This window comes from Prionailurus bengalensis, chromosome E1, assembly GCF_016509475.1.
Source record: "Prionailurus bengalensis isolate Pbe53 chromosome E1, Fcat_Pben_1.1_paternal_pri, whole genome shotgun sequence".
NCBI classification, from domain to species: domain Eukaryota; kingdom Metazoa; phylum Chordata; class Mammalia; order Carnivora; family Felidae; genus Prionailurus; species Prionailurus bengalensis.
Window position 1 is genome coordinate 55860493 of NC_057347.1, and position 276604 is coordinate 56137096.

At 54.5% G+C, this 276604-nt stretch overlaps 10 protein-coding genes, 2 long non-coding RNA genes, 1 other non-coding gene and 1 pseudogene across 26 annotated transcripts; 8 read left to right on the forward strand and 6 right to left on the reverse strand.

The window, feature by feature from the left end:
• The first annotated feature begins 2377 nt into the window (after nt 1-2377).
• On the forward strand, nt 2378-7888 carry UBALD2 (UBA like domain containing 2). Of its 2 annotated transcripts, none has more exons than XM_043585638.1 (3): nt 2378-2585; nt 2832-2894; nt 6756-7888. In XM_043585638.1, exons 1-3 carry the CDS (start codon nt 2466-2468, stop codon nt 7071-7073), a joined length of 501 nt encoding a protein of 166 aa, XP_043441573.1. In that variant the 5' UTR covers nt 2378-2465; the 3' UTR covers nt 7074-7888. The 2 variants fall into 2 exon arrangements, with proteins under 2 accessions (XP_043441573.1, XP_043441572.1); XM_043585637.1 differs by having other exon boundaries at nt 2391-2585; nt 6753-7888.
• A 2634-nt stretch (nt 7889-10522) lies between these two features.
• On the reverse strand, nt 10523-44418 carry QRICH2 (glutamine rich 2). Its single transcript, XM_043585639.1, has 21 exons — nt 42549-44418; nt 42358-42438; nt 41119-41178; nt 40633-40743; nt 23675-25825; nt 21976-23050; nt 21291-21376; nt 20636-20733; nt 20027-20141; nt 17831-18085; nt 16953-17075; nt 16793-16867; nt 16420-16584; nt 16186-16307; nt 15460-15525; nt 15078-15179; nt 14078-14281; nt 13571-13718; nt 13089-13176; nt 12228-12368; nt 10523-10743 (listed from the first exon to the last, which is right to left on the reverse strand). The coding sequence occupies exons 1-21, from the start codon at nt 43056-43058 to the stop codon at nt 10553-10555; spliced, it is 5967 nt and encodes a 1988-aa protein (XP_043441574.1). The 5' UTR covers nt 43059-44418; the 3' UTR covers nt 10523-10552.
• Nucleotides 27599-29313, forward strand: LOC122486114 (annotated as a pseudogene).
• A 1809-nt stretch (nt 44419-46227) lies between the features above and the next one.
• PRPSAP1 (phosphoribosyl pyrophosphate synthetase associated protein 1) lies at nt 46228-75531 on the reverse strand. 2 transcript variants are annotated; one of them, XM_043585641.1, is made up of 10 exons: nt 74829-75531; nt 70195-70247; nt 67058-67124; nt 59939-60111; nt 58484-58599; nt 57974-58029; nt 57044-57189; nt 48413-48483; nt 47527-47673; nt 46228-46982 (listed from the first exon to the last, which is right to left on the reverse strand). In XM_043585641.1, the coding sequence occupies exons 1-10, from the start codon at nt 74996-74998 to the stop codon at nt 46824-46826; spliced, it is 1158 nt and encodes a 385-aa protein (XP_043441576.1). In that variant the 5' UTR covers nt 74999-75531; the 3' UTR covers nt 46228-46823. The 2 variants fall into 2 exon arrangements, with proteins under 2 accessions (XP_043441576.1, XP_043441577.1); XM_043585642.1 differs by lacking the exons at nt 67058-67124; nt 70195-70247; nt 74829-75531 and adding an exon at nt 60346-60725.
• LOC122486119 lies at nt 63354-68970 on the forward strand. The gene is made up of 2 exons (XR_006298017.1): nt 63354-63604; nt 68761-68970. It is a non-coding gene; the product is annotated as an uncharacterized LOC122486119 (long non-coding RNA).
• Nucleotides 75532-98088: 22557 nt separating the features above from the next.
• SPHK1 (sphingosine kinase 1) lies at nt 98089-101494 on the forward strand. 3 transcript variants are annotated; one of them, XM_043585644.1, is made up of 6 exons: nt 98089-98326; nt 98974-99177; nt 99549-99701; nt 99788-99882; nt 99965-100080; nt 100387-101494. In XM_043585644.1, exons 2-6 carry the CDS (start codon nt 99168-99170, stop codon nt 101174-101176), a joined length of 1164 nt encoding a protein of 387 aa, XP_043441579.1. In that variant the 5' UTR covers nt 98089-98326; nt 98974-99167; the 3' UTR covers nt 101177-101494. The 3 variants fall into 3 exon arrangements, with proteins under 3 accessions (XP_043441579.1, XP_043441578.1, XP_043441580.1); XM_043585645.1 differs by lacking the exon at nt 98089-98326 and adding an exon at nt 98506-98666; XM_043585643.1 differs by having other exon boundaries at nt 98089-99177.
• A 923-nt stretch (nt 101495-102417) lies between these two features.
• UBE2O (ubiquitin conjugating enzyme E2 O) lies at nt 102418-158606 on the reverse strand. Its single transcript, XM_043585646.1, has 18 exons — nt 158080-158606; nt 116860-116919; nt 116646-116756; nt 114486-114583; nt 114109-114172; nt 113291-113434; nt 112755-112864; nt 112475-112625; nt 111759-112231; nt 111220-111374; nt 110833-110945; nt 110612-110740; nt 109883-109972; nt 108110-108806; nt 107704-107840; nt 105060-105263; nt 104902-104959; nt 102418-104731 (listed from the first exon to the last, which is right to left on the reverse strand). The coding sequence occupies exons 1-18, from the start codon at nt 158500-158502 to the stop codon at nt 104061-104063; spliced, it is 3888 nt and encodes a 1295-aa protein (XP_043441581.1). The 5' UTR covers nt 158503-158606; the 3' UTR covers nt 102418-104060.
• A 14810-nt stretch (nt 158607-173416) lies between these two features.
• AANAT (aralkylamine N-acetyltransferase) lies at nt 173417-176391 on the forward strand. Its single transcript, XM_043585652.1, has 4 exons — nt 173417-173615; nt 174416-174652; nt 174940-175094; nt 175321-176391. The coding sequence occupies exons 2-4, from the start codon at nt 174490-174492 to the stop codon at nt 175624-175626; spliced, it is 624 nt and encodes a 207-aa protein (XP_043441587.1). The 5' UTR covers nt 173417-173615; nt 174416-174489; the 3' UTR covers nt 175627-176391.
• Nucleotides 176392-176411: 20 nt separating this feature from the next.
• On the reverse strand, nt 176412-202948 carry RHBDF2 (rhomboid 5 homolog 2). 4 transcript variants are annotated; one of them, XM_043585647.1, is made up of 20 exons: nt 201968-202034; nt 197162-197219; nt 189475-189670; nt 185883-186049; nt 185008-185135; nt 184270-184465; nt 183970-184173; nt 183025-183153; nt 182552-182670; nt 182196-182390; nt 180889-181000; nt 180611-180685; nt 180273-180434; nt 179876-179985; nt 179657-179720; nt 179473-179567; nt 179113-179188; nt 178838-178938; nt 178480-178633; nt 176412-177770 (listed from the first exon to the last, which is right to left on the reverse strand). In XM_043585647.1, exons 4-20 carry the CDS (start codon nt 186024-186026, stop codon nt 177351-177353), a joined length of 2484 nt encoding a protein of 827 aa, XP_043441582.1. In that variant the 5' UTR covers nt 186027-186049; nt 189475-189670; nt 197162-197219; nt 201968-202034; the 3' UTR covers nt 176412-177350. The 4 variants fall into 4 exon arrangements, with proteins under 4 accessions (XP_043441582.1, XP_043441586.1, XP_043441583.1 ...); XM_043585651.1 differs by lacking the exons at nt 197162-197219; nt 201968-202034 and adding an exon at nt 202808-202948; XM_043585648.1 differs by lacking the exon at nt 197162-197219 and having other exon boundaries at nt 201968-202059.
• Nucleotides 202949-215185: 12237 nt separating this feature from the next.
• CYGB (cytoglobin) lies at nt 215186-224967 on the reverse strand. Of its 3 annotated transcripts, none has more exons than XM_043585656.1 (4): nt 224411-224967; nt 219352-219583; nt 218927-219064; nt 215186-216524 (listed from the first exon to the last, which is right to left on the reverse strand). In XM_043585656.1, the coding sequence occupies exons 1-4, from the start codon at nt 224551-224553 to the stop codon at nt 216450-216452; spliced, it is 588 nt and encodes a 195-aa protein (XP_043441591.1). In that variant the 5' UTR covers nt 224554-224967; the 3' UTR covers nt 215186-216449. The 3 variants fall into 3 exon arrangements, with proteins under 3 accessions (XP_043441591.1, XP_043441593.1, XP_043441592.1); XM_043585658.1 differs by having other exon boundaries at nt 218891-219064; nt 224411-224960; XM_043585657.1 differs by having other exon boundaries at nt 218901-219064; nt 224411-224954.
• A 795-nt stretch (nt 224968-225762) lies between these two features.
• Nucleotides 225763-236342, forward strand: PRCD (photoreceptor disc component). 3 transcript variants are annotated; one of them, XM_043585662.1, is made up of 6 exons: nt 225763-226006; nt 227202-227455; nt 227572-227747; nt 228045-228113; nt 230722-230798; nt 236255-236342. In XM_043585662.1, the coding sequence occupies exons 3-5, from the start codon at nt 227674-227676 to the stop codon at nt 230741-230743; spliced, it is 165 nt and encodes a 54-aa protein (XP_043441597.1). In that variant the 5' UTR covers nt 225763-226006; nt 227202-227455; nt 227572-227673; the 3' UTR covers nt 230744-230798; nt 236255-236342. The 3 variants fall into 3 exon arrangements, with proteins under 3 accessions (XP_043441597.1, XP_043441596.1, XP_043441595.1); XM_043585661.1 differs by lacking the exon at nt 236255-236342 and adding an exon at nt 231203-231617 and having other exon boundaries at nt 225764-226006; nt 230722-230802; XM_043585660.1 differs by having other exon boundaries at nt 225766-226006; nt 230722-230802.
• A 6620-nt stretch (nt 236343-242962) lies between these two features.
• LOC122486127 lies at nt 242963-260728 on the forward strand. Of its 2 annotated transcripts, XR_006298019.1 has the most exons (7): nt 242963-243075; nt 243528-243610; nt 246233-246318; nt 246446-246484; nt 248274-248569; nt 250526-250531; nt 260717-260728. It is a non-coding gene; the product is annotated as an uncharacterized LOC122486127 (long non-coding RNA). The 2 variants fall into 2 exon arrangements; XR_006298018.1 differs by lacking the exons at nt 250526-250531; nt 260717-260728 and having other exon boundaries at nt 248274-248648.
• On the forward strand, nt 246043-246122 carry LOC122486217. The gene has a single exon (XR_006298067.1). It is a non-coding gene; the product is annotated as a small nucleolar RNA R38 (small nucleolar RNA).
• On the reverse strand, nt 249847-265552 carry ST6GALNAC2 (ST6 N-acetylgalactosaminide alpha-2,6-sialyltransferase 2). 2 transcript variants are annotated; one of them, XM_043585653.1, is made up of 9 exons: nt 265340-265538; nt 261897-261957; nt 257555-257729; nt 256750-256918; nt 256241-256379; nt 254828-254931; nt 253030-253113; nt 251790-251889; nt 249847-250624 (listed from the first exon to the last, which is right to left on the reverse strand). In XM_043585653.1, the coding sequence occupies exons 1-9, from the start codon at nt 265462-265464 to the stop codon at nt 250457-250459; spliced, it is 1125 nt and encodes a 374-aa protein (XP_043441588.1). In that variant the 5' UTR covers nt 265465-265538; the 3' UTR covers nt 249847-250456. The 2 variants fall into 2 exon arrangements, with proteins under 2 accessions (XP_043441588.1, XP_043441590.1); XM_043585655.1 differs by having other exon boundaries at nt 250561-250677; nt 265340-265552.
• Between the last annotated feature and the right edge of the window lie 11052 nt (nt 265553-276604).

A 276604-nucleotide genomic window follows, 5' to 3' on the forward strand; every position in this document is an offset into this window, starting at 1 on the left:
GACCTAAGGGCTCCTGCAGGCTGAAATGCCTCTGCCCGGGTAAATCCTACTACTCACGGTCCTGACACGTTTGCCGCCTGTATGTACTTGTGAAAACTAGAGCCCCACAATGACAGTACTTCCTTGTTCTGAGGCTGCTTGTGGCCTGAGCTCCCTGGCAATACAAGCTGCTGGCTGCTCACTTTTGTTTTCACCTTGCAATTACTGGAAGGGAAGGGCTGCAAGCCGTGCTCGGCTCTCCAGCCACGCTGGGTCTCAGCCCATGTGCACTTAATTATGGCGAAAGAAGCAAAGAGCTGACTCCTTCCCCTTCAAAATAAACAAACAAGCAAGTAAACAAACAAAAAGACGGAACGGGATAAGCTCACTGTAACACCCGAGGCTGGGGCTGTTTTACATCAGGACATAAACACTGGGTGTAATTTCTTTCTTATTTTTATTTTATTTTTTTATACGGTCAGGTTTTCTTAGCTAGAGACTTAAATCCGCTGTAGGCAAAGTCAAAATAGACCCGTGGCTTGCTTCCTTCCAGCCTCCTATTCTGCAGACTCTTAACTGATTTAAAAAAAAAAATTTTTTTTTTAACGTAATATTTTATTTTTGAGAGAGAGAGAGATACAGATACAGCATGAGTGGGGGGGGGGGGGGTGGAGAGAAAGGGAGGCAGAATCTGAAGCAGGTTCCAGGCTCTGAGCTGTGAGCTGTCAGCGCAGAGCCTGATGCGGAGGCTGGAACCCACGAACCCGGAGATCCTGACATGAGCTGAAGTCGGATGCCTAACTGAGCCACCCTGGTGCCCCAACCCTGAACTAATTTAAACATAGTGTGTAATTGGGATTTCAGATCCAAAACTTACCAAGTTTTTCAGAAACTGAAATTCTAACAGTGAATCCCTAGTAATACTTACCTTCCTAACTTCTCTGTCCCTTCCTTAATCCACTTAAACTCCTAGTTCTTTTCCCACCCCCACAATACCCAAACAAAGCCTTGAAGGTCAATCCTTTTTTTTTTTTTAAGATACTATTTTTAAGTTATCTCTACACCCAACCTGGGGCTTGAACTCACAACCCCGAGATCAAGAGTGGCTCGCTCTTCCTACTGAGCCAACCAGGTGCCCCTAAAAGCCAAATTTTTAGCCAGAAGATGATAGCTCAGCACATATAAACAAATCTGGTTTTTAAATGGCTAGGGTTGAGAGCCAGTAGCCATATAGAAACACTGTATTCAAGGGGCGCCTGGGTGGCTCAGTCGGTTGAGCAGCCGACTTCGGCTCAGGTCATGATCTCGTGGACCGTGAGCTCGAGCCCCGCGTCAGGCTCTGTGCAGATGGCTCAGAGCCCGGAGCCTGTTTCAGATTCTGTGTCTCCCTCTCTCTGACCTTCCCCCGTTCGTGCTCTGTCTCTCTCTGTCTCAAAAATAAAAAAATTAAAAAAAGAGAGAGAGAAAAAAGAAACACTGTATTCAAAAAGATGGTAGAAATTTAGCTTCAGCTAGGCCAATTGATTTAAGGGAAAAAAAATTCGCAGCTTGGGCTATTAGTGATGGAGAAAGTCTCATTTTTCCCCCCTTGCAATTATACTTAGTGTATGTTAACATCGGTTTATATCTTTAGAGAGCAAAAGTTTTTGGTCTAAAAACTAGGAAAAGTTTGTTTGGCCTTTGGGGAGGGTAATGATCGAAAGGCAGAAAGCAGGTACCTGATATTTCAATAAAAGGCTAAAAAAAAGGAGAGCTGTTCGAAAGTTTAAAAAAAATAAACAACTTTGAGACTTGAGCAGCTGCAAAGCCTCTGTTTTCTATTTTGATCATTCTGTTTCTCGAGATGACCACATCTTTCAGAGGAAATGAGTCAAAGCCACTCTGTCTTGCTTTTCCAGCTGAGCATGTACAGTTTCAATGAAGTAATGAATGAACTTGGCCGCACCACCCCCAAGCCTACAACAGCAAACACAGGGCCCTCGGCCAATCAGCAGACACTCAAGGTTTTCAAGTTGAGTTCAAACAGGCCCACGGGAGGCCAATCAACGAGCGCGGCTCCGCCCCAAACTCCCGGCCGCGGCCAACCAGGAGCCCGGAAGAGCCAAAACACAGCGGCCGACCAATGCCGGGCGGCTCCACGGCGCCGAGCTCCGCCAATGGGCGCGGCCGGGCGAAAAGAGAAACAGTGCGGGCCGCAGGCCGCAGGATTCGAATCGAACGTCCGCACCGGAGCCGGGCGCAGGCCGAGCGGCGCGGGCCAATCAGCGGCGGCGGCTCGCGGCCCCCGAACGTTGGGACAGCGGCCCCGCCCCGCGCCGTTGTTTGTGGTGTCGGCGGCCGCGGGAGCCGGGCCGGGACACTCGCCGGGCGGGCGGCGGGCGGCTGGGGGTCCGGAGGCCGCGGGCGGGCGGGCGGGCGGCGAGCGCGAGCCGAGAGCGGCCGGCCTCCCGCGGCCGCCGAGCCGGAGTCGCGCGGCGGCCGGAGCCATGTCGGTGAACATGGACGAGCTGCGGCACCAGGTCATGATCAACCAGTTCGTGCTGGCCGCGGGGTGCGCGGCCGACCAGGCGAAGCAGCTGCTGCAGGCGGCCCACTGGCAGTTCGAGGTGCGCGCGGGTCGAGGCCCGGGGCGCGCGGCGCCGGGGAGGGGGCGCTCTATTTGTGTCGCCCCGTCAGGCGATCCGCGGCCGGGAGGTGTCGCGTGGGGCGCGGGCCCGGGCCCGGGACCGGGGGCAGCGCGGAGGGGCCCTGCCCGCGGGGCCGACGGGTCGGCCGGGGGCCGATGGTGGGGGGGGGGGGCTTCCCGCCCCCGTCCCCGTTAACCGCCGCCCTGCCGCTGTGTTTGTCCGCAGACCGCCCTGAGCACGTTTTTCCAAGAAACCAACATTCCCAACGGCCACCACCACCACCAGATGGTAAGCGGGGCCGGGTGCCGGCGGGCGGGCGCGGCGCGGGCGCGCACCCCGGCCCCGCAGCTCACCCGGAGCCGAGGGCGCGGGCCGGGGGCCGCTGTCAGCCGCGGGCGGTGACAGCCATGTTGCCGGGGAGCGCCGCGCCGCGATGTAAACAAAGAGCCAAAATGTCTTCCAGGAAAGAGCGGCTCCCGGGGCCGGCTGGCTCGCCCAACTTCGTGGGCCGGCCTCCCAGGCGACTGTACCTCGACCTCGGGCCTGGGCCGGGAGCGCTCCCCGGGGCCGGGATGGCCGGGATGGCCGGGATGGCCGGGGGATGGGGAGGGGGCTCGGATGGGATGGTAACGGGTCGTCTGGGAAAACTGGGAGCCCGGGTGAAGGACCCTGAGGGGGCTGGGAGCTGGGGTGTCTGTGTTTGCGGAGAGCAACCCCCCCCCCCCCCGCCCCACACCCCAGCCAAACAACCCAGCCCTGCAGGGAACAGGAAAGGGATAAATCCACCCAGGCTCGGGTAGAGAGCTAGGCTCTACCCGGAGAGGTATGTTCACTCTTTCCTGTTGTTGGAAAAGGGACTTGCCCTGAGCGTGGAGGACATACGGATTTAGACAAGATAAGGACAAGAATTTGCATTTAACCCCAGTACGTAAAGACACATAAAAGTACAGGAAACAGAAGCGGTTGGGGTCTGGGTTTGCTTTCTTTTCCAAGCCGGCCCCCCGGGGCCTGAGGCTTTGCCCTCCTGGCCGGCGGGGGTGTCCTGCTTTCCAGGGGCACAGGACGAAGCTTTCACTTTAGAGGCTTGAATGCCTTTCCCTCCCCACCCCTAGTTACCTATTAGCTCTGTTGGGGGGGGGGGGGGGACGGGGAGTGACCGGGCTCCGCAGTAGGGATTGTAAAACATTATTCCCCAGGAGATCTGTTGTGGCTTTTGGAGTACATTTTTGGCATTTTAACACTTGGTGTCCTTGCCCATGGCTCCCTTCTCAGCTGCTCCCTTTCCTGGAGAAGCTGCACGTGGTTCAGTGTTGTGTCTTATCCTTGGGGCCCTGTTTTCATCTAGGTGAAAGGACAAATAGAAGGGTCCGTCTTGACCTTTTAACCAGCTTGGAATGGTTTATGCTGTATATAAATCAAAGGACAAAAACGTCTTGGAATATGAGGGGAGAATTGTGCCGGCTGCAGGGCTGTGGCAGCTAAGGCCAGGTTCCTTGTGTAAACCGTGAGGGGTCATCTCCAGGAGACCTTGCCCTGCGTGTGACTATGGGAAAGCTCTGGCTTCCACCTTGCACTAGAACCTGGGAGCCCCCTGCCTCCCATCTCTCACAAGAGCCTTGGGGTTTGCTCCACCAACTGTAGCCATTCAGAAAGCCCAGGGGCTTCCAGAACAAGCAAGCATTTTGTGGTGCAGTGAACAGGGAGAGCTGGGACTAGCGGCCCTTTTAGGTCCTGTAGTTCCTTCTCTGCAAATCCCAAGGGATTATAATCTCCCTCTCTCCCTCCCTCTCTGTCTCTCTCTCTCTCCCTCCCTCTCCCTCTTAATCTCTATACCCCGCGAGAGGCTGGAACTCACAGCCCCGAGATCAGGAGTCCCATGCTCTTTCAACTGAGCCAGCCAGGCGCCCAGGGATTATAATCTCTTAAAAGCTTCCCTCAAGGCAGGCGGCAGATTTTGTAACAGACTTTATAATCTCGGGTATCCATCAGCCCGCCATGTATTGAGTACTTAATCAGCACAGTGGAGAATGCCATTCCTGCCCTCAAGGAGTCTAATTTTAGAGAGAATCCAAGGAAAAAACTTGACAACAAAGAGAACAGTAGTGGCATAATACCAGAAGTGACCCAGGGCACAGGTAGCTGATAAATGATTGTCCTGTAAATTACTGTACAGTCACACAGCTATAGGCATCTTCCCAGACAAGGCGGGGGGTGGGGGTGGGGGTGGGGGTGGGGGGCTTTGGGCAGCTCTAAGAGTAAGGCACTGCATCGCAAGCAGGGTGCAGTGGACACTGGGTGTGCTTGAGGGCTGGAAGCTTCGTCCACAGTTGTTAGAAGCAAGGAGCTGCAGGGGCTTCGGGAGCATGTGGTCCAAACCCCTGCGTTTACCAAAGTAGAGAGAGAGAACCTCAGAAAGGTGAAGGAACTTGCAGGAGCTCACCCAGCCAGGTGGGCACGGGATGCCCCCGTTCCCCCGGGAGCCAGACCATTCTCTGCAGCGGGGTGGTTCATCGAGGCCAAGCTTCGCTGGCTTGGTCAACTGGGGAAGTCACGATGCTGTGATGCAATTGGCCTCTACCCCCACCCCCCATTCATTGTTTCCTGCTGCCGAGAAGTCAGCCCTGGGGTGGGGGGCGGGGAACAGAAGGGAGGAGGGAAGCGGTCGGTCTGGGTGGGGCCGGGCCTGCTGGGAGCCCTGCGGCCGCCCCTGAGGAAGACAATGGTTGGTGCTCCCTAGCTGCTGGTAGGGAGCTGGCCCAGTTAATAGGACTGCTTCTCCCTCCTCAATTTCTGCCTGGGATTTAAAAGCAGAGCTGCGAAAGCGCCCTCTGGGAGGTGAAGAACCCTAGAATCTTGTCTCCCCCGCCCCCCCAGCCCCGTGCCTGGGGAGGGGCTGGTGTTGCTAAAATTAGGAGAAATTCAAAGAAGTACTCTCCTGGCTTCCCCGGAAAGGGAGAAGCTGCTGGTGAGGTCAGAACAGGCTTTGTGTAAGGCCTTGCTCTCTGCTGCCCTGGGCCGGGTGCCCCTGTGGGACGCTTCTAGGTGGCACCCTCAGCCCCACCACGCTGCACTACCCCCTCCCCCCATAGGCGGGGAGAGTCCGCCACCCTACCCCAGCCCTCGGCCCTTCCTGGCGGGGGTCCCTGATCAGAAAGGGTGGCGGATACTGGAGAGTTCGGGGAGTTTCCCTCCCAGGGTCGTGGCAGAAGACAGCAGGTTTTGCGGTGTTTGTAAAGGAACCCCCAGGAGGCGGGCTGAGGGACAGAACAGGCCGAGACTTCTGGCAGCCTCTGGCTGCCACATCATGGGAGAGATGCTGGGGACACAGGAAACCCAAATCCCTCCCTGGTTTTTGTCCTCCGGGGGAGCCGAGGCATGAAGTTGTACTTAACTCTAAGTGCAGATGACTCAGGGTTGGGTAGAGATTAAGAGCTGGGGCCCCGCAGATCTGGGACCCCACCCCTACCCCCCCCCCCCAGGAATTCGAGCCTGGGAATCCCATCTTCTCAGCGTGTAGTCTGCTGCGGTCGATGTGCCTTGGTCACTTGACTTGAGCTCCGGGCCTCAGTTTCCCCATCTGTGCCCTGGCGTCGTGAGAGGTGGGATAACAAAGTGTCCAGGGCCTGCTGGCTGGTGCTGTTGATGCCGAACGAACCCAGACACTGAGAAAGTGTAGCTTCTGGGCATCGGAGGGAGACCCTGGGTCTGGCCGCCTTCCTTTGACCAACAGCCTCAGAACATCTGAGGGCGGATTATTGAGGGAGCCAGCTGGTTTCTTACCCAGGGTGAGGCGCTAAGCAATGGTGTCCCGGGCTGCTCTCTTGTCCTCACTTGAATCTGACACCCTAGCTTCTGGTTGGAATTAACCCTTTACTTCTGATGCTCCTCGGGATGTCGCTTCCTGGCATCATGAAACTCCCTTTGGTTTTGATGAAAATCGTTGGGGTTTGTGTGTATCGATTGGCTCAGGGTGGAAAGGGTGCTTTTTCCTGTAGAAGCTCCTCCTCGTGGACTGGAAAATGGGAATAACGGAGGGGCTGGCCTTGGGGGAGCACCACCAGAAGGCTCCGCGCCCAGGGGGCGTGGCTCCACGTTGGGGGCGGGGAGTGAGCCGGTAACCCTCCCCACACCTGTGTTCTCTTCCAGCAGATGTGCACCCCCAGCAACACACCTGCCACGCCGCCCAACTTTCCTGATGCACTGGCCATGTTCTCCAAGCTTCGTGCCTCGGAGGGCTTGCAGAGCGGCAACGGCCCCATGACGGCCGTGGCCTGCTCCCCCCCTGCAAACTTCAGCCCCTTCTGGGCCTCGTCCCCCCCTGGCCACCAGGCCGCTTGGATCCCACCCTCCTCGCCCACGGCCCACAGCTTCCACCACCTGCACCACCCACAGCCCACGTGGCCCCCCGGAGCACAGCAGGGGGGCTCCCAGCAGAAAGCCATGGCCGCCATGGATGGCCAGAGATGACACTGGATGCTGCCAGGCGCTGGGCTGGAGCTGGGGGGCAGCCCAGGGTCGCGGAGACACAGGAGGGCCAGGGTGGGGGGAGCTGGGGCGGGCGGGGGTTTCCTGAAGATCGCACTGGAAGATTTTATAAAAAGAATTGTTGTGGGGGGGGCGGGGCTAGTAAACTTCCTGAGCCACTTGGGTCCTTCAGGAGTTTCTCTTCAGGCAAGTTTTTTCTCTTTTTAATATATAACTATAATATATAAATATATAAATGTAACTAATGTATGTGAGAATGGAGCTGGCTGGTCAGGGTCAGCAGGGAAGGGCTGGAGCGTCCTCCCCTTTGGGCCAGCACCCCTCCCTCCACCCCTGGTGCCGGGGCAGGTGCTTGGGGGCCAGGTGTCTTGCTAGCTGCCTCCCCTCAAAGGTCATGCCTTCTGGAATCAGAAGAGGACCCCCGTGGAGCCACTCCAAGGAGTTCCGCGGAGGCAGGGGCTCCCAGAAGTGCCCGGCGGCCGGAGGGGTGGAGGCCTCCTCGCCATGGGGCGCTCTCCCCACCCCGGCTTCCTCAGCGGCCCCGCAGCTCCCGGGGTCCCCCCATCTCCAGCCGGATGTGCGGGGCTTGTGCGGAACTAAGGAGCCGGCTTGGGTCAGAGGCCCAGGCTCTGCCTAGCCGGGGGACCCGATTCTCCACGGCCACCCTGCCTCTCCCGCTGTGCGTCCCGTCCGAGTGGGTGACAGAGTGGAGAGCTTGCCTTTGGATTTAGTTCCCAAATCAATCATCTCACCAGGGTGAAATTTTAATTTAAAGACTTAAAAAGAGACTTTTCTAACTTTCCTGGTTTGCGGTGCCTTTATTTGCCTTGGTAGGAAAAAAGCCCTCTCCTGGGGAAGAGGGGCCGGGGGCCCCAGCTGTGCTGGGGTTGGAGGGGAAGGGCTTCCTTGCTAGGTGGCTGGGCCGGATGTTCTGAGGAGGGGTGTCCGGACCCCGGCATTGAGAGGACAGGCTGGGTCCCGTTGAGTATGGAAGGGAGAAGGGGAGACGGGGCCTGACTTGGTGACCATGACCCTCTCCCCTCTCCCCTTGGCCCTTGGCAGTGGGGAGTGGCTGGTGCTCAGCCCTGGAGCCTTTGTCTTGTCCGCGGTGAGGGGAGCTACCCCTCCACTTGGTGGCAGCCCTATCCTCTGCCCCTGCCCCCAATCTGGACCCATCCCTAGTATTCTGTCCTCGGCCTTCTTTGGGGTAGCCTGTCCCCGAGTGCGTGTTGACTGGCCATACCCCAAAGGTCAGCCCAGGCTGTCAAGGATCCAGAGAGACCTGTCCCCACAGGAACTGACCTCCTTTTGTTTCGTACCTTCCCCACAGCCTCCAGGCAGTAGAGTGGAGGCAGAGATTCCTGGCCCAGTGGGCCCCTTCCTCAGGTGACCCTGCCGTGCGGGTGGTCTGGGTGGCAGGAGCCTATTAGCTGGCTGGAGGAGTGGGTGGCTGGCCCCAGGGTCGCGGCTCCTCCGTGAGCCTCATGCTGGGGAGGAGGGATGCTACCTTGAGTCCCTTGTCCCCCAAGAGCTTGTTTTCTCCCACTGAGCAGCCAGAGCCCGGGAGTGGGCCCCCCGCTGTAGCTTGGGGACAGGAAGGTCTGGGAGTTCACACCCAATGCCTGCTGAGCCAGCCCGCCCTGCTCCTGGGTCTTCCCGCACCTTCTCTCGCTGGGAACCCTGTAGCAGCTCCCCTCTGCTTGTGATGGTTTAGGGGCTGGGTCCGCCCTTTCGGTTTTGTTTCCTGGTTGGAAACCCCTGGGGCTCCTCCTGGCCTCCCCCCACCAGCCAGCCCACCTGTGCTTTCCCGGACTGCCAGGGGAAGTCCCTGCGGGGCACGTGGGTGGCCTCAGGACCACAGCCCGGGTGAGGGTGGGCGGCCGGCCCAGGTGCGGGGAGGAGGGTGGGCCTCCATTCCCTGTCCTTTCGTGGGCGTGGGGGAGGCCTGGGTGCGGCGGGCCGGCTGCCCTGCTGCTGCCGCCCTTCCCTGCCAAGCTGGTGAGTTTGGATTCTAGGCCAGGGACACGGGGCCAGCAACCTTCTGACATTTCTCAGGGTGCGAAATGGGAGCCCGAGCAGGAGCAGAGGGGCTGGCCCTCCCCTGCCTCCTGCTCCAGGAGAAAAGGGCACCGGCTGTGAACCCGGGACCCCACACCCCGGACCCTGGGGTTCAAGATGCTCCCCTCCTCTCGTCCAGAGCATTAGGTCATGCATTGCATGATGCGTGAAGGTGAAAGCATCTCAGGAGATGGGGACAGGAGAGGGACGTCCCCTCCCGCGGGGAGCCAACCCCACCCTCCGCTTGCCCACATGGAACTGGGGAGAAACCCTTTTCTGGGCAGTTTCCTGCCACACTTTCCTTTACGGTGTGATTTGTCACCCCATATTCTCACACCGTAAAGCAGGCCTCCGGTGTCAGACATCCCTTTCCCATGTCGGGGAGATGGGGACTGGGGCGGGGAGGGGGGGGGCCTGTGAGAACAGACCTGAAGATGGTTAAAACTGCTCTCAGGACCTCAGAGGCCTTCGTGTGAGGGCGGCCCCCTGCCCGGGGTTGGCGGGGGGGGGGGGGGGGGGGGGAGGTGTTCCTCCCTTGCGATTGCTGTACCTGCTGAGCTCAGCCCTGCCCTTGCCCCTCTGTCCCCTCAAACCTGCCGGGACCTTTAGCACAAAGGGCTCGGGATAGCAGTGAGAGCTCTCTTGTCTGTTTGGGGCTGGTGGAGCCGAGCGAGCTGGAGCAGGACAAGGGCTAGGCCTCGAGGCCACCTGGCAAATGGCCGTCACCAGGCTAACCCCCTCCTGACACACTTCTCAGTCTCCCTGGGGAGGGAGGAGGGGAACAGGGAACCGGCCCAGGCCAGCCAGGCAGCATCCCCCCCGCACCCCCCCCCCCCCCCGCCTCGTCTAAGCCCCTGCTTGCCTCTGCAGCAGCCACCCAAGGGTACACTGCACAGGACAGCAAGCAGGAACCTTCCCGGGCGCACTGATCCCCCCTGGGACGCCGTGCCAGGAGCTGGGCACTGCCAGAGTCATCCGTGGGGGAGCAGCTGCCGGCTGCCACCCTCACCTCTGCTTCAAGGTACAGACACTGGGAGCCCCAACCTCTCTGGAAAGCCCCAGTGGGCCCAGATGGGAAGGCCGCAGCCTCCGGGCCCAGCTGAGGTCCAGGGTGAGCTGGGGTCTGGCCTCTGCTGCCCCTGCCGACCCCTGGTGCAACGCTCAGCCCTCCTGAGGCCCTTGGAGGGCAGCTTCATCTGTTGGGTGAGGGGGTCGCGGTCTAATTCCCAGGCTACATGTCATTCCTGGTTCTCCAAGAGAAGCCCCTCGTCCCCGGACCTGGGGGCAGTCTGGAGGTGCCTGGCCTGCAGGGGCCCCTCCCTTTCCACCCCATCTTCCTGAGCCCAGACCAGAGAAGCCTCGCTGCCCCAAGCTTCTTCCTAAACATTTATTTGTAGCTTTGCTCAGTGAGCAGTGGTGGACCTCGGCCCCCGGGTGGGCTCCTCGAGACCCTCCCCCGGCGGGACATCCAGGTGCGCGTCCACATCCGCCGGCCGGTTTCCCATCTCGCTGGGGCTGGGCGGGTGGGCCACATTCGGCTGGGAGAGGAGCCCCTCGGAGGAGACGGGTCTGTCTTTGCGCTGATGGGAAGGAGCTGGGAGACACGGGTGGCTCTGTCTCACTGCCCACGCCCGCCGCAGCCTGCCACAGCCCTCCCCAGCTCGCCCAGAGCCCGGGGCGGGGCGGGGGGGGGAGGCGTCAGGAGCAGCCCCACTAGCCAGGCAAGTGGGGGCATAACGCCAGAGAGGGGGCCCGTCGGGCTGGGGTGCTCAGCGCAAGCCCTCATTGGAGCTCCCGAGCAAAGCTCCTTTATAATCTCCGTGAGTTAAAAATAATCAGGCTCTCCGTCAGTGGCCAAGAGCCTGCCTCTTAAGTAATGTTTCCTCTATTAATACAGGGACTATTTAGGCAATATTCACATAAATAGGTGCGGGAGTTTTTCCCAAGACTGCCCTGCCCCCCTCTCCTGCTCCCCTAGCATTTGAGGTGCCCTCACGGTGGACAGTGGGATGCCAGGAGAAGGAAGCAGGGTTCCCCCACAAAAACCGTTTTGGAAGCCAGGGTCACAGACCTGCACCCTCCGTCCACTACTGAGTCCTCTACCCCACCCTGCTACCCTCTGTTACCAGCGCAGGTTCTGGAGGCAGACAACTTGGGATGGAATTCCTAAGAATTTAGTTCTGCTGCTTCCTCCCTGTGTGACCTTGGGCAAGTACCTGAACCTCTCTGTGCCTGTTTTCTCAGCTCTAAGTGAGGCTAACGATTAGAACTCCTTCCTACATGTAAAGCTCCTCACAGTGGCCCAGCTGGTGAGGAGCCCTCACATTCGGATCCCCTTTCTTGGGGGCCGTGACACTAAGGGCACCAATCCAGCAGCGCCCCTTTATGGACAGATGAGGCAACAGGTCTGGAGAGCGGGGAGCCTTGCCCAGAGTCACCTGAAAGTGATCTGGCCTCGTGGCTCCAGGCCAGTGTCCTTCTCTGGCCCCCACATGTGGCTGGACCCTGGGGGCCCCTGAGCGCCCCCACCCCCCGACTTTCAGGAGAGATTTAGCCCCTCAGGGGAGAACAGGGACTCTAGGGACCTTTCAGGCCTGGGAGTGAGGAGAAGCTCCCCCCGAGACAGGGTCAGAAGGAGGGATTCTCGGTGGGGAGAACCGCCCAGGCCCACCAGCTGCCGCGCAGAGCTGAGCACTCACTCCTGGAGAGTGAGCACCCAGGAGTGCGGTGGGGGGGTGGGGTAGGGGTGGGGAGGAGGGCTTGGGGGGTGTGGCTTGGGCCTGCACCCAGAGCCTTGGGCTATAGCCCTGCCCCTATTTCCGGCTCAGTGAGAAGGGGAGAGGAACAGCATCTACCCCACAGACCTGGCGTGTATCGAGAACTCAGTAAAGACGATTTTCTCTCTCCTCCCTCCCATCCCCTCTCTCAGCTCCCAGGCATTTCCTCTCTCCAGGGAATTAAGGGCGGCTACCAGGCCTGGGCGGGAAAGGGGGCCGGCAGGGCAAGGAGGAGAGGCCCCGGGGGAGGAGGGCAGTGGTGGGGCCACCTGGAAGGAGGCTCCAGCCAGAGGGAAGCTACCTGAATTGTTGCCAGCCAGCATCTGAGCACTTTGTGGCCGGGAGGGCAGCTGGCTGCTGACGCTGAGGGACTGCTGCCGGTGCGTGTGCGGCCGGGGCTGCTTGGCCTTGTGCTTTGTCATCCCCGAAGCTGAGACCGGGGCTGGTGGGGACAGAGGATGGGAGGGTCAGTTCTGAGACACCGAGGGAGAGCTCTGCGGGGCCCCATGGGGACCTGGAGTGGGCTGCAGGGCAGATGGTCACGGCCGGCCCCAACTGGGGTCTTTGTAAGCACACCATTCATTCCTGTGTCCGTCCGTCCATCCGTCCACCCGCCCAGATATCCTCTGAGGACCCACGCGCACCAGCCCCGTCTTGGGTGCGGGGTGAGTTCTGACCGGGCTCACAGTTGAGGAGGGGAGGCAGCGAGACAGGTGCACACGTGGCTCTGAGACCAGGTGGGGAGTGTGTGTGTGGGGGATCAACAGGGCCCCGAAGGTCTGGCCAACTGGAGGTGGGCATCATGGGGACGGGAGATTCACTGAGTGGTGGGGGGCTCAGGAGGAGCATTTTGGGCTTTGAAAAAGGGGTAGGAACTCGGCCCCGGTGGTGCTGGAACAGGGGCCGAGGCAGCGAGGAGAGGGAGCCTGGCATAAATACGTGGCCGTGATGTCCCAGCTCATGGGCTGAGGCCGGACAGCTGTCCGCCCCCCGCAACACTGACCTGGAGCTTTCAGAGCCCTGAATGCTTGGGATCAGGGAGGCTGCAGAGGAAGGCAGGCAGCCAGATCCAGTGGCCCCATGGCCTTCCAGGAACTGGACAGAACCCCGGGGACCCTTGAGCAAGGAGGCTGAGGAGCCTCCGGGCCACCTGGACACTCACTGTCTTTGCTTGGGATGCCCGGCAGCCTTGTATCTATCCGTCCCTTGTAAATATGTCCATCCAGGCCCAAGATATCCACCTCATCATGCTGTGGGGACGGGCGGGCGTCCGTTACCATGCGGCACCTTAGGGCTCGCCCTCTGGTCCTTCCTCCACGAGGGCCTGGGGCATTGAGTGACGTCCTCTCCCGACTCCCGGCACCCAACAGTGCTCAGAACCCTCCCCCGGGCTCTGGCAGCACCAGGGTGAAGGGAGGGCCCACAGTGGGGGTGGGGGTGGGGGTGCCAGATGGGCTGGCGGCCAGGATGCCATTTCTCCCAACGAGGCACGAGGACCAGAGGCTTTAGCTGGGACTGTTTAAGAAGCGGCCTCAAGGCAGAGGGCTGGTCATCCGCCCTTCTGGCGACTGGTGGTGGTTTTTCCAGAATGACTGGAGAATTCGGGGTCATGTCAGGGCCCTGCTCCCGGGCAGCACCCCCAACCTTCATGGCGATCTGGATCTCCTCGGTGGGGTACAGGCCCTGTGACAGGTGCTGCAGGCGGTTGCGGCGGTAGGGGTAGGTGAGGGTGTGGCTGCCCCCGCAGCGCCGAGGCGCGCTCGAGTAGGTGTAGTCGGCCATATCTGGCACCCTGCGATGAGGACAGCAGGGTCACCGGGAGCAGCTGTGACCCGGGACACACCTAAGGGGACGGGGCAGTTGTCTTGGGCCGGGGCGGCGGGGGCAGGGGGGGGGGGGTCTCTGGGAGCCAGGGCAGGAGCAAGGGATAGGAAGGGGCGAAGGCATGAGGAGAGCGATCCTGAAGACCACTCTTTCTCCCCCTCACCGCCCCCCCCATATGCGCACGCACACCCCCACGCACTCTCCCTCCCTCCCTCTCCGGCAGGGCTTCCCCCCCCAGCAGTGGGTGAGACATTCACAGGGCTGTGCCGTGGGCGGGCCGAAGCCGAGCCCCATGGGGGGACAGGGGGCCGGTCTCTGTGGTCCTACCGTCTGTGGCAGGGGGAGCTCAGGCACTGGGCCTGCAGCAGCTCACGGATCATCTGACTGCTGGCCTTGACTGAGCCTCCAAAGTGGATCTGCACCTTCTCAATGTCCATCAGCATCTTGGAGTGCATGGTGCGCAGGCGTCCCACGCTCCGCTCCGTGTGCGCCAAGTCGCCCCGAGGGAAGGGGGCACAGCCCAGCTTCAGGCTGGGGGGGGGGGTGGTGCAGGCAGATGGAGGGGTCAGGCGACTGCAGCCAGCTGAACCCACACTCACACAGACCCTGGCCCCCTCCCTCTCTTTATGCCTCGTTAAACAGGACCGTGTGTGGGCAGGAGCCCTTTCCATAGCACCCTGAGGGACCACAGCCAGGCTTCCCCAGGAAGGATTCCTGAGATGAGATCGTGCAGAAGAGCCAGATGGGGAGAGGCCCAGCGACTCCAGCTGAGGCTGGGGGCCCTTGGCCCCGCACACTTGGCCTTGCCTACGTGGAACACCTATAGGGCTCCAAAGTGCAGTTTGAAAGGATCCTTACTGCTGAACCCCCAGCCTTGGGAGGAGGAAACGCGGTGGGAGGAGGGCGGGAGCCTGAGGGCGTGTGCGGTATGTCCCCACCTTCTCCCCCCACATTCACTGAGCCAACCCTCTGGCTGGCTGATGCCGGACCCCTGCCTTCCCCCCACCGTGCTGGGGTTGCTGAGACAGCTGAAGCATCTGGGGGGTACGGGGAGGTAAAGAGGAGCTCCCCCAGCCAGCCAGCACCCTTGGCGATGTCCCACCGGGACCCCCAACAGGGACTCCAAGGCAGGTGATTACGCCAAGGCAAGTAAGATTACTCTTACTCCTGCGAAGAGCTGGGGGGGGGGGGGGGTGGCGGGGGGCTAGCCCAGAAAGTACTCTAGTGGCTCCCACCATCCCAGCCAGGAGAAGGAGCCCTCCACACCCACCCTCCAGCCTCGGCCCCTGCCTCCCCTGCAAAGGGGACCCCGCTGCCCCGTCCGTACTTGCGGCTCTGCTGCCGGACCTGCTCCAGTTCAAAGACCGTGTAGGGGCGGATGGAACGGTGCCCGGGCAGGCCTGGGCCCATGGGAATCACAGGGATAATTCTGGGCAGGGACAGAGGGGGGGAGGAGGGTTGGAGAGTGAGAAATCCCATCGTCCACGTTCTACGTGCCTGAGGAGCCTTCCTGTCCAGGGTCTGGCGGAGGGCAGGTCGGAGGGCCGGCAAGCAGTCAGGCATACAGGAATGGACCCATGGGAGGGGAGAGGAGACGAGACGAGGGAGGACAAGACTCGGAGGCAGGTAGGGAACGGGCGAGATACAGCCCCCCTGTGCCCGCCCTCATTATGGCCACCAGCTGGGGTTGGCCAGGGGGGAACACTCACTGTCCGGTCACAGGTGCCTCCAAGGGACGGTCGCACGAGAGGCAGTGGAAATGTGCCAAGAGCTGCCTGTGGGGAGTGGGACACACACAGAGGGTGAGAGCCCTGCCCAGGGGCTCTGGAATGGGAGAGGAGAACGCAGAAGGGCTTGGCCCCTGCAGGCCGGGCAGCTGGAAGCTCGGCTCACCAGGGTGGCAGACCCCAAGCCACCAGAGGCAGATCCAGCCCTGTTCCCTGGGAAACACACTAGCTTCTAGACGTGCCTGTTTCTGGGCGCTCACCCAGCACCCACCTGTCCTAACCCAAAGCCGGCGGGGTTTCAGAGGGTCCCTGAGGACCTGTGTGAACCTCGGGGGCCCTCTGGCGGCCAAGAGCGGAGATCCTGGGATTCGAGCCTGCTGTGGGCTGGGTCCCCCAGGACCAGGCTCAGACCTGGGGACCTTGGGCCCCTCCCTGTCACAGCGACCCAGCGGAGCTCGCCCGCTACCCGGAAGCCTTAGCCTCTCTCCCCTGCCTCTGTCCACTGCGGTCGTCACTAGCCTGAGCCGGAAGAGCTTTTGGAGCTCTCAGATTCAGTCACGCCAACTTTGGGGTGGTCCGGTGGGATCGGCCATCCTCCCAGAGCACACTGCGTGGGAGCTGTTCATCTGGGGACCCCCAGAACCACCACCCCCCCCCCCAGTCCGCAGCGTGTGCCAACCCCGCCCCCACGCGTGGGCCAGGCCTCACTTCCGCATGGCCGCTGCCTCGTCTGCCTGGTAGAGGGGAGGGCGCTCTTTAAGCTGTTGCCGCAAGGCTTTCCACCGATCCTCCAGCAACTGCTTCACGGGGTCCAGCTCCAGGCGGTCCAGCTGCGGGCCGGGGCGGGTCACCGGTGAGCTCCGGGAAGGCGGGGTTCGGGGCGGGGGGCGGCGGTGGGGGGCGATCTGCGGCACCTGGAGACGAACTGCCATCTGCCCTCACCTTGCTGTCCATCTCCACCAGCAGCTTGTCCAGCATTTTCTGCCAGTCCCGCTCCTGCCCGCTCATTTTAGACATCAGCTCCTGCATCATGTGGTTCAGCTGCTCCGTGGTGGCGTCAAACTGGACCCGGCTCACTTTGGCCTCCAGGGCACTCTTGTCAGCTTTCTGGCCGTTAAGAGAGGAGGGGGTCCCCCAGATGGGAGAGGGAGCCACGGAGGGGCCGCATTGCCCTGAGGCACCAACCCTGGACGTTGAGCTCCGCCCCCTTCCCCCGCCCCAATAGGCTCCTCCCCTCCCGGCCTTCCAGAGCTTCCAGAGAATGACCAGCGAGATCTCCTGGGACACAGGCGGCTCTTCCAGGCCGGGCCCTTACCACGTCAATCTCCATCTCCAGGTGCTCCCTGTTGGCCTTCTCCTTCTCGAGCTTCTCCAGACCCTGGTACAACACCTGGGAGGCCGAGGGAGCAGAGAATGAGGCGCGGGAAGTGAACGGCCTCGCCCCCCGCCCCCCAGCCGCCCTGCCGGCCCCTCACGTCAATGTCCTTCTGCTTCTGCCGATGGTCCTCGATGAGGCTGCCGGTGGTGATGTTGAGTTTCTCGCAGTCGCCCTGTACCTGCAGGATGGCGCTCTGGATGTGGCCCAGCAGCTCTTCGTCCTGCGGGGAGGTGGCACACAGGTGTTGGGCGCCGCCCCTTAAATCATCGCCCAGCAGGTGACGCTGACTTCAGACCCCTTTCCGGCTCTCCTCCGCAGTTGCCCCCTGCAGTGGGGAGGCTCTCTGCTTTTTTCCAAGTGTCCCCCTAACTGGACGTGAGCTTCAGTCTCCCATCTCCCCACGGACTAGCCTCCAGGGAACTGGCCCCCCTTTGGGGGAGACTAGAACAGGCGATCGAGAGGCTCCGGAGTGGCCCCCGAGAGCTGGGATGTGGCCTACGGTCTCCCCATCTGCCCTGGGCTGGATCTGAACTCCAGAGTCCAAGAGGTAGGACTCAGGGACTTGTGCCTGTCCCTGCCCCCACCAGCAAGCCTGCCCTTCTGTGGGGAATTAAGAACGGTGCTGGAAGGCTGGCATGAAAGGGACTTAATGAACCCTAAAGCTACGCCAGCGTCCCCGAGGCACACGAATACATGGCTCTTCACCTCAGCCAGCTCTGCCGTCCCACCCCTACGGAGCCAGCTCTTCCCCGTGGTCTCCTGTCCCCAGAGCCAGCTCTGTTGCTGCCCCCACTGTGACCCCGTGAAAGGACCTGGGACTGTTGTGGGGTCAATAAAGAGCTCCACAATGGAAAACTGGCCCTTAGGCCCGTTAAAGCTCCACCAGCCACTCCCTGCTCTGTGGGCCTCTGAGCTGTGGCTCCCCCGCTGGGGGCCGTGTGTGGCCACACAAGGAGGGAGGCCAGCGGGAATCACCTGGCTCTGCAGCTTGGCTTTCTTGGAGGGCCGGGTGGCAGCCAGATTGGTGACCATGTCCTGGAGCTGCTCGTAACGCTGCACCAGCATGCTGACCTGATGGCCCAGGTCCAGGCTGCAGGCCGGGCAGGTGGTCTCAGGGTCGATCTGGCTAGGTGCCGAGGTTGTTAGGATCTTGCGAGGAGTCATGCTCATGGACAGCAGCGTGGAGGATGAGGCCAGCATGCTCTCGATGATCGTCCTGAGCTTGTCCAGCTGGGCGCGGGCGAGAAGGCAGGTGCAGGGCGGTGAGTGAGGCACAGCCACCTTCTGTCCGCACTGCCACTGCTGGCGTGTGCTTTCTGCCCCTGGCCTGTGCGATGCAGGCGGTCGCTGCAGCCTCACAGAGAGTGCGGCCGATGGGAGGTGCCCGGTGCCTGTCCTTTGAGTAGTGAATATGGTGCTCAGGGAGTGAAGCATTAATGCTGAATAAAACCCTTGCAGGAGGGAGGTTTCGGGACCTTTCTCCAGCCAGCTCATTGAGTCAAGGCAAGGACATAACTCTTCTAGGGTGGTGATGTCAGTTAGCCAGTCCACAAACACCGAGAGGAGCCTGACGACACACAGACACGGCTCCAGGCCCTGGTGACGGGAGGGGGTGGGCTCACACATGCTCTGTCCCCATCCAGCGTGTCGGTAACAATAAATCAGTGGGGTCAGAGCTACTTCTGCCGCGGGGGTCTCTCCCGGTCTGGGCGGGAGCAGGTTCCTTCCACTGGCTCTCCTGCTCTCTTCTGTTCCCCACAGTCCCGGTTTGTCACCACAAAGGACTGGTCTCGGGTCAGCACCCGATTTGGGGGCAGCCAGTCCCACAGGCGTTTGACCTTTTGCCTGGCTCAGAGAGGGGCTGGGCCAACCTAACCCCCTCTTGGAAGTGTGCGACGTTGTCGGGCCTTGGCAGCCACTGTGGGCCGTGTGTGAGAGATAAGAAAGCTGGCCGAGAGTCCCGCGGAAGAGAGATGTGGAGGTATTTGAGAGAAATGGAGAAGGACAGGGACACAGAAGCACAGGTACACACAAAAACAGACACAGAAAGACAGGCAAGCGGGGGCCCCCGGTGAGACTGCTCCCTGGAGGTCCCGCTCTTTCCCAGCCCCCGTAACCCTGTGCCCTTTCAACCGAGCTCCCTTTTGCCTGAGCTCAGTGAGACTCTTGCTCGCGCCCGGAAGAGCCCACACTCTTCTGAAGAGCCCATGATAGCATGTCAAAGGGCCCCTGGGATAAAAAGGCTGGATTAATTCTAGAAGAGAGGATGATGCAGTGGAGTTGGGAAGAACGAATAGCAGTCGTTTGGGTAAGAAGGGGTGACAGGGACATTCCAGGGAGAGCGGCAGTGTGTTTAGAGAAACGTGGGAAGCCCAGGTGGCTGGAGAATCGGGAGTGTGGAGGCTGAGGCCTTGAAGAGGCTGTGGCAGGAGGCCAGGCCGGCCCAGCAGGGAGCGGCTTCTCTCTGAATATGCCCTCCCACTCCCACCCCTGACAGCCCAGAGGTGGCTAAGCTCAGACATGAGCTTTGGAGTGACGACTCTGGGACACATCTGCTGCTCCTCAGGCCCCGCACTGGACAGCTGGCTTTGGGGTCACGAAATGGAACACGCAGGTGCTCTGGCAAATTTGGAAATGGCCCAGAATGGGGCCTCCAGCACCGAAGGGCTCCTGACATGAGTCCCCTTGGCCCAGTGGCTTTTCCTATCTGATCCTTCCACAAGTGCTCAGAGGGCTGTCCAGACACTCCTCAGTGGGGACCCTCTGGGGTGACCAACGGTAGCATCACTCAAGATTTAAAGGTAGACATTGTCAAGAGCGTGTAAAGGGGGGCACCTGGCTGGCTCAGTAGGTTAAGCGTCCAACTTGGGCTCAGGTCACAATCTCAGGGTTTGTGGGTTCGAGCCCCGCATCGGGCTCTGTGCTGACAGCTCAGGGCCTGGAGCCTGCTTTGGATTCTGTGTCTCCCTCTCTCTCTGCCCCTCCCCACTTGTGCTCTGTCTCTCTCTCTTAAAAATAAATAAACATTAACAAAAAATTAAGAGCGCGAAAAGAGAGTGGGAGAAAGTATTTGCAAATCATATGTCACATAAGAGTCTAGTAGCCTCACTGCCCACGGCCAACTCCGAGAAGGGGCCTGGTTCCTGCCCCTGAAGAGTCTGGATTCCTTACCTGGTCCTGCAGGTAGAGAGAGGCTTCGGAGACTGAATGTTCCATGCTGACCTTGCCCCGCTCTTGGCTCTCCCTGAGCTCGGCCAACTCCTTCTCAATGTCGGCCACGGTGACTCTGAGAGACGGGCAGGAGGGTTGGCCTGGCCCCACCGGCCACCCAAAGGGCCCAGGCCCACCGGGTCCACCAGGGGCAGAGAAAGATGCACACCAGGGCTCTCCCAGCCACCCTGCAGCAGGTTCCGTCTAGGGAGGCCCAGGTGCTGCGTGTCCCGGAGGTGTGTGCCCACCTGCTGGCCTGAGAGGTTTCTAGGGGGTGAGACCTGACATCACAAAGTGAGGGCTCTTGAGGGGCTCTGGCAAGTGTTCTCCTACAGCCTCCGACTGGGGAGAGAGACTAGCCTCTTTTTTCCTTCCTAGCCCTGGTGCTGAGCTGTTTTAAGAACTTAGGAAATTTTCACCAGCAACTCGAACTAGACACGGACACCCTGAAGGGCAGACACAGCCCGGGTCAAAGACAGGGCCCAGTTCAGACTGTGAGTGAACCCAAGGCTCCTTGGCTGGGAATACGTGATGCCAGGACACAGGCTGCCCTTGGCAGGGGTGTTTTACCTGAGGATTCCCAGCTGCGTGCTCAGCTGGTCGTCTTTCATTTCTTTTCCGATTTCCTGTTCCCTTTCGCCCTCCAGGAGCCTCTGTATCTTGTCCAGCTACAAACCCAACAGGAGAGGAAGGTCAGGCGGGCTTGAGTTCTTTGCTTTCTGAACATGCTCCTGCAGCCCGAACAAGCCCCTTTCCCCAGTCCCGGTCCTGGTCCTATCCTCTAACAAGAGCCATCCATCAGGGTGTCCCTTCCGGACATCCATCGATCCATCTATCCGTCCATCCTGGGCATGTGGACAGCTGGCATTAAGAGAGCAGCTGAAGGCCTAGCAGCTCCTTGCCATGACCACTGGCCCCAGACAGTCCCACAAACTTGGCTCCAAGGCTGCTGCAGAGACAGTGGGCTTTGCTGGAAAGGGCCCCATGTGATGCAAGGAGCACAGGCCTCCTGGTTGGCTCGGCTGAATCTTAACAGCTTTGAGCGTCAGGTTTTAGATCCAGGAAATGAACACGGTGATGCTTGAGGTGCGTTTCCTATCTGATGGGTTTGTAAAGATCCAACGAGATGATGTCAGCGAGAGGACTGTGTAATCTATCGAAAGGCAAGCGCAAAGTGGGATTGCTGGCTCTCAAAGGCAAAGTGGGTGGACCCTCCCTTACTTACTTTGGCTCTTTCCTGCCGCACTTCTTTGGTCAAGGCCTTTAAGGTCTTCAGCTGTTCCTGCAGGTCAGGTGGTATAGTCTTTTTGACTATGAAAAATGGAGGCCTTATCGTCAGAAGGGTGGGATCTCCAGCAGGCCCCCCATCCCAGCCCCCCACAGTGAAACTACCCTGGAAAGCAGCAAGATGTACCTGCTTTTCCTGGTGACTGGGTGGAGGCGATGGGAAGAAAGCAGAGAGGGGGTGTTTTCACCCCATAAAAATCCACCTGATGCTTAATATTCTAAAGGGCTTTGGGACTACTGACCCACACTTTCCACCCAGCTCTCAAATCTTAATTATTCTCTGGTCCCACAGCTGTGAACAAAGGTGAAGTTGAATTCTTCCAGGTCCCCCCACCCCCCCACACACCCCTGGGTGCTACCGCCGCCCTTGCCCGCTGTCCTCAGCTGCTGTCCAGAGAGTCTGATGAGGCATCAGAACCACCTTACTCTTCTGCTGAGGCTTCTTCACTTCTACTGGTTTAATTCCAGCTTTTGGACCCCAAAGGCTATGGTAGAACCCAGAATGGCTTTTCAAGAAAGGATGTGCTATTGGCAATGACTCAGGAAGAAACTCAGCTGCCAGGAGAGGAGGCCAGGGGGAGGTTACAACACAGTGGTCCCTCCTCCACATAAGTGGTACCTACCCATGAGTGAAAGCAAGTACTGTAACTTCTCTAAGTCGGTCTGGCCAGCCTTCTCCTCATCCAGCTCCTTCATGTTCTCCTTGAGCTCTACATAAAGGCCAATGAGCTCTCCCATCAGACGAAATGTTTCCACTGCTATAGGGAAGCTGGGAGACAATTTATCCAGGGAATCATGTCTTTCGCTCTGGATATCGACCCTTTCCGATGAGGCTCGGTAGAGATCGTTGAGAAAGACTGTACTCTTGGCAAAGGTGGCTTCTTGGCTTGGGGTAGTCTGGACAGAAATTCCAGCTCGGTCTGAGGTATATGTTTGTTGTGGATCCACACTGACCTGGAGCTGATCTGCCCCAGGAAAGCCTGGGCCCCGAGGGCCAGGATATGTTAGGTCACGGGATTCTGGGATAGAGTATGACTGGTCGTGCTGGTCTGCACCTGGTTTTATTTGGCCGCCCTGGTCTGTGCCCGGATGTATCACACCTGGCTGGTAAGTTTCTGATAAACCCTCTTGGTCAGTACCTGGTGGTGCCAAGCCTTGACCGGAGAGGAGCGGTGACACCCGGCCATGCTGACCTCTGCTAGGAGGCATTACACCATGCTGATATGGATATGGTGATATAAATCTTAGAGACTCCGGGTGGAATGTCGGAAAGCCACGAAGCTCTGTGCTTGATGGTATTGAGCCTTGCTGATCTCTACCGGGTTGCCTCAAGCCACGCTGATCAGTAAGAGGCTGCATGAAACCACGTGGAAGTGCACCAGGCTGGGCCAAACCACGAGGATAGGTACCAGGTGGAACCAAACCTTGTGGATAGGCACCAGGCTCTACTGAACCGGGAAGATATGCACCTGGCTGTAGCAAACCAGGTGGATAGGCACCAGGTTGAAAAACGCCACGTGGACCTGTGCCAGGCTCTACCAAACCACGCTGCCCCACTCCACGTTGCACCAAACCAGGCTGACCTGCACCAGGTTGTACCAAATCAGGCTGACCTGCACCAGGCTGGACCAAACCACCCTGATCAGCACCAGGGTAGACCAAACCACGCTGATCCATTCCAGGTTGCACCAAACCAGGCTGACCTGCACCAGGTTGACCCGCACCAGGCTGGACCAAAGCAGGCTGACCCATTTGAGGTTGTACCAAACCAGGCTGACTTACGCCAGATTGTACCAAACCAGGCTGACGTGCACCAGGTTGGGCCAAACCATACTGACTCATTGCAGGTTGCACCAAACCAGGCTGAGCTGAACCAGGTTGGGCCAAACCACGCTGATCCATTCCAGGTTGGACCAAACCACCCAGATCCATTCCAGGTTGCACCAAGCTAGGCTGACCTGCTCCAGGTTGGACCAAGCCAGGTTGACCTGCTTGACCTGCTCCAGGTTGGACCAAACCAGGTTGAGCTGCTCCAGGTTGGACCAAACCAGGCTGAGCTGCTCCAGGTTGGACCAAACTAGGCTGAGCTGCTCCAGGTTGGACCAAACCAGGCTGACCTGCTCCAGGTTGGACCAAACCAGGCTGACCTGCTCCAGGTTGGACCAAACCTGGCTGACCTGCTCCAGGTTGCACCAAACCAGGCTGGGCTGCTCCAGGTTGGACCAAAACAGGCTGAGCTGCACCAGGCTGCACCAAACCAGGCTGGGCTGCACCAGGTTGGACCAAACCACGCTGAGCTGCACGAGGCTGCACCAAACCAACCTGAGCTGCTCCAGGTCGGACCAAACCACGCTGACCTGCTCCAGGTCGGACCAAACCACGCTGACCTGCTCCAGGTTGGACCAAACCGGGCTGAGCTACACCAGGCTGCACCAAACCAAGCTGAGCTGCACCAGGCTGCACCAAACCAGGCTGACCTGCTCCAGGTTGCATCAAACCAGGCTGAGCTGCTCCAGGTTGGACCAAACCAGGCTGAGCTGCTCCTGGTTGGACCAAACCAGGCTGAGCTGAACCAGGTTGTGCCAAACCACGCTGACCTATTCCGGGTTGGACCAAACCACCCAGATCCATTCCGGGTTGTACCAAACCACGCTGACCTGCTCCAGGTTGGACCAAACCAGGCTGAGCTGCTCCAGGTTGCACCAAACCAGGCTGAGCTGCTCCTGGTTGGACCAAACCAGGCTGGGCTGCTCCAGGTTGGACCAAACCAGGCTGAGCTGCTCCTGGTTGGACCAAACCAGGCTGAGCTGCTCCAGGTTGGACCAAACCAGGCTGAGCTGCTCCTGGTTGGACCAAACCAGGCTGAGCTGCTCCTGGTTGGACCAAAACAGGCTGAGCTGCTCCTGGTTGGACCAAACCAGGCTGGGCTGCTCCAGGTTGGACCAAACCAGGCTGAGCTGCTCCTGGTTGGACCAAACCAGGCTGAGCTGCTCCAGGTTGGACCAAAACAGGCTGAGCTGCACCAGGCTGCACCAAACCAGGCTGGGCTGCACCAGGTTGGACCAAACCAGGCTGAGCTGCTCCAGGTTGGACCAAACCAGGCTGAGCTGAACCAGGTTGCACCAAACCAGGCTGAACTGTGCCAGGTTGCACTAAACCACGCTGATCCATTCCAAGTTGGACCAAACCACGTTGATCCATTCCAGGCTGCCCCAAATCGTACTGATCCATTCCAGGTTGGACTGAATCTTGCTGACCCAATCCAGGTTGCATCAAACCAGGCTGATCTGCACCAAGCTGTACTAAACCAGATGGATATACATCAGGGTATACCAACTCAAGAGGATAGGCACCAGGCTGGACCCAGCCAGTGGCATATGCACCAGGTTGAACCCAATCAGGTAGATAAGCACCAGGCTGAACCAAACCCCTTTCATCTACAACAGGCTGCACCAAACCGCGCTGATCCATTCCAGGTTGGACCAAACCAGGCTGACCCGCACCAGGCTGGACTAAAGCATTCTGATCTGTGCCAGTTGGTCCCAAACCATGCTGAGCGATGAGATGTGGAACCAATCCCTGCTGATCCATGCCAGGCAGTGCCAGTCCTTGCTGATCCATGCCGGATGTTAAAAATCCATGCTGATCCATGTGAAGAGGTACCAATCCACGCTGAGCCACATCAGGCTGTTGGTCTGTGCCAGGAAATATCATGCCGTGCTGATATGTGCTAAATGGAACCATACCAGGCTGATCTGTGCTAGGTAGCTGCAAGCCTTGCTGATCTCTGCCAGGTACCAGTGGTGGCATCATACCACGCGGATCCATGCCAGGTAGCACCGATCCCTGCTCATCCATTCCAGGTGGCATCATACCAAGCTGACCCATGCTGAGGGGTACCACACTGTGTGGGTAAGTACTATGATCGAGCGATGCAAGCTGATCCATGCCAAGCGGTGCTATTCCATGTTGGTCTGGCCTTGGATAGATTTGACCGTAGCTAACGTGTACCCCCCCATGCTGATCTGGGTACACACGAGGATGCTGATCTCTGATCGCGGTGGCTGAGGGCAAGTCCTGTTGAACTAGACCAGAGTGTGCCTCTCGTTCATCTTTTCTTAGATATGCTGAGGTGTGCGGCTGCAGCTCTCTAGTCCTGTGACGATCTGACTCTAGTCTGAATTGGGACACAGATGGGTGATGGGACTTTGCCACGCCAGCCTCGTCACGGGCCCTTGGGTGCTGTTCTCTACCAGGGGATGCAGTAGTGGGGGTGCTTTTCTTTCGTTCCCTGCCAACTCCTTCAGAGGGGTATCCCGTGGCACTGATTCCTGATAAGGTCCGATCGGAACCATGACCATTTGCAGAATCCACAGTTGGGTCAGCACTTGAGTGCTTGGTGGAGGCTCCATCATCTGATGTTAAGGAAGTATGCTTTTTGCGTTTAAGGAGTCCCGTTGTTGTCTCTGAGCCCTGGTTGAAGTGGAAGAAAGAGGTCAGTAAGTGTAAGTAGAAAGTCCTCACTATAAGACACGAAGGAAAGAAAATCTGGGACATCCGACAAGGATGACTTAGGGCCTTTGGAGAAACCTCTGGTCCCCAAGACTAAGCTGGACACAAAGACTTTGACGTTCTTGAAGGACAGGTCTCCAGAGCTTTGAGAATCTGCACATTTGCAAGTGGCCTCATAAGATGTTATTTTTTCAGTTTCTTCATTTGAGAGAGTGTGCGTGTGTGCGCGCGCGTGAGCATGAGTGGGGGAGGGGGCAGAGGGAGAGGGAGAGAGACAATCCCCGGCAGGCTCTTCACTGTCAGTGTGGAGCCTGACATGGGGCTTGGACTCACAGAACTGTGAGATCATGACCCGAGCTGAAACCAAGAGTCAGATGCTTCTCCGACTGAGCCCCCCCACCCCCACCCCGCCGGTGCCCTGCCACCATAATATGTTAATTCCCTTCATAAAGGACAGCGGGAACACTACACAATACAAGTGATCCACTCCAACTATTGCTGGGTCTACAAATAAAGGACATGAGTAATTTTATTAAGTTTAAAATCTAAAGTCTACCCCATCAGTGGCCCATTGCTGATGCTTAAAAGTATACACGGCAGGGCGGGTAAACCATGTCTCCAAAATGTGAATGCACCAACTCTTGTACCCGGAAATTCCATAGGTAAGATTTTCTCTGCGGACTCTTACAAAGGGCTGCCGGGATATATATACAGAGTCTGCAGCATTGTTTATGAAAACAGATTATCAGTGGGGGGCTGATCTAGTTAGGGGACACACTCATACAGGAGAATACTAAGAATCCGTTAGAAGAAAATAGGGACCATTTCCATTTCCAGCCCAAATGAAGCGACAGGAACTGGATTTACCCTCCCGTCTGTAATAACCAAAAATCAAAAACCAAAAGCAACAACAGTGAAATAGACACGCTGGATACCAGCTAGTGAAGGCTGCCAACCCCGGAAACATGGGCAGGCCAACTACGTGAGCTCTACTGCCTTAAGAGAGTTTCCAGGCTACAGTGCCAGGAGAGGGACTCCCCGAGTTGAGGAGAGAGAGTTGAGCCTTCAGGGAGACTGAGGCCACAAGGGCTCACAGAACAGAGTATCAGAAAGAAGGGACATGCACCTAGAGAGGACTCCGGAGCTCTGCAGAGGGCCCCCTTTGGGTATCCAGCACAGAAATGATCAGCATGACTATGTGAGGAAGCTACCCAAGGTTGGGAAGGGAGCCATCTGCAAGGCTGGAGGGAACCGTGCCCAGACTCTCCTGGGGTTGGGAACGGTGCCGGTTTCTATCAGCCAGTTTGGAAAAAACTCCTAATTCGGGGGAGAGTGCTCAGAAAGGTGTTGCCTCAGAAGTGGAGAATAAGTGGCTGTATGCCAAACACTGCTACGAACCCCCTAAGAAAAGAACCCCAAGACATATACAGAAAAAGAAACAAGGGAATGAAAACAGCGCACGAGAATACATTTATGTAACACCAAAGAGACGCAATTGAAGAATGGTGGAAAGGAAAAGACCTAAGATATATGGAAAACACATAGCAAATGGAAGACGTAAATCTATTTTATCAGTAATTAAACACCCCATCCAGGAGGCGCCTGGATGGTTGGTTAGGTGTCTGACTCTTGATTTTTGGCTCAGGTCATGATCTCACAGTTCATAAGATTGGGCCCTGCGTTGGACTCCATGCTGATGGTGCAGAGCCTGCTTGGGATTCTCTCTCTCTCTCTCTCTCTCTCTCTCTCTCAAAAATAAACATAAAAAGAAAAAAAAAACTGATCACCATGTGCAGCTTTTTCTTTCTGCCTTTGGAGGCACATGAGACCTTGTCCACAGACTAGGCAGCCATGGCCAGGGAGGACACAGCAGCAAGCACCAGCATGTGTGTCCTGGGCAGGGGTGGTGCCGGCCCAGTACGTGTTCACCTTAAAGAGGAATGTGAGGCAGAGGTCCAAGATCACTGAGATGCCTGTATCCAAGCCCTGCATCTCTGGATGATGCATATTGTCTATGCTGTTGTTCTAGGACAAGTTTAAGGACAGAACTCGGAGTGCCTTTAAGGACAACTAACCAAGAAATAACTAATAAAAAAATCTGCTGTGTATGTGAAAATGAGGTCAGAATTCCAAAAAAGTTCAGGTCGTATCAGGAGCCTTATAAGAGAAGAAATGATCTGTGGTCTTATCAAAGAAGGACCCTGCCTTCAGGTAATAATAGACTCCGATAGGACTCTAAGTGGGTTTTCCTAGTTCCTAAAAAGGGAAAAGATGCTCACCAAGTCATAATATCATTGACAATTATCAGCTGGTGACAAACGGAGGTCCAGAAAAGTTACTTCAACAAAAAGGAAAAGATTATGCTACAAAAATTGATCCTGTTCCTACCATAGAAGAGAAGTACCCCTAATATGGTTGAATGGAACCCTAAATCACAGGGTTTCCTTATTGAACAAGCTCTACCAAGAGCTAAACTGAAAGAAAGAGAAATTGTGGCAGAATCTGATGTATGTTCAAGGAAGGATACAAGAATTTGATAGTCTTTGATAAGCTCCAACGACACAGTCTCCCTGTGTTCAAATTTCAGCTGGGTGCTGATGATGTACTGCAGGAAGTTACCCATCAGGCTGGCGTTTATCACCCAAATGTCAGAATCATGACCGACTTCATGGATTTTGATGAAAATGGGGTGTTCGAAGGACTTAAAGGAGAACCAATTCATGAATTTAACAAACATGGTGCCTTGAACAACACAGAACATTTTGATCAACTACAAGACAGTAACAACATAATTCTGGGAGACTCCCAAGGAGGCTTGAGGATGGCAGATGGTAAACAGCCAATGCTGAACACATTCTGGAAACTGGATTTCAAAATGACAGGGTGGGTGAACTCTTAGAAAAGTACGTGCACTCTTATGATATTCCTTTAGTAAAAGATGAATCATTGCACATAGCCAACACTGTCTTACAGAAGATTCTATAAACAAGCATTCTTCAAGAAGACCTCTTTCCTCTGGAGGCAACTGATACAAGAACTGCTTGTCCATTCATCTTGCTACAAAACTCTCATTTACAATATATTCTTGCCCTTGAAGGTTTCCTTTGCACTACTCAAGTATCTTCAGACACACTGAATCTATCGACTGGAAGTTCCTTTCTCTTCACCTCGCTCAATACACTCCTCACCATATTTTTTGTCAGATTAAAGAAACAAATGAACCTCAAAGCAAACTTTGAAAAGTAACGCCCAACTTATCCAAAAATTAATTTTGTAGTTCATGTTATCACAAAGTTTTTGAAGACTTTCTTTTTTACACTGGCCAGGTTGGTAGAAGTTAAAACAGAAGTTTTATGAAATGGTGAAATAATGTGTATGATTCTAAGTATTGTTCTTTTTATAATTTGGGTGAATTATGCTGATGCTACATATCATCCTGAAATTGTGTTATGTGTGATTATTTTGTTTTAGGAACATATTTATCAGAAATGATTGGCACTTGGTGTTGAAAAACTCTGGGTGCCCACATGTCACTGATCTTCACAAAATGTTCTATAGCGGAGGTGCCTGGGTGGCTCAGTCAGTTAAGGGTCTGACTTTGGATTTTGGCTCAGGTCATGATCTCAGGGTTGTGAGATTCAGCCCCTTGTGGGGCTCTGCACTGGGTGTGGAGCCTGCTTAAGATTCTCTCTCTCCCTCTACCCCTCCCCCCTCACTTGCACTCTGTCTAAAAAAATAAATAAAATTTAAAAACCCAAAATGTTCTATAATGAAGCACTGATAATACACATGAAATGAAAAGCAAAAACAAAAAACCAAAACTGATTCATGATCCAATTATATGCTGTCTGTAAGAGACATATATTAGAGTCAAAGAAACAAACAAGTAGAAAGTAAAAAGATAGAAAACAATAAACCATGCAAATACTAATCAAAAGAGAACTGGAGGGATGCCTGGCTGGCTCAGTCAGTGAAGCATGCAACTCTTAATCTTAGGGTTGTGAGTTTGAGCCCCATACTGGGTGTAGAAATTACTCCCCCCACCCCCAAAAGAAAAGAACAGAAGAGAGCTGGAGTGACTGTACTAATATCAGACAACATTGTTAATAGAGACAAAGAAAGACATTTTATACTGACACAAGAGTCAATTCATTAGGAAGACATAATAATTTTTAAAAAATATATGAACTGAGCAACAGAGCTCTAACATACATAAAAAACCGGACAGGATTAAAGGGAGAAATAAACAATTCAACAATAATAGTTGCAGACTTCAATACCCCACTTTCTTTTTTTTTTTTTTTAATTGTTTACTGTTGATTTTTGAGAGAGAGAAAGAGTGCCAAGTGGAGGAGGGACAGAGAAAGAGGGAGACACAGAATCTGAAGCAGGCTCCAGGCTCTGAGCTGTCAGCACAGAGCCAGACATGGGGCTCAAACTTATGAACCATGAGATATGCTGGGTGGGACACTTAACCGTTGACTGAGCCACCCAGGCGCCCTGATACCCCACTTTCAATAGGGATAGAACCAATAGGTAGAAGATCAACCAGGAAACAGAAGACTTGAACAGCACCATAGACCAACTGGACCAGCAAATATCTGTACAACACTTCACATAACAAGATCTGAATAAACATTTTCCACAATAGACCACATGTTAGGAGGCCACTAGAATGCAAACAAAACACAAAACACAGGAAAAAATAAAGATGTTTTCAGTCGTATAAATACAAGCTGAAATCCATCAGCAGCAGACTCACACTATAAGAAATGTTAAATGGAACCCATCAGGCAGACAGAAAACGATACCAGATGGAAACCTGGATCTACACAAAGGGACAAAAGCACTGGAAATGGAAACTACATGGATGAATCTATAAGACGGTTTTCTTATGACTCAAATCTCTTTGAAAGATAATTGACTGAACAAAATAAGAACAATGTATTGCAGGGTTTATAACACATGTGGAAGTAAAATGCAAGACAACAATAGCACAAAGCATGAGCTGGCAAACAATGGCCACGGGCCAAATCCAGCCCATCATCTGTTTTGTTAATGATAGTTTATTGGGACACAGGCACACTGATTCATTTATGTATTGTTTATGGTTATTTTCACATAATAACAAGAGTTGAGCAATTGTGACAAAGACTATATGATCCACAAAACCTAAAATATTTACTTGCCTCCTCTAGAAAAGGTTTGCTGACCCCAGAAATAAAAGCCCCTGGAAATATGCCATTGTAAAGTCCTTATACTATGTGAAAGTGGACTGTGATTAAGCTAAAGAGGTATAAATCTATAAACCCTAAAGCAACCACTAAAATAACAAAGACTTGGAGTGCCTGGGTGGCTTAGTCAGTTGAGTGTCTGACTTAGGCTCAGGTCATGATCTCACAGTTCGTGAGCTGCTGTCAGCGCAGAGCCTGCCTGGGATCCTCTGTCCCTCTCTGTCTCTCTGCCCCTCCCCCCACATGCTCTCAAAAAAATAAGTAAAACATTAAAAAAATAACATAAAATAACAAAGACTTATAGCTAATAAGCCAATAAAAGAGGTTACAAACAAAAACATTCAAATAATACAAAAGAAGAAGACAAAGAGGGAAAAAGGAACAAAAAGCAGATGGAACAATAGAACACTAATAGCAGGATGATAACTGAACCCTAATTATATCAATAATCACACTAAATGTAAATGATCTAAACAGCCGGATTAAAAAGCAGAGATTGTCGGATTGGTTAAAAAAGCAAGACCAACTCCATGTCACTCATAAGAAAAAAACTTCATATAGAGAGACACAAATAGGTTAAAAAAAAAAGAATGGGAGAAAGTACACCACACTCACACATGTATAAGAAAAAAAAAAAGCTGGAATCACAGTATTAATATCAGACGAGGTAGATTTCAGAAACAAAAATATTACTAGGGATAAAAAGGTGATTTCTTCATATAAGGAGATCAATTCATGAAGAGAGCATAACAATCCTAAATATTTGTGCACCTAATAACAGAGCTTCAAAATATGTGACACAAAACCTGACAGAACTACTACAAGGAGATATGGATAAACCCACAATTATAGTCAGATATTTCACTACCCTTCCCGCAGTAATTGACAAGTAGGCAGAAAGTCAACCAGGACACTGTCTTCATTTTCTGGAGCTGTTACAACAAACAGACTGGGTGCCTTGAACAACAGAAATTTGTTGTCTCACAGCTCTGGAGGCGAGGAGGTTGAGATCCAGGTGTGGCAGGGGTGGTGCCTTCTGAAGCTGTGAGGGAGAATCTGTTCCATGCTTTCTTCTAGCCTCTGGTGGCCTCAGGCATTCATTGGTGGCTATCTTCTCCCAACCATCTCCGGACAATCATCTCTCTATATGTGTCTCTTTCTGTCCAAGTTTCCCCCTTTTATACAGACTCACTTATATTGGATTATGGCCCACCTTAATGACCTCATCTTAACTTGATCTTCTGCAAAGACTCCATTTCCAAATAAGGTCACATTTACATTGCAGGGTTAGGACTTCAATACCTTTTGGAGGGGTGGGGGTGGGGGGACACAAAGTTTAACCCACCAGATACAGTAAACTTGAACAAAACTATAACCCATGTGACTTGACTGACATTTATAGGATACTTGCCCCAAGGATAGCAGAAGACACATTATTCTCAAGTGCACACAAGCATTTACCAAGAGAGACCATGCTCTGGGCCATAAAATATACATCTAACAATCGAAAAGGATCCAGGTTGTACACATTATATTTTTTGACCACAATGGAATTAGAAATCAGTGACAGAAAGATCCCTGGAAAATCCCCAAATATTTAGAAACAAAATAAGACTGCTAAATAGATCATAGATAAAAGAAGAAATCAAAAGGGATATAGAAAGTATCTTGAACTGTATACTAGAATTTGTGGGCTGCTGCTAGAGCAGTACTTAGGGACATATTTATATAGCACTAAATGCCAATACTGAAATAGAAAAAAGTCTCAGCTTGCACTTCAAGGAACTAGCAAAAGAAGAGCAGATTAAACCCAGAACAAGCAGAAGAAAGGAAATGTTAAAGGTCTGAGCAGAAAGCAGCAAACAACAAAGAAAATCAATAAAATGAAAACACAAGCTATTTGGGTAAAGCAATGTGATTGATAAACCTCTAGACACACTGATGAGGAATAAGAGAAGACATCAATTACCAAATCAGGAATGTCATCAAGGAAATGCAAATTAAAACAATACCACTACACAACTATGAATATGGCCAAAATCTGGAACACTGACAACAGCAAATGCTGGCAAGGATACGGAGCAACAGAACTTTCCGTTCGTTGTTGGTAGGAATGCAAAATGGCACAGCCACTGTGGAAGACAGTTGGCGGTTTCTTACAAAACTGAACATATTCTTTCTATATCCCAGCAATCACGGTGCTTGGTATTTACCCAAAGGAGTTGAAAACTTATGTCCACACAAAAACCTGCACACAGATGCTTACAGCAATCTTATTTATATGTCCACACAAAAACCTGCACACAGATGCTTACAGCAATCTTATTTATAATTGCCAAAACTTGGAAGCAACCAAGATGCCCTTCAAGTAGGTGAATGGATAAACAAATTGTGGTCTAGCCAGATAATGGAGTATTATACAGCGCTAAAAAGAAATGAGCTATATCAAGTCGTGAAACGACATGGAGGAAACTTGGGGCGCTTGGGTGGCTCAGTGGATTGAGTGTCCGACTCTTGATTTCGGCTCAGGTCATGATCCCAGGGTTGTGGGATTGAGCCCTGCGTTGGGCTCCATGGTGAGTGTGGAACCTGCTTAAGATTCTGTCTGCCTCCCTCTGCCCCTCCCCTGCTCATGCTCTGTCTCTCTCTCTCTCTCTCTCTCTCTCTCTCTCAAAAACAAGTAAACATTAAAAACAACAACAACAAAAAAACTATGGACTTTGAGTGACATTATGAGTCCATGTAGGTTCACCAGTTGTAACAAATGTACGCTCTGTTGGGGGATGTTAGTGGGGGAGGCTATGCAGGTAGGTGTGGGCAGAAGGCAGATGGGAAATCTTTATACCTTCTTCTCAATTTCTTTTCTTTCTTTCTTTCTTTCTTTCTTTCTTTCTTTCTTTCTTTCTTTCTTTCTTTCTTTCTTTCTTTCTTTCTTTCTTTCCTTCCTTCCTTCCTTCCTTCCTTCCTTCCTTCCTTCCTTCCTTCCTTTCTTTCTTGAGCAGGCTCCACACCTAATGTGAGGTTTGAATTCACAATCCCGTGATGAAGAGTCACATGTTCCACTGGTGGAGTCAGCCAGGAGCCCTTATGCCTTCCACCCAATTTTGCCGTGAACCTAAAACTCTACAAAGACAAAGTCTAGGGGTGCCTGGGTGGCTCAGTCGGTTAAGCATCCGACTTCAGCTCAGGTCATGATCTCCTAGTCCGTGAGTTCGAGCCCTGTGTCAGACTCTGTGCTGAGAGCTCAGAGCCTGGAGCCTGCTTCAGATCCTGTGTCTCCCTCTCTCTCTGCCCCTCCCCTGTTCATGCTCTCTGTCTCAAAAATAAATAAAAACATTAAAAATTTAAAAAAAAAATAAAAAGATAAAGTCTGTGTTTTTAAGTCAATTTTTAAACGTGGGGGGAAAAACATGCCGTTCCATAAGTCCCACTACCCTCTTTCAGGCACATCTAATCCTGACCAGAGGCTGTGTGGTGATCCCCATGACTATCATTTTTTAGTCAGGATCCAAGTTCCCGTGATTATAATCTTTATTTTTTTCTCCTTGATTTTTTCCTTTAAGCAATCTCTACACCCATTGTGGGGCTCGAACTCACAACCCCAAGATCTAAGAACGGCATGCTCTACGGACCAAGCCAGCCAGGGGCCTCCACCACCGCCCCCTCCCCCCACCCCTCAGTGATAATCTTAAATGTCCTTCACAACTTGCTCCACATCGGTTGAGCAGCATCCGTAAAGCTGCAAAAACGCACAGCTCTCGGTAGGGGACGCTGGCCAGGGTGAGGCTGGCACCACCCAGTGTTAGTGTGTCCTCCTTGGACCCTGGGAGACCTTCAAATCTTTGCGAAACAATTTCCTACTATTCGAATCACCTACAAGATCCCAGGAAGCACGAAAGATTTACAACGTCGTAGGGCCTCACCTTGGCAGAGCGCAATACTTCCCTCTGAGGTCAGGAGCCTCACTGGTGACACTTGATGGCCCACCTGCAGTCCTAGCTCGGGAACTACTCGGTGAGGCCCCAAACCATTTAACAAAAACACCGGTTCAACGACCTGGACTCGTTTTCTCCTGCCGTCTCACAAATTGCCACAGACATAGACACCGAAAACGACACGAGTTTAGAGTTGGTTATCTCACTGTTTCCATGGGTCATGAGTCTGGACATGTTTTATCTGTGTTCTCCATCAGGGCCCTCGGCCTGCAATCTAGGCCAAGCTGCGGCCTTATCTCAGGCTCAGCATTGTTGCCAGAACTCAGCTCCTCGTGCCCGGCTGTAGCTCTTAGCTCCTAGAGGCCACTCTCGATCCCAGCCACTCGGCCCCCTCCACAGGGGCCAGACTCGGGTTTCACTTGCTTGAGAAGGGTTCACCTGATTAGGTCAGGGCCACCCAATCCCTCCTGAGATTAACTCAAAGTCAGTGTATTAGCAGCCTAATTATGGGAGAGGTACCAAATCATATCCACAGGTTCTGCCCACACCCGAGGGGATTATACAGGTGTGCGCAGCAGAGGGCAGGAGTCTTGGCAACCATTTTAGGGTTCTGCCTGTCACCTAGAGAGGCCGACTGGAGTTAAAATCAATCACTGCAAACAACAACAAACAAAAGAGGAAGGGAGGGAGGAAAGGAAAGGAAAGGAAAGGAAAGGAAAGGAAAGGAAAGGAAAGGAAAGGAAAGGAAAGGAAAGGAAAGGAAAGGAAAGGAAAGGAAAGGAAAGGAAAGGAAAGGAAAGGAAAGGAAAGGAAAGGAAAGGAAAGGAAAGGAAAGGAAAGGAAAGGAAAGGAAAGGAAAGAGGGAGGAGAAAATTGCATGCAAAGATTTTGAAGGCAAATCTTAAAAGACACCCAATGTATTAATGTATTGCTCGTGTCAGAAAACCATTCCAGAACCAATTGCTGTGGACTTTGTGTCCGTCCAGGTTGCTGCCTGACATTCGGAAACAATATTGGAAAAGTTCAGCTAAACCTACAAGACTTAGACAATCATTCATGAACTGCCCTCAAGAGGAAGAAGGGGACTGTATTAACCTGTGCCTGATGGCTGCCATTACAAACTACCCCACAACTTAGTGGCTTCAGAGAGCACAGATTTCTTATCGTACAGGTCGGAAGGGCAGAATTCCAAAGCTAGTTTCACTGGGCTGGGGTCAAGGTGACTGGCAGGTGCTGACTGTGCAGGCTCTCGCCTTCTCCAGCTTCTTAGACTTGCTGGCATTCCTTGGCTTGTGCCTGCATGGCTCCAATCTCTGCTTCTGTGGCCACATTTCCTTCCCCTCCTCGGTAGTAGAATCTTCTGCCTCCCTCTCATCAGGACCTTTGTGATCACACCACTGGGCCCACCCAGATGATCCAGAATAAGCCCCCATCTCAAAATCCTTAACTGCTTCACATCCACCAGGTCCCTTTTCCCACGTAAATCAATGCTATTCAGCTTGCCACAGTGCCTAAAACTAAAGCTACAGTTTGCAATCCTGGAAAAATGGATATAATCCTGGAAAAATGGTGGGGGGATGGAATGGGGTTTTCGAAAAGTTGGTCGTTTTGGTTTTGGGGGCGCCTGGGTGGCTCAGTTGGTTGGGCGACTAACTTCGGCTCAGGTCATGATCTCGCGGTTTGTGAGTTCGAGCCCCGCGTCGGGCTCTGTGCTGACAGCTCAGAGCCTGGAGCCTGCTTCAGATTCTGTGCCTCCCCCTCTCTCTCTGCCCCTCCCCTGCTCTCACGCTCTGTGTCAATAATAAATAAACGTTAAAAAAATCATTAAAAAAAAGAGAAAAGTTGGTCGTTTTTGTTACTGGCATCAGATGAGACCCACATCATAGCTGAGGATCACGGGAATTGAAAATAACGGGTGCCAGGCCTGACCTCCTGACATGAACCGTGCTTCAGACTCCTCTCCTAGATCTCTAAACAACAAACTGTAACTACTCATCCCCCCCTCGAGCTGGGAAAATCTGGAAAACAGCCATCTGTTTGCTCTGTCCCTTACACCCTGCGCCAAGTTCAAGGATCTTGGAGGCAGAGATGCCAGGTGCTCTATGTTAAGACCACTTATCAACTCTCGCCTTCCAAGATAGTCAATACCATAGGACTTTCCTACCAAAGCGTATCTCGTGCCGGCTCTCCTCACTTCAGCAAGCCTAAGGTGGTGTCGTTTATGATGGACCATCAATTTACGTACTGGTAGAAAAAGGAAAATGCTGCCAATCAATTACAAAATACAAAGACACAAGCTGATTTCAGAGACGCTAAAATGTGAAGGGGCAGGGGGATGTACATCTTGGAATCAATGGGTCTATTTTGAGTCAAAATACATTTCTTTTAAGCCCCTCCTTCCCTGTTAGCCTGTTAGGTTGTGATCTGAACGAGGAGGATGGAAGATGAACTCATCTCTACACGGGATTCATCTAGCGCTCCCTCCTGGACTGGGGCTTTCGGTCCTCCCTGCCTTAAATGAGATCTGCACCCCCAATCCACAGAACCTACCTACTATGTCCATGACGCCGAGACATTACGACATTTTAATTCCAGTTTCCCCGGGGATGTGCCATTTTGCCCAGGTAGATGAGAGCAGGGTCAGTCTTGTGAAGCCCTTCCTCACGATCGCTCCACTGTTCTTTGGGTCCTGAAGCAGAAGATATCTAAATGCTGATCACAACTTCACAGTTGTACTGGAATACAAGTTTTAATTTTTGCTTTCTACTCTGTTTAGAGGCCACAACGCTTTGAAGAGAAAATGCCCTTTATCTCGGACATGCTATTTCTGCAAGAGAACGTCTGTGCCCAAGGTCCGTGGGCCTGGTAAAATGGTTGCTGAAAAATTCTTCCATTGTTAAATGCCCGTCACAAAGGGATCTAGCTGGAAATTCAGATTCAACACTGTGATGACAGGAAAGTGAGGAAGCTTTTTCCTCCCTTAACGAAAGTTTTGATTGGTGGGCTAGGGTAGGCTCTTCTTGGTTCTGACCCCTAGTAGTAGGACAGGAGGAGGGAAGAAGGAGATGCAGCAGAAGCAACATCATCATTCTTGGGTATATGTGAGAATTAAGGCCACCCACCCAATCAAAGGAGGGAGGCAGAGACTCTGAGCACAGTGAGGCGAGGTGTTGATCACCAAACCTTAATCAACGTCCTTGCAAGAGTGGGCATCTGACCCACGGGCACACTCTGGGCAGTTACAGCAGACAATTTACCTCCTAGCACGCAAGTCCCTCCCCTGGTTCCTCATTGGCTGAGTGCTACAGAGGTAAGTCCCTCCCCTGATTCCTCACTGGCTGAGTACTATGGAAGTTACAGCCTTACCCGAAAGTCGCCTATGCCCATGTAAGGCAAAAAGTAGTCTGACCGGAACAAATGTACATTCTTTGAGGTGACGCAGAGACTTCAGTTTTTTGGCGCATGCTCATTGCAAAGCCCACAAAAATAAGGCCTCGAAGAGACGGGAAGGGGGGGTGGGGAGAACCAGGAAGCGACGTGTCTAAAGGTTTGGGACTCCATTATGGCTGGGGGGGGGGGGGTTCATACACGTTCCAATAGATTGTAAACCTACTGTTAGCACAGCTTTTATCTGGTATTTCTGAAAACGAATCATCTCCCTTACTTCTTACGGTATACAAAGTTGTAAAGAACACCCTGTTGCCCATCAGAATACGCCTTTGGCTGGCACTGGGCTGTGTCCCCACGTATATTCAACTCCTGGGACGGGCACCTTCCTCCTCAGTTCTGAGCTCCCATAACTGTAGCTGCTACGTGTGTGCTTGCAGCCTTCCTCCTCCAGATCAAAACACAACTCCTTTCCCATGTCTGGCGTTCCAGATATGATATTGACTCCTCTGTGCTGATCACCCCTGTACTCACCGTCCCAGTGTGTCCTGACCCCCTACTTAGGATACAGGCAGATGCTGTGCCTCGGCATCGCCTCAGAGCTACCGCCCATCGGCCAAAACACATAGTTGATCTTAACGATGCTGAGTTTTGGGGCGCCTGGGTAGCTCAGTCAGTTAAGCATCCAACTCTTGATTTTGGCTCAGGTCATGATCTCGCAGCTCATGGGTTTAAGCCCTGCATCGGACTCTGCGCTGATAGCATGGAGGCTGCTTGGGATTCTTTCTCCCTCTCTGCTTGCTCTCTCTTTAAAAAAACTTAAAAAAAAAACCACGCTGATTTTTGAAATCCTAATTTCATAAAGGGTCCCACCAACAGTGCAAGAAAGATGGGGCTCCGGCATGTCTGTCGTGTTTTCTCAGCCTGACACAGGGACGCTCTCCACGCGTTCATTTTGGTCTGTGCAGCAGGTGGACTCGTCATTACCAGAACTTGTTCTCTTGCGTTCGCAAAGATGTTTTCATGTTTATAATTTATCCTCATTTGCTCCTGGGGTTGTTCACAATTACGAGCAACTGTCAAAACACACACACTTTCTTACCTCCGAAGAAGCGAAAATGTCTAAAGGAGCTTATATTGTGCTTAGTTATAGGTCTGGCAGGTGTCTCCTATGGCACCTTGAAAAAATGCGTAGTTCACTTAAAACAGGATACTGGTACGTGCACAAAACCTTTGGCTTAAAACACACACACACACACACACACACACACACACACACACAGCAAAAGCAGAGGCAACCTTTTTCTAGGCCATTCCTTTCGTTTGCAAGGTCCTCTTCCAACTCCTCTGAAGATGCACCCCCATTCAAAAAGCACCCACGTAAGAGTGAACGTACCCCAGATGGCCACTTGGTGGCGCCAAAAGGTCCATTGTCTCCCGGGTTTGTGTGAGTAGTGGGGTGCGGGGAGAGGGTGGTCCTTTCTGAGTAATCCAGAGGCACAAAGCCAGGAGAAGGGGAATGTCCAGACCAAAAGGGCAACTGATCCTCGTCCTTGAGGGCCATTTGAGAATACCCATTTTATTCAGGTGGAGACAGGGTGGGGATCTAAAAACGATTTGGTTATCCTGTGCACTGCCTTAGGACGGGCAGACGATTGCATGCACCCATGTGTCAAAGTCATCAGCACAGGGCCCCCTAAAGACGTTTTATTTCCAAGGTTGGTCATCTTTGTCCACTAAGAGTGAAGGGACTCGGGCATCTCAGAACAGACTGTAAAGGAACTTTGAAAGCTACAAAAGCAAATCAAAACTATACTCAGGTACCATTTTCCATCCAACTGGGGAAAAAACGGGTACTGGAAGACAGGGCTGGTGGGAACTCAAGAAACAAGTTCTCTCCCACATTGTTGGTGGGGGGTTAAACTGGAAGCATTTCCGCAGAGGGCTGTTTGGCAAAAATTAGCCAAATCACAAACCCACATTCCATTTCTGGGAATCTGCCTAGAGGGTATGTTCGCATGTGTGAAGGTCACATTGGAGCGTGGTTTGTTACAAGATAGGAAAAAAACCACATAAAACACCCATAATAGGAAACACGAAATTATGAACATCCACGTAACGGAATATTGTGCAGTAGTAAAAAGGGAGAGAGGTTCAGGGGAGCCCCACCCGAGACCATGGCCCAGGTCCCCCCCTCCCCCCATTTGTTCACCGCTTGTGAGGCCCTCCAGCCATCAGTAATTGCTTGCTCTAGCTCCTCCCAGGTGACCATGGTGACTTCTTCTCCAACAGGCATCAAACTCAGCTTCCGGCCCACTAGATCCTGACAGTAATCGACAACAAGAAGACAGAAAGACAGACAGACAGACAGACAGACAGACACACACCCCTAGTTTAGTCCCTGAAAGCTTCAGGAACAGAACTGAGCTAACAGAACCCTAGCCCTAGCCCTGAGGACAAGTCACTGTCCTTCATGTGACCAGTGAGTCTTGGGCAGCCAGTTTCCTGTCCCATGAGGGCTCCTTGTGGGACACCCGGACAGGGATGGGAAGGATTTCCCCTCAATCCAGGGGCGGTGCCCAGAGGGCAGAGGGCATCATCGAACCCCAGAGGGACACAGACCTCTGGGGTGGGAGTCCAGACATCTTCCCCTGCTGCCTCCTTGAGGGCCCTTTGTCACAGAGCTTGCCCACATTACCAGGAATTTGTCCCGTTCTCTGATTATCTTCTCTAGTTCATCCATCCGTTGGAAGGCTTTCTGGAAGAAGAGTTCAGAGACTGAGGATCAAAACAGCTCCTCCTGTACCCCCCACCCCACACACACACAAGGGAGAAGAAGAAAGGAGGTGTGCTGATCTAGGAGGGGAGGAGGGTAGAGATAGGGCTGGTTAAGTCAAGGCTCTTCTTTTCCTTTCCAGCCAACTAGAGGAAGGGAAGTGTGTGTGTGTGTGGGGGGGGGGACACTGGAGGAGGGACTGGGGGACAGCGGGTCAAGAGCAAATGCTAGCACAGGAATGGAGCCTTGGGTCCCGGGATTCATTTCATCCTACCCACCAAGGAAACATCCCAGCCCTGCTGACTGAGGCTGATTAAGCCTCTCAAGGACAAAAATCATCAGGCACTTCCAGGGTGTCTGAACGTCTGTGTGGTTGAAAGAGAAAAGCACCCCAAAAGAGCCAAGACAAATTGCTAAAACTTAAGTTGCTCCATATGACTTCCGCAAACCTCCAGAATGTAGGAATCTCAAGGTAAAACAAGCCTTTAGTCTAAAAACAAAAACAAAAAACACAACACCCTGCCCCCAACCCCCAACACTACATTTCAAAAAGAAAAGCTTCCCAGAGTGAAAATGAGTCCCGCTGGGCGCTCAAGGCCTGGGACCCGAGGTAGAATGTGGTCACTGGCTCCCACCGTCTTCTTTGAGCTGCTCTGCGCACCGCCCCCCCTCCCCCAGCCTCGGCGGGAGAGGGGGAGGGGGGTGCTTCTTCCTAATTGCCCCAACTCCTCCTTCCAGCTCCGAGCCCCTGGGTGGCCTCCTGAGGGCCTGAAATAAGAGCACTGCCTCGTGCTTCCGGTCCCTACAGTGCGTCTGAAAGTTCCACTTCCTTCTCCAAGGAAACCGAGACCGAAGTGCAGGAGCCGATGCCCGCGGCAGCTGTGTGACCACGGCGCTCTCTCCATCTCGGGCCCTCCTCTAGGACGGAGATTGGGCTTTCACCCACCATCTTACTTTATTCTTGTTTAAAGGAAATTGGCTCAAAGAATATTCTGAGAGGTTGTCAGCTCCCCGCCCCCCCGCCATGCCCCACACTGGGCCCGCTCAGGATCCTTAGGTGTCTGAGAACTGGTGGTGGAGCGGCGAGGAAAAGCGCCACGTGGGAAAGGGCGACTCATCCGCGAGGTGGGGGTCCCCACCTCCCTCACCAGGGGACCTCACCTCGGAATGCTCCTGCGCCTTCTCCTTGGCTTCTTTCAAGGCCTTCACATCTTCTGCGACATCGTGCAGCAGCACCGTGGCCTGCAAGGTCGAGAAGGGCCGCTCGGTGGTCTGGCGCCCCCACCGCGCCCGCGCCTCGCTGCTGGGGACCCCTCCGCTTGGGGAGAGGCCTGTTGGCCACCCGCGCTCACCTTGGTGACGCTGGCCCGCTCGCCGTCCTGCTCGCCGTCCTTCCCGATTTTCATCGACCCTCTTCGAGCCCTGTCCGGCAGCAGCACGGCCATCTCCTCCTCCAGCCAGTCCTGGGAGTCCACGGGCAGCCGGCCCACGGGATAAGGAAGGTGCTGCACGTGGCTCATGATGCCCTGCACCTGGCTTGTGACGGCCTTGAGCTGCTTGCTGAGGTCCTTCACCTGGCTCTCCAGCGCCGGCGGCCTGGCCGAGCTGCTGCGCGGCTTCTCTTTGGGCACAGCCAGCTGCGGGGCGCTGAGCACGGTCCGCGGGAGCTCCGAGGAGCGACTCGACTCGGGCGACGGCGACTGGAAGTTGATGCGCACCTCCTGCAGGTTGAGGCTCCGGAGCATGGCCACGATGAGCGTGTGCAGGGCCGTGAAGTTGACGGCGCCCACCTCCGGGGTGCCGATGGCCAGGTCGGCCAGCTCCCGGAGGGAGACCGTGGCGGTCGCCGTCGCGGGCGGCATCGTGAGCCTTCTCAGCGGGGGTCCGCGCCCGCCACGTCCCCCTCACTGCCCGCCGCGCCCCTGGCGCTCCCCGGAGCACGAGTCACCGTCTGCAGCGCTCGGAAGACCGAGAGGAAGGGCCCGGCCGCCAGGCTTCCCACTCTTTGCTCCCAGGGACGGGCGCCCGCCTCCCCGGCGGGGTCCGGACGCCACCTGCCCTCCGCAGTCCGGTCTCCGCTCTCCCGTCTCCCAGCTCCCCGAGCTCGAGCCCTGGGCCGCCCTCCCCTCTAGCAGGGTCGCGGCCGGTGGACGTTTGGAACGGGAGGGACCGCCCCGTTCGCTGTCCGGTTGTGCACGCACGCACGCCGCGCACGCAGGGTTCTGCCAATGAACAGGCCCCGCCGAGCGCCTTGCGGGACCTCCCCGTACACGAAGCCACCCGCAAACTCGCAAGGGGAGCCCATTCTAGTGGGGTCCGGGGAAGCCTTGGTCATATCCCCGGCACACCACTAACTGTTATCAGTGAATGCTCCTAAAGGGGCTTCGGGGCTGTGCCAAGGCATCGCTATCGGGAGCACAGCATTTGGGGGAGGGGGAGGCCTCCTAAGGCTCGCCTAGATTGGAGCCGTCCCTTAACCGCCCCATTCGTTCACTCAGCCACTGGGAACAAAGATTTAAGGGACACCATGTGTGTCCTTAGCTTGTTCCATTATTCAGGGCAGTGGCACATGTCTCAGGGGTGCAGTCCTGAGACCTTGGCCTCTTGGAGACAGTTCCCATCTCACTGTGCTTCAGCAGAAAGGAGGGGCACTTGGGAGAGACCACTCACTACCCAGGCAGCTCTGACCAGCCACCACATGGCAGGCCTTTACCGTGCCACCCTGGCCTAGTTCATCTCAAAAACGACTCATCTGGTCAAATGCCAGCATTTCAGCTCATTACGAGGCAGGATTAGACAGGACTAGAGGAATTTGGTGCTCTTGGCAACTGGGGCTCGACTTCCCCATATCAGAGTCTTCCAGAAAACAGAAAAACTCAATGTTTAGTATATTCAGGAAGGGAAAACCTGTGTATCTGTACTATTTGAACTACTTTTCAAATCCAGATTTTTAGTCTGAGCTGGTAAAATTTAATTGAAACCCTTCATGCACGCCCCCCACCCCCCAGCCCAAGTGTTCCCTGGGAGAGAGGTGAAACATCAGCCTATAACCTGCAGGAAGGTTAACACCCAAACATTCTTCTTCATCGTCATAGTCCTAGCACCTGACACCCCGTAGGCCTTCACACGGTTGCTCATACTGTGAAAAGAACAAATTCTTGGGGCGCCTGGGTGGCTCAGTTGGTTAAGCAACTGACTTCTGCTCAGGATGTGGTCTCACAGCTCATGGGTTTGAGCCCCACATCAGGCTCTGTGCTGACAGCTCAGAGTCTGGAGCCTGCTTCGAATTCTGTTTCCCTCTCTCTCTGCCCCTCCCCACTTATAGTCTGTCTCTCTCGAAAGTAAACATTAAAAAATTTGGGGACGCCTGGTGGCTCAGTTGGTTAAGCGTCCAACTTTGGCTCAGGTCGTGATCTCCTGGTTCGTAAGTTGGAGCCCCGCATTGGGCTCTGTGCTGACACACAGCTCAGAGCCTGGAGCCTGCTTCAGATTCTGTGTCTCCCCCTCTCTGCCCCTCGCCCACTCACGCTCTCTCTCTCCAAAATAAACATTAAAAAAAAATAATAAAAAGAACAAATTCTTTTGTGTACACTTGAGGCCAGATCACAAAGTTCAAGCCTTGCGATAGAGCATCCGCTGTCCTGGAGGGAGTAAACGTGGGCTTCTCAATTCTAAGTTGGGTGATTTCCAGAAGGATGTTACCCCTTGCTCCTCCTACCACTACATTCGCTCCGGCCAGAGCATCAGCTCCCCGGGGCCTCATGGTTTCATTTCAGATCCCTGAGACTTGGCATCATGCCAGTCACGTATCAGGACCCACTAAATGGCAGTGGAAAGGGCGTATATGAATATATTCTAATTCTAATCTGAGGAAATATATTCTACTGAATGCTTCTGCTAAGTAAGCACATATAAACACAGGAAAGTGAACATTCACTGGACACATAAATGGAATTTGGGAATTGAAAAGGACCTCCCTTAGCTGTTGGATCCAAACCTCCCTTTTTCCAACTGATGACAGAGGCCCAGAAAGGACTAGTCATCTGCCCGACATTATGAATAAGAACTGGTTTCCTGAGTAATCGTCTACGGTTCCTCCTCCACCATTTCACTATCTGATAATTAAGTTCTTGCTCAAAATTCCCCTACGTGGGACTCTCAACAGAAGGCGACATGTGTGCTGGAAAGAGCTAATGTGCTCAAAGTCTTGACTGTGGTTAGGGAATCTTTCAAGTCATTAGGAAAAGGGATAAAAATGTCAGGGAAACGTCCCTGCAGGGCAATACAATCGTACACGAAGCAAATTATCTTACTGTCTCATAGGAACAGAACCAACAAGCAATTCCAGCTCGCTGCCCAAAAGACACTGCCCCTTCCTGCTACATTCAGTCCTGCCCTGGATTAGACGGAAGGTTTAAAAGGTCTACCTGACATGTGTGGTATAACTAGAATTGTAATTTTATTATTTTTTTAAATGTTTATTTTGAGAGAGAGAGAGAGAGAGAGAGAGAGAGAGAGAGAGAGAGAGAATGCACGCACAGGGGAAGGACAGAGAGAGAGAGAGAATCCCAAGCAGACTCTGTGTTGTCAGCGCAGAGCCCAACGTGGAGCTCGATCTCACAAACCAGGAGATCATGACCTGAGCCAAAATCGAGTCGGACGCTTAACCGCCTGAGCCACCCAGGCGCCCTGTGGCCAGGTAAGTTTAAATGCTGCGGAGAAAGGTCCAATGCAGCCCTAGGTAATGCAATACAGGTGTCACCTATCACCCATGAAAAAGCATGGCGAGTTCTATTTTTTTTTTTTTTTAACTTAGATTTTTAAATCTACTATTCCGACAAGGATTGGATTCCGTTGCTTAGGAAGGGGATGGAACCTGCAGGCGGAGACTCACGTCTAGGGCTCGAGACCAGCTGTGGACCTGGAACGCCTTTTATTTTGTACCCGCTGTCTCCTGCACAGCCTGGACAGAAGTCAGTCACCGTGAAGGCAGGAGAGTGGGCGGCTCTGCGAGGCAGTGAACAGACCAGCAAGAGCACAAATACTTTTATTTGCAGTTGAAGAGCAACGCAGGTATCCAGAGACGGGATGCTACTCTCTAATCGGATCTCCTTGCTAGGGGTCGTGCCACACACGCTTCGTTGTTCAGCGGCCGGAGGCCCAGCAGCCTCTCAGAAAGAGGGTTTTCTACGAAAGGCTTCTGTGAGGTCGGATGGGGAGAGGACAACTAGAATGGAAGACAGTGCCGGGCACTCGGCTCCCCTAACCAAGCTCCACACCGACACACGCAGCTCCCCGCGGTGCCGACCGCCGGTTACGGAGTTAAGACCTTACCTGCCTTTAACTCCTTTTCCATTTCGGTAAGATTCGGAGCTGCTTTTCAGGAAAGCGTAACTTGTGTTTAAGGAACAGGATGAGGATGGCAGACGTTAAGGCCATTTATCCATGAGCTCTGTCCTCCCCTTGACCAGCTCAATGCCTCCTACCTCCCGAACTTGGCAAGACAGACTACATGGCTCCAGGCTGTCTGCAGTCCTCCCCTGGAAGGAAACACGGGGATGGAAGTCGACGGCACCGCTTTCCCCACGTTTTCCGCAGGAGCCCCGCAGTCCAGGCGACCGTGGCAGCTAGTCATCCACAGTGATGTTGCGGAAAAGGTAGGCCATGGATTCTCCGTTGTGGATTCTCCGAATCGCTTCAGAAAGGATCAGACTGATATCCACGGTCTTTATCTTGGGACACTGCAGCTTCTGCACCTCGTGAGGGACGGTATTTGTCACCACCACCTAGTCATCGCAGCAACGGGGGAGATAAACACTGTTACTGATGTGCGTGCCCCGACGTGGTCACGCAGAAAAGTTGAGCCAGCCGCCTCCCCGAGCTCCAAACTACAAGACCTCATTCCGCTGAGTATAGTTTTTACAAAGCAAACTCAACCGACATTACACAAGAAAAAGGTGAGAGTCCAGAACAGAAGATTGTGAATGTCACGGTCTGCTTACGCAGGAATGACAGGGCCCGGCGCCTTGCTGAACCTTCCTGTGGTCAGGGAAGAATTCGATGCTTCGGAGAAATGCCACCAGAGTACCAAATTACACCGCAATACAAACTACATGAAGTACATAAAGCAAAGCTTTATGCCAACAGACACATGTTCCCAACTACACATCTGGCCCAACAAACGGCCGGCCGGCAAGGCCACTACCTCACAGGCCCTCCAGGGAGCAGCTCGGCAGTATTGATGGAGCCACCTTACTATTCACAGAAAAGAGAGAAGCCAGTTTGGACGCAGGCTCAGTGTGCCAAGAAGCCCCTTAAGAGCAGACGCACCTCGTCAATGGAGGACTCCTCGATCAGGCGGGGGGCCTCCGCAGACAGGATGCCGTGAGTGGCCATGACATAGATCTTGTAAGCGCCTCTCTCTTTCAGGATCTCCGCAGCAGCGACGAAACTTTCCACGTCATCGATTATGTCATCCTGAGAAGAGAGCAGACTTAGCAGTAAGGAGCCACCCTCTGTCTCTCTGGACACACGCCTCTCTGCTCTTCTCTGCGCTCGGTTTCAGAGGATTTCCAACTGGAGATCAGAGCTGTCTGCCGGGGCCCCAGACTGAACATCCCGCAGTGGCAACAGAAGCGTGTGGACGGTGCTTCGTGTGGCTGTCAGTACTCAGAGTCACATGTGACACGTACAGCTAGACGTCGGGACACATTTCTGTGTCCCGTTTACTTGTTTTCTTTTTTTTTTTTTTTTTTTTCAAGAAAAAGTGAAATGCCAGAACACAGAAATAAAGTGAGCCATTGTAATCAGGCCCAGCAACGGCATTTAGAGCTGGGAGCAAATCGGACGTGCTAACGTACAAAGAACAAGGCACTTGTTCTCATTTGTAAAAATGGAAGAGCTCATCTTTAGTTCATCTCGTGGCCCTAAAGCTGAAAGTTGAGTCCCAGACCCCTGAAGACAAAGGTTATTCATGGGGCTGAATTCTCTTACGGGAGTTCCTGTGTTCTTTTCACATCTGTAGGTTGTAATGATCCCTGTTCAACTAGATAAACATTTCTACTTGTCCTAAGGGAGTGTGGATGAGAAAGGACAGACGAATCCATTTAATAACTCTGTCATCCTCACTAGAAACATACTCCCAGAGTGGACAACCTACTAAGAGGCAGCAGTGTCCTCCCTGCACACGAAGGACAACACATGACCACGACCATACCACGATGATTGCGATGCGCCCGCCAACATCTCCGACTACAGTTATCGGTGGCTTCTCTTTGGCCATCATCACTAGCAAGACAAAACAAATCACAAGTCAGTCACGTGTCACTAAATAAGTATAATCGCAACCGCATTCCCTGGAAGTGGTGGAAAAAAACCCATTTAAAAAAAAAAAAAAAAAAAAAAAGAAAAGAGGAAATTCTCATAAATGAACCTAGGGTCTCTGAAACAGACTGTCTAGAGCAGTGCTGTCCAGGAGAAACAGGGGAGCCATATGTAATTTTATGTAAAATTTTATGTAAAAAGAGGGGTGCCTGGCTGGCTCAGTTGGTGGAGCACAAGACTCAAGGTTGTGGGTTCGAGCCCCTTGTTGGGTATAGAGATTACTTAAAATCCTTTTTTTTTTTTTTTAATGTTTGTGTGTGTGTGTGAAAGGGGGTGGGGAGGGGCAGAGAGAGAGGGAGACACTGAATCCGAAGCAGGTTCCAGGCTCTGAGCTGTCAGCAAAGAGCCTGACACGGGACTTGAACCCACAGACTGTGAGATCATGACCTGAGCCGAAGGTGGACGCCTAACCGACTGGGTGGCTCAGAGATTACTTAAAATCTTCAGGGGCGCCTGAGTGGCTCAGCCAGGTTAAGTGTCTGACTCCGGAGGTCATGATCTCACAGTTCATGGATCCAAGCCCCACATCCAAGTGTCCAACTTCGTGCTGACAATGCAGAGCCTGCTTGGGATTCTCTCTCTTTGCCTCTCCCTGACTTGTGCTTTCTCTTGCTCTCAAAATAAATAAACTTTAAATAAAATCTTTAAAAAATAATAAAATCTTTTTTTTTAAGATTACCATTGACTACGTTTTTTTAAATGTTTATTTTTTTTTAATTTTTTTTTAACGTTTATTAATTTTTGAGACAGAGAGAGACAGAGCGTGAACAGGGGAGGGGCAGAGAGAGAGGGAGACACAGAATCTGAAACAGGCTCCAGGCTCTGAGCTGTCAGCCCAGAGCCCGATGTGGGGCTTGAACCCACGGACCGTGAGATCATGACCTGAGCCGAAGTCGGACGCTTAACCGACTGAGCCACCCAGGCGCCCCTAAATGTTTATTATTTTTTTTTAATTTTTTTAACGTTTATTTATTTTTGAGACTGAGAGAGACAGAGCACGAATGGGGGAGGGGCAGAGAGAGAGGGAGACACAGAATCGGAAGCAGGCTCCAGGCTCTGAGCCATCAGCCCAGAGCCCGACGCGGGGCTCGAACTCACGGACCGTGAGATGGTGACCTGAGCTGAAGTCGGACGCTTAACCGACTGAGCCACCCAGGCGCCCTTAAATGTTTATTTTTTAAAATTTATTCTTTTAAAGTTTATTTATTATTGAGAGAGACAGAGAGCGAGCACAAGCAGGGGAGGGACAGAGAGAAGAGGGGACAGAGGATCCGAGGCAGGCTCCGTGCTGACAGCAGAGAGCCCGATGTAGGGCTTGAACCCACGAACCATCAGATCATGACCTGAGCCAAGGTCAGCTGCTTAACCGACTGAGCCACCCAGACACCCCAAAATGTTCATTTATTTTTGAGAGAGAGCACAAGCAGGGGAGGAGCAGAGACAGAGGGAGACAGGATCTGAAGCAAGTTCTACACTGACAGCACAGAGCCCGAGGTGGGGCTCAAACTACTGAGCCGTGAGATCGTGACCTGAGCTGAAATCAAGAGTCAGACGTTCAACCCGCTGAGCCACCCAGGTGCCCCTAAAATAAAATCTTAAAAAAAGAAAAGAAAAGTAAAAATAATAGATTTTAGGGGCACCTGGGTGGCGCAGTCGGTTAAGCGTCAGACTTCAGCCAGGTCACGATCTTGCGGCCCGTGAGTTCGAGCCCCACGTCAGGCTCTGGGCTGACGGCTCGAAGCCTGGAGCCTGTTTCCGATTCTGTGTCTCCCTCTCTCTCTCTGACCCTCCCCCGTTCATGCTCTGTCTCTCTCTGTCCCAAAAATAAATAAATGTTGAAAAAAAAATTTTTTTTTAAATAAAATTAATAGATTTTATTTTACCCAGTATATCCAAGATATTATCATTTCAATATGTAACAGATATGCAATAAATAAATAAATAAATAAATAAATAAATAAATAAATAAGGGATGTTTTGCTTTTTTTTTTATACTAAGTCTTTGATATTTGGTGTGCAGTGTCCATAAATAGCACTGGCCATGTTTCAAGAGCTTAAGAGCTACACGTCACCAACAGCCACTAAGAAGTCTTCAGACAGCACAGGTCTAAGGACAGAGCGAAAGAGCGAGGAAGATCTTATCGACAGGAGAAGCCACGCTGTGATGCCACGCAAGCCAGAAATATCTGACTCTAGCTGAGACTGATACAGAAATGTAAACTCAATCCCACTCTGTAGAAAACGAAACTGGTAAAGGTGCCAGATAAGAGAGCCAGCTTTGCTTCACTGTCTTCCAAAGTGACTTTATTTGGACAATGTAACCTTATTATCAGATTATTATCAGATAACTGGCCTATTGACATCATCAGTTTCCTGAAAATTAGGAACTTGAGGACAATACCCATGACTCCATCATCTCTTCCTGATTTGACTGGTCCTTAAAGGAGAGGCTTCTTATCTCACTGGACAATTTACACGTGGGAAGGCCCATCAGTATACAAACCTAACTATGGGGTAGAAAAGGGAAACAAGAATTCACCCTCAAAAGAAAGTGAGCAAACAGAAGAAAGAAAAAACAAATTTCAGAAGAACAGGCTAAGTAGTCTACTTTTTAAAGCCTTTCGTTATTCTGAAATATTAAACCAGGAGGGGGAGAGGGACACAAGAATAAAACTCAAGGTAGTCCTATAGGTTAGTAATTATCAGCAAACAGTCCATTTTAATGGATTCCTCTCTACAGGTACGGCGACCCTCAAAGAACAGGCGTGCCTCTCTACCTACCAGCAATCGGCCAAGCCGAAATCCAGCACTATTTTACTGGCCAATTTCAACCAACATTTCCTGATTTCCCATCCCAGAAACGAGGGCAATTTTTTTGAATCCGGGCAGTTAAAAAGGCTCTGCATATACATAGCACCTAAAAGAGGGAGAAAATAAGCCACCGACATTAGGAAAGGCTTCCCTAAGCTCTGTCTTTAAATTAGACCACGTGAGTAGGTGGTTGTGTTGGCCTACCCACTTCTTAGAGAGATGTGGTCCCTGTTCTTGACCATCTTCCTCTGTGAAAAAAGAATTGCAAGCCAGTGTCCCTCACCCAAGGCCAATACAAACTCAGCTCAAGTTTGATGCAGAAAACATGTCACAGTACTCCTGTTTACTTTTCTGTAATTCTGCTTCTCCCAAAAAACTTCTATCCGTTTGAAAACCAGGCATGGCTATAGGATGGAGGCTTAAAAGGCTTTTTTTTCTTTTGAAAAGCAAACATCCCTCCTGGTAGGCTCATTCCCTGCTCTTAACTGGGTTTGAGATCCGGATAAAACTGAACATATGATATGGTCGCTACCAAAAAACAGAGACTTTAGTATAGAGTCAAGGGAAATGAACAGCACCTCACAAACCCAAATTTCCTAACAGCTTGCCCCAAAAATAAAACACTGAAAATTCAAAATTTTCAGTAAAAATTTTCAGACATTTTCTGTATGTACTGAAGTTTAAGGGTAAAAGATGCTAAAACTACCGTTTAAGATTCTGTTCTCTTGCCTCATTTTCTCCAACAAAACCCAATCTGTTTAAGGATAAGATGAACTGCAGGGTACCTGGGTAGTTCAGTTAAGTCCAACTCTTGATTTAGGCCTTGGTCAGGATCTCACGGTTCGTGGGGTCGGACCCCGCGTCGGGCTCTGCGCTGACAGCATGGAGCCTACTTGGGATTCTCTTTCTCTCTCTGTCCCTCCCTGGCTCATGCTGTCTCTCTCTCTCTCTCTGTCTCTCTCTCTCAAAGTAAATAAACATTTTTTTTAAAGTATTAAAATTTATTTTATTTTATTTTTTTAATTTTTTTTTCAACGTTTTTTATTTATTTTTGGGACAGAGAGAGACAGAGCATGAACGGGGGAGGGGCAGAGAGAGAGGGAGACACAGAATCGGAAACAGGCCCCAGGCTCTGAGCCATCAGCCCAGAGCCTGACGCGGGGCTCGAACTCACGGACCGCGAGATCGTGACCTGAGCTGAAGTCGGACGCTTAACCGACTGCGCCACCCAGGCGCCCCTTAAAATTTTTTTTAAAGAATAAAATGAATTGTGCACCATCACTTGTGGCCAGAAATCACTATTAAAACTGTATCAACTCACTGCAGTGAAAATGTCAATTTATCAAATGACCTCAATACGAAGAAAGTAGGAAATTATCTTTTGCTTTTATTTTATTTTATTTTTTTCTTTTTATTTATTTTTTTTTTTTTAATTTTTTTTTTGTTTGTTTTTTCAACGTTTATTTTTTATTTTTGGGACAGAGAGAGACAAAGCATGAACGGGGGAGGGGCAGAGAGAGAGGGAGACACAGAATCGGAAACAGGCTCCAGGCTCTGAGCCATCAGCCCAGAGCCTGACGCGGGGCTCGAACTCATGGTCCGTGAGATCGTGACCTGGCTGAAGTCGGCCGCTTAACCGACTGTGCCACCCAGGCGCCCCTATCTTTTGCTTTTAAAATTAGCATTTTGCAAGCCACGTTTATAACCATCCTTAAATTTCACATACTCTTTTACTCTTTCCCCAGAGTCAATTAACCAAAACTTCCTCTCTTGAAATATAGAGCAAGAAAGAACCAAGAGGAATTACTCATTCCTTATGCAGTTTGATCTTGTTCTATTTTTAGTTCAATGGAAGGTCAAACTTTATCAACAGACTGACAGTAAAAAGAGATCTAAGAAATAAAGGTCTCCAGTAGAACCAGAACTGAGGTTATTTTCAAGCTCACGACTCCGTCCACACGCAAACAAGTCAAAACTTACATTTAATTGAGGCGCATGTCTGTTTTCACTTTAGTGGTGAAAACCACATCTTCACTTGTAAAATTAACAACCCAGGAAAACCAAGCCAGAAAAGGAGACGTTCTCTCCTTTTTGTGATCCAAACTCTTTAATTTTCACCAGTGTGGCAAACACAGAGCCGTCTTTCGCAGAACCACTGGCCTACAATCCTTTCAAGTTCATTAGATGCCCTTGCCATCAGGACGGATTCAACTCTACCTTATAAAACAGAAAAATTTATACGACTTCACTTGTTTTTTAAAGTTTATTTTTGAGAGAGAGAGAGAGAGAGAGAGAGAAACAGAGTGAGCAGGGGAGGGGTGGAGCGCGAGAGGGAGACACAGAATCCAAAGCAGGCTCCAGGCTCCGAGCCGTCAGCACAGAGCCCGACCCGGGGCTCGAACCCACGAACCGTGAGATCGTGACCTGAGCCGAAGTCGGCCGCTTAACCGACTGAGCCGCCCAGGCGCCCCTCTAAGACTTCACTTTTAATAAATGACTCTACAACACGGTTCCTCAGGCTCGGCGCTCCTGGCATTCTGGGCTAGGTAGCTCTCATGTTGTACCGCAAGGATGTTTAGCAGCTTCTCTGGCATCTGCTCAACAAGACGCCGGTGGTACCCGCCCTCCTTCGCGGTCGAGACAACCGGAAAGGCCTCCGGACCCTGTGAAATATCATGGGAGCGGCGGAACCGCTCTGGGTGAGAACTACCGCTGGTCTGAAAGAACGGGTTCCGGAAAGATAGAATAGTTCGTCTGCCTAAAAACTGCGAAGACTCTGGTCCTAGCAGTCCAGCATCGTCATCCTCAATACCATTAAGTAAGCCCTTAAGACATACCGGAAGCATAACGGACATATAAAGCATATTTAATTTGGAAGGTACAATTACACATACAAAACTAGCATTTTTTTTTTTTTTTTAAAGCATCCCCTTGGCTAAATCTGTAAGAAGAAATCAAAAATGATCCCACGGCAACTATAAAAAGTGGTCATGTGAACACACCTGCATGTGGATGAAGGAACACACTGCTTCACACCAACATAGAAAATACTACGATAATTTGGCAACATCTATCAAAATAACCTTTGACCCAGCATTTTGTTTGCCAGTCTTCATCCTGTAAGTACATTCGGTCACTCAAGAAAGAACAGAAGTCAAGGTTAGTCAGTAATGTGACCCAAATCTTGGCTAGTAAATACCACTTTCCACTAAAGGAATCGGGGCTCCTTGTTAGGACGGTTGATTCCAGGGCTAAGAGAGTACACGATAAACATGGAGCGTCTAGTTGTACCAGACAGTACGGAAGTATCAAAAAATGATACGGATGCGTCAAAAGAACGCGGGAGGTGGCTCGAAGGCGTCCTCTTTGGCCAAGTCTAAGACAATTTGAGCATTACAATAAATAGTAGCGATGGATTAGAGAACATGCTGAACAAAGTAAGATTCCACGAATCCATCCCGATATAAGTGAAGGAACGAACAGGGCAGAAGGGGAGTTGGAAACATCACCATGTGACAACAGTCATAGTAACTGATTCAACCTAATGTGAAGAAATACACAAGCCCCAGTGAAGGGATATTCTATAGAACTGGCCTGTACTCTTCAAAAGCGTCAAGGTCATAAGAGACCAAGAACAGAGGAGCCATTGCAGATTAAAGAAGACTAAAGAGAAACGTCAACTAAGTCCGATGTATGATCTTATACTGGGTTCTGGGCCAGAAAGAAATGATTTCCCTTCACTCTAAAGGATCCTGGTGGGACAACTGGTAAAATATGAGTAAGGTCTGCCGATTAGGTAATAGTATTGTAACAATGTCAGTTTCCTGAGTCTGATAACTGCACAGTGGTTACCTAAGAGAATATCTGTTTTTATGAAATAGGTACTGACGCATTTAGGAATACAGGGGCGCTGTGTCTGTAAATCCCTCTCATATGCTTCAGAAAAAAAGAGTATGTACATAAATGTTAAATCTGGGGCTCTGAGTCAAGAGTAGAGAGGAATTCTGTATTATTCCTTCAACTTTTCTCTAAGACTGCAGTTTGTTCAAAATAAAAAGCTGAAATATGGATCCTGGATCCCGCTGCTTCACTCCAAACCCTGGCTCCGCCAGCTCCGTGCCGGGTCTCCGTTTCCTCACTGGCAGACTAAGGGACAACACAAGCACTTTCACAAGGTCGTGTGAAGACCACATCTGGAGATCTACTAAAGGGCTTCGAATATCTCTTGACACATAATAAGAGCGCAAAAGATGTTTATTATCACTGGCGCTTTGTTTTTCATAACCAAAGCCTGGGAAAACTCTACATGTTCGACAACAGGGGACCGATTCAATAAATTATGGTATACCCAGGAAACGGGGCACCACGAAACTGTCAAAGACCGAGAGATCTGTATAGACTGATAGGGAAGGGACGGAGCAATGTGATATATTACCACTATGTGAAAATGAAAGAACATGAGATACATATAGTCTCTAAACGGATATAAGAAGCCAACTATCTGCAGGTCAGAGCAGCTGGGGAGGAAAGAGAAAAATCTAGGAGGAAGACAGGGGAGTGGGGTAGGAAAGTTTTTTTTACTGGAAAGAATTTTATACTTTTTGAATTTTGAAGTATTATCAATGTATTGCCTAGTCAAGGACTTTCATTATGAAACCTTCAAATAAAGTAAAATGCTACGGTACCAAGAATTTAAATTGACAGAGTATATTGCTTGTTTGTCTTATACAGAAACCTCCAAAGTTGAAAACAAAGCAATGGAAATTCGATTGGGGAAAAAAATCAGTTTACACCTTTGACAGGAGTCTAAGTAACCTGGGGTATAACCATTCTGATATTTTCCCACTCTATTAACCTCTGCATGTTTCTGAGGCATGGCAAATAGATGCAGATTTGAAAAAAAAAAAAAAATCTTTGGGGTGCCTGGGTGGATCAGATAGTTGAGCATCCGACTCTTGATTTCAGCTCAGATCATGATCTCACCATTTGCGGGTTGGAGCCCCGCGTCAGGCTCCGCGCTGTCAGCACGGAGTCTGCTCGGGATTTGCTCTCTCCCTCTCTCTTTCTCTGCTCCTCCTCTGCGCTCTTTCTCTCTCTCTGTCTCAAAATAAATAAGTAAACTTAAAAAAAAGAAAGAATCTTCTCCCTCTAAAAAGTATATTATATATTATAGTATAGGATGCCGGTCATTACCACTCAAAATCCATGGAAAGAAATAGCCTCCACACTGTTGGACTAATTAATAGCAAGTTAGTCAAGTATCAGGTCGAAGGGCTATATTACTAAAACAAGTGCTAAAAGTTACCTGGATCGCCAAAGACTAGTGCATGATCAGTGGCTGCTACTGTCGACCTGACCAAAGTATAGAAGCGTAAGATTTCGCACCATTACACATACAGCATTTTCATTAGAGCTAAAATTATTCCACACTCTCTGAATGCTAAGTGCCACCCAGATTAGTTCCATTGTCCTCACATGGTCTGTGAATGTAACACAATCTCCTTTTACCAAACGGGAAATCAATGCAATACCATTCAATTACTGGAAATACCAAGATAGCATACATCCATACACGTATTAACTCCTAGCCAGTCACACTACTCCCAACTTTCTTCCATTTACAAGCGAAATAAAAACACAGAGCTAATCTTACACGGCAACTCCAGGCCCGGGTGGACGGTGGCATTTTTGACCATCGGGGGAGAATGACGACCGTCATCCATGTCCAACTCTGTACACTGGGCTTCTCCGTGGATTACAGCCAACCCCAGACGGAGTCTCTCCGCATATGACTGCGCCCTAAGAGAAAGAAGGAAGCAGCAAAATTCACGGGAAGAAAACCCAAGTGTCACTATCTCATTACTCTATTTATCATAAAACGAAAACATCACTCGGGCTTTTAGGGACACACAGGAATTATTTATACAAATCAGAGGCCTTACTGAGGCCTAGACCAGAACGTTAAGTGCCTCAAGAGGCCCAGGAATTGACATGTGGGCCAGCATCTGATTCTGGATAATTCTGGTTCTACCCTTTGTCCAATATTGTAACACTCCTAGGGGCGCTTGGGTGGCTCAGTCAGATAAGCGTATGACTTCGGCTCAGGTCATGAGCTCATGGTTCATGGGTTCGAGCCCTGCATCAGGCTCTGTGCTGACAGCTCAGAGCCTAGAGCCCGCTTCAGATTCTCTCTCTCCCTCTCTCTCTCTGCCCCTCCCCTCCTCGCACTCTGTCTCTCTCTCTCAAAAATAAGTAAAACATTAAAAAAAACAAAAACAAAAAAACCCCACTGCCTGAAAAATGCTCATATCCCTTTGTTTTCCTTTTCCTGAGAACCTGAAAGGAAGAACTTCCTTTTCTCCCCCAGGAAAACGGAGTAATTCAGAGACTGATCTGTATTGTTGGGAGACTAGAGACAAAGCTGTGGTGGGGACAAGACAATAATGGGAAGGGGGGTGGGGGACGTGCACTCAAGCCAACGAGCCTTTCCGGGACACATTATGACAGACCCTAGATTCCAAAACAGCTCATTCTGACTCAGAAGCACCCAAAAGGAATTTTTACAAACGTCTAGCTTCTTTACCTTTTGGCCGCATCAGGAGACTTCGCTACAATGACTGCATTCCTGTAATTTGGGATCTAGATTTGGGGGAAAAATAAGAAAATACTGGAAAGTTATCAAAAATAACACCTGGATGCTGGCATGACACTTTTTCCTCTCCTAACAGTGACCCATACTAGCAATCGGATACGCTAGGATTTCATTTACACATTTAAAATTCTTTTAACACTTATCAATGAACATCATTGCCAAAGTACTGCTACATCAAGAAGCTAAATAATTAATTCTTAACACCTTCATTTAAGAAAACATAGGTAAATTGCTAAATATACTTAGAAGGAAATCTATTTTTAATGGCTTTACAAAATATGATCCTCCTCGCCTCTATGCTGACCCTATCCGGCTGCCTGAGGCATGAAGACTTAAGGGAAAGATCATTCGATGTGCCCTTCCATATTGAAATCTGATACCAGAGAAAAACTACATAGGGTCTCTTTTGAGGAAAATGGGGTGTTTGCTCGTGCTCCTCACTTCTTCCTGGATATACTGAAGCAGGAAAGGTGAGGCTCTAAGGTTGTCCACAGGAAAGCTGAAAAAGCCTTGTATTTCCTTTTGATGAAGATCCATAGTGATAATGTGAGTTAAACCTGAAATTTTAAAACAAACAATTACAAAGTTCACCCCTACAAGTTACTGGCTACAGTGGCCACAAACTAGACGCCCACTCCTGTTCCCTAACCGAAGGCTGAAAGCAGGGAGCGGATTGCGAACAAACACCATAAGCTACAGAGACTTTATTTGCGACCTTAACAAAATTGAATGGACTAAACAATGGGTCAAGCCTCATGTGAAAGAGCCTATGCCTTCCACATAGACAAAGAGCGCTAAAGCAGAGAAAAAGTGCTCTCCTTTACTATCATAACTAGCTTGGTCCCGAAAATGAAGAAAAACCAGACAGAAGCAAAGATATGAATATGGGATTAATAAATACTAGAGAAGTAATGGGTGTAAAAAAAAAGATAGTAAGGCCTTGACTAAAGAGTCTAGGAAGAAATGTTAAAAGGCCTGTGGCTGAAGCAGAAGGAATAAGAAAACAAATCCAAAGTAACATACCTATTAGAAGAAAAACTCATGTAACACAAAGATAAGACATTGGAGTTTGGAACAAGTTCTAAATGTCACATAAGAATGGGTCAAGAAGTATTCTAGAAAAACAAGATACACTCTTACAGTCAACAGTGCTGATCGAAAAAAGGTACACGTGTAAAAACATTACAAATGGCCAAAGGTCACTGCAAAACTTCTAGGGCAGTATTTCTTGTTCCTCCCCAAAACATTACACATTTTTAGAGAATGGAATTCAAATGTTTTTTCTCAGGACTCAAATATATATTAGAGTTTTTAAGTAAACACGCCAGGCAAAAATCCCAGTAACTAGAAAGTGTTTTTACATTTGATTCGTAGGCCAGAAAGCATATTACCACTACAAAAACACAGAATGAAAGCAATTAAGAACGAGCTGCTAGACAGAGAGACAATCAGGGAGGGGGGAAAAAAAGAGCATTATATAAACTGGAGAAGTAGCAAAAGAAAAACCTGGTTTTAATATTATGCACATGAACAGCATTTAGCTAACCGAGGCACATACATAAAACCTAGACCTGGAGCTCAAAAGATCCCCTACGGATGCCAAGATCACAGCTAAAGTTTTCATGGTCAGATGAAATGAAAAGAAGTGACAGATGACGGAAAAGCCCAAGGTTAGAGAAGAGACGACGTCGCACTCAAGTAAGGCAAAGAGAAAAGAAAAAGATGAGAATTTACACCTAAGCTCACATATCCCTAACCAGAACTATCAAAAGGGAACAGAAGAAAGTAATTAGTGAGCAACACTTAAAACCGGTCCCGAATTAGCTCTGAGGGAGGGACTACTCTCAAGCAGGAAGAGTCCTAAATGAGCACCCCAAGGTCCGCGGCCACACTCACCTGCTTTCGCCAGCATGGACGCCAGGAGCTTGCACACAATGGAGCCCCTCTTCCTCATCTTGCTCTGCTTGCTGTAGGGGAAGTAGGGGATGACGCCGATGATGTTCCTGGCACAGGCCGTCTTCAGCGCATAAGCCATGATCAGTAACTCCATCACGGCGGTATTCACATCTCTGAAACAGGTAAAGTTTGTATTTGGTGGGGGGGAGTTTCATTTACTAACCCCTAAAAGAGATCTGAACGTCAGCGCTGGCACACGGGCCACCAAGATGGGCGTCACAGGCATTTTTATCGTCACCCAGCTTATGATGGCGCCTTGTGACTACAGGGGAAAGGCTGTTAGATCTTTGCAGCTGTGGTTGGCATCTGTGGTTAGGTAAATCCATAGCACAGCTACCCACACTCACCTACGCCTGGCTCTTCTGTCAGTGATGCCATCACTGGGGTGGCATGTGAGGCAGACGTCAACTGCTGGTGGCCAGAGTTAAGCAACACCCACGGGCACCATCCCAGGCACGGGGGACTCAGCCCCTGCGTCCTGCGAACGCCAAGGGGGGAGGCCCACTGTCCTGCTATGTAGCTGCCATCGCCAGGAAGGATTTGGTCTGTTTGTTCTTCCAGGGGTAGCGGGTAGGGCGGAGGATGGGGAGGTCTTGGAACTAAGTTCTCAAAAATCTCATCCCTTTTTTCTCAAGTACACAGATTCCCAACAGAGGTTACTCAGAGAGAGACAAAGAAAGAAGTATGAATCTGAAAGATATTCAAAGGAAAGGCTACTTTCAATTTTAATGAATGTGGATTGCTACTCTTCGCCAAGGCTGATGGCGCCCAAGAAGGGCTCTGCCCTTAAAATAGGTGAGAATCAAAAAACCCAAAACCAACCAACCAAACACACACACACACACACACACACACACACACACACACACACACAAAAGAGGTGAAAATCTTAGGGCAGAGGGAAGCTCCGAGCTGAGTCCCTTGTGTCATTCCACTCCAGGTCACGTGGGAAGGTCTGAGACTGGAAGCCAAAAGCGGCCCCGACAGGGTCCTCCCTGAGTTTCGTGGAGGCGAGTTCCCAGAGAATCTGAGACAGGGCCCACTGGGCAGGAGACTGGGCCGAAGACTCTGCCCTTGGGGAGAGGCCTGGCGGATGCCTCCTTAGCTGTAGCTTGGAACACACTGGGCTAGCAGAGTGAGTTCAATGGCTGGGGGGAGGTACTCTGCCCTCATAACCCAGTAAGACTACTCTCCCCTGTTCACAAAAAAGAAAAAAAAAAGAGGTGAGAGGCTTGAAATCCTTCAGGATGTTCTTCCAATGGTCCTTGGATTATTCAAGAATCGTCAAACACCCTCTCTCTGGAGTCAGGAGCGTATCTCCCTTGCCTTCCTGGGAAAGAGGATCATTTCCCACGTCTTAGTTTCTATCCATGTGCGCAGCCGGCCCTCTGGGGGTCAGTTCTTGAACTGTCTGATACACAGCAGCGACGCCCTCATTTACAGCAAAACGGAAAGCCTGCCATCAACACGGTACCGACTTCGTTGAATAAGATACTCATCATGGAGATTGCTTTCTAGCCTGAAGGGCGGTCGGGCCAGTTCCTCTCAGTCTCTGAATTCGTGTGTGTCCCTCTCTCTGAGGGCATCGGTCCTCGGTGCATCTGGGAGTGACACGCTGCAAAGACATCCCTGTGCTCCGACAGCGTTTACTTCCACATTCAACTTCTAGAACTTCCGACCTCACCTTTGTAATTTGGATTTTTCGTAAATATTTCAGGGTTCGGTCACACAAGCATTTCTCCCAGAGCGTGGGTATAATTGACTCAGGGCTCAATTTTGAGACAACTCTGACCTTCCTTCCGGACTGCTGACAGGTTACGGTATTTTCCAGTTATTTCCTTCCTCTGAAATAAACTGGAACATTCTTCCTTCTCATGCTCCCAAACTAATACTGTCCCAAGTCGGGCATCACAAGGTTAGAGGACACACAATCTTTTGGCAATAATCAGGACAAAACATTTACCAAACACTTTCAAGGTACTTCGGAATTCGTTAGACCTGGTCAATGTTAGTTCATTCACATATTCAACAAATATTTATTGGGCAACAGGAATCAGGCACTGTTAGGTGGGGAGTTAAAATGGCAAATGGGGCTGACCACAGGGGAAGAAAATGCCAGAGGCCCACACTGGATCACCCTCGTGGTAATCACGTGTCCCAAGAGGGGGCACGTCTAACTCCATGTTCCCCCTCCCAGACTTTTATTTATTTTTATTTATTTTTATTTATTTTTATTTATTTTTTTTTAATGTTTATTTATTTTTGAGAGAGAGAGAGACAGAGCATGAGCAGGGAAGGGGCAGAGAGAGAGGGACACAGAATGTGAAGCAGGCTCCAAGCTCCGAGCTGTCAGCCCAGAGCCTGACATGGGGCCTGAACTCACGAACCATGAGATCATGACCTGAGCCGAAGTCGGACGCTTAACCGCTTAACCGACTGAGCCACCCAGGTGCCCCTCCCCTCCCAGAATTTTAGACTTCATTCCAGAGGGGAGAGCTGCTCTTCCCCCACTGGATCACCTGAACTGGTGCCTCGTGGGCTCTGAATGTTAAGCTGGAAGGTTACACAGTACCTGGAGGACAGCGTGTAAATAACTCAGGCGTCCACATCTAGACTAAACACCAGGCATCACATCTACTACAGCCAAAGTCCTCTTCCGCATACAGACTGCTTGACAATGTTGGAAATACAATTAGAGCTTTCTTAACCTTCCAGGCGTGATACTGTGCGGTGTTGCAAAAGTTCCGCCGGCTGTGGTTTCTTCCATCAGACCTCAATGTCAGCAATATGGTTAAGAGCTGAAGTTAACAGATTCTGAAAGAGTATCTGCCCAGGTGGCTGGGCTGTTAGCTGGCTTTGTAATAGCATTTATAACACACAACACACAACCGTAGGATGCAGTGAGGTTTGGGCAGCACACCTCAAGGCCCGCCCAGATAGTAAGATGTTAACATAACAAAATGAACAATTTTCAAAGAGCCTGGATTTCAGCAAAACTTCCCTTTCACGAATTACTAATTTCTGCCGTGGGATTTCATTTTCTACTTTTTCCTCTTCCTATTGACCTATGCCAAGGGATTCAACATCCGCCGGCCCGAAGCTGAGGAAAGCCTCCCATGCCCCGCCCGTTCGGTCAGGAAAGCAACAAAGGAGCCTCTGTCACACTGGCTCTCCCCGTTCCCTGCGGGACACTAGGCAAACCGGACAGCAGGCAGTTAATCTGTGGGCTAGCAGGGTGAAGAGAAGCTGGCTGGCAGCCTCTGCTTTGTTTATCTGTTCCCTAAGACTGTTCCAAGTACATCCTGGCTAGTTTTCGTGGTCTTCGTATCTAAGTAGGACAATCTTAATTGTTTACCAACTGACTCGTTTTTCTTTCCCCTAAGATAATCACATCCTATATTAAATTCGACCCTTGTTGCTCTGCCGGTTTCGATAAACAAAGATAAATGAGACACGAGGAAGCAGACGTGGTCTGTATACGCCGGTCGAACTGCGCAGGACCGCAATGACAGGCCGACGCCATAGATGGAAGGAGTGACAACATGGCCACGGGGTGGGATTTACCCCACCTCCGACCCCGCGACTTAATCATCTGAAGCAAATAAGGTATAAATGTTCTTCTCTTTTTTAGTTTTTAAAGTTTATTTCTTTTTAGAGAGAGACAAAGCCAGGGTGAGCAGGGGAGGGGCAAAGAGAGAGAGAGAGAGAGAGAGACAGAGGGAGAATCCCAAGCAGGCTCTGCACCGTCAGCACAGAGCCCAATGCGGGGCTCGAACTCACAAAACCGTGAGACCGTGACCTGAGCTGAAACCGACAGTGAGACACCCAACCAACTGAGCCACCCAGGCGCCCCGTAAATGTTCTTTTAATGACTCTTCTTATATTACATCAACACACTAGGCCTTGTAACATAAACACGGAAATTGTGCTTCAAAAAACACTCTGTAAGCTTCACATCCATTTTACTTCCTTCCCTCGCTCAGTATGTTTGGAAGCTCCTGGAGTACTGATGTGAAATGTTGGGGTTCGGGAGCGAACGGTCAAGAAAGAATTCTTGTGGGGCGCCTGGGTGGCGCAGTCGGTTGAGCGTCCGACTTCAGCCAGGTCACGATCTTGCGGTCCGTGAGTTCGAGCCCCGCGTCGGGCTCTGGGCTGATGGCTCAGAGCCTGGAGCATGTTTCCGATTCTGTGTCTCCCTCTCTCTCTGCCCCTCCCCCGTTCATGCTCTGTCTCTCTCTGTCCCAAAAATAAATAAATGTTGAAAAAAAAAATTAAAAAAAAAAAAAAAAAAAGAATTCTTGAGACGTCTTCAGTGCAAAAAAGGCTGTTTTATGAAAGCACGGGGACAGGACCTGTGGGCAGAAAGCACTGCACCGGGGTTGTGAGGAGTGGCTGATCATATACTTTCAAGTTGGGAGGGGGGTCAGGGACAGCGTTGAGTCTCGAAGGAATATGGCAGCAAGGTGTCCAGGACCTTGAGGGGCTAGCTCTTATGAGGAAGAGGTCATTTCCTCCAGTAAAACCGTAGTCACGAGACCCTGCAGATGTCTATCAGTAGGCCAAATGCTTGGAGAATGACTGCTAGTCTGTATCTTGGGGCTGGGAGGGGGCAGTTAGAGATAAAGGAAGTTTCCAAAGGGATTTTTTATAGGATCCTGGAGGTTGGACGAACGTCAAGCTAAGACTGCCTCTTGCCTCTAGCAAAGTATTAACGTGGAGGCAGCTAAGCTCCCTGAGGAAGGTCACTCTGCGTGTCTCTAAATACCTGTCACTGAGCTGTAAGTTGTGAGGAAGTTCAATTTTTTTTTCTTTCGCCTTTGTTCTCCACATCAAGTATCAAGACATTTAAATCATGCAACATAGCGGTGCCCGGGTGGCTCAGTCGGTTAAGCGTCTGACTTCAGCTCAGGCCATGATCTCATGGTTTGTGGGTTCGAGCCCCGCATCGGGCTCTGTGCTGACAGCTCAGAGCCTGGAGCCTGCTTCGGATTCTGTGTCTCCGTCTCTCTCTGTCCCTTCCCCGCTCTCTCTCTCCCTCTCAAAAATAAACATTAAAAAAAAATTTTTTTTTAAATCATGCAACATAATCACTTCATTCAGAAAGGCTTTTTGCCATTTCCAAAAAATGGAATCCACCCTCAACAATAAAAAACGTGCGATTACTGGAGCAAAGGGAATATGCTGCGGGCTCTGGAGGGGGGGTTTGGAAGGTGAGCCCCACCTCCGGGGCTATTGGTCAGCAGCACCACCAACAGGGGTGATGACATTAGTCTCCCCTGGCGAGCACACCAGAGGGCAGCCTCACGGGTGACAGAGCTCCCACGCTCCCGCATTTCGCCCCCAGACAAGAACCTCAGGTCTTCCCCTCATTTAAAAAAAATTTTTTTTTAATATTTATTTTTGAAAGAGGGAGAGGGGAAGAGAGAGACAGAGAGAGAGAGAGAGAGAGAGAGAGAGAGAGAGAGAGAGAATGAGCGGAGGAGGGGCAGAGAGAGAGACAAAGAATCTGAAACAGGCTCCAGGCTCCGAGCTGTCATTGCAAATCCGGATGCAGGGCTCGAACCCACAAATAGTGAGATCATGACCTGAGCCAAAGTCAGGTCAACCGCCTGAACCACCCAGGTGCCCCCTCCCCCTCATCTCTAAGGTGCAGCATCGAACAAAAGCACGAGGCAAAAAGAGTGCCAGGACCGGGAGGAAACCAGTACAAAACCAAAATTGCCGGAGGACTAGTGGGCAAAGTTACTATCAAAGTATCTATCAGAGCCGCCTTATCTACCAATACTAGAGGCATGGATGTTTACACCCAGCAATTCCATTTCTTGGAATCTTCCTATGGAAATACCAGAAACACAAGATGTCCAGGCAGGGTATGTGCTGCAGGCACTCGGGCACAGGCTTCTGAGGACAGATTCACCCCGTGGGGGAGGGAAGGGCTGAAAGTTCCCACCCTCTATCCTCTGCTGACTTCCCCAGGAGCCCCCCTCTAGTGGTTATCTAGAAGCTTCCCCAAAACCATCTCAATAACGTCAGCTCAGGAGTGGCTGTAAGGGGCTTGCTATGAATAACAAAAGACACCTTTATTGCTCTTATCGCTTAGGAAATTCCACAGGTTTTAGGTTTTAGGAGCTCAGCACTGGGAAAGGAAGACCAAATATATACACACACACACACACACACACACACACACACACACACGCACACACATATCTTTTTTTTTTTTTAAGATTTTATTTTTAAGTGATCTCTACACCCTGGGGCTCGAACTTACAACCCTAACCGAGATCAAGAGTTGCATGCTCTACCAACTGAGCCAGCGAGGCGCCCCCAAATATATATTTCTTATTACAAGTCACATTTTCACTGAGGCTAAAAGTAGCTTCCATGTGGGATTTGGGTGAAGGCTTAAAGAAGATACATGTAAGAGCCTCACCCCGATGGCCTCCAGTGCCGTTCTCATCTTTTTTTTTAATGTTTATTTAATTTTGAAAGAGAGACAGAGCATGAGTGGGAGAGGAGCAGAGAGAGAGAGAGAGACAGAGAGGAAGACACAGAATCAAGCTGTGAGATCATGACCTGAGCCGAAGTTGGGTGCTTAACCGACGGAGCCACCCAGGCGCCCTGAGTGCCATTCTTACGACGACCACAGTCTCAGGAATCTCAATAAACCAAGACAGGAAGGTCTGCACTTTCCAGAGACATACACAGATACCATCTACACCAGAGCAGCTTGAAATGGGCCACTATGCCAAAAAAAAAAAAAAAAGTGCAAAAACTGTCTTGCGAGGTACACATCGAGGTACACATCGAGGTACACATCGGCAGGGGCCATGCATCGGATTTAACAACAAAAAGCTTTTCGGAGCGCCTGGGTGGCTCAGCCCGCTCTCCCCCCCTCTCTCTCTGCCCCTCCCCTGCTCATGCTCTGTCTCTCTCTGTCTGTCAAAAATAAATAAACATTAAAGAAAAAAAAAAGAAAACGGAATTGTTGCTTCTATGATAACAGAACTCTATCGCTAAGATTTTTAGAGGAAATCTTACCTCTAATGCTAATCTTACCTGGGTATTGTTTGTATAATGAAAATATCTTGGCCACGAACAGATTCTTTTATTTCAACTCTTGTTTCTGAAAAATAAAAAAAAGTCCAATAGTTTAGGGAAAGCACTTCGTGATGCACTAATTGGGCAGCACATGGACGGAGTCAGGATGAAATCTAAATCAACACTTCACCTAGCGCACCAAAATAATTCTGCAAGAGATCTCGGAATGACAAGCATCCATATAAAAATAGTGAAGCTGAAGGGAAAAAAGCACAAAAATACGCTAAAAGGCAAAAAAGTAACACAAACAGATCCACATAAAATCTCGGGGTCCAAAATAGCAAACCCATCACCGAAATAAAGACAGGAAGCCTGGGGAAAAGTAAAGAGGTCAAAGGTTAACTGCCTTCTTCCCACAAATGCGGAGGCCTCAGGCCCTGTCCTGAGGTCCCCAAAGTGGAAGACCTGGGCCAAGTAGACGAGGACTGATCCAGGAGAGACAAGGCAACGCCAAAGGCTGGGAGACTTTTCAGGCTAATGTGACAGAAAGAGACCAAGAGATGGGGCGCCCAGCTGGCTCAGTAGGTAGAACACGCGGCTCTTGATCTCAGGGTCGAGAGTTCGAGCCCCATGTTGAACATGGAGCCTACTTAAAAACAACAACAACAGCAAAATAAAAAGGCCCGGAGAGCGAAGAGTGGGGTTGGTTAAACCACCTTCTCGTCCTCAGGTGCTTCACCTCAGGAGCTCTCCAGATGCCATCACCATAAATTAAAATTGTCACTGCTAAACAGACTAGCTCGTCTATCTGCTTTCAGCTTTAGGTTTTTGAATACCAGTATCTCCTAACTTGTCTTGACGGTAGATGAAGTTTTTTTTAAAGTCACCAAGTAGAAAGTTACTAAGTGCGGGGGCGCCTGGCTGGCGCAGTCGAGCGCGCGACGCTTGACTTCAGGGTCGTGAGTTTGAGCCCCACGTGGGGCATTGAGATGACTTAAATAAATAAAACTTTTAAAAAAAGTGACTAAGGGGCGCAGTGACTCTTGATCTCAGCTCAGGTCATGATATCACAGTTCATGAGTTCGAGCCCCACGTCAGGTTCTGCGCTGATAGTGCGAAGCCTGCTTAGGATTCTGTCTCTCCCTCTCTCTCTGCCCCTTCCCCACTTGTTCTCTCTCTCTCAAAATAAATTAATAAACTTAAAAAAAAACAAGTTTCTAAGTGTGGAAGCGGGATGAAGGATATCTGGGGGTTAATTATACCGCACATGGAACTTACAACATTTTGGGCACATGTGTTTCCCACTAAACCGGCCACTAAATCACCTTTCCTTTTTCAAATACCTTCCTTTTTTAGATGCCTGAACATCACTAGGTCTTAGTAATTTACCTCCTCAAGCTACTTACACCACAGATAGTTCTACCTTAGAAAGAAAAAAGGAAGCAAGAATCATAAACCTAAGCTTTCAACTTTGCAAAAATAGTTCCAAACTATTTTTTTTAATTTATTCATATTTGAGAGACAGAGAACGAGTGGAGGAGAGCAGAGAGAGAGGGAGACACGGAATCCGAAGCAGGCTCCAGGCTCCCAGCTGTCAGCACAGAGCCCGATGCTGGGCTTGAACTGTGAGATCACGACCTGAGCCGAAGTCAGACGTTTAACCAACTGAGCCCCCCAGGCGCCCCAGTTCCAAATTATTTTACGTTAACTTGTCTTCACAGGGCATTGTACAGCCTGAAGTACACAGCCCCACTAGATTTACGATGCAGCACTCCTAGGACACGGACGACAAAGTGCTTTGAAGCATTATCATTTAATGTCACAATTTTCCACGGAAACTCAGAGGGCAGCAAAAGTGGGTTACCAACCCAGGATGAGAGTCTACAAGAGAGCTGAGAAAAAAATTTAGGCTGAAAGAACTCAAAGCTGGGTTTGTTTGGTTTGTTTTTTATTTTTATTTTTATTTATTTATTTATTTATTTATTTATTTATTTATTTATTTAAAAAAAATTTTTTTTACATTTATTTATTTCTGAGAGACAGAGAGAGAGAGACAGAGCACAAGTAGGGGAGGGGCAGAGAGAGAGGGAGACACAGAATCCGAAGCAGGCTCCAGGCTCTGAGCCATCAGCACAGAGCCTGATACGGGGCTCGAACTCTCGAACAGTGAAATCATGACCTGAGCTGAAGTTAGACGCTCAACCGACTGAGCCACCCAGGCGCCCCTGGTTTGTTTTTTAATTTTGTTTTTTTTACATTTATTCATTTTTGAGAGGCAGAGAGACACAACACAAGTGGGGAGGGGCAGAGAGAGAAGGAGGCAGAATCCAAAGCAGGCTCCAGGCTCTGTGCAGACCGACGTGGGGCTCAAACTCACAAACCGCGTGAGATCATGACCTGAGCCGAAGTCGGACGTCAAAGCTGGTTTTTTTAAAAAGTCATTACTACCTGGTACCAGATTGCTCTAGGTGCCATTTGATGACATAAGGAGACACAGATGTAAAGGGCATTTAGCAAACGGAGCCCAATATAGAAGAGAAAACATATTCTTTACATCTCTCCTTTTTTCACTGTGAAATGACAAGACAGTCACATTATCCTGGAAACAGGGGAAGGAGACTTTAAGAAAGAGAACAAAGAAAGAAAGATTTAGAGGCAAGTAGTGAATGATCTTAAAGAAAAATGTTTTCATGTTACACGGGAATAGTATCAGCCTTTTAAAAACATGTCAGTTGAAGGGCTCCTGGGTGGCTCAGTTAAGTGTCCAACATAGGTCACGATCTCACGGTTCGTAAGTTCAAGCCCCACGTCGGGCTCTGTGCTGACAGTGTGGGGCCTGCTTAGCAATCTGTTTTCCTCTCTCTGCTCCTCCCCCACTTACACGTGCTCTTTCTTCCTAAAAAAGGAAAAAAAAAAAAAATAGACCAACGATTGAATTTGGCTCAAGTCATGATCTCCTGTTTCCTGAGTTCAAGCCCCATGTCAGACTCTGCACTGAAGCATGAAGCCCGCTTGGAATTCTCTCTCTCTCCCTCTGTTCTTCCCCCTCTTGCTCTCTCTCAAAAATAAATAAACATTAAAAAAAAAAAAAACCCATGTCAGTTGACTAAACAGTTTAGAGAACAAAGGATGTTTAAGAAATCATTTTCACTTACCTCCATTGGTCTCTTGATAGACCACAGATTTCCCCAATTCCGCACCAAGACGCCTATGGGGGGGGAGGGGAGGTAAAGGCAATAAGCTCTTTAAAAAAAAAAAAACTTCAGTTCCTATGTGTATATTTAACAAAAAGGCTAAAATAACTAGACTAGCATTCTTTCCCCCAAACCCAGAAAAGTTCAGAAAGTTTAATGCTTTAAGAACCACACACCCTCCACTGTTCCACAAGCAGTTTCAAGGGCCCACCATTTTGTAACACGCTGCTCTACTGGGGAGGGGGGGGATCCACAGCCAAAGTTTAATGTCTAGTTCATTGTTTTCTGAATAACGGTCTTGGAAAACCATTCCAAAACAGATGCGTGGCTACCGACACCGATTCCAAAACCACAAGTCACAGGTAAATGCAATGGCCAAAAGCGAATAGACTTCAGTGCCACTAACCAGATGCAGTGTGAATGTTGCTTGGGATCCTGATTAGAATAAACTAGGCACAAAAAGCCATTTTTGACACAGGGGAGGGAACTATGAACAAGGGCTTGATACTAAATGATATTAAGGAATTAATGATGTCATAGGTTTTGCTTTTTTTTAAAAAAAGATTTTTATGTAATCTCTATACCCTCTGTGGGGTTCAAGCTCACAGCCCCAAGATCAAGAATTACACGCTCCACTGACTGAGCCAGTCAGGTGCCCCGTCATAGGTTTTCCTGGTTATCAGGTAGCATTACCACTTTAGTGAGTGAAATGCTACGATGTGAGGGGGGAATCTGTTTAGAAATACTCCAGCCGCGCACGCAGGACAGCGAGGAAGGCCGCTGGGTAGAGGAGGTTGTGGCTTTCTGGTGCTTTGAGGACACGTCAGATGCGAGGCCTTCTGGCCAAGTGTCTGAGAGTTTAGACTGTGGAGGATTCTTATATCCTAGCGGGCTGCAGCCTTCTCTCCAGGTTGCTGCGGCGGAACCAAGAAAGAAGGCATAGGTAAATTTCTACAGAAATTATGATTCCCTGAGAGATTCTGAGGTGAAGAAGGCTGGTGCCTCTCGGGGTGCAAAGTGCTTTTGGAATGTAAAGAACTTCTTCGGGTTGGGTTCCATGGAAGTTTGTCACTGACCTGGGTTTCCTAACTATGAAACACGGATATTGGGGTATGAAATAGTTTCTCTTGATAAGCAAACAACGAACAAATACTGTGCACAGTGTAAATAAATAGAATTATTCCAGTCAAGTCTACAATAGGATATTATTCAGCCTTAAAAAGGAATGAAATTCTGATACATGCTATAATATAGATGAACCCTGAAAAAATGATTCTAAGGAAAAGAAGTCAGACACAAAAAGACAAATATTGCATGATTGCATTTATAAGAGGTACTTAGGAGAGGCAAATTCAGACACAGAAAGGTGAACAGAAATGACCAGGGATTGGGAGGGAAGGGATCGGGGAGTTAGTATTTTAAGGGTATGGAGTTTCTGTTCCGGATGATGAAAAAGTTCTGGAAATGGATACTGGTGACAGCCACACAACACCGTAGATGTATTTACGGAGCTGTACTGAGTTGTACGCTTAAAATGGTTAAATGGTGTGGTGCTGGGGTGGCTCAGCTGGTTAAGCGTCTGACCTCAGTTCACATCATGATCTCGTGGTTTGTGGGTTCAAGCCCGGTGTTGGGGCTGACAGCTCAGAGCCTGGAGCCTTCTTTGGACTCTGTGTCTCCCTTGCTCTCTGCCCCTCCCCTGTTCGCACTCTGTCTCCATCTCTCTCTCAAAAATTGAATAAACATTAAAAATATTTTCAAAAAAAGGTTAAATAAATGGTACATTTTAAGTTACGTACATTTCACTGTAATTAAAAAAAAAAATCCTTGGGGGGTACCTGGCTGGCTCAGTCGGTAGAGCAAGCAACTCTTGACCTCTGGGTCATGAGTTCAAGTCCCACATTGGGTATAGAGCTTAGTTCACATATATATATATATATATTTTTAAGTTTCTTTATTTTGAGAGACAGAGAGAGCATGTGTGCAGGAGCAGGGGAGGGGCATAGAGGGAGAGAATCCCAAGCAGGATCCCTACCATCAGCATGGAGCCTGATGTGGGACTTGAACTCATGAACCCTGAGATTATTATCTGAGCCAAAATAGAGAGCCAGATGCTTAACCGACTGAGCCACCCAGGCATCCCTAGAGCTTAGTTTAAAAAAAAAAAAAAAAGAAGAAGAAGAATCTAGCCCCCCAAAAAGTGAGAGATAGGTAAAGTAAATGAAATGAGACTAACAAAAAGTTGTTAAATTGAAGCTAGATGAAGGGGGTTAATTATAACACGTATGTAACATACACACATCCTGGGAATCCAGCACACCTAACTTTTCTACTGATTCAAGTGTATAACCAAAAGTGTTTGAAAATCCCTGCTTGGAAGTTCAGATCCAAAAGCAGGCATGGAAATAAAATATCCTAACGTCAGGGACCTTCACACTCTGCTCAGTGGTAAAAGCCTTTTTTCAAATAAAGTCTTACTCAGAAACTCAACATATGAAACAGATAAAGGAAGTATTTACAAATATTATTTACAGTAATTTAAAACATTTCTGGGGGTGCCTGGGTGTCTCAGTCGATTGAGCGTCCGACTTCGGCTCAGGTCATGATCTCGTAGTTGACGAGTTCGAGCCCCGCGTGGGGCTCTGTGCTGACAGCTCAGAGCCTGGAGCCTGCTTTGGATTCTGTCTTCCTCTCTCTCTGCCCCTCCCCCACTCATGTTCTGTCTGTCTCTGTCTCAAAAATAAATATAACCACTAAAAAAAATTTTTTTTAATAAAAAAATAAAAATAAAACATTTCTGGGGGCTCCTGGCTGGCTCAGTCCAAAGAGCATGGGACTCTTGATCCCAACTGGGGTCGTGAGGTTGAGACCCACGTTGGGGGTAGTGATTACATTAAAATTAAAATCTTTGGGGCGCCTGGGTGGCGCAGTCGGTTAAGCGTCCGACTTCGGCCAGGTCACGATCTCACAGTCCGTGAGTTCGAGCCCCGCGTCGGGCTCTGGGCTGATGGCTCAGAGCCTGGAGCCTGTTTCCGATTCTGTGTCTCCCTCTCTCTCTGCCCCTCCCCCGTTCATGCTCTGTCTCTCTCTGTCCCAAAAATAAATAAACGTTGAAAAAAAAAAATTTTTTTTTAAATAAATAAATAAAATTAAAATCTTTAAATATTTCTGGAACAAGGCAGAGAAGAACCTATCATTAAAAGAAAAAAGCAAAACCATTGACCTTTTAAATGTGCCCTCCTCCATCTGCTTTCTCTCAGCAAGGTCACTGTGGTGAATCTGACCCAAAACAAACATGAGCTTTATATTTAAAGTTAGCATTTTAGTTGGCCTCAAAAAGCCAACATTTATCAGGGGTTAGAAACAGAAACTAGGTAGTAGATTACAAAAGGATTTACTCTTCTAATCTCACTTAAAACCCCCAACCGAAAACAAAAAATAGGCATTGCTGAGAAAATAGGACTGAAGTTTCCCTTGGACATTTCCATCTAGAATCCAAAACCATATCCTTGCGATTATTCATCAACTCTGAAAAATCCACAGAAACTCTAATGCAAAACTGTTTCAAGATATAAAAATGACTTGAAACGTTAAAAAGCAAGCTATTCATTTTTATGCCTTAGGTTTGTAACAAGTTTATCTGGAAAGGGTTCCTAAGGCTCTTCCCTTGCATTAGAGCTCTGGGACTCTCCAAGAGCCAACTAGAAAAGAGTTATTATTCCGGGGGCCACTGTGAGCCTCTGCTCAGCTACAAGCTTTATCTACATTATTTTGTTCCTGCTCACGATGTTCCTGCCCGGTAGATAACAGCACCGTCCCTATCTTACCAATGGAATTCAGGAAAATCAAGTCTCTTGCCCAGTGCCCCAGGGTTAGTAAGTGGCAAGTCTGGGGAAAGACATCTCAGAGCTGTCAGACCCCAGAAGCCACTTGAGATCACAGGCTTCCTTGGGTTAAAAACACACGGAAGGGCAAAGAGCTCCCTTCAAATGACTGCTCGAATCCAAAGCTGACTTAAGAAAATACGGTTAGACTTATTTCTATCAGCAACTCTGACAAATCTGCTCCCCTGGAGTTGTCCTGTCCTCGCTGCTCTCTCCGCCACCGCGGCTAGGGTTGGTGCACCCGGCGCCTGCCACCTGCAAGGCCCTCCCGCCGCCCCCCGCCCCCGCGCAGCCCCCCTTCCGGGCGCAGCGCCCCCCATCGCCGGGTCAGCGTGTTATAGCCCGGGGACCTGCGGGCCTCGGGCCCACCGAGGAGACCGGGGAGTGCCGATGACCCGGCTCCGAGGTCAGCTCCCACTGTGGGGCAGGGGGCCGCACCCAGGGTCCCCCTCCGGGCCCTGCCTGCGGGGCGACGGCAGCCTCGCCCCTGCCCGGGAAGTGGGAGTGGGGCGAGCGGTGCCGCGCAGCCGGCGCGGGCAGAAGTCAGAGTCCGCCGATCGCGTCTCGGGTGCGGAATGGCCACCCGCAAGGGTCGGTCCGGCCCGGAACAGGCGGGCCCGCGGCTCCGCGGCCCGGGTGCAGGGCGGCGCCGAGGGGAAGGGGCGGCGGGACGCCCCCGCCACGGCCCGGGGCCCCGCCCCGCCCCCTTACTCGGTTATGCGCTTGGCCAGCTCGGTGCAGGCGGCCGTGGAGTTGGCCGAGAAGACCCGGTAGCCGGTGCGGGCGGCGTTCATGGCCGGGCGGGCGGCGGGGCTGGCTCGCGGGGCGCGGAGAGTCGAGGACGCCGAGAGCGGGGGCAGCAGCAGCAGCTTCTTGGGCATCGTCCGGCCCGAGGCGCGGTTACAGCCGGCCGGCGCGGGGCGGCGCCCGGAGCGGCTGCGGCTGAGGCGGCCGCGAGGCCGGGGATCCGGCTGGGGAAGGGGAGAGGCCCGAGACCCCCCACGTCCACGTACGCGAGGCCACCAAGGGCTGGGGCAGAACCCACGCTCGTGGCGACCGGCGTTGCAGCCGCCTCAGAGCCAGTGGCGAGGCCGCCGCCCCCTCTGGGAATTGGAGAGGCGCCGGCTAGAGCGCCCGCGGAGCCGCCATCTCAGATGAGGGCAGGGCGGTGGGCAACTCTTTGAAAGCTTGTTCAGCCGAGAGGAGGCTCGCGGATCGCCCCGCCGCTTGCCTTTGTCGCTCCCACGGGAGCTCTTTTGCGCTCACATTCCGGGGCGGTGCGGCCTGACTTGGTAGTGGTCCCCGCCGTTTCCAGCTCTTCTGCCAGGATCCAAAATGTCTGCGTCCGAGGAGGGTGACCATCTAGCTGCGCGCCTCTATGCTAACACAGCCAGAGCGCCCAGCTGGGATTGATTTGAAAAGCGGAGGGCGGGGTTGTTTTCCGCCGGTCGCGGGCAGTGCTGAAACGCCCCCGAGGTGGTGTGTGTCCCGGAGCCTGATCTTTATTCCCCAAACGGACCCTAGCCTCGTATCTGCATTTAAGGCAAAGTTCCCTGAGCGGGTCAAAGCTACGCCTGCCAATTATTGCTTTGCCCTCAAGCGCCAAAGCCCTTCTTCCTCCTCTCCCACGTGCTCCGGTCCCTCAAAGACCTACCCCGTGTAGCATCGGCTCCGCGGAGTCTCGCCAGATCACCTCAATCACACTCAGCCACCCTCCGCCCCCCGGACTGTACCGTGGACGGAACCATGCATAGTTGCTTGTGTTTTGATTTACCGTTGTGAATTCCCAGCTAGGATGTAAACGCTCTTTGGGCAAGATCGTGAGTCACTTAGCGCTTGGGATTGCCCAGGGTCTAGGGCAGTGCTGTGGGTTCCAGATGCAGACCATCAGTACATGTTGAGTAACATCCGAGAAGAAAAGTGAAAATCGAAGGCTTTGAGTCGCTGGTTACCAGCTGCCCCAAGACTAGGGAGGGAGGCAGGTGGAGTGCTTCTCACACGCACAGTACCAGCTTCTGAAAATGTCTCTTAGGGACTCCGCCTGTTGTAACATTGGGCCAGAGGGGAACAGTGGATTGTGACTTATCACCTCAAGAAGCCTCACAATCCTGAAGATTCAGGATTTGGAAATCTGCAGCCGTCTGATCCACATTTGGCTGGCTCTCCAGAATTACTGCCCCACCCACCCCCTCTCTCCTTGGGGTAGGTTAAATTAAAAAAAAAAAAAAAAAAAATATGTGAGCTAAATAGCCTGGGCCAAATTATGGTTAACCATAAGCCTTGTTATCTTCTAGAACAGAAGGAAATCACTTCCTTTCACATTTTCCTATCTATATCCCCCAGAACCCTTGTACCATCTTCATTTTTTTCAGGTCTCCTTGGAACTGTGCTGCTTCCTCTATTCCCGCTGTGACTGATCATAACCTTGAGTTGATTTCCCAGCCAATAAATCCTGGAGTTAACTTTTACCCCTTTCATTCCCCCCCCACCTCCCATTTCTACATCTATCCACTTATCCATACGTTAATGGTTACTGAGCACCTATTTGCCACGCCCTTTTTAGGTGTTTGGGATACTTAAGAAAAAACAAAAAAAGCTCCTATCCTGGGGGTACAATCTAGCAGGGGAAGAGAGAGAAAAAATGAACAGGGGCTGGGCGCCTGGGTGGCTCAGTCTGTTAAGTGCCTGACTCTTGATTTCGGCTCAGGTACGATCTCCAGGTTTGTGAGTTGGAGCCCCACATCGGGATTTACACTGACAATGTGAAGCCCGCTTGGGATTCTCTCTGCCCCTCCTCTGCTCTCTCCCTCCTTCCCTCCCTCTTTCTCTCTCTCTCTCTCAAAATAAATGAATGAATGATTGAATACATACATAAAATAAGCCTCAAAAAATAAAAGCAATTAGATCTTCAAATTTAAAAAAGAAAAATGAACATTTGGGTTATACTGTTGAAAGTTTTGGGGGCACCTAGGTAGCTCAGCTGGTTGAGCATCTGACTCTTGATTTTGGCTCAGGTCATGATGTCTTGGTTCGTGAGATCAAACCCCACACTGGTCTCCACACTGACAGTGGGGAGCCTGCTTGGGATTCTCTCTCTCTCTCTCTCTCTCTCTCTCTCTCTGTCCCTCCCTCCCCCTCACTTGCACATGCCTTCTCTCTCTCAAAATAAATAAACATTTTTTAAGAAAGGTTTCCCCAGTTTCTTTTCTTTTTCTTTTCTTTTTGTAGGGTTTTCTTTTAAGTAATCTCTACACCCATGTGGGACTCGAACTCACAACCCTGAGATCAAGAGCTCATACCCTACTGACTGAGACAGCCGGGTACCCTCCCCCCCCACTCCCATTTCTTTTCTTTTTTTTTTTTTTTTTTTTTTTTTACTTTTTAAAATGTTTATTATTGTTGAGAGAGAGACAGAGACAGAAACAGAATGTGAGTGGGGGAGGGGCAGAGAGAGAAGGAGACACAGAACCCGAAACAGGCTCCAGGCTCTGAGCTGTCAGCACAGAACCCGATATGGGGCTTGAACCCACGGACCCACAGACCCCGAGATTATGACCTGAGCCGAAGTCAGAGGCTTAACTGACTGAGCCACCCAGGCGCCCCTCCTCCAGCATTTTTAACCCACCCTCCACATCTGCGCCCCGGATCCCCTGGTTAAAGGTCTCTGGGGCTTTCCACTGCCTGCAAGATGGAACTTCTCAGCCAGATCTGGCCCAGGTCTCCGAGCCCAGCTCCTGTTTCCCACTGTAGGCCACACTCTGGGTGTGTGGACTCTGGAACAGTTTGCCACTTGTTGAAAATAATGTAGTTTCTCGTGGCTGAGAAACTTTGCAGTTTGCTGCGGTGATTTCTTCTTCTTCTTCTTTTTAAGTTTATTTATTTTGAGAGAGGCAGAGACACTGTGAGTGGGGAGGGGCACAGAGAAAATCCCAAGGGGGCTCATGAAAGTCACGACACTCTGAGATGATGACTCTGTCCTATGTGTCTCATGCTACTTTCTGCTGGGTTACTTGGAGCCTTGCCAGGGATATGGACGGTTTAGGAGTCGGTCTGCAACTGCAAAATAATTCGTTCGCGGAACTGTGCGGGTCGGGCCCCTCCGAGAATTTGCCCCCTGGAGTCCCAGCCACTCTGGTGGCTCAGATTCTGACATCTGCCTCTTCAGCTAAAACTGCTGCTTTCTGCTTGGACTTTGCTGACCCTGGTTCACCCCCGCAGTGTGGACGTGGAGACGCCCTCAGGGCAAAGGCCAAGTGACTGGAAACTTTCTTCAGTGACTTTGCCCCCATTAAGGATCCCAGCTCTCAAGCCTTCTCTTCCCTGGGTGCTCTGTAGTGCTGTCTATTGAACAGGAGTTTCGCATGTTTGTCCAGCTTTTATTAGGTGGAGAGATTAGTTTGATACCTGCTTCTCTGTCATGGGTGGAACCAGAAGTCCTGAGTGTCTTTGGACGTGACATCTGGACTCAGAAGGCCCATTCCCAAGATCATGCAGCTCGAAAACTCCTTTTTTTTTTTTTTTAATTTTTTAAAATGTTTATTCATTTTTGAAAGAGAGAGAGAGAGAGTGTGTGTCTGAGTGGGGAAAGGGCAGGCACAGACACAGAATCTGAAGCAGGCTCCAGGCTCTGAGCTGTCAGCACGGAGACTGACGCGGGGCTCGAACCCACGAACTGTGAGATCACGGCGGGGCGCCTTGGTGGCTCAGCTGGCGGAGCGTCTGACTCTTGATTTCGGCGCAGGCCGCGAGATCGAGCGCTGTGTTGGATTCCGTACTGAGCGTGGTGAAGCCTGTTTAAGATTCTCTCTCTCCCTCTGCCCCTCCCGTGCTCGCTCACTTGCGCTCTCTCTCTAAAAAAATAATAAATAGATAAATAACCAACTAAATAAATAAATAAACTAAAAAAAAAAAAAGAAGAAGAAGAAGAAATGACCTGTGTGGGGCGCCTGGGTGGCTCAGTCAGTTGAGTGTCGGAATCTCGACTTCAGCTCAGGTCTCGATCCCAGGGTTGTGGGATCGAGCCCCAGGTCGGACTCCATGTTGAGCGTGGATTAAAATTCTCTCTCTCTCTCCTTCTGCCCCTCCCCGGTTCACTCTCTTGCTCTCTCTAAAAAATTAAAATTTAAAAAATTTACAAAAACCGATCTGTGTGTATTTCTGTGCAGAGTGCGAGCTGCCAGGTCTCAAGCACTCAGGCATCCTCACTGCTCACGCGACTGGGGTTTCAGACTGCAACCCCTGCAGGTCACAACCCGGAAAAGCCGGGGAGTGAAAACCCAGCCCCTCACTACTCCCTGGGGACAACACTGTCTCCCAGGGCTCCCCGGCTGTCCTCGGCCATAACCTGTGCAGTCACACAGCCCCCCTTTTGCCATCTTCTTTCTCTTCCTGTGTCCCCCCCCCCCCCCCCCCCCCATTGCTGCTTCCTGGCTTTGCTTCCCACGTAAACCACTTACACGTTCTTGTCTCAGTGCCTGCCTCTGGGCGGCCTCAAGCTAAGAGAAGGTTGTACCTACAAAACTTCTGCTCATTTCTTTCTCCCTTGGGCAAATTCCTAAGGGTCTGCAACGGTTCATTTGATGTATCAATTTGGCTGGGCCATGGTGCCCAGGATGAACATTTGAATTTGGTGGATTCTGAGTAGATTACCTTCTGTCATGTGGGTGGGCCACATCTAATCAGCTGAAGGTCTGAAGAGAACACAGATTGACCTCCTGGAGCAAAAGGGAGTTCTGCCAGCAGCTGGTCTTTGGACTCAAACTGCACCTCTTTCTTGAGTCTCCAGTTGGCCAGCCTCCCCCCATCAGTCGTGGATGTACATATATATACAATGATATATACACAATGCTTGTACCGTATATAACGTTGGCTCTGTTTCTCTGGAGAACTGTGACTAATACAGGATCTGAAGTTAGGAGAGAGGGGCCTCTGCTCATTTTGTAAAGAATGTCCTCTTTGGGGGCGCCTGGGTGGCTCAGTCGGTTGAGCGGCCGACTTCAGCTCAGGTCATGATCTCGCGGTCTGTGAGTTTGAGCCCAGCGTCGGGCTCTGTGCTGACAGCTCAGAGCCTGGAGCCTGTTTCAGATTCTGTGTCTCCCTCTCTCTGACCCTCCCCCGTTCATGCTCTGTCTCTCTCTGTCTCAAAAATAAATAAAAGTTAAAAAAAAATTAAAAAAAAATAAAAGCATAGTGATAAAAAAAAAAAAAAAGAATGTCCTCTTTGAAGTTGGAAGGGAGACTTCTCTTGACCAGTTTCAATTTTTGTTGGTTTGTTTGTTTCTCTGGCAGACCTGGCTCATCCTTAGGTCCCAGATCTGCTGAACGTTTCCTGCAGGAACAAAACAGCTCTGGTCAGCACAAAATGACGTTTCCCATATTCAGACCAATTTCAATTTTCAAGTCTAAAAACAATGCTGCCGCTGTTGAATGGGCCGCAGGTTCAGCAGGAGCGGTAGAAACGTGATCTCCTCTGTTCTTACAAATGTGTAGACCAAGGGGGCACAGGTTCAGATTGGACGGGAAGACTTGGCCAAGAATGGTCTGGACAAGACAAAGAGAGGTATGTCTGGGATTGCTCAGCCTTCTCCCCCGAGGGACGGGCAAGGTCATCTCTGCAACCAAAGAGAACATTTCGGGCAACGATGCGGGACTTTTGCCTCCACCTTGCACCGCTCCAACTTGAACTTGGGAAAAATACGAGGGCTTTCTCTGTTTTCGTTCCACGAGCAGGCCTCAGCAAGCTGAGAAGGAATGATCTTTATTTCTAAAAATAATACCAACTTGGATCTCTGAGCCGAATCTCGCAACGGGGCACCAGAAACCATGCTGGGGCAAGAGCAGAATATTGAGCAGACAGAGCCAAGCACGCAGGGAGTGACCCTTCCCAACTTCTGCAAGGACAGTGGTAGCGCGAGGCTGCTGGCATGGCCGCTGGAAAACCCGAAATGGAATCTCAGTGCAGGGTGTTCAGTAGGACAGAAGCCACCTATCTATGATGGGGTTTTCAGTAGCTCTTGGTGGAGGCCTTTGGAGGCACGTACAGGGTCTCACAAATACCCATACATCATCGAAGACTTTGGTTCAAGTAGAAACCATCTGGTGCTTTCTAGTGCCTTCTAGAGCTTCTGCAGGAGCTCCTGCCAAACAAGAGAAGATTCCTTGCCCACATCACCGGATTTCTAGCGGCACTGGCAAGATGGGATCAAAGAGAGACATGGAGGGGGGAGAGAAGCCAGGGACAGAAGAGGCTGAGAGGGTAGGAGATGAACATTAAGGAGACAGGCTATAACAACTCACAGGCCAAATAACTGAGAAACTCACAAGGTTCCTGGCTTGAAGAATGCCAAATTTCAGGTTCAAGAGGATTTGGGCTCTACAACAGCTAAAATCTGCAAACAGTACAAATGTCCAAGAGTAGCTACGGTCCATTCACAAACTGGGACATTATTGGGGTGGGAGAGAGAAAGAGAGAGAGGGAGAGAGAGAGAGAGAGAGAGAGAGTGTGTGTGTGTGTGTGTGTGTGTAATGCCCCAAGGACTCTCCGCGAGGCCGCCGGTGCACAGAATGGGCATTGTCTTTGGGAACCAGACTCTGGGAGGCAACTCTTATCAGCTGTGTGACCTGGAGAAAATCATTATGTCTTTGCCTCTGTTTTTCTTGTCTACAGTGGGGATAATAACAATTACTACCTAGAAGGGCTTTGCGATGGTTAAGCTTGTTAATACATGTCAAGCAGTTAAAACGGGGTCTGGCATATATGAGTCATTGAGTGAAGAGAGTTGGAAAGTGTTTACACATACTTATTAGTCAGGAGGCAATTAGGAAAAGGAACCACATTCATTATTTTAACAAAGACTTAACAGAGAATTGGTGAAATGGATATTGCGGGACAAAAATGGCAGAAAGGAGACGCTGGGGGAAGGGAGAGAGAGTAACGGCAGGGATCAGTGGCCCCACCTCGGCGCCTGGCGACAGTGGATTGGAGGAGGAGTGGGACCCTTAGCAGTTGATTTGAAGGTAGGTCTGGGGGCGCTCGGCTGGCTCCGTCGATAGAGCATGCAACCCTTGATCTCAGGGTTGTGAGTTTGAGCCCCACCTTGGGTGTAGAGATTACTCAAAAGAAATAAAAATCTTTAGAAATAGACACACCTGGGCGGCTCAGTCGATTAAGCTTCCGACTCTTGGTTTCAGCTCAACGCACGATCTCACGGTTCATGGGTTCGAGCCCCGCGTGGGGCTCTGCGCTGATGAGCACGGAGCCTGCTTGGGATCCTCTCTCTCCCTCTCTCTCTGCCCCTCCCCCACGCATGTGCACTCTCTCTGTGTTGCAAAATAAATAAATAAACACTAAAAAAAAATACTCTGATAAAAAATAATCTTTAAAAATAAAGGTAGGCCCGAATGAAAGTGTGGCGGTAGGTGGGAGGAAACAGGACAGTTAGGCACACCGGACTTCGGCATTGGAGAAATGGTGTGGTCCAGCAGCAGCTGTGAGAGTCGGGGCTGAGCGTGAAGAATGTTCTAGGTCAGAGACAGATTGTGGCAGGGGTCCCGTTCCCAGATCCCGGATCCCAAGGTCCTACGCATTCTCAGAAGCAGTGGGAGCCGAGAAGATGGTGAGCGAGGACCCGAGATGTCCCAGATGAGAAGAGGGGGAGGCCCTCACCCCCACAGCAGAGCGTCAGAGCAGGGACGGTTTCGCAGGAGGGAGACGGGTGGTTTGGAGGCTGTGTGGGGAGCCGGTGGGGTGAGGCCAGCTCATCCCTGCCTGTCAGGGCAGGAGGCAGGGCACCCTCTGACCCATGAGGGGGCAGCTTTAGGGCCCGAGGCACCTGCCCTCAGGTGTGGTTTCTACTGGTTCACCTGGGCCGGTCTCCAACCCGCGCACCTGTGTTTCTTCCTCTGTAAACCAGTGGTCACAACACTACCTGCCTTAGAGTTACGAGATGCTGTGTGTGTGACAAGGTGGAGGGAGGGGCCCAGTGGGATCTCTCCTGTTCTCCAAGTATTACCAGACTCCACTACCAAGGAGAAAATGCACCCCAGATTTTAAGTTCAGAAGACTCCAGCTGGTGGGCTAGCTGACCCTATAAACCCTGTGTGTAATAAAGAACTTGGCTGGGGGGTGGGGGGGCGCCTGGGTGGCTCGGTCGGTTAAGCGTCCGACTTCAGCTTGGGTCATGAACTCGTGGTTCATGAGTTCGAACCCCACGTCAGGCTCTGTGCTGAGCGCCTGGAGCCTGCTTCAGATTCTGTGTCTCCTCTCTCTCTCTCTCTGCCCCTCCCCTGCGCGTACTCTGTCTCTCTCTGTCTCAAAAAAATAAATAAACATTAAAAAAAGAGATAAAAAAAAAAAAAAAAACTTGGCTGGCCTTCGTCCCCAGGTCCTGAGAGGTCACCTCTAAATCCTTGGAATTTCCCGAGAGATAGGAATGTCCGCTATTCATGCTGGGCTCCCCAATCCCGCCAGAGAGTTTATGATAAACCGCGTGATATGAGCTCAACCTGCCAGAAGGAGAGGGGGCTGGAGGTGGCATTCGGACGAAGGTCAGGAAAGGAATCTAAGTGCCTACGCGATGAAACCCCAATAAAAACTCTTAGGTCCCAAAGCTGGAAGGGCCTTCCTGGTTGGCGTTTCTCTGTAGATGGTCACATGATGACATACAAGAACGTGTGACTCAGGGGAGCCCTTTGGGAGAGAGTCTCTCGTGGGCCGGCCGGCGGGGCCCCCTCTTGTCCACAGCAAGTCTACAGAGCACTGGGTCTCAACCAGGTTGGTTGCCCCGAGGGACATCTGGCAATGCCTGCAGACATTTTTGGTCGCAAAGCTTGGGAGGAGCTACAGGCGTCCAGTGGGCAGAGGTCAGAGGTATTGCTACACTGTGCACAGGCCAGGCCCCCACGACCAAGAAAGATCCAGCCCCCCAAATGTCAATAGCGCGGAGGATGGGGAATCCTGTCCTAGAACATGAGCTAGATCGGCAGTGATGGCCCAGAGCTCGAGGACGACCACAGCACGGCCGCCGGCCAGTCACCGCAGGGAACACAGGTGGTTTTCCACTTCTCTCGGCCTCAGCCTCATAGAAGAGAGCACAGAGGAGGGGACACAGTGGCATCAGAGACATACAAGTCCCTGCTTCCTCATGCCGGGGCCTCAGGCCTGACCCGCGTAGGGAAAGGTGGGGGTAATCCGAGATAAGTTTTGGGGTTTTTTTCCACTTCTTTTTTGAGACAGAGACAGTGTGAGCAGGGGAAAGGACAGAGAGAGAGGGAAACAGAGTATCCCGAGCAGACTAGGTGCTGTTAGCACAGAGCCCGATGCAGGGCTCGAACCCACAAAACCGTGAGATCATGACCTGAGCCGAAACCAAGAGTCGGATGCTCAGACCGACTGAGCCGCCCAGGTGCCCCGAGACAAGTTTAAAGGAACAGATCTTAAACAGCAGAGTCAGGCTGTGTTAGCAACCAGAAATGACCAGAAAGCAGACTGAGGTGCCTTAAATGGGGAGCCTTCTTCCCCGGGGGGAAAGGGGATGTTGACAGGGCGCAGCTGGTGGGAGCCATTCGAGTAAGAGCTTTTGCTGATGTGCACCTTCAACAAGACCCATTTCTTTAGTGAAAGTGGCTGCCCGTGAACGCGGCTCCTCGGTGCGAGTTAGCACACTGCCTGACACAAAATAAAAGCTTGATAAAGGTTAACCACTTGGAGTAACAGGGAAGTGGGAAATCAGCAGCGTCCGGCAGGGAGAGGGGTTTAAAGATGACTGTTGTCACAGAGACAGCTGGTTTCAGTTAAAGCCCGAAGATCAAGGAAGCCGGGACCTTGACCAACAAGGCACCAGGGTTCCTGAAAACATATTTGAAGGAGTCTCCCCTTCTTCTTCTTCAGATTTTTTATTTTTAAGCCATCTCTATATCCAATGTGGGGCTTGAACTTACAACCCCGAGATCAAGAGTCCCATGCTCCACTGACTGAGCCAGTCAGGCGGCCCTGAAGGGGTGTATTCGTAAGCTGCAAACCAGTTTCTTGAAGGGCAAAGCAATTCTCTAAAGTTGCCCCATTTCTTCCTTCCTGAGGTAAGTTACCAGCTCTCCAAAGATGGCGGCCATCAGTTCCTTCTCTCTCTGTAAGCCAACCCTACTCCTCACACCGAGGGGGAGGGGTCCTAATTCCCTTCCCCTGGGATCTGGGCAGGATTTAGTGATTTGCTTGAGCAGGGGAGGGGCAGAGAGAGAGGGAGACACAGAATCTGAAGCAGGCTCCAGGCTCCAAGCTGTCGGCACAGAGCCCCACGCGGGGCTCGAACTCCCAGACTGTGAGCTCATGACCTGAGCTGAAGTCGGATGCTTAACCGACTAAGCTCCATGTTCTGGGACTTCTGAGGCTGGGGCATGAGAAGCCTCGTAAGTTCTGCCTCGGTCTCTTGGAATGATTGCTCTTGGGACATTCCCTCTTGGAACCCAGCTGCCATGTCACATGGAGAGACCACAGGGAGTTGCTCCGGCTGACAGCCCCAGCTGAACTCTTCAATGACAGCCAGCCACAACTGTCACCACATGAGAGAGCCATCTCAGACGTTTAGCCCAATGACCCGGTAACCACATGAGTCCCCAAGTGAGAACCACCCATCTGAGCCTAGTCAACCCAGGGTGAACCCAATAAATGATTGCTTCGAGCCACTAAGTTTTTGGGTGATTTATTACTCAGACACAGATAAGCGGAACACTTCCCTAGGGAGTCAGTACTTTCAGACACATATGTTCCTTTCTTGGATGAAAAATTAATTGTCTTTCTAGTAATTGCCCAGGAACGGTTCGCACAAGTGGGATATCGGGGCTGATGGAAAGATATAAGTCAAACACCAACACAAGCCCAAGTTCCAGCTTATGTATAGTGCCCGCTCAGAAGCCAGGTAACCTCTGATGTAAGAGCATCTCATCGACTCCCTTCCCTTCCCCACCCGACGATTTCTTCTTCCTTTCCATTCCTCCATAAATTTCAAACCGCTGTCCCCAGTCATGATAGAAACATAGGTGCTTGGAAATCTGATTCTGGAAAGAACAGCGTGGCACGGTGGAGGGGGCTGGACACTTCAAGGCTCACATCTGAGGCTTAGCCACCAGGGTGAAGTGTTTAAAGTCCTCATATAGGGGCGCCTGGGTGGCGCAGTCGGTTAAGCCTCCGACTTCAGCCAGGTCACGATCTCGCGGTCCGGGAGTTCGAGCCCCGCGTCGGGCTCTGGGCTGATGGCTCAGAGCCTGGAGCCTGTTTCCGATTCTGTGTCTCCCTCTCTCTCTGCCCCTCCCCTGTTCATGCTCTGTCTCTCTCTGTCCCAAAAATAAATAAACGTTGAAAAAAAAAATTAAAAAAAAAAATAAAGTCCTCATATAAAGGGAAGGTAATCTTTCATTTACACACAAGGGAAAATAGAATCCCCTGGTAATTAAATACTAATTAGACATTAAAAAAGTTGTATTACGATTCAACAGGGAAATAAGACTTAACCGAGCTTTTTTTTAAGTTTTTTTTTTAATGTTTACTTATTCTTTTTTTTTTAAATTTTTTTTTCAACGTTTATTTATTTTTGGGACAGAGAGAGACAGAGCATGAACAGGCGAGGGGCAGAGAGAGAGGGAGACACAGCATCGGAAACAGGCTCCAGGCTCTGAGCCATCAGCCCAGAGCCCGACGTGGGGCTCAAACTCACAGACCGCGAGATCGTGACCTGGCTGAAGTCGGACGCTTAACCGACTGCGCCACCCAGGCGCCCCAATGTTTACTTCTTCTTGGGAGAGAGAGAGAGACAGACAGACAGACAGAGCACGAGCGGGGGAGGGGCAGAGTAGACACAGAATCCGAAGCAGGTTCCAGGCTCCGAGCTGTCAGCACGGAGCCCGACACGGTGTTCGAACTCACAACCTGTGAGATCGTGACCCGAGCCGAAGTCGGACATTAACTGAATGAGCCCCCCAGGCGCCACGACTTAACCTAGCTTTTTAAATTCCCCAATGCTCCTTTTTGATCCCACCTAGCCGGATTGACTGTTGACTGTAATAGCTGCGGCGCCCCCTGTCCCCTTTACTTGGAGCCTGGCTGGCGGCCAGCTTTGTCACCCTTCCCACATTCCCACGCTGGTGTCTGAGGGGATGTAGGGAGATCGTGATAAGATGCGTCATTTCTCCACTACGCCTGGTCCATTCCCAAACATGAAATAGTCACTGGGACCATGACAGTTCACGATGCCCTTCAAGAAGTTTTCTGTGGCATTTACAGAAATCTGTGCGTTCTTTGAGCTTGGCCACCTGCTTGGAAAACACGCTATAGATCCCCCCACACACCCACTTTCTTTTTAAGTTTCTTTATTTTGAGAGAGAGCACATGTGTGTGAGCACAAGGAAACTTGAGCAGGGGAGGGGCGCAGAGAGAGAGAGAGAGGGAGAGAGAGAATCCCAAGCAGGCTCCACACCATCAGCGTGGAGGCGGACGCAGGGCTCGAACCCACGGATTCATGAAATCATGACCTGAGCTGAACTCAAAGAGTCGGACACTCAATCAACCGAGCCATCCAGGCTCCCCAAGATTCGCTAAGTCGGCAGCTTCCAAATTTGCGCGCTAGATCTCCAGGGGGTTCCAACGTGCTGCCTCCTTTGGGAGCTACGGTGCTAAGTGACCCTGGAATTAGAAGGGGCCATCAGCAGATCCCGTGGTTATTGTCTGTGGCCTCCTCTCTGCTTTCTACTAGGGATATCCTCAGGCCGGGGTGCCTGGGTGGCTCAGTCGGTTGGGACCCCGCCTTTTGGTAATGGCTCAGGTCAGGATCTCACGGTTGGGTTCATGGGATCGAACCCTATGTCGGGCTCTACGCTGACAGCTCAGAGCCCGTTTCGGATCCTCTGTCCCCCTCTCTCCCTGCCTCTCCTCCGCTCACGCTCTGTCTGTCTCTCTCTCTCTCTCAAAGATAAGTAAACATTCAAAAAAAAATTTTTTTTAAAGAAATGGACATTTTGTGCATCACAAAAGAATGATCCTGAGAGAGGCACTGCCCTTTCCTTCAAGTTCCTTATTTGGAAAAAGAAATTGAGGTGAAATGCACAGGACACAAAATGGACAGCTCAGTGGCATCTCGTGCATTCACAGTATTGTGCAAACACCGCCTCTGTCTCGTTCCAAAACATCTTCGTCACCCCCCAAAATAAAACCCACGTCCAGTAAGCAACTCCCACGCCCCTCTTACCCCAGCCACTAGTCTTCTTATCTTGATTGACTTGCTCATTCTGTACACTCCAAACAAATGGAATCACACAACAGGTGGCCTCTTATTTATTATTTCTTTTACTGTTTATTTATTTTTGAGAGAGAGAGAGACAGAGCGCCAGCGGGGGAGGAACAGAGAGAGAAGGAGACACAGAATCCGAGGCAGGCTCCACACCCCGAGCCGTCAAGCACAGAGCCCGACGTGGGGCTCGAACCCACAGACCGTGAGATCATGACCCGAACTGAAGTCGGACACCCAACCGACTACACAACAGGTGGCCTTTCACACCTAGCTTTTTTCCACGGAACATCCTGGAGACTCGGCCACGTTCAGGCACGTGTCAGCACTTGCTTCCTTTTCGTGGCCAAATAACCACTCCACGATATGGATTTGCTGCTTCTGTCTATTCATGCGTCCACTGACGGACATTTGGGCTGTTTCCACCTTCGGTTGTTGTGAATAGAGCTGCCGTGAGCATTGCTGCCGAAGTTTTGTGTGGACACGTTTCCGTTTCTCGCGGGTGCACGTAGACCCAGGAGCGCAACTGTTAGGTCACATGTTCAACGTTTTGAGGAACCTCATTTTAAAAGCTATTTCTCTCAAAGGCTGATGGGTAATCCTAGCTTCCTTTCCCACTTTGGTTAGGGCCACGTTTCCACGGTTGACCTGCTAGGCTTTGCTGAGTGCTCTCGACATGGGGGTCTTGGTCTAGGATGGCAGTTTCCAGATGTTTCTCTCAGGGTCTTCAGCATTGCAGAAACGCCCACGACTGGGGGCACCTGGGTGGCTCGGTCTGTTGAGTGTCTGACTCCGGGTGTTGGCTCAGGTCATGAGCTCACAGTTCGGGAGTTCGAGGCCCGAGTTAGGCTCTGTGCTGGCAGTGGGGATCCTGCTTGGGATTCTCTCTCGCCCTCTCTCTCCGCCCCTTCCCTGCTTGCACTCCCTCTGTCTGTCTCAAAATAAATAAGTAAACTTAGAAAAAAGAAAAGAAGAGCCTGAGACTGCAGGGACGTGGCCCTCGGTGTCCTGAGGTTTGCTGTGGCTCCCAGCTCCCGCTCAGCCTTGTCCCGGCCAGTGTGGCTCCCACAACGCTAAGGGCTGCAAATCAGGGTAAGAGATCCAGCCCCTGAGGATTCAACGGGCTTCTCCCGTTGGGAATATCACTCGTGCCTGCCGGAGCTGAAGGAGGCAGACCCCGTCCCACGCTAATCATATTTTGCAGACATTGGGTGTTTTCCCTCCTCAAGGGCTCAAAGGTGTCCATCTGAGAACCGAATAGTCACAGACACTTGTCACATGGTGCCTGGAACTCCGCCTAAAACGGTAGGATCTATGTGCTTGCTTGCAAATGCCCAGTTCTGATGCTATGGATTTTCCTAGGCCATCCGAGTCAGGAAGACTCAGATATCGTTTTAACTCTGCCTCGGAGCCATCTGGCCGGCTCTCCCGGGACCCGTCGGCCTGCTGTGCCCCGCCCGGAGGAGGTGGGGTGTGGGACCGCGCCCTTTTGGGCCCCCTGGCACCCCCTGGCACCGAGATGTGGCTCTCTCTCCTGGCCTCTCTGCTGCAATTGCCGAGGGGGATGCGGTGGGGAGAGGTCAGTCTGCAAGCATTTCTTGAGGACTTCCGTGGGGAGGACCACAACGACTGCAGTTCTAGGAAGGAGACGAGAAGGAAAAAGATGCGTTCTCCAGCCACCTACCACACAGGAGCACTCTCCAGGCCCGTTCCGTTTTTGGCTTAAAAAAAATTTTTTTAATGTTTATTTTTGAGAGAGAGAGAGAGAGAGAGAGAGGGAGAGAGAGAAACAGAGCGTGAGCAGGGGAGGGGCAGAGAGAGAGAGCGCGCCGCAGAATCTGAAGCAGGCTCCAGGCTCCGAGCCGTCAGCACAGAGTTCTCCTTGGGGCTTGAACCCATGAACTGTAAGATCATGACCTGAGCCGAAGTCCCACGCTTAACTGACTGAGCCACCCAGGTGCCCCCCCCCCCCCCCCCGCCAATTTTTGCTTTTAAAAAACAAATTCAGGAATGGCTGAGTCTGGGTGGCTCAGTCAGTTGAACGTCCGACTCTTTGATTTCAGCTCGGGCCGTGATCCCAGGGTCGTGGGATTGAACCCTGCGTCGGGCTCAGAGCTGAGCGTGAAGCCTGTTTAAGATTTTCTGTCTCAGGGCGCCTGGGTGGCTCAGTAGGTTGGGCTTCCGACTTCAGCTCAGGTCATGATCTCGCAGTCCGTGAGTTTGAGCCCCGCGTCGGACTCTGTGCTGACAGCTCAGAGCCTGGAGCCAGCTTCTGATTCTGTCTGTCTCCCTCTCTCTCTGCCCCTCCCCTGCTCACATTCTGTCTCTCTCTCTTGAAAATAAACATTAAAAATTAAAAAAAAAAAAAGATTTTTTCTCTCTCTCTGTCCCTCTCCCCACATTCCCCTGAGTGTGCACATGTGCGCGTTCTCTCTTTAAAACACACACACACTGGGGCGCCTGGGTGGCGCAGTCGGTTAGGCGTCCGACTTCAGCCAGGTCACCATCTCACGGTCCGTGAGTTCGAGCCCCGCGTCGGGCTCTGGGCTGACGGCTCAGAGCCTGGAGCCTGTTTCCGATTCTGTATCTCCCTCTCTCTCTGCCCCTCCCCCGTTCATGCTCTGTCTCTCTCTGTCCCAAAAATAAATAAACGTTAAAAAAATTTTTTTTTTAAATAAAACACACACACACACACACACACACACAATTTCACTAGTCTGTAAGCTTTGCCAGGTAATCACTTGTTTCCCCATTTCCTTTTTGAAAGTGAGTTTCAGAGAAGGCTGCTAGGATCATCTGACGGTGCCTTGAAGGAGAAATGACATCTTAACTCATTCTCAAGATGCCAGTCACGTGGCCGCGGCCAGGACTTCAGAGAACAAGGAACTGCTTTTGGAAATGGCTCTCCCTGTCGGATCAGCACATCACTCCCCTTGATGCCCAAAGGCTTCGGGGAACACGTGTGCAATTAGGTTACAGTGTCCCTTGCCCCCAGCCCCCCTCCCCGGCCCCAGCTGTCCAGCCCATGCTGTATAATCACGGCTTAAATTACCGGGGCTGTGTCTGGAAAGAATCGAAGGGTTTGACCTTCAAGTGGCAAGCCTCCAGGGAAGAGGAATTTCTATTTTCAGGATGTGGATAATGAGCATCAGGGGTAGGCAAGCCCCGCTCCAGGATCCGTGTCTTCGTGCAGCCGGGCAGAGTAGGGCGCCCGAGCCCCTCTTTTGCCCCCAAGCTACCACCCCCCACAGATGGCATCTATGGAGGAAGCCTGAGCAGCCGCAGGGTTCGGATGAAGGAGAAGGACGCGTGTCCCAGGTGGCCACCAGGGGTCAGTGGGGTGCCGGGAGCGGGCGTTCCCAGAGGCAGGGCAAGCTTCTCTGGGTCCCGGTGACAAGGGACTTCACCTCCCCAGCAGCAGGCAGGCAGGGTTCACGTCAGGTTGGGGGGAAGGCACCGGACCGCTGGTGCCAATGCACCGCCCACCTCGGCCGGGTCCGGCCCACTCTGTTTGCTTTGGGAACGTCCCAAGGATGCATCTCAGCTTTTGAAAGAGGTGAGAGTGGAAAACATTGCACAACATCAAGCCCCCGGAAAATTGTGTACACACCCATCCCCTTGGCTTGGATCCTGCCTGTCCTGCTGCCCTGCTCCCCAACTTCAGAGCGCCAGGCCTCTCTTCCTGACTCCCAGAAGTTTCCCTTTGGGGAACGGCCGCGGGCGGCCTGACGTGGCTCTCCTTCCCTTGGATCAAGGCTCCTACCAGTCGCCCCCGGTCTCCGAACCAGTATAAATGAACAAGTAGGCACAGTTGGGTGGGGTGGAGGGCTGGCCGCAGCCTCAGGAAGGGACAATCATGGCAAGCATCCAGGATGTGGGGTTGGCCACTGGCGAGCAGGCCAGAGGCTGCTTTGGGCCCAAACCGGAGCTGATGTCAGCCAGAGCCTCTGGAATGTTCCTAGCCACGATTTTCTGTGTGGCAGAGGCACACAGAGGGGCAGAGGCAGCAGGGCTGTTAGATCACATGATAGGGGCCGAGAGGACCACACGCTTCCTTTTGGTACCCAGGGGGCCCATGGCGAACCCTTCCGGCAAAGCCGAGTGGAGAACTCTGCCAGGCCGAAAAGGGATGGGCTGTTCTGCTTCCCGTCCCTTCCTCAGGCGAAAAGTTGGGGTTTTGGAATCCCGGAATTACTATGTGTCGCCAAGATGCCAATTTTTCTCTGGGGTAATTTTCAAAATTGGAAACCGGTATTCTTTGCAGGGAAGTCGACAGAATCACGTGTGGAGACCAGCGAAAGCGTTTTCACCCCCACACGATAGACACTTATTTGGGGGAAAACAACCTCCTGGTGTGTGTTCACTTGGGGGTGCTGGGGGCGGGTGTCGGAAAGTTCTTCAGCCAAGACGCAGTTCCCAGACTTTCCCTAACTCCTCCGTGGTTGGCAGGATAACTGCCCCCCAAATGTCCAGGTCATAATCCCGGGTGCGGGCGAACATGTTACCTTATATGGCAAAAGGGCTTTGGAAGAAGGTCAGACGAAGATCTGAAGTCCTGTGCGACTGGCTTCGGAAGGAAGAGAGGGTCTGAGCAGAGCAATGCACATGGCCTCCAGAAGCTGGAACAGGCGAGGCAGGGCAGCCTCGCTGACCCATTTGAAACTTCTGACCTCTGGAGCTGGAAGACAGTAAATCTGGGCAGCAACAGGAACCTGATACGCTGACACAAAACTCAGCTTTGTTCTTCCAAGGGCCGGGGAAACAAACCCATCTTCTTAGGAAGCCAGAGACGCCATAACTCAAGGTGTAAAGTAAGATCTGAAAGTCGAGGGAGCAGTGTGCAAGCCTGGGCATGCAAGGAAGTGTGGCAGACATCAACAACCCCTCCCAACGGATCGCACCCGGACAACGCTGGGAGAAGGGTGGTTCCCGTTTCCAGACGCCCACTTTCTTCCAACACGCACGTGGACGCACATTATCTCCCTTTTTCAGGACACCTAGTATTTGTCCATGGAGGAAAATAATGTTTTTTAAGTTTATTTATCTTGAGAGAGACAGAGACAGCGCGGGGTGGGGGGGGGGGGGGGGGGGGGGAGGGGCAGAGAGAGAGGGAGGGAGAGAATCCCAGTCTCCAGGCTATCAGCGCAGAGCCCAATGCGGGGCTTGAACTCATGAAACTGTGAGATCATGACCTGAGCCGAAACCAAGAGTCAGATGGTTAACCGACTGAGCCACCCAGGCACTCCTAGTATCCGTACATTTTTATTTTTATTTATGTTATTTATTATTTTTTTTACATTTATTTATTTTTGAGACAGAGAGAGACAGAGCACGAGTGGGGGAGGGGCAGAGAGAGAAGAAGACACAGAATCCAAAGCAGGCTTCAGGCTCTGAGCTGCCAGCACAGAGCCCGACGCAGGGCTTGAATCCACAAACCGTGAGATCATGACCTAAGCCGGTCAGACGCTTAACTGACTGAGCCACCCAGGCGCCCCTATCTGTACATTTTTTCAAAAGTGTTTATTTATCTTTGAGAGAGAGAGTGTGAGCGAGAGAGGGGCAGAGAGAGAGAGGATCCGAAACCGGCTCTGTGCTGACGGCAGAGAGCCTGAGGTGGAGCTTGAAACTCACAAACCCTGAGATCGTGACCTGAGCTGAAGTCGGACACACAACCTACGGAGCCACCCAGGCGCCCATAGTATTTGTACATTGTTTTGATTGAAAACGTGATACGCTAAAAAAGTGATACGTTAATTCACACTAGAGTCCTAATAACTCATTGGTTTTTCCCTCCCACAGTAATTTGCATTTGAAAAAGAACAAGCCCACAGAACAGAATACAGACCCCAAAGAACAAATCCAGGGGCGCCTGGGTGGCTCGGTGGGTTATGCGTCAGACTTTGACTCAGATCATGATCTCACAGTTTGTGAGTTTGAGCCCCACGTCCGGCTCAATGCTGTCAGAGCACAGCCCACTTTGGATCCTCTGTCCCTCCCCACCTCTCTGCACCCTCCCCCCTCAACATACTGGTCTCAGACTCGGGACCTCTGGGTCGGTGAAACAGTAGATTTCTGGGAAGCCACCCAGTTTGTGGTACTTTGTGACAACGGACCCAGGAAACTAGAATTGTCTTCAGATGTTGGGCAGACATTCGAAAGGAATGGAGTGGGCGTGGCCTGCAGGCCTCCACACTGAGGGCGTTCCAGAAGCTAATCACCCTGTCAGGGAGCTAGAATCGGCAGGCCAGCAGGTGAGGGTGGAAGGCAGACCCCAGAGGAGACAGGTGTCCCCAGCCTTAGCAAGGAAACCCATGAGGACAAGGAGGCTGCCCGAAGGATAGAGCTAAGCTGATCCCAACCACGGCAGAAACAGAAACTCTGAACACTCCCTGCGAGCAGCCAAGAATCCCGTGTGACCAGTCCGTCCTCCCAGATCTCCACAGGCGGCACACCCCACACCCCACAACACCCGGCACGGTCACGAGCATCTAGGAAACTCTCAGAACGGAAAGCCACATCTGGGACTGTCCTGAACACAAGTCTTAAGGGGAGTTTGTAGAGTTGGACACCTCCCCTTCCCTGCCCTTGCAGCCTCTCAGGCGGAAAGGACTCAAGGTCAAGGGAGGCCTCGAGGCTCTGCAATTCAACTTGGGAGCTGCAATCTCCCAGGGAGGATTGCTTCCGGGAACGGAGGGATGGTGGGGATCCTATCCTAATAAAAGCAAGTCATGTGCCATCTGGCGGCCTTGGCCCCACGTTTCCTGAGAGCTGGAGCTGGGCCCAGTGAATGCCTGCTTTCTTTCTCTGAAGCAGAAGAGAGGCTCTCAGGAGTGTCTCCCTGGGGAGGCTGCCTGGGGGAGGAAGAGGTGGCTGGGAGAGATGGAAAGGCAGTCTCTTTGACCTGTGAGACAGGTATTGCCTTCAGGCCGAGCTACCCAGTGGCAATCTGGTCAGATCAAGCCTGGTGGGCCTTGCTGGGCACAGGGGCTGGTTGCTAGGACTAGGCTTGGGGGAGGAAGCCTGGAGAGGGCTTCAAGACCTTTTTTTTCTCTGGTTTTCTTTCTCATTGGGGCAGGCCACCTACCGGGTCAATCGATAGGATACTCAAACTTTATCAGCAAGAGGCCTGTCTTCCCGGCTGGGAGGCAGGACTCCTGGATTTACTTCTCTGCTCTGTTGGGAATTGGTTTGACAGCTTGGGCAAGACCCTTCACCCCTCGGGGTTTGGGTGCCCCCAATTGTCAAAGGGCCACAAGCATCTTGTTCTTGCCCAATCCTGTCTCTTGGGCCAGGGCTGCTGATGGGTGAGTTTCTGCATCAGATAAGGTTCTTTAGAGAGAGGTTGGGGAGAGGCGGCCTGGGAGCGGGGAGGTGAATGACAAGAAGGAGGGGGGTTACAGCGGAGGCCGTGGAGGTGAGGGGGGCAGGAGAAGAGGCGCCAGGGAGGACAGAGGAGCCATTGTGCAGACTGGAACCCGGGCCAGAGGGCTTTGCCCTTCACCTCCCTCCCACTGGGCCCCCGGAGGCCGGATAATGAGCCCAAAAGGCTGCCCCGCCTCCCCTCGCCCGCAAGGTTTCTGGTCAACCCCGCCTCCACCCGACTCCCTGCGACTCCGGCGGGGCTCCAGCCTGGGGCGCCTGGAGGAAGCGGGGACCCTGTAGCAGGCGAGCTCTCTCACCGTGGACTCATGCACAGCCACATCTTCCCTTCCCTGTGCCTCAGTTTCCCACCAGACTCCAAGGTTTAAAGCAGCAGCTCTTCAGGCCTGATGGGGGAAGGGGGAGGCTGGCCTGGCCTTCTCCGTAGCCACCTCCCTCCAAGGCCGAGATCTCAGGGGGAAAAAAGCGCGTCCCGCTTTTTCGAAAGCGCCTAATCCAGACTTAGACCCTAGCCTGCGCCGGAGGGGAAGAGAGGGGACGGAAGGGCGGGAAGGGGAGGAGGGGAGCAGGGGGGAGGGGCGGGTGGGCTGGATCAGGTCCTCAGGCTCCCGCACTGAGCCTCCTCCGCCGCCGCCGCTCGCGTCCCCGCGTCGCGTGACCGCGGCACTGCGGCTGCAGCGCTGCCCTTCCCGTGCCGGTTTCCTGCGGAGTGGGGGTGGCGGGCCCGGAGGTTCAAGACCAGACCGCGGCCGCGGCGCTGCGAGAGGGTGATGGCGCTCCAGCTCCCTCCCCACGTTCTTAGTTTTACGGAGTTTCTCGACCCTCGAGCGCATCGCTGAGTCACTTTCTCGGAACGCGCTCGGGACGCTCGGGACCCAGCCAGGGCCGCCCGGGGGCCGCGCAAGGCGGAAGCGCGCACCGCTGCGACGCGCGCCGAGCCGCGGGTCCCCGGGCCCGCGCCTCCCTCCTAGCCGGCGACCGCGGGCTCCGCCCCCCCCCCCCCCCAGGTGCCGGGAAACCGGGACCCGCTGCCTGCGTTCCCCGGAAGAGACCCCGCGGAGGCGTGCCCGAGTTGCGACTTTCGGGGGCGTTGACAAGTGCCAGGTGTGCGTGGGCCGCGTGGCTGCGGGTGCGGGCGCGCGAGCCCGCAGCAGCCTGGGCCCGGACCACCTCCGCCCGCTACAGGGGTTAGGTCCTTCCTAACTTTGGCCTCACCTGGTCAGGGCGCCTAGTCGGCTTTGACCCCTTCCTCCTCCGGGTCTCCGCAGATAACCCCCCCGGGGACTCAACTCGAGTTGGTCGCGGACACGTTCAGGTCAGACACTTTCTCCTGACATGTATGTATATCTCTCACGCACGCACTGACACGCGCTCCCCGCTCTGCCTCCGTCGAAGTGAAGGTTCCCCCGGCGCGCTTGCATTTTCCCACTGAGCCAGGGGAGGCGGCGGGGGACACTCCGCCGCGGTTTGGCTCTCCAATCCCGACGGGGACCCCTAGACCTTGTTCACACCTCACGGCGGGTGAGGGGCGTGGGCCTGGATCGCCTGCTGCGGGACAGCTTCTCTCGCCCCGGTGAGCCTCGATGGTTTCCTCTGGGGAAAAAGATCCAAATTTTAAGGTTCTTGACAAGGCCCCCTCCTCCGGACAGCAGCCACCCCACCCCACCCCCCACCCCGGCGGGTCCCCTGTCCCCTCCCCCCGCCCCCCGACGGCGCGCCTGACTGCCGTGGGCTCGGTGGCTGCGCGACCGGGCTGCCGCGCCGGGAAGCCAAAAATAATCCTCCGGGGGAGAACGGGCGCGGCAGCAGAGACGCCCCGGCACAGAGGAGGGGTACCCGGTGGGGTCTGGGCCTCGAATTCCGGGGGACTGCGGTGGGGCGCACGAAGGGGGAAGATCCCGGGGCGGGAGGTCGCAGCGTCCAGGGGCAGCCGAGGGTCTGCCCGGAGCGCTGAGCCGCGCGCGCCTGGAGCCCCACAGGGGCGGCTCGGACTTCGGGCGGCGCGGCGAGTTCGCGCGGGGCCCGCGCTGCGCGCTCACCCTTGCGCGTCCGGGACTCTGAGCTCGCGGCCGCCGCTCGTGGCCGGACCCCGGGCTCTGCGCCTCGCCGACTCCAGCCGGGCCGCGGCGCCGCCTTCTCGCCGGTCGCCCAGTCTGAGCAGCGGACGCGCGCGCGCGCGCGCGCGCGCGTGGCCGGGCCCCGAGATCCGGCCAAGCGTCAGCGCGGGGCCGAGCCGCGGGGGCCGACAGTGCGGGAGGCCGGGGGCGGGCAGGCCCTGGCCGCGCCAGGCGCCGGTTCCACCCCCGGGAGCGCGGGGGAGCGCGGGGTGTGGCCAGGCCGGGCGCAGAGGCACAGCGCCCTCCCAGCGCGGCGGCGCCTGGCGGCGAAGTTGAGCTAAAAGTTTGAGGCCAGAGGCCGCGAGGCCGTGGAGTCAGCGTTAGTCCGGCGCTCCGGTCGTCGCTCAGACGTGAGGCTGAGCCCGGGACGAGCCGAGTTCCGCCCTAGGCCACTGTAGGGAACGGAGGTGGCGCCTCCCCAGCAAACCGGACCGACTGGGTAGGGCCGCCCGCCCTGCCTTCTCGCGGCTCGTGGCTCCTGGGCGCCCACTCGGCGCTCGGCTGAGGGAGGCGACGGCCGGCCGCGGGGCTCGGGCTCGGCCCTCGAGCGGCCCCGGCGCGGCTCCCACGAGCAAGGCGCGCGTCCGGGCAGCGTCGCGGGGCCTCGGGAGGCGGGCGCGGCGACCCCCGCCGCTCTGCAGCTCGCGGTTGTGGCCCCGGCCCACCGGGGTGGCTCGGGGCGGCGATCGCTCGCGCCCGACTTCGCGCCCCGCGATGCCCGCTCACGTTCTGGGATTTTTACGCAACTGGACTCCCCTCCCTCTGGGAGTCCCCGGGGGGTGAGGAGCTGGTGCGACCGAGAGAGCCACGGGGCTGTGCCTCATCGTCGGGCCGGAACCCGAGGCCCCCAGGGAGGAGAGTCCCCAGGAAGAGAGACCCTTCGCCTCTGAGAGTGGAGGGGCGGGGGGCTCAGTTCTAGGACGGGAGCGCCCTTGGTGGCGCCAGACCTCGGCTCTCTGGACCTCTCGGAGGACTAGGCGATGCCAGAGAGCGCGGCTCCCCGCGCGCGGCCCGAGGATCTAGCTGGGCGCTGCCCATCTCTGGGGGCCGCCGGGGACTCCGCCAGCGCTGTCTCCTCTCCCTCAGATCCCGCAGCCGCAGGGGATGACGCCGGTACCTCCGCGGCCCCGACTCCGGGCGGGAAGGGCGAGCCCCTCAGCCCGCACCGCGTCGGCCGCCTGGGCGGCACCGATAAGGAGCTGAAGGCAGGAGCCGCCGCCGCGGGCAGCCCCCCAACAGCGCTGGGGACGCCCTGGCAGCGGGAGCCGCGAGACGAGGTTATGGATCCAGGTTTGTGGGGTCCCGGGGCGGGGGGGGAAGGGGCTGAGGGTGGGTGGCCCTTCCGCCCTTGCCAGGAAGAATGGCCAGAGTCAGCTGGGCAAAAAAAGAAGGGGCTGGCTGGGGGACAGTCGAAACACTTTTCCCGACGAGGCCAGAAGCTGGCCGGGTCTGAGCCAAGAGCCGGGGTGGCAAGGGCACCGTGCTCCCTCCCGCTCCTGGAGCTCCCCCCTGGAAGGCCGCTGCCTCTGGCGGGGATCTGTTGGATCAGTTACCGGGGGAGTTCATCAGGCCCCACGTTTCCACCCCAAGTACCCCTTTTGTGATCCGTGGCCCCCTAGTGGCCGGTTGGGGACGCGGTCTTTTGGGGTTTGTTTTTACAGCGGGCGGCGGCGGGAGCCTGCTGCCCGAGCGGTGCCGCGTGCTGGTCCTGTTAAACCCGCACGGAGGCAAGGGCAAGGCGCTGCAGCTCTTCTGGAGCCACGTGCAGCCCCTGCTGGCCCAGGCCGGCATCTCCTTCACGCTGATGCTCACTGGTGAGTGCCTCCCCGAGGGGTGGCAGGGAGCAATCCCAGCCACTGTCCCCCATACATACCCTCGGGGCCACCCCGTCTCTCCACAGAGCGTCGGAACCACGCTCGGGAGCTGGTGCAGGGGTTGGAGCTGGGGCGCTGGGACGCGCTGGTGGTCATGTCTGGAGACGGGCTGATGTATGAGGTGAGGCCCGCCCCAAGAGACTGGGTGTGGGTGGTGGGGGGGCGGGGTGCTCCCCAGGCTGAGGCCACCCGTGCTCCAACAGGTGGTGAACGGGCTCATGGAGCGGCCCGACTGGGAGACTGCCATCCGGAAGCCCCTGTGTAGCCTCCCAGCTGGCTCCGGCAACGCACTGGCAGCTTCTTTGAACCATTATGCCGGGTGAGAGCCCAGGGTCCGAGGGGGCCTCAGTTTCTCCTCCTGCCGCCCTCCTGCCAGGTTTTCTTTTCTAAGTCCCCGTATCCCGGGGTAACTTCTGTTCCCTCTTCTCGGGAGCCTCCACGCTGTGTTCTGGGGCCCTCTCTCGGCCACTCCAGCTGGCTGCCTCCACCTGCTCCCTCTGTCATTCCTACCGACTAACTCCCTAGGGACCCGGTGTTGCTTTGCCTGCCTCGAGTCCCCAGGCAGCGGAAGGGGAGGATGCACGAGGGCTCCGGCCTCACTCCCTCCGACCTCTCTCCCCCGCAGCTATGAGCAGGTGACCAACGAGGACCTCTTGACCAACTGCACCCTGCTGCTGTGCCGCCGGCTCCTGGAGCCCATGAACCTCCTGTCACTGCAGACCGCCTCGGGGCTGCGCGTCTTCTCCGTGCTTAGCCTGTCTTGGGGCTTCATCGCCGACGTGGATCTGGAGAGCGAGAAGTTTCGGCGCCTCGGGGAGCTCCGCTTCACTCTGGGCACCTTCCTGCGCCTGGCGGCGCTGCGCGTGTACCGGGGCCGACTGGCCTACCTGCCCGCAGGAAGGGGGGTCCCCGGGGTGCCCGCCTCCCCTGCAGTGGACCGGCAGGACCAGCAGGGCCCTACGGACGCGCACCTCGTACCCCTGGAGGAGCCGGTGCCCGCGCACTGGACGGTGGTGCCGGAGCAGGACTTCGTGCTGGTGCTGGCGTTGCTGCACTCGCACCTGGGCAGCGAGATGTTCGCTGCCCCGATGGGCCGCTGTGCCGCCGGCACCATGCACCTGTTCTACGTGCGGGCGGGCGTGTCTCGGGCCACGCTGCTGCGCCTCTTCCTGGCCATGGAGAAGGGGAGGCACTTGGAGCAGGCCTGTCCCTACTTGGTGTACGCGCCCGTGGTCGCCTTCCGCCTGGAGCCCAAGGATGGAAAGGGTGTGTTTGCCGCCGACGGGGAGCTGTTGGTCAGCGAGGCTGTGCAGGGCCAGGTGCACGCGGACTACATCTGGATGGTCAGTGGCTGCGTGGAGCCCCCACCCGGCCAGAGGCCTCGGCGGGGATCTCCTCCAGAAAAGCCCTTATGACTCCACGGGCCTTGCCGTGCCTTAGCCTGCTTGGTCTACTCCGAGCTCAGGATCCTCGCCCCTTCCCCCAGGACCGGAGGGCCTGTCCCCAGCTCGTGTGGTGGTGGGGAGGAGGAGCAAGCGGACCCCTGGAGAAGGTGGGAAGGCGGCGGACATGCTTTGGAAGGCCGGGCTCTGCCTCCCAAAGGCCAGAATGAGGCTCTGGGCCAGGAGCCCAGCCGGTTGCCCCCCGCCCCTGCCTATGGGAGCCAGTCCCGTTTTGTCCTGGGAGCCCCACCCCATGAATCAAAATACAAATAAAGTGACCCTCCCAGCCTACTGGTGTTATTCCAGGTGTTGGGGAGGGAGTGAGGTCTAGAACTTAACGTCAGCGATGCCCAGTGGTGCCTCCTGGATTGGACACAGCAGGATGCTGACCCCTGCTAATAGTCATTTTGGTGGTGGGCACCAGACCGGGGCTAGTCCGGGTTTTCCTTTTTTTTTTTTTTGCAGAGGTTAGGGCCCTGCCCCAGTGATCATCCCGCCTTTGGCCTGGGAGAAGCCAGGGAGCTCAGCCAACTGCCTAACCCCATATGGAAGACAGACACTCAGATCTAGTGTCTTACCCGGGGCCACACAGCCAGTTAGTCTCCGCAAAAAGGGAAAATGTCTCCGATTTCAGGGGCATTAGGGAAATTGGCAACAAAGTCAAAATGGGAGGTAGTTACTCCCTTTGGAAAGGAGTCTTATCCCTCCAGTGAGGGCTCTAGGGCTCCCCCAGCCTCCTCCACCTCCTCTACCCTACCCTGCCCCTATCCCCCCATGGGCAGGAGTTAAAAGGAAACAGCAGGAGGGGCACATACCAGGCCCGCAAGCTGGTCACCGTTTTGGCGTAAAGCCCAGGCCAGGTGCTCGGATGTCTGCTCCCCCAGCATCTGGAAGGAGCTGACCTGGCCGGGCCGGTCAATTACAGGCCCCTGGGACCCCAGCCGCTGCTGGCAGACATTGCCCAACACTGGCCCTTGAAGAATGGGACGCGAGCCCTGCCCACGAACAACAGCACTGACCCGCTGAACTAGATCCCGGGCTCCCGGCCCCTGGACGCCAGTGAGTCCTAGGACTGGACGCGCAGAAGGCGCGGAAGCAGACCGGGTGGGAGCAAGGTGCCGCTGCCGTGAACCTTCCTGGCAACCGGTCTCGCCTTCCCCTGGGGAGGTGTGCGTGAGGTGCCCCAGAGGGGAAGAAAGGCGACAGAGCCCAGATGAATGGCAGAGGCAGGTTTAATGGTGCCACCTTGTCTTTTTTGTACATTGTAATGAGCCAAACGAAAAAAATGCAAGTAAAAAAAAAGTTTAATCACACAGCACTTTATACAGATATCGTAAGCAGTAGGCATTCACATCTCCACATGAACAACGCACCGGGAAGCACAGCCCCACCACTCTAGATGTTTCTCAAACGAGATACCGACTCAGGGCTCCAAATGCCGCGGCCCGGCTCCGTCCTTCCCTGCGGCCGCTGCCCGCCGGGTGGTTACGGCACAGCACAGGCGTGGAGCCAGCGGAAGGCGGACAAGACGCATCATGCTTTGGCTTCTTTTTTTTTTTTGTCTTTTTTTTTCTAATAAGAGTTAATATCTTTGCTTTTGAGATTTATTTTCTTTCAACCTTAAATATTACATACATACACCAAAAATTACATAGCTGCAATGTGCTCAACAGCATCCTCTTAACCTGGAGCTTCACATTATCAAAAGCTTAGAAAACTTGTAAACCTCTGGGCCTGTCTCTGCGAGGGAGGAGAACCCCTGTCGGCCACCTCTCTCTCCCCAGATTGAGCCTGCAGAGTTTGTAAGCAACAGGAGGCCTCATCCTCAACCGAGAAAGAGAGAGAGAGAGAGAGAGAGAGAGAGAGAGAGAGAGCAGGCCGGTTCCTTCTATGTCACCTCCCAGGGTTAGCATGTGATGGTGGGAGGGGCAGAGTCTGCGGGAGGGGCCCCAGCACCTGCCCCAGCCTTATCTGTGCCGCGGCCCTGCCTCCTAGGGCCCCGGGGCGGGACGGGGCAGGGAGCAGACCGGCTTCGGCCCAAGCGGTGAGGCCGGCATGCCAGCACTGCGGAGCCCCCAGCCACCTGGGACGCAAGAGCAAGGCACCTACAGCTGTCTTCTTTTCCAGCAGCAACCTGGTCCTCATTCCATGTTATGCGCAAGGGCCACCACCACCTCTCCCGGGTGTCACCCTGAACCCAGCCTGGTCCCAACCTCTCTGAGAGAGCAAGTTCAACAGCCTGAGGGTTATCCTGTGAAAGGTCCAGAGCAGAGCCAGGAGTCGGTGACGGCAGCCACAACTCCCCAGCTGGGGGTGGAAGGGGGGGGGGGGGAGACAAGGGAGGATCTGGTGGCGGTGGCAGCGGGAGGACCCAGGAACGGGGACGCTATGGGGCACCGAAGAGGTTGAAAGGGACGAGGGGGGAAACGCTGGAGCAACCCACACTTCATGCAAGGCACACCCACTCGTCCTGCGGCTGAGCTGCACGGCTCGTGGGGCATAGGGAGCCCCGAGCCAGGCCCTAGGAAGACCCCACCTCCGCCTTGAGATGGGGACGGCGAGGGAGCAAGTGCCGGGACGCTCTGCCTGGGTGACAAGTGGAAAATCAGCAACAGGTTTCAGATTCTCTTTGCCACAGGGCACCGGCCCGTTGGAAGATTGCTTCGGAAAAGAAACGGCAGCATCTCATGAAACTTCTCGCACTTCAGCATCAAACTCACCTCGGGGAGAGGGCAGCGAGGGGCTTTCGCGTTGGGGACAGAGGAGAAAACGGGAAGATGGAAGGTTCCGGGGGAGGGAGCGGGCGGGCAGCGGCTGGCCTCTCCCCACGTGACGCTTCTTCCTCGAGGGCTGGCGGCTACTGGTCCTCCGCGCTCTCAGGCATGCCCGCCTCTAGCAGAGCGGCCCGGAACTGCGTCAGGACACCCCGGATGCTCTTGATGAAACCCTTAGAGAGTGGGAAGAGAGGGAAGCCGATGTCAGGATAGCCGCTCTTCTCGGGCAAGAAGCTCCGGTAGCTCTTTCTCCGCTTCTTTGGTCTGACACTGGGGGGCACCGGGGCGTCGGGCGCTGCCTCCGAAGTCTGGTCTGTGCGGTCCCTGCTGGCCGAGGCCAGGCCCTGGGCGCCGCCCTCCGAGTCTGAGCCCTGGGAGGCCTCTCCGGGGAACAGCCCTCCGTCCTCAGCTTCCTCTCGGCCGTAGTCTGAGAGCTCGGCCACGGTGGGTGGCTCCGGGGAGCCGCTGTCCTTGGGGATCCCGTTGGGCAGCGCCTGGGCCCTCTCCAGCAGGGCGTGGGTTTCCAGCCAGGACTCGATGCGGTTCACCAGCCGCCAGCCACCGGTGCTGAAGTGTTGCCGGATCTCCTGCTCGAAGACCTCGGGCGGCCGCCGCACCAACTGGGTCATGGACTGCACCACGCGGATGAGCGCCATCTCGTTGTAGCAGCGACTGTTCTCATACCCCTCCTGCAGGCCCCGGTCGCTGTCGAAGCCCGCCTCGTTGTAGTACGGTTCGTTCACCAGGATTAGACCTGGGGGTGGGAGTGGGGGTGGGGGTGGGGGGTGAGAAGCCCGTCAGGGCCGGCCCGACAACTCCAGGGCCGGCCAGAGCCACAGGCGGGACGGGGAGGACACGGAGGCCAGCGGCACCGCGCCCTCCAGCGGCTCTCCCCACCGGCGCCCCGCACCCTGCCCGCCGTACCTTGGATGGAGATGAGCACCTGGAGGAGGCTGGATTTGCTCGTCCACCTCTCTGTGCCCTGGAACGCACACGCGCACAGCCTCATCAGTTCCGGCCCCGACACCCCGCCCTCCCCACGCCCTCCCCCGTTCCCACCCGGCTCCTGGCACCGTAGTCACCTTTCCGATCCAGGTGCCCAGGAGGCTGACGCACACCTTCCCGTTGTCATACAGGTTGGGGTTCAGGCGGCCACTGCACTGGGAGAGGTAGCAGAAGTGGGGGGGCACGGCTGGGTAGATGTTGGGGAGCTGGATGTCAAACAAGTAGAGGCCGTCCTCGTAGGGGGTGCGAGTGGGGCCCTTGATCAGGGCTGAGAAGAGGTCCTAGAGGGAGGGAGGGAGGGAGGGAGGGCTGAGGTCGGCGGGGGGGGGGGGGGGGGGAGGGGGGAGGGGGGCTCCAGACACCACCAGCTACGGAGAAGCTAAACGTAAACATCTCTGTGCAGAGCCACGCGGCATCTTTTAACTCCGGGCGTAAATAGAATTATCCAAAGTTGTGTTTATTTTACCAGGCTTTTTTTTCCGTTAAGTCATTACTTTTATTTTAAAAAATTTTTTTATTAAAAAAATTTTTTTTAATGTTTATTTTTGAGAGAGAGAGAGAGAGAGAGAGAGGGAGAGAGAGAGGGAGAGAGAGGGAGAGAGACAGAGAGAGAGAGATGGTGCCTGAGCAGGGGCAGGGGCAGAGAGAGAGGGGGAGACACAGAATCCGAAGCAGGCTCCAGGCTCTGAGCCGTCAGCACAGAACCTGATGCGGGGCTTGAACTCACAGACCGTGAGATCGTGACCTGAGCTGAAGTCGGCCGCTTAACCAACTGAGCCACCCAGGCTCAGTCCCTCTTTCTGCCTTTTAAAAAGTTTTTTTTATTTATCTATTTTGAGAGAGAGCATGAACGAAGGAGGGGCAGAGGGGGAGGGATGGAGGGAAGGGGAGAGGGAGAGGGAGAGGGAGAGAGAGAGGGAGAGCGGCGGGGGGGGGGGGGGGGGAGAGAGAGAGAGAGAGAGAGAGAGAGAGAGAGAGAGAGAGAGAGAATCCCAAGCAGGCTCTGTGTTGTCAGCGAAGAGCCCGACGGGGCTGGCTCGATCTCACCACTGTGAGATCACGACCCGAGTCAAAACCAAGAGTCAGACACTTGACCGACTGAGTCACCCAGGAGCCCTTCGTTACTTTTATTTTCACTCTTTAAAACACCTGCCCTGACCTCCACCGCCATGAAGACCAACAATCATCACAACCAGTTAGAAAATGAAAGGACATCCTAGGGCGGCAAGGCTCTACCTGCTTTTGGGAACCGGAGGGATAGGGGATCTGGAATTCCAGCAGAAACGGTGGCGGAGCGCCAGAGACTCAGGTCACTAAGTCACCGGGCAGACGCCCCACAGACGCTCAAGATCTGGGTGCATGCCGGCGGAGGGGCGGCATCGGCAGCCAGACCCGTGCTCGGAACACGGGGTGACGGAATGGCGAGGGCGGAGTGCCGACTGGACCGACAGCACCCTCTCCCGCGCTTTCTCACGCGGCCGCCCTGTGGGCCTCAAGAGAAGGCACTACTTCCCCGTCCCTCCGAGTGAGACGTGGAAAACACGCGAGTCCCTTCCGTCAGCACAGCTGAGACCAGCCGGGAATTTCACAAGTTTTACTAAAATCCAAGCACAAGCCAAAGTGTCGTTAAGAACCCGGAGCAGCACCGACCCCGTGGAGACCCCAGCCCTGCTCTGCGGTTTCCGGCCTGCGGCAAGAAGGTCTGAACAGCGCCTCTCTTCTGTCCTGGGGCCCCTTTCACCAGGGCTGGGCTGGGGCCCAGGTCAGAGTAGGGTTCGGAGTCTCGCACGAGGCCCAGCACACAGCAGGCGCCTGGTAAGTGTGCTGGATAAATGAGGGGCCAGGCGGACAGGGCTGGCCTGCGCCTGGAACGAGGAGGTGCTCACATGGCCTCTGGTGGCAGGACTCAACCCTGGGCCTGAGCCATGAAGACAGGAGTGGAAAACGCAATGCGGCATGGCCGCGTGACGGGACGCTATTCTGTAGCTAAAAAAGAACGGACTGGATGGACATCCACCAACATGGGGGGTGGGTCTAAAAAATTACCCAATTGAGTGAAACAAGCAACCCTCAGGTGACATGTACGAGGACGGGCTGTTCACGTAAAACAAATCACACGAAGTGTTTACGGGGACACATGAGAAGGTAAAGACATGAAAAGAGGGTCTCCTATAAGGAGACCCGCAAAACTCAGTCGTGACTCCCAGGGGCGGGGTGAGGATTGCTCAAAGGCAACTTTCGCCTTTTCCACAACGTTGTAATATTTCAAGAGAACAGGACTCAGGTAAAGCTCTGTGCTTCAAAACTGACTTTTGGGCGCCTGGGTGGCGCAGTCAGTTAAGCGGCCGACTTCAGCCAGGTCACGATCTCGCGGTCCGTGAGTTCGAGCCCCGCGTCGGGCTCTGGGCTGGTGGCTCAGAGCCTGGAGCCTGTTTCCGATTCTGTGTCTCCCTCTCTCTCTGCCCCTCCCCCGTTCATGCTCTGTCTCTGTCTGTCTCAAAAATAAATATAAAAAAAAAAAAAAAACAAAAAAAACCTGACTTTTAACAGGAGGGAGAAAGGGAGGAACCATGCGATCCGGACACACGTGCGGGGCTCCTGCCCCGTGAGGGGTGCGGACGGCCTCCCAGGTGCTGCCGGGTCCCGCGGCCCCCCGGGTACCAAGCACCCACACGGGCACGTCTGCAGCCGCCCGCGCCAGGCCCACGCCAGGCTACTTGCCATTCTGTCCTCGAAGGTCTTGACCATGATGCCGTCAGGCAGCGAGGTAGCCAGCAACGCCATCTCCTTCCGTACTGTGCTGAAGAACTTCTTGGCTTCCGGAGGCTGGAACTCAATTTTCTTAAAAGAGTGATTTGCTACAAGGCAAGAAAGAGCGGTCAATCGCTAACGGCAAGCCCCTGAGAGCTCTATCTGGAAACACAGCTGCCGCCCTTGGGAAGCCTGGCCCCGAGGGATCGGCCGGCTGCTGGGTGTGCGCCCCCGACGGGGGGATAACCCCACGCGCTTCGCACCCGCCAACCTGGCATCGGCACCAGTGACCACACCGGGGACGTGGCCTCCTCCCCTCAGGCGGCAGCTGGCCACCCGGCCTCCAGATCTGGCAACAAAAACAAGGTGAACTCACAGGGCGCGAACTCCAGCACTGAGAAGACCTCGCCCTTGGCGCTGGTGAAGGTGACTCCGGGCTTGCCGCCGCACTGCTGACAGAGCACCGGGGTCTCGCTGGGCCACTCGGCCTTCACGGGTGACTGCCCTTCCGGCTTCTCCTCCTTGCGCTCCGTGTCTGGCATCGCCTCCATCTTCTCCTCCTCTGCGATGGCCACATTGTCCAGGGTCTTCTTGAGATTTTCCTGCAGTTTCTTGATGTCATCTAGAAACTTCTTCTCCCGAGTCGGTTTCTCCGGCTCCACTGTGGGGGAGGTGGGCGAGCCTGTCAGAAGCTGCTCCACAGTCATGTTCTTGAGGCTCTCCAGGATCTTGATGGCCTCTTTCAGCTCCCGGAAGCTCTTCGGGGGCCCGTCTTTGCCAGCCTTCTCCATCAGCCCAGCCACGGGGGCAGCCATGGCCACGGCCCCCTGAATGGCGGCCGTGGCAGCCTCTTCGCTGATCACTACCCCCTTGTCCTCCTCAGGGGCCGCCGGCTGCTCAGTGGGCGGGATGGGGGGCTCCTCTATCTTGGGGTGCTCATCCTCCACCAGCCCGTTGTCCGTCTCCCAGCTGTCGCTGTCGTCCTCCCACTCATCTGAGGACGCCCCACTGGTGCTGCCTTCCACCGAGTCATAGTCCGACTCCTCAATCTCAGACTCGATGTTGTACAAGTGCTGGGGGTGGGGGAAGACAGGCAATTCAGAGAGGCTCTGCTGGGCGCTCTGGGGCCCTCACTCTGGGGCCCGTCCCGACCCTCAGAGCTGATGGTGACTGGGTGCGTTGAGGCCTCGCCAGGCCCCTTCCACCCGTTCCCCCTCTCCTGTTCTCGACTCCGCAGTTGAGTCTCTCTGCACTAGCTGGTCCCCGGGTCTCTAGAAGGCGCCTCTGCCTGCCCCACACCCACTGCGGGGGGGGGGGGGGGGGCGCGGAGCTCAAAACCCCAACCAACAGCCAAAGGCTGTTCCAGCCTCCCCTGCCCCTGTGTGCACCCCTTGGCCACCATTTGACCTTGATGGCAAATCCGGCCCCTCCCCTAGAGGATTCAGGTCAGCCACCTCCGTGGGGCTGCACGGGTAGCTGAGAACGTGCAATGGCGGTGGGGGGGGGAGGGGGGAGGTTCAGCAGAGCTGGCCTGCGTCACATCCTGTTCCCGTACCCTGGAATGGCCGCCCGGACGAGGGGGTGAGTGAGTCACTCCCTCCTCTACCCCGTGAAGGTGCCAGGAGAGGGGAGCTGGGGCGTGCAGAGCAGCTCACACAAGGGGGGAGGGAAACGGTACTGAGAGTAGCTTTGCTGCTCAGAGCCCACCAGCCGGGGCTGGGACCGGGGCCAGCTCTTCTCCTTTCTCTTGCTGACGTGTGAAAAGTTTTTCTAGGACTGTTGGTGGGAAAGGCTCTATCTCCTATAGGAAGTAACCTGTGTTTCTCGGCACAGTGAGATGGGGACACGGGCAAATCTGGAAAGCTTGTGAAAATCTGCACACACCTGGCAACCTGGGGAACCTTCCAGGTGGGACAAGACTACGGGCCAGCTGTGGGCTGCCCCTCTGTTCTCCGGACTGCCCACACCACAGTTTTGCATGGGCCAGCTCCTTCCTCTCAGGCGCTGAGACCCAAACGCCCCAAAGAAGAGACCCTCACGGGGAAGACCCGAGAGCCTGTCTCCCTGTTCCGTGAGCAGGGACAGGAGACGAGCCACGGCTCCCAGCCCGGCTGCCACGGTTACGGTCTGGGCCTCAGCAGGGGCTTACCTGGGGCAGAATGATGGTCTTTGAGTTGTCAGCCCACACCACCTCCACCTTGCTGCTGACGTCCACACGGGCCACCTGGCCAACTGATGGCTGCAGGGCAACGGGACAGGGTCAAGGGAGCATCTCTCTGAAGGGTGAGGGCCAGATCACCTCCAAAAGGGAGCTCCGGCAATGGGTGACAAGGGCGAGGCCGTGAGAAGGGACACGGGTGCCAGCCCGAGGCCGCACACGGTGAGCAGCTCAAGCGTGGGGCCCTCTGGCTCTGGCACCGGCAGCCAGACACCAAGCCCCTGTTAACTCCCTTCCCGCTCAGCATTCTGCCCTCCCTGGGCTTCCCGACCTTCTCGGGACGGGGTTCCTGCTCTTCCTCGGCTTGACCCCACCTGATGTTCCCACCTGCTCGCCAAGGCATGGCTTGGACGCCCCCTCCCCCAGCCTCTCCGGTGCCCCCACGGCACTCAGGACCAGGAGTCGGACTTCCCCACTAAACAGAACCACTGGGGCTCAGGGAGCAGCTACGTGCAGTCTGATCCTGACGGGCAGGCAAATCCTTGTGGAGGCGCACGCGAGGGCACGCGGAGCCCAGAGGACACCTGCAGGTCTGGTCTCCTGGAGCCACCCAGTGGCACCTCCAGAGATCGCAGATGCTGCCTGGGGTGGGGAGCTGGCATGGAGGCCGTGAACTGGGGGGGGGGGGGGGGGGGGGGGGGGCGGGAAGGGGGGGCAGACCTCATCCTCCTTGTGAGGAGCTCCATCCTCAGTATTGCCGATGCGGATGACGATGTCCGTGGTGCGGAACCGGAAGTCAGGGTGGTCAGCGATGTCGTAGACGCTCACGTCCTCCTCTTCTCCAATCAGCTGGAGCACGGGATGGGTTGTCATGAGCCCACGGGCCTTACAGCCAGCCCACCAGAGCCCACCCTGAAGGAAGGAGCGGGGGCTGCGCATACCTCCACGTCATCGCCACTGGGCCGCAGCTTGAACCACTTCACCATGCAGGTGCGGCCCACGTGGTCCCCAGACTGCACCACGCCATAGACGGCGGGGTCTGGACAGGTCTGGACTGGGAAACCGGAGGAGGGAACGTGACTTAGGGCTAAGGAGCCCTGCCCCCCGCCCCCCCCCCCCCCCCACCGCCCACCGCCACTACATCGCGGGGCACAGGGCACAGGACCCGTGTCCTCTGGCCAGGCTGGCAGAGGCCAGAGAAGGCTGCCCCAGTCCTTGAAGAAGTTCTTCAAAGGGGGCGTCTCCTCCCTGAGCCCGAGGCCTCCGGCCCCTCCCTCCCAAGCCCTGCCCAGGCCCTCGGCTGGGCGGCCTTCTGGGGCCGGCACTACCTCGCTTGTCCACCACAAAGTCTCCGGGGCAGAATTCGTTGTTGTCCAGGTGGTGCACGGGAAAGAGGTCGTTGGAGCGGATGTTGCACTCCACGGAGCCGTCTTGCCACATCACGTCTGCCGAGGTCATGGTGGTCACCACCTCCACCGCCACCCTGCAGGCGCGGTGCATCCGGTCGGCCGGGCCACACGCAACAGGCAAGGAAAGAAGGAGGAAAGACAGGTCCGTGAATGCTCCCCCGCATGTCCCGTGCCCCGGGACCTCCTCTGAGGCCTCGTTCGGGAGAGCCCGGTGAACGCGGTCCCGGAGGCCAGACTCGGGGCCACACGGTGCCTCCACGCCACCTGCCGGCCCCACTCCCAGAGCTCTCCTCTCCACGCTGGCCAAGGCCAGGCACCTACGCGGCCTCAGCTGCCCCCCCCCCCCCCCCCACCGAGCCTGCGTGGGGCTCGCAGACTATGCTTGCGTGTGCGGGAGCCAAACGGACAGCCTCAGGCCGGACACTCAGCCTGGAGGGAGAGGGCGCCTCTGGGTTTACCTGTCCCCTGGCTTAAAGTCACGAGTGATTTTATTCTTCTTCCGCTTGTGTTTCCGCTTCAAGTTCTTGATAGACAAGGGGATGCTCTTTTTTCTACTTGTGCCGCTGCCACTCTGGGAGGAGGTGGTGGAGCTAGCAGAGGAGGTCACCGAGCTGGTGTCATCCGTGTCATCGGCGGCCTCGTCGTCTGCGTCCTGCTCTGCCGAGTGCAGCCTGTCGTCGCCACCTTCCTTCAGCAGGAAGGGGGGCAGCTGCTCACCCGCGTCCTGGGCCTCCTCTGGGCCCTCATCCTGCATCTCCACCGGGCTGGCGGCCCCATCGGGCGTCTCCTCGGGGCTGACCGACCCCGTTTCGCTCTTGGCTTTGGCCCCTCCTTTCTTTCCCGGGTCCTCCATGGAATGGTCTCGGGAGCACTGCGTGTCCGGGGAGCAGGACATGATCCTCACAACCTGCTTCTTCAACAGGCGCTTCACCTGTGAGGGCGGAGCAGGAGGCACGGGGGCTGTGGAGCAGCAGGGCGCCCCTGGCCCCACCCTGGGCATGTGGGACACCCAGGCAGCTTGGGGGGGAGGGGGGCAGCGATACACATCGAGGTGGCCTGCAAGGTGACTGGGGCTGCCCCCCAAGGCCTAAAGCACAGACCGTCCTTCCCGGCTGTGGAAACAGCTCACGGCCAGTTCCTCAAACGCCCACCTATCCCAACCCCAAGGACGTACCTTCTTGGCCATAGAGCCCTCCCCCTGGGCGCAGTGTTTTTCTGGACATTCACAGGCAATCTTGGCCGGCTCTACCTTGGCTGGGAAGACATACAGACAGCGCTCCCCAAGCTGCCGCTGAGCATGGTCAAAGCATCCGAGACGCTTCACCCTGGGAGGGAGAGAAGCGAGGGGTGGACCAACGGTGATCTCGGCCCCCCCACGGCTCTCACTTTGGTCCAGAGACACGAGCAGGGCACGCTACCGGGGTCGTTGGAGTGGGCATGCTGGAGCCACTCACCTGCCTAGGTTTTCCTGGGTAATGACAGAGGGCGGGGGGCTGACGCTGTCCGTGCCCCCTGGACAGAAACTCTTGGTAATCCATGTGACTTTTAGCTCTACGACCTGCACCTGGGGATGGCGGGTGGGACAGGGTCTTAGTCGGCAGCTTGACCGATTTCTCGGTTAAGCAGCTGCCCGGAGCCCACCTGACCTCCGGAGCAGGAAGCCAGATGGATCTTCACGGCCTACCACCAAGTAGGACACCCCCAGAGCAGGCCCCACCTGTAACAACTACAGCCTCACCCCACGGATCCCCACCCTGTCAGGGCCCGGCGGGTCCACCACTCACCGCTGTGCCACCTTGCTGGGTCAGGCTGGGGGACACCTGCCTAGCAGTTACCCCAAGACCACGCCCTGGCTTCCCTCTATCCTTAGAGCCCTTTCAGATCAAGAGGGCTAAGGGGGCTCTTGGTCCTCCGAGCAGACAGCAAGGGAGTGGTAAGAGCTCAGCGCCAGGGCGCAGAGGCTGAGGCCCCGGCCCCACCCCAGCCTTACCTCTTCCACCACCACACGGAACTTGCTCTTGGTGCTGAGCACAGGCTTGACCCCAGACAGCCACTGGGCGCTAGAGAAGATCTTGGCGGGGCCGATGAGCACCTGGCCCGGGTAGAAGCCATAGGAGTCATCAAAGAAGAGACCCTGCAGGATGTGGGGCCAGAGAGAAAGTCCTTATGAGTGGCACCTGCCCAGGGGACAGTGCTCTCTGCATCTACGCCTGCCTCACCTCACACCTGCATGCTCCCCAGCCCTCTAAGCTAAGACAGACCCTAGGGCTCCGGAGCAGCACGCATCACATCTAAAATGCACATAAATCACCCAGAGAGCTCATTAGAATGTACACATGACTCATCCCAACAAGCTCTCAGGCCAGGTCAGTGTTGTTGGTCAAGGGTGACACTTCAAGGGTTCTAGAGGGCAGGAGTCCCCACACTGGTCTGATCATGTGCCCTTCCCATACTTACTTATAAACAATCATATACTATCGTTCTAAAATATCCGACTGTAACAACACAGTGTACTACTCTAATACTGAAAAGTGGCTATTTGTTAAAGAAAACATAGTTAACAAAACGCAAAGAGAAGTTCTAGTACTTTCTGTCCAGGTCTAGACTTCTAGACCTTTTGGTACGCACCCACCCCTTTTCTAGGAAAACCGCTCTGCCTAGAAGCAGCGTCTGCTTAGCCCGGGCTAGCTCGCAGCTCTCTGCTAAGAAGTCCTTCTTCCTGTGCGGCCCAGAGGGCAGAGGAACATGAGACTCTGTCCCCTCCAAGCCCGCCCCCCGGAGAAGCCTGCCTGGGTGGAGCAAACGTACAGAGTCGCTGACGTGAGGACAGACGTCATAGAGCTTGGCGCCATCTTCTGTGTTCATGGAGCACCTGAAACAGCGAACACGGGTTTGGTCTCCATCAGGGCACAATGACGGACACACGGGTCCAAGTGGTTCCCCCGAGACAAACAAGGCCCCGACCCCTGAGTACTGACTACCATTAAAAATTATCGAAAATAAAGCACCAACCCCTAACAGATGCGCTAAATTAGGCCAGGGCGACAGGAGACCAGCCCAGGGGCGGGCCCCCAGAGCCAGCAGCGCGTGTCACCGCAGGCCCCACGAGAAGACGCCCTCGGCCCTCCCCGGCCCGCGGGTGGCCCCTGCAGAGCGTGGCCCCGTATCACGGGGGAGCTGTGTACCTGGCACCGTTGGACAGCTTCAGGATGATCTGATTCTTTAAGTCGTAGACCTTCCCCAGCCAGCAGTCATAGGCAATGTAGTCCCCGTACATGAAGGGCTGTGGACCGGGCCGGGGTGTGAGAGGCAGCGGGAGGCACTGGCGTGCAGCCCACCAGCTCCTCTTTGCCCGGAGACGGAGGAGGAGGGATCCGAGGAGCTCGCTGCCTGAGCCGGCCCGCCCCCCCACCCCAACGAGTTCTACGCTGCACCCCGGCTCCCCCTCCCAGGTCGGAGGAGGGGGTGGCGGGGGGCGGGGGGGGGGTCTGCCTGGCGGCAACGAGAGAGTTGCGCAGAGGCCACGGAGCCTCCGAGGACACAGGGCTCCGGGGCAGGAGTGGGGTGTGGAGGTGGCAGGTGGAGGGTGGTTACGTGGACAAGTAAGCGATACAAAAGCAAGTGTCTCCCTGCTGGGAAAGGTTCTCACTCACACAGAAAAGGGGAAAGGAAAGAACGAACCTGAGCTGCTCAAACGGAACTAGAAGTATTGAGACAAAATCACATATTTTCATGTGTGCATAGAAGAGGTGCTGACAAATTCAGACGTGCCTCCGGGTACACACACAGGCATCTCCTGGTGTGGTCCTGAGAGGCCCTGCTGGCGATCCGTATACCCTGCACACGGCCAGATTTCTGTTTAAAATGCCATTCCCCTCTGAAAGGAACCAAGGCTCTTGGGAGAAATGGCTGATTCCAGGGCCGGATCAGAAGAGGTAGAAAATAAGAAGGTGCTTAAAACAAAACAAAAACCAAAAACAAGACCCAGGATGGGAAAGTGTCGAAAGGACACAGATACCAGCTTGAAGGGGCGCTTACTGGCCAAATCTGCAATAATTTAAGCAACAAAATACTGGCAGTAATGGATTGCAACCACCCAAACAGAAGGGGACCTCGGAGTCCGTACCGACGTAAAAAGAATTGAACGAGGCTGAAAGTGAAGCTCTTCCGTACAGAATGCCAACTAATAAAAAGGACGAGAAGCCACCGTGCCATCAAATCACCACTCAGCAAGCATTAGAGGGCTAGCCGGCTCAGGTGGGAATTGCTAACGGAGGCTAAGGCCGGTGGATCGGGGTCTCAGCAATTATGGACACAACCCCGGAGCACCTCCCCGCAAAGCTGGCCGGCTCGGGTGGGAAGTGCTAACCGAGGCTGGGGCTGGTGGACCAGGGTTTCAAAAGTAACAGGTTATTGACGCAACCCTGAGGCATCTCTCCCCAGAGCAGAATCCCTTGCAAAGGTGGTGTAAATGGTGACCTTGTGGAGAGGCTGGGCAGACACCAATACGGCCGGGATCACGACGAACACCCCTACTGTGGCCGCTGGATGTCACGGGCCAGGAAGAGCTCCGGGTGTTGCTGGGGCGGCCCTGACAAGGATGCGGGGCCTGAGTCTGGTCAGGAGGCCGATGACACGGCTCCGCGCTCAGGTCAGCCACTGGAAGGTACCGGGGCGTGGACAACAAAGCGAGACTGGGAGCAGTTCCAGATGAGGAATCAAAGAGCTGACAACCGAATGCAAAGTGTGCTTCTGAACGGAGTCCCGGATCGGAGGGGAAAGGCCGCTGGAACAGCCGGATGGGGTCTCTGGGTCGGACAGATGCGTGCTAGTGCCACCTTCCTGAACGGGGGGGGGGCTGAAAGACGGGTTCCGGATTTGGGGAAGTACGCACCGTAGTGCTTCAGGCCCGTGGGGCGCTGTGTCTGTAGCTCGCTCTCCAGCGTGTCACAGAAAAGACTAGGGAGACAGAAGGAAATGCGGGGAAGGGAGGAGGAAGGTGATGGGGCCAACGGAGGGAAAGGTTCACCGCCAAGGAGCCCAGTGACGCAGGGAGCACGGGAACGTACAGCTTTCCCTAAGTTTGAAATCACTTAAAAAAGAAACTAAGGAAGAAATTTGTTGTTTCAAAACAGAGTGTTAAAGAAGAAAGGGAGCGAGGGAAGGAAAACCCCACCAGCAATGCATGCCGGAGGCACAGGGAGGTGTCCCGACCTCACGTCCGCACGGCTTCCTCACAAGGAGCGCCACTCAGGCAAGCCCGCCCCGGGAAGGTGCCCGGAAGGTGCGGTGCGCGTGGGGACAACCGGACCACCGAGGGCGGGCGGGCGGGCGGGGCCGCTCACCCAGATGTGCTGCAGGTCCTTGCTGTTGACCGGGTAGATGATGCAGTTGGTGCCGATGAGCTTGACGGCACAGTCGATGCTGACGTCGATCACGGTGCCACACTGGCTGTCCTGGGGAGGAGAAGGCATCCAGGCCCGAGCAGGCGCACGGCACCGGCCGCCAGGGCAGACCCGGCCCAGACACTCCCCAGGCAACCCCCGCGCCAACACTCACGGTGGATCGCATGTGCCGGACCACGTCCCGGGGCACCACAGAGCGGTCCTCTAGCTTCAGCTGAGAAAGAGAACACGGTGTGACAGAATGGCCTCTGATGTCATTACGGGGTGCGTTCCCCCCCAACTTCTGACTACGCTGTGACACACAGCCAGCCAAGCACACAAACCCTAAGTGCCGAGCACGGCTTGGGCCAGCGCCACACACCCTCTAACGGCAGCCAGACCGACAGACAGAACTCCAGGCGCTACCTCCCGGAGCTCCAAAGGCAAACAGTATGGTGACCGAAGGTCGTTTCGATCATACCGAGAAGCGTGCCTAAGTGACAGATCACATAAGGCTCCTTCAAATTACAGGTTCAACAGCCCGTCACACAGCAAGACCGCTTTGCTAGCACTGACGTCCTTTTCCCGCTTTCTGCGAGTGCCTGCCTGCGCCCCTACTGAGCGCTGAGTTACAGGGGGTGGAGGAGCGGCGTGACACCGGGCCACGTGGGTCACCCTGACGCCCGCTATCGCCTGACACGACCTTGTAATCTGGGCTATCCTTTCCGACCAGCCGCAGCCTGCTCCTTATCTACTGCTCCGCAGAGCCGAGCACAGCACCGCGGGGGAGCCCTCGGGACGGCCGGCTCTGGAGCCCCGCCAACTGCTCGGCGAGCACCGGACCCATCCCTTCACAGCCAGCCAGGCACGGCCTCCTCTGACCGGACAGCCAGGGCCCCTCGAGGGCTGTCCCCCGCCTCTGCCAGGCACGGGACCCCCCTCCAATGGCCCGGCCGCAAGACAGTGGTCCACCGGGCCCACGTGTCTTCTTTGCTGGCTCGCCCAACCTGGGGACGCCCCTCGGGAATGCTTCACTGAGTCACGGTACCGGGTGAGTCTCTGACCGCCCACCTCCTCTGGACGGGCACCTCCGAGACCCCAAACCACAGGGGTGCGAGAGCTATTCTCTCAAACAACACCCAACCTACGACTCCTCAGGCTCACTCCCCCAGTGCAAGGCCCAGGGCAGGGAAAGGTGAACTCCACGGAAGGAGAACTGAGACACCGGCTCAAGGTCACCGATATTTTGGCAATGATGGCTGACACAAACCCTGCTATCAGTAGGATGATGTAATTTACAAAAAAGTAAAGGAGGAAGCGACGGGCCCCATTATTGACAAGCGATGGAGATTCTCCTACCTGGGAATACAAGCCCATGATCCAGCTAAGAGTAAGCCCGGGGGTTAAAATCAGGGGTCCCTGAGCCAGACACTTACACGTGCCAGCTCTGAAACCTCAGGAAAGTCACTTATGTCCACACGTGAGAGCAGCCGTCTGGGAGTGGTGGAGGGGATTACAAAGGCAATGGAAGCACAGACGATCACAGGGCACCGGGCACACAGTAAGTGCTCAGCTAATGCCAGATCTGCTGTCTCCCAGGGCACAGGCTGAAGGCCCTCTGAGGTCAGGCTCTTCTTCCCTCTGCTCAAAGACCCCAGGAGGCTGTGAGGGGCCACAAGGAGCTCTGCTCAGGGTCTGCCGTGATGATGGTGCCACTTTTCTAACTCAAAGAACTTCTTATCCTGTAACCCTCTGTGCCCAGAGCTCTGGTCTGGGTCATGGTATTTTCAGTGCTGTCCCACCCTATCTCAAACCTCTGCTCCCATTTTAGACTTCAAAAGCCACAATTGCAGGTCTTCCCAAGTTGCCATAGAAACCAAAGTTACGGTGCCAGGAAATCCAATGGGAGAGGGGCTGCGCTGTGTGGGACACAGGGGTGCTACCCTTGGTGTGAGCCACGGCCGTGGGCACAGGCCGCCTTATCTGCCCGGGGATCCCTGAGGAGAGCCCCAAGTTGAGTCTGCAGATCACGTCCCCACCGAGGGGTCTGTGTCGGGCCCGACAGAGCTGCAGGGAAGGGACGGGCACAGGCCCAGCCCCTGAATCAGTGTAGTCTGTGATGGCACACCGCCCGGCTTCACGGCACCCTGGCCCGAGGGACGCTGCTCCTGAGGGTGGGTGGGTAGGTGGGACCGAGGCGACCGTTCCGAGGCCAGAGCGGGAACAGCACGTGGGTGAAGGCTGGTGTCACTGCAAGGCCAGAGGCGGGTTTCCTCCATCCTGCCTTTGTGAGCCCGCGCAGAAGGCGGCAGGGCAGCAGTTCACAGTGTTCTTGGGAGAGGGGAGCTGGGGAGCAAACACCGTCCTCTGGATATGGCTCTGCTGACCTGCCCACCCGGAGGCCTGGTCCTCAGGCCCTTCTAACTCTCTGTGACAAGGAGTGACACTTCTCCAAAGCCCTGACAATGCGGGGAGGGGAGCGGAGTGGGAACGGCAGGGAGAAGAAAGGGGTGTGGCGGCCACGGGTCTGGCTACATAGCCTTCCCTTGGGAATTCCAGACGGTGAGAGAAGGGCATCTGGAAGGGCTGAGATCAACCTGCAAGGCTCCTGCTGATCTTTCACAACCTTCCTCCCCAGCTCCCTGCGTCCCACCCACACGGGGCACCGCCTGTGTCCACACAAGCCAGTCCTCCCCCTCCTAGGCGCCTCTCCACTGCACAGGTCCTTCCAAACGCTCTCCTTTCCTCGCCCCACTCCCATCACGTGCTACCTGCATCGCGAAGGCTCTCCATAGCCCCACTCTGGGAGGCACCTCAGTGCTCCCGGGGGCTCAGGGGCTCGGGAGCTCTGGAGCCCTCTGCCCACGGCACCGCCCAAGGGCGACAAGCAGCTTCCTCGGTGCTTTGTGTGTTGTAACCTGTGAGGTCCTCCACGGAGCTCCGAAGCACACTACTCCCATTTTACAGATAAGTAAATGGAGACAGAAAGAAAACACAGCTCCACGGAGGTGGACCTTGACTTGAACTCAATCTGGCTCCAGGGGCCATTCTCTTAACCGCACAAAAAGCCCAACCCTCCCTGGAGCCGCAAAAATGAGAAGCGAGTAAAACACGTTCCTGGAAGGTCCATCACAGTGAAAGATCAGCGCTGTATTCATTCCTGGGCCGGGGATGCAGAGATCGGGCACCCAGACGGCGGGCACTGGAGGCCAGCACTAGAGGGCGCTGTGCCCGCTCTAGGAAAATGCCGGGCTCTGGAGCTGAACGAGCCGCGAAGCAAAACCTACCAGTGATTTTCTGGTAGGTACACCCTGACTGCAGTTACCCAAAACTCGTTACCGGAGTCGGATCTGAGGTGGGGGATGGACAGGTCCCAACTGCCATTACCGGCTCTAAATTGCTGAACAACCTCTGAGGAGGGGACTATCAACATTTTTTGAGAGTGTAGCTGCCGGAGGCTTCTGAACAGGGGGGGAAAAAAAGATACCACACCAACATGCTGACCTGTCTCCGGATGAGAAGGGACTATGGATGGCTTTTAAAGGGAGCGTGCATTACTTCAGACGATTTTGGGACACGACCGTGGGACGTCGTTTGCTCCCCCTCCCTGCTCTGGAAACAGCGACGCTGGCGCTGCTCTGCGGGAGGAGAGCCAGGCCTCACGGAGGAGGTGACTCATCTGAACAATGATGACTGAGCACCTGCCATGGGCCAGGCGCTGGGGACACAAGTGCCGGCTCTCACAAAGCTTAAGTTCTAGCGCAAGGAGGAGACACACGCGTGTGAGCGCACACACAGGCCAGGCGGTGCTAAGTTCCATACAGAAAAAAAAGGCAACTCAGGGGCAGGGGTGAGAGACCAGGAAGGGGAGGAAGCAAGAGTGAGTGAGTTATTTTATTTACTTTTTAAAGTAGGCTTCATGCCCAACGCAGAGCCCAACGTGGGGCTCGAAGTCACGACCCTGAGATCAAGACCTGAGCTGAGATCAACAGTTAGATGCTTAACCAACTGAGCCACCCAGGCACCCCAATGAGTGAGTTCTTTTCAAGGCTGGTCAGGAAAGGCCACGCCAAGGTGCCATCTGACCGGAGATCTGAGTACAAGAAGGCGGTGAGCTTTCCAAGCAGAGAGAAAGGCTGCCACAAAGACCCTGTGGGCCTGCGTGTTCTATGACCGGCAAGGAGGGCAGTAAGCAGATGAGGCTGGCTCATTCAGGCCTTGGAGAAAGACCCGCAGGAAGGGCGTGAGATTCCATCCAGTGCGGGGCTCGTGGGGCTCGGAGCAGAGCGCGTGCATGACAATAACGTTAAAAGGATCCTCTGGCTGCCAGCTGTAAAGAGGGGTAGGGAGACCAGTTAGCCAAGTGGTTCTCAACTGGGGGCGACTTTGCTCCCCAGAGAACATTTGGAGCGTCTGCAGGCATTTTTCATTTCACTGTCACCACTGGGAAAAGGGGTTTCTGGTACACAGTGGGGAGGGATGCTGCTAAACGTCCAAGGAAGCACAGGACAGCCCCCCACCCTATTATCCCTGATGCCATGACAAAGAATGCGCTAGCCCAAAGCATCAGCTGCATTGAGGCTGAGAAGCCCTGAGGCTGTCCCCAGAATGGTGGCAGGAGGGAGACAAGAGCACTGGGGGAAAGGATCGCCCTCCATACAGTCTCATCAGAAGGCAGAGCTCACTGGGGCGCCTGGGTGACTCAGCCGGTTAAGCGTCCGACTTCGACTCAGGTCATGATCTCACGGTCTGTGAGTTCGAGCCCCGCGTCGGGCTCTGTGCTGACAGCCTGGAGCCTGCTTCGGATTCTGTGTCTCCCTCTCTCTCTGCCCCTCCCCTGCTCATGCTGTCTCAAAAATAAGTAAAAACATTAAAAAAAAAATTTTTTTTTTTTTTTTTTTTTTTTTTTAAGAAAGAAGGCAGAGCTCATAGTTGGGAAGCAACACAGATCACAGGGAAAAGGCAACACGGCAGGGAGGCTAGGCACTTCCATCACCTCCATTTGAGCTCCACGGAGCTCTGCTCTGACCAGGAGGACTACTCTCCTCTCCCTGCCCCGCACTCGAGGTGCACACTACTTCTGAGCTGGGGTCTCGGGGCCCACCACTGACAACACGACAGAAACACGAGCTGGTCCTGCAATCCTTGGTCTAGACCCTCACTCATAACATTGCTCTTTATTGACCTGGAGGAACCCAAATTCACGGTATCAAACTGTTTCAAGAGTAGAAAAAGGCAAACTGAGGCTGATCAACAGGTTGAAAATGCAAGAAGCTGCTTTCAAGCGGACCGAACGTCACATCTGTAGGACTGGGTGGCCATAAGGGCTGGCCTGCTCAGTGGAGGCCAAGCACTTGCTCTGGGGAAAAAAGGTAGCTTTGTTCCTGGTCAGGAGCCCGAGCACAGGGGCCCCCAGTGTGAGAGGGGAAGCGGCAGAAAGTCCCCAACAAAAGGCAAAGGAGGGGCCTTGAAGGTACCTGAGCATCTGTGTCAGGGCTGGAACCCGCCCACCAGCCACCGCCATCTCCTGTCAGACTCTGGCGAGGGCCACAACACAAGCGAAGTGGGTAGATCTCCTTAAGTACCACCCGAGAAAAACCAACCTGGTCTTTGCTTGGGGGGGGGGGGGGGGCAGTGACATTCTCACCACCAGACTCTCAACTTACAACCAGAAAGAGCTTCAAACCCAAAAGGTACGGCATCGTGCCAAGCACCCACGGGCGCCTAATAAAGTCTCAGATCACAAGGACAAGCTGGCTGCCAGCCCCTCACGGTGCCCTGGTGAGCAAGTGGAAAGCTGGGGACAGCCGGCAGCCGGCCCAGCTTGGGTTTGTATTCAGAGTGAGGTTTTACTACACTCCCCTCGACTGAGCCAGGCCCGAGACCCCGGGGAGACCGCTCAGGGGCCTCACGGTGCTCAGCAAGGAAACCAGAATCTTCTGAGCTACGCTGCTGCTTTGCCCGGTGAGGGGAGGTGGAGGGCAGCGTGGCCCAGCAGACGCACGTAGGAATTAGGCTGTTTACCTAGGCCAGGACTCAAAGAACAGAGTCCTGAAAGGAATATGAGGTCAGACGAGTACTGGAAATTTCTAAAGGCTTATTACTTCCCAAGGGGGTAACAACCCCATACAGCCTGAGCCGAGGCTGAGTCCAAGCCGTACCGGAGAAGGATGAAACAGGTCAACAGGGGCTTCCACTTGTGACGAGGACCCCAGGGCCTCCTAAGCAGACCCCCACCCCTTCAGTGTCACAGACACTTTTGATGTGCTGTCCCCGAGCCTGAAGGGCCTAGCCACACTGCCTGTGGGCCGGGTCCACTGCAAGTACCACACCGCACTGGGTGGGGGGGGGGGGGGGGGGGGGGAACCCAGCAGTAGAGGGGGCATGCTGGTGAGTGCACACACACGTGCTCCGCCGGCTTCCGTCTGGGGAGGTGAGAACAGAGGAAATCATTCACCAGGAACTTTGCTGACACCTAGGGTGGAGGTCATTTAATTTCTTTAGAGCTTCCTGTAGATTCGGGGCTAGAGAGAACATCCAAATGTACAAGGAGTGAACACTACCTTTAAAGAATTTACGAGCACCTGGCACAGAGATGGGTGGGGAGGGGGATGGTCCAGTGGCCGTAACCCTTTCCCCTCCCCGAGGTAACTGCAACTGGGTGGCCAGAGAAGCTAATTATGCCAGACTGGCAAGTTTGTCCTGCAGTGAGGACTTCTAGAAAAGTTTTGGAAATCCCAGAATGAATGGAATGCTCTCTAGAGCAGTGTTTTCCAAACTGTGGGCTGTGACCCATTAGTCAGGAAATCAATTTAGGGGCACCTGGGCAGCTCAGCTGGTTGAGCGTCCAACTGTTGGTTTGGCTCAGGTCATGATCTCACAGTTCGTGAGTTCGAGCCCCAAGGTGGGCTCTGAGCTGACACAGCAGAGCCTGCTTAGGATTTCCTCTCCCTGCCTCTCCCCCTGCTCAAGCTCTCTCTCAAAATAAATAAACTTTGAAATCATGATGTAAAATTTAATATTCTACAGTGGGTCGTTTTCAAGAAGCTTGAGAGCCGCCACCCTGCCTACCTATCTGCCCGGTGCCTGTGCCCGGCTCTACTGGCTCTCTCTGGCTATGGTTTTGGCCAGTTGCATCCAGGAGAGAGAAACAGCTCATCAGAAGCTGGTCTGGAGCCAAAAACAAGCAAACAAACAAAAAACCCCAGATCTGTATGTTCACACGTAGACACTGTGGGGGTGGGGAACCTCGAACTCTGTGACATTACTTACAAACATCAGTATGGTGGCTTTCAGAACCGGAAAACCGGAAGTGAGAGGAAATGGCACGTGAGCCCGAATTCCCCGTTCACACTGGGTCTGGGGATGTGACTGGTCAGGGATTCTAGCATATGCCGGGGTAAGGCCTTTCTCGGAGCAGGTGACCATCATGTGGCCAGCCCCGGACAACCCAGCAATCAGCAAGCTGCCCACCTGAGGACAGAAGGTTTTATCGGCAAAACACAAATGGCCAGAGGGCCTCCCATGCATGGGGAGGAGAGAACAGCTGGAAATGTCTGGGCAGTATGGAAGAAAAGACAAAGGTCAGTGCCCCTAACCAGAAAATCCTATTAATCGTGGAAATCATTCATCGGAAGTTCTGCTAAAGCCAAAGACTGAGGTCAATTAATTCCATAATTTTTTAGTGTTTTCTATAGATTCAGAATGAGACAAGAATAAAAATCTGTAGGAATATGCACATACATTTAGATGGGGAGAAAAAATGAAAATACGTGCAAACATTCATACACAATACACATACACTGCTTAGCTGGGTAGGGAGAAGAAAAACTCCTGTTTCTGGATGGTTGGTGGGGGAAGGTGGGAAGGGCCAGGCTGCACAGGAACTAACCATCGGAGATACAGGCAAGGGATGTCCACCACCTCCTCTGCGTCAGATGAAAACTGGCCAGGCCTCTGTGCTCTCAGCCCCCGGGGGCAGCACTGTCCCCAGGGAGCTCCCTCTTTGATCCCACACCCCAGACACCGCAATCTGGGCTGGGCAATGCGGCATGACTGCATCACTGCCTGGAAAGTGCAGCTGCAGCTTGCCAGCTTGCTGGAATGGCCTGGGAGGCACAGCCTGCCCCAGGGGGCAGAGCAAGGGGACCGAGTCCAACTGCCTGCGAAGTGAGGGGGCAGGACTGGGGAGCTGCGCCCGCGGCAGGCCAGCTGGAGCCTGGGCAGCAGGGCTGGGTCTCTACAGATGCCGTGATGTTTTGGGTGCGGTGCGTGCATTTGGTGGCAAGAGGCCGCATGGACATAGAACAAAACCGCCCATGACTCCTGGATTTGAATTGAAGGGAGGGTACAAACAGGAAGCTTTAGGAGGAAACCTCCCTCCTCAAGGAGCACGACTAAAAGGTAGAAAAGTAAACAGTAAACATGACTTCTTCTTCTGTTCTTGGGGCCAGGCTGCTGTCCTAGGGCTGCTGGGCATCCCTGGGAGTAAGCACGCAGCAGGCCAACTGTCCAGGCGCAGAGAGGGCTCACGGCCTCATCATTGCCTTCCAGACCTCCACCACCTGATGTCAGGTCGGCTCAGGGAAGGACAGACCTTTACTGAGCTTGCACAGTGTAGGGAGGAGTGCCACACGCTCTGCCCCTTGCAGACCTCACAGCCTCTACAAGGGGCACCACCATTACCGGAGTCCGGGGGGCTTGGAGAGGCAGGTGAGCTGCCCAAGACCGCCCTGGCAAGAGCACTCCAGAGCCGGTTCTGCAAACTTGCCCTTCCTCATCTGGCAAGCGTGACCTACGGCGCAGCCCTCGGGCATGGCGCTGGCCAACGAGAACCGTGCTGACACGGTGTGGCCCCTGACGGCAGCCCCGCCATCTTCCCAGAGCTTACTGAAATGCAGACTCCCAGGTCCCACCCCAGCTCTGCCGCCTGGGAGTCCACATGTTAACAACGTCTCTGCTCTCCGGGTGACCCGTGCGCACGGTACGCCGTCTTCACGTAACAGAGGGTCTCGACAGAGAGGGTATCAGGATAGAGGGAGGGACAGCCCTGTCCCAGGTGCACTGCTCAGTCCAAAGCCCCAGGAGGGTATTCTGAGAATAGGCATTCTGAAAAAAACTACCCCCAAACCCGGCTATTCTAACTAGCACTTTAAAGGCGGCAAGGGAGGAGGAGAAATAGCTCAAAGGGACTGTCTCCGGGTCCAGTGGGGTGGGCCAGGCCCACTCTCCAACCGTAAGGGACCCCACGTGGAAGACACATACCCTCCCTGGACCCACAACCGACCTCTGCTTGTTTCCCAAACACCTGCGGTTACTACCTCCCGGCAGATGAGTACCCTATATCCTGGGGTACTGCGTGCCACTTGGGCACCAGATGGCCCTGCGGCTGGCACACTAGGGGCTGAGGTTACCTCTGGGTCTGATCGTTAAGTCTCAAAAACCCTGAGTGCCCAGCGCTCGCCCACGACAACTTGCGGTAGGATGACATGGCTCATTGGGCTGGGACTTAAGATACTTGCAGACGAAACGGCAGAGTCGCTGAGACTGGGGTAAGAATCCCTGCAACTGCGCTGTCGCATCGAGGTGGCCCGTCTCCCTACCGCACAACCACCAGGCCCGGCAGAGGCTGGTGCTGCACTGGGGACGTCCTCTCACCTCCCCGGGTGTTAGCCGCCTCATCTGGAACAACAGCCCTGGGCCGGGCAAGCTCCGGGCTCTTCCAGCTTGAGCTCATTCCCTGTAACATCGGGGGGGGGGGGGGGGGGGGGGGGCGGGGGGGGCAGGGGCAGGTTTCTAGCACCTGCCCGCCGCTGTCACCGCGGAGGGGCAGTCTGTTTGGAGCGTGCATCCCTACAGACCTCTCAAGTAGGCAGGCTAAGCAGAAAGATGTCCCTGGTCTGCCCGGTCTAAGAAAGCCCCACGCCAGGAGCACCCGGGTGCTCTGGGTGAAGTCTCTGGGTGAGGCCAGAAATGTGCTTCTTAACATCCCCAGGCAAGTCTTGACAAACAGCCTGGTGAAAACAGTTCTGACCCAGTCAGTAAGTTTCCCTTTCTTCTAAAACAAAATAGAACCCCAACTACTTAGGGACATTTGTTTTTAATTTAAAAATATTTCAGGGGCGGCTGGGTGGGCTCAGTAGGTTGAGCGTCCGACTTCGGCTCAGGTCATGATCTCACCGTCTGTGAGTTCAAGCCCCGCGTCGGGCTCTGTGCTGACAGCTCGGAGCCTGGAGCCTGCTTCGGATTCTGTGACTCCCTCTCTCTCTGACCCTCCCCGTTCATGCTCTGTCTCTCTCTGTCTCAAAGATAAATAAACGTTAAAAATAAAATAAAATTAAAAAAAAAAAAAGAAAAAAAATAAATAAAAATATTTCAGGGCGCCTTGGCGGCTCAGTCGGTTAAGCATCCGACTCTTGAAGTTGGCTCTGGTTGCGATCTCACGGTCGTGAGATGGCGCCCCGCGTCCAGCTCTGCACCGAGCGCGGAACCTGCTCGGGATTCTCTCTCTGCCCCTCTCTTGCAAGCGTGCTCTCTCTCTCCAACGAGATAAACTTTAAGAAATAAAAAATAACTTTTTTTTTTTTTAAACCCCAGTTGCCGGAGCTTTCTTTTTTTTTTTTTTTTTTTAATTTTTTTCAACGTTTATTTATTTTTGGGACAGAGAGAGACAGAGCATGAACGGGGGAGGGGCAGAGAGAGAGGGAGACACAGAATCGGAAACAGGCTCCAGGCTCCGAGCCATCAGCCCAGAGCCTGACGCGGGGCTCGAACTCACGGACCGCGAGATCGTGACCTGGCTAAAGTCGGACGCTTAACCGACTGCGCCACCCAGGCGCCCCAAAAAATAACTTTTAAAAATATTTTAAAGACATAAACCTGGAGATCAAGGTACAAAAACAAGGTGACTAAAATAACGAACACGGTGAGACCCAACTGATTACGGCCGCTTTGCCTCAGTTTTCCCTGATACACTCGTGGTTCAGCCTCTGACGAGATACACGCGCACCAGGTCGTCCAAGCGATGTGGGCCCAACTGTGACCTCTTTTCGGGTGGTCCGGACCCTGATCTAGGCCAGTTACCAGACTGACGCCAACAACAAAGCCTGAGGCCCTGCGACCGCTTTTAGTGCGAAACCTCTACTGACCAGAGTCAAGGGACCTGACTCAGGCCAGCTGCTACCGAGGTGGCAAAGAGCAGATTCTGCCGTCCTCAGACACCTGGGGGACACGGTTTCGCCACCTTAAAGACTTCCAGGCAGAAAGGCAGCTCCTGGGCCCGCGCTGTGACCACGAGAGCCCGATTTTCAGAGCTGGGTTTCAGGACGGGTGTGAGCCAGTAAATGAAATGTGGCTCTGCCCACGGTTAAGTGCTCCACATCTGAGACAGAACTACCCTGGTCTGAAGGGTGTGTCACTGTCTGGCCCAAATCATCCAAGATGGCCACCAGGACTTCATCTTTATAGACGCTCCCGCTCCCTTTCTTCACCTTCCCTCCTGTGAGCCCGCAGAAACATGACATCATCTCCAAGATGACATAATCTTCACTCAGCAAAGAGCTGACACCTCATTTCCACAGTGGCTTGTGACATCCAGCCTCACCTCCACCCACAACACCTGCGTCTCCTTCAGGCCACGCTCCCAAACACTGAGAATCAGCTGCTGATCAATAGCCACTCTCTGCAAAATGCATCCTACCTTCCGTGGCAGACTCAGACTGAAAGGGATCCACTCAGCACTGCTATTTTTAAAAATGCAAATATGGTAGGAAAAGGCAGTAAAAATAACACACCAGGGCCCCGATCCAAGGCAGATTCTTTGCCGAGGGGCCAGGATTTCATTGAAGTAGGGGTGGAGTGTGTGGGGCTCAGGGTGGCTGATCTTCCTACGGAGTTTTGGTTTTTATCACACCTGTGCGCACAGAGCTGCGAAGACCGTACAGACTGCCCCGCCTCCAACCTCTCCCTGGTGAGCCACCCCACAGCAGGTAAGCTGAACCCATCCCAGAGGGGCGGGCAGGCTTCACGGTCCTTCCGGGAATGACTATGCCAAACACGGACGGTTCTCTGCTTCCCTCAATTCTAAAATGACATCCTTCCAAGACAAACTGAGGTGGGTGTTGCAAACATTCCCCCGCCCCCCAGGGAGGCGGGGGCTTGGTAAAGGCACAGCGAGCCAAGGAGGAGACACACAAGACCCTGGGATGGGAAGCAAGCCGGGGTCCTGCATCATTCAGTGATGGCCCTGACGGCCAGATGGTCCCAAACTGCAGACTGCCTTCCAAATTGGCTGGTCCACACTGCCGATGCTATGGCCGCAGAGAGCCCAACAGACAGGCGGATCCCGCCGCTGCGAGTCAGCAGACATGGCCTCGCCACTGCGGCGCCAACACGATGGCCATGGTGGCTTCCTTTCCCCAGCTCCCCACGTCACTAGAATTAGGTCAGGACAGGAGCAGGTACCCTGCCTCTGAGCAAAGATTTCTAACTAAATGAAACACAAATATTTAGCAGCCCGTTTCTGGGCAGAGTTCATCGTAATTGGCATGGCTGGGAAAGTGGGAAGGACTCCCCAGCACCCACCGGAAAAAGAGGTGAGGAGGAAACACCTAATGGTCCTGCAGACTGATCTCTAACATGCCCTCTGGCCCCCTAACAGGGAATGGGAATAATCACGGCTACGACAAGTGCCCCAGGGCCGAACCCAAGTGTCGAGAAGGGCCAGAGACTTGCTGGGGTATGGGTTACAGCTTCTATGGAATAAACCTCTCAGCCTTTCTGGGCTGGCCGTCTTCCCTTAATCCCCGGGTCCTGGGAGCCGGCCAAGGTTGCTGGAGTGGGAGTCTGAAGAAGAACCAGAAGGCGACACCAGACTGGCATCTGAAGAGTCCTTCGACCTCTAGTAGGCTGCACCCAGACCTTCTCAAGGACCACCGATTCTAAGTGGAGGAAGGCGGGGACAGATAAAGACGTCTCAGGGGCTCTGCTATGGTCCTGCGAGGGCCAACCAAGCCACGTGAGGGCAAAGGCAGGCCTGCGGCGATGGTTTTGAGCTCTCTGTGTGTAATAAGCCCTGGGAAGCACCAGGACACGTGTGGCAAACAGTAAGTAATCAAGAACGATTTCCTTCCCGTGCCCCCTGCCCATGCTCTCCCAACCTTTTCCAAGTTTACTTCACTCATCTGCAATCTGAACCGTCCCGACACAGTAGACGACGTACAGAAACTGTGGAATGAAGTACACGGGGAGAGGTATGATGGAGGTGTCTCACATTAACCCACTTTTGTCAGGCTGCAGCTCCAGTCCTGTCTCTCCTCTATCAAGGGCTGGACAGGGACAGAGCCTGCCCTGTAGAGAAGTCTGGGCTCCTGACCGGTTGCTTCCTTTGACATTTATGATATGCCTCTCCCCTGATCGACTACAGACCGACAAACCATCCATCCACTGATGCAACCAACTAAACACCTACAGGATGCCAGATGCTGTGTCTGATGCTAATGAAACATGGGGAAACGAGACAGACTCAGCCGGGGCAGAGCCAAGAAGGGTGCGGAAGACAGGTAGTTCCATAAGCAATTACGTGCTGATGCGTGCGGGGCTGGGGGAAAGCATGAGCGGCCACAAGAACAATCACGGCTTTGGTTTGTCCAGATGGCCGCACGCAGGTCTTTGCTCAGATGTCACCTCCTCAGAAAGGCCTCTGACCGCCCCATCTGGACTCATCCCTCCTCATTCTCTACATACTCCCACTTTTTCTCCACAGCACCTGCCATCCCCTGCACCCGTTACCGTTTGCCCCATTCGACGTGACTGCCCCCCACGAGGGCAGGCACCGCTCACCACCGCATCCCCACCACAGTGCCAGGAATCCACAGGGTGGAAGAAGATGTGAACATTCGGGCCTGAGAGGGAACCCACTGGGGCAGTCTGCAGCATGGCGTCTACGAAGCCATCTGCATACTGGAGGTACTGCCTACTGTTCGGAAACGCCACTACCTTGAGGAGGCTGGATTTTCCAAACCTCAAGCCCAGAGTCCATTTCCTGTGACGTCTGCCCTGCCTCCTCTTGGTGGAGGGTGGTGCCGAAGGGCACGCTACCTGTGGTCATAAGCCTGGCCTAGTGGCTCAGCTCCCAACCGCCAACACCAGCAGCCCACGGGTCCAGGGTGACAGTTCTGATGGGTGTCCGCACAAAAGAAACCACTTCACAGGTAACCGCGATCTGAACAAGCAGCACTCGTGCCGAACAGGCCAAGAGCCACATGAAAAGAAGCACCACCTGGAAGGGTGAGGCCGCCTTACCACTCGGTTCTCAGTCGGCCAGCCTTTCAACAGTATTTTAAACCCAGTTTTGATTATTACACCCACAGGGTGTCGAGAATTTGGAGAAGATTCAGAGCGGCGCTAGAAACAGGATCTGCGAGGAAAGAGGGAAACACACTCTAGGACGGAAACGAGAAGCCCGGGATCGCTTCTGTCTTCGAGTCTGGAACTTCCATGAAAACACTCGGCAACTGCAAATGTCTGTGGAGAACTTGGAGTAGGGATGGCTGGGATGGCTGGGCGGCTCGGTCAGTTAAGCGTCATGATCTCACAGTGTGAGTTCGAGCCCCGCATTGGGCTTTGCACTGACAGTGCCAAGCTCGCTTAGGATTCTCCCTCCCTCCCTCCCTCCCTCTCTCTCTCTCTCTCTCTGGCCCTCCTCCACTCGTGTGCTCTGGCTCACACACACACTCTCTCTCTCTCAAGATAAACTTAAAACAAACAAACAAACAAACAAACAAACAAACAAACAAACAAAGTAGGGATGGTTGGGCAAAAGGAAGAAACCAGGGTCAGGTAACTCCCCTCCAGAATGGGCTTCCCCAATGTTCCTGGGTCAGACCTAAACTGTCCAACAGGGAAGCCACTGGCCACATTCGGCCACTGAGCATCTGAAACACGACCAAGTCAGAGAGGAAATGTGCCGCAGCACAGACAGGGTGGCGACGACGCAGCGTGAAGAATGCAAATCATTGCTCTTGTCACCTCTGTGGCATATGCTGAAATGATGTCCTGGATCTACACTGGCTTGAATACAACATTAAATTCACCTGCTCCCTTTTGCTTTTTTTTTTATGTGGCCACTAAAAACAACCTGAAATTACCTATGTGACTTAGATGGCCTTTCCACTGAACAGTGTTGGTTTAAACCAGTAAATCCTTAACAACACCAACAACAGAGTACCAGAGGCGTAAAACATAAAACAGCGCCCAGTTGTACTGTCTCAATAGTGCTCCCCAGAGGCAACCACTTTCTACTTTCTTAGAGGTTAGAATATTCAGCCACATGTAGAAACCATATGCCTGCATCACTAATTCCTAATCTGTTAACAGCAGACGTTACCTACTGTTTCTCCCCTCCCCCTGACAACCCGTCCCTCGAGCCCATCTTTCCAACAGCTCTACCGCTTTGACTGAAACAACTCGATCGTGTTGTAACGGAGCAAACAGAGCTTAGAGCCGAACCAAGGGGCACTCCGCGAACACGTACAACCTGTGCGTCAAAAACCTATCCATAACTTTTCCCAACCTGCTCGAATAATTCATCAGGTGTTTTCTAGGTCTTGTGTCTGTTGGAGACTGCCGTTCCACCCTGCCTCTCCTGCGTGGACTTCCCTTTGCCGCAGGGCAACAAGGGAGCTCTTGTTTCCCGGATCCCAGAAAACTCCCTCGTTTTGGTGAAGCACACCTTCCGTCAGCTTCCGGAGAAAGGGTTCAAGGGAAGCATGTTATTTTTCCAGTCCTTGCACGCCTGAACAGAATCACCCCGCTGGGTCACCTGGATGTGGGATGGGGGGTGTGGGATTCCCACAGAACGTCGAGGGCTTTGCTCTACTGTCTCCCACCTGTCATAACCGGCACGTTCGCTCTGTTTATATTCACTGTGATCGTGCGGATTTCTTTCTATCACCTTTAGGGCCTTCTATCTTCCAGGCTTTTTCTTTGCTCTCCTTTTTTCTAGGAGAATGACCTAGTTTTTAATAACTGAGTATTTTCCCTCTACTGGTTGGAAAGCTTTCAGGCCTATTTCTATTCGACGGTTACCCTTACTTAACACGCTGGTTTGTCTGCTGGACTCAGGCTGAATCACAGCAAGGCCCTCCTACCCTTCCCAAACGGGTCAAAGGCCTTAGAACGCGTTCATTACAATCGTCCCCTCGCTCTCCTTTCCGCTGTTTGTCGGGATTTTCCCTCTAAGCTCTCCTCAAATTAGTAATGCTCACTGTCTTGTGTTCCCCATGTCCTGGCACGCCGTTCCTTGTTGTCTGTCTCCTTTCTCCTGGGCTTAGTTTCCTTCTCCCCGGAGTATGGAGAAGGTCTGTCGGTGAATAAATTCGGTGTTTTCGTGCTGTGAAAATGCCTTTATTTTGTTCTCACTACTGAGTAGTAATGAGGTGGTTACTGAAAACGAAGGTAGCAACCTATTTTCCCTAGCACCCTGAAGAGTCTCTTCCATTGTGGTCTGGCCTCCACGTGACTACCTGGACCCCTGCTGACTCACACGGTGAACCCTGGGAGTAATCGGGATTTTTTTTTCCCCTCAAGCTTTTTCCCTTTGGGAGCTCCCATCAGACACAGGCTGGGCACTCCCGTCCATGCCCCTGGTGTTACTTCTCTCCCTTCCGTCCCGTCTCGCTCTCGGCACCGAATCCCTACTCAACTTCTTCGAGATCTGTTTTCCAGTTCACGTAATTCTCCCTGGGGGTGTATCCACTTGGCTATTTAGCACTTCCACTGGGTTTTACATTCAATTAGAGTTTTCATTCTGGAGGTTTTTGGGGTTCTTTTAAAACAAAGCCCGTTTAGGGGCGCCTGGGTGGCGCAGTCGGTTAAGCGTCCGACTTCAGCCAGGTCACGATCTCGCGGTCCGGGAGTTCGAACCCCGCGTCAGGCTCTGGGCTGATGGCTCAGAGCCTGGAGCCTGTTTCAGATTCTGTGTGTCCCTCTCTCTCTGCCCCTCCCCCGTTCAGGCTCTGTCTCTCTCTGTCCCAAAAATAAATAAACGTTGAAAAAAAAATTTTTTTAAAACAAAGCCCGTTTAAAGGTACTGTCCTAGGCTTTCCTTTGATTTCTTCTCTTTCCTTTAGTTCTTTAGCCCTTCAATCCCTTCAGACATTTATATTATAATCTCTCCTATTACCTGGCATCTTAAAAGGCTGGAAATCCTGTTTGTTCTGACAGCTGATTCTTATCGTTTCTGCATGTTTATCAGTAAACCCCTGGCGTGAGCTCATCATTTTGGTGGAGATGTCAGGGTTCTAGGAGGCCAGCCTTGTGGAAGGGTCATTCAATCCAAGTTCTGCTTTTCTTCCTCAAGGGGCTCTGAGGGCATCACCAGCCTGGTGCTGGCGTGGGGATTCCTAAAATAGGAGGCTATTATCAATACAGAAATCAAACGTGGATGTTTCAACTGCTTATAAGAGACCTCCCCCAGCATCTCGGAGTGTGGTGCAGTGATAAAACTTCCCAGCCATTTCTCTAGCCCCACAATGGAGATCTTCTCGAATTCCTTTTATTCCTTTTAGCAGGGAAGAGCCCTTTGAAGGGATCTCTATTTCGACTCTGCACATGATCATCGAAATCCAAACTTCTATTATTGTGAGGGCCTGTTTTAAGGTCCAATCAACACCCCCTAAAGATGCCACAATATCAGTAGGCCTTCTCGGCTCTAGTTTTAAATTCCTTCTTGATTTTGGTTTCTTGTGATCCCCTTTCTTTCTTATAAACTTAGTTACATATTTGAAATCTTCATTATATTCTATACGGCATTTTCTAAGTGATTGAGTAGGAGTGGTTCTACATTAGCTCAATCTACCGTGTTAGACTGGAAATTCACTCCACTGCCTGCTGGCTCCCCACAAGATTGAAGGTTGCAAAACTGGAGGTATCTTCATTCCCAATCTTTTGCATGTAACCTCTTTCCTCTCTTTGGAAGCTTCATCACCAGTGTTCCGGAATTACACAATGTGCCGCTCAGAACCTTTCCATTCACCATCCTCGAACTTTGTGATCATCAATTCTGGAAACAGTTCTGATTTCTCTGATACGTTTGTGTCCTTAATTTTTCTTTTCTTTATAGATCTCCTAGGTGTTTTCACTCTATTTCCTGGGAGTCTTTGTCAACTCTTTTCTATCCCCTGATACGTTTTTAACACCAAGAACTCTTTATTGTTCTGAGTTTTATACCATTCTGTTTTCTTTCATCAACAAAACATTGGCTCTTATTTCTGAGAAGACATTCACTATGTGTTTTGAGGGTTTCTTTTTTTTTTCACGTTTGTTTATTTTGAGTGGGAGACACACACACACCCACACACACACAGAGGGAGAGAGAGAATCCCAAGCTGAAGAAGGGCTTGATCCCACAAACCTTGAGATCATGACCTGAGCCAAAATCAAGAGTCAGATGCTTAACTGCTGAGCCACCCAGGTGCCCTTAGGGTTTCTTCTGATTCATCTCTTGGCTTATTCTAGCTTTACCCTTCATGTTGGAAGCTTTTTGAATATGTTCAGTGACCCTTGGATGTCCATTCCTATTTGAGATGCGGCAACAGGAAATCGTGATGGTGATGGAACAGTTCTGTATCTTGATTGCTGCGACAATTAAATGAAACGACACCTGATAAAACGGCACCGAACTGCACATACATTGTGTACCAGTGTTGATTTCCCGGTTCTGATACCATCTGTAGTCATGTAAGATGTAACCACTGGGGGAAATGGGATGAAGGGTACAGGGGACCTCTCTGTACTATTTTGCAACTTCCTGTGAATCTCTAATTATTTCAAGATAAAAAGTAAAAAAAAAAAAAGTTGAGAGATAAAAAGACGATGGAAGCTTTGCGAACACAAGCAGGGCTTTGGGCTGGTACGGATCATATTAGCTGGGATAGAATCTAGCTTCTGCTGAGGGACTGTCAAGCCCCACAAACTGCAGGTCTGTCTCTGACGCCATTCTTTTTTTTTCCGGAGAGGAATCCTCCAACCCCACGCCTCATGCCTGGTTTCGGCACTCGGGGAGCAGGCAGGGAACACAGCGGAGACTTCTCCTTTTGGTGTACAGACTTCCTGGAATCCCTATTTCATCTCCGTGTTGTGCTGCCCTTCGTTACATGGGAGCTGTGTCAATCCACAGTCTCCCTGGTTCGATTTCTCCAGAGCACGAACCTCTGCTCTCGCATGCGGGGTCTGCACGGGCGGAGAGGCAAACCTCTCATCTAATCCCTCTGGCTTTGGGCCCAAGCCTCACTTACGCCTTGGGCAACATCAGGGGCATCTGATCCCTGAGACTTTCTGCAGTGCTTCTCGGTCTCCATAAGCACCCACACGGTCTGGGCTCATCTTCCAGAACTTAAAATCTTTTGTTCTCTGTTCTTGCAGGTTTACACATTCAAAAACTTCATTTACTGGGGCATCCGTCGGGCTCCGTCAGGGAGCACAGGACTCCTGATTTCGGGTCATGAGTTCGAGTCCCATGGTGGGGGTAGAGATGACTTAGAAAAATAAACTTAAAAAAAATTCATTTACTGCCATTTCAGAAGGGATTCTGGAGGAAGTGGAAATAAAAGTTCAATCTACCGTGTTTACCTAAAGGATGCCAACCACAGATCTCTAACCTTAATTCAGCAAAGTACTTACCTACAACCACGGGACAGATTTGAAGATGGAGAGATGGGAAGAAGTTAGTGAAAACAAGAAATCACAAATTCAAAAATCAGAATGCTTTAGTTTCAACATCCACCCACTTAATTTAGAGACCAGTTCATCATTGAGGGGCTCGCCCAGAACTGCTGTTCTAATATGCGAAATGGTGGGGGGGGGGGGCAGGGGGGAGGGGAGGCACGACTGTGTCAGAAACTCCCCCAGTAACCTGAGGGGGCACCTATCTGTGCGGACAAATGGCTTGCTTTTTTGTTTTTTTAAATGTTTATTTATTTTGAGAAAGAAAGAGCAAGCACGCAAGCAGGGGAGGGGCAGAGAGAGGGGAAGAGAGAGAATCCCAAGCAGGCTCCGTACTGTCAGCACAGAGCCTGATGCGGCGGCTCGATCTCCCAAGAACCAAGAAAGAGATCATGACCTGAGCCGAAATCAAGAGTTGGACACTAACCAACTGAACCACCCCAGTGCCCGTGGCTTTCTTTCAAATGTTGAAGAAATGTTGAATTCTACGGATTGCAGGGATTCAATCACGACAGTCAGACCTGATCCCAGACAAAGCTGGGCTCTGGGTGGAAGAGACTCACTCTCTGTGCCTTGCGACAGGCATGGGGAACCGACACTTCACACGCTCACGAAGTTAAATTAGATTCTTAAATGCTAAACTAAAAACAATCACCGAGAAAGTCACAAAACATAAATAGCAGCCCATGTGCCCCTCAGCAGACAGCCACTCTGCGTAAGGATGGGGGATCTGGGAAGCAGCGGGAGGCAAGACGCACTCGGCCAGCCCGGGGCCTCCGTTACCAGGCACCGTTTGTCACACGCCCGGCACCCCCCCACGCACCTCGGCACAGCCAAAGCCTCAAACCTGCCAAACGGCCACAGAAACGCCTCGGTTACCAACACACGTGCGTGTCTAGCAACAAGCACTTCATCACCTACTGCGTAAGACGTATCATAACCCGTACTACAGGGGAGCCGGAGGGGGAAGGAGGTGGTACCGTCTCTGCCTCTGAAAAACTTCAATTGCGACTGCATGCCGTGCCTAATTCGTGCGACTGGTAAACATCTGCAAGCTTGCCCCTATGTCAAGGAAGCCCTATTTAGCAACCCCTTTCTTATTCTCGGGGGACTGTGGAGCCCCAGATGTCAAACAATTAAAACTCAGTTCAACAAGATTTAGAATTTAGAGCCCTTTCAGTTTATAAGGATCTCAACTCCTCTAAAGTACATTTAAACAGGAAAGGAAGTTAAATCCGAATGCAGTGCAAGACACCTGGCAGAGACCCCCGTGACACACACACACAGCACCTACCGCAGGAAGTGGTCCCCCTGCCAGCCTCTAATGGCAGAGAAGACCCAAAAGCAGGGTCTACTAGGCAAGCCGACAAATGACCCACTTAAAAAGCGCACAAACGATTCGCTGGAAGAGACATTTCTCCAAAGAAGAGTTACAAATGGCTACGAAGCGCGTGAAAAGACGCCCTCAAAGCCGTCAGTCGCTAGAGATGCACGCCGATCGTGATGCAATAACCACTCCACACCCACGGGGGCGGCTGTAATCAGATGGCCAATAACAAGCACTGCTGACAATGCGGAGAAACTGGAACCCTCACATACTACAGTTGCTCAGAAGGACACACGCCGAGTCACCGCATGACCCAGCAACCCACTCCTGGGCATGACACCCCAGAGAACCGAAAATACGTGCCCCACAAAAACGTGTACGTAAACGCTCACGGCAGCATCGTTCAAAATTGCCCCCCACATGGAGTGTCCGTCAACTGATGAACGGATAAACAAAAGTGACATCCCCATACACCGGACCTGGTCACAGAAGGGGAACGAGGTCCTGATGTGTACTACGACATAAAGGAAACTTGGAAACACGCTCAGTGAAAGAAGCCAGACACAAAAGGCTGCACGGTATGTGTTCTTATAGGACATGCCCAGAAGAGGCAATCCCATAAAGACAAAAACCCAAAGAGACAAACAAAGAAAGGGGTTACCGGGGGCTGAGAAGTATGGGTAGTTCAGTGGGATGGCTTGCTTTCAAGGGTGATGGAAATGAAAATATTCTACTTCTTTATAGTGAGGGTGGGTGCACAAAGCTCTGAATATACGGAGAGCCATTTGAATTGTATAACTTAAAAGGGTGAATTTTATGGCATGTAAATTATATCTCGAAAAAGCTGGGTTTTCCTTTTCTTTCTTTTCTTTTTTAAAGGCAAGCCTAAGGTTAAGCTGCAAGTAGTGACTTTGCCTGCATCTATGATCTCGAGTAGGAAGTTTCTTGAACATGCCTCCTGAGTCACAGTTAAATCCTCTGTATTCTACATTTTATTTAAGTCAAACACAGAACCCATCAACTAGAACTAAATCACCAGAAAACTAAAACCGGCACTAACACCCTCTACTTCTACTCCTAGAAATTAGATGGGTGTCCTTCTGTGACCTTTTCTTTTCTGAACTCTCAGGGTCTTTGTCCTTTGGTGGCTTCCGTCATCCTTAACCTGAACCAGTGAGCCTCCCGGGGCCTCAGTTCCCTGGCTATGAGATAAAGGGGTCAAATCAAATCCCTCCTTCCGGTACCACTGCTGTGGGCCCAGACATACCCTAAAACCCAGTATACGGCCAACGTCATTCATCTCAGGGGCTCAGCTCAGGGAAAGACCCGCTGGCACTGGGCACCTGATAACTGAAAACTCCCTTGTCCTCTGATGTCACCAGCAAAGGAGAGGCAAGCTTGAGGCACAGGGGTCTACAGGAGAGACAGAGAGGACGGAGACGGCATCACTGTACAGGACACAGTCATCGTCCCACTATGAGCTGGGTCATCTGACAAGTGCCTCGGTGGGGCCATGTGCAAGAGATGGGGTTAATGCCTCACCCTGGGGAAAGGAAAAAGGCCCACTTTATGCGACCATGATCTGCATCTGGGTCGTGGAGGGCCCTCTGCGAGTTCAGCCTCTGCAAACGCCAGCCCATGTCTGAGCCACCCTGGCTCCCCTGGCTTTCTCACCGTCCCCTAGTCCAGCCCTCTGTTCGGGGAACGCGTGCCCTGAGCCGAAGGCACAACAGACTGGCCTACCAGTCCTGCAGAGCTCGGGGACACCCCCGGCCACAAGAAGGGCTTGTTTCTTGGCGACAGAAGAGTACAGTCAGAAAAATGCCTAGTCAACTGACCTGAGTTCTAGTCCCCAGATGCTGCCAGCTAGCTGGGGACCCCCACCTAAGTCACCAAAACCTCTCCCCACCAGCTGGGGAGACAGGCACTGCAAGATGGAAGTGTATACCCGCATACCACTTTGGGGGACGACTGTTTGGTAAAATGAATCCAAAGTCTTAGCAGTGTACTCCTATCCCTTGACTAGTAATTCTGTTTCAGGAATTTATCCTGAGAAACTAGAAGATTTGTTAAAAAAAAAAAAAAAAAAAAGTATGAAGTGTAAGACATTAGTTCCATTACTGAAAACTGTGAAAACCTGGAAACATTTTAGCTGGTCAAAAGCGGACATGAGTTCAAGAAACTTGTGTTCGTCCACCTGATGGAATTATGGGTGGTCATTAAAAAGCGTGCTACCAAAAGTCTGTTTTGAAACGGGAAGAAAACGCTATGACACAGAAACACCTCCACCTATGAACATCTAACTTCTAAATACCGTAGGCGGGACCAGAGCCACGTTCCCGAAAAAGAGCGGTCTAGTTGGCCTTTCTAACACACTTAGCCCGTGTGTGTTTCACGAACGTTACACCTGCAGGGGGCGGAGGCAGTGGCACCGCAAGTGCTGTGCAGGGAAGCCGTTTGGCTGCGGAGGTCCCCAGGGCCCAGAGGACAAATACGATGAAGAGATGAGGGAGACAACAGGATGAACAATTCAGGAGTACCCGGGATGCGCTGATTTACAGCAGAAATGGCCCCAAGGGCCGAGCAGGTCTCTGTGAGATGCCAGCAGGGCTGCGTCTTTGCCAGGCAGAGAGACGGCCAGGCCACAAAGGCCTGAGCGCTGCCTGACATCTATTGCTGGTTCGCAGAAGGCTCAGAGTTAAGACCCTGAAGCCAAAGCAAGGTCAAGCGGCAAACAAGTTCTTGTTCCTGGTGTTCTCTGTTCTTAAAATGCAATCTAGGGGAACGAAACATAAGAGACTCTTAAACACAGAGAACAAACTGAGGGCTGCTGGAGGGGTTGAGGGTGGGGAATGGGCTACATGGGCAAGGGGGCATTAAGGAGGACACTTGTTGGGATGAGCACTGGGTGTCATATGTAGGGCATGGATCACTGGATTCTACTCCTGAAATCATTACTGCGCTATATGCTAACTTCGATGTAATTTTTAAAAAAATAAATTAAGAAAAAAAATGCAATCCAAGGGGTGCCTGGGTGGCTCAGTCAGTTGAGCATCTGACTCTTGATTTCAGCTCAGGTCACGATCTCACCACTTGTGAGTTCAAGCCCCACGTTGGGCTCTGTGCTGATAGCTTGGAACCTGCTTAGGATTCTGTCTTCCTCTCTCTCTGCCCCTCCCCTGCTTGCTCTCTCTCTCTCTCTCTCTCTCAAATAAAGATAAACTTAAAAAACAAAATAAAATAAAATGCAATCCAAGAATGATTCTTTAGGTTTGAGCCCATGAGAATCAGTGTTACATCAAAGTGAGAGAAAATGTCAAGTAGCTCCTGAGGAGTTTCCGGGAACACCTGCACAGGTTGTCAAGAAAGGGTCACCTGCACAGCAACAGAGCTGATAACGTGCCCCCAGGAAAAACCAACAACTATAAACTTCAGACAAAGAGAATAATCCTACCAATTTTTCTTCAGAGTTGGATCATCAGAGACTGAAAGGGCCCCTAAGCCTACTTCCCCTACTTCCCTGACTTCCTCACTCTGCACTCACCTGTCCAGCCACCACCCTCCTCTCTGGGTACTGCCCATAGTTACGGGTCACCTCCAGACTGCCTCATTTTCAAGGGCATCTTGCTTGACCCCTCTTCTCTGGTGTCAAAAGCTGTTAACAAAATTCTTCAGAAAAATAACTCTTAAGGCAGAGGATGAACTGAAGATTAGATCAAGAGAAAGATCAATTAGGTTTTTTTCCAGCATTCAGAAGGCAATTACGCAGGGGCGCCTGGGTGGCTCAGTCAGTTGAGCATCTGACTCTTGGTTTGGGCTCAGGTCATGATCTCAGGGTCGGGGGACAGAGCCCTGAGTTGGGCTCCGTGAACATGGAGCTTGCTTCTTGAGATTCCCTCTCTTCCCCGCCACCCCCCCACCCCCCCGCTCATGCTCATTCATGCTCTCTCTCAAAAAAAAAAAGAAGCAATTATGCAAAATGCAACGTAGTATTGTGAACTGGATCCTGAAACAGAAAAAGGACTCTGGTGGAAAACTACTCCAAATAAAAGTGTACAGTCTAGTTTATAATGTAAAACCAATGTTAATTTCTTACTTTTGACAAATATACCATGTTACGTAGGACGTTAACATTAGAGGGAGCCGCTGAAGGATATACTAGGATCCTTATAAATTGTCTATAAATCTAAAAAGTGTTTATTTAAAAAATGCAATTATGGAGGCGCCTGGGTGGCCGGTTGAGTGTCTGACTCTCGATTTCGGTTCAGGTCATGCATGATCTCAAGGTTGGTGGGACCCAGCCCTGAGTCGGACGGCGCAGAGCCTGTTCGGGATTCTCTCTCCCACTCTCTGTCCCTCCCCCGCTCACGTGCCTGCTCTCTAAAAATAAATAAACATTTTAAAAAATGCAATTATGAGGGCGTGGAAGAGGACAACGATAAGAATCAAAGCAAGACGGGACTCAATACGCATTTGCAAGGTAGGGGTCTCTTCGCACGGATGATTCCAAGCATCTACGACACTCAGCTTCCGACACTCAACCTCCCTCGCGCTTCTGTGTCCACGCTGTTACTGGCGGGACTATCACCTGGGCGTGCACCCCGGAGGCCTGAGTCTCTGCCACGCTTCTTCCCCCGTCTCACTCCTTGTATGTCAGGAGACCACATGTCTACAGTGAACGGGTCACTGTTTAATGAGGGCAGAGTCTCAGTCTGGGAAGAGGAAACAGTCCTGGAGACGGGTGGCGGTGATGGGTGCACAACAGCAATGTACTTCATGACACCGAACTGCACACTTAAAAATGGTACATTCGAGGGGCACCTGGGTGGCGCAGTCGGTTAAGCGTCCGACTTCAGCCAGGTCACGATCTCGTGGTCCGTGAGTTCGAGCCCCGCGTCGGGCTCTGGGCTGATGGCTCGGAGCCTGGAGCCTGTTTCCGATTCTGTGTCTCCCTCTCTCTCTGCCCCTCCCCCGTTCATGCTCTGTCTCTCTCTGTCTCAAAAATAAATAAAAAACGTTGAAAAAAATTAAAAAAAAAAAATGGTACATTCGAGGGGTGCCTGGGTGGCTCAGTGGGTTAAGCGTCCGACTTCGGCTCAGGTCATGATCTCCCAGCTTGTGAGTTCGAGCCCCGCGTCGGGCTCTGTGCTGATGAGCCTGGAGCCTGCTTCAGGTTCTACGTCTCTCTCTCTGTCCCCCCCACTCGTGTGTGCTCTCTCTCTCTCTCACTCTCTTCTCTCTCAAAAATAAACATGAAAAAAAAACTTTAAGAAAATGGTACATTTTATCAGGTACATTCTACCACAGCAAAAAGCAAACAGGAGTGCCTGGCTGGCTCAGATGGTTGAGTGTCAGACTCTTGGCTTCAGCTCAGGTCATGATCTTGCACCTTCATGGGTTCAAGCCCCATGATGGGCTCTGTGCTGGCACCATGGAGCCTGCTCAGGATTCTCTCTCTCTCTCCCTCTCTGCCCATCCCCCACTGTCTTGGTCTCTCTCAAAATAAATGAATAAACTTATAAAAAAAAAAAGAGGATAGCCCTTAAAAAAAAGAAAAGAAAAGAAAAGAAAAGAAAAGAAAAGAAAAGAAAAGAAAAGAAAGAAAGAAAGAAAGACAGACAGACGTACATAATGGCTCCCCAACTCCCTTCTGATCATCTGAGACCCTGGGCATGTGGACAGCCACTGCTCCAGCCCAGTTGTGTTACACCTGCTTTCCCTGCCACTCCTAAATGCCCTTAATGGCTCTTGCCTGCCACCATCTGAGAAATCTGTCCCTGGGGCACCTGGGTGGCTCAGTCAGATAAGCATCCGACCCTTGATTTCAGCTCAGGTCACAATCTCATGGTTCATAGGTTCAAGCCCTGAGCTCCACAGATCCTGCTCGGGATCCTCTCTCTCTCTCTCTCTCTCTCTCTCAGCCCCTCCCTGCTCACTCGTGCTCACACTCTCTCTCAAAATAAATAAACTTTAAAAAAATAAAGAAAGAAAGAAAGAAAGAAAGAAAGAAAGAAAGAGCGAGCAACCTTCCCCAACCTCCCTCTACCTCTCGATCCCTACTGCTCTAACTCAAAGTGCTCTGACTGCTCTCCGATTCAATAGTCCTCATTGTACTTGGGAGTCAGGTCCCAAGGTCAAACTGAGCATCATCAAAATTATCCTTAAAAAGCTCCTTAAAGCTATCAGTAAGTCCTCCAACACACCAACTTTCCCTCTGGCACTGGAATAGGTTGCTGCTTTGTTCACTGAATACTGGAGGAAGTTATTGGTTCACACGTAGGGGCCATTTTGTATGAAAACCGGCACTTTCAAAACTCTGCCGTGTGTGTGTGTGTGTGTGTGTGTGTGTGTGTGTGAGAGAGAGAGAGAGAGAGAGAGAGAGAGAGAGAGAGAGAAATGCCACGCAAATTAAATGCACAAAAGATAGAACTCGCCAGCACTGCAAAAGCTCCTAACGGGTCCCCAGGCTTCCCAGATCCCACCCCCCTCCCCCAATTCCATCTTAGGAAATGCTACCACACAATTCACCGCAAACTTTGAAGTGGCTCTTCATCACGTGGAAAAACAGCGACAACACAAAGCCAAACTCCAGAGGCTGTCATCCAAAGACCCTTACCCCACAGAAGCCGTGTGCTGCGCAGTCCCGGAGGGGCAGCAGACCTTGTGGCTGTGGGGGCACCTGCCTGGGCTTCACCCAAACTCTCCTTCGCTACACATAAAATAGGAACACCTACGCCACAGGGTTCTCCCGGAGGGGCCTAAACAGCCCCCCATGTGAAGTGATCGCAACACACCGAGAGCACAACAGGACATGAGAAATGCTGTCACCTCCACCGGCGACCGGGGCCAGCCCGGCTAACCGGTGCTCCCTCTCGCCCGCCTCCTCCTTCCACCCCACCGCCAGCTCAGCAGTCCTGGGTGCATGCTCCGGGGGTCCTGAGACCCCCTTCGGGAGGTCCCAAGTCAAAACCTTTCCGTGGTCCCATTAAGATGGAATCTGCCTTTGGCACTCTCGTCCTCTCCCAAGTCCACGGTGGAACTTGCCAGAGGCCACGCGGTGTAATGATGTCCCTGCTCTGATGGCCAGAACGAGTGCCTGGGTATTCTTAGGGCTTAAGTTTTGCTTTCACTTTGCACGTGTAAATACTGATACAACCCATATAAATAAAAGCTCCTTGGGATCGTCAATAATTTTTAAGTGTAAAGGAGTTCCAAGGGCCTGAGTGAACTATTTCTCCCAAACGTGCGAACTCGTCCTGCGCCTGTCTTTCTTCACGTTGATCTTCCCGCTCAGGATGCGCTTCCCTCCCACCACTGTTGTTCCAAATTCTTCTCACCTTCCAAGGCCTAGCTCAAAAGCTGCCTGCATGAAAGCTTCTCCTAACGTTCTCCCACCAGTCTCCGCTTCCCCCACTCCCCCCCCCCCCCCCGCAATGTTGTCTGTGCCTCCAGACGGGACTCAGCAGCCTCTACCTTCCACACACCCCATTCACCCATTAAACAAGGACCACCGGGCACCGGCTCTGGGCCGGTCTCTGTTCAGGTACGGAGAGCAGGGAACGGTTCGCTTCTGCCCTCTGCCCTTCTGGCTGGGGAGACAGTAAACAAAGAAACGAGGCAATGAAATCTCAAATAATGCTAGATGCTCTGAAGAAAACAAAGCTGAGCAAAGGACTGGAGGGTTTTCTCTCCCACCAGAGCGCCAGCCAACGCGTGAGCCACTACAGACAGAAGAATGTAAAATGTTTCCTAAGAATTTTTATACTGATTGCGTATCGATATGGTACCTTGGTAGAACAGGTCACATAAAATTTATTAAATGTAATGTCACCTGTTTCTGCTTACTTTTTCTTTTCTTTTTTTTAAAGTAGGCTTCACGCCCAGCACGGAGCCCAATGTAGGGCTTAAACTCACAACCCTGAGATCAAGAGCTGAGCCGAAATCAAGAGCTGGATGCTTAGCCAACTGAGCCACCCAGGCGCCCCTCTATTTACTCTCTCAAACGTGGCTCCTGTCGAGTTTAAAATTACAGACGTGGCTCACACTGTATTTCCATCAGTCAGGTCTCTTCTAGAGCAGAGATTGGCAAACTATGGCCTCTAGGCCAATTCCAGCCTGCTGCCTGTTTGAAATAAGATTTTACTGGAACACAGCCATGCCCCCCCGCTCCCTTATTGTCTCTGAATGTTTTCACGCTGCAGTGGCAAAGTTGACCAGTCGTGAAGGAGACAGTATAGCCCGCTAAGCCTAAAATATTTACTATCTGGCCCTTTACAGAAAGAACGCTGGTCCCTGATCTAGAGTGCAGGGCCTGTGTAGGGGTGTTCTCTGTACTCCCACAGCACCCAGCCGGTGAAAAGGGCCCGTGCTCTGGCAGCATAGACACCCAGGCTCTGCCCCTCGCTAGCTGTGTGGCTTTGGGCGAGTTACAGGCATTCTCTGGGTTTTAGGCTCTCCCTCTCTAACATGGGGACACTGGCCACTTTAGGGAAGGAGTAAGATGATGATACGTGCAAAGCATTTGTTACACCGCCTGGCACACAGCAGGAATCCACTGCTACTGGATGGATATATATATATTAAAAAAAAGCAAGTTTCAATCATTTTCCTCTTGGACTGGTTGCATTCTTCTCGTAACAACAATCATATGTGCATCCTAAGAAGAAATGAAATCCAGCAAAACCCTTAGCGGCAACTGTGCATTAATGCCGGTCAGTAGGCAATGGGGGGAGGGGGAGGGAGAAGCAGGTGTTTCCAACAGGAACACTAGGCTCTGAAAGCACTGCCTGGTTATTAGAGGTACTTAATGTCTCTTCCCTCCTGCCGCCCCCCTTTTGATAATTTCTGGCATTACCACTGCTACCAGAAGACTAAGGCAGAGGGGAGACAAAAACCTCAAACCAGTTACACGCATACAGTTTGAGGGCGGGGTGACGGGGGTCACACCTGAACCTACAGACATCAACATGGTTTCTGAAGGACCTACACTGTCAGTTCAATTCTGAGGACAGTCCCAACCAGCAGAATCAGCGTCCCAGGGGGCAGGTTAGACGTGCACACTCTCAGGTGCACCCCTGGCCATTTCAGAAGACTGCATTAACAACAGCCCCAGGCAAGGCCACACACATTAGCCTTCCAGAAGTGCTGCTCTGGATTCCATGGATCCACGCTCTCCCCATACTCCCGGCACCCCTGGTGAGCCGTGTTAATAGATGGTGCCTGACTCCTTCAGAGTAACAGGCCGGGCACAGGCACGCCAACTCCAGGCTGCGCTCTCTAGGATGCCCCAGAGCACCGAGGCGGGCAGAGCACAGAGCCCAAGCTGCGCTCCCAGGCAATGCACCGCTGGGGCCCTGTCCTGTTTCCAGCAAAGCAGGCTCACACTAAAGACCCAAAACCATCTCCTAAGGTGAGGGCTGTTGGGCTGCTCTCCATTCATGACCTCACACGTGTGAACGTAGGTCTCGCAAGTATCCTCTTCAGCTGGGTTGTTACAGCTGCCCCTCACGACAGCCTTGAGATGGGCATCGTCCCCATTTCGTAAGCTGAGAAACTGAGGCTCAGAGACGGTGAAGGCTTCCACCAAAGTCTTGAAGTTACTATGGGCGCTAGAACTTGGGCGGCTTCTAAATGTTGAACTGGTGCTTTTTCCAGATCGTTCAGAGCTTGCACGAGGACCTAAAGGAAACCCAGAATGGCACCAACCAGGGAGAGTCTCTACTGGCTTCGTGAGGCACAGCCTCTTAGTTCTCATCCCAGGCCATGCTCCTAGGGAGCCTGTGGCCAGGAGAGTGTCTCAATTCCTGCTAGGTTTTAATCCCAGACACAGCTGCATTTTGGCCGTAGCTGACACCAGCTCTGGCTAGCTTTATCCTAGCCCACTGGACTCATGCTCTGCCTGGGGAGCTTCTGATGGAAGTTGCTGAAACAACTACAACACGGTGTATTTTTGATTAATCTGCTCTTCCTGGTGTTAGGATACCCACATGTCTCAGTCTGGAGCAATTATTCATAGTGCTCTCGAAAGAGCCCAGCTTGGACGATAAATTACATGGGCAACCTACCTAGTACCCTAAGGGGACGTGTCAGCTGGCGAGGTGCTTGCATAGCTCCAGCACAGATCATGAAGCGTCTGGAAAAAGGCTAAGAATACTCTTTGTAGGTGAATGGGAAGGATCTGGTCATTAACTCAAAACAAACGCCTCCCACGAAACTAGACGTGAGCCATTCAAAATATAAGCTTTCACAGCGTATCAGGAGTCACTGTCTTTGTCTCTCAAGAAGCTTCCAATCCAGGGAGAGAGACTTCAAGTGTGTCACATTAAGTGCCATGGGGCATCAGTGGAACAGAACGGCACAAGTGAACCGGGGAAACAGATTAGATGCAGTCTACTGAAGGGGCAGAAGATTAAGCACGACACGCAGGCGAGGAGCCTTGAGTGACAAGCTAAGGCGTGTCAGGAGGCTGGGTCCCGACACAATCCAACAGTCATTCAGAAGGTCAGCCTGTGGCACTGCGCACTGGGCTGCAGAGGGCTAGAGGCAGGGAGACCAGGCGAGATCAGTCCAGGCGCAACACGGTCAGAGTGAGCTCGTGTTGCAGAAAGGAAATGCAGAGGAGGCAAGAGGCATTTCGAACAAAGATTTGATGACAAATTAGAATGGGAGGCTGACACCAGAGGCACGGGCAATGAAAGAACAGACGAACTGGATTCATGAAAATTTAAAAAAACATATTATAACGCATTAAAAGACAGTATCAACTGAATAAAAAAGGCAACCCACAGAATGGGAAAAAATATTCGCAAGTCATATATCTGATAAGGGATTAATATCCAGAATATATACAGAACTCCTACAACCCAACAACAAAAAACCGCCAAACAACCCCATTCAAAAATGGGCAAACGATCTGAATAAACGCTTCCTCAAAGATATTTAAGTGACCAAGAAGCGTGTGAAAGGATGCCCAACATCACCCATCCTTAGGGAAACGCAAATCAAAACTACAGTGAGACACTACCTTACACCCATTACGATGGCCGAAATAAAAGAGAGAGAGAGAGAGAGAGAGAGAGAGAGAGAGAGAGAGAGGAGAGAGCGCGCACAAATGACAAACACTGGCCATAGAGAAACCGGGATCCTTGCGCACAGCCGGGGGGAACATGAGATGATGCAGCTGCTGTGGAGCACAGTAGGCCAGCTCTTCAAAAAAGTACACATAGAACTACCGCATAGCCCAGCAATCCCACCTCTGGGGATACACCCAAAAGAACCGGAAGTGGGATCTCGAAGAGGTATCTGCACGCCTATGTTCGTGAGCTGCGTTACTCGGGACGGCTAAAGCAGGAAAGCAACCCAAGTGTCCACCGACAGATGAAGAGCCAGGCTGAAAGCTGTGATACATACAGTGGAATCTCATTCAGCCTTTCGAACGAAGGAAATTCTGCCGTCTGCTACAGCATGGATGAACCTTAGGGATATTATTCTGAGCGAAGTGACAGTTCACATCAGAAAGTAGGACGATGGTAGCCAGGGGCTGGCGTGGGGAGAAACAGGGGGTTATTGTTCGGCGGGCACCAAGTTTCAGTCTTACAGAATGAAAAGAGGTCTGGAGATGGATGACGGGGGTGGCTGCACGTTACGAATGCATTTAATACCACTGAATTGCACACTTAAATTAGAATGGGCGCCCAAGAAGGTAAATTTCAAATGATCCCAAACGTCTGAATCTTAGAAGACGCAAGCTTAAGTATTCAGAGCCGTCCGCCGTCACGTCTGCTTCTGACTTATCACATGACTCAGGAGAACATATATTTACATACACAGGTAAAGCACAGAGAACAGAATGTTAACTGCTAACTCATCATCATGGGTAATTAATACTCTTTGGCCTAGTCTTTCGGCTTCTCTGTATATTTGAAGATTTTTCATGATCAAAAGTTGGAACTGGGGGTGGGAAGGGCAGTTACACTTATAAAACTTTACGCCCACAAAGTCTGAAGTTCTAGATGACAGGAGGGAGCCGTCAGGTCCACGGCGGGGACTGCGGAGCGGGTGTGGAAGCTGAGTGCGAGAGCCAGCTGCAGCCACAAGAGTGAACAAAAGTACCGAAGATAGGAAGGTGGTGAGGGGAGTGAGAACGTGGCATGTGGAGAAGTCTCACAGAGATAAGAGGAAAAAGCTAAAGAGAAGGGGCACCTGGGAGGCTCAGTCGGTTAAGCATCCAAGTCTTGATCTTGGCTCAGGTCATGATCTCACAGTTCGGGAGATCGAGGCCCGTGTCGGGCCCCGCTGACAGTGTGGAGCCTGCTTGGGTTTCTCTCTCTCCCTCTCTCTTTCTCAAAATAAATAAATAAATAACCCTTAAAACAAAACAAAAACCACAAAGGCTAAAGGGAAAAATTCAGTATGGTTGGGTATATGGAACCCAACGAAAGTAAGTTTCCAGTAACAGGGCAGGACCGACCACAATCAACAAGGCTGATGGACCAAAAGGACAAGGACTAGGGAGAAGTCAGCAAATACAGTGACCAGGAATCCGTTAGTCCTTCACATCCAGTGGTGAGAGGCCAGAGGAAGGCTAAGAGGTCGTGAGGAAATGGAGGCAGATACCTCTTGCAGCATACTGGAGGTAGGGAGAGCAGCTTTCTTCTTTGGCTTGAAGATGATATCATCAACCTTCAGGGCCCTCAAACTCCCTTAAGTAATTGAACAGTCAGAGCAGACAAATAAGGGGATGCTTTCAGCACAGACGCTGTTCCTGATCCTCCTGGAAGCCACACAAGACACAGATGCGTGTGTGTGTCCCTTCCTACCTGCACTTAAGGGGCTAGCAAGAAGTGCCGTGGACATGCCTGTCACAACAGCTTCACCGACCATCATCACAGCAGCATCTCCCACAAAAAAAAAGATCAAAATGAAAACAAGACGAAGCACCTCATCGGAGCTGCTGAGTGTCAAAGACCAGCTCTCACTTGCAGGATGTAAATGAAGAACATGTTCTTTTTTAATTTTATTTTAATGTTTATTTTTGAGAGAGACAGAGACACAGTGCGAGCTGGGGAGGGGCAGAGAGAGAGGGGGACACAGAATCTGAAGCAGGCTCCGGGCTCTGAGCTGTCATATCAGCCCAGGGCCCAGCGCGGGACTTGAACTCACCAACTGCAACCTGAGCCGAAGTCAGCAGCTTAACCACTGAGTGTCATCACCCAGGCACCCCAGAACACTCTTTTTAAGACTGCAGAAAATCTCTCCTGCTTGCTGGGGGTTTTCATTTTATTGTTGGATAGAATCAAATATGTTTTCCTTTCTATTTTTTTTTTAAGCAATATACAGTATCTTAAATTCAAAAAAATTTTAAATTATCATAGCTAGAATGAATCCTCACCGGACATAGCTAGGTTAGTTTGATCTTTTTTTTTTTTTTTTTTTTTTTTTTTTTTTTTTTAACTAATGGCTGCATCCAACTGGGGCTTGAACTTAAAGCTCCAAGATCAAGACTGTATGCTCGGGAGGCCTGGGTTTCTCAGTCGGTTAAGCGTCCGACTTCGGCTCAGGTCATGAGCTTACAGTTCGTGGGTTCAAGCCCTGTGTCAGGCTCCGTGCTGACAGCTAGGAGCTTGGAGTCTGCTTCCCTCTCTCCCTCCCCAGTACATGCTCTGTCTCTCTCTCTCTCAAATAAATATAAACATTAAAAAAAATTTTTTTTAATAAAAAAAATTTAAAAAAAAAAAGAGTTGCATGAGCTAGCTGGGCACCCCTATGCTACTGATTTAAACCCAAAGTGATCTGATAAGTGTCGTATCCCTTCGACCCAGCTACAAAAAATTAAGTGTTTCAGTCTCAAAATAGGCAAATCCCTCGGCCAACCAGTCAACCGGATTGAACCCCAAAAGGCCATTTGTTCCAGTACATGCTGCCTAGCTGAGTACTTCTGGACAGTGTATCATCTGCCTCAATGTTTAAGTCAAAAACTTGTTTTTCACAATCTTGCTTCAGAAGAACACAGTATATCTGCAGGCAAAACTGACCAAAAGATCCATTCAACAAGGTCGGCCCTGGGTCGAAGGCTCAACCTCAGAGTGCAACTCAAGAGCAAAACGAGGGCGAACAACCCCGGGGTGGACAGACTTCAGAGGGCCGTCCGTGAACATGACTCCATTTGATTCCAAAGTACAAAAATTTCCAGTAAGCGTTTTGCTCTTCCCTGTCTGTGACCACACACGTGTCAGGTGGTTCCTACCAGAGCCCCCTGAGGCCAGCAGAAAGGTCAGCAACGGAAGCAATTCGGAATGTGCACCCGGCTCACTAGAGCCGTGAGCGTGGGGCACGCGACAGCCTTGAAAGCACCACCTTCTCAGTGGCACCCAGCCACCGGGCAGGTGGAGTCTCAGAAGGAGCTACAGTTAAAAACACCAAAATCCTAGTAAGTGTAAGCGAGAGCATCTTGTAAATGAAAAAGCACGTTTCCCTCTTTCGATTCTCCATGTGAATCAGCACCCTCCCATCCAGAAGCAGGCTAAGCTCTGGGCAGGGAAACTCTGAAAGCTTCCATCAGTTGGAATAGGAGCACAGATCACGTCCTCCTCCCAGTTAAAACTGCAGAATGGCTCTTTAAAAAGACATCACCCTAAATCCAACTGTGAGGGGACCACCGGGGGCAGCTGACACTGATCATGGGCCCAGCGCTGTTGTGATGCTGATTCATGTTACGCACGGTAACCGATAACCGCATCCCTTTTGTAAAGTACTGGCCCCACAGAGGTTCCACCGGATTCCATGAGGCCCCTGGGTAAAACAGTAAAAAAGAGAGCAAGATTTCTCTTGATGGAACAGGAAAACGAAAAGAAAAAAAAAGAAGAGCAGGGATAACAGTGAAGTGGGAACGGGAAGGGTGCAACAGGACCTTTAATGTCCTAAAACAAGAAGAAGGCCGAGAGCACAGTCAGGTTCAGGGCGACTGAAGGAGAAGGAACTCAGCCTCTCTCCAAGGAGCCCTTCTGAACCCGTCTCATGACTCAGCATTCCCAGCGGGAGGGTGACAGCAGCAGCAAGAGGGCGGACAGGTCTTTGGGGGCAGGAGGTCAAGCTGGATTTCCTAAGGCTGACCATTTCTAAGGCAACACGGAAACGCCCGTTCCCCGGACTTCTGGTCCAGGAGGTGCGGAGGGGACTAAACCAGCACTGGAATGAACCACACAGAGCTTGCTTTCATTCAACATCTAGGGGCGCTCACAGGTTCTCCAGAAATAAAATGTATGTTTTGACAATGATTTTGAGAATGACGGCGGGGCCAGGGATCGAAAAATGCAGAACAGAAGCACAGCACAAGGGCCAACCTGGCGCCTCCTCCCATCCTGTCCCCGGAGTGATCTTGCTCTCCCCTGGCCACCGGTACGCCTTCCACCCATCCCAACACCCTGCTCCTTCCTCTCTCCTTACCTGGGGTTACCTCCTCTCCACTAAGACTTTCAAGTGTTTAATGACTGGATGATTAATACCAACCACAGGGTCTGTGACTCATGTTTAACCAGGGCACTTGATGCAGTAATGATCTATGAATGCTGAACTTAAACATTCTCAGGTGAGAACTACATTTACTTCAATTTGTATTCAGGTTCCTCCACTTATTAGCAGTGTGACATCGGACAAGTTACTTACCCTCTCTGCCCCTCAGTTTCCTCCTCTGAAACGTGCAGATAATAGCAGGACCTAATTCCCAGGGTTGTTGGGAGCACTGAGCGATATGCAGAAAGCACTGAGAGTGCCTGGCACACAGTAACACGACATAATGCTTATCCGTATTATGTTAAAATACAAAAGCAATAACCTACCATCTTTGTAATTCGTTCTTTTGGAAATTTCAAAAGATATCCTCCAGATTCTGGAAAATATGCACACGTATATGTTCATTCCATCCCTCTCCTGGAGGTTGGTGGACTTTTTGGCAGGTGTTACTTTAATTTTTTTTATTCTTTATTTTGGAGACAGTAGGGAGGGACAGAGGGAGGGACGCAGAGAGAGAGAGGGAGAGGGGGAGACAGAGGAGGGAAAGGGGAGAGGGGGGAGAGAGGGGGAGGAGTGGGAGAGGAAGGGGCGGTGAGGGAGAGGGAGCGGGGGGGGGGGGGGAGAGAGAGAGAGAGAGAGAGAGAGAGAGAGAGAGAGAGAGAGAATATATCTTAAGCAGGCTCCACGCTCAGCACAGAGCATGATGTAGGGCTTGATCCCATGAGCCTGGGATCGTGACCCGGGCAGAAATCAAGAGTCAGATGCTCAATGCACCGAGCCACCCAGGTGCCTCAGGCAGGTGTTACTTTAAAGGCGCATAAAGTTCATGAGTATCTATAGAAGAGTCTTAAAAAGAACTCCAATCTATGACCCACCAGGTCAAGAGCAACAACATGATCAATGAGGAACTCCTACACCACCGAAACAAACCCCCGTGGCGCACGTTTTGCCTCCCAAGGTGCCTCCTGGGTGTAGCGCCACTCTGTGACGCATGGAAGTGGTCTCCTGAAGGGACGGGGCAGGGGTGGCTGGCTCTGTCCGATGGACATCAGGGTGGTGTCTGCTAACAGCCGAGTGGCCACAGCACTCAGCTACGCTTCTGGTTCAGGCTCATTTCAGGGGCTAGGAAGACAGATCTTGTATTTGACTGCGGAGAGAAAATGAGGCAGTGACTAGGCCAAGGTCATTCAGAGTAGGTGACAGCTGGGAAGAGCACCCAAGGGTTTTGACTTCCAATCACGGGACACAAACACACACCCTTCTTCTGGTGAAAGTGCCCTTGAGCAAGGCGGCAAGTCAGACAGAGGCACCATCTCGGCACCGGGTCCCAGGAGTCAGGAGGGGGGAAACCAAAGGACAAAGAACGAAAGCACAGGGGAGCTGTGCGAGTCTACAAGTGCTGTGATCCCCTCTGAGTCAAGTGCAACGAGATGCACTCAGTCCTGCATCTTGGTTAACCTTCCATAACTTCTTCCTATTACATCACTAAGAACAATGACTTTTAATGGGTCCAGCACCCGGACGAGTGAAGCCAAGCCAGCTTCACATGCCATGATGCTACACCTAAACAGTTTTCCCAGTGGAAATGCTGGCCTGAGTAGAAGCCAAAAATAAACCGAAAAGCCAATTCCTGAGGGATGTGTCATGAGGGATGCTACACACACACACGGCCTTCGAAAAGCAGCGCGATCGCAGAGGCAGCTTAATTTGGAGGCATCAAATCTCAAACCAGGAGAGACTCTGAACGTTGTGGTAACTCAAAGCAAGGGACAGCGCACAAGAGATGGGAAAGCCAAAGCCTAAACAGGAAGCCCCCAAACTTGGACGGACAGACGGCAGTCTGTTCTCTTCCTTACAGGGGCCATTGTGTCCAACCACAGCCGCTGGAGACCAGAAAGACCCGCCGGGTCTAGCCAGTGCGCGAGAAGGCAGAGAGACTACCGGCATTGGGCTTTATTCCAAAAGTTTACTCGAGGATGGTCGCTGATGGGGAAGGGGTCAGTCACAAAGGAGACCCATGGCCAAACGGGGAAGTCTCAAGGAGTACCGTGCTGAAGGGGTCAGAAGATTGAGGGAAGAAAGGAGCACAAACTTCGTGTTTAAGTCCTAAAGAAGCTCAACGTTGGCTGCTGGAAGCCTCAGGAACTGGACCATAAATTCTGCAGTCTCCAAGGAAGAGCTACTTATTTGATTTCTGTTGATAATTTTCACTGAAGGGGCCAGGAGGGGGCAGAACTGGTCGGCCAGCCTCTTCATGTCTCGTCATGAATCTGTTCCTTTCGAGCTTGCATCAAGAGACTAATATTACCCCTTTACTCATTGCCCAACAAATTAACCCGAAAACGACAGAACTACTCCACAGCCTACTGAACGCTCCACATTAAAAGGGTACTATTTTAAAAGATGCCGAGAGGTGGCAGCTTTAAAAAGAAATACGTTTCTCCACACCGTCAACCACGTTATTCTATCAGTAAGTGGGTTCTCAGGTCTCATAACCAAATCGGACGGAGTAGGCATCAGAACCTAAATGTTCAGCCTTGGTCTGAGAGTCTTTCCTTTACAGCCTCTACGGATTTCCAAGGAGAAGTGAGAAGAAGAGAAAAAAACAAAACTCTTCCTAAACCACTTCCGAAAGTGCCAGGTCCCAGGACCCACCCTACCGCCCCAGTCGGGGTCATCTGTGCCTAGGGTTCCTGGGACCCTAGAGCTACTTATCGGGTATACAACTCCCCTCCCCAACAAACCTACTCTCAAAGAACTGGGTCTTGCCATCCACAAATGGATGCTACGTGCCCCCATTTCCTAAGGTTCCCAGGCCCCTAAGCTCAGAAGCCACAGACGCTCCGGTGGCAAAGAAAACACCACCGCCGGTGCTACGATGGACTTCAACAAATTCAAAGCAAATCACCAGAGGCCACCTTCAAGATATATCCAAGCCGGTGCCTTACCTTACCGTTATTTTCTGCTTAATTCCTAAATAGGTACTTTAAGCCCAACTCTGTAGATAATTACACATGGTGGAAGGAGGCGGGCAGAACATAACCGTAAACAAAGTTAACCACCAAAGTCAAGATGAACGGGAACCGACAACTGATAAACATGGCAGCTCCCGGTAGTGAACTTGGCCGGGCAGCCGTGACACGGTGAAACAAGTTGCCTTCCGAAAGTCACAAACCTCTGGAGCAGATGGTCAGGGCAAAACATTTTTTGTTTAAAGGAAAAAAAAAAAACAAAAACCAAAAACCCGCAGAAAGACATTAGCAACCATGTGCTAGTTAAGACAATGCAGAAACACGGCATAAAGACCAAAAAAAAAAAAAAAATCTTCTTTCCGATGTAACAACACCGATGGGAATTGGTAACGAGCATTCCGCTATAGAAAGTAGTATTTCCCACATACTTTTGTGTTTGTTTGTTTGTTTGTTTTTGCACACGAAGTTGTCATTTTCTTTCAGTCGGGGCAGCCACTGCCTGTCATTTCTCTGAGGGGAAGCCAGGGGACCCGCGTGCGTGCGGACTTCGGGGTCTTGGGGAGGCATGCGCACTGGCCAGCAGAAAGCCTCTGCTGCTACCAAGGGTCACGTCTGCCCCGGGGGAAGTGGTTCGCAGGCTCCTCCTGGGAGAGCGGCCTTTTCCCCTGCCAGAGCTGTTATCACAGACCCCCTTGGTAGGGTGGCCTTTGTCTCCCAGCGTGTGAGAAACCCAGATGAACTTCTCAAGCGCCCTCCCTTGAAATCACACCTGTCAACAGCACAGGCCTGATTCCTGCTTAGAAACGTTTTCTGGCAGGGGAGGAAGAGGACGAGATGAAGAAGGGGTGAAAGATACAGGGGTGTGTGCCTGGGTGGGAACCGCCGATAGGAGTTCACACTCAGGAAAACAAGACACGGGAAGCCACCAGGCCAACCTGGGTTCAAGGTTTCGGGTTTAAGACGATGCGCCCCTTCGCTGGTAAAGACTGCAATATTCACCAGCCTCACCCCAGTACCGTATGGGAGTCTGAGGTGTGCCTCCAGCCTCAGGTCAGGAAAAACCCTTCGGGCTTCCGAACGGGTGGCTCTTTTCCATCCATGGTTCTCTAGTATTTTTTTCAAGAAGTCCAACTGCACTTGGGAGTCATCAATTCCAGTCACAGCTGTCACATCCCCCCCTTCCCGTACTATTAATATCACGGCTCTGATTGTTAATGATTTTACTCACAAAGTTCCCCGCAGCAATTACAATGAGGCAACAAGGTTGGGGGGTTTTTTTTGTTTTTTTTGTTTTTTTTTGTTTTTTTTTTTTTTAAAGAGGGGTTGGGGTTTCTTTACCCATAATAACGCATTCTGTCATTTGGGGAACTTCTCGGGCTTATCCGTCGCCCGAGATTTTCACCTCTACCTTTGTTTTGGACCGCCCACAACCCTTCCCTGAACGGACCCGGCACGGCCTTCCTTTCGGGATGCACAATGCAGTATGTAGCTCCTTGGGGGTCAGCAAAACGCCGCACTGGTGTCATGCCGAGCGTGCCTCAGAGTCTGAGAAGTTCCCCCACGGTAGTGGGTCCACATAATCTTGAGGCCGACACCACAGCACGGCCAGGCGTGGAAGCCCCTTCGCGGGCGGAGGGGGGCGGGGGTGGGGGGGAAGCGCGGCGCCCGGTGGCCCGGGGCTGGTGCAATGACTTTGCACCGGAGCGTCCCCTCCGCGGAGGCTTGTCCTCCCACCTCGGCCCACTGCGGTTGCACCACGCCGGCCAGCGCCTCGCGCGCCTCCCCTCCCCGGCCTAGGGCTCCTGCAGCAACTCCCGTCCCCGCGTCGGCCCCGGCCCCCGGCCCCCCGGCCCGCCCGCCGCACCTTGGTCTCCTTCACGTGCTGCTTGACGCCCTCCGGGTACCACTGGACGCGCACGTAGCCGCGGCGCAGCGGGCTGGCCCGGCCCTCCTCGTGGCCCGCGCCCCCCGCCTCGGAGCAGCCCGAGCTCCCGCGGCCCTCCTCCTCGCCCTCCGAGTCCGAGTCCTCTCCGTGGATGAGGCGCACCAGCCCGAAGTGCACCGAGCCGCGGTAACGGCCCGACACCAGGTCGTGAGAGAAGAGCAGCCGCTGCGAGCCGGCTTCGGGGCCGGAGTCCGAGGACGGCCCTGAGGCCGAGTCCGGGGCGGGCGCCGGCGCCGGGGCCGGGGCGGGGGCCGCGTCCGGGGTCGGCGCCGCGTCCGGGGCCGCGGCCGGGGCCTGGGCGGGAGCCGGAGCTGCGGGCGCGGGCGCTGCGGGATCCGCCATAACTGCTCTGCGCGAGTCTCGGGCGGCGGCGGCGGCGGCGGCGGCGGCGGCGGCGGCGGCGGCGGCGGCGGCGGCGGCAGCGGCGGCGGCGGCGGCGGCGAACGCGGCACGGGGAGGCGGGGCCAGCCGGCGCGGGGGCGGGGCCACGGCGCGCTGACGTGGCCCTACGTGCCGCCGTCGTCTGGGAATCGAGATGCGGTTGCTAGGAGCTCCTGCCTCGTCGCTAGGGGACGCTGGAGATGCTGCCCGGGGCGGGGGGAGGGGGTGGATTGCCCGGAGGGAGGGGCGGGGCCAGAGGGGGGAAAGTAATGGGAGCGGGACTGGGTGGGGACCCCGGAGGAGGAAGTGGAGTGGTCAACGAGGAAAAGGGGAGTGGCCGAGGTGGGGCGGAGAGGATGGTCCCGAGACTGTCAGCAACATTTGAGGAGCCTCCTTGGCGTCCCCAGCCCTAGTCCTACGCACTGGGAGGGGTGGGAAAGAGCTAGATACCGTCCCTGTCCTCTAGGCGTTTACAATCTGGTCGGAGAGACAAAACATACACATATTAAATAGCTACAAAAGCAACTCCAAGGTAGCTTGTAAGCAAGGCTATAAAAGATATGTATAGAGTGTATCTAGGGTGAAATTCCACACAAAGCTTGGAAGGTCATGACTCCTCAGGGATCGGTCAAGGGGTTGGTGAAGGAGGTCCAGAGAAAGATCAGAAAGATAATCAGGCGTTAGTAGCCCCTATGGTTTGGCTTTACACCCATCAAGAGGGGCTCAAAGCTCCATGAGGAGCAAGGCAGGAGGTAGGACAGTGAGGCAGTTAGGAGTGGGATGGAGCCATGGATTCCAGTATTTGGCACGGCCACTTACTAATCTTGTACAGGTAGGTAAACTGAGAAACTGTTTTTCGCCTTAATTTTCTCATCAGTAAAATGGGGTGATGGCGGCAGTACGTGTCTCATCGGGCAGTTGGGAGGATTGAAGGAAATAGAATAGTGCCTGACGTACACTTCCGTCAGTAAAGCTCAACCATTACTACAATATTTCACCTCTCCCTTCCTAGACTAAAATTCTAGCCAGGTAGAACTGTTATGGTTTGCTCCATGTTGCCATTTTAAAATGTAAAAAGTAGTGGGACGCCTGGGTGGCTCAGTCAGCTGAGCGTCCGACTCTTGGTTTCAGCTCAGGTCATGATCTCTCAGTGTGTGAGTTAGAGCCCCACGTGGGGCTCTTTGCTGACAGTGCAAAGCCTGCTTGGGATTCTCCTCCCTCTCTCTTCCACTCCCCTGTTCTAGTTCTCTCTCTCTCTCAAAATAAACTTTAAAAATAAAGAAATCAACTATAAAAAGTAGTTATACTAACGTGTCCTGTAAGTAAGTTCCAGAAGATTTAGATACATCCGGGGGCGCCTGAGTGGCTCAGTCGGTTGAGCATCTGACTTCAGCTCAGGTCATGATCTCATGGGTTGTGGGTTCGAGCCCTGCATTGGGCTCTGTGATGTCAGCACCGGGCCCACTTCGGATCCTCTGTACCCCTCTCTCTCTGCCCCTCCCCCACTGGTTCTCTTTCTCTCTCTCTATTTAGTTATAAATAAATAAACTTAAAAAAAAAAGATTTAGATACATTCTCGGAGGACAGATTCCAAATGGGTTCTTAGAAGGAAATTAAGAATCCTCAGAATAGGGCCCTGCCCTTTCCCAGTCAAAATGATTTTTTCCTCATTTGACTGCAAGACCATCAATGACAGATTAGTAAAGTGGTTCCATATTACAGTACTTGGGTTCTGTTACCAAGGCAGGATCCCTGTTCCTTGAGCAGTTTTCAGACCGCCAAGGATACAGAACGACACGCGTGGAAAAGCCCTAAGAACATACATGAAGCCCAGGTGGCAGCCTGAGTACATAATGTGTCCTGAGTCAAAGTGCTTCGAGAATATTGATGTAATATTGGGGTTGGGGTCGTTGTCAATGGACCCAAATCTTAGAAAAGTTGCATACTGGGGCGCCTGGGTGGCGCAGTCGGTTAAGCGTCCGACTTCAGCCAGGTCACGATCTCGCGGTCTGTGAGTTCGAGCCCCGCGTCGGGCTCTGGGCTGATGGCTCAGAGCCTGGAGCCTGTTTCCGATTCTGTGTCTCCCTCTCTCTCTGCCCCTCCCCCGTTCATGCTCTGTCTCTCTCTGTCCCAAAAATAAATAAACGTTGAAAAAAAAAAAAAAAAAAAGAAAAGTTGCATACTAAGATAGAGAGGAAAAAAAAAAACTGTGACCAAATGAGCTGAAGGGGAACTAGAATACAATTTTCCCCTTACCCCCTGATAGCCTAACACTTATTGAGTACCTGTTATTGACCAGGTACTATGCCAGGCACATTCACATACATTATCTTGTTATCACAACCCTGGATATAGGTGTCCTGAACCCCATTTTATCAAGGAGGAAACAGGAGCCGAGGAATTCAGTGCCTAGGGTTACAACGCAGTAACCTGCAGAGCCAAGTTGGAACCCAGGTTTCCTGACTCCCAAGACCAAGGGCTTTTCTAGTTCCTATGTCTATCAAGGGATCGGGGGAGGGAGCAAGCTAGTAGGCTGACAGGGCAGGGCAAGGATGAGCTCGATATCTTTGGTGTCAAAAACTCAAGTGACGGGCCACCTGGGTGGCTCAGTCGGTTAAGTGGCCGACTCTTGTTCGCGGCTCAGGTCATGATCTCACGGTTCCCGGGTTCGAGCCCCGCACTGGGCTCTGCGCTGACGGCACAGAGAACCGCTTGGGATGGTCTCTCTCCCTGTCTCTCTGCCCCTCGCCTGCTTGTGCACTCTCTCACTCACTCTCCCTCAAGGTAAATAAATAAACTTAAAAAAAATTTTTTTTTAAATCCAAGTGAGTTTTGCCCTCTACTCTAGCTTATGCCTGTGTTTGTTTTAATATGAAAAGAATGTCCTTCCTCCCTAATCACTGAGCAAAATTGGCACTCCAGGAAGATGTGCCATGTTTATTCTGTGGCTTCTTGTAATAATGGCTAATAATAGCTACCAGTTCCTGAGCTGTAACTTAATAGCAGGTACATACTAAATGCTGTAGATAGATTATGCACCTTTATGTAGATAGATTAGCCCTCTGTGAGAGAGGATGTATGAGCCCCCCTTTTGTGAAGCGTCATGCCAACCCTGTGCTGTCCCCCTCCCCCAGGAAGCTGCTAGGTTGTAGGTAAGAGCCTTGATTTCAAACGCTGATCTCTCCCTGCTAACAAAACCGCTTTGGAGCACGTGGATCATGTCCTGCGTATGCCTGTAACCCCAGTACCTAGTACCGTGCCTGGCACAGTCTTGGTGCCCAATGATGTACCATATCAGGGGGTGTCAAAGGCCTGAGATTCCTGGTCCTCAGCTTGGTCAGTTTCCCATCCTTGTCCCATACATCCAAGTAGCCGCCCGTGCGTTCTCTCGGCCATTTTTTGCCGCCCCCAGGTTGAGCTGCATCAGAGTCCTTTTAGAGGAAGAGGCTCAGGACATTCCTCCCAACCTCACTCGCACCTGAGATGCTCCAGCCAAGGTCTGAAGCTTGACTCCTTCCTGGTCCCCGAGCCCCCAGCCACAGTCTGCACACCCAAGCTGGCGAGCGGGGTAAGCTGGGATGGGAACACTGGCTTAGTTTTTATTTCCATAATTGTTGAACGAAAAAAAAAAAAAACCCTTCACTCCCCAGTGGAGAAACCCCTCCTCTCACGGCCCTAATACCCAGCCGTTCTTGGGGAAGAGAGAGTCTTCTCAGGAGAATGTTGCTTATTTACAAATATGCCTGCAAGAAACTGAACCAGTCTGGCCACTCCCCTTGCTGAGGGGCTGGCAGGCCCAGGAGGCATCAGAGCCGGAGGCAGCCTGAACTGATCTCTGGGAAGCAGGCTCTGTCTTATCCCTATCTTACACGGCCACTGGGCTAAGAAGTGTGCACGGGCCTCAGGGCCTCTCACTGGTCCACGGGGAGCCCCAGCCTGCTTGGCCTTTCCAGGCCTCCCTGTAGGAGTGAATCCAGACGGGCCCAGAGAACTCCTTCTATCCTGGAGCACATGTTTGGAGGCTCCAGGGTGCCTGCAGCACTGGGGTCCTCAGCTAGGAAGGTGGAGTGGGAGGGGAGCTCCCCTGGGGAGCCCTCCCACACCCCAGACGCCGGCTAGAGAAATGCCCTTGCCTGAGGCTCCAGCTGTGGGTTACTCCCCAGTCATGGGCTTTGGGAATTAAAGGAGTCCTTCTTGCCCTTGGAGCCTTACCCTTTTTTTGTATCGACGCCCTGGGAGAACCGTGGGATTTGTCCAAGATCACCCTTGCGGGGCCGTCAGGATCAGGACCCAGATGGGTGGGCCCTTGGCCATTCTCACTCCTGACTCTGAGGAATGGTTACAACCCACGGAGCAAAACGCTGTGGGCCGGGGGCAACGGGGAAAGGGCGAAGTGATTCGTGAGAGCCCAGGGTTGGCAGAGTCACCCCGTTTCCCTCCTTCCTGCCGATACGGGGGCCGAGGACAGCAAATCCACCAGACCAGCTTGAAGAACAGTAGGGCGGCTGTCTCTCAGTAATGTCACTCTCCTCACCACCAAGTCCCAGATCGCCAGGCCAAGGCCTTCTCCTCAGCACTCGTGGGTACTTCCTGGATGACCAGCCAAATGTCACAAAGTGACATCTTCCCCCAAACCCATTTCTTCTCCCAGACTCCTCACCCAGGTTGATGGCAACATCACCTACCTGGGAACCAAACTGGCCGCCTGAGGGTTAACCGTTGACCTTAAGCTCCACATGCAATCAAAGCCCAGGTCATGGCCCCTCTACCCCCTTTCCACACCCCCCAGCTCCAGAGGGGCTCCCCCGGGGGCCACTTCATGGGGAGGTGGAGTGGTGCTGTGGCACCACGGCTAGGGGCAGGGTCCCAGAATCAGACGGACCCGGGTTTGAAGCCTGCGCTGCCACTGACTCACCGCGTGGCCTTGGGCAAGCCATTTCACTTCAGTGAGCCTCAGTTTCCTTTCTGTGAAATAGGAATAACAATAGTACGTACTTCTTAGGGCTATTGAGAATCTAACTGACATGGTGAATATATTGCATAGGGCCTGTCCAGTGTTCCAGCCTGATAGACGGTTACCTGCTGGTGTTAGTTCATCCCCATCGCTTGCCCACGCTGTTGCTGTAGCCTCCGTCCCATGCCCCTCCCCCGGCCCGTACTCCACCCCCATACACCCCTTCACCGTGCTGCCTAAACTATCTGCCACCTTGTCCCCAGGGAGCTGGAAAATGCAGACACGATCATCCGACTTCTCGGCTTAACATCTCTCTGTGGCTCTCCTGGCCCACCAGGTAACCCTTCTGGAATCGATTCCCTCTACCTACCTCTAACCCTGTCTTCCAGCTGTCCGCCCCACGCACATGCTCCGTGCTCCAGCCTGGGCTGCCTCCTCCAGGACCCCAAGTGTTGGTCCCTGGTGACTTTTCGCTTGTTCACCATCTGCCTGGAAGTTTTTATGCCTCGACTTCAACTCCTGTTTTTACCTAAAGAATTCCTTTCCATCTCACAAAACCCAGATTGTGCCTTCTTATCTAAGAAGCCCTCGAAGCGCCCATTCCCCTGCCATTCCCCCCCCCCCCCACTTACCTGGTGACACCCGTGTGATTGCATTTATTTACCTCTCTTGTGCCCTTCTTCATCGTTGTACGCCAGCATCCAGCACGGGTCTGACGCATAGAAGGTGCTCCTCGGGGCGCCTGGGTGGCTCAGTCGGTTAAGCGGCCGACTTCAGCTCCGGTCATGATCTCACGGTCCGTGAGCTCGAGCCCCGCGTTGGGCTCTGTGCTGACAGTTCAGAGCCTGGAGGCTGTTTCAGATTCTGTGCCTCCCTCTCTCTGACCCTCCCCTGTTCATACTCTGTCTTTCCCTGTCTCAAAAATAAAATGTTAAAAAAAAATTTTTAAAAAAGACTAAAAAAAAAAAAAGGTGCTCCAAAGGTTTTTTTTTTTTTTTTTTTTTTTAAGTTTATTTATTTATTTTGAGATTGAGATTGCGAGAGAAAGCAGGGCAGGGGCAGAAAGACAGACAGAATCCCATCACCCGCACCATCAACGTAGAGCCTGACAGTGGGGCTCGAACCCACGAACCGCGAGACCATCACCTGAGCCGAAACCAAGAGTCGGACGCTCAACCAACTGAGCCACCCAGGCACCCGGTGCTCCAAAGATTTTTGTTGAGTGATTGAACAGAACCAGCCAACCTCCTCCAACGGCTCTAAATGTGTCATCGGGTCTCTGGGACCTGACACCTGTTTTTCTTCAAGTGCCCTGCTCTCGTATCCTATATATGGAGAGGAACATTCACAAACACCGCACGGATGCACACCCACCCCACATGCATGCACACACAAACACACACATACCCTTGTTCTCTCCTCGGACTTCAGCCTCTAGATCTGTGCTGGCTTTTGCGGTAACCCCTAACCACGTGTAGCTCTGGAGCCCTTGAAATGAGGCTAGTCTGAACTGGCATGCGCAGTAAGTGTAAAATATACACTGAATTTTGAAGACTTGTTTGCCAAAAAAAAAAAAAAAATCCAAAATATCTCAATAATTTTATATCGATTACTGGTTGAAATGACAATATTGTATCTGTGTTGAGTCAAATAAAATATATTATTAAAATCCAGCTCACCTGTTTCTTGTGGCTGCTTCATGTGGCTACGACAAAATGAAAGTCACCTATGAGGCTCACATGACCTTTCTGTTGGGCAAGCAGGGCTCCAGATGTTCAGGGAGCCGTAGGTCCCTTCTTTCTCCAGGAGATGGCGATCCCTCCCTGCCTTTGACACCTCCGTTCCAGAAAGGTCTGGAAGGTTCCTGAGGAAACTGCCCTGTGTACTATGTCAGATATTGAACCCCCAGTAAGGACGGGGCTCCACTCAGCCCTGCAGTGAAACCAGCCTATCTATGCAAATGAGGCTTCAAAATAAATCCCCAGGAAGTCAAGAAGCTAAACGCCATCCTCCTCAACGGAAGAATCAACACCTGTTGATAGACACCTACTCTGGGGGACACACTTCCACTCTCACCCCGGGCTCTGTTTTCCAGGGGTTCATAAAGCCTGTTGGGGAGATGGGCGTCAGCGGATACGGTGGTGTGTAGCCCGAATCCACCTTCAGATCCCAAGAAACCCTTCCCCCACTGCCAGGCACTGGTCGCTCAGGATCACGGCTGGGGTACCTTTCCAAGGGTTGCCCTCGGCCACAAGAAGGTGCCTCAGGCCATCCGATGACTGTCCTGAAGGAGGAACAAAGCCTGGCCTTTCACCTCCATTCAGGACACCTGGGAAGGGCCACCCCGACTTCGGAGCTTCTCCTGGGCTCAGCTGACGTCTCTCCTAGAACTTCCTCATCAAGGTTAAACTTCTCCCTCTGCCCACTTCTGCTGCCCTTGCTCCCTGAGGACACTCCCAGTAAACATCCTCAGAGTCTTTAAGTCTGTTTCCTGGGCGATCTGACCCGTAATTGGTGCCAAGTGTGGTCCTAGGGAACAGACCCTGAAAGGGATTCCAGAGGGGCTCCTGGGTGGCTCAGTCGGGTGAGCGTCCGACTCTTGGTTTCGGCTCAGGTCATGATCTCATGAAATCATGATCTGTGAGTTCGAGCCCCACCTTGGGCTTCTCAGCTGACAGTGTGGAGTAGCTTGGGATTCTCTCTCTCTCCCTCTCTCTCTCTGCCCCTTCTCCTCTTGCTCTCTCTGTCTCTCTCAAAAACAAATAAATAGGAGCGCCTGGGTGGCTCAGTCGGTTAAGCGTCTGACTTTGGCTCAGGTCATAATCTCGCAGTTCATGAGTTCGGGCCTCGAGTCGGGCTCTGTGCTGGCAGCTCAGAGCCTGGAGCCTGCTTTGGATTCTGTGTCTCCCTCTCCCCCTGCCCCCTGCCCCCCACTCATGATCCGTCTCTGAAAAACAAACATTAAATCTTTTAAAAAATAAATAATAAGCAAATAAAAATTTTAAAAAATGAATGGGATTCTACAGCTGGATCATCCGCCTACTAACGAGGAGCTCCATCAGCAGTCAGAAGGAAATGCGGTTAAAAAAAAAAAAAGAAGAAAATCTCAGGCATTTGCAAGGCACGGGAGAGTGGTCATTATAAGGACTACGGCATCTCATGACTATTGCTGGGGGCAGTCGCACTAGAGACAGTGAAAAGCTACGGGTGATGGGTCACCAATTCAAAGCTCAGTATATAAATCAGAGGGTCTCCTGGGTAGAAATCCACCTCCCGAAGTTAGGGAACAGAGAAAAGTAGGGGATCAGGTTCTGGACTTAACCAGGCCAGCAGAACCCCAGAGGAGGTTGAAGTCCCAAACTTGGTGAGTCAGCTATGCCAAGGAGGACCCTAATTGGGAAGAAGGGGGGCTCTGAGACACCTGGGGATATCTGGATTGCTGTGCTCGAAAATCGCAAAGCCTTGAGAACATCTCCTTGAGCCTTCTGGACCCTCACAGGTGTGGCCCCCCTCCCGCCCGTGACAGATTATTGCTTTCTCTTTGCCGGAAGACAAGACTCTTCCTGGTAAGACAAGCGTCAACCCTCCCCCACCCCCGGACCCCAAGGGTCTACTCTATCTCCTCTGTTTGGACCAGATCAATAGCTGGGTCTCAATCACAGCATAACCCAGCTGGTGACGTGCTGGGCCACCTAAGGGAGGAGAAAGGCTGTACCTGGAAGGGCCTGCAGGTGCCAGCCGCTGGTACCGACAGGAGCTGGGAGAACGTGCGACTGGAGTCAAGGACACGGGGCCAAGAGGGGCAGAACATCAAGCTGGATAAGGTGAGTGCGTAGTTCTGGGAACACTTCTCCCCACAGCAGGATTTCTCACCCTGGCAAGGACCCCGGAAGTTGGTGCTAACACACCGCCAGGGCGGCTCTTGGCAGCTTGGAGAGAACGATCCAAGAGCACCCGCCCCCTGGCTGGCAGGGCTGCTCTCAGTTCAGGAAGCTTCCTCAACCAAGGTCAATGCAGGGCAAAGAGGCCTGCCCCCTGCTTCATTCAATCTGGGTGTCTCTGAAGGGCTTCCTGGCTCCTGAGCTCCCACGAGATGGGCTGAGGCCTCTGTGGCAATGACATCAACATGACGGACCTCTCCCTCCACCCAGGGCTGCTTCCCCTGCTCCCTGACAGGGTCGGCCCCCGAGAGCTCTCCCCAGCGAGACTGCCGCGTGCAATCCTCTATCTCGGTTTCTGTTTCCCGGGGAGCCTGCACGTAACAGACTAAGTTTGAAAAGGTAAACTAGGCAAAATGTGCTCAGTGCAAGGCGTGCAGGGCGGATCTGAAGTCCAGGGAAGGAGTTAAGAGAAACAAGCCGCCCTCAGAACCACCAAAAATCGCAACCAGTGGGGCATCTGGGTGGCTCAGTCGGTTAAGTGTCCAACTCTTGGTTTCGGCTCAGGTCATGATCTCGTGGTTCGTGAGTTCGAGCCCCACGTCGGGCTCTGCGCTGACAGCACAGAGGCTGCTTGGGATCCTCTGTCTGCCCCTCTCTCTCTGCCTCTCCCCCACTCTCTGTCTCTCTCTCAAAAATAAATAAATGTTAATAATAATAATAATAAATGCAACTGGTTGCACAGATGACATAACAGGGCTGCCTTCCCTGCCCCTTTGGGCCTTTCCGTTGCTTTGCATGGAAAATTGGGGTCTCAGAGACATCATCAGAGTGTCTCTGGGCCCTGTCTCTCAAGGGGCCCACTTCTCAGTCTCCCCCAGGTGGACTCCCCCGGGCCCTGTAGTGGGAACCAGGCCATTATCACATTGAGGAGAGGAGGGAGGAGCAGGTGCAGCCCCGTGTGGGAAGTTCCCAGAGGTCCTGGGACCAGGGCGTCACTCACCTGGGCCCAGGTGGATGCTCGCTGCCACACTGTGCCAGGCTCTGTGGGTGCGTCAGAGTCATTGCAGGTGATGGTGCTGGTGAGGGGAGAGGGGGATGGAGGGATAAGATGGGGGTGGGGGAAGTCTTGCCAATGGGTCCGCGTGTCTTTAATTTTTATTTATTTTATTTATTTTTTAATTAAAAATTTTTTTAATGTTTATTTTATTTTTGAGAGAGAGAGAGAGAGAGAGAGAGAGCACAAGCAGAGGAGGGGCAGAGAGAGAGAGAGGGAGAGAGAGAATCCCAAGCAGGCTCTGCACTATCAGCGCAGAGACTGATTCTGGGCTTGAACTCACGAACCATGAGATCATGACCTGAGCCAAAATCAAGAGTCAGACGCTTAACCAACTGAGTCACCAGGCGCCCCGGGGCAGTGTATCTTTAACAGGTGGCCTCTGCCCTGCTGTCACCTCTGCTTTGCCACCATGAGGCCGCTCCCCTGGCTCTGCCCTCACGCCTCCCCACCCCTCTCTTCTGAAAGACTTCAAGGCCTCCGGGGGCCTCCGTGATAAGAGCATCTGAGATCTCGTCTCCATTCTGGCTGCACTTGACGTTGCTGACTGCCCCATGGCTGGGACTCTGGGAAATGTCTTTATCCTTTTCCCTTCTTCCTGCTAATGTCTCCTTCCTCCCAAAGAGTGGACGTTCCTTAGCCAACACGCAGCCCCTCAGAACACTCTTTCAGTACCCAGACCTCCGTCGTCTACCCCATCACGACTATGGCCACATCTGTACCCGTCATTCTTGCCGCTTCAGATCGTTAGTGGGATAGGGGCTCAGCTGGGTCAGAGGTGAGGCTGAGACAGGTGAGGAGTTAGGTAACATGACCCTTGTGTGGGGGTGGGGAGGTGGGGGGTGTCTCTATGGGCCCTGGACAGCCTTGCTCCAAGCTATCATAGAATGTTCTGGAGCCCTACAGCAGGAAGCCAAGCCATCGCCCACGGTTTGCTTGGGACCAAAGAACCGTGTGGGAGAGAACCGGAGCCCAGCCCATAACTGCCATTCACCTGTACATAGACCCGTCTGGTGGACTGGGAGACCAGGCCGGAGGGAGTGAGGGCGGCACCCCTAAGGGGGAGACATCCAGTGAGAAGGAGTGTGGTTTGGAGGCCAACGGGCAGAGTCAGAACTGGGGAGCAGTGGTTACAGGACCCTTTCAAGGGAGCTGGTGCTTCTCAATGTGAGAAGACTGGCAAAGAGCAAAATCATACCAGGGCGCCTGGGCGGTCCAGTCAGTTAAGCGTCCGACTTCGGCTCAGGTCATGAGCTCCTGGTTCGTGGGTTCAAGCCCTGTGTTGGGTTCTGTGCTGACAGCTCAGAGCCTGGCGTCTGCTTCAGATTCTGTGTCTCCTTCTCTCTCTCTGTCCCTCCCCCCCGCCTCAAAAATAAACATTAAAAAAAAAAAGAGCAAAATTATATCAATAGGGGATCTAAAAAGAAGCACCCTGAGCCAGTGGTCCCCCACACAGGACACTGGGTCACACTGACTCCATCAGATACGCAGCTCACCTCTGGTTCTGCTGTTGGAGAGCCTGTGATGTCCTCTGTGATGCCTGTCACATAGATGGCCCTCTTCTCTTGCCCCCTGAGCCTGGACAGAGCCTCAGAACATGCGGGGGGGGGGGGGCATTCAGGGCAGAGGGCACTCTAAGGTGAGTCTGAGCTTCTGAAGGGAGTCCATTTCTCTTAGGGGGTCCCTACTGGGACCAGTCTCATCTTGGCAGGGCCCTCATGGAGTTCACAGCAGTTCTGGCCTGTTGCGGGAGGGTCGGGGGGGAGAGAGGTGGGGATTCTTGATCTGTTTTACACCCTTGACCTCTGCCCAAGACTCCACTTGCAAAGGCGTGCAAAAGTTTGAACCCCTGCTCTGGGCACATGGCTAGGTAGGCACGCTCTCTCTCCCCACAAGGCACACAAACAGGATGCCAACCTACAGCTCGGAGAACATGTACCTTTTTTTTTTTTTTTTTTAAATAAACTTACCACATGCAGGGCCCGAACTCATGACCGACAGACCCAGAGTCACATGCTCTGCTGACGGAGCCAGCCGGGTGCCCCTTGGAGAATGTGTACTTTGAACAGTGGTTCTCAGGCCTGGCTGCGCAGAGGAAGCCCCTGGGGGAGGAGCTATGCTCCCGAGGCCCTACCCCAGAACTTAAAATGAGAATCTCTGGGGAGGTGACACAGTGCTTGGAATTTTTTAAAGCTCCCAGATGATTTCAGGGTGCAGCCAGGCACGGGAGCCCTGCTTTGAAGCCGGGGGAGTTGGATCGGTCACAGTAATGGCTAGCGACATCACACCATGATGTACACAAGGACTTCAGCCCTACCCGAGGCTCGGACACCTTCTTCCCTGTGCCCCGGTGCAGGCACGCAATTCTTCCTGGTTCCCTCACTGCCCCTTCCCTGGCCTGTGCTGACCACTCCCTTTCTCAGACCTCACAGACAGAGTAGCCAGATAAAACACAGGATGCCCAATAAAATCAGAATTTTTTAAAAAAATCTATTTTTAACTTCGAATAGAGTTGACCTAAATGTCGCATGAGTTTCAGGTGGAAATCAGAATTTTGGATCAACAATTTTTTTTGTGTAAGTGTGTCCCAAATATTGCAGGGGACAGACTTATACTTAAGAAAATTTGTCGTGGGGATGGGGCGCCTGGGGGGCTCGGTTGGTTAAGTGTCCGACTTTGGCTCAGGTCATGATCTCCCAGTTTGTGAGTTCGGCCCTGTGCGGGGCTCTCTGCTGTAACACGGAGCCTGCTTTGGATCCTCTGCCTTCCCCCTCTCTGCCCCTCCCCTGCTGGTCCTTTCTCTCTCTCTCTCTCAAAATAAATAAATAAACTTAAAAATAAGTTATTTGTGGGGCACCTGGCTGTCTCAGTCAGTGGAATGCATGACTCTTCATCTCAGGGTTGTGAGTTCGAGCCCTAGGTTTGGGTGTAGAGATTAGCTAAAAGGAACATCTTTAGGCAGCTCTTTCTGCCCACGGGGTCCTGTCCCCATGCTGTGACAAAATCACCTTTTTGCACCGAAAAAAAGTAAAAATAAAAACAAAAATAAAATCCTAAAAAAAAAAAAAGTTGTTTACCTGAAATTTGAATCTCACAGGGCTTCCTGCATTTTATTTGCCAAATCTGCCACCCTTATTCACAAGGTACATCCCTTGAGGCCACTCTGTTGGTCAGATGAATTTGATGACAGCTCCTCGTGGGGAAGGACACCCCGAGGTCCGGAAGCGGTTGGTGTTCCGACAGGCCTCCAGAGATCATCACTCAGCAAGGCTGGGACTAGAGACAAATGCAGTCACTCTTGACCTTTCTCTTAATTTCACTACAGAGGCGTCCTTCTCTGTCTCCGTCACCCCCGTGTGTCCGTCACCCATCTCTTTCCCTCTCATCGCTGATGGCATACTGTCAGGTTCTTCAGTTGATGGGGACAGCTCACCCTCCCTTTCCCTCCCCTGCCCCCTTGGGGGATCGGGTCCCCCAGCTCAGCCATGTTTAGTATAATGATGTCCTATCTTCGTCTCTGAGGTTCCATGTGTCTAGAGGTGTTTTCCAGAAAGAATAGGGCCATACAGTGGTCAATCAGAAGAGAGGCAGATTCGATAGCCTGCTCTTCTCTGGTGGCTCTGGGCGGTGGCGATGGGCGTGAGGGGGTGCGGTGGAGCCACAGGGTCTAAGAAGGACAGAGAAGACCTTTCCTGAGACCTTGAGGTTGGAGGTAGAGGTGCCCAGTCCCGGTCCTGGACCTGTCTTCCCAACCAGGCCCGAAAGCCAAGCGTGAGGAGGTCTTCTGGATGGTCCCGAGAGGTCTGTCGTGGGCCCCCAGAAGGGGAAAGACGGGAAGTGCCTGGTAGCAGTTGGGGTGGGGGGCACGTTAAGCTCTGGGGGTTCTGCTGGGCCTCACACAGCAGAGAGGCCCTGGGAGGAAGGGATCCCACAGATAGGAGCATGGGTGCAGGGGCATCTGGGCTGGTCTGGGGACCCCGATGTCAGAGCCACGTAGGCAGAGCTCCGGGACCATGGCAAGAGCAGGCCCTCCTTCTGCGGCGGGTAGACAGGGCATCACCAGGGTGATGGCAGGGGGGCATGAGTCACTAAGGACCTCTTGCTTGTTGAGGCTGGTTTTCGTGACAGGTGATGAGCGAGCGGTGAGCGTGGGACTTTGACTCTTACTTCTGGACCTGGGTCTTTTCCTCAGAGTGCTCTGGAAAGGGGTAGGCTGGTTACATACGTGGAGGGGGTAATTTATGAGGGCAGGACGTAGAGGGGTGTGTCTGGTGATCAGTGGCTTGTCTCCGTCTACCCGGCAAGGTCTGAATACGGCTGCCTCCAGCCCTGCCTGCCTCTCCAGGCTCACTGAGATCGGGGCATTTCCTCCCAAGGCCAATGGGACACCCACTGGCTCCCCTCGCTTTGGCAGACCCTGACCTGAGGACACAGTCTGATTGATGGTCAGTAGGAGTGTGAAGGCGCGGATCTGTCATGTGGAAAATCAACACACCCTGTAATTGCGTGACACAGGGGGACAGCCCGGGGTTGCCTTTCTGACCTCGACGACTTGCTGGGAGGCTCTAAGCAGGTTCTTCAGCCTCTCTGAGCCTCTGTTCCCTTCTCTATAAAATGGGGTAATACTGGGCAGGCCTGTCATGTGGATTAAAGGACACTCGTACCCGAGGCCCAGCACACAGTAGACGCCACAAAGGGTAGCACTCCCAGCCTGCAGAAGCTGAAAGGACCCTCAGAGGTGGGCTTGCCCAAGCCTCCAGAGCACAAAGGGTGAATGCCTGTCCCAGCCAGGCAGAGCCAGGGCCGGGATTAGAGCTGGACCCCTGAGGTTTTAGCCCTGTGCTCTCCCCGCCCCTCCCCCCGCCCCTCTCTGGGGCCTTCATCAATCACTGTAATCCCTTGTGCATCCAGTATGTCGTGCTGATGTCTGACAGGCAGAGACAGGGCACGGAGCCGCACAGCCCTGCTGGCTTTGTCCTGCTGGTGTGACAAGGAGGCGGGGCAGGGATTATAAATCGCTGAGAACATCCCATGTTCCCCAGTGACGCCTGCTGCAACAGGCGAGCTGCGCACGGAGGGGGCGTCCCAGATTCCCCCCCCCCCCGCCCCCGCTCCTGTGCCTGCGGACCACCTCCGGGGTGATCGGCTCTGTGGTGGGAACACTGGGCCCCTGCTGAGGGTGCTGGTAAGTGGGACCCCTGCTCCTGGCTCCCAGCCTTCAGGAACAGGAGCTACCCTGCCTGGGGCTTCTGGATGTAGGGAGAAAAAGTAGAGGGGGGGGGGCGGTGAGGCAAGGCACGTATGGAAGCCATGGGCTTTTTAAGGGAAGGATGGCCTCCTCTAAGAATCCCCAGGGTATTCTGGGAAAGACATGGCGCCACAGGGGCACAGCAGCTGAGCCAGGGACAGGGCGGGAGGGGTCTCGCTGCTCCCCAGGCCCGCTCCCTTCTCCCTCAGACTACCCCTGCACTCCTGATGCCTTCCGCATGCGTGCACGGTCCAGTCTGAGGCCATCTGAGTAAATGTGAAGGTTCCCTGAGAACCCGCTTTGGTTAAGGGCCTTTTGCTCCAGGGCCAAGGGCCGAACCCGCCTAGAAAGCCGGAGCCACGGTATCTTTCACCCAAAGGACCAGAAAGTCTCCTTCTGGGCAGATAAGACCAACTGTGTCAGAAGTGGTCGGTGGCCACCCGTCCCCAGGCTCCACAGAGCCCTGCCCACCCTTCCCACCGCCTCCTGAGACCTGGGTGTCCCTGGAGGGCAGTGAGGCCAGATCTGGAGGTGTGGAAGGGCTGTACCGCGGGTACTTCTGTCTGAGACGGAAAGCGGTGGGGGGGGGAGAGGGCACCAATGTTTACGGCCCCCAGGTCTGCTTTGGGACTCACCTGACCCCAGGTCCGGCCACAAGAGGCAAGACGCGCCGTCACCCTGGCCCGCCCCTATCGGAGAGGAGGACCGTACCCCTGACCCTCGCTCCTCCCCGATAGGTGCCGCAGGACCCTTTCCGGCCACCAAGGCCACTTCTGAAGCTGGGGCACCCGGGGACGCACCAGCATCCAGGATGTCCACACAGAGCACGTACCCGCTGGAGCCCGAGGCCTCGCAGCTGCAGCCGGAGACCCCAAAGGCCCCAGGCCACCAGCGGCGTCATACGCTTCCCGCCAACGAGTTCCGCTGCCTCACCCCGGAGGATGCTGCCAGCGTGTTTGAGATTGAGCGTGAAGGTGAGTGGGCCCCGCACAGGGTCTGGACGCTGACGCGTCTGTCCATGGGGAGGAGCCCCTGTCCTTGGTGGCTGGGCCCCCAGAGTATCAGATCAAGTGTGTGTGTGTGTGTGTGTGTGTGTGTGTGTATGCATGTGCGTGGGGATGGGAAGAGCCCCGAATCCCGCTTTCCTATGGGGGAGGGGTGGGGAGTGGGAAAGCACACCTGGGCTTCTGAGCAGATGCTCGGTGGCCAGTGGCATGTGGCACGGTGACTGCTGAGTCACACGCCGTACCTCCCCTTGCAGCCTTCATCTCTGTCCTGGGCATCTGCCCCTTGTATCTGGAGGAGATCAAGCACTTCCTGACCCTGTGTCCAGAGCTGTCCATGGGCTGGTTCCAGGAGGGCCGCCTTGTGGCTTTCATCATCGGCTCGCTTTGGGACCAGGAGAGACTCACTCAGGTGAGGGCAGGCGCCCCTGGGCTGTGACTTCTTCCTCTGGGCCTCTCCCGGGTCAAAAGGACCCACCACTTTGGAGGGCACGGCTCCCAGTTTGGGGCCCTCCTTGGGTAGGAATGGAGCCCCGATTGGAGGCACTCGAGAGACGCTTGCTCGGCCAGTGGAGCTAGCTGGGGAGGCAGGTTATCGACAGAGATGCCCTGGACTCACATCCCTTGCCCATTCCCAGGAGTCGATGACACTGCACCGGCCCGGGGGCCACACCGCCCACCTACGCGCCCTGGCCGTGCACCACACTTTCCGGGGACAAGGCAAGGGCTCCATCCTGATGTGGCGGTTCCTGCACCACCTGGGGAGGCAGCCAGCAGTGCGCCGGGCCGTGCTCATGTGTGAGGATGCGCTGGTGCCCTTCTACCAGAAATTCGGCTTCCGCCTCGTGGGTCCATGCGCCATCACCCTGGGCTCGCTCACCTTCAATGAGCTGCAGCGCTCCATGTGGGACCATGCCTCCCGGCGTAGGAACAGCGGCTCCTGAAGTCACTGCTCCCCGCACACCCCCCCCCCCCCACCTGGGGGCTCCTACCCGGCCCCAATTTCCCGTTCTCTCCCCAACCCAGCTGCCCAGCAAGCTTCGGTGATACACTTCCCAGCCTATCCTTGTGAGGCTCTCTGGACCACCCCTCTCCCCGGCCCACATTCCAAATTGTGCCAGGGGTGGGGAGTGGTTGATAACCGGGGACAGCAGGAGGTGTCCTGCGACCCACCTCAGCGATCCTTCATTCTCGGGAACCAATGGGGGGCCCTCTGGGCAGGCAGCATCGTTGTCCCCGTGGGTTGGGCCTGGTGCTCCGAAGGCCCTTACCCTCCCCAGCCTCACGGAGCCCCTTTCTCATCCTCTGCCCCGGAATGAGGGGTAGCTGGGATCAGGAAAGAGCAGAGGCTACCTCCTAGCTCAGCCCCTGTGCCCCCCACCCCTGGCCTCGGACCCCCTGGGTCCTCTCGTCACTTCCCACATGGCTCCTTGATGTGGGGTCAGGGCTGTGGGTGGGGCCCAGTGAGCGGACGAGGGCTGTGCCTTCCCCCCACCGTCTCTGCCAGGGGCAGCCAGACCCTCACCGCCCCTGGGCTCCAGGCATTTAACCCGGCCCTCTCAAGGGACCCCCTGGGACCCCAAACCTGGTTTCTGGCCCAAGCAAATCCCCCACAAGTTTTCCGCCATCCCTTTAGGCCGAGGCCCCGCCCCTGAGCTCGTGGCTGGCCCCGCACCGCAAAATAAAGTTCCAGCTTTCACTCTGCTAGAGCCCCTCGGGTCAAAAGATGTTACTTCTAAAGACTATCATTTAATACATTTGAGACATCATCCATATAAAGTTAGCGTTACTTTTAAAAATTAGAACCTTAATATAAACCAGTAAAAAAATGGGTCTGACCGAGCCTTGGGCAACCCCTGGGGAACCCACCCCAACTCGGGCAGGAGTGAGTAGCCCAGCCCCCGCCCCAACTTGGGCAGGAGTGAGGCAGAGTGGAGTAGGGCCGGCCTTCTCGAAGCCAGCCCCATGAGGCAGAACACTGACTCCAAGAGAGGGCCAAGAGGGACACAGAGGGGACAGCCTCTGTCTGCTCGGAACAAGCAAAGGCTCTCAGCTTCCCAGCCCAGCTGTGCCTCCTTGCTCTTTTCTGCCCCAGACCGTGGCAAAGCCCTTCCCACAAGTCTGCTCCAGGAACGTCAAGGGCAGGCTCACCAGGCCACCGATGAACGAGGGGCCCGGGCTCTTAGGGTAGAGAGGGGAGGAGAAACAGGAAGGAGGGCTGGCGTGGTGAGGCAGGTGTGGGAACCCTGGCCACGTCCCAGTAAGGGCACGCTCACAGCAATGGGGTGTGTGTGTGTGTGTGTGTGGCCGGGGGGCACCAGCAGAGGCTGAGGGGGGTGATGGGCGAAGCCTGAGGACCTTGGGAAAGAAAGAAGCCCACCCCTAGGCAGTGGTCCCGCCAGCAGGGGAGCGACGGGCGGGCACGGCCCTGAGCCCCTGAGCTGCAGAGAAGCCCGTGCGCGGAGTGTCCCCCAGCCTGAGGAAGGGGGCGCCTCGCTGCCCCGGGGGAACCCGCCTTTGTGACCGTCTCGCCTGGTGGAGGGAGGGCCCGGGCCCCTGGCAGTGGGTCTCCGGAGCGCGGGGGAGGGGGCGCTCTGCAGCCCGGCCCGGGCCCCGGGCCCTCAGCGCCCCGTGAGCAGCAGCGATGCCCCGCCCGGGGGGCAGGGGGTCAGTGCAGCACCTGGTCCAGCTCGTACTTCTCACAGAAGCGGCTGGTGAAGGGGAAGCAGGTGAGGTACTCGATCCAGGGCCAGTGCACGGGGTAGACGTAGAGCCAGATGACCAGAGAGGCGAAGAGGCCGGCGAAGACCAGCAGCGAGACCAGGATGAGGGCCCTCTTGCGGTACTTGTCGCTGGTGCCGAAGGTGATGTAGGGCAGGAAGGCGAAGGCCAGCAGCAGGCCGCTGAGGAAGCCGAAGATGTGGGCGATGTTGTCGATCCAGGGCAGGAGGCCGCAGACGAACAGGAAGAGTACGATGGCCGACAGGTTGAGGAAGGCCTTCCAGGGCCGCTCCAGCAGCTGCCAGCTCTGGAAGAGCTCCACGAAGAGGCAGGCGAGGAGGCCGAACTGCGACCCGGCCGGGCCCACCTGGGGCGGGTGGGGGAGGGGAGAAGGGTCATTTCCGGGCGCCCCAGGGGGAAGCCTGGAGCCCCCGGGGACCCGGGTCAGCCTATGGGTGGGCTCCTCCCAGGCGCGGGGACCCTGAACCTGGGGTGGGGGCGGGGAGGGGGTCAGGGAGCAGCCGCAGCAGCTGGGCCACAGCTGGGCTTGCGGCGCCCACGTTTTCTGCAAACTCTGAGGACCTACTACGGGCCCAGTGGGTGGTCAGTGCAATCAACGCGACAGACGAGCCCACTCCAGGCAGCGAACGGCGGGACAGACAGACCCTGAGCGAGCCAACAGCGTTAGACTGAACCGATCAAAAAACTCGCTGTCTCCGTGAGTCTAGAGTGGCTGGGCGTTGGCGATTCCATACAGCTCAACCCACAGTTATGTGACAGGCAGGTAAACAGGCAGGGTCGCGGTCACGAAGAGAAAGGAAGCAGAGGCGAACAAAAGGAGGGACAAGATCTGGGAAAGTCGGAAGGGATGCCTGAGCACGACCCAGGGGCAGTGCTGTTCCCCTGCACCCGGGGATTAGGGGATCGGCCAATAAGCCCACAGCTTAGCTGTCCATCTGCTGTTGAACCCGGCGTGGGAGGGCGCCGTGTGTCCCTGTGGCAGAGCCAGTAGGGGGGTGGGGGTGGGGAGCAGCAGAGCCGGCCCCGCCCTCTGCCCCGCCCCTCCGAGTGCCTACCTCCGCCCGGTAGGGGAGGAAGAGGGCACTGGCGAGGTTGCCGGTGATGCCGCTGAGGATGAAGATGATGGCGATGCGGTGCCAGCCGGCCAGCTTCTCCAGGTCCCGCAGGATGGTCATTTGGAAGACCACAGACACGAAGCAGTGCACCACGCTGGGGAGGGGGGCGCACCAGGCATCAGCCGTCCCGCCTCTGCCTGCGGCTGCCAGCCAGGCACCGCAGGGGCAGCGGGGTCTGGAGGCTCGTGGCGGCTGCGCGCTGGCCCGGGAGCCCTCCTCCAGGGGTCTCTGGGGGGCGGGGGCGGGCAGACATCACAGGGGCCTGGCGGGGAGGGGCGGGCAGCCAGGGGCCTTTTACCCAGCGTGGAGGAACAGAGACAGCCAGAGCCTGTAGAACTGATCTGGGACCTCGGGGTTGAGGAAGGGCAGCAGCCCACACACCTTGTCCAAGCAGTGCACCTGGGGGCAAGCGCGTGGAGGTCAGTGCCCTCGACCCAGCTGGCCCTGACGTGGGGGGGGGGGGGGGGCGCAGAGCCGGGTACCTGCCGCGGGAGGGAAGGCACGAGGCCAGCTCCAGCAGGCTGCGGGGCTCAGCTCCTTACGCTCAGGGCCCCCCCCCAGGCCCTGCCTCACCTGGGAGCAGAGTGTTGCCTCTTCGTGGAAATAGCCGTGCATGAATTCACAGTATTCCCGGGTGGTGATCTCACAGCTGGGGGGACAAGGAGGCCAGGGGGTGCGTCAGGGCCCTGAGGACTCCTGCCCATTCACCTGCTGCTCAAGGCCTGGCCACAGCAGGCATCGCTGGCAGGAAGGGGGCGCCGCTCTGCGGGGACCACAGCTCCGGGGCAAGCTCCCTTTCATTCTGCTCACGCCACGGGTGACCCCAGAGTCACCAGGCAGGGAGGACACTGGCCCGGGGTGGTGGGTGGTGCCAGAGGATAAGAGGAAGCTCTGGGCAGGGTGCCCGGGGGCAGAGTGCCCGGGCCGGCTCACCTGCCCTTGGTGCCGATGCAGCACGGGCGGCCCTTGATCTGGCAGTCCATGTGCAGGAAGCCCGTGCGGTTACTCTTGGCCTGCTCCGTGCAGATCTGCCGGGACGGACACCGGGTTGGGCCCGGGCAGCGGCAGGCACCCCCTCCCTGCCCTTCCCGGACCATGCTCCACCCCGGACACTCACTGGCCACTTGGTGATGTCGTCGGGCCAGATGTGAGCGCCGCTAGAGGCTGGCTCCTCACAGGTTCTGGAGGCAGGGGTGAGAGGGGGCAAAGTGAGGAGCTGTGCCCCGCCCCCCAGCCTGCCACACTCCCCTCCAACATCCCTGCAGGAGCCACCGGCAGGATACGCAAGGCCGTCTTCTCATGGGTGGCCCGGCGGTGGGCCACCCTGGGACCGTACCTGGGGTCCTGATGGCACACTGCCCCCGATGTCCGCCTCTGGCCCAGATCAGACTTGTCCATGGGGGGGCCCGTGTCATCCTGCCACTTGACAAAAGTGGCCAAAGTCTCCTGGAGGGTGGAGGAGGGTTGGTTACGACTAGGCGAATGTCCCCGTGAGAGTGGGCAAGGGACCCTCCAGGACAGGGGCTCTTCCCCTCGTCCCCAGGGCTCAGACCCATCTCCCAGACCTCTACCCCCGGCTGACGTTCCCAAGACGTGGCTTCCGCTCCTCTGGGGAGGTCGGCACCCTCCCCGTGCTGGCCCGTGTACAGGGGTGTGTGGGGCCGGGAAGGAGGGAGGGGATGGTCCTCCCGGGGCCCTCCCCAAGGCTAGGGCAAGCGGAGGGCTGGCCCTACCGAGCAGTCTTTCCGCTGGGTCTGGATGCAGCCCGAGTGGTCGTTCTGGACACAGCAGCCCGAGTCCCGCTCAAGGTCTCGCTCCCGAAGCACCAGCTGGTCGATCTGCTGGTCCTTCCGGATGCAGGGCGAGAACTTGGCTCCCAGGTGGATCAAATCGATCTGGGGGAGGGCAGAGAATAAGCGTGGGCCCCGACCTGGCCACTCTGTTGAGTCTCCCCTGAGGGCCCCCTGACGAGGGGGGGGTCCCCTGGGCAAGCCGACCCCCTGCCCAGCTGGGGGTGACGGGGCCCAGGGCCTTCCCGCTGTGGTGCTGTCCCACCCGCCGGGCCCCTCACCGAGCTGGGGCCGATCCAGAAGTTCTCCTGCTGGATGTACTTCACACTCTCATACACACCTTTGTTCCTGAGCACCTGGGGCAGAGGCAGAGGGAGGGCGGTCAGGGGGTTCCCCATGCCAGGGTAGGGCTGAGGGGTAAAGCTGTGGCGAGCCCAGAGCACCCTACTGCACGGGCCAGGTTGTGGCCACGGGAGGGATTCGGTGCCCGATGACGCTTGATGCCTCTCGGGCGGGTGGGACCCCCGGAGCGGAGCACCCCTAACTTAGCCTGGCTCACCAGCTGGGTGGTGACGTGCTGGGCAAAGCCCACGGGTGCAATGCCATACGTGCAGATCACCAGCAGCGTGATGATGACGTGGACGAAGGTCAGCCAGTAGGTGAAGTAGGGCCTGGGGACACAAGCCTGGGGTCAGCGGAGCCGAACCCACATCCCATCCCTCAGTCTGTCGAGCCCATCCCCCCATCAGCTCCCCTTCTATTCCCCTCCAACTCATCCTTCGTCACAGTGACATCACAGCCCCTACAGGGGGCGCCTGGGTGGGTCAGTCGGTTAAGCGTCCGACTTCAGCTCGGGTCAGATCTCATGGTTCGTGAGTTCGAGCCCCGCATCGGGCTCTCTGCTATCAGCACGGGTCCTCTGTATCCCTCTGCCCCTCCCCCACTGGCGCTCACTCTCTCTCTCTCAAAAATAAATACGCGTTAAAAAAAAATGCACTCCAACATGTCTCTCCCTGCTTAAAACCCTTAGATGGCTTCCCGCCACCTTGGAATTAAGTCCAACATCGCCCCCTCCTGCTGGCTGCAAGGCCTTACTGTGCCCACCCACATTCTTCTCTTACAGTTCCTGGAACAAACCACAATCCTCGCGGCCCCAGGGCCTTTGCACACGGTGCCTCTTTTGTCAGAAATGCTCTTCACATCTCTCTTTACCCGGCTAACTCCTGCTCACGCTGGCTGCACCCCTCCTCACCAGTTCACTCTCATTCTCCGTCCTCCTTGGGACGCTTGCTATCCTTGTTATTACTTACTTATAATCGGGGTTTAATGTCCATCAGGTCACTGCCCATCGCACACTGGGAGGACTGCCCTCCTCCAATCCTCTAATTTCCCCCAAGGTCTCTGTGCACATCCTGCCCCACGCTCCCCTCACTCATAGTCCAAGGTTCTGACCGTCCCTCTGGCCCACCGTGCCCTCCCGGTCTCTCCTGTCGGAGCTGTTCTGGGGCCAGTGGGGGATAGCACTCAACGCACGCTTGTCGACTCACTGCTTTCGGGAGCCAGGCTGAGGATACAGGCCAAGGAGGCAGGGAGGGTGAAGAGGCAGCAAAGCGCCCGGGGACCCCTCCCAGGTGACGCACATGGTCGCAGGGCAACCCCGGGGACTCGTCCCTGCTTCCCTCACCCGCAGGGGGTGCTCGCCAAATGCCGGCTCGGTGAGTAAGGGGGCTGCTGCAGGCGAGGGTCCTGGGGAAGCCGGAAGCTCCCAGGCCTCCCGGGGTGGCCCTCGGCCCTCCTGCCCTCTGCCTGCACCTGAGGGCGGGGACGCCGCCCACAACGCCCGGAGGCGGCCGCCTCGCGGCTCACCGGTGGCTGTCGAAGCTCTCCAGCTGGCGCTGCACGGTGCTGCTGATGCTGCGGCGGTAGCTACGGTTCAGCCAGTTGCCCACCACGCCCAGGCCGTAGTGCCGCCTCTTGCGGTCAAAGGCAAAGTGCTTCACCGTGGAGGCGAGGCGCCTGCTGCGCCTGGCCCCGGGCGCCGGGGCTCGGCCGGAGTCCTTCCTGGTGGGGGAGGGCTCTCAGCCGGCTGCCCCTCGTCCCCCCCCCCACCCCCCCCCCCCACATCCCAGAAGGGAGCTCGGGAGGGACCTGCTGCGGGCTGGGGGAGCCCTTCCCCACCACACCACTTCCCTCCGCTTGGAGGAAGGCTGCCCAGAACTCACAGAGGGACCTGCACCCCATCGGGGGAGACCGGGGAGGCCGAGCGTGGGATCCCCCGGAAGTAGCTGGCAGAGAGCGGGGGAGACTCAAACACATCGTCGGGCATGGAGCTCATTTCTTCCTGGGGTGGGGTGGAGCGGGGGACACAAAGAAAGACAGCGTGAGGAGCCACTGTCCCAAATACTGCTCCCGACAGCTCAATTCAAGGACAGAACAGAGCGGGACAGGCTCTTGGGGAGGGAGGTGCAGGGCATGTGCCTGGGAGCCCTCATGATTTCCCCGTTGGCACCTGCCCCGCCAGGCCCCTGACGGAGAGACAGGGGCCCAGGAGCTCCGCAAGGCAGCATATCCCTCCAACCAGGGGGCCCTTGGATCTGTCAGGGGCTCCTGGCAGCGCATGATCGAGGCCAGGTCACCAGTCCTAACTCCCAGGCCTCCCCGTACCCTCTTCCCGAGGCCCACACCCCATGCTTGCCTTACTAAAAAATGAGGAGTCAAATGTGTCTGCCCCATCGACCACGTCCTCCTCCAGGAAGCTGGGGTAGGCAAAGCTGCGTTTGATCACCCGGCACCGCTGTCCCGTGGCATCCAGCACGGAGCGCCCCTGTGACAGGGCAGAGGCACGGGCATCAGGCCCCCCCCGCTCCAGAGGGACTGTCAAGCCCATCCTCCCTGGGCAGGGCGTGGTCAGAGACAGGGCACCATCTTCCATAGCCCTAAACGTAGCGCTGTCTCCGCAGTTGGCCGTCTTCCTCTCCCTGCTGACGTCCTGCCCTCTGACTTGGGCAGCTAGCTCGCCACCACTCGTTCTGCGCCCTTACTCCCAAAACTCGGGCCATCTGCCCCAGCCCCAGCTCCGCGGCACGGCACACCGTGCCCCTGCCCTCCTCTCTGACCCCCACGTGCCATGCCCCCTCCTACCTCCGGGCCTCTGCGTGGGCCCTTCCCTCTGCTGAGAAAGCTATTCCTCTCCTGGGGAACTTCTTATTTTTCTGGGCTCAGCTCAAGTGGCTTCCCTGACATGAGCCCCTCTCCTGCACCGACCCCGGCACTTATCACACTGACTAGTGACAACTGCCGCCTCGGCACTGAGGGCTCTCCTGGGGCAGGGACACTGGCTCCTGTCACTCTGCAGCCCCCGTGCCCAGCACATCACAGGGGCCGAGTAAACTCGGGTGAACTGACTGCACATTTCACTTCCGACTCGCCCAGCCCGTGTCGGTGCAGAACCCGGCTTCCCAAACCCTGGAGTGCTGGGGCTGGAAGGCCACGGGCCAGGCCCCGGGCCTCTCTGCCGGGGAACCTCATGCATCCGCTGCCCTTGGCACAGAGGGATGTGCCCAGGTGAGCTCTTGGGGGACGCTCTGGGGGGACAGAGAGGGAGGGAGGGGCGGCGGGGGCCGGGCAGAGGCATCTTCACCTTGAGGAGGGCGGCGGCAGCCTGAAAGCTCATGTGGGCCACAGACATCCTCTTGCGGCGGGGCAGGTGGGAGTAGCCAGAGCGGACGCTGGTGAAGGATGTGAGGGACAGGACCCCGGGGGTCAGGGGCGGGTGTGGGGCATGGGGCCTGTCCACCTCGTCCGGGTGGCGGAACGCCCGTCCTCGGGCCAGTGGATCCACAATCTGGAAGAGAGGGAGGGAGGGAGGGAGGGAGCAGGTCGGGCCCCTGGGCTCCGTCCCCCGCCACTGCCGCCGCCCCTCCCTCCCCCCCAAACCCACCTTGGGCATCTTGCAGGGTTTTGGAGACTCGGTGCCCTGGAAGGACGGCACCTCCTGGCTGGGGAGCTCCAGGTCCCGCTGGCACGAGGCCTTGAGGCGGCCGTAGCGCACGCTGCAGTGGTGCAGGCTCCTGCGTTGCCAATGCTGCCGCTTCACCTCCCAGTCGCCGCTGACCCCGAACCACTGGGCTGTGCCCCTGCGGGAGCCGAGAGCACCGCGGGGTGGGCACGCCGCGGGGACGAAGACCAAAGCGGGCCAGGGCACGTGCAGGGGGGACGCAGGGGGGCAGGGTGCCGTGCACTTGTGTCCAGGGGAGGGGACGTGGGAGGTGACAGCGTGTGTGGGCAGGGGACGACAGGCGACAAGGCACGTGTGTGTGTGCAGTGGAGGGGGACAGATCGGCTCCCCGCTTTTGCCCCGGGGTTGGTACCCAATGACCAGCTAAAAGGGGTGGGCAGACCTCCCGGAGTCACTCTGTGGGCCGGTGCCCCCCCCCCCCCAGCCCCGCTCCTTGACCCACCCCGCAGGCTCCACCCTGTGACTTTCTACAAGGCACACATCGCCCTTGGGCCTCAGTTTCCCCCCCGGAACACGGTGTTAACGGATTCTCACGTTCCAGCCCTGCAGGGAGGGCCGCTCATTAAGGCCTTCCCGCTCCTTCTAGGAAGGGGACCCAGGGGCCAGGCCCGGAGAAGGTCCGTAGGGCTGCCAGGGACGGGGGGCGGGAAGGGTGCTCACTTTCGAATGCTCTGGGACAGGGAGGCCTGGCGGCGGAAGCCTGGGCGCTTCTCTGAGCTGCCCTCCTGCCATCGTCCCCGTGGCTCCTGGAGGCTGACACTCTTCACGTAGGCTGGGTTCCTGGGCCTCTGGGGGAGGACAGGCTGGGACTTGGTGGAGCCCAGAGCCCGGGCTGGCTCTTTTGTGGCTCCCTACGTGAGAGCACGGAGTTGTTAACAAGCCTCACCCCCAATTTACACGCCCTGAGCTGCTTTCCTTCCAAATGTAAAGTCACCATCTTCTAACTCTTCAGTGACCCCCAGCGTGATTTCCTAGCTCCTGGTTCCCTGTAGGAGGAAGAGCCCCCCGGGGTGAGTGGGTGGCGCCAACACAGCACCCCTTTATGCCCCAGGACACTGTTTCAAGCCTGCTCTCAATGAGCCCTTTATGGAGCGCTGGTCCAGGCTGTTGGAAACGTTGCTCATTTCCATTCTCCACGGGAGCCAGGCGCCGCGGGGTCAGGCTGCTGATGCCCGGCGCGGGGGGCCCCTTCCCCCAAGTGTGACAGCCCTCGCCCCTGGGCGGGGTGGTGTGGCAGGGCCTAGACAGAAAGGGAAACAGCCAGTCCTGGGTGGAACCGGGAGGCTTTCTCAGGACCGCACATCCCACCGGGAGACCCACAGCGATCACCGGGAGACCCGACACCTGCGCTCGGGGCCCGCTCACTGTGACATCTGGAAAGGCAGGAGGGGGCACAGGCCTCAGTCGGGGGCTACACAGGCAGCTGGGGCTCAGGCAGAAGGGGCCTCCTCCGCCCGAACAGTGCTGTGTGGGCACGGCTGTTGTCTGGGGCAGGGCGGCGAGCCTCCAGGCTGCCCCCTCACCTGTCCCTTTACCTGGGGCAGCATGCTGGCCTGCTCGCCAGGGGCCGCGGTCTCGGGTGGAGGGATGGTGATGGACAGATTGGGCGGCTTCCGGCTCTGCAGGCGGCTGCTGGACACGGAGGAGACGCTCTCGCCATTCTTGTCAGCGGAGGCCATGGCGGGCAGGGGGGGCAGCGCGGCTGGAATGGAAACAGGGAGGGGGGCACGAGTGTGTCGAGAGGTGGCAAGACAGGAGGGGACCGGGGGACCTTGGTGCCAGGGCAGGTGGCCCAGGTCAGGCCTAACTAACTCTGGGGTCTAAACCTCGCAACAAGAGACCGAATCTGACCTGGGTGGGGTATTATCGCAAGAAGGTCTATTTCCGTCCTTCGCCCTTCGTTTGCATTCCAGGCCGGCAGGGGCCTGAGAAGTCCCCACCTTTCCACCTCCTCCCACTGCAGGACCACACCCAGAAAGGAGCCTGAGGGCAAAGGACTGAGCTGCCAGGTGACCTTGGCCGCCTTGTCAGCCTGGTCAAAGTAGGCCAGGGGCCAGAGGGCAGCTTCTTGGGACCCAGAGCCCTGCCTTTGATCTCGGGGCAGGGCCTGGGGGAGGACCAGGAGAAGGCTCCGGGGCCACCCGGTGCGCTGGCCACAAAGAAGAGGTCCACAGCTGTGCGGGGAGCAGGTGCTTTCTGGGTTTCTAGCAAGGAAGTGGCTGCTCAGCCTGATTGCAGATAGAGAGAAAGCCACCATGCTGGTTCCTGTCCCCTGGGCTGCCTGGTTCCTTTTTCAAAGGTAACTGAAATTGCCACCTGTCTGGTACTTCTCTCTTTTCATGGAGGAAAAACGCTATATCCCAACCATAAAAGTGACATGTGCTCAGACCCAGAAGACCTATAAAGCAGAAAGTGAGCTCATGGCCTGCCTGTCACCCCATCTGCCACCAAACAGCCTCTGCAGCTGGAAAAGGACACACAAACTTGGGTTTTACACCCGCTCCTGCCACAACTTTTCTTCCATAGTGTGTGCATCTTGTCCCATCAATGCACACAGAGCTACCCTATTTTTCTTTTTTTTAATGTTTATTTATTCTTGAGAGACAGACAGAGACAGTGTGAGTGGGGGAGGGGCAGAGAGAGAGGGAGACACAGAATCCGAAGCGGGCTCCAGGCTCTGAGCTGTCCCCACAGAGCCTGACGCGGGGCGGGACTCGAACTCACAAACCGCGAGATCATGAACTGAGCTGAAGTTGGACGCCTAACCGACTGAGCCACCCAGGTGTCCCCTATTTTTCTTTTCTTAAAAAATGTTTATCTAGGGGCGCCTGGGTGGCACAGTCGGTTAAGCGTCCGACTTCAGCCAGGTCACGATCTCGCGGTCCGTGAGTTCGAGTTCCACGTCAGGCTCTGGGCTGATGGCTCAGAGCCTGGAGCCTGTTTCCGATTCTGTGTCTCCCTCTCTCTCTGCCCCTCCCCCGTTCATGCTCTGTCTCTCTCTGTCCCAAAAATAAATAAACGTTGAAAAAAAAATTAAAAAAAAAAAAAGTTTATCTATTTGAAAGACAGTGGGGGGTGGGGTGGGGCACAGAGACAGGGAGATAGAGAATCCCCGAGCAGGATCAGCGCAGAGCCCGACATGGGGCTTGAACCCACGAACCGTGAGATCACGACCGAGCCGAAATCGAGAGCCGGTCACACTTAACCCACTGAGCCACACCAGCGCCCCTAGATTTCATTGAGTGACTACCAAGATTTCATTGAGTGGAACATACCAAGGTTAAACCAATTCCAGACTGATGGCAGCTGAGGGTGTTTTCGGCATTTTGGACTTGTGCCTGGTGCTCACCGACACCCCTGCCTAGACCCAGACTGGGTCCTTGTCCCAGCACTAACCCAAGACAAACTTCTAGAAGTGGAGTTGCTGGGTTGAAGAGTAAGTTCATCTTGAATCTCAATGGATCTTGGGGAATGGCCTTGCCAGAAGGAGGTGGCAATTTACTGACTCCGCCCCGATCTGGGGCTTTTCTACTCTCACTCCGGTCACCAGCCCCCACTTCCCCTTTGACTCCACCAGAATCAAGGCCCTCTGCCTGTTCTATTCTCTTCCTTTCATCCCTCACTCTGCCCTTCTTCTGGCTAAAATCTGTGGCTACTTTCTCTCCCCACTTCCCGAAGCTGCTGGAGCGGGTTTGGTTTCTCCTCCCCTCCTGTAAGGCCGGGGCGCCACATCCACCTGCTGATACAGCGGGGCTGACCCCGGGCTGTGCACGGACGCGGGGAGTCACACGGGAGCCCTCCGGGTAAGGGCATGTGGGGCCGACGTGTGACAGAGGGTGACAGCAGCCGCGTTTGTCCCGAGTCTGTCCGTCCCCTCCGTCTCTACCTGGCCTCACCAAAGCTCCCGTCTTCTCTCACCCGAAGGACCACAGGCAGCCTCTCGAACAGGCCACCCGCCGCCCCTCGAGCCCCCACCCTCATGACCGTCCTCTATGTAACAACAAAAGTCACCTTTTAAAAGCACCAATCACACCACATCACTCTCTGCTCAACAGTGTCCCACGATTTCCCATTCTCCCTTAAAACGGAGTCCAAGCTTCTCACTGGGGCCTTTGAGCCCTGAGTGGCTTTGTCTCCTCCTTGCCCCCGACCCGGCCACTCTAGGCCCCCGACTGTCTCGCACCTGCTAAGCTCGGCTAGGGGCGCCGCGAGGGGTCACGGTCAAAAGCATGCTGCAGGTGGGTGGTTCTGGGCTTGACCTGCACAGAGGCCTGCACTTGACCACAGGTCACCCAAGCCCTCACCTTATAATGGGGGAAAGACCTCCCCCCAACCAAGAGAGGCGCCCTGGGCATCAGATGACAATGCACAACACACGCCCAGGCTGTATGCGCACACAGAAACGTGGGCGGGTATGTTCACGGCAGCATGTTCAGCAGGGCCCAAAGGTGCAAACGACCCCAATGCCCATCAACAGACAAACGGACCAACAGAAGGTCCCACATACACACAATGGAATGACTAGTCACAAACAGCAGGGCAGCGTTGACATGGTCCAGCAGGGATGAACTTTAAGGATGTTTATGCTAACCGAAAGAAGCCAGACACAAGGGACGCCTGGGTGGCGCAGTTGGTTAAGTGGTCGACTTGATTTCCGCTGAGGTCGTGATCTCATGGCTCTCATGGCTCTGTGCTGAATTAAATGTGAATTATAGCTCAATGAAGCTGTTAAAAAAAGTCTCAGGCAGGTGCTCCCCAAATGTCAGGCCTCTGCCTGCGCTGGTCCCTCCATCCCTACGTCAGATCATCACACGGTGGGACAGGTAGCTCCTTCCTCTCACTCTGGTTCCAGCCGGAGCGCTGCCTCCTCTGAGGAGCCCCCCTTGACTGCCTGAAGCAGCCCCCTGGCCCTCCCCTCCCTTCAAGTCTCTCCGTCACTCTACCCGGGTTGCCTCCCTCTCTCTCTGCCTTGTTCACTGCTGCGCCCCCACCTCCAGAGGAGTCCCGGCCGCAGACAGCAGACAGCATCAGTTCGGACATGTCGAAAAGCAAACAAATGAGCAAAGCAGTTGGTGCCTTGGGTCCAGCCCTGCCCCTCCCCCCACCCCCTGCTAACCGCGTTCCTACCTTCAGATCTGGGCTGAGCTCACAGCTTCCTGGGTCTTGTCGCAGGGGTCTTTAGAGCATGATCTAGTATGTTCTAGTCCTTCCCTCACTCTCTGCAGATGCTCTGGGGTCAAGTTTCAGCTGTGTGGCAGGTGGACAGACGCAAAGGCAGCCGGTTCCAGGCCGAGCAGGGCAGCTCCTTAGGTGCGTGCAGTCTCTAAGGAAGGAAGGGCAGACTCAAGCAGGCGCGTTGGGACCAAGGACCTTTTAATCTTCCTGACCTCAGTCTCTGCATCTGTAAAATGGGGTAATCCCACCGGCCTCGTGGGTGAGGGGTTAAAGGATATGTTCTCGCCACCTGGAGTAAGAACCCCTCTTGGCGGTGAGCTGGGTGCTCAGATGGCCGGGCAGCCAGAGGGGTCCAGCCTCAGAGGGTTTGCCTAAAAAGCCACCTGCAAGCCCCCCCCACCCCGCTCTGGGCTAGGAACCCCAAATCAGGGTGGCCTCTACTTTATTTTTCCTGTTTCAACATAACTTCACTACACACGTTTAACTTAAACACAAAGTGCTGGCTGTCTTCTGATCAACATTTCCTTTCTTCAAAAAAAAATTGTTTTTGTGGGGAGCGCCTGGGTGGCTCAGTCAGTTGAGCGCCCGACTTCGGCGCAGGTCATGATCTCACGGTTTGTGGGTTCGAGCCCCGCGTCGGGCTCCGTGCTGACATCTCCGAACCTGGAGCCTGTTTCGGATTCTGTGTCCCCCCTTTCTCTATGCCCCTCCCCCGCTCACGCTCTGTCTCTCTCTCTCAAAAGCGAATAAACATTAAAAAAAAATTAAAAAAAATTTTTTAAATGTTTATTTTTGAGAGAGACAGAGCGTGAGCGGGTGAGGGACAGAGAGAGAGAGGGAGACGCAGAATCAGGAGCTGTCTCCAGGCCCTGAGCTGTCAGCACGGAGCCCAACATGGGGCTCGAACTCACAAACCGCGAGATCACGACCTGAGCTGAAGTCGGACGCTCAACTGACTGAACCACCCAGGCTCCCTTCAACATTTCCTCTCGATTAGAGTAAGGCAGGTATTTCAGACAGTGTTCAAATGATTCAGAAGTCGTATTCGTTCTTTTTTTTTCTTTAGAACATTTTTTAAAATGTTTATTGAGAGAGAGAGAGAAAGAAAAAGAGGGAGACAGACCAAGCAGGTGCCACACTCAGCAGAGAGCCCAACATGGGACTTGATCCCATGAACCGTGAGATCACGACCTGAACTGAAATCAAGAGTCAGACGCTAAACCGACTGAGCCACCCAGATGCCCCACAAGTTGTGTTCATTCTTTAAATGATTTATCCAGGTCACATCCACACAACATAAGATCAAGCATCTGAAGGTAAAGAACTCTGTGATATTTCGCTCTAGGAGCTCCCGCACAGGGCACACTCTGCAGCAGACCCTCGGGGAGCAGAACCCTGACAGCTACCAGAGGCAGGACAGGTTAAGTATTCCCGTGCAACCAGGCCTGGCTTGGCCCTTCACACGCATTATCCCATTTTGTCCTCAAGACACCTTTCAAAACAGACATCTGCCATCGCTCCCCTTTTGTGGCTGGGAAGGGAGGAGGCTCAGAGGGGTTAAGTAACTTGCCCAAGCTCACACAGCCAGGAAGGGAACAGGTGGGTCTCTTTGTGAAACAGGAGCCACCCCCCACCCAGCCCAAAGCTAGAGCACACTGGGGGCTGGATGGCCCCCTATCAGGGTGACAGTGGAGTCTAGCCCAGAGGGAAATTATACTCGATAGCACTTAGACTGTGTTCCTCAGAGGCCCGGGGTTACCAAGAGGGGCCCAAGGGGCTGCCGTGGGGCCCACCAGAGGCTGGGGGCCGGTCTGCGCCCTCCCTCTGACTCCACGGGGCAACAAAGGCTTCCAACCATAGGAGGAACTTTGGGGGGGGGGGAGTGGGTGCCAGAGGGGGTCCTGAGGAAGAGCTGGGGGCCCGGGATGTTTCTGCTTTGGGTTTGACCAACAGACTCAAGCATCCTTCTTTCTTCCGCAAAGTGCTGGGAGGCCCGACCCCACACCTCAGGGCAGACTGGCCGTGGACGATGAGGCCGCCCAGAGATCACGGGCAGATGGGCCTTAGCGTTGGGCCAGCTGGCTCCTCAGATCCCACTTCGCGTCTGCTCTGGGGACAGCTCCCAGACAACTGCCTCACCTGGGGCCCCTGCACGGAAAGTTCTCCAATTTAGTTTCCTTTGGGACCAGGGTGCAGTGAGAGGGCACCAGGCAGGCACTGTCCTGGGAAACTGGCACCAAGGAGGGAGGGAGGCAGGCGGTGGAGGAAGGCTGGGAGAATAGGGCTGCCGAGTCCAAGCTTGGGTGAGCTCATCAAGCATGTAGGATCCTTCTGGAACTCAGGGCTGGTCACACTTGCCTGGAGTAGATACCCAGGGCCCTTCAGAACCTGCCCTGACCCCCACCTGATACACCAGTGTCCCTGCAGATTCCCAAACCCCCACTTTCTTGTCTGAGGCCCTGCACCTGCCCTGGCCGCACAAGGCTCCACCTTGTCTGCCTGGGCGACGCCAGGTGAAATGTCACCTCCTCCAGGAAGTCTGCCCTGTCACCAGACAGAACCAACCACTTTCTCACTTGCCTCTCCTGGCATTCTGCAGAGATCTGCCCGTGCGTAGGCCTGGGCCCTGGGCAGAGGCAGGTCTGGGCAGAGGCAGGTCTGGAATAATCAGGCCCCTGCTAAGGGCTGATGGGATGGGAGGCAGGTGGGAGGGGGGGGCGCATGCGTGGCTGCAGACTGTCAGTCCACATGGACCCTGGACCAAAACTACCTCCCCCCATCCTGCACCCAGCCCACTCTGGAAAGCTCCACAAAGCGCCCACTGCCCTGCTGTGGCTCTGTGACCAGATGCTGTCCCAGGATGAGCCCCCACTGGGTCCCCCGTTCCCCCCTCCCCAGCACAGCCCAGACTCCCCAGCCTGGGACCCGCTGTGTTGCAGACCATCTGTGCCACTGTCTTGACAGAAATAAGGGCAGACACAACCTTGGGCGGTAGGGCTGGGGAGACCGGACCGGCCCCAGGGCACTTCTGGGGGTCACAGGGAGAAGCGGCCTGGCCCTGGAGAACAGAGGCAGGGCTGCGCGCGTGCCTTCCTGGGGCGCAGCATGGTACCCAAGGCCATTTTCACCATCTTCGTGGCCCAGGCCACATCCTGGCCTGTAAAGAAACTTTACCCTCCCCCCTCTCCTTCACTGCTAAGCAAGGGAGTTGGACGAGGTGATGGCCCAGTATCGATGCCCACGAGGCCCACACATTTAGTACAAAACACCACTTTCCCACAGCCCCTCTCCACCATGGAGGGGTGAGCCTGCTCCTGAGACTGACCCCAAACTTGTGCAGAAGCACCAGAATCCGAGTTCCTTCCCGAGAGCGGCAGGGGGCAGAGGGTAGGGCCGGTAGTGTGGTGGGGTCATGGAGGAACCCAGACAGAAAGTGCTGGAGTTTTGGGAGCACCCCGCCCCACACATGTCTCCCACGCCCCAGAAATGCTTGCTCACTGCAGAGGAAATTGTGACATCCTGGGACCGGGCTTCCTCCTGGCCCACAGTCACATCCGCTGCTCCAAGACCCCCTGGGTTGGTGCAGCGGCCAGCCTCCGGGCCGGGGTGGGGGCAGCGTGGAGAGTCTGAGAGCCTGTCCCACCCAGCGAGGCCAACGCCACCTGCCCAAGCTGGATCCTGGCCTCGCTGGGGCCCTCCCCCAGAAGGACCTTCAGCCCCTGCCCAGAGTAGTTGGAAGACTTCGAAGGGGCCTGGGTAGGGAGAGGGGACTGAGGGTGGAGTCCGTCCGTCGTGGGGTGGGGTGGGGCAGATCCAAAGAAAAAGTGAAGCGCACAGTTCAAATGACCCAGAGGGACCCAGGGGCTGACACTCTGTCACCCCTGCACCACGCCCACAACCAGTGGTGTGACCCAGCTGCCGGCAGCCAGGCGCACATGACAGAAACGCAGACTCAGAAAGCACTCAGTGATGCCCACAGAAAACCTGGTTTCCTCAAAGGGTGGGGCTGGGCACTACCAGCTAAGCCCTATCCCGCCAGTCACAGCCCGGCCTCGGCCGGAGAGGTCCCCTGCCCGAGATCTGGCAGCGCACATCCAGACGGGGCGCTGGAGGGGCCCCCAATCCCCTCCCCACCTGCCTGTCACCGATGCACCCTAGCAGGTTTCTGAATGCTCCCCTGGTCTTGCCCATGGTGGACGGGGTCTCCGGAATCCCCAGCCTCTGAGGACTTCACGACCCAGGGCAGGGAGTGAGCCGCGGCAGCTGACATCAGCGCTTAGCCTGCGTGTGGCCAGAACTGGGGACCAAGGGGAGGGAGGGAGGGACTCGGGCAAGGGGCAAGCATGCCCTCTGGTAGAGGACAGAGGGAAACCACTACCAGCCACCAGATCTGATCAGGAAGTTCAGGGGACCTCCTGGGGGGGGGGAGGGGGGCGGCGCAGGTCCCCTGAACCGAGGAAATAAAGAAACCGCCACTTGGCCGTGGTGGGTGAGTGGGCCACGGGAGGTCCAGAGGGAAGGGAGGCGGCTCGGGGCTGCGGGGAACCTGTCTGTCCCCTGATGAATCACAGGATGACGGGATGACAGGATGACGGCCAGGGGCAAGGAAGTGGCCTCTCTCCCCTGTTTCCCTGCCACAGAAACTGAAACCGGCCTGTCCCTCCGCCACAGCCCTTCTGGGAACCAGGTCGTTTTTAGAAAGCTGCGAAGAGGAAGCTGGCCCTCACCCACTGTGCAACCCCCAGGCAAACCCTGGCTTCTGCTGACCTCGGGAAGTTGCTCCAGCTCGAGGCCCAGGCGCTTATGTAAAGGCGGTCGTTTGTCTAACCCGTCTCCCTACGGGCTTCCTGATGGCCAGTGACTCACCCGCGCACCTCCCTGCCCTGCTCAGTGGGGCCGGGAGCAAAGGCCAGGAGAGTGCAGAGGCGACTCTGAGGGCCGGGGATCAGGACTTAGGAAGGCAAGGGACGCGGGGAGGCGGAAGGGGAAGGGACCACCACGTCCCCCTTGGAGGCTTTGAACTCCAAGTCACTCCCCGGTCAGAGTTAGAGAAGCCAGCAGGAAGTCTCCGCAGGCCTCTCTGTCCCTTCCGGCCAGCACCCACTTCCCCACTACACTGGCACCTGCGCTCAGCCCAGCCTCACCCTGCCCTGCACAGGGAGAGGCCGCACCCACAGAGGACCCCGGCCCAGAGAGCCCCCATGTCTTCACCCCCACACCTTTAAGGGCTTTGCTCACACTCAGTTCAGAAGGTAAAGAATGGAGAGGAGGGGGCACAGTCAGGGGCTCGAGGACCTGCTGGCTTGTCCCCACTGTCCCCACCAGACCCCAGGTTCTGGATTCCCCTTGAGCCAGTTAGAGTGGCTTAGGTAGCAGGGCCGACCACAGACCCAGGAAGCGGGCCCCGGGCTCCAGGCTGAGGCTGTGAGCCTGTGGGAGTCCGGGGTGGGGAGGCCAAGTTCTTAGAGCGCCGCAGACCCCGACGCCCCTGTGCAGTATGCATCAGCTTTCTCAGGACCGCGTGCCAGCGGGGCGGGCGGAGATGTGAAGGCCCCGTCCTCTGTGGGGGCCCTGGGCCCAGGAAACTGGCTGAGCTGGATGCAGCAGCCGCTGGCAACATGCAGGGGCAGGCAGGCGGCACTCAATGCCGCCACGTGTCCCCAGCTGGACACAGTGCTGGGCCCTGCCCTCCAAGGTGCCCTCTGGGACTTTCTGGACTCCAGAAGCTGCTCGTAGAAGCACACGAGGGGACAGCAGCTGAGCAGGGGTGCTCGTGCCCTTCCACACCCCAGGAAAGCAGCAGCTCCCAGAGCCTAGGGGCCAAGTGCAGCTTGGGGACAATAGAAGAAAGGGAGCACAGGGGCCCGTCCTGGGGTGCTCTGCCCAACGGCCCAGCCTCCTCTGGGAAGGTGACACATTCTGTCCCAGTTCTGTTACTCCCTGAGCATCACAGTGAAGAAGGGAGGAGGCAGGGGGGCTAGGCAGCTGGGTGGCTCAGTTGGCTGAGTGTCGGTTGAGCTCAGGTCGTGCAGTTTGAGCCCCACATCGGGCTCACTGTATTGAAGCTGAGGTCGGCACACGTGGAGCCCACGTCAGGTCCTCTGTCCCTCTCTCTCTGCCCCTGTCCTGCTTGCTCCCTCTCTCTCAAACATAAACTTTACCTATCTAGAAAAATTGTTTTGTAATGTTCATTTTTGAGAGAGAGGGAGGCACAGAATTCAAAACAGGCTCCAGGCTCTGAGCTGTCAGCACAGAGCCCGACGTGGGGGTCGAACCCACAAACTGTGAGAACCTGAGCCAAAGTTGGACGCTTAACAGACTGAGCCACTCAGGTGCCCCCAAAATAAATAAACTTAAAAAAAAAAAAAAAAGAAAAGGAAGTGGCATCGGGGGTCCAGAGGCCCTGACCCTTTCTGGGCCAGATACCGGGGCAGAAGAGGCTCCTAGAAAGGGAGGACACAACGCTGGATGCCATGTTGACCCGAGCTTGGTGCAGACTGGGCTTTGCTCCAAACAGGCAAGAAGATCTGTCTCTCTTAGGATCCTGCCGCGCTGGGAATTGGTTTTTGTTGTGTTTTCAAGTTTATAATTGTTGTAATTTCATAATCTCTGCATCCAACGTGGGGCTGGAACTCACAACCTCGAGATCAAGAGCCAACCCTTGAACCAACCCAGCCGGGTGCCCCTGGCAGTTGGGTTTTCATTGGCTGAGGCCCAGCCCATGCTCAGTGGTTGGGGGAAGGATGGGGTCCGACATCGGATGGGGAGCGGGGCGGGCCTGCTTCACCCCTGCTGGAAGCTCCCTGACACCGAGGGGCGACCAGACTGTTTCCAGACAGGACCACACTCAGTACACAGAGCAGGGCTCTGTCTTGAGTTTGCAAGGGTGGGGTCCACCTACTTTTCACCCACCTCCTTGTGGCCTGGCTCCAGACGGTGAAAAGACGGTCCAACTGGGGCACCTGGGAGGCTCCGTCGGTTAAGTGACTCTTGACCTTGGCGTAGGTCGTGATGTCACGATTCATAGGTTCAAGCCCCAGCTCAGAGCCTACTTGGGATTCTGTCCCTCCCTCTGCCCCTTCCCCCCTTTCTGTCTCGTACGCTCTCTCTCAAAAGAAAAAACAAACACTGTCCAACTGGGGGAGACAGGGGCCCAGCCCTAAATGCTGTGTGCTACAGGCAAGCCGCTTCACATCTCTGACCCTAGTCTGTTTATGCATAGCCTCCTTCATAGAGTCTGAAATCTAGGTGGCTTTGTCACCATTAGCCAGGGCTCACTTGGGTGGACATTCAGCAGAGGGACAAAGGCTTACCATAGTTTATGCAGAGGTAAGCACCTTGCCCACGGCCACTCAGCCGGAAGTCAGGCCCTGGGCTGTCCTGGGTCCCCCTCACTTCTGGAGGCCCAGGCCGGCCCCACGGCTGGGAGGGAGCATGCCAGGCAAACAGTTTTCAGCTTGTAAACAGTCATTAAGGCGCTAATAAACCTGACTTCCCAGAACCCTGCCCTGGAGCTTGCTGCTTCCCTCCAAGGGGCTGGTCCCAGCCCCAGTGGCTGCTAGACCTTCAGGGCCCTTGGACCCGGGCTCATCCGGGCCATTCAGACAGGGGAATGTGGGGATTTGTAAACCCTACTCACCGAAGTCCCTGCGTCACTTTGGGGCAGCATGGATTCTCCTGTTGAGGAATGAGGAGGGCTGTGGGGAGGACAGAGACAGGACTCAAACCCTGGCCTGGCCACCTACTTGCTGGGAGACTCTGAGCGATTTGCCAGAGGAAACTGAGCCTCGGTTTCCTCTGCTGTGAAATGGGGGGATGCCTCCCCCATCCAACAGACAGGACATGGGATTATGAATGCACAGAACCCAGGCCGCTATCGCTGGCCAGTGATTGGTAGCTTCTTTTATTCCTGGTTGACCACGGCTCACTTGGGTCCCTACATCTGAGCCAAGAGCCCCAGTGGTAACAGACCTCTATTTGACAGGTGGGGAAACTGAGGCTCAGAGAAGTCAAGTCACCTGTCCAAGGCCCCAGAGTTAGGGGGTAGTGATGCCTCTTGCCACCCTGGCACTGGTGAGGCAAAGCGGCCACAAAATGGGCCTGGGGTGGTGACCGAGTGGTCCATGGGCTGGGGGCGAGTGTAGGTGTGGGCCACTGAGACTCAGGAGTCCCTCCCAGCAGCCCCTAGGCAGAAATGACATCACCTGGCACTTAGGTAGTGCTTCTCAGCTTATCACAGGGTTTTCTCAAACATTCTCTCACACTGCCCTTATCTCATCATCGCCAGTGAGATCAAGGGCTCAGGCCAGATTTTAGTGCCAAGTCCTGCTCTGGCCCCATCCCACAGCGGGTCCCCCACCTCCTGTCTCAGGCCTTCTGGGGGCCACCCTGGAGGCCTGACCTGGGGAGGGCCATCCGGAGAGGACAAAGATGCTTCCTGCCGTCCGGCAGGGGCGGGACCCCCCGAGGATGCTCTTGGCACAGGCTGTGGGGCCGCACGTGGGAGGTAGAGGAGGCAACCAAGGCTCTGAATGGCTTACCCCGTTCCTGGCCCCAAGAGCCCGGCCGGAGGGAGCAGAGCTGAGGGTCACCGCCGCCATGACCCCCTCGCCCCCCCATCACAAAAGCTGGGGGGGGGGGGGGGCGGGGCGGGGCAGGGAAAAGCCCCGGCTGGGAGAAGCCAACAGTTCCTGGTCTGAGACTCCACCCCCACTTGGAAACCCACCCTCCCGTTGCCTCTTCCCTCCGCCTCTCGGAGCTGAGGTTCCCCACCCCGGATCAGCCGCCCTACAGAGTAATTCTAGCACTGTTCCCCAGCGTGTTCTTGTCGAGTCCTCCCCAGAGCCCACGAGGCAAGGCCCCTGTCGTCCCCACGGGCCTGTGCCAAGGGCCACAGACACGCTCCTAACAGCAGGCGTGATGCCACTATCGTGGCAGCTCCTACCTCAGGCTCCCGGCCCCCAAGGCTTCACGTGCGACACCACTGGAATCCTCCCGGCAACTCGTCCCGAGGCTCTACTGTTACCCCACTGTATGGCTGAAGAAACTGAGGCACGGGCTCTAAGTGACCCTCATCCTACCGACCGCTATCTCGTAGGCCACTGTGCCCGCCAGCTTCTGGGCCTTGCTTCTTGGCTCCCCACGCTGGGAATCCCCCGCCTACCGCACCCTCCTGGCCGGCATCCCTGATTGGCATTGCCCACTTAGCTCCGACCATTTTCCTAGCACCCCGCCCCCCCAACATGCCTTCTGGCAGCGTCTGAACGGCAGACCAATGACTTGTGTCTGGGTCCCCGGGTAAGCGCACACAGTGACGGAATGTGGACGCAGTGCTCCCATTTCCCTGAAGACGAGGTGATGAATTCTTATTTACACACGTCCAACTCCCATTAGGGAAGCAACAGTAACGTTATGGGCTGGGTGGGAAAAGCCCTTGTTTTGCCCCCAGTGGCGGGACAGGTGGGGCCACGTGCCCTGGCCTGTATCCTCGGAGCTGGCTCCGCCCGGTCGCCTTCCCAGCCCGGCCACCACGGGTGAGTTTGGCCTGCACTCCCAGTGGCCACTGACGTCCCCGCCAGTCCCCCCCCCCCCCCCCCCCCCAGCCTGGCTCAGCTGGATGGGAACCCGGGAGCAAACGGGTGAGCTCACTCCGGAAATCCCCGAGGGTGGCCAGGGTAACACTGCTCCAAAGTGGGTGGTACAGGCCGGAGGGGATGTGCAGAGATGGGGGGGCGGGGGGGCGGGGGGGGGCAGCCCAGAGAGCACATCTCCCCAGATGCCGCACCGCGAGGCAGGCGGGAGGCTGGGCCCCCCCCCCCCCCCGATGCTGCTACCACTCGTCCCGAACCAAAAAGAAGTGGCAGGTGGCTCGCTGAAGTCACCTGGGCAGGAGCAGGTACGGGCATGCACAGACACACCCCCTCGGCGTCTTCCTGCTCTTATCTGCCGTCTCATCGGGCACAGTCTGTTGTAGGTTGACGGGAACCCTCTGAAGGGCTCCAGCCACCGGTAAAAACACCACCACCGACGAAGAGCCAGGCTCAGACCCCGGTGGGCCTCTACAAGGTATTTGTGCCGCGGTTAATTCCTCCTCTGAGAAGAACAGAAGTGCCCTCCTGGGCAGTGTGGGTCTGTGCGTGTGTGGGATACCACGGAGACCTACAGCTCACAAATGAGCGAACCAGATAGGAGTCAGCTGGCCGTCTACCAGCAGGTGGCACAGGGTTTTGGGGCTGGGCCTGGGAACCGCGGCCCAGGTTCAATATCAGGCTCTACTGCCTAATTCCTGAGCAGCTTTGCACAAGTCTTGAATGCTGCTTTGTGCCACGAGAGACACTAAAGACAGAGGCCCCTGTTCCGGGGTTTTCGATCAACAAAAAGACGGCAGTGCCATTCCAGCCCTTTGAAGTTTAAAAGCAAAACAGCCGACAACGACAAAAAACAAAACCCACCAAGAAAACCCCCCAGAAACTGCCACCTGCCCTTTTGCCCTGCCAGAGTTCTGGGGGGGTCCAGGAGGCCAGGGTCCAGAAGTGAACAGAACGTGGACAATGGACACTGTCAGGAAATGGGAAGGGAGGGCAGTGGAGTGGCCCGGGCTCCTGGGCAGGGACAGTGTCTTCATTCCATCCCATCCTTCTTGGACAGCCCCCCACCCCCCCGCCCCAGCCCCTGAGAACTGAGCCAACATTTCTGAGTCCCATTCAAAGGACTCGTCGTCCCTACTGGGGTTCCCCTGGCCTGTCCCTTGGCTAACATCAGGAGCAGGGGCTGCCTCGCTCTGCCAGCTGGGGGACCCACCCTGGGGCCTCTTGTCTAACCCAGGGTTCCCACAAGCCACAGAGGACCTTTTTATTGCCGGAGGGAAGCAGATTGGAGAGCCACAAGGAACTAGAAGCCTGTCAGTCCTTGGATGTTATTTTCCTGGTGTAAATAACCAGAAGAGTTAGGTGTCAGGTTAGAAGGGAAAATTCCAGCAGGTCACATGGCATTAGGCGTCCATGCCTGTCTCAGCAATCCAGCTTTGGGAAAATCTATGAGAACAGAGTTGTCCCCATTCCCTCCCCCCCCCACCAGGGGGATATTTGAGCTGGAGGGCTGTCCTGGCTCACCCTGCATGGGAGGCTGCCTTAGGGGTGAAGCACTCCAGGACTGAGCCTTGAGAGGGCCCTGTGCCCAGCCCCTGGGACTCAGCTCCTCCCCCACAGCACCCAGACCTGCTTCCTGTAGGGCCCCCGCTTTGAGCAGGGAAGAGGCAGGCTGATGGCACCAAAGGAAGTCCTATTGCTGGGGGAATAACTGCCCTCACAACTGAAGTTTACTCTGTTCTTCTCCTAAGCCCTGGGGAAACTGAGGCAAGCAGGGGCAGTCCAGAAGTAACTTGACGGGCCAGGTGCGGCTCCAGGGTCTTTCAACCTCAGCGCAGCAGTGACATTTTGAGCTGGTTAATTCTCTGTGGTGGGAAGCTGCCCTGGGCACCGTAAGACGTTTTTAGCAGCATCCCTGGCCTGTACCCACCAGATGCCAGTGGTAACACTCCCCTCCTTCTCCTGAGTTGTGACAACCAAAATGTCTCCAGACATGATCAAGTATCTGCTGGCACCAAAAGTCAGTCCCCTGCTTGCCCCTCTGCCCTCCCTCCGAAGTGGCAGGAACACAGAGGCTGGGTTCATCCTTTCATCAGCAAATGTCACCAACGCGGGGTCCTAAATTATTTGGGAACCAGAAGCCAGTTCACGTGTGGGGTCATCTGGCAAGTCTCTCCCCCCCCCCCCTCCGGCCCCCTTTAGCCTTTCACCCAGTTAGGCAGGGGCTGAGACCTCAGCTTCCCCTCTGCCCTGGGATGGGAGAGTATGTCTAGCAGACATAATCCTTTCTAACCCGCACCTAACCCAAGGCCCTTGGAGCAACAGAGGGGACTACTGGGTCCAATTTCTGAGCTCCGACCTAAACTTGCCGTGAGTCCACTCTCCCGCACCTGTTTCCACCCTGGCGAGGCTGAAAGCGGCCAGGCGGCGGCCCGCTGCTCGTCCAGGAAGAGAAAGGGGAGGGAAGGGTCTGAGTTCCAGGAGCTTCTGAAACGAAGGCGAGACTGCGCGGTCCCGTACCCAGACAGTCCCCTCTCTTCCTCCCGGGGGCTTTACACTTCTGCCCAATCGTCGTGCCCCCTACATCTGGTGACCCGTGGCCAAGGGACCTCTTAGGCGTCTCGCCCCAGCCGAACCCCAGGGACCGGCAGCCCGGGTCCAGCAGCCCCATCCGAGCCCAGCCCCGGCCTCTAGCCTCGGGCGCGGCCCACGTGGGGCCCGAGCGCTCCGCAGGTCGGGCGCCCTCGCGGGCCCCGCACAGCAGCCCCAGGCCGGGCCCGCGCCGGACCCCGCGGACCCCTCTGACGCCTGCGGCCCGGCCGCCGCGTGCCGAGCTCCGCCCTTCACCCCGCGCTCACCTCCCTGCGGCCCCACGTCCCCGGGACGCAGCTCCGAGCGGCGCCGGCCGGCGGCTGGGCGGTGGCTCCTGGGGGCGGGGCCCCGGCGCTCCGCCTCTTCCCTACCTGCGCGCGGGCGGAGGGGGCGTGGCCTGGCGGTCTGGGGCGGGACCGGGCGGCCCCGGCGACCTGGGGCGGGGCCTGGCGGCCTGGGGGCGGGGCTCCGGGCGGCGCGGGAGTAGGCTGCCCGCCCCGGGGCGCCGGGGGGCGGGGGGGGGGGGGGCTCGCGCCCCTCGCTCTGCGCTCCGATCCCTGGTTTGGGGGCGGGCATCCCCGCCTGGGGAGAGCCCTGTTTTCTACGGGAGCCGGTCTCTTCCAGGCGTCGTCCTCTCCTCCCGGGACAAAGCGCATGATCTAGGTCTGAACTGCCATCACGTCACCCCTCCCCCCCCCAAGGAATAGTCACTCCAGTGACGACCACCCCCCCCATCCCGCTCCTGCCAGCGCTCTCATTCTAAGGCCAAGTGGACCTGTCCCTCGAACCTTTAGCCGCTCACTTTCCCTAAAACTCATTTGGAGCATCTCGATTACTCCTCGTCCTACTGCAGCTCCCGCCTCCAGCAAGCCTCTGATCTCTGCCCTCCTCTGCATCCTCCCGGGGCGGACGCGCGCTCCTAGGCCGAGTCTTGCTCCACTTCCTCCGCCCCCGTCCGACCCCCACACGAAGCCGCGGGTAGGAGTGTTTGCCGCTGAGCGAAGCACGCGCTGGGTGCCTGCGGGCGGGGGCGGGGAGGAGGGGGGAGGGTGTCTCTGGAGGGAGTCCCGGGAATCTTCTTTAGGGCCGACCCAGTGAAAACTCACGTTGTCTCTGGCCCAACGACACACGACCTTCCTGATGGGGCAAAACCTTGGTTCACACGGGTGCCTGCAGCAGAAGAGGAAAGCGTTCAGGATCTGGAGATTCGGTGAGGCCAGCCTCGGGGACAGGGTGGCCTCAACCCAGGCCCTAGCCCCTCTGAGCCTGTTCTTAATTTGCAAAGTAGTAAAGGCTGCCTGGCCTTCTCACGTGGTTGGCAGTGGGGATGCTGTGAAGCCGTGGCATAGCAGTGTTAACTAGGTGGTTATCACACGGGCGGTGGAGGCTGAGAGCCAGAGAACCTAAGTTCAGATCCCGGCCCTGCCGCCTCCTCTCTGTGTGGCCTTGGATAACCTACAACCTCCGAAAGCCTCTGCTTCCTACCCTGCAAATGGGGGTGATAATAGGCCCTGCCTCTTAGAAGCCCCTTTGAAGGCACCTGGCATTGCAGCTGCTATTGTTAGTATTAGCTATTATTGTTACTATTATCACAATGGGACCCCATGTCTCATCAATTTTGAGCCAATTTCTCCTCCCTCTCAGCCCAGAGAAGCTGGCCTTTGATTCCTGATCTCCCTGGGCCCGGCTTCTCCACAGCTCTGCCGCTCCCCTGGGGTGCGGACCTGGCATTGCTCTCTCCCTTTCCCCCAGGCACCCATAGTTGGGGGGGGGTGGAGGGGGGTCCCACCTGCATCACCCTGTGGCCAGGGCCAAAACTCATGAAGCTACCCCCTCCTGAAGGCATTGACAGGACTCAGCCAATTCCATCTGCAGGCTGGGTGCGGGCTGGGTGGGTGCTGGGTGTGGTGTGCCCACTAGCCCCTCCCCCCCCCTCCCGCACTGGGCCACTCCGTCTTTCTGCCCTCTCGGCCCCTTGGCCTGGGTCTGGCTACCCAGATGGACCCTTCTTCCTCCTCGGCATAAGGAGGACTTGATTGACCTAGCCTCCACACTTCGGCCTAGACAAAACTGTGGCGAGGGGAGCGAGGAAAAACTCCAAGGTCCTGGTGCCCCTTTTTCAGCCCTGGTGGCTCTTATCTCGCCCTTCCACCTTGGGGAGGCCTGGCCTGCCAGGGCGAGCGCAGTTTGAAGGGAGACTTTACTTGGGGGGAGGGGGTGGGGCCTGGACCTGTGGGGACCAGAATCGAGCAGTCCTGTTGGTCTCAGGGGACAGCCAAGACAAGACCCTGGCCCTTTACAGAGTTCCTGTGGATGGGGGTGGGAAGTTAAGAAGTGGAAAGAGGAGGAGGGGCTCTTGGCTGCTGGGGATTATGCAGAGGAAGGCATCCCTCCTCCTCCCCATCTCCCAGGACTTGGGGGTGGGGAGTGGGCCAAAGCTGGAGGGTCGCTCCCCAGTAGCAGATGCAAGGACCATTTACCCACCACATCCCCGGGGGCTGTAGGCAGCGCAAAGAGGAAAGAGATCAGGGCCTGTGTGCGAAGGGCTGGCGCTCAGTGGGGATGTGGGAACACACAGGGACTGTAACAGGAAGGTTAGGGGCGCCTGGGTGGCTCAGTCCGCTGTGTCCAGACTCAGGTCATGATCTCACAGTTCATGGGTTCGAGCCTTGCATCAAGCTTTCTGCTGTGAGCATGCCCCCCTCTCTCCTTCCCCTGCTTGTGCTCCCTCTCTCTCTCAAAAAGACAACAACAACAACAACAAAAACCTTTTTCAAAAACCCAACAGGAAGGGTAAAGGCAGCTGGCCATTTGGGGGTCCTTTCCCCTTGACGCAGTTTTGGGGTGATGGTGGAGTTCGAAGCTGATGGCCAAGAAAGAACTCTTGAAGACCTCTTTGGTGCAAAAAGTGGTTTCATTAAAGCACAGGGGCAGGACCCGTGGGCAGGAAGGGCTGCACTGTAAGCGTAGAGGGTGACGGTTTTTATGGAATCGGGGGAGACAAAGTCAAGAGGGTGTTTCCAGAGACTTTCACATGGAGGCCTAGCTACTGTCAAGCTTAGGTTGTTTTTCCCCTCTAACAAAGCATTAATGTTAAGACAGTCGGGAGTTCCTGGACTTTAGGCTATTGATGGGATTGCCTTTTTCTGGCAAACTGGTGGAGACTCTTATCAATTTAACCGTTTGTGGGTTTTTTGGTTTGTTTGGTCCTTTCCTGTTTTGGGGTAGCCTGGGGAGTCCAGGGAATATCACACATGTCCTAGGTGGGGGGTCGGTGCTGTTAGCCTGTACTCTGCCCTCAGAGCTCCCTTATCACCCTGATCTAAGGGCTGTACTGTGTTATCTCCCCTCTTGTTGACGTGGTTGGAAGTGGGGTTCATGAGCAAACCGTCAAGAAAGAATTCTTGGGGCGGGAGCCGCCTGGGTGGCTTAGTCGGTTGGGCGTCCAACTTCCGCTCAGGTCGTGATCCCACCGTTCGTGAGTTTGCGCCCCGCGTCGGGCTCTGAGCTGACGGCTCGGAGCCTGGAGCCTGTTTCAGATTCTGTGTCTTCCTCTCTCTCTCTCTCTCTGCCCTTCCCCTGGTCACACTGTATCTCTCTCAAAAATAAATAAATGTTAAAAAAGACATTAAAAATTTTTTTTTGAAAAAAGGAAGAATTATTGAGACATTTTTGGTGCAAAAGGTGATTTTATTAAGGCACCAGAACAGCACTCCTGGGGTTGAAAGAGCTGTACTGGGGTTGTGGGGATCAATTGATTAGATACTTTGGAGTTGGGAGAGGCAAAGATTGGGGAAGATTTACAGGATCCTGGAGGCCTGGCTATTGTCAGGCTAAGGGATTTCCCCCCCCTGCAGCAAGGTATTAACATTACGACAATTGGGAGTTCCTGGAGAAGTGTTATCCTTTGCCTGTCTCAAGTATTTGTCAATGGGCTGCAGGTTATAGGGAAATTTAATTTCACCTACATTTCTTTTTGCCTTTGTTCTCAAATCATTGTGACAACTCCAGGAGAGGTACCATTATGATTGTGGGGCTCTAACTCGCGACCCTGAGATTAAGAGTCACATGTTCTATGGACTGAGCCAGCCAGCCGCCCCTGGTATAACTTCGTTTACCTACGTTTAAAGAGAACATGCATGTGTTTGCTGGCAGGTGCATTTGTGGAGTGACCTTGCGTGGGAGGGTAGTGGAGGGGAGGGGGACAGAGACCGGCTTTTCATTTTATACCATGAGCGCGTATTACTTTTCATCGCTTACAGAAAATACAGTCTAAGCTTTTTCTAAAATGAGCCTCAAGGCATCGGGAGGGTCTTGATAGGTAGGGATCAGGAAAGGAGTTCCTGGTGGAAAGAACAAGAAAAAGGACACAGGAGGGAGGAAACCCCGGTTATAGGAGGGGAATTTCTGGCCCCTGTTTTGGCTGCATCCCAGGACACGCGGGAAGAATGATGGGCAACGAGTATGGGGAGGCAGGCGGTGTCCGCTGAAGGCTCTGATGGGTCAGGATAGGTGTTTTTATTCCATTCTGCAAACAGCGGGGAGTTTTTAAACTGGAAAATTGGCGTCTAATAGTTTACTCTTTGTAAAGTACTTTTGTAGATATGATAGCATTTTTAATCTTGACAGAAATCCCGTAGGGTAGGCAAGACAAGCCTTGTAGATGATGAGGGACCGTAAGGCGAGCTGAAGGCCATGCACCAGCTAGCAATACCCGTCTCCCCGCCCCCCCCCCCCCCCCCCCCCCGTGGGATATGTGTGATAGTCCTCAGGCACTTGGGCTGCCCAGGAACAAAGGAAAGGAAAGAAAATGGTTACCTGATAGAGATCACACTCCTGCAGGACACGAGTCTGTACTAGTTTACAAATGTCTTAGTCAATTACCAGAAAAAGGCAATCTCATCAATAGCCTGCTCTCCAGAAACCTATAGACTCAGTTTCCTGGAGCCCCCACATCGCCCTCCCCTCCATAGTGATGCGGGGAACAAAGGCCAGAAGGAAATGGCAGGTAAAATTCAATTTCCTTTTAACCTGCAGCCCACTGGTAAATACTTGAGGCAAATACAAAGTATAACATTTCTACGGGAACCCCCTACTGTCAGTGCCTTATTGACTTTACCTCCCCCCAACTCCATAGTATATAAATGGTCACCCCTCACACTTATAAGGCAGCTCATCCTGCCCAAGGGTCCTACCCCCGTGCCTTAATGAAATCACCTTTTTGCACTGAAGACGTCTCAAAAATTCTTTCTTGGCCGTTGGCTCTGAACCCCCATCTCTCCAAAACCCCATCACTTAACGGCATTCAGATCACGAAGGTGAGACAGTGTGACCCTCAGAAGAAAAGGGCAAAGTGACCCTGAAGTCATGAGTTAGCAAAGCCAAAAAGGTTCTGATAACATACCTTGGAGGGATGTCCTTGTATTTGTCCAGGGGCGTAAAATATTAGGGGCTCTCTTTGTTAGCTGAGATTAAAGGAAACCTAGAATACATCATGAGGTTCTATTGAATGAAGAGATGCTGATTTTCTTGTCAAGGTTCAGAGAGGTTTAGGGCTGTGCCCAAGGCCACACGGCTAGTGGAGTATAGAGTTGGGTACTGTCCCCAAGGCCCATGCTCTTTCCAGCCATCGTGGACCAGACCCCTATGTCAGAAGGGTCGTTCTGGCTGTGTTTAGGACACGCAGGTTTGGCAAAGGTAGCAAGGCTCGTGAAGAGGCTACTGCAATGGTCCAGGTCAAAGGTATAGGGAAAGGGGGCCAGGGGACCTGAGTGGAGAAGAGGGTTGAGAAAACATCCCCTCTGTCCAGAATTTGGCTAGCCCAGGACCCCAGTTGTCCTCTCCATTTATGCTGGGGGATGTACCCCCACCCCCACCCCCTCTAGGGGGCAAAGTCAAGAAAGAGTCAGCTCAGGTGGGGTGTCGTGCCCTGGCAGCTGGTATTGATGGTGCAGAGTCGCCACCTAGTGGTGACCGGGGGTACTGCGCCAAGGAGCCCCACCTGGTCCAGGAAACCCAGGGAAGCCATGATTCATTCATCCTTGCTCCACCTGCTTTCTCATCAGAAAACCTGGCAGCCGCACCTAAATTCTCCAGGCATTAAGGCCACAGGCTAAGATGCCAAAGCCTCTATAACTCCTCTCTGCCGTCCTGCCCTCCTTTCAGAACGTCCTGCCCAGAAAGGGGCACCAGTGACCCTCTCTCTCTCTGGGTGTTCCTGACCTACAAGACCCCAGGTACCCTAAGAGCTGCCTGCCACCCACGTGAAACGCTGGGGCGTCCAGTGTCCAGAGGCTGATGTGGTTAGACTCCTGGGCCCCAGAGATGCTTTCCAGTTCTGCCTCTTCCTGGTGCCGTCTCCTCCCCCACGGTGACCTTGAAATCTCTGCCTCCCTCCCAGCAGCCTGCTCCCTGCACGTGCTGTCTTCAACCCTTTGTCAGCCCTCCTCTGGGGCATCCTAATCTCAGCCAAAGCTTGGTCATTCTGACTGGTCTTTGGGAATGGACTTGGAATGTTATTGCAGAATCCACATTACCTCCCACATCCTGGCTGGGCTCACCCTGCAGACCCCAGATCACTGCCGTATCTTTCTTCCCTCACCTTGGAGGCTGCAGTCGCCCTGGGAGGGCGGTGGGGGCGGGGTGGGGGGGGAAGCTGGCTTTGGTGGCAAATACTCCAGTCTACCCAACTCACCACTCACTAGCTGTTTGATGTGTTACGTTAGGCAGTTTAGCTAACCTTGAGGTGCTGAGGCCTCCCTAGGAAGACACACTACCCTAGAGACTCCACCTAGAAGCCATAAGCAAAAAGATCGACAGATCTGATAACACAAAAGCTGTAGACTTTTGTGCCATAAAAGATGCCCTCGACAAGGTTAAAAGCCAAGCAAATGGGAGAAAGTACTTCCGGTGAATGTAACTGATAAAGGATCAATATCTAGAAGCTAAAAAAGAGGGCCCACAAATCAATTTTAAAATTACAAGATAAGAGAGGCACCTGGCCAGCCTGGCTGTCTGTCTGGGGAGCATGTGACTCTTGACCTTGGGGTTGTGGTTGTGAGTTTGAGCCCCACGTTAGGAGTAGAGATTACTTAAAAATAATTTTTTTTTTTTCAGAGAGAATGAGAGAAAGAGAGAGAACACGCACACAAGCGGGAAGGTGGAGGGGAAAGGGCAGAGGGAGAGAGAGAGAGAGTCCCAAGGAGGCTCCCATTTGGGGAGAGAGAGGCGGGGCTTGATCCCATGGCCCTGGGATCATGATCTGAGCCAAAATCAAGAGTCGGATGCCCAACCGACTGAGTCACCCAGGCACCTGTTAAAAATAAAACCTTAAGGGGCGCCTGGGTGGCTCAGTGGGTTAAGTGTCCGACTTCAGCTCAGGTCATGATCTCACGGTTTGTGAGTTCGAGCCCCGCATCAGGCTCTGCGCTGACAGCTCAGAGCCTGGAGCCTGCTTGGGATTCTATGTCTCCCCCTCTCTCTGCCCCTCCCCTGCTCATGCTCTGTCTCTCTCTCTCTCAAAAATAAACATCAAAAAAAAAATAAAATAAAATTATAAAAAGTAAAATAAAATCTTAAAAAAACAAAATAAGAGGAAAATTGGATAAAAGATATGAACAGATAATTCAAAGAAGAATATGTAAAAACAGCCAGTGAATATACCCGATGCCCAAGCCCACTAGTAACTGGGGGGAAATGCCAATTAAAACTACAAAGACTCGTAGCGTCCGGATCTCAGTACCTAAATGCAAGGCACCACTGAAGGAACCAGGGCTCCCTGGAAAAATGGCTGGCTCCGGGTCTGGGGCAGGGAAAGTGCATGGGGAGCTCGAGACATCTTATTTGTGGCAGAAAGCAAGGAAGCTTTCAGAGAATAATGGCATCGTGTCAAAAGGACATACTAACCCGCTGGAAGGGACTCCCACTGGCCAAACTGACACAATCTGAGCATCAAAAAGAAAAATGAGTATAGGTGATGGAAATACACTAGAATCACAAAAAGTCAGTGTTCTTGAGAAATGTAAACAGGAGAAATCCAGAGAAGCTCTTAGGACCCCCTGGAGAGGCATTTATTAAACCAATACCTTACTCTGAAAGCTGATGGGGGGCAGGGGGCATCTGGCTGGCTCAGTCGGGGAAGAGCACGTGACTCTTGACCATGGGGTTATGAGTTCGAGCCCCATGTTGGATGTAGAGCTTACTTTAAAAAAAAAAGGTCAGGGGCGCCTGGGTGGCTCAGTCGGTTGAGCGTCTGACTTCCGCTCAGGTCACGATCTCGCGGTCTGTGAGTTCAAGCCCCGCGTCGCGCTCAGTGCTGACAGCTCAGAGCCTGGAGCCTGCTTCAGATTCTGTGTCTCTCTCTCTCTCTCTCTCTCTCTCTCTCTCTGACCCTCCCCCCGTTCATGCTCTCTCTCTGTCTCAAAAATAAATAAACATTAAAAAAAAATTTTTTTTTCTAAAAAAAGGTCAATAAAGGGAAAATCTCAAGCATCTCTCCTGCCTTTTCAGCAGGAATTGTGTTTTAAAGTAACCAAATAGCCCTACTTTGGAGGAAGGAAAGATCCACTTTTCAGACGAATGCCAGGGGTATTCCTTAGTTATGGCCGCACTAACGAGTTACCCGCTTAAAACAACACACACTATTCTCTCACAGTTTCTGTGGCCCAGGAATCCAGGGTATCTTGAGAGACTATAATTGAAGTGTTAGCTGGGCCTGTGGACAGCTCAACGCCTGGCTAAGGGAGGATCCATTTCCAAGTTCATTGGCAATGGCTGTTGTCCAGAGAGGCAGGGCCAGCTTCATGGGCATGTGACCTGGACAACAGCACAGGGCCCTGTGCTCAGAAGGGCTCTGTGCTAGATTTAATGCCCTGTAGTCTGTCGCTACTTTTGTCTTTGAACTTGTGTTTTGTAAGTGAACCAATGGGACGATGTGCTGTGTACGTGAGCAGAGGAGACATGCCACATATGTGTCCCCCATCGTTCCTTGTGGCCCCATTTACATAAATTATTCAAGATGCCCCATGAGCACCAGGCACGGTGCAAATGCTTTCTGTATATGGGTGAATTCATTCCATCCTCCAACAGCCCATTATACAGATGAGTAACTGAGACACCATAAATGCAAGTCGCCTGCTCAAGGCTTTGCAGCTGGCAAGTGGGGGCTGTTCTCGGGCAGCTTATACTCTATAGAGTCCCTGGAGAGAGACTGTTCTATTTTACTTTAAATTCACAGACTTGATTTCAGCTCGGGTCATGATCCCATGGTCGTGGGATGGAACCCCCCATCGGGCCCTGCATTAGGCTCTGTGCTGAGCATGGAATCTGCTTAAGATTCTCTCTCTCTCTCTCTCTCTCTCTCTCTCTCCCCCCCCCTCTCCTTCTCCCCCACTTTCATGCACACAAGGGCATGCTTTCTCTCTAAAATAAAATTTAGGGGCGCCTGGGTGGCTCAGTCCAATGAGCTTCCGACTTCGGCTCAAGTCATGATCTCACGGTTCATGGGTTCGAGCCCCACATCAGGCTCTGTGCTGACAGCTCAGAGACTGGAGCCTGCTTCGGATTCTGGGTCTCCCTCTCTCTGGCCACCCCCCCCCCCCCCCGCTCACACTCTGTCTCTCTGTTTCTCTCAGAAATAAATAAAGACATTTAAAAAATTTTTTAATAAAATTTCAAAAATTCATAGGTATTTCTAGACTCTTTTACAACGAGAATATATAAATGTATATTTATGTAATTGAAAAAGAAAAATAGAGAAGGAGGAAGAAAAAAAGAAAAGAAATCCTTGTTCTGCATTCTTCTTCCTCCTGGGGCCTGGTCCTTGCCTTCCTGGAACCCTCGCTGTGGCCCGGTGCCCAGACCCTCTCTGTCCTCAGGGGGGCTAGTAGTCACGCCTAGGGCTTTCAGTTCCCTGGGGCCCCCTGAAGTAACTCTCAGGGGAGACTCTGGGCTCAGCAGAAAAGGGAAGAGTTCAAGAGCCCGTGGACTGCAGTGGTCACCTGGCCCTTCGTCTGGGGCTGCCACCACTGGGGCTTAGCACAGGAGAGATTTGCCCACGGTCGCACAGTAAGGCAGGGCAAATCTGGACCGGTGCGTATCTCCTGACGCCCGTCTGAAATGGTGCTACCCACACTCTGTCCTGAGAAACACGAAAGCTGTTCTGAAAAGCTTTGGTCCCTCAGGCTCCCAAAGTCTTTACCAGAGTCTGGGTCCCACCACTCCTCCCGAGCTGGGAACAGAGGGACTCCTACCATCGGCCCAGATCTCAGTTCGGGAAAGAGAAACTGAGAACCTCAGGTCTGTGAACGCTCACTGTCACTTCTCTCCCTGAAGCTCTGTGGGGCCTTTTTGCTTCTCCCCAAAGTCTCAGACCCCAGCTCCTTTATCGACTTCCATAACCTCCCCCATTATTAGCTGTTGCTTCTATAGGGCCTTCTAGACCCCAGAGGGCTGTCCAGGACCTGGAGGCCTTTGGTAGGTCTGAGCTGGGGCCAAAAAGATTCGAGAAAGCATTGCCCAGCTGCTAGGTGGAGACAGACTATGAAAGCAGCAGAGTGGTGAGCAGGCCAGGCCACGGGTTCAGGCCAGGATTCCAGGCGAGGGGGGACAGCTTCTTGCTCTGTTCCGTGTGCTTCACTCTGCTTCTCTCTGCTGAGTTGTTGGGGGGCTCGGACTTTGGGGTCAGTCTGGAGTTCCTGCTCTGTGACTGTGGGCAAGCTGTTAAATGAACCCAGTCCTTGGGCCTTAAAATAGGGTCATGAGGAGTATCTCCGAGGCCGTTGCAGGAGAACAGATGAGGCCCGTCTATAGGCACTCCCTCCTACCCCCAAGACTATTGTCCTCGCTGGTCTGAAATTATTTCAGGGTTCACACATTCCCAGGCGCCCCTAGTCTGCTTTTTTTTAATAGAGCATTTAACTTTTACCGCTTGGTTCAAACCATGGGAGGATATTTTCATATACAGGTGGGAGGGCTCACATTTTTCCTTTTTGCCTCAGATTATGTCCGCTAAAGCGAGGGAGGAAGGCGGGCCCACAGAGAAAGGGAAGTAGGAAAGGGAAGGTCGCCCGCCCACAGTGCTCGGCCTCTGGTGAAGGTCTCGGCCATCGGCCAGCAGGGGGCGCTGTGGGGCCGCGTGGCCAGGACGGCTTGGCGGGGAAGGAGCCGGAGCCTGGGCACCCCCGTTCCTGACACCCCATCACTCACAGCCCGAGAGCGCCAGGGGGAGCTGGCCCAGATGCTTAGCTCTTCAGCGACAAGGCTATCCCTGAGTGTAGAGCACAAAAGCCCAGACATTGCTCCCCTATCCTGGGGACAGCCCCCCCCCCCCCCCCGGGACACCTGGGCTCTGCCCAGTTGGGGGTAAGTTGGACTTGTCCCTCCCCCACCCCACTCCCCACTTCCCACCCCTGTCCAGCAGCATCTCTAGCCCAGGTCTGGGGGGAGTGGCTCACTGCCTGCGCCCCCTCTCTAGGTGGTGGGGAGCCGAGATAAACTTTCTTAAGGGCCACATTCCAGAATGATTCCAGTTTTGCTGGGTTCGGAGGCCCCTTCACTAAGTGAAGTGAAGGAAGGGGTGTCTTTCCTCCCAGAGGCTCTCCCCCGCCCCGCCCGCAGATGCCCCTTTTCCTCTCGCAGCCCTGCAGCCCCCAACCCTGGCTCTGGCTCAGCCTGAGCTCCTCAGGGTCCTTCAGGCCACCTCGCTGTCCTTTGTCCTGCTTCCTGAGAGTTTCCTCCTTCATTCACTGCCTTCCTCTTTCCATCTCCGCCCCTCCTCTCTCAAGACCCATCTTGGCCAGTCGGCCCTCTCGCCTCCTTCCATTTGCTGCTTCCGATGGCCTGACAGTCAGGTCACCCTGCCCCGAGCAGCTCTTACGTCCCCAGTGCCGTGGCTGGCTTCTGTCCTCTTCCTCCTGGTACCTACCTCGTTCACTTATTTTATTTTTTATTTATTCATTTTGAGAGAGAGAGAGAGAGAACATGAGCAGGGGAAGGGCAGAGAGGGAGAGAGAGGGGATCCCAAGCCGGCTCCGCACTGTCAGCGCAGAGCCCGACGTGGGGCTCGAACTCACGAACCATGAGATCATGACCTGAGCCGAAATCAAGAGTCAGACGCTCAACCGACGGAGCCACCCAGGCTCCCCTCGCTCCTGTCTTAAGTTAGAGGTGGCCACGCAGCCCAGAAAGGCGAAACGGCTTGCCCAAAGTCACACAGCATTAGGAAGCAGGCTGGCCCCGGGAGTCCAGCGCTCCATCCCGGGGACACAGCCTCCCTGGAAAGGCCTTGCCCCATTGACGTCCTCTCCACCCCGCACTTACGTCTCATGCACACAGCTCACTCTTGGCCCCGTGTACGGGTCTTGCTTTCTATGAGTGGAATTCATTTAGTCTCTGGATTTCTACTGAGCACTTCTGCTGTCCCAGGCCCAAGAGATTGAAGGCATAGCCTGCATTCAAGGAGTTCATGGTCTGGGAGATAAAACTTTTCCTGTCAGCTGAATCTTCCCAGGCAGCCAGGAGTCCTCCCAAGGGGCGGAGGCTGCTTCCTGCTTCTGCTGCAGCCCACCCAGGGGTGGTGACCTCCCCACCCCTCCTTGGGGAGCTGATGCTCTGGCTGTTGCTTCCATTGTGTGGGGGGGCTGGGCAGGCCAGCCTGAGGCTGTGGGATACAGGATACAAAGCTTGGGGAGGGGTGGGTGTGGAGAGCACAGGGAAAGGGCTAGGGGTGTCAGGTTGGTACTAACAGACTTCCTTTCTCAAACTCCGGAGGGTTGGCCTTCCGCAGGGAACTGGAGAACACTTTGCTCTCCCCGTGTGGGATGCTGGGTGCTCGGGTCTGACAAGTGGGGGCCCGATCCTTGGCTCTCTCACTGGCCCGTGAGACCAGCAGGGGCCCTTCTTCCTGAAAGTCTCTCCCTATTCCTCCCTCCCTCATTCTATCCTCCTTAGGGAGGAGAGTTCCAGAACCAAAGATTAAAAGCACAGGGGCACCTGGGTGGCCCCGTCAGTTGAGCATCCGACTTCGGCTCAGGTCATGACATCGCGGCTCGTGGGTTTGAGCCCCGCGTCGGGCTCCGTGCTGACAGCTCGGAGCCTGGAGCCTGCTTCGGAATTCCGTCTCCCTGTCTCTCTGCCCCTCCCCCGCTCACACTCTGTCTCTCAAAAATAGACAAACGTTACAAAAAAATTAAAACAAGCACAAACACCCTTGCTGGCTCCCCCACCGCCCCCGCCCCCCCCCCCCCGACACAAGCCCCAAAGCCCAGCTTCCAGTCTCCAGCTCTGTGCTCCTGATGAAACAGGTTGGGGCGTCCACTCCCGTGGTGAGCCCCAACTCAGAGGAGCCCCGGCCAGCCTAGGCTGAGGTACAGGAGAGCGGGCCCTTGGGTGGCTCCCAAGAAAAGCCCTGAGCCCTGAACTGAGGAGGGGAGGCAGAGGCCAGGGACAGCTGGCAGGAAAAGACAGAATGAGCAGCACAGACGCGGGAAGAGCGAGTCTGTTTAATGACAGGGCTGGGACTGGTTACAAACATCAGAAACTACAAAAGGGCAGGCAGTTGACGCATGGCTGCAGGAGGAGGGACGGGAGGGGACACAGGCACAGCAGCCACACAGCAGCCAGACACCCTTGAGGACGGTACACGACCAAGGGACACACATGGGGGGGCGGTCCCCCGCATCTCTGACCCAGATGGGTGGGCAGGACCAACTGCCAGTCAGCAGCCAGGGTGGGGGGAGGTGGGGAGGGAAGGCCCGAGGCCCGAGGCCCACAGAGCCCCGGGATGGGGACATCTGGCCTGTCATCTCTGACAGTAGCATAGAGCCCCTGCTTCTGCTGGGATCCTAAGCAGCAAAGGCAGATGGGGCTGCCATTCGAGGCTTCTTTACCACGGCCCCTCCCCCAGGGCAGGCATCCTGTCCCACACGCTGGCCCCTCTGCTGGCCCTTGCCCATATGGGCTGGAGCAAGTCAGGGAGCCACATCCTTTGGGGGGGGGGGGCAGGGGGGAAGCCAAATCTTTTTAACCTAGAAGTGGAAAGCAGGAACGTGGGGAGCTGGTCAGAGAATGGGCTGGACTTGGCTGGCAAAGCTGGGTCACCCCAACCCTGCCCACCCAGGCCCTCGGGTCACCCCAACCGTGCCCACAGGCCTAGATTCTCTCCGACACGGGACCCCCATCTCTGCCACAACACTCTGTCCTCTGCCCAGAAGCATGACAAGGACCCCTCCCTGCCCCACACGCAGATGGGCAGAACCCAAGCTTCCCAAGTGCCTCTGGGCCCCTGGGCCCCGCAGATACACAGTATAGATATGTATGTATATATATATATATATATATTTTATATATAGATCGTATATAGAATATATCTGTATATATGGTAGATGTGTGTGCGTGATGCTCTAGATAGGTGACACGGGACCTGCATGCTGGCCGGGCAGACAGAAACGGGGCTGGTTTATTCCCGGAGAGACTCGGACCTGCCCCGGACTCCTGCCAGCTGCTCAGCTGGGTCTCTGACAGAGAGTAGAAAAGCTAAGAAGGGTGGGCCCAACTCTTCGAGGAGGAAGGGTACCCCATCCCCACAGGCCACCGAGCTGGGGTCAGCATCCAGGCAGCCAGCGCCACCTCCTGGCGGCTCCGGTGGGGACCGTGGCCACAGCAGAGGCTGCCTCTTTCTGGGAAGACGAGTCAGGGATTCCTCCAGCTTCCTTGGCACCCAAGGAGGGTCTTCAGAACTCGGCCTTCGGCTCAGGGTGCTGCCTGGGAGGGGGGAGGAGAGAGGGGGGGTCCTATGGCCCCGAAGAGGGCAGCGTGGCCGGAGGGCTGTGGATGAGATAGCAGATGAAGTGAGAGGTTATGGGGGGAGGGGTATGGAGTGGGACCAGGGGACACCGGGAGGGGGGCAGCGGGGAGGGATCAGGGGATGGCAAGGCAGGACAGTATCTTCCAAGAGACCCATCACACTGCAGCTTAGAGGCAACCCACTAGACCCCAGTTCTGCTAGGAACCTGCTGTGTGGCCTCAGACAAGTCAGGTCCCGCCCCCACCCGCCCCCGGCCCCCAGGTCTTTCTCTCCACCATGCGAATCACATCTGAAGTAACATCAACTGTGTGAACGTGTTTCACACGCTGTAAAGAACCCTTCCAACATCAGCTCTTTTTCTATGAATTCTGAGACCCGTGCCTTCCCTCTGGTTGACCCGGCTGGGTACCCTTCCTGCCACACAAAGGCATTCTCTGCCTGTAAAGCCCCTGTGCTGGCCCACCACCGCTTCCCTGATGAGAGAAACTGGATGGAAACCCTGCTAAGACCCTGCTGTGTAACTGCCTCCCACTGTCTCAACCCATTTGAACCTTAGCAGTAGGTTGGGTGTGTAGGCCCCGGGCCCAGGGAGACATGCCTTCTTGGGGCCCACACCCCCGCCCTCGGGAGACCCGGGTGTGGGGGGTGGAGAGTGTGCAAAGGGACGAGGGGACAATCCCCTTCATGTCTGGCGGGGGTGGGGGTGGGGAGCGACCTAAATTCGAGATGCCCAAGTCTAGATGGGGGCGGGGCCCCTGTGGCCCTTCGCGGCTCACTCCGCGAGGAGCAGAAATGGGCAGACTGAGATTCTGCTGGTTTCTTCGTGTTTGGGGTTTGGCGAGATGGAAGTCCCAGGGGTCCGGCTGGGGCAAGAGAGGGGAGGGGACAGGGCTTCGTGTCGGGAAACGCTGTCCATGTGTTTCTGATTCACTGGGGCGTGCACTGGCCAGCTCTCTCTCCTTCTCCCCCTCCGGTCCCTCTAGGCCCCTGTAAAAAAAGCCCTTTTCTCTAGAAGCAGGAAGTCTTGTCTCCTGGCTGTAAACAAACTCATCTCCGGCAGCAGCGAAGAAGCCAGGCTGGGGAGAGGCGTGGGAGGGCAACCCCCTTCCCCCCAACTGACCCTCCCTGGCCCCTCTGTCTGCTTCCGGCAGCTCTCTAGGCTCTTGCCTGCTTCCCGTCCACCCTGGGGATCTGGGGCACATCCCCAGGGCCCAGCTGTGCACATCTGGAGTTGCCGCCTGGCTGTAGCCAGAAGTTCCCGAGCTCCCCGAGCTCCCCTCCCTCCCCGGGTGGTGCCGATGTGGGGGGAAGGGAGCAGGAGCACGCTGGGGCCAGTGTGGTCAGCGGCAGGAAAGTCAGGAGGCCTGGCCTCCCAAGGTTGCCCTCCAGGGACCTCCCCCAGAGCTGGGCCCGGAGGCCTGCGAGCAGGAGGTCTAGGAGGTTCCGTGGGCCAGCTTGGAGCCTGGGGAGGAGACGCGCCTTTTCTATGGGAAACTGCTGGGAATGTTTCTCTACAACGCGTGTCCTGAGCTGCTGGCTGACCCCTGCTTCCCATTCCCGCCCACGCTCCTCTCCCTCTTCCCTACTCGAGCTCTGCCTCCTCCGCCCCTCCCTGGAGCTCCCAGAGCCGCCTTGCCCCTTGGGGGCCCAGGCAGGCCGGAGTGTTCCCAGCCACCATGTCTAGGGGCCAGCCCTCCCCTCGTGCTCTGACTCGGCTGGAGTCACTGAGGCTGGCCACCCTCCTCGAGCCCATCCCCAGAACTGGGAACCCGGCCTCCAGGGCCAGCCTAGAAGTAAACACGCCACCCCCCCCCCCCCCGCCCCATGGTGTGCGTGGTGGTGAAACCCACGCAGGCCCCTCGTGGGCCTGGGCACGTGCACGTGTGTGCACACGTCCTTGTGATTCTCTGGCTCCAGCCCTGTTGAGGCAGAGGCAGCGGGGAGCACTGGTCAGCCTTAGATGAAAAACAGCCCCCGCGTGGCTGGTACCTAGGGAGGAAGTTGCAGGAGCTGGCCTGGGCTGCCTCTGGGCTCGATGAGCCAGCCTTCCTGCTAGGAACCTCTAGCTGCTGCTAGACCCTCCCTCTCTGCCTTGGGCCGCATTGGTGTTGGGCCCTCTGGGTGCTCTCTGGTTCTAGGCAGCGGGATGGCTCTCCTGGAGGGGGACTTGTCCGAGGCTCACTGCTCTGAGTAGCCTCGAGCAGGCGCCCTGGGCTCAAGCCGGCCCGTGCCTTTCCCATCGTGCCTGTTCTTAAGGGTGCCAGACCCCAGACCCAGCCTCCCGGAAGGGTTCCCGCCCCAGCAGTCAGCTCCAGTGCCCCAGGAGAGATGGGAGGTCAGGGGGCAGGGGAGGACACAGCAGGGAGGCTGCCCGGCCCACCCTCACCCCTCCTCACGTGGTGGCGTTGGGGACCTGCTGTACCCAGCCCACTTCCTTGTAGGCAGCAGTCACATGGCTGTAGATGAGGCCACGCAGCTTGGCCCAGGCTCTCTGCGTCTCTGGTGGGAAGTCATTGGCAAATTCCTCGGCGATCACTTCCAGAATTACCCCGGAGAGGATCTGGGGGCAGAGGGAGGAGCGGGAAATAGATGCCTGGGCGTCTTGCTCCCCGAAGCTTCCCAGGGCCCGCAGCACCTCTTCTACCCAGCGTCTGGCAGCTTTGGGGACCAGACACCTTCGAGACCCAGCCCCGGCTGCCCTCCAATCCTGCTGCCCCTCGCTGTCACAGCCACCCCAGGGGAAGAAGCTGGGCTGCCCAGTGCTCACCTCTGCTGCCCCCTCCCCGAGCGTTCCCAGAGCAAAGCAAGACGGGTGGTTAGAGTGGCCGCACCCACCCAGCCACGTACCTTGAAGTACACGGGCTCCACCTTATGCTTGAGGGCGTGGGCTTTGCCCACAAGGGCGAGCACAGAGGATACCTTCTCGGGGTCATGTAGGTTCTCCACGACAGTGTTGAGGGCCCCCATGACCCGGCAGGCGTGTTTCCGCAGCTGGGGGCTCCGCTCCATTTCCAGGGGCTCGGTCATGTGCTTGAACTGGCTGAAGTACTGCTTGGCGGACGGGAAGTTCACGAAGAACCTGGCAGGAGGTGGGTGATCGCTGAAGGAGGGGCAGCCCGGCGCCGCCCCGAGGTGGCCAGGATACAGGGGGTGCGGGGTAGGAGAGGCAGGACCAGTCATTGTCTCGCCACCACGGGTGCTGTCTCTCGGACACAGGCCCTCCGTCTGGCCGAGCAGGCTTACATGCAGCCCCCCATCCAGGTCCTGGCCATTTCTGTCGGCCAGACTTGCACAGACCGTCGGCTCTGTCTCTCAGGCCTCTGCCTTCCTTGCTCTGGCCTCCTTTCTAGACCCTACGCGCCCTTCGACGCCTGCTCCAGTCACAGCAGAGACACTAGGAGCTCTAGTTCTGGGATCTCGGGCCAGTGCGACCCGGGGCAAGTCACTTCACTTTTCTGGGTCTCAGTTTCCTCATCCGTGCGACGGGCATCGCTGTTCCTAGCTTGTTATGAGGCTGCATGGAGAAGCCACGTGGGGAGCCCTCAGCACAGTAAATGCCAGCCTTTATCACGATAAAGGTAGGGCTTTCTCTGTGAACAAAGTACAGCCCAAGTGACTTAGGTCACCCGGTCAACGGAGAGAAGCAATGAGACCCAGTCCTCCCGCCAGCTCCGTCTGTTCCCTCTTCACTACCTGCTTCCCTCCTCGGCCTGCAGAACATGTTGATTGGGTGATTTAATTAAAGCTATTGACTCACCTTACCCACCTCGCGTGGTTCTGTAATCACTTCACAACTCTCCGACAAGCCTGCGCACGTCTTGGGGGCAGACCCCAGGTCTTTCTAGCTCTCTCCTCCCCTCCCCAGCTTATCTGAAATTGTCTAATACACTTCATTAGGTCAAACATCACTTTCATTAGGTCACTCTCCCGCTCAAAAACATTCACCGGCTCCCCATTGTCTACCGGCCAGAGTCAACGTCCTTAATCCGGGATTCCAGTCCTTTAATTTGGGATTAAACCGGCCCAACTCAAGCCATCTTCCTCCAGCCCACGTACTGCTGGTAAAACATTCCTTGAGCGCGCCAGCCTTTCTGTCCACGCAGTGGAATGTCTTCCTTACTCTTCCTCTGGTCAGACTTGCCTTCCCAGAGTGCCCAGGCTGTGCCCGGGGGCTACTGCTTTCCCCTCAAGGCCATTAGGGGTTCCCTGACACCTTTTATGGACTCTTTCCTTTCTGCCTGTTGGATTGGGTCCCACAACCCAACGGCAGAGCCTGGCTCTCACACACCCTCTGACCCATCACCTCAGGGCCCAGGGCCCTGTGGCCTGCAGGATGATACTGGAGAGCTGACTGTGGTGGGAGGTCACACCCAGGCTCCATCGGAACTTCCCACAACGGGATGGAACGTCTTGGGCCTGTTTTGTCAGGTTGTTTCACACCCCTGGGTATCTCCCCCCTTTGCGATCAGAGAAAGCCGATAATTTGCCAAATCAGCCCTTTGGCCAAAGAGCCCAGAACAGATGCAGAAAGTAAGGCATCTGGCCCAGGCCAATCCCTCCCGGCGACAAAGCGGCTGCTGGCGGGGGGGGGGGGGGGGGGGGGGGGGGGAGGGGGGGGGAGTGACGGGGACACAGTCCATGTGGAGACCCAGGGTGACCTTGGGCAAACTACTTCACAACCTCCTGTCCGCAAACGCGCGAGAGGAGATCCTCTGGCTCGATACTCCACAGATATTCTGGTGGGGGCCAAATGAGGCAATGAGGCTGAAAATACACTGGATTTTTCTGGAGAGGCCCTGTAATGAAGGACAAATGTAAACAGCCCAATCTGGACTTAAATGAGTATCTTAGACCTCGGGCGTTTCACATCGCAATAAAAATAATGATCGCTGTTCGCCCGGCGCGTGTAACAATATGCAAAACGTCCCAGCCTGTTATTTCATTTAATTGCCTCGACCAAGCAGGCATTGTATCCATTTCACTGAGGAGGAAATAGCAGGGAATACTCACTGAGCACTTACTAGATTGTCTCATTAATCCTGCAAAACGCTCCTGAGGTTGCCACTGCCTTTATCGCCACATTCTGTTTTAGGAATCCGTGCCCAAGATTGCCCAGCAAAGTGGGTAGCAGGGCCAGGAAGGAGCCCAGACGGTCCCTGCCTCGATGGCTTCCCCATCCTAACTTCGGGGAGGCGGCTGTGCCAGGGAGATGGTGGCCTGGAACCCAATGGGTCTCCTGCCTCAACACCCAGGGCCAGGTTGTGGCCCCTGAGAAGTGACAGTCCCAGGGAGTGGCTGCGCTGGACCAGGGGAGTCTAGGGGTCGTGTGCTCTGTTCCTTCATCCGGGCTTCTCTCCCCGGCCCCTCCACCCTTCCACGTGTACTCTCGACCCTCCCAGTCAGCCTTGGGGAGTTTCTCAGCTCCCAGAGGCATCTGGGTTTCCAGTAGAGCCTGAAATAGGCTTGTCTGAGTGCGAGGGGGAAGGCAGCAGAGTTACAACTGGGAGGGGAGCCTTTCTAGAGCTGGGAGGGGAGCCTTTCTAGAGCTGGGAGGGGAGACTTTCTAGAGCTTGGGCGGTCGCACTGCAGGTGCGGGGTCTGGCTCAGACTCCAAGACTGCTTCTCCACGGCCACCGGCCACCGGCCACCGCCACTCCACTGCTTCGTGGCTGCTCACTCCTGGGGCAGGGGGAGGGGGGGAGGGCGTGGGGGTGCGGCTGGCCTTAGCCCAGTGGGGAGGGAGGACCTGAGAGTGAGGGGTCAGACCAGTTTCTCAGGCTCTCACTGGGGCCTGTCCCTGTGGATGTGAGTAAAGTTGGGGAGGGGGGCGTGACAAACTGGGGAGGGGCCTTTGGGACACCTGAGAAGCTTATCCCTTATAGCCCCTTTAACCCAGCCCTCCCCCAACTGGCAGTCATGGGGCAGAGAGCAGGAAGAGACCCAGGAGAGGAAGGCTGGTGTGGCTTGGAGGAGGGAGGCTGGCAGGGAGGAGCTGGGCTCCAGTCAGCACAGAGGTGGGGTCAGGTGAAGTGTGGCCTGGGCTGACCAGCAGGCGAGACCTAACTGCTATCTCGGGCCTTCTCAGATTAATTGTGGGCCTCTCACTGAGCACTGAGTACATTGGTAAATGCCCCCCTCCCCCAGCCCAAACCCAGCCTCCCTAAGAGTCGGGAATGGGGAACTGCAGGGGCACAGAGAGAAAGGAAATCTTGCCAAGACATCAGCCTCTCCAGAAACAGCCCTGGCCTTAGTGGTCAGTTCCCTCTTCTGCACCCCACCCCCCCATTCCTGGGGAAGTTGGGTGGTACCCCAGGAGCTGGATCTTGGACACGTCCCCTCCACGTCCTCCCTGGCAAAGGGCAAGGTATCTGGACGGAAAATCTCCAGGGTCCCGTGGACTCCACCTCCTTTCTTCCGGGTGACCCATGTGCTCACCGGGTGCATCCTGAGGCCTGGTGGGCTGGCGTGTGCCAGCATACATGGCTAAGAGCCACCCTCCAGGGATGCAGTCTGGTGCATCTGTGACTCCACGACCCACAGTGTGCTTGTGTGGGTGCTCCCACGTGCAGGTCGGCGCCTCAGAATGTCTGAGGGCTTCGGGATCTGGAACCCCCTCTTGGTCTCCCCGCCATCCCCCCTGTGTTTCTGGGCCTCGGAGCTGCCCACATCCCCATATCCCTTCCTCTAGAATCCTCCCCCAAAGAAGAGGCCACTCAAGAGTGCTTCTTGTTCTTTTTTCTCCAAAATCTGTTTCCAAGTTGGAATCAGGGCATATCAATACGGAGTTGGGCAGGTCCCAGGCCTGGGGGAGGCAGAAGGGAGAGAGCATCGGGGAGGCACAGGAGCCAAAGCCGGGCCAGGACTGGGAGACAGGCATGCATTTCAACCCTCCTTTTCACAAGCAAGGGTTCACCCTAGCTCCAAATAGTAAGACTGCCCTACTCTGCTGGAGATCCGGCAGCTTCCCTCTGCTGCTGACAGGGGGTTGAGGGTGAGTTGCGGGTCTGCGCGCCCCCCCCCTCCGCCCCGGGGACCAGCGCGTGTGGGAAGAGAGCATCAATCTGCAGCTATAGTCAGTCACTAGCTTGTGGGGGTTGGGGACATTAACTATAGAGGAACAGTAAGTGTCACTTCAGGGGCATGTGGTACCTGGATAACCTCTGAGCCCAAGACACATGGCCTTTCCTCCCCAAGTGGTGGTTTCAGGGTGGAGCCTTGACTCCTGAAGCTTCTTCCTTTCCCTCCACCAAGCTCAGCAGGGACTGTACCCTAGGGACTGCTTGCTTCTCCACTCACCTGTGCCTCACCTGGGAGCTCGCTGCCCTCCCAGCCCCTAGGGGCAGGAAGGGGCCGGCTGGGAAAACTGGACCCCCCTGTGACCTACTCCTTCTGACCTCTATTCTCTGGCCCTTGGCTCTGTCCTTCCAAGAGGTTTTGAACACAGAAAGGGGCTGCGCCGGAGAGAGGGGTCTGCTCCTCTTTGCCCGCCTTCTAGGCTGAGCCTCAGTGTTCCTGCCTCTAAAATGGGGAGCCCCCGACGAAGGGTGGGTGAAACGTGTGCCTGTGACAGCTGGGTTGGGTGGCTGGGGTCGCTGGCGAGGAAGGCTCGGCCAGGAGTTCTGAGGCCCCGGGAGAGGAGGGGAACAGAGGCGTCCTCCTTCTGTGTCTGCCTCTTAGTTCCTAGCCCCTGGCCCAGAGCCAGGACGGGCTCAGCCAGGGCTTCGCCCACCCCGGGGAAGCCCCACGCTGCCTGCACCCGGGCAGGCCCGGCCCCAATTTCAGCCGGAGAGGTGGCGCCGGAGGAGCTCAGGAGCTCGGACCCGGGGCCGAACCCGCCCCTGCCTGGAGCCGCTGCCGCCCGCCCTCCCCCGGACTCGGGCTCGGCCGGGGCCGGAGTGACACCTACCTCACCAGGATGGCCACCCCCACGTCCTCGCAGTTGGCATAGAGCCGGGCCCACGTAGCCTGCACCGCCTTCCTCTCCGCCTCGGACAGCTCCTCGCTGCGCTCCCTGCGCTCAATCTCCATCTCGCCCGGCACTTGCTCCATGAGCAGCTCCAAGCCCAGCCCGGCTTCGCTCGGCGGCGGCGGGGCGCGGGGCGCCGGGCGCGGGGAGCCGGGGCCGGCTGCGTGCGCGGCGGGCGGGCTGGCGAGCGAGGGGTAGAGCGCGCCGGAGGGAGGGAGCGTGTCTGTCTGTGCGCGCCGGGCGTGTGTGTGTGTGTGTGTGTGTGTGTGTGTGTGTGCAGGGTATATGTGCGGGGGGCGGGGGACCGCGAGCGGGGGGCGGGGATGTGGTCTGCTGGAAAAATGTTAAAAAAAATAAAGCCGCTCCAAACCCCCAACCCCGCGTCGGTGAGCCAATTCCGGCAAGGTGAAGGCTGGGCGGGGTGGGGGCGACGCGGCTGGCGCCCGCCGGGCCACCACGGACCTTGACCGCCGGGCGGGGCCGGGGCGTAGGTGTGGTGGGAGCGCTGGGGGGCCTCGGGGGGGGGGGGGCGGTCACGCGGCGCCGGGCTGCGCGGGCCGCACTGGAGTGCGCCCCAGGCTGGTGCGGGGGGGCGGGTCGACGGGGGTGGGCGGGGGGGGGGGCACGGTGTCCCCGCTCACGCTGCGGGCGGTGTCGGGCCGTGTGCGTGTGTGCACCCTTCACGCGGCGGGGAACTGACTCAAAGTCAAACACTCCCAGGCATTTGCGGCGTGGCCGCCCGCCCTCCAGCCCGAGGGGGCGGACGCAGCCCCTCCGGCGGCGCGGGGATCCCAGCTGAGCCCACGCTCACTCCCGGCCTCCCCCGAGCCAGCCGCTGGGGGCGTCGGCGCCACCCCCAGAGCTGCGGACCCCCGGGCCTGGAGGGTTTAGGACTGGGGTCGCCTCCGGGCTCCAATCCCTTATTGGAATCCACCGCCGCGGGGATGGGGGCCGGCTGTCCAACTTCAGCGCCAGAGGCCTGCGGCCCCCTTTCCTTCCGGCCAGCACCCCCTCCCCCTCGGTACGTGCACGAGGCGTCCAAGGCGTCGGAAAAAAGTCCCTGGGTGGCTTATTAATGACACGGGCAGGCAAAACAAACAAAAAACAAAAAACAAAAAACCACACGCGCTGCCCAGAATTCCGGCCCTGGTGAAGGAAAGTCCGAAGAAGAGGCAGCCGGCCGGGCAAAGAGGTCCTGGGAGAAAGGTGTCAAGAAATCTTGGGGAGGCCCAGGCCGCTGGAGACATCTCAGCTACCGAGGTTCCAATTAGGAAGGGGTTCTGGGAGTGGACGGGACAAATTCTTGTCCTGCCGGCCCTGCTCAGAGAGGTGTGAGCGCCACTGGACCAGAGGTGGGGGCTGGGCCTCAGATAGCCAAAGGGTCCCCACCCTACAGGCAACTGTTGGACCTGGGACAGCCAGGTCCCCCCTCTGACTCCCAGACCAAGCCTGATGCCTCTTCCCCTAGCGCCTGGAGACTCTGCCCTTCTCAAGACTTTGTGTCCCAGTGCAAGTATCAGAAGACCTTGGCTTTGGGTAATGTATCTTAAAAATCATGGGGCACCGGGGTGGCTCAGTCGGTTGAGCGTCCCACTTCGGCTCAGGTCATGATCTCGCGTGATCTCGCGTGATCTCGCGTGAGTTCGGGCCCCGCGTTGGGCTCTGTGCTGACAGCTCGGAGCCTGGAGCCTGCTTCCGATTCTGTGTCTCCCTTTCTCTCTGCCCCTCCCTCACTTGCACTCTGTCTCTTAAAAATAAATAAGCATTTAAAAAATGTGTTAAAAAAAATCTTGGGGGCACCTGGGTGGCTGACTTTGGCTCAGGTCACGATCTCGCTGTTCGTGAGTTCCAGCCCCATGTCGGGCTCTGTGCTGACAGCTCAGGGCCTGGAGCCTGCTTCAGATTCTGTGTCTCCCTCTCTCTCTCTGCCCCTTCCCAGCTCTCTCACTGTCTGTCTGTCTGTTTCTCTTTCTCTCAAAAATAAACATTAAAAACTAAAAAAAAAAAAAAAAAAAAAAAATCACGTTTGGAAGTAGAGAGCCCACGTGCAGCCCCAGCTTGGGCCCTCCCTGGAGCTCAGGGTTGAGGTCCCTCCCTGGCATCCTGGGCAGGAGACCCCCTGGCACTGCCTCCATCTCAGTTGAGGGAAGGAAGATCTAGTGCCTTCTTCTGGAGGACTTGGTGAGGGATGGAGGAGAGGGGATGTTCAGAGCATGTCTGCTCCACGTGCTGCCTGGGCCAAGACCGAGCACACCGCACTGGCCACCTCACTGAACCCCTCTGATCGCACACCCAGAGCAGTGCCATGCCCTTCCAAGTGGCGGCCCAAGAGTTTCCACTGGGACGTGGAAAGGAAGGAGGAGAAATCATCTTTCTGTTTGGTTTTATCTCATCCTTTACAAGTTTTATCTGTGTTTACGGGGCAGGAGTGTGTTTGCACGGAACTATGGTATATAATTTTTAACCGGATGCGACTACCTATCTCGGGAGTGCCCACTTGAACTCGGTCTTTACGGAAGAGGGTATGTCATCAGTGACATCTGGAGAGGATTGTCCAGAGGGGACAACCGAGTCACGTAGCCGGCCCTTCTTCACTCTCTGGCCTCCCTTGTCTTCCTGGCTTCATCATCTAACATTCTCCTCCCTTTCTCCCCCCCTGAAGCCTCCGCGTGACATCATGGTTCCACTGCCCATCAACTTCCGGTTGCTGGAATATGCTTTGTGCTTTCAGGTCTGCAGCGCTGGCAGTCTTCCCTCTGGGGGCCCCGACCTTCCTTGAGCACCTGCAAATTCAGATGCCCCCGGCTCCTCTTTGAAGCTTTCCCTGCCGCTTACAACCCCCTGCAGATGCCTTCATTCACCTAAGTCACTCTATTGTGGTCATTTACCTCACCTGCCGGTGCATGTGTCTAGACGAGAAGCCGCTTGAGGGCCAGACCCAGGCCCTAGTCACATCTACATCCCATGCACATCCCGAACAGACAGGTGAATTTACGCTGCCACGGTCGGGGACAGCCTGGGCCCAGCGAGGTTAATCAGTCTGCACAAGGTCGGGTCTGCTGACCCCACTAATCAGCTTGAGCCTCCTAATCCATCACCAGCAGGAACCTCGGGACAGACCCAGCAGTGCTTGTGGGAGCCGGCGGGGCCGTTTCGGCCGCCTTCTGCAGACCCCGTCTGGGAGGGGATGGGGCGGCTGAGCCATGTGTACCACCCTCTTCCTGCTCAGCACCTTGGCCATGCTCTGGCGCCGCCGATTCGCCAACCGGGTCCAACCGTGAGAGACCGACTGGGCCATGGACTCGGGTGGTGGTGGGGAGAATCCACCGGGTGGGGCGAGAGCCCAGCCAAAGGCGGGCAGGGGCTGCCTGGACCTCCAGGGAGGCTGGGAGGGGGGTTTGCCGGGAGTCCCTGAAGGGCTTCCCCTCAGAGCAGGGGGGAGTTTGCGGCCCTTCAGAGACTCTGGCCAAAGCCCCCAGTGCCACAGCCCAGCGTGGCTGGGTCCCGCGGGAGAGGGGGGGTCTGGGTCTGGGCACTGCCCACAGCCCTTCCCGCCTGTTTCTCCCACCCACAGAGAGCCCAGCGGACTCGATGGGGCGGTCGTGGGCAGCAACGTGGACACAGACCTCCAGTCCTCAGGCAGGTAAGGCAGCAGAGGACGTGGGGTGGAGGAGGGAGGGTGCGTCTAAAGAAGCTGCCGCTCTCCCTGCCCCTGTCCGAGCCTGGGGAGGACCACGAGCGTGTGCGCGCATGCTGTATGCTGGCCCCTCGCCCCAGCCACCCTGTTCCCCGTGTGCCTGGTGGGCAGACTCAACGTCTGTTTTCTCCAGTTGGCCTTGGGAGCCCCCAGCCTCTCCTCTGGACCACAGCTGCTCTGCCTGTTTGTCCGAGTGTGGGCTGGTCCCCAGGGTCCCTTCTAGCGGCCGGCAGGCGCAGGGGGACTGGAGACAGGGATGGGGCAGAGGCAGCCCTGCGTTGCTTTGCTCGCTTTCCCTTCCCCCTCTCCTGCTGCCCCCGCTCAGCCTCAGCGACTCCTCTGCCTGAACCTCTAGCGGGATTCGCTGTCCGGTCCCCAATAGAAGGCGCAGGAAGAGCATGACATCATCGGCACTGAGTGCCATTGGCTGGGCAGCCCCTGCGGGCAGGACGCTGTCTCCAGTGGCCAGAAAGTTAACTCTTCCCTGGGCTGAAACCATGTGGCCTTTACAAGGGGTGAAGTTTTGGGAACTTCTGGGTTTTTCCTTCCCTGGGTGACCATTGTCCTTTGATGACAGGGGCTCCTACGCCCATCAAAAAATAAAAAAAAAACAAAAAACAAACCAACAACACTGAAAAAGCAACAAATCTTTATTAAGAACGTACTGTTTTGCGTGTTCTTTTGTGCCTGGGGACCTCCCGCTAGTGTGGGAGTCCTGTGTGAAGTGACATTCTTTCCTGCAAAAGGTCGACTAGCCGCCTCTCACCCCTAGTGAAACAGAGCATGATGCGCTTGGGCTCCAGGGCCCTTGGCAGGAAGGAGTCTCGCCACAGGGCTCAGGTGGCTGTGCTGGTCAGCATGCCTGCCTGCTGATGCGCCCCCGTGTCTCTTTCCGGGTGTGGGACCTGCCTGCAGCACCCCTTAGACACACAGGGACTGGCGAGCCATGAGAACATGAGTCTCTCTCCATGCATGGCCCCTAATTCCTCCTTGGTGCTGGGACTCCCCCAGGCTCTGAATGTCAGCAGGCCCACTGGGAAAGCTCTGGGCACGTGCCGGAAGCAGGCATTCCTGTGATGCCCTTCCTTGACATCTAGGCTAGCTGAGATGGTCACGATAGTGCCCAAGTACTTGTACCGGTGAAACCGGAGGACGGCTGCAAAATGACGGACACCGGGCCTCACACAGAGGAGGCTCTCACGTGACTGGTCCTCCCTGTTGAGTTTGGGTCTGCAGGTGCACAGAGTTCAAGTCCTGACTCCACTCTTGCTGACTGAGAGACTCCGGGAAAGTTACGTGATCTTTTTAGTGGCGTATAAACTGGGATTAGTAAGAGAATGGTGTGAAGGGGTTTGTGAGGTTGAAATTAAGATAATCGTTGGGGCGCCTGGGTGGCGCAGTCGGTGAAGCGTCCGACTTCAGCCAGGTCACGATCTCGCAGTCCATGAGTTCGAGCCCCGCGTCGGGCTCTGGGCTGATGGCTCAGAGCCTGGAGCCTGTTTCCGATTCTGTGTCTCCCTCTCTCTCTGCCCCTCCCCTGTTCATGCTCTGTCTCTCTCTGTCCCAAAAATAAAAATAAACGTTGAAAAAAAAATTAAAAAAAAAAGATAATCGTAAAGCACTTGGCACGGCTGCTTAATAAATGCTGGCTGTTCTCTTGTTACGTGACACTTGATTGGTGCTTTTTTTCTTCCCAGAGGTCTCTCGTGTATTAACCCGCTTGGAAATTTCAACAGTCCCAGAGGGTTGGCAAGACATGTCTTTTTTTCTTTTCTTTTCTTTTCTTTTCTTTTCTTTTCTTTTCTTTTCTTTTCTTTTCTTTTCTTTTCTTTTCTTTCTTTCATTAATGTATTAATTTATTTTGAGAGAGAGAGCACACACAAGCCGGGGAGGGGCAGAAAGAGAGGGAGAGAGAGAGAATCCCAAGCAGGTCAGGTCCGTGCTGTCAGCGCAGAGCTCGAAGTGGGACCTGAACCACGAATCGTGAGAACATGACCTGAGCCAAAATCAAGAGTTGGATACTTAACCTACTGAGCCACCCAGGCGCCCCAAGACAGGTGTTTCTATCTCTCCGTTAATGTGGAGGAAACTGAGGGACGTGGCGTGTAAATTGCTTGCTCAAGGTCATCCATCTGATTTGGGGCTGATGGGGATTGACAGGTCCCTGAATTCAGGCAGGTCTATGTCCCTTACAGCAAATGGGCCTGGACCCCCTGTCAGGAGAAACAGCCAAATCTGGACCATCTGGCCCGGCCTGGCCCAGTCTGGTCTGGCCGGAAGGGAGTAGTTGCCTGTTAACTCCTGAGGACTCAGTCCATTGGAAAAATCGGCCCAACATCTAACCCCTCCTGCTTATAGTGGCTGCTCTGAAGGTCTGGCCTGGGCGGCACATGGGTTGAAATTTCTGCTCTCCAATTCCAGCTGCTTTCCTGGCCACTCCTACCCCCTTGGTAGTGGGGTGAATCGCTAGGCATGGGCTGGGAGGAAGAGGAAGTCCAGAAACACGGGAAGGCCATCCCCTTCAATCTTCTGACTACTGTGCTTTTCTGTTTAGGGAGAAAGAGCCTCTGAAGTAAGTCCTCATCTCTTCAGGCAGAGCTCGGCCCTGGGGACTGCGATCAGCTGGCAGAGGCAGGTAGGGCAGGGCTGTGAGCCCCGGAGGGTAGAAGGCTGGGCTGGGGACAAGGAAGCAAGATTCTGCAAGGCCTGGCCGTGTGGGAGCAGAGCAGGCCACCTTCAGCTCTGTGGTCATCGATGGAGGTTGAGAATAAGGGGGGTGGGCTCCCATCCACCCCTACCTTGAGCCCGTCGTGGTCCAGGCCATGGGGCAAGTGTTAGTTTTCAGGGAATGACGTGTGATCCTGACAGCATTTTCTAGGCTTGGGGATGAGGTGGTGGTCATGCAGGGGACCTGAGGGTAGTGCCAGAGTACTGGTAAGGGAGAGGTGGTGTTCTGGAATATCCATTCTGCATTGACACAAGCTCTTGCCTTGGCATGGGAGGAAGTGCCCATCTGGCCTGGTCTTCTGTTTCAGTTCAAGTCCTGGTTTGCCCCCTTCCCCACAAAGGGTGCTTTGGAAGCAGCAGCAGCAGCAAGAAGGAGAATGGGAAAAAGCAGCAATGGAGAATGTAGACCCCTCCCTTTCTGCCCCTGGACCTGCCTGTCCTCTCTTTGCCCCAGGCCCTGGTCGTGGGGCTCCCGAGGCAAGGCCTGGCTGGGGCAGGCAGGAGGCGCAGAGATGTTTATTGCTCTGAGATGGGCTCCCTTCCTCTGAGGTCCAGAGAGGGACTTGGTGGGGTCTCCTGGATCAACTCTGGGGCAACCCCAGCAGCCCAGGCTCGGGGAGGCATAGGTCGGGAATGAGGAGCCCCAGAACCGAGGGGTTGCTGATGGCTCATGTTCACTATGGAAGGGTTTCTCGCTCACAAATTAAAAACAAAATTTTTTTTTTTAACGTTTATTTTTGAGAGGGAGAGAGAGACAGAGTATGAGCGGGGGAGGGGCAAAGAGAGAAGGAGACACAGAATCCAAAGCAGGCTCCAGGCTGTCAGCACAGAGCCCGACGCGGGGCTTGAACCCGTGAACCACGAGATCATGACCCGAGCTGAAGTCGGCTGCTTAACCACTGAGCCGCCCAGGTGCCCCACGTTCACAAATTTAATCCTTGCCACGACCTGAGGAGACCGGGCATGTTATTATCCACATTTTGGCAATGAGGAAACACAGGTGAATGAATTTGTCCAGGGTCATCTAGCCAGGTGGGGGGGGACACCCAACTGGGGGACACCCCCCTCCCACAGCCTCAGATGGAGGCTTTAAGCCCACGCTCTTACCCCCCAGGGCCCAGGCAGCCACTCTGGGAGAGAAGGGGTTCTCGGGCAGCCCCCCCAAGCTTGTGGTCCCAGGCTGTGTGATCTCAGTTTGCCGCGGGGGCGCTCACTTCCCTGTGGCACTTGCCTCTCCCCGGTCCCTAGAGCTCACCCCCTGCCACTCGCTGCACGGCTGAGATTATCAGGAAGAAATGCCAGTTGGATCTGTGACATGTCTGCCTGCAGCTGCGAGCAGGCATCCCTCAGCTTGTCCCCCGAGTGTGGGTTTCTATGCGCGTGTGTGCACGCGTGCGCGTGTTCCAAAGGGCCAGTGGCAAGTGGGAAGGGGGGAGAGCGTGACCCTTGTTTGTGTCAGTCTGCTGACTGCTCAGTGCCGGCGGCCTCCTTTGCCCCTGGCTGCTCTTCCCATTTCTCTCTTCTTCGAAGTCCTGCCCGATCCAGAGCAGAGATAAAAGCAAATTTCCGCTTCTGCTCCCTGAGATCCAGGCGCAGACCCCGCAGGCAACTGCTCCCGACTGTCTGGAAGCCATTCATCTTCCAAAGCCACCCCCCCCACCCCTGCGCCCGCCCACACGTGCCCCCTCCCCCGCCCCCCTCCAGCCCCCACTGCCCACCAGGGAAGTCTCAGCCTGGCCGGGCCCCTGGCCCTGCCTTCTGGAGGCGGCAGCTGGGGAATTCTCTAGACAGCCGTCCCTCTGCGGCCCTGACTCCACCTCTGAGGGAAGGAGAGGGGAGATGATGCAGACAGAGGGGACCCACGCTGAAACCAGGGGGGAGGGGCCGCTGGTAAGGCGGGGAACCTGGCAGTGGAAGCCTCTAGAAGTAGGGCAGGGCGGAGTCAGGGGAAGGGTCACACCAGGGAAAGGAGCTCTGACACGGGCCCAGGAGTTCGTGACCACCTGTCTCAGCTCCCGTCAGCCTGTCTTTCTCCTGCGAGGCTTCACCTTCCCCGGTGACAGGGCTGTCAGGCAGAGGGCCACGGCGGCGGGGGCGCGGGGGTGGGGGGCACTGCTCCGGGGGACCCAGCCTGCGCTCCCCGATCCTACCTTTGAGCTCGTCCTGTGCTCTGCTCGCTCGCCACGTTCCTGTCACTGCAGCCTCGCCTCTGCTCCCTGCCACTTCCAAATTGCCCTGTCTCCTTCCACTAGTCTGAGGAATTGTCAGGCCAAGGTCACCCTGGCTGGACAGGGGCTGGCTCGCGGCCCAGACACACATCCACGAAGCGACACCCCTTCGCAGCACTCTTCTAGGAACCTGCTCGGGGGATGGGGGCCCCTGCAGGCTTCTGTCCCAGGAGAGGGGAGGGAAAGCCAGGGGAAGGGGTGCTGGGGGCGGGGAATGTGTTCTCGCCCGGCCTCGGCGGCTGCCGGGGGGGACCCTGGCAGCTGGGGCGCTGTGTGGGCTGGGTGGGGGGGGGGTGCTCTCCCGTACGGAGCAGGCTGGCTCTGGTGGGAGCAGATTGTGTTTACACCTTCCCCACACACCCAGCCCACGCTCGCCTCTTATTCCCGGGGCCTCTCCCACCCCTGGGCGCTGTGCACAACCAGCACATTTGCGTTCCTGCTGCAGGAAGTTGCCACCCTCAGCCGAGAGCGTCTCTACAGAAGGCTGCCCGGGCCTGAGGCGTTCCTTCCTCAGCCCACTATCTCCCTCCCGCTGCAGGGGTGGACCCGAGATGTCCCCAAAAGGCCGCGTCCTTCTCCCCACCCCGTTTCCTTGCAAAGAGCTGCTGCTTGGGAATGGGGACAGGGAAGCACGTGGGGGGGGGGGGGGCTCGGTAGACTGACCATAATAGGAAGGAGGGGATTAAGGGCGACCAGAGAGACAGAGCCGAGGCACCCCTGGTCCAGGGCGCTGGCCACCATGAAATAACAATGCGGGATCTAAGAGCCGGGAGTCTGGAGTCAGAGAGCCGGGTTTGAATCTCGCCTCCCCCCATCACTTCCCGCCTCTGTGGCCTCGGGTGGGTTCCTGAACAGCCCCGCCTGGGGTTTCTCATACGAGGAAGGTAACAGGGAAGCTATTGTTGTAAGGGTTAAATTAGATAACGCGGAGAGCGTGCTTAGCACACACAGTCGGCGTTCAATGTATCTGAGCCGGGGTGACAGCGTTTGTGACCTGTCGCCTACTGAACAGGCAAGGTCGCAACCACAGTAGGTTCCGAATAGCTAGTCCTTCGCCGCCTTCCTCACTCCGTGGCCCTTCCTGCCCGTCTCTCTGCAATCACAGCAGTGGGGCGATGGGTAATTCTGAAAAAGTCAGAGGAGGGGTGCCCGAGTGGCTGAGTCGGCTGAGCGGCCGACTTTGACTCAGGTCATGATCTCACGGTCCGGTCCGTGGGTTCGAGCCCCGCGTCGGGCTCTGTGTGGACAGCTCGGAGCCTGGAGCTGCCTCGGATTCTGTGTGTCCCTCTCTCTCTGCCCCTCCCCCGCTCATGCTCTGTCTGTCTCTCTCTCAAAAACACATAAACATTAAAATATACATATATTTGAAAAAACATACATATATTTGAAAAAGAGCACAGCACAGGGGCACCTGGTAAGACCCAGCTCCCAGCACCCAGTCAGGCCGTACGAGGGAGCATCACTGTTGTCTCTGGGGGCCTAGAACCCCGTCCCAGCCTCCAGTGGGAGTCCTGGCCTGGACACCTCCCCTCCAACTGGTTCCACTTTCCGAATGCATCTCTGTTCCCAGAGAAGACAGGAGGTGATTGCCCTGATGCTTCTCCGTCCTCTGTCTGTATGCTAATCTCTCTGCTGGTTGGAGCCTGAGTGACAGGGAAAAGACTGCTCTGAGCTGCAGGGTGGCCGAGGGCAGCAGCTGGGAGCAGGAAGGTGCTGCTGTCTGCTGCTTCTGTGGCTGAGACTCAGGGTTGTTGCCAGTCTCTCCCGGAGACTGGAACATGACCAGAGAGCTAACGAGGTGGCGGGGGGGGGGGGGGAGCAAGGGAAGCAGACATAGCAGCCACCGCTGTCCTGTGTCACCTTAGGCCACGGATGTGACCACGGGGAGTACCTCGCCCATCCCAAACGTGCGGTTGTGCGGATGCGGGCAGGGTGGTCCTGGGCCAGGGCGCCCAAGGGGCCCTGGCCCAAGACTAGGTGGGCGTGGCTCCCTATCTGAGGCAGGCACCAGGCCCAAGAGCAGGGTCCTGGCGGTTCCCAGGGACCCTCTATAGGACCTCACTGTTAGGAAGAAGCCCAAGGCCTTGCGACAGTGGGAAGTTAATGCTTCTTTGCAAGCCCGAAAAGAAGGAAAATGGCCAAGGTTTACGGTAATATGATGATACTAATAATATTATTAATAACGTTAATGTGTCTCAAACACTTATTATGTGCTAGGCAGTGGGCCGGGTGCTTTATTTATATGCATTGTCTCATTGATGAGGCAGGAACAGTTGTTATCATTCACCCAATAAGGAAAGTGAAGTTCACAGAGCTTGCTCAAGGTCACTCACAGCTAGTAGTGAAGCCAGGACGCCTGCCCGGGCGATGTGATGCCAAAGCCCGTGAAGGTGTTGGGGGGCGGAGGACTGAGTCTGGGCTTGAGGACAACCAGGGCACCAGGAATAGGCCGGCCCCACCCCAGGGATGCCATTGCAGGTGGATGGGGGGGGGGGGATGGGATTACCAGGGCTACTCCTGATGCATCATTCGAGGCCGAACCAGGCTCTGCCCCACCCCACCCCACCCCCACCCAAAGGCTAGATCCTGGGGGATCTGTCACCCCCTGCAGGGAGGAAGCTGCGGCTGCTCACAGGGATGACAGACATTGAGGTCATCACTCAAGCTCTGTTGTTGCCTTCAACCCCTGGGGGTGGGGCGGGGGCAGAGCCCTGGGGGTGGGAGAGGAAGATGGCAGCGGCCCAGGCCCAGCCGGAGAGGGAGGAGGCTGAGAAGGAAGGCCTTGTTTATTTTTACAGGGGGAGGGTGTGGGGCTTCAGGGAGGAGGCTTCGTGGAGTGGGACCCCGGGGACTTAAGCTGGAAACAAGTCCTTGTACCTAAGGACTGCAGACCCTCTCTGTGCGGTATATGCCCCCTAGTGGGGCTTAAGATTAGAGGGTGGCTGAGAAAATGAAAACAAAAAAGATTTACTGACCGACTATGACCTCTGAACCTGGATAGGAACGGCCAGGCGTGTGTCTGTGTGAGTGCATGTGCGCGCCCACACGCGTTTATTGCCATATGCAGACGCCGGCTGAACGATGCATTAAAAGAAATTATTTAACGTGTTCCTTGGCCATCTATTTAACAAGCACGTACCGGGAGCCTGCAACATACACACCTTGTGGTAGGTGCCAGGGATGAAGGGGGACAGTGCCCCACCTGCCAGTGAGGACGACAGAAAGATCCTGGCCGAGGGAGCCCAGTCGCGCCCGCTCAGCCACTGCCTGGTCACATGAGCTTTCCTTCTCCGGACCTCAGTCTCCCCATTTACTAGGCATGTGTTGAGTCGAACCCAAGTGGGCTGATGCCAGGGCGGAAAGGACTCATGACCACCCTCAGAGAAAGAACCGTCTGGTAAGATGAAGACGATGGACCACTTGACCTCTGGGGGCCCTCCAGACTGTCCCGGTCAAAAGAGACTATAATGGACTGTCTTTGGAGATGCTGGCAGTGATCCGCCCACTCGGCAAATGTTTATGGAGCGCCTGTGTGCCAGGCACTGTGGATGCAGAAATGAAGAATTCCTGCCACAGACAATCAGGAAATTGGGCCAAGCAGAAGAAACAGACGCTTGACAACAGGCAGCACACAGGCTGGTGACCCCAGGACTGTCTCGGCATCTGCCTGTTCCCTGCCTGTGGCAGGGGGAGGGGAAACCAAGCGGACCGCAGTGGTCTTGTCCGGGTGAGGAGACGAGATCAGAGCTCAAGAGAGCGTGGCGTTCCTAAGGATATGCACACGTCGGTGGGATCCCCAAACAGACATGGGGAAGGTGATCCGATGGAGGAAAAAAAAAAAAGCCCTCTGGAGAGAATACAGAAAGCACTAACCGTCACAGAAATACGGAAAGATTGGACTTGATCGAATTCTTGGAAAGACACTATTTGCCAAGCAGAAATCTGAGAAAGGACCTGTATCCAAAACACACAAAGAAGTTTTACAATCCGATAAGAAGTCAGCCCAGTGAAAGGGGGAGGGTTTTGATAGACACTTCACAAGAAGGTATACATACGGCCAATAAACGCATAAAAAAAGATACACAGTAGTGTGAATCATCAAGGGAATTAAATGCAAAATAAAAAACATGCAAATGAAAACCACATTGAGATACTAGTACACGCTCACATGAATGCGTAAGAAGACAGACCATAACAGGCGTTGGTGAAGGTACGGAGCAGCTGTTACCCTGGAAGACACTGCTGGGAAACCAGTTCGGCTGTTTCCTAGCAAGTTATCCAAGAGGAATGAAAGCACAGGGCCACACCAAGGTTTGTACAGAGGTGTTCACAGCAGCGTTATTAATAACGGCTCCAAAGTGGAAACAACCCAAATATCCATCAACAGGTGAATGAATAAACGAGGGCTGTACGGAATTCTGGTCAGCGATAAAAAGGCAACGAACCACTCTGTGGGCCACAACCCGGGGCACCGCGAGGAGCCAGGCACAAAAGAACACCCTCCTGTATGAATCCGTTTATAGGAGATTCTAGAACAGGCAGAACTAATCTGCAGCGACAGAAAGCAGATCAGTGGTTGCCTGGGGCCAGGGCTGGATCTGGAGACTGTGAAATAAAACCCGAGGTGCTCTTCAGGGCGATGACAGGGTTCTAAATCGTCCACCGGGGTGGCGGTTACGCGGGTGTATCACTTACTGGACTATCGAATCGTACATTTTAAATGGATGCGTTTGGTTGTATGTAAATTACACCTCAATAAAGATGACTTAAAGAGTTAAAAAAAAAAAAATCAATGAAGACCTGATCCTTGTCTGGCTCACAGGCTGGTGGAAACAAATAATCACGAGACAGTGAGCATCATAAGAAGTATGCTCAGGGGCGCCTGGGTGGCGCAGTCGGTTAAGCGTCCGACTTCAGCCAGGTCACGATCTCGCGGTCCGGGAGTTCGAGCCCCGCGTCGGGCTCTGGGCTGATGGCTCAGAGCCTGGAGCCTGTTTCCGATTCTGTGTCTCCCTCTCTCTCTGCCCCTCCCTCGTTCATGCTCTGTCTCTCTCTGTCCCAAAAATAAATAAACGTTGAAAAAAAAAAATTTAAAAAAAAAAAAAAAAAAAAAAAAAGAAGTATGCTCAAATAACAAGAGTTCTTTCTTTTTCAAGTTTATTTTTATTTATTTTGAGAGAGAGCGCGTGCGCGTGAGCAAGCAGGGGAGGGGCAGAGAGGGAGAGAGAATCCCAAGCAGGCTCGAAGCCATCACTACAGAACGCGATGCGGGGCTCGATCTCACGAACCATCAAAAATTGGACGCTTAACCGACTGAGCCACCCAGGCGCCACGAGAGTTCTGTTTATTTAAAGTGCTCCCTTGTGCCAGGCCCGTGGAAGCGTTTTGCATGTACTGTTCTAAAATTCCAGATAAGAAAAGAGGCTGAGAGGCACCTGGGGGGACTCAGTTGGTGAAGCGTACGACTTCGGCTCAGGTCACAATCTCACGGTTCGTGAGTTCAAGCCCCGCGTCGGGCTCTGTGCTGACAGCTCAGAGCCTGGAGCCTGCTTCGGATTCTGTGTTTCTCTCTCTTTCTGCCCCTCCCCTGCTCGCACTCTGTCTCTCTCACTCTCTCAAAAATAAACATTAAAAGGGGCGCCTAGGTGGCTCAGTCGGTTGAGCGTCTGACTTCAGCTCAGGTCACGATCTCGCGGTCCGTGAGTTCGAGCCCCGCGTCGGGCTCTGGGCTGATGGCTTAGAGCCTGGAGCCTGCTTCCGATTCTGTGTCTCCCTCTCTCTCTGCCCCTCCCCCGTTTATGCTCTGTCTCTCTCTGTCTCAAAAATAAATAAACATTAAAAAAATAAAAATAAATTAAAAAATAAACATTAAAAAATAAAAATGAAAAAAAAATAATAAAAAGAAAAGAGGCTGAGACAGAGGGGGAGGTCATTTGCCCAGGGATACTCAGTTAGAAGCAGCAGGGCTGGGGCTCGATCCCAAGCCTGTCTGGGTGCAGAGCATGTGCTAAACCAGCCTGCGACAGAACACCGAGGAAAGAGCTCGGGACCGTTGCAGCTTCTCAGGTGAGACTTTGCGGAGGGGGTATTGACATAGGAGTTGGAATTTGCTCAGCAGAGAAGAGGATGAAGGGAAGGAAATTTCAAGGCAAAGGGAACAAACAGTATAAGCAAAGGCTGGGCAACAGTCGTGAGAAGGCAGGGTTTCTGGGAATGGAGAGACGTGTCCTGAAAAGAGCAGAAGAGGTCAACAGGACATTACACATTCTTCACATACGCCCTTATTTTTTAAGAACCCATTAAGCAATAATTTTATGAGAGGCAACAGCTCTTCAGAGCAGGCAAGTGAAATGCCTGCTGTTGGCAAACACAGGAAAGAACCCACTGCAATGCCAAGGTCGCCTCTTCTCCGTAAATAGGGTACACTTTATTGTTTTTTTTTTTTAACGTTTTATTTATTTTTGAGAGACAGAGAGCCTGAGCAGGGGAGGGGCAGAGAGAAAGGGAGACACAGAATCTGAAGCAGCCTCCAGGCTCTGAGCTGTCAGCACAGAGCCCGATGCAAGGCTCAAACTCGTGAACTGTGAGATCATGACCTGAGCTGAAGTCACACATTTAACTGACTGAGCCATCCAGGTGCCCCTCCTTTTATTTTGCCCTGACTCGTTCTTTCGGAGAGTTATAATTTAAAAAAAAAAAAAAAAAAAGATTTGGGACATGTCGATCAGATAATTTAGGATGGTTTTGACTCTAACAGAACACTAAACTGAAGATGGCCGAAACAGTAAGGAGATTTTTTTTTTTTAAATCGCACATTCTGCGTGTCACTGAAACTAACATGCCATTGTTTGTAAGATGCCTCTCGCATTCAGAAACTCAGTAAAATGTAAAAATATGTGACTCTGAATCAGAACAAAAGGTCTGAAGGTAGGGGGCTTCAGGACTGGGATTTTGGCAGTTCATCATCGCAGACTCTACGTTTTTGGTTTCCACTCTGCCGGGTCAGATTTTGGCCTCTTGCTTTGCAGCAAGCCTCACGGATGCAAGATGGCTGCCACAGCCTCGAGCATCACATCTTCGCGGTGTCCCAAAGCCAGAAGAGAGGCTGCTGTTTTTCAAAACAAGAAAACTTTCCCCAACTTGGCAGAATTGCATCACAAACCCATTTCTGAATTCCTGGCAGAAGGAATAGAGTTACCGCAAGGGTCTGGTGCAAACTAATCGAGACTCACCCGTAGGGCTGGGGAGGAGCTTCCCGCCACTGGAGCACAAAGTCGTCCAGTAGCTCTGATCCGTTTGTAAGATGCAGAAACAACAGCTGTGGGCTGGCGATGAACGGTGCTGCTGCACAGACGAACTTCCTATAAATCGTGGTGCCACTGTTCACAGTGTAAGCAGTCCACTGCTTGGGATAAACCTACCCACCTTCTGTTCTGGCTGATGACGGGAAAGATTTCCCTTCCAGGTTAAGAAATTAACCTCAGTATTCCAAAGACTCTGTTTCCTATTCATGTGGGTTTCAGAGACCATGTTTTAAATCCTATCAGTGGATGGGACTCGGCAAGCTAACCACCTGAACACAGCAGGACAGCTGACTGCATTTCACCCCGGTGCTCAGAGCCAAGGTCCTGGACCAGCACTTTGGCTCTGTTCAGCTTGTGATCTACTTCTGTCACTTACGGCTAGACTGTGTGACTCTTTCCACGTCAGTAAATACAGAGCCACACTAGCCTTGACTGACAGCTACATACTAATTCCACCGTACGTTAAACACTCTAACGTCCCAGACCTCACCAGCAATGAGAGCAGAAGAAATCACAACACTACCACTTTGGTCTCAACAGCTCTGAACCCCTGCCTGCTAGTTCAGAAATCTGATGCATCCTTTGTTGTCTTTCCCACTGATTTCTGGACTGCCCGGGCAGCGTGCCCGACATGTGCTCCGGCACCAGCCCGCTCACTGCGTTTTGCTCTGTCCTCTTGGCCACTGCCCAGCCGCCCGTGCCAGCCCACCCGCTGTGAGCCTGCTGCTCTTCCATTAAGTGCCTTGTCGGTGTCAAAGTTACACCGTGGACCATGGCACAGGGGCCCCTCACCACACAGTAGGTGGCAACTGGTCTGGGACTCAAGACGCCCCTGCCAGAGCCCAGAGCCTCAGTCTTGTACCCATCAACCCCTGCAGCCTGCCGTCCTCACCCCTCCTGCCCTAAAGTGGCTCAAAACCATGGAACAGTTGCCCCCCCTCGCCCCGCCCGCCGATTCCATCCCTAACCACCCCTACAAACACACAAAACCCCTCTTTGCTCCCCTCCCCCCACCCCCCAAAGCCCTGTAATATGACTGATGTATAGATATATGCAGTTCAGTAAAACTTAGTGCTAAAAGCATGGATTCTGCAGGGCTGAGATCAAACCCTGACTCCAGCAATTACTAGTTGTGTGAATTTGGGAAAGTTACCTCGTCTCTCAATGCTTGCATTCCCTCCTCTGGAAAACGGGGGTAGTGACGGCACACTTCACAGGGCGGTGGTGCAGATTAAAGCAATCGACACACATAGGGTCCAAAAGTCGTGAATGGCACAAAGTAGGTGCTATGAAGTGTTCGCTATTACTATGCTGTGCCTGCAGCAGGTTGCTTGCCGACAGACAAGCAGCTTCTCGTAACTTCTACCCTCAAAATTCCCTCTCCAAGTCTGAAATGAAAGGAACTTAGTTTACAGCGAGGGAACCCACGCTTCCCTTTAGTAATACACAAAACAGTGCCTTTAAGGGCAAGACAGAGACCCTTAAGAGTCAATTTCACATGACAGAAGTTACTGCTAAGTGAGTCAACTATTATTTGTTGAGTGCTTACTGCCGGCAGAGGCAGCGGAATACCAACGAGGCCCTGTGAGGAAATTAAAAAAGAAAAAAAAAAAAATAATTAAAAGCGACGTCTCCTGCCTTGAAGAACTTACAATCAAAATTAAGGGAGGCAAACATAAACAAATGTGGTAACGTGAAGATAAGCGCCTGCGACATTCGGCCATATACAGAAAAATATAACCCAGACGAAATGCCCCTGAGAACCTTGCTAAAAGGGTCGAAGAGAATGGGGAGAGGCTAATGCAGAAGAGGTTTCCCGGGCTTGCAAACTTAATTTCCGAACAGGTGTAAATTGTGGCCCTGACTCTAGTTGTTTCTCCCGATTGCTACTTCAAACACGGAGCCAGAGTGTTGCCTGAAAAACAGCGGTCAGAAGGGGCGGTGGGTGCTACACCATTCCCAGTTTTCATAATTTATTTGCTCCCCCGTCGGAATTAAAGCCACAGGGCGAGAGCCGCTGAGGGTCAGTCGGATAGCTGCTCGCTGGCGCCCCCTGCCGCCGGAGCCTCCCCGCCCCCCGCCCCAGCTTCACCTGCGGCGGCGCCCGACGCCCCCACAGTGCCCTGGGAATCAGCACCCCCTTCTCTAACGCAACCCATCACCCAGATGACCCCTCCCCGCCCAAGGTGAACTCCGCAGGACAATTAAGAACGAAATCCGGCCGGGCCTCGGTTTCCTTATCCATTTCCCTCGTGAGCCCCCCCAGCCCCGCCCCCCACTTTGTAAGCCAACCCAGTCTTGGCCAGGGACAATCCGTGGACACGAGATAAATGGCTGTAACTGAAACAACCGTCCATCTTCGTTTTCTTCAAAGATCAGGCCTCCCACCCCAGGCTCTCTACTGTCCCTGGTGGCGGCCACCGCAGCTCCAGGCTCTCGCTGAGGTTGCGGCCGCCCCCAGCGACGGTTGTTTGGACTACATTTCCCATGAGCCTTTTCCCAGCATCGCGAGAGCTCTGCCGAGACTGCCGCGAAGACTTGCGCGCAGGCGCGGTTCCGCCTTCTCGTCGAAGCAGGCCGCGTGGCGGGGAGTCATGGCGGCCTCTGTCTGGCCCGAACGCGACGAGCAGTCTCGGGTGTTTGGTGCTGGTAAGGCTGCGGTGGTCGGGAAATGGGGTCTTCCTTGACCCGACGCTGGTTCACTTGGCCCCCCTCTTTCTTCAGAGGCCACGATAAACCGGCGTCGCGTCTACCGTGGTTGGGGTTAGTTGAGATACTGGGTGAAAGAACGCTTTCTGAATGGTTCGAGTGTTAACGGTTGGTGGGAGAGAGCTCAAGCCCTTTTTTGGAGCCTTTATTTTTCAGGGAGGTTCTTCCAGCCTGCGCAGCCCGGTGAGCCGCACAGCCACCGCGTGCCGGCCCTGCGGGTCTCCCAGGGCCGCCCCGGGAGAGGGCACCCGAGTACTTCCTCCTGGAGGGTCTTGTGAACGGCCCCATTCCGTAGTTTTTATTCCATCCTACAGTTATAAGTGGGATTGCAGATTTTGGAAAGTCGTAAGTTTACAACGAACCGTCCATGCTCACTTTTCCCTTCCCCACAGGCTTTTCTTCGTCGTCTGCGGAGACCGCGAGCAGCAGACCTGCAGGTTGAAGTTTAAAAGCGACGGATGGAGCCCTGAAACGGGTAAGAATGGGTGCCGGCAGGACCTGGGTGGTCACCAGAAGTGAGAAAGTCGAGATGATGTGCAGGCCTGTCACGTTCGGCCGCCTCACCCCGTGTTCTGATTTTAAGTTTAATTTTATGAACACGTCGACGCATAAATCCAGTTAGGGTGAGAAAAATGGACCCAGAATCCGGAAATGAGTAGGGTCTGTGCCGGTGTAATTTGGGGCCACTAGGTGTCACTGTTTGGAACTAAAATGGTTGCTGCATACTGGGGTGCAAGAGAGACTCAGGAAATGGGTGTTGGTTGCGGTGGGGGGTGGGATTTAGAAATACTTGTGCGTGATTCAAAGTTATCCTTGTGTGAAAGGACATCTTTTCTGAAGACTTCTGATGCCTTGAGGCTCAGCTTTTTAAATAACCAATCTTGAGAACGTCTTAACGTTGCTTCTGTTAGGATGAAATAGGTTGTCCGTGTTTCTCTTATAGATGATTTAAAGTTCTGGGGTTTATTTATTTTTTAATGTGTGTTTAATTTTGAGAGGGAGCGTGAGCAGGGGAAGGGGGAGAGGGAGACACAGAATCTGAGGCAGGCTCCAGGCCTCCAGCGGTCAGCACAGAGCCTGCCATAGGGCTCGAACCCATGAACCGTGCGTGAGACCATGAGCTGAGCCGAAGTCTGATGCTTAACTGACTGAGCCACCCAGGCACCCCAGGTTTGGGGTTTTGTTTTGTTTTTTTTAATCATTTAATTTGAGAGCATGAGCAGGGGAGGGACAGAGAGAGAGGGAGACAGAATCTGAAGCGGGCTCAGAGCTGTCGGCGCAGAGCCCAACACGTGGCTAGGGGCTGGAACTCACAAACCGGGAGCTCATGATCTCAGCCAAAGTCGGATGCTTAACCGACTGAGCCATCCAGACGCCCCGGTGAAAACCATTGAGTGTAAGGGTTTTTGTGATGAAATTTCTATTAATGGAAATAAGTCTTTTTAGCTCTTTGCCAGAATTGCATAAGTTAGGGTCCCTTTAGTGTCCCATCTGTTAGATTTCAGGGATGCGAGCCTCCCAGGATTGTTACCGCCTGGGTAAGGGAAGTGGTGTGGAACCCTGCTAGGCTCCTTCCCAAACATTCTCCCACCAAACAATTTCTAACAAGTCTTATGTGCAGTAGTTATTTTCTCCTTTGCTACTGAGTAAAGAAACTGAGGCTTAGAGTTACATAGCTGTTATTTATTGTTGTTTTGTTTTTAAAGAACCATAAAAATAGGGCAAATTGTGTGGGGGTGCTAAAACCATTTTTCAGTCTCATTGAAGAATTATTGAGGTCCGATTAGACCAGTTGGTGGAGGGGGTGGGGGCGGTTAGACCAGTGGTTCTCTGCTGGGGGGTGGAGGATGCTAATGGGATCTAATGGATGCTGCTTAGTATCCTGCAATGCCCAAGACCGCCCCCCACGACAAAGACTATCTCCCCAGAACCTCAGAGCTGAGGTTGATGAAACCTTGTATTAGATGAATTTGAAAGATGCAGGCTCTAGTCTCAGGCTGTTGTGAGATAATCCCACCAGAGCTTTATCTCTTTGTCAGACAGTGTTCCTGCTTTCCAGACCTGGCTATACCTCCGAACTACCTGCAAAGTGTTTAAATGTACACCTCCAGCCACGGGTGTGCGTGGCCCTGGAGTGAGCCCAAGAATTGTGTGGCTGTTTCAAGAACAGTTGTATGGGAGAAATTAGACAATCTGATCTACTTTTAGCTCAGGGATTTTTATTGCAGCAAGATTATAGCCCTGGCTATTTTTAAGTAGCTCTTGGGGCAGATCTATAATCCTCTACTTAAAAAACTGATCTTGCTCTGTGGATCCTTTTCATACGCATAGGTGAGCGAAGGAGAAATGACCTTGTGTCATGTTGCCTCTTGGCAGCAGGTCCCCTTTGTACAGTTGGCCTTGAACGGGCTTCCTGGAAGAAGTAACCGCACTGTCTGGAGCATTTTACCGACAGATAAACCCCATACTCCGTTCTCAGGCACTTTTGCTCTGGTAGAACCTGTCTTTGAAAGGGCAGGGGGGCACCTGGGGGGCTCAGTTGGTTGAGTATCCACTTAGGCACAGGTCATGATCTCCCGGCTCGTGGGTTTGAGGCCCTTGGAGCCTGCTTCGAATTCTGTGTCTCCCTCTCCCTGTGCCCCTCCCCTGTTTGTGCTCGCTCTCTCTCTCTCTCTCTCTCTCTCTCTCTCTCTCTCTTTCAAAAATAAACATTAGAAAAAAATTAAAAGTAACGGGCAGGAAGTGTCATTGAGTCAGATCTGGGATGCTGGGCACTAGGTGTCAACAGTTTTTACCTTTGACGGAAAGTTAATACACAAGTTTGAGCATACTTCATGAGGGACGTAGAGCAGAATTTGGTAGGGGAAGAAGAATCTGCCTGCGCTGTAACTGGCTGGCTGGTGGGAGCTGAGTCCGTGATGATGTAAAGTTATCCCTGTCTGAAGGCAAAGAAAGGCCTGTGTGGAATGTGGATGTCTGAAACTCAGTTTCCCAGGTTGGCTTTCTGGAAAATTCAGGTCTGATTTGAAAGTGAGCTGCTTGAGAGTACCCGTGTGTATCTTCAGCAGGTTTTTCTCTTGCAATTTCTCCTCGCCAGGTACAGTCCCAGCCTCGGTTTCTGAGGCTGAAAAAGGACCCTCCAGAAGTAGCTGCCGGCGGCGACGTGTCTGAAGAGGCTTTCTGGTGTGTGTTAAGGAGAGATCTTGTGAACAGACGCGGCTGGCATGTTTGGTTTTGCCGCTCCTGCCCTGGGCTTAGGATTGTGCTGAGCGGCAGGGAGATGGTAACACAGGTCTGTTTTCTTTGCTAGATGTCCGCAGCGTGTGAGTACGGGACTGCTTCGCCTCAAGTAAGTGAAATGATTCTTCCCCTGTTGCTTTGTAGTGTTTCTTTGTTTTTCTAAGCCCCGCAAGCCTATGATGGTTAGTTATCCCTGTCTGAAAACCTTGGCTGAGGGGAAACCCATCTATTCTGAGGCTTTGGGGTTTGTCTCTGTGCTCTTAAAAGTTCAGGCTTGGGGTGCCTGGATGGCTCTTTCGGTTAAGCCTCCGACTCTTGACTTGGGTTCAGGTCATGATCTCCTGGTTCATGAGCTCAAGCCCCGTGTCGAGCTCTGCCCGGACGGTGTAGTGTGCGCTCGAGATTCTCCATCTCTCTGCCCCTCCCCGTTTGCACTCTCTCTTTCTTAAAAATAAGTAAAAAACTTAAAAAAAGTTCAGGCTTTATCAGGGATCAAACTGAATGGACTCCAGAGGGAACTGTGTCTACCCGGCCAAGACCCTATGCATTGTCCCTCTGCAACTTGAAAACCGACAGTGCAGCTGCCTTGTCACGCTCTAGGCCCCTTGATTAATGGTTCTGACGGTACAGGCTAGAGGAGGTGCCAGAAATGGGCAAGCAGCCCAGTTTGGGGTCATGTTCTTAACTGGGGTATGAAAGAGTGCTTGTCACACATTTTAAGGCAATGAAAGCACTCTTTGAAACAGACGGGAATGTAGAAAGTCTGCCAGCTGTGGCGGTGTGAATGTGCGAGGACCGTGACCCCCTCGGCACCGCATCCTGACGTTCAGGAGAGAAGGGCCGTCCTGACACCGGCAGGGCTATCAGGTTTCCGGGTGCTTTGTTTCCAGCAGCCGGGAGCTTTCCGCAGGGCTCACGCCGATCGTGTGGTCATGTCTGCGCGACGTGATTGGCGAGAGCCGCCTCGGGTGGCAGAGGGCCGGGTTGGCTGGCACGTGAGCAAGCAAGTAGCAGAGCGGTGCTGGGCCGGGACGGTGTCTGGCGCTGTTCCCGTTGAAATGCCAGGCTTGAAGTGGGCACGTGGCCTTTTTCTGTTCAAATTGGGAGGTATGTGTGGGCTCTTTAAGGTCACATATTTGTTCAGTCACCAAGGAGGCTAGATTTGGGGTGGGATTTAATAAGCCTGAAAACTGGCCCCAGCAGCTTACAGCCTGGAAGTAAAACCCAGTAAAACCCAGTAAAAGGATGTGTTAGCGAGTGGGGAAACCCGCTTCTTGCGTTACGGTTGCCGCTGAGCTGAGTGGATGTGACTGCTCCACGGGACTTGCATAGGCATTTAGGTCTGACCCCAGGTCTGACCTCCAGAAGAGGGTCAGATGTGAGTGTCTCCAGACTGGCCATTGCCAGACACTGTTCCCTTTGAGCATCAGCTCCCCAGGGCACGCTGCAGTGTCGAGTCCCCTGGGAACCGCACCGGCCTGCACCGATGGTGCCTTCAACAGTGTGGGCCTAATGCTTGGCTAGAACGACTGCGGCTACCATTGCCTTTTCTTCTCTAAATTAGCGTCTTTATTTTTTTATTTATTTTTTTTTTTTAATTTTTTTTTTTTTAAACATTTATTTGTTTTTGAGACAGAGAGAGACAGAGCATGAATGGGGGAGGGGCAGAGAGAGAGGGAGACACAGAATTGGAAGCAGGCTCCAGGCTCTGGGCCATCAGCCCAGAGCCCGACGCGGGGCTCGAACTCCCGGACCGCGAGATCGTGACCTGGCTGAAGTCGGACGCTTAACCGACTGAGCCACCCAGGCGCCCCTAAATTAGGGTCTTTAAATGTAGCCCTCAGTCTTGAGTCACCTGGTTGGCTGTTGTATTGAATGATTCTCCTTTGGTCTTGCAGGTTCTCTCCCCAGTGATGCCAAGTTCTGTGCCAGTTACTAATGCCTGTGAAGCAATTCCCCCCTGCCCCCCGCCAAAGGAGAGCGACTTCAGAGTTGTTTGGACTTCGTCTCCAAAAAGCAGCCAAAGGCTGTGAGTGACTTTATCCCGGAAAATATTTGGCAGTTGGTCAAATCAGGGCATAGCTAAAATTCGCTCATTGGCGAGAATGCGGCGGCGGTGGACGGAAGGCGGTTAACGTGTACACGTTCTGTTCGAGGAAACTGAGGGGATGCAGGTGTTCAGCCTCGGAAGAACGTTTCATCAGGGTGGATTTCCTGTGAAGTTCTGTCTTGGGCTTAAATTTTGAAGTACAAATAAAAGTGTTTAAAAACGGGCTTTGTGATGGATTCCACATTGAGACCCACGTTACGGGCTTTTACTCAGTGCTCAGCTAACAGTGTTCTTGTAGAAGTGAAAGTTTCAGAGAATACCATTAAGTAGGGTTAACAGTTAACACAGGATGCAGTTGGATGTTTTGTTTGCTAAGTTTCCCCCCAAGTCGATTTTCTGTCCCTCTTAATGGGTGGCCACCCACACAACCTTAGCACTTCTCGCATCTGACAGACTGACAGAATGTTCTGATAGCTGCAGATGTGAAGGGGCTAGGGACAAAGTGTTACGGACACAAGGGGGTCAGGAGTCCTAGCTTGGGCTGTGCCAGCTTATCAAGGTAGTCGTGTTTCTTTACTAGTAAAGGTCATTGTGTCAGACCCCAGGATGGACTGACTCTGTACCATGGGTCCCACATTTGATGGTATTCTTTCTGGACCATGTATTCTATCCAGAGAAACATACTCCGTACTGTGCTATCCTGGAGACCAAGGGACAGTTTGTTGCCAAGCTAAAGTGGCGAGAGGCCTTGGCCTCCCGCTGTTCTGAACTGTTCACCCCTCCCTTCCAATCTAAACTGTTCTCTAGCATCAGCTATGGTTTCAAGTAGCTGCCTCACTCATGAAAGCCCAGTCTCTGTTCTTTTAACCCTGTCTGAATTTCTAAAGTAGAATTTTGATTCCAGTGTTGGTTCATCCCTCTCGTTAAATGTGCTGATAGGATCTACCTTCCAAAACCACAGAGCCAGAGGCCCGCTCCTGGCTGTTGGTGGATCGGCCAGTGGCGATCAGTGCCATGTCGGGAAGGCTCTTGCCAGCCGGCCCTGGGGAGACTGCCCCCCCATCGCCCCCAGCGTTGCCTGATACAGCAGATGAGACTGCCAGGTTATTAGGCATCAGGCCAGTAAACCCAAGGCTGAAGGGCTATACGGTGATCACCAGCTGAGTTGAGACCTTACCTTCCGTAGAAGCCCATGTAATTGGTAAAGCCAAGATGTGAAGCTGAGGGCTCATTACCTGATGTGCTAGTGGCAAGGCAGTGATCGCTCTCCAGTGGGACTTCCCTTGGGCAGGCAAGCCTTCTGTGTGGTGGGCCCCTGTCAATACCAGGACATGCCCATGGTTCTTGGATTCTCTGATCTGCATGCCAAGCCCTCCACGGTGTCCTGCCCCGGTCCCCCCGACAGACAAAAAAGACAGAAGTGGTCATCTATCATTTATGCAATTAACCAGTTTCAGAATACATTCTGCCTCTTGCGTTCTGATTGCATCGCGGGGCAGAAGGAAGTTGGTTGCGTCCTCAGGTGGTGTAGGTGTCTTGGAGTCCAACTGCTTTGGAGTCGGCTGGACACACTGGTGGGAGGGTGCGGCTGGGGGGAGCGTGTGCGCGCCTGGCTGCTGCTGGTCGGCCAGCATCTTCAAGTCGCCCAGTGCCAGCTGCTGGCTGGCTTTGAAGATCCTTCGCTCCTGAGTATGCTTGCCCTTTGCTGGGGAGGGTCACAGTCCCCTCTTGTGTTACCTTTCGTTGTAAAATGCCCAGCAGAGCGGTCTTCCCTTCACCAGGGTCGGAATGTGGGGCTCAGACCCAGGAGGGAGGGAGTCTTCTTGGAGGAACCAAGAACAAGTGTCCCGCAGTGAACACGCTTCAGTGACAGTCCCGAATCCACTTCTCCATGCCCTCTAGAGACGAAGGGGTGGGCGGAGGGGAGCTGGAGCCCTTCTCAGACTGAAAAGATAAGGCAGCTCTGGCCACGTGGGGAGTCAGGGCCACAGGGCCACAGCTGCGGGAACAGAGGGCTTGGGTACTTGAGGGTCAGCGCTGGTACAGTCGGAGGATGCCGGCCTTGTGCAGGTCCTTCCACAAGGTGGCTTCCAGGGACAGGTCGTGGTTGACGTAGAAGATCAGTGGCTTCTTTATTCGCTCAAAATAGTGGTCAGAAAATTTCCAGTAGTTGCTGGTGATGAATCCATAGGCACTAACCTAGACAAGGATGGCCCCTGAGTTAGCGTTCACTGAGCTAGGTGCAGACAAACCTGTGAAGTGATAAGATTACAGAAAAGCACAGAAAAGCACAGCACACACACCCCCGACCCCCCTTCTTAGATGCCACGCTGAAGACACAGGTAAACAGCAGTTCGAGCTCACGCCAGCGTCAGGCACTTGGGCTCTTGGACGTGTCTCCTCAGCCCCACAATAATCTTAGGTACTATCTTCATGTCACAAATGAGCGGGGAGCGCCTGGGTGGCTCAGTCGGTTAGGCGTCCCGACTCTTGATTTCTGCTCAGGTCGTGATCTCGCTGTCAGATCGGGCCCTGTGTCAGGCTCCGCACCGACAGCACCAAGCCTGGTGGTTGGGACTCTCCCTCTCTCTCTGCTCCTCCCCTCCCTCTCAAAATAATAAACTTAAACAAACAGGGAAGCGAACAGGTCTTCAGTCACAAGCCACTGAGTGGCCAGGCTGGGTTTGAAACCCTGGTCCATGATGTCTGGGCAAAGCCATCATCTCCGTGGTGAAGCCCAAGACGGAGGCAAAAGCCCATCACTACTCCTGTCCCAGTCTGATGGGAACGTAGTCAAGAGACAGCTGCTGTACAACAGGGAAGAGGTGTGGGGCACCGAAGAGAGGGGACTCCGGTTCCCGTGCTGGCGTTAAGTGTGGGTGACTGCAGACTGTTTCCCGGCTGCCTCCATGTGGCTCCTGTGGGCAACACTGCACTGGGGACATCTGCAGTGATTTCAAAGGTTGCGTGCGGAAGGCCGACTCTGCTGTCAGCTCAGTTCTAGAATGTACTCATGAAAGGATGCGTCCCTGCCACTTCCGTGGAGAAGATTTTGGTTCCGCAAGAACAATCTGGTAACGCGCGCCTTGGGTGTCATAGGGAACGGCAGCCGGGGAAGAGAGGGTGAAGCCCAGAAGTGCTGGGACAGGTGGCTGCCGGAGGAAGGCAAGGCTGCCCCCCCCCCCGCCAGCTGTTCTGGAAAGGACCCTCGAACAGCCAATGTGGAGGTAGCTCGGCCGTCCCCCTCCCTCCCGCCCCTTCCAGAGACCAGCTTGCCCTTGAACCTGGGGAATCCCTTCCCCACAAGATACAGGCGGAGTCCCAGGCTTAGGTCCCACCCACGCTTGTCCTCTGCTCCTGTTACCTGGTCACAGGTGTGCAGAGCTGTCAGCAGCATGAGGGCCCCAGTGCTCGGCATATATAGGTCTCCAAAATTTGTGTTCATCAACTTTGATTTCAGAAACCTGGAGGCCAAAAGAGCCATCAAAACGAGAGAGAGAGAGGATTAGGTCTCGCTCACTTGATGGTTGTGCCCTTTGGCTTCCCGGCTACCGAGTCACACGGGCTGGAAAGCCGGTGAGGACGTCCTGGCCCTTGTAGTGCAATCCGTTCCCCGTTTAGGAAAACCCCAAACGAACCAGATGCAAAAGTCTGGTTCACCGGGGGCGGGGGGGGGGGGGGTGAGAAAGGAACAGGCCCGTGCGGAAGCACCACAGGGACCATCCTTCCCGCTCTGGAAGCCTGAACCCAGCCTAAGTCCCCTCTCCTCTCTGCAGCACCCTGCCTTCCCCGGGGGGGCTAGGGAACCACAGCGGGTCGGGCACAAGTGGCCTGTTTAGTCAGCCTGAGCCCTACCCCCAGGCTTCCCCACATTCCGCCAAGCCGGAACCCCTTATGTGGGACATGAGGGACAGGGCACCCACGTCTGGGGACAGGAGTCACCAGTGAGATGGCGCATGAACCCGCCCCCGGGGGGGGGGGCACACACTCGCAGAGTCCGGAAGTGAGGCCTGACCTCAGCCTTGGATTCACATCTGAACTCTGCCAGACCAGCCACGTAGCCTCTCTGAGCTGGTTTCTTCCTCTGTGGAGTGGGGCTCTCGCCACCGCCTCCAGCTGGCCTCCCCAGACCCACCCGCCGTCCTTCACCCGCTCTCTGTGGCGCCAGCCTGGGGGCTACAGCAGGCCTCTCGACCACGGCCCTACTGACGTTTAGGGCCAAGTCGTTTGTTGCAGGGACGCCCTGCGCATCGTATGATGCTCAACGGCGTCCCTGGTCTCTACTGGCTAGCGGCCCGTACCTAGTGACAACCAGAATGTCTCCAGAGAGGGGGGCAAGTGACTGCCCCCCCCCCACCATGAGAAACCACAGGCAGGGGGAGAGGGACTGAGGGAGGGAAGGAGATCAGGCCACTGCTGCCCCCCAGGCTGATCCCCACGGTCGCCTCGGGCTGGGCCTCGTCCAGGTTAGCTCTCCGGGGAGATTACAGGGAGCGGGCCATACAGGGCCTGCAGCAATCGGGGGGCGGGCGTGCAGGGGGGCTGGAAGGGGAGCCGTTCTTCGTGCGCCCGCACCCCCGCCCCCCCCCCCCCCCCCCACCTACCTCTCCCTCAGGTAGCCGATGAAGTGTGGATGTAGCAGCTTGAATTTCCCGGCAGAGGCCTCTGGTCCGAAATAGGTCTGAGGCCTAGGACCGGTGAAAGAAGTGGGCGGAGCGGCCCGAGCCGTCGTAGGGCGAGTGGGGGAGCAGGCGGAGGGGGGAGGCGCTGGGCCCGCGGCGGTGCCCGCGGTACGGGCGGGGCTGGGTGTAGTAGCGGGAGAAGGGCGTGTAGAAGGTGGCCGGCAGCACGGTGGGCACCACGTGTGGCTTCCCGCTCACCAGGACCTCGGGGGGCGGGGAGTAGGAGAGCGAGGAGGGGGGCGTGAACAGGGCCGGCGGGGTCGGGTAGGAGCAGCTGACCCGGGGGTGGTGGGGAGGAGGGGGCAGCAGGGGGAAGTAGAGGGACTCGGGCACCCGAGGGCGCTCGCAGCCGCGGGGCGGGCAGGGGAAGGCGCAGGGGAAGCACTGGTTCTGGGGCAGGGGCACGGTGGGGGGCTGGAAGAAGGGGGGCTCCTTCAGGAAGCGGGGCACGTAGGGGGCGATGTCGGAGGGGATGCCCCGCACCGGCCCGATGTAGGAGGCCGAGGTGGCCGGGCTGCGGGAGGGGGACCTGGCCACAGGCACGGGAGGGGTCTGGGAAGAGTTTCGAGAGACGGACTTCAGGCCGGACTGGGAAGGAGACTTGGAGGTGGGCGGAGTGGGGGTCTGGGAAGCCCCTCGGGGCACATGTTGGACGTGAGGGCTGGGGGTCAGGGAGGAAGCCCGGGAAGAGGGCTGGGAGGCAGTTGGAGTGGGAGGGTGAGAGGGGGGGCGGGAGGACGACCCCCGGGTGGGGGACGGAGACGGGGCGGAGCCGCCGGAGCTGGAGTAGGCCTGCTGGTTGGTGGGGGTGACATGGTTGGACCGGGACTGGGAGGGGGACTGGGTAGGGGACGGACTGGGGGTGTGGGAGGGGGAGCTCATTGGTGTTGGGGAGGCTCGTGACCACCCGACCGATGTCCCTGAGCCGGCCCCCCCAAGAGCCCGGTCCCGCCCGTGTCACAAAGCCCACTCGTGACCGGGTGCCGCATCATGAGCGATTGTTGGGTGGCACCCGGGCGGGGGCGGGGCCTTTGGGGGCTTAACCCCTAAGGACCTCAGAAGCTGCTCTTTTGGGGGTGGGTGACGTGTTGGGGGTAGGAGGGCTGGACTTGGCGGCTGCAGAGATGGCATGGGTTTCTAAGGACTTGACTCTGGGACAAGGAATTGTCCCCGCGCCACAGGGAGAAGGTTCAGCTGAGGCCGGGACATGGTTCAAAAGAGCTGGACACAGGCCTGCTGCCCAGGAAGGTCGGGGAGAAAAGACAGAGCGTCCTTTGTTCTCTGCAGGACACTGGACCCATGTCACCTGCTCTCCCGTTTCACGGGCACAGCGCTAGGAGGCTGCCCACCAGGGCAAGTGGCGTGGACACCATCCCCCCGCCCTCAGTTTCCAGACACAGTGTGCTCAGCAGGACAGCAGAGCCAGGAGAGGACGGGCCCAGTCAGTGCCGCGGGCTGGGGGGGGCTGCGTGGGTGATGGGGACAGCAGCCCGAAGCTGAGCAGCCAGGGTGGCCCTTCAGGCGGGTTCCTGGGGACCAGCAGGGTCACCTGGGCTTTTCCATGGGGAGGACAAAAGAGCCTAATGGCCCAACACCCTCTTGGATTCTTGGGGACTTCCTTGCTGCCCTCACCCACTCTCCCTACCTGACGGTGGGCCCAGGGAGCAAGCAGGGGGATGATCCCAGCACTACCACACCCTGCACTCATTTGGCGGCTCACCTGTCCCCTTTGTCAGGGCCCTCAGGGACAGGCACACCCAGAATGGCCGATCTCAGCATCACATAGTCACGGATGTCAGAGGGGATGAAGATATAGCGCAGGTCCTGTTGGGGCAACAGAGACACTGAGCCAGCCCCCCTCGCCACTCCCCACCCCTGCCCGAACAAGACCACATCCTGCTCAGATTGGACAGCCCTCTACCCGTCCTGATGGGAGAATTTCTCTTCTCTGCCTGTAATCCCCCCTCTCAACCTCGTGACTAATGAATAGAAAGCAGCAGAAGCGATGCTGGGGGGTGATCTTGGAGACTAGGCCATAAAAGGTCCCTGGGACCACTCTGGGTGAAGTTAGCTGCCATGACCTGAGAACACTCTAGGAGCCTAGAGAGAGGCCGTCTCGATTCCTGCCTCAATTTTTTTTTTAAAGTTTATTTATCTTCAGAGAGGGAGAGAGAATCCCAAGCGGGCTCTGCGCTGTCAGCTCAGAACCCAACGCGGGACTCGAACCCATGAACCGTGAGATCATGACCTGCGCCGAAGTCAGACGTTTAACCAACTGAGCCACCCAGGGTGCCCCGACTGACTGATCCCGGCAAACACCTGAGATCCTGAGCCAAAACCAGTCTACTAGGCTGTTCCCGAATTCCTGACCCACTGAAACTATAAGACAATAAATGTTTGCTGTTTAAAGCTACTAAGTCTGGGGTAATTTGTCAACACAGGGATGAATCATTCCTACAGGTGGTGTGGCCACATCACAAAGCTGCTTCATTTCATTTTACCATGAGTGAAGAGAGGTCCTGCTGTGGCTAAGAGACTCCTGAATTTCCTGCTCCGAGGAGGAAGCTTCTAGAAACTCAACCTTATCCTGGGATCTCCCCTCTTTAGGTGTCACCCTGACGGCTCTTGAGGGAGGGGCAGTGTTCCCGAAAATGGGCGTGGCTGAGGAGCTGGAGGCAGTGAGCAGTCTCAAGTTCTGGCTCCCCGCCCGCCCTTGCTGGGCAAGCTGCTCACTGCTGGAGCCCTTTGAACCCAGCCTCCCTCACAGAAGGACATTCTGGAGGGCAGCTTTTCGAAGCCTGGCCCTGCTGCCACCTTGCTGAATGAAGGGCACCCGGCCTCAGTCTCCTCACCAGGAAAATGGGACTGACGGGCCCACGTACGGTGCCTGGCACCCCACAAGCTTTCAGTAAACACTAGCCATTCGTGCTCTACTCCAGAGGAGTCCTGTGCTGCCTGAAACTATGGGTGTCCCTGTCCAGATCCCCCTCCTCACTGGCCCCGACACGTGCACCCAGGATCCTGGTGCAACCTCTCCATCTCCTGGGCTGGGGCCATGGTTTGCCCCATGGAGGGGCTCTGGGAACAGTGGCGCTGACTGTCCATGGCCTTGCACGCCCGTCAGAAGCCTCACCTGGCCTTGTGGCACAGACGTGAAGCCGAGGTTCCCGTAGGAGATGAGGGAGTTCTTCATTGTGTTCACAGTGAAACCATAGAAGGAGGTCTTGGTGCCCACATCCTTCTCGAAGCCTTTGATCACAGCGCCATTGAGTCTGGTCCAAACAGAGGCCCGTCAGCTTCCTCATGGTCACACGATGCCGTGTTCGTACTTGGATCTGCTGCGTCTGTCCCCAGGTCTCTGTGCAGACCATGCCCTCCGCCCAGGGCGCCACCAGTGGGGGTCGCCAGCCCCATACCCACCCCTCCAGACCTCAAGGGATGCCTGTGAAATGGGCACATCCGGCCGTGGCAGCTCCCTCCCCACTGGCGTGCGGCACCCACACTCCATCTTCAGAGTCTGTCTGCGTATCTGCCTTTGTCCGGGCCCGCTTGTCTCGCTGCCGTCCGAGGCCGGGGCTGCCCCGGGGCTGGCCCTCTTTCCAGCTCCTCTCCCACCGCCCCCCTGGCTCCCGGCCCGCACACCTGAAGACGTAGTCGTGGGCATCGATGTTCAGACCCTGGCGGGAACCATTCAGAATGCCTCCATTCCCCACCACTGCACAGCGAACGCAGTTTGGAAGCGGCTTCCCGGAGGCGGCAAACAGCTTGGAGCTCTCGGAGTCATTCAGGAGGCTCAGGGTGGAGTTGATGGCTGTGGGTGCCAGACAAGGTGGGGCGCTCAGAGGAGGGATGTCATGTTGGAGCCTCCCCAAGAATGCTCCTGGCACCCCATCTGCCAGAGGTCTGACACCAGGGCACAAAGGGTGGAGGGGGGGTGCAGGGAGGGCAAAAGGTCAGTGGGACCGTGGGCTGAACTGGGCGCGGGGTGGGGAGAGGATCTGGCTGTACCCTTAAGTCATCTCAAGACCTTGAACTAGTTCTCTCAAGACTGTATGGCACAATAAAATAATCTGAGGCACACAGGGGTGGGGTGCAGATTGAACGGGGAGGGGGGGCCTCTGGGCAGTTTCCCACAGCAGGAACCGTCGGCAGGCTGAGGTCCCAGAGCCCGTTCTCGGCCACCGTGGACCTTGGTGCCAGCGCCAGAAGGGGAGAGCTGGCTGGCAGGTGCAGCCAAGCCCCTCTCCCTGACCCCGTGGTGCTTGCAGGGGGTGGCAGATATGGGGGGAGTCATACAACGGGGTGGGGGGGGGTGAGCCCTGAGACCTTCCTGGGAAGAGAGGGGCACGGGGTAGGGTGGGGGGGTTGCTATGAGGTCAGGGTCTGCCCCAGAGGAGGGGGTTCACTGGGGCCAGAGGGCTGGGGAGAAGCAGCGGCTGCCGGTTACCTTGGAAGGAGAGCCCCTGCCAGCCATAGGGGGCTTTGTAGTGGCTCAGGCTGTCCCAGAGCTCCTGAGCGAAGAGGCCCCCCGAGAGCAGCACTGGAGTGGAGAGATTGAACAGGGCCCGGAAGTGGGGGTGCTTCTGGATGGCCAGAGAGAGCGGGTGTCGGCAGCGCGGGCTCTGTGGGGCGGGCGCCTTCCCAGGAGCCTGCAGAGCCCGCAGGAAGGTTGGGAGGGAAGAGCCGTCCTTCCCCTCCAGCCCTGGTTCACCCCCAGACCCGCCAGCTGAGCTGACCTGTGTGGCACAGCGGTGTGGCGAGGGCCAGAGAGCTTTCTGGATCTGCCCTGCCCGGCCCTTTCTCTCCTGGATGCCACGTCTCCAGGGCCTGATGGCTCTGGCGTCCTACCCCTTCACTTCACACTTAGAGAAACTTTGGGGCGTTTCCCCACAAAATGGGTTAAGACCCGTCTGCCCTTGAGCGGAAGAGTGCCAGCCTGGGCCTTGGAATCCAGCAGCCGGGACCCAAATCCTAGCTCTGGCAGTCCTCACTGTAAGATTCGTGGGCAACGGGCTGCCGGGATGGTTACCATCATTTCCTTCCAGGTGGTACCTGAACAGTGCCCCCCCCCCACCCCCAATTCTGTCTGCCTAGAATCTTAGAACGTGACCTTATTTGGGAATAGGGTCTTTGCAGATGTGGTTAATCAGGGTGACGTCATATTGGCTCAGGGTGGGCCCTAATCCAATGACTGGTGTCCTTACATAGCCGTGTGAAAACAGACACAGAGACTGGAGTGATGTGACCACAGGCCACAGAAACCGGAAGAGGCAAGGAAGGATTCTTCCCTAGAACTTTCAGGAAGGTGGCTCTGCCGACCCCTTGATTTCGGACTTTCGGGGTTCAGAACTGTGAGAGAATCAATTTCTCTTGTTTTAGCCCCCCACCCCCCGCCCCTACCTCCGGTTTGTGCCCATTTCTTTCAGAAGCCCTAGGATAGTTAGGCAGTGCCTCGGCACACAGGGACCTCGAGGGAGGGTAAAGTACTCAACAGGTTCCAACCCCATCTGCCTGCAACCCCCCGTGTCAGAATCCTGCACAGCCTGGGCCTGGGTGGGGCTACCCTTCCCACCGAAGGGGGCTCTTTGTTAGGTTGCTGGTTTGATGCTGTACGGTCGGTCGCTTCTGCTATAAGGTGCCCTATGGACGGCAAAAACCTACCACGCTGTGCAAAACTGTGCAATCGAAACCCCAGGACTTTTGGGAAAGTGGGATTAGTGGTGCAGCACTCAAAAGCTTTGTGATGCTTTGTGATGCATAAAACACAAGGGGGTGGGGCCTAACAGACGGAAGCACAGTTTCACGCGTCCAGCGGTTAAAATCTACTACTTCTATTAAACGTGTGACCTAACGTTTGCTCATGTTAAGCGGGCATCAGAAGGGTGGCAGCCTGTTACCGTGAAGTAGTGGGAAGAGAGTTATAACACACTCAACGAGGTGCCTATCTGGAGGGGCGCATGTGTGTGTATTTTGCGGATTCCTCCGTGGCTCCCTGTGGTGGCGTGTGGTTTTCTGCATTTAACCTCAGCACTCCCAAGGACAAATCACCCCGAAGCAAACACAAAATTTGTGTTAGTGCTCAAACTGTTTCCTAAGATAACCAACCTTCCTGGAACAAATTCACGTTTTCAAACCAAGCATTGTAGCCGGACTGACTGTACTGATTTCACTACTATTCAGCTTCTCTTTGGGCTGTGTTCCAGGGCCTTCTTTAAGAGATGCCAGGAGAAAACTCTTCAGGTCTTTATATCAGGAAGGGCTGTGCTTCACTTGGGAAGTGGGCTTGCTATTATCTCATGGATGGACACAATGGCAAATTTCCTTCTTCACTGTGGCCGCCAGGAAGCTCAGAGCTAGATACATGGCCCGTCCCTTACACCTTGTGGCACATTTTTCCTGCACTTATCTACATGACGTTGTCTTATTCTCCTACCTTTATTTTTCCTGCGGCCATTTCTTCATTTTATTCTATTTATAGGTTTGTCTTGTTATGTGTATTCAAAAGTCACCCCAAATCCTTTTTTAAAACAGGCGGGGATATGACAATGAGCATCAAGCAGCTCAAGGTGGAAAGAACGTTGGGAAACTTAAAGATGAACCATAAGCACCCAGAAGATGCTTGGGGTTTGTCTTCAGCCCGCAGGCCAAGTGTCTACCCCCGCCTCTGTCCTTAAGATGGGGATGGGGACCCCCCCCCCCCCACCGCCACCTGCCCAGGGCTACCTGCTTTGTGCCTGAACAGCTCAGCTGTTCACTATGTTTGACATGAGAAATTTCTTTCCCTGAGGCCTTGGCTAACAAGTCCGAGTTCGGGCTCTAGGACATTGAAAACACCTCTTAAACCCGAATCGATCCAGAACAACAGTCATGGTCCTGCTGGGCCACAGCACACAGAGCGGGGCAAGGCTGTATTCCTCAGCGGCTCAGAGGACACGCTCTGGGGTCAAAGCAGAGGCTCAAATTCCAGTACCGCCTATTCTCCCAGGGGGACCCTGAGCAAGGTACCTGACCTCTCGGGGCCTCGTGCGTTCGCCCGTAAGAGCTACATGACAGAGTTGCCGTGCAGCTTAAGTGAGAGAATGTGGGTGAAGTGCTGCAGCCCACAGTTAACGCTGACCATTCCTTATGGAGCCGGGCCTAGAAGCTTCTCGAACCCTGCCCTGGGCAAGCTTGGAGCATCTTCCCAGGGTTTGCTTGTTTACTCCAGGTCGAGGAGTTTAAATGTGACTTTTATAGTAAAAAAGACATTTTGAGGGGCACCTGTCTGGCTCAGTTGGTAGAGCCTGCGACTCTGGACCTTGGGGTTGTGAGTTCGAGCCCCACATGGGGTGCAGAGATTACTTAAAAATAAAATCTTAAAAAAAAAAAAGACATTTTGAGTAGGATGTCAAATTCACAGGCCTTTTTAAAGATAAATCACGTTGGGAATGCAAGCTGGTGCAGCCACTCTGGAAAACAGTATGGAGGTTCCTCAAAAAACTAAAAACAGAACTACCCTACGACCCAGCAATTGCACCACTAGGCATTTATCCACGGGATACAGGTGTGCTGTTTCGAAGGGACACATGCACCCCCATGTTTATAGTAGCACCATCAACAATAGCCAAAGTATGGAAAGAGCCCAAATGTCCATCAATGGATGAATGGATAAAGATGTGATGTGTATATATATATATATATATATATATATATATGCACAACAGAGTATTACTTGGCCATCAAAAAGAATGAAATCTTGCCATCTGCAACTACGCGGATGGAACTGGAGGCTATTATGCTAAGTGAAATTAGAGAAAGACAAATATCATATGACTTCACTCATATGAGGACTTTAAGAGACAAAACTGGGGTGCCTGGGTGGCTCAGTCAGTTAAGCATCCGACTTCGGCTCAGGTCATGATCTCACAGTTCGTGGGTTCAAGCTCTGCATTGGGCTCTGTGCTGACAGCTCAGAGCCTGGAGCCTGCTTCGGATTCTGGGTCTCCCTCTCTCTCTCTGCTTCTCCCCTGCTCATGCTCTCTCAATAATAAAAACATTTAAAAATTAAAAAAAATTAAGAGACAAATCAGGTGAACATAAGGTAAGGGAAACAAAAGGAATATAAAAACAGGGAGGGGGACCAAACAGAAGAGACTCATAAATATGGAGAACAAACTGAGGGTTGCTGGAGGGGTTGTGGGAGGGGAGATGGGCTAAATGGGTAAGGGGCACTAAGGAATCTACTCCGGAAATCATTGTTGCACTATAGGCTCACTAATTGGGATGTAAATTTTAAAAAATCAAAAATAAAATTGGGGTGCCTGGGTGGCTCAGTCGGTTGAGCGTCCAACTTCGGCTCAGGTCAGGATCTCACGGCTCGTGAGTTCGAGCCCCGCGTCAGGCTCTGTGCTGACAGCTCAGAGCCTGGAGCCTGTTTGGTATTCTGTGTCTCCCTCTCTCTCTGCCCCTAACCCACTTCCATTCTGTCTCTGTCTCTCTCAAAAATAAATAAACATTAAAAAAATAAATAAAAATAAAAATAAATTTAAAAAATAATAAAATAAAGATAAATCACATGATTTCCCCAAAACTTTTCGCCTGGCTGCACCCCTTCTCTGCTGCTGTGGTACAGGGAACCCTCGTGGTCAGGTCTGGCTGCTCGCTCAGCTCGAAGGTTCACGGTTTGGCTGTTCCAGAGTGCTCTCCCCCAGCAGCCTTCCGAGAATGTTCTCGTTTGCTTTTCTTTTTCACCTCCTCCCTGCTAACTCGAGGATGCTCAAAACTGGCAGAATAGCTGACCTAAGTTTTACCTTTCTCGTCCCGGCGTTTGACACCTCGCGTCCAAAGAATGTTCCAGACCATGTGGCGTTCCTGGGGGAGAAGCAGAAGTAAATCAGGGTTGGACTCAGCTCCAGAGGCTGACAAGGTCTGTCAGGGTCAAAGGTGCCACTCCTTTGATCCTCCTAGGCTCTGATTTTTGCCCATCTCGCTCTCTCTGGAAACAAAATTATTGTCACATGATCATGTTTGGCTCAGCTCTATAAACCCCAGAAATGAAGAAATCCCACGGCAAGCGGCAGAAATACAGCAGAAATACCGAACAGTGAGATGGTGGGTAAAGCACGAAAATAGGAAAGCTTGCCGGCCCCCGCCCGCCGTCAGACGGACCTCCCCGCCAAGGCCCCGGAGGCAGGGGTTACATGGTCCCCCTTCACCTTGGGGTGGGTTGTCCTGCCGCCGGGCTCCTGCCCTACGGCTCCCGATGGCAGGCATGGGGTCTGAAGCCTCATGCCCTAGGTTTGTATCCCACGATCTAAGGAAGTTACCTAATTTCTCCGAACTCTCTGCATCTGTACGGCACATATAATCATAGTGATGTGACTAACAATCATATCCCATATCCAATCGTTGGCAGGATTCGGACAGAGAATCTGTAGTATCTCATACAAAAAGCGTCCTCTGAGTATTAGCTAAAGGAAGGAGTGGTAACCTCTGTGACAGTGTCCCTCGGGGAGGGAGGGCAGGAGCTGAAGCTACTGCCCCATCCCTACTCCCACCTCCCAGGCGACCCCAGCATCAGGGAAGAGAGCAGACAGAAGGAATAGGGGCCTCTGCCTATGCAAATGGGTGTCGGGCTTTCCCCAGACTCCTGCCTCCTCCCCAACCCACGGAGGAGCAGGTGGGGAGGATTTTGGCCGGCAGTTTGCAAGGAAACAAAAGGCCTTTTGTTACTTGCTTCTAAGGTGCCTCCCCAGCTGAGCTGCCTGGGAGCTTGTGACCTGCCTCACTTCAGGTTTCCACAGACCCAGGAGGGCCAGGCCAGAAAGAGCAGGCATGATCCCTTCCCCCATGCTTCTCTCTCCCCCTCTGATGGCCACCTGCCCCCACACCCCAACCTGTAGTTCCTGTCCTCAGCAGGACAGGACCCTCTTTGAAGAAGGACCGGGGACACAGTACCCAGCTCTCAGGGGCAGTGAGACCCCCCCCCCCGGGGGGAGTCCCCTATTCTGTTTTGCTGCTCTGAACACCCCAAACTCAGGGAGGCCTGCTCATCTCTAGAGCACCCCTCCTCCCCCCCCAGTACTCAGTGATTTCTCCCAGCCCCTCCTTCTTAGGAATCCAAGGGCTTCTAGATACCTGTCTGGAGGGCCTGGGAGGAGTGAGGGAGGGGGTCAGCCCACATATGCCCCTCCCGGATGTTTTCCTGACCTGATGAGAAATAACGACCTTGTACAGTGGTCCTTCCCTATCCCGGGGGATGTATTTCCAAGACCCCCAGCAGATGCTTGAGGCCATGGCAAGTACCGAACTCCATACAGACTGTGTGCATATGGATCTGTACGCACTGTGGTTTTTCCTCCACATCCATGTATGTATGATAAAGTTTAATTTATAAGTTGGGCACAGTAAGAGATTCACAGCAGTAATTAATAAAATAGAACAGGGGCGCCTGGGTGGCCCAGTCGGTTAAGAGGCTGACTTCGGCTCAGGTCATGATCTCATGGTTCGTGCGCTGGAGCTCTGCATCGGGCTGTGTGCTGACAGCTCGGAGCCTGCTTGGGATTCTGTCTCCCTCACTCTCTCTCTCTGCCCCTCCCCCGCCCCCATGCTCTTTGGCTCTCCCTTTCCCTCTCTCAAAAATAAATCCATAAACTTAAAAAAACAAAACGCCCAAATGATGCAGGTAACTGGAAGCCTCTGTTCTCACCATCGGCCCCGCCCCCCATAACACAGTTTTGTTTTGTTTTGTTTTTTAAGTAAGTCTAGATATCCTGACGCCCGGAAACTGCTGACCCAGATTCCTCCGCCAAGGGTAAATTCCCGGGTTGCAATGAGAGCCCGGCCTCAGATTCAGTAAGACGGGGTCCCAGCACCCTTCCCTACAGGGCTCTCTGGCCAGGCCGCCTGCTTTCCCACCCCAGCTGGGGAGCTCACGCAGCCCGCCCCCGCCTTCCCGGTACCATCCGGCTTCCCACCCAGCCTCTCCTGGCACTAAACATCCATCTCCTGTAGCGAGGCCCTGCACCACCCCCCCCCCCCCCCCCGGCCTGGGGCGTAAAGACCTTTAAAAACTTTGTTGAGACATAATGGATGTTGGACAACCTCATATTTAAAGTTTATTAGACAACTTTCAAAGGGTGCTTAAACGTGTTTCAAAACATCTTTCACATAAAATTCACAAAGGATTCTCTCCTTCAGCGCCTGGCCTTATGCAATTTCGGGCTCCCGGGAGATTAAGTAACTTCAGGTCACCCTTTGTTCTAAAGGGACGGGGCTCCTAATGGGTTGCACGTGTTTTCTATTGTTTCGCAACTTCAGCTGCCTTTTGACCTTGTTTTCCCGAGACCAGATACCGACTTTGCTTTCATCCCATTATGCCCGGAGCGAGGTTTGGTGAGGAAAGCGCAGGTGGTAAAAACGCGCTCTGGAAGGGAAAGCCTGGGCGCAGAGGCCGGTCGGCGAGACTGGGGGGGGGGGCTTGCGGCCCGCCTAATCCGGACACGGGGCACAGCTCGATCCGCCTCCCAGACGTAAAACCAAGTCCTTTTGAGGCTTCTTCAGTAACTGGCACTATCACCTACCCAACACAGGCTCGAAGGGTTACCCTCGCGGGGCGTGAGTGCAAGGAAGGTGCGCCGGGCGAGCGCGAGGCAGTGGAGCCAGGAGAAGGCTCAAGGAGAGGAACTTGGATGCAGCCCACAAGCTGCCCGTGTTCCCGGGGGAGTGCGCCGCTTCGCGGGATCGCGCCCAGACGGCGCCTATCAAAAGTAGTAACAGAGCAAACGGCGCGCGGGGGACAGAAGGCAGCCCGGCGCGGGGAGGGCGGGGACGGAGCGAGCGGGAAAGGCGACCCGCCACAGGCGAGCTGAGGATCCCGGCGAAGTTGGAACCGCGACTTGGGTCCCTTCCCCCAAAGCAGAGTCGGAGAAGTGGGCCGTTAGCGAGGGAGAGTTCCCGACAAAAACGGGGCTGTTTTTATCTGACTCCAAGTCTGGACAATAGAAAGTGTTTCTAATCAGGGAATCCGGAGGGAACTAACCCACAAGGCTTTCGGGAGCCAGTGGCCGGTGCTCAAGGTGCGAGGTCCTTCTCGGACCCCGACAGCGGAGGTTGGGCGCCCGGGTGGAGGCTCCGGGGACAAAGGGCCCCCGACCCCGGGGAGGCCAACGCGGCGCGCGAACTGATGGGGCCCGGGCTGGGCGCCCCGCGCGTCCCCTGCGCCTTTCCGGTCGGACCGCGCCGTAGCCCCTACCTGGCTCCAGACCGGGGCCCCGGGTAGGGCCCCACCGCCGAGGAGTACAGAGCGAGGAGGATCCCCGAGCAGGCAGCCGTGAGCAGGAACAGCAGCCAGCAGAGCGGGCCGCGCGGGGGCCCCATGCAGCCCTCACCCGCGGGCGCCCCGTCCGCCGCCGTCCCGGGCGGTGGGGAGAGGCCCGGGAGGGCCGGGCGGGACTCCGGGAGGCGGCCGCCCAGCCCCACCAGCCCTGCCCCCCTCCTGCCCCCGCGGCGCCTCCCCGCCGCGCCCCTCCTGCCCCGGCGCGCCGCACCCTCGGGGGCGGGCGTGTTGCCCCCCGGCGCTCGGAGCTTGCCCGCGCCCCTCCGGCGCTGCCGTCTGTCCCGAAGCGGGCACCCGGGCGAGCCGGGGTTTGAGCCGGGAAGCCTCCCGCCGCGGTCAAGGGCAGGCGCGCGCGGTCCGGGGAGCCCGCGAGGGGGGCGGGCCGCGGGGAGACGCCGCCACCTGCCGGGTGGGCCGCGCACTGCGCGCTCTCTGCCCCTCCCCGCCCCCCGCGGTTTCCGGATACCAGACGCCGGGGAGACGGCGGCCGGGAGGCTCACCTCGGAAGGACCCTCCTGAGCTGTCGGTCAGGCCCTGGCACCTCGGGTCCTTCCAGAAGTGCGGACACAATGGTGTGGGGGGGGGGAGGCGGTTTGCCAGGACGGAGGAGCAGACCCTGTGTGGGATGGAGGTGAAGGGGACCAGGTGGGTAGGGCGTCTGATGGGAGTGGGGGCGGGGGTAGTTGAGACGTTTCTTCCCCTCATTTGGTGACCGTCCGGGGCAGCCAGGGTCGTCAATCGCATAGCGTTCTTTTTCCAAACCCAGGCCAGCCTGGAGCTCTCGGGCGGCAGAGGGACCACCTGAAAGGTGTGACAAGGAGTCACCAGGGAGGGCGTCACCTACAAGGGCGGGGCAGCCCTGGCCCGTAGGTGGGGGGTATACTCTCCAGCAGGCAGCGTCCAGGGCCTTAGCCCGCCCCCCCTCCCCCCAGACTGTGAGGTCCTCTGGCCCCCCCGCTGTGAAGAGCTTCAGGGATGAGAGGGACCCTCTCTCTCCCAGGGACGATCCGCCCTCCCCTTTTCTTCCCACGTGGGAGCAAATCTGGTGTAGCAACAGGTGTGCACTACAAAGCTTCCCGAGAAGCTTCCCGGGGCCTGCGCCTGTGGACAGGAATGGGTCATTCGGGCTCTGATCTCTCACCTCCTCTGTGGGCCACGCCAGGGTCACCGGAGGGCACTCGCAAAGCGGAGGTTCTTGCCTGTGTTCCAAGACTGCCTGCGAGCGAGCTGCACCTCGCTACCGCCTTGACCGGGCGCTACATGGAATCAATCGAGGGTTTCAGGGCTTTCATTTCGGTCTTTGTGGTTTTCGGCCATCAGAATCCCTGTGGATGTTACTTCTCTTCCCGCGGTGGTTAAGGAGACCTCAGGCCCTCTCTCTCAGCCCACCAAGCACGCACTCACCCTTGCTTTCAGTAAATGCCTCTCCTCCTTTACGGCGAGAAAGGGAATCACTATTAATTTCTTTTTTTAATTTTTTTTTAAATTTTTGGTCGTTTCGAATTTATTGAGTGTGTTGTGGCCTAATGTGTTCTGTGTGCCCTTGAAAAGAGTGTGAATTCCAGGGTTTTGGATGGAATGATATATACAGATGCATAGATACAGATAGATACAGGTATATAGGCATAGATACCGATATCTGTTAGGTCTATCTCATTTAAAGTGTCATTCAGGGGCGCCTGGGTGGCGCAGTCGGTTAAGCGTCCGACTTCAGCCAGGTCACAATCTCGCGGTCTGTGAGTTCGAGCCCCGCGTCGGGCTCTGGGCTGATGGCTCAGAGCCTGGAGCCTGTTTCCGATTCTGTGTCTCCCTCTCTCTCTGCCCCTCACCTGTTCATGCTCTGTCTCTCTCTGTCCCAAAAATAAATAAATGTTGAAAAAAAAATTTAAAAAATAAAAATCAAAAAATAAAGTGTCATTCAAAGCCAACTGTTTTCCCAATCTTCCATCTTCAAGCCCACAAACTTGGTCCTCACCGCAGCCCAGGTTCCACCTGCCTGGACTCCAGCCTTAAGGGGTGGGGGAGGAGTGCTCTCTTCCTGTGTGGGAGCTGGCCCCGCACCATCCATGTCAACAGTACAGCCTACCTCCTACACCTGTCTTTTAAAAGTTTCTTTATTTTGAGAGAGAGGGAGAGAGCGTGAGCGGGGGAGGGACAGAGAGAGAATCCCGAGCGAGCTCTGCACGGTCAGCCTGGAGCCCAACGTGGGGCTTGATCCCGAACTGTGAGATCATGACCTGAGCTGAAATCATGAGTCAGACGCTTCACCGACTGAGCCACCCAGGCACCCCCACCCCTCACATCAGAAAAGCCTGGACTTTTCTGTCCAGGCAGGAAAGATTATGACCCTTGCACAATCTGAGCCGCTACACGTTTAGCTCCAGCTGGGGTGTCTACACCAGCCGCTTTCCGCTCCTCGGTTACCTCCAGCTGCCTCCCGGCTCCCTGCTGGGTAGGGGAGGCCCATGTCATCTCCGTGTCTCCCTGCCATCTGGTTACCCTCTGAAACTGTCCCCTCTGAGGCCAGCACAGCCCTTCATCGTTCCCGGTGGAGCAGACCCTTTGCATCCTAACCCTGCTACATCTGCCTCTGAATTTGACCCGTGTCCTCATGGTTACTTTTCCGCCTTGGTGAAATCCAACATCTGGCCCCCCTCACAAGGCACTTCCTGCTGCGGTCTGTTTCCAGAGTGAAAGCAGAGTCATGCTTTCCTGCTTCTTTGCTTGTCTCATATGTCTTTGTTGAAAACAGAACATTTAAGACAATATATTGTTAGCAGGGCGCCTGGGTGGCTCGGTCGGTTGAGCGTCTGACTCCGGCTCGGGTCATGATCTCACGGTTCGTGGGTTCGCGCCCCGCGTCGGGCTCTGGGCTGACAGCTCGGAGCCTGGAGCCTGCTTCGGACTCTGTGTCCCCCTCTCTCTTGGCCTCTCCCCCGTGTTCACGCTCTCTCTCTCTCTCTCTTTCAAAAATAAACATTAAAAAAATTTTCTTAAATGTACTGTGGCAACTCTGGGTACTGGACCCCCGTTCTCCATCCCAGGTTTGTTATTTGCTTGCTTAGTGACTGGTTGGCTTATTTTAGGGAAGCCTCCCCCCACTCCCACCCCCAATTCCCCTAAAGTGTTAAGCCTTTGATGTTTCCCCATAGGGAGGTGTGATTTGGGGCATGTCACCCTGGGTTGGCGGCGGTTTGGGCTGCACTCTACACCTCTTTCCCTGACCAAACCCCATCTGATTGCTCTAGGGTTTACAACAATGCCCTGGGGCAGAAATTGCTCTACAGACCCCTCACTCCTCTGAGGTTAGTGTTCCTACTGAGGAGGGCTCCTGCCACCTGTCCCCTTCCCTGGTTCTCTCCTGCAAACTAGCTGGCTTACTCTTGAACCTACAGCTTCATGAAACCTACCAATCTTCTCCCAGTTGCCCTTAGGCTTGAACTTCTCCACCCTCTGTTGCAAATAAAGCCAATTCCTGTGGGAAGAGATTAAGACCTGTATGGTTGAGAGGTTGTGTGTGTGTGTGTGTGTGTGTGTGTGTGTGTGTTTTGTTTTTTTATTGTTTTAGTAAGCTCCGTGCCCAGCATCGAGCCCAATGCAGGCTTCAACTCATGACGCTGAGATCACGACCTGAACTGAGATCAAGGGTCGGACGCTTAACCGACTGAGCCACCTGGGCACCCCAGGACCTATGCAGTTTATAACCTGCTTCCGTCTCTGGCCAAATCTCTGAGCCGGGGCTCTGGAGCTGGGGTGGGGGGCGATGGTGTGATCATCTCTCTCTGAGTGATGCCCTTGTTTAGGAGTTGAGCACGTGACAGATGGGAGACAGTAGGCCTCAGGTCTTCTCAGCTTGCCCCTCCTGGCATGAAACCACCACCGTATAAGCCAGGACAGGGACAGCCAAGCCCTCTGTATCCTCAGTGACGTCACGCTCAAGGTAGAGTCTCCATTCCGTGAGTGGGAGCTGAGCAGAAGGGAGTCCCCACCGCTTGGCCACGCTTGCCCAGAACTTAGCCTCAGCCACAGGTGGCTGGTGCAGGGTGACAGATGCTGATGGCCTGCCCTTCCCTGGAAGAAAGCCCCGTGACAGGGAGCTGAGGGCAGAGGGGCCCTGTGTTCTCAGCTGCACCGATCTGGAGTGGGGGTAGGGAGAGAGGGAGCAGTTTGGGCTCAAATACCACACACCCTTCTCAGATTTTAGTGGCTTTTCTTGAAGATATTTTATCATTTGTGTATACCCTTCGGACCACTTCTAGCTACTGTAAATGGTTGTCTTTTTACACTTTTCACCCATTTCATTGGAGCCTGGATCTGTGGAGTCCCTCACGTCATGCTGAAATCTTTCTCTCTTTTTTTTTAATTAAAAAAAATTTTTTTTAGTGTGTATTTATTATTGAGAGACAGAGAGAGACAGAGCATGAGCATGGGAAGGGCGGAGAGAGGAGACACAGAATTCGGAAGCAGACTCCAGGCTCTGAGCTGTCAGCACAGTGCCCAACGCGGGGCTCAGACCCACGAGCCATGAGATCATGACCTGAGCCGAAGTCGGACGCTTAACCGACTGAGCCACCCAGGCGCCCCTAAAAATTGTTTTTAAAATGTTTATTTATTTTTGAGAGAGAGAGAGAGAGAGAGAGAGAGGCAGAACGTGAGCAGGGAGGGGCAGAGAGACACAGAATCTGAAGCAGGCTCCAGGCTCCGAGCCATCAGCACAGAGCCCGACGGGGGGCTCGAACGCACGAGCCGCGAGCCGCGAGATCATGACCTGAGCCGAAGTCGGATGCTTAACCGACTGAGCCACCCGGCTACCCCTACAGCCTTTGTTTTAAAGTCTGTTTTGTTTGCTGTAAGTACTGCTAGCCTGGCTTCTTTTTCTCCTTTCCATTTCCGTGGTAAGTGTTTTTCCACCCTTCGCTTTCAGTCTGTCTGTGTCCTCCATCTTGCAATGGTTTTGAACTTAACGTTGGCTTCACTGTTGATTTGTTACCCTAAAATTCTATTGCCGAATCAGGGAAATACGAAATACAAACTGGGTGTTTGGTGGATCTAAGGAAAATCGTCAACGTTTTTAGATACGGTCATAGTAGTGGGCTTATTTTAAAGAGTTCTTACCCGTTCGTAAGACATACTGAGGTATTTACAGACGGACAATATGGTGTATGGGGTTCGCTTAAAATAATCCCGTCTGAGCTGTAAGTGGGAAGGGCACAAGAGCACCGGTGAGAGAAGATTGGCCGTGAGTCGACAATTATATTAATAACTACATTAATTTTTGTTAATACGAGTTGCGCAATAGGGGTTTATTCCACTATTTCTACTTTTGTGTATGCTTGAAATTTTCTAAAATCGGTTAATTTATTTTGTCTACATGTGAAATATACCTCATTAGATTTTGTTTTCTACGAATATAAGGTCATCATGAAGTTGAGTTAAAATCTTGAAAAGTCGGGTTGCCTGGGCGGCTCAGTCAGTCGAGCGTCTGACTTTTGATTTCGGCTCAGGTCGTGATCTCATGGTTCGTGGGATCGAGTCCCACATCAGGCTCTGTGCTCAGCTCTCTTCCCCTCTCCCTCTCTCTCTCTGCCCTTTCCTCCCTCTCTCTTGAGATAAATAGACTTAAAACGATCTTGAAAAGTATGTATAACATACTTTTACGACGTGGATTATGGCTTCATAAAACCAAGAAGACTTAAAACCTTCAAGTACGCTGTGTTCTGAAACAGTCTTGTGTAAGCATCTTTGTAAAAAGACATTCTTACTAAAATCGGTTTTTATTTTTCGGTATCTGAAGGGGCATGCATTTCAGGCAAGTTTCTAATCAAAATTTATTAGATATTCTAATTATGCCTCAGAGGCTGGTTTGTCATTTCAATCAAAACCACTTTCAGACGATTGAAGTGTTTTATGGAAGAAAAAAAAAAGCCATGATGAAAATTACCCCAGTTGTATTTCAAGAATTTATAAAAAGACAAATTGATGCGCTGAATTGAAGCTGAGTAGAACCGAGCTTGCGAAAAGAAAACACATGTGATGACCAAATTTTAAACATCAGCCGGGATGTTCTGGATCTGTCAGAGTATGAATTAGCACTCGTGACTCCAACAATCAGAGCCTAATGCTTTCCGAGAGTTAAAAGGTTTCTTTTTTTATATTTATTTTCTATAGACCTATTAATGGGAAGGGTTGGGTTTTTTTTTCCCAACCTCTTGAAAATGTCAACGTCTTGAAAAAAATAAATGTCATTTTGTAAGAAGTGAGAAACTAGTTTTGACAATAGATAATTTGCCCACTTGTATCGCACAGTGCAACGGATAAAATTTTGCACAATTGTAATTGGTCTCGGTGACCGTAGGAAACACAAACGTTAACGTCACGGAACTTAAAATGATTTTATCATTCATCTTAATTGTGCTGCCATAATATTGTTTTTTTTTTAATTTCTTTCAACGTTTATTTTTGAGAGAGAGAGAGAGAGAGAGAGAGAGAGAGAGAGAGACAGAGCATGAATGGGGGAGGGGCAGAGAGAGAGGGAGACACAGAATCCGAGGCAGGCTCCAGGCTCCGAGCTGTCAGCACAGAGCCTGATGTGGGGCTCGAACTCACGAACCGCGAGACCATGACCTGAGCCGAAGTTGGACGCTTAACCGACTGAGCCACCCAGGCACCCCAATGTTGTATTTATTTTAACCCATTAACTATTTCAAGATAGATCATAGTGACTTTTCTGTCTATCATGTTTAAAACTGTTCGCAGCGACTTTTTTTTTTTAATTAGTTTGGAATCCAGATGGAACTCATTCGCCATCTTGATGCTAAATATTTTTGCAAATCTCCGCTCCTTTCTCCCCCTCCACTGCAAGTGGCCAAAAGCCGTTTGGATGATCGTTGGCTTCTAATTCACTTCCCTGCCACCCACTTTCAACCGTTCACTCAGCTAGCTGCTGATGTGATTTGTAAAGTCCGCTGATGTGTTTGCTAATACCTGACATCAGTGCCACGGCGGCGTTGGCCCTAATGGACGATTCCAGGGGCAAGCTTTGGACACGGTCTCAGCTGCCTAGCAACGTGACCACCTATTTGGACTTAACTGTGTTTGTTGGGAGGGAACCTTCCGAGGGCTGGGCATAGGAAATGAAGATACACTGAAATGGAGTGTGTGTGTGTGTGCGTGTGCGTGTGTGCGTGTGTGCGTGTGTGCGTGTGTGTGTGTGTGCATAAGGTGTGTGGTGAGGGAAGTGGGAACCAGTGGCCTTCAGTCAGTCCCTCGGAACTGCGCATGCCTGCCCCGTCCTCCTGTCTCCTCTGGCAGAACCCTCTTTGGGAGCCCCTGTGGGGTGCTCTTTCTCCCCGAGCACAAGATCAGGCGAGTTCTCTTTGAGGCCGGTCCCTGGAGACAGCTGGCACCTCAGCCCTGAAACAAATCAAACGCTTCCTTGCTTTCTTTCCCAGTGAACCCCCGGGGTTCAGATGTCCTTGCCAAGCCTCGCCTCCTGGCCTCAGAGTGGCAGCTGGGGAGAGAGAGAGAGAGGCAGGGATGTGTGCTCCAGCCTCTATCCCCCCGAATTCCACGGAGGAGACAAGGAAGGGAGGGGGAGATGCCAGAGAAGGGAATACCTCCGGATGCCTGGAACGTTCCAGAGGGTGGATCGCAAAGCCACGATCTCAGTTCTGCTGTGTGGACTGGGACAAGTGCCTTAAGTTCTTCATTGCTTTGTGCCTTGGTGTCATCATTTGTAACAGGGGAACGATGACAGTACCGACTTCGTAAGGCTGGCTGTGCCTGCCAACTGTGCCTGCAGCGGTTTGAGGAACGGAGGAAGCCCCGTGCGAAAGTGGGCTGTTCCCGCCCTGCGCAGACTGTTGGGGACCGACACCGGGCCGTGAGAAAGACCGAGTCCCTCTCGGGGAAGCCCTGCGTCTGCGCATACCGCCAGGCACCGGACGGCGTAAAAGCAGCACTGTACGTGCGAACCCCGTGGCAGCGGGCACGTCGCTGGTGGCGATGGCTGCCCCAGGTCCTGCCATCCTGGGATGCACACACTCCCTCCCCCCCCCAAAACGAGAGGGCACGTCTGTCTCCCCGCGCCTTGACTCTGGCCTGGCCTTGTGACTTCCTTTGGCTCATAGAATGTGGCCAAAATGACATCTGCCTTCTGATAATGGGCCTCTAGTGGCCTTGCGGCTTCTGTTCATGTGCTCTTGAGTCCCCTGCAATCACGTCCAGGAGCTGGCCGTAGCCTCCTTGAGGAAGAGGACGGAGACGCCCAGCCGGGAGCCAGCATGACCTATCAGACAGGGGAGAGAGGCCATCGTGGACCGGAGTCCCAGTCCAGCCCCCGGATGTCCGCAGCTGCGTGGGTCACCGCGGGCCAGAGCCGAAGGAAGCTGGTCCCCAGCCCCAGTGGCCGGTCCATAAAATCATGAGCAAATATGTGGCCATCTTTTAAGCCTTCGGATTTTGGAAGACCTGGAAGGCGGCTTCACAGGCAGGTGTGATAAGGCTCGGCCTTTGGGATGGCGCCACCGAGGGCCCCGGGAGCCGTGTGCTTCTTGCCTGGGCTTCAGGAGAGGGCTGGTAGTGTGCTGGCATTTCTCCCCTTACCCCCAAATGCGGAAACTGTCATTCTTGCCTCACTTCTCAGACCCTAGATGGCCGGCCTGGTCGCTGAGAAAAGACAGAGCTCCACGCAAGCCGAAGAGAGCGGCTAATTTGGAAGAAGGATTGCACAACCAGAGAGGGAGGAAGGTCAAGCTCAACAGCTACCACCCACAGCAGGAGAGCAAGGGAGGGGCCGGTGGGAGGGCTAACTCAATGGTAACACGGTAACATGAGGCTTTCCACGGAGATTCTATTAGAACATTAAAAATAAATAAGTAAATAAAGTCTTGGGATTCAAACCAAGCAAAACAAAACACAAAACCCATGATTTATAAATTTAAAAATTCAGTAGAGAGTCTGAAAAAAGATGCTAGTCTTTGCTGAAATGCAAGTAATTAGTACACAGGGCAGAATCCTCCGCCCCCGTTTTTAAGATGTGATTTATATGGGGGCGCCTGGGTGGCTCAGCCCATTAAGCATCTGACTTTGGCTCGGGTCGTGATCTCTCGGTTGGTGAGTTCCAGCCCCACTGTGGGCTCATTGCTCAGAGCCTGGAGCCTGCTTCGGATCCTGTCTCCCGCTCTCTGCCCCTCCCCCACTTGTGCTGTCTCTCTCTCTCTCAAAAAAAAAAAAAAAAAAGATGTGAATAACAAAGTGGACAGAGGTGGAGGACAGATCTGGGGGAGATAACACCGGAGAAGACAGCCGGTACATTAGCCGGTGAATGATAAAGGGTTTCCGGATCTGATAGGGAGCTGGGCTGGGCTTGCAGATTAGAAGGGCTCTCAGACACCCAAGTGGGATTGCCTCTGCGAACATAGGCATGGAAACCTCCCCCCTGGCGACACTCCAGAATTCCAGGGACAAAGACGTTCCCAACGACGACGAGAACAGGTTATGTCCAAAGAAGAGAGAGCTAGCCTAACGTGGATTCTCCTGTTGCCAGCCCCCGGAGGCTGGGAGACAGGAAGGCAGGAGAAAGAGGCTCCCGAGGGCTGTGGGGGTGTATTCGCAAGTCCATAAATACCCCCAGCGAGAGGTGAGGTGCGTGTCTCTACATCCAGCCAGGCGCTGTGATTGACACTCTTGCTTGTCGAAGTCAGAACCCTACCTGTTCCCTCGCCCCACACTCCTTTCTGACAAATCGCTCTTGGCAAATCCTATCACCCCAAGTGATTTTTCTGATTTCGTTAGCCCCCGACTCCGAAATACTGATCATCACTGCAGTTTGGCGAAACCCCCAAACCACAAAGCAGTGCCAGATCAGTAGGCCTGCCTCCGTGGGCAAGAAATTCCCCAACCATGACAAGGGTTCAGCTTTGCCAAGTTCGTCTTTCATTCGAACGGAGCGCGGTGCCCACACGAAGTGCAAAGGCGTGCAGGGCCATGTTTTTTCCTGCACTTACAATCAGTTGATGCATCACCCCGGGTGTGCTATGGGCTTTGAGATCGCGAGGAAGCGTGTGTGTGCATGCACGAGTGCGTGTCTGTGAAAGGGGTTGGCGCGAGGCCTGTGGTTTCCTGCCTTCCAGGTAGGAAGTTGCCCAGTGTGTCTGCCCAGGATGTGACGACCCAGAGAACGCCATGTTTCCGTATCAACCGACTAGCCCACGAGTTTTGGGGACAAGCGTAAATCCTTAGGCGCGGTAAGGTGTACTTTTCTCCTTCTGGGAACACACGTGTTTGACTTTAACCTTTGCATACAGGTCAACAGGATATGTGAGGACCGCTGTGGGGAGAAGCGCCAGGAGCCGACCGTCCTCTCCTAGGTAAACGTCAGACCCCCCCATTCCTACGCGAACGTCCATCCTGCTTCTTAATCTCTCCTGATCTCTGTAGCAAGGGGGTGGAACAGAGGTGGACAAAGCAGAAAACGGTGTGCAGCGTTAAGAGCTCCCCCTTAGCCTTTTACATCCCCTAAATGTGTTGACAGAGAAACACGAGCCCCAGGAAAGTGGGAGAGGAGGGGCGCCCGTGGGCAGGGGTGTCCGTAACACGGTACCTGATCAGTGACACACACACACTCTCTGTCTCTCTTTTATTTTTTGAATTTGAGAGAGAGAGAGGGGAAGAGAGAGAGAGAGAGAGAGAGAGAATCTTAAGCAGGGGCTACACTCAGTGTGGAGCCCAACGCTGGGCTTGATCCCACGACCGTGGGATGGTGATCTGAGCCGAAATCCAGAGTCGGAAGCTCACTGGCCTGAGGCACCCAGGGGCCCCCTGATCAGTTGACCTTTGAAAGACCAGGGAAGGAGGGAAATTGGGATTCATGACGGATGGCGGGCGCCAACCTCGAGAGCACCAACCCTAGCTCCGCCCACTGATAAACCAACCGCTCCATTCCTGGCCCAGGCTTGGTGTTCCTCCCAGTTTACTCCTGGTGGGAAGAGGCCCTGGGGTTTGGAAGTGTGAACTTGTACTTGGGGTTCTTGGCCCAAACTGGAACAGGTCAAGGAAGAGGGTGGGAACTACTGAGTATGACAAGATCTCTCATGGAACCGTGTGTTCCCGTCAAAATTTTACTCCAAATTTGTGAGAGAGCTAGGCTTTCCAGAAAGCCAGTTTTGGAGGGGAGCCTGG

Excerpts from the sequence above, each read along its gene's own strand:
- ST6GALNAC2 (XM_043585653.1), bottom strand. The coding sequence starts at position 265,464 with ATGGGGCCCCCGCGCGGCCCGCTCTGCTGGCTGCTGTTCCTGCTCACG. Across the intron at positions 261,958-265,339 it reads GGGCCCCGGTCTGGAGCCAG|GAACGCCACATGGTCTGGAA; the intron begins GTAGGGGCTACG and ends CTTCTCCCCCAG. Across the intron at positions 250,625-251,789 it reads CTCTGCACACCTGTGACCAG|GTTAGTGCCTATGGATTCAT; the intron begins GTAACAGGAGCA and ends ATCCTTGTCTAG.
- CYGB (XM_043585656.1), bottom strand. The coding sequence starts at position 224,553 with ATGGAGCAAGTGCCGGGCGAGATGGAGATTGAGCGCAGGGAGCGCAGC. Across the intron at positions 219,065-219,351 it reads TGGAGCCCGTGTACTTCAAG|ATCCTCTCCGGGGTAATTCT; the intron begins GTACGTGGCTGG and ends CTCTGCCCCCAG. Across the intron at positions 216,525-218,926 it reads CCTACAAGGAAGTGGGCTGG|CCCTCCGGCCACGCTGCCCT; the intron begins GTACAGCAGGTC and ends TCTCATCCACAG.
- SPHK1 (XM_043585643.1), top strand. The coding sequence starts at position 98,868 with ATGCCAGAGAGCGCGGCTCCCCGCGCGCGGCCCGAGGATCTAGCTGGG. Across the intron at positions 99,178-99,548 it reads AGACGAGGTTATGGATCCAG|CGGGCGGCGGCGGGAGCCTG; the intron begins GTTTGTGGGGTC and ends TTGTTTTTACAG. Across the intron at positions 99,702-99,787 it reads CTTCACGCTGATGCTCACTG|AGCGTCGGAACCACGCTCGG; the intron begins GTGAGTGCCTCC and ends GTCTCTCCACAG.
- UBALD2 (XM_043585637.1), top strand. The coding sequence starts at position 2,466 with ATGTCGGTGAACATGGACGAGCTGCGGCACCAGGTCATGATCAACCAG. Across the intron at positions 2,586-2,831 it reads CGGCCCACTGGCAGTTCGAG|ACCGCCCTGAGCACGTTTTT; the intron begins GTGCGCGCGGGT and ends GTTTGTCCGCAG. Across the intron at positions 2,895-6,752 it reads GCCACCACCACCACCAGATG|CAGATGTGCACCCCCAGCAA; the intron begins GTAAGCGGGGCC and ends GTTCTCTTCCAG.
- PRCD (XM_043585662.1), top strand. The coding sequence starts at position 227,674 with ATGTGTACCACCCTCTTCCTGCTCAGCACCTTGGCCATGCTCTGGCGC. Across the intron at positions 227,748-228,044 it reads TTCGCCAACCGGGTCCAACC|AGAGCCCAGCGGACTCGATG; the intron begins GTGAGAGACCGA and ends TCCCACCCACAG. Across the intron at positions 228,114-230,721 it reads GACCTCCAGTCCTCAGGCAG|GGAGAAAGAGCCTCTGAAGT; the intron begins GTAAGGCAGCAG and ends TTTTCTGTTTAG.
- PRPSAP1 (XM_043585641.1), bottom strand. The coding sequence starts at position 74,998 with ATGCCCAAGAAGCTGCTGCTGCTGCCCCCGCTCTCGGCGTCCTCGACT. Across the intron at positions 67,125-70,194 it reads CTATCAAGAGACCAATGGAG|AAACAAGAGTTGAAATAAAA; the intron begins GTAAGTGAAAAT and ends TTTATTTTTCAG. Across the intron at positions 47,674-48,412 it reads GGCGCATCGCAATCATCGTG|GATGACATAATCGATGACGT; the intron begins GTATGGTCGTGG and ends CTCTCTTCTCAG.
- RHBDF2 (XM_043585651.1), bottom strand. The coding sequence starts at position 186,026 with ATGGCCTCCGCTGACAAGAATGGCGAGAGCGTCTCCTCCGTGTCCAGC. Across the intron at positions 184,174-184,269 it reads AACCCTGCAAGATGCCCAAG|ATTGTGGATCCACTGGCCCG; the intron begins GTGGGTTTGGGG and ends CCTCTCTTCCAG. Across the intron at positions 179,189-179,472 it reads TGCATCGGCACCAAGGGCAG|CTGTGAGATCACCACCCGGG; the intron begins GTGAGCCGGCCC and ends TTGTCCCCCCAG.
- UBE2O (XM_043585646.1), bottom strand. The coding sequence starts at position 158,502 with ATGGCGGATCCCGCAGCGCCCGCGCCCGCAGCTCCGGCTCCCGCCCAG. Across the intron at positions 116,920-158,079 it reads AGCACGTGAAGGAGACCAAG|CTGAAGCTAGAGGACCGCTC; the intron begins GTGCGGCGGGCG and ends TCTCTTTCTCAG. Across the intron at positions 110,741-110,832 it reads CCAGTGGCGATGACGTGGAG|CTGATTGGAGAAGAGGAGGA; the intron begins GTATGCGCAGCC and ends CCCGTGCTCCAG.
- AANAT (XM_043585652.1), top strand. The coding sequence starts at position 174,490 with ATGTCCACACAGAGCACGTACCCGCTGGAGCCCGAGGCCTCGCAGCTG. Across the intron at positions 174,653-174,939 it reads GTTTGAGATTGAGCGTGAAG|CCTTCATCTCTGTCCTGGGC; the intron begins GTGAGTGGGCCC and ends CTCCCCTTGCAG. Across the intron at positions 175,095-175,320 it reads ACCAGGAGAGACTCACTCAG|GAGTCGATGACACTGCACCG; the intron begins GTGAGGGCAGGC and ends GCCCATTCCCAG.
- QRICH2 (XM_043585639.1), bottom strand. The coding sequence starts at position 43,058 with ATGCCGCCCGCGACGGCGACCGCCACGGTCTCCCTCCGGGAGCTGGCC. Across the intron at positions 16,308-16,419 it reads TGGTGGAGATGGACAGCAAG|CTGGACCGCCTGGAGCTGGA; the intron begins GTGAGGGCAGAT and ends CCCGGCCCGCAG. Across the intron at positions 12,369-13,088 it reads GGGCATCCCAAGCAAAGACA|CCCCGGTCTCAGCTTCGGGG; the intron begins GTGAGTGTCCAG and ends TGTCCCCACCAG.